Here is a 288,358-nt window from a genome sequence, read left to right on the forward strand (position 1 = left end):
AGCACCCATTTATGATTAAAAACTCTCCAGAAAGTGGGCATAGAGGGAACATACCTCAACATAATAAAGCCCGTATACAACAAACCTACAGCTAACATCATCCTCAATGGTGAAAAACTGAAAGCATTTCACCTAAGATCAAGAACAAAACAAGGATGGCCACTCTTGCCACTATTATTCAACATGGTTTTGACAACCAGAAAAAAGAGAAATAAAAGATATCCAAATTGGAAAGGATATCTGTAAAACTGTAAAGTAAAACTGTCAGTGTTTGCAGATGACATGATACTATACTAGAAAAATCCTAAAGACACCACTGGAAAACAGCTAGAGCTCATCATTTAATTTAGTAAAGTTGAAAGATACAAAACTAATATACTGAAATCTGTTGCATTTCTATACCCTAACAATGAAATGTCAGAAATAAGAAATTAAGAAATTTCTTAATTAAGAAAATAGTCCCATTTGCATCACATTAAAAAGAATATAATATCTAGGATTAAACCTACATAAGGAAACTATAAGACGATGATGAAAGAAATTGAAGATGACACAAACAGATGAAAAGTTATAAACATGTTCTTGAATTGGAAGAATCAGTATTGTTAAAATGACCATACTACCCAAGGCAGTCTATAGATTTAATGCAATCCCTAGCAAAATACCAAGAGCATTTTTCACAGAACTTGAACAAACAGTTAAAAAAACTTGCATGGAAATACAAAAGAACTCGTATAGCCATAACAACCTTGAGAAAAACAGCTGGAGGAATCATGCTCCCTGACTTCAAACTATCCTATAACGCTACAGTAATCAGAACATGACACTGGCCCAAAACCAGACTTTGATCAATGGAACAGGAGAGCCTAGGATCAACTAATTAATAAATAATTTATTGGTCAATGATAATTTATTTGGTCAATTAATCCATGACAAAGGAGGCAGGAATACACAATGGAGAAAAGATAGTCTCAGCCGAGAAAAGGTAACTATTGTACACTGTTGGTGGGAATGTATATTAATACAGTCGCTGTGGAAAACAGTATGGAGGTTTCCCAAAAAACTAAAAATAGAACTACCATATGATTCTGGTTGATATAACTAAATCAACCAGGATTATATAACTACCAGATGATCCTGGTTGATATAACTAGCTGAACCTGGTTATGTAACAGCAACAACAAAAAACCTTAAAACACTAACTCAAAAAAGACACACGCACTCAATGTTCATAGCACCATTATTTACCATTATTTACAATTTATGGAAGCAACTTAAGTGTCCATCAACAGATGGATAAAGAAGATATGTATACACACAGATATACATATGAAAGGGTGCCACTTGCAGCGATGGATGGATTTGGAGGGCATTATGCTAAGTGAAATAAGTCAGACAAAGGCACTTATATCATATATAAGTGTATGATATCACTTATATATGGAATCTAAAAAGCAAAAAAAAAAAAAAAAAACCAGTGAATATAACAAGAAGCAGAGTCTCAGATACAAAGAACAAAGTGGTGGTTACCAGTGGGAGAGGTGGGGTGGCATTAGGGATGGGGCAGTGGGAATTATAAACTGTTGGGTATAAAATAGGCTGCAAGGGAGTGTTGTATGACAGAATATAGCCAATATTTGTAACCACTGTACATGGGTTATAACTTTAAAAAGTTGTATACATTTTTCAAGTTCATTTCTTTTCACTGGTGAGTAGTGTTCCACTCACCAGTAGTATGTTTGTTTGACCAGTCAGCGTTCATAGGACATTTGCAGTTTTCAGTGGGTTTTTAACTGAAGGAATAGCATGCTGATATTTGTTATATAAGGAAAGAATTCTAGTGGCAAGAGGAGGAAGAATTGGACTGAAATGGGAGTTAGCATAAAAAAGAGAAAAGGGGACACACAGGAAGTCATTTTAATAATAGAAGAGAGAGATAAGGGCTGGAATTAAGGAAGTGGCAGTGAGAATGGAGAGCAGGTAATGGATTCAAGTATTGCTGAGGCGGACTTGACAAGATCGGGGTATATGTGATGTAGAATGTAAGGGAGAGGAAGATTCATCAACAACTTCAACCATCTGGCTTGAGTGCTTGCATGATCAGCAATACTATACAAACTATAACATGGTATTTAGGAGAAAGATTTAGGGGCAAGGACATTGAGTCCTATTTTGGACACCAAGAGTTTGAGAAACTTAGCAATAGATCCAAGTGGATGTGAGCAGTGACTCAAGAGTGTTCTGGGCAGGAGATCAGATGGAGAAGCTACCAGAATACAAGTTACATCTGTATCTATGGGATGGATGAGATTGTCCAAGGAGTGACAGAAAATTGAGAAGAAGGCTCAGGGTGTAACCTCAGGAACATTAACCTTTAATACTGCCAAGACCCCAAACACCATGAGAGGGAAAATTACTGTTTGGTAGTTAGGTATTAAATGCGTGATCTTTGCGGAACAGATCAGCAGACAGAAGCTTGGTGAGTTAGGTAAGGTAATGAAGGAGAAAAGAAGCAATGGAGGAAAGAAGTATAGCATGAGTCTTTAAGAAGTTTGGCAATAAAGGTTGGGAGAGGGGCAAGATGAAATACCATCTGCAGTGCTCAAGAGCTCCAGGACACCAGGTTCTTCCTGTGACTATGGGCACACGTGTCACCCTTCAGGTGTATCTTTTCTCAGAAAAGATGTCTCAGAATATCTGGGCATTCCCCTTGCCTCTGTGCTCAACAGGTTGCTACCAATCTAAATAGCTCTTGACTAACATCTACTTGCCTTTTGGGGGTTGCCAAGGAATGTTGCCTTAGGACTCTGAGCAGTCAGTGAGTTAAGGACAAGCTAATGAAAGAGAAAAGTGAGGAGCATGAGGTTGGCATAGTTGATGGAGCAAGGACCCTGAGGCGGGGGTTGGAGGGGCGGGGAGGTGGTGATGGTGGCATTAAATGGAGAGTTCAGTGTTGGAGGAGGAATCTTTCTGTCCTCTGAGTCAGAAAGTAATCGGATAAGGATGGGAGAGATGATAGAGGCTGGGATGCGCAGGGAGTGGGGCTGAGTCCACAATTTTCTTAGTGAGGTAGGAGGTCATTGCAGTTGGAAGCAAGAGAAGAGGGCCTGCTTGATTGCTTGAAGAGAGTGATAAAGATCCAGAGCACTCCTCTTTCTCTATAGCAGTGGCCCCAACATTTAGGGCCACATGGACTGTCGGGGGTGGTTTAGGGATGATTCAAGAGCGTCACTTTTACAGTAACTTTATTTCTATTATTATTACATTGTGACATATATGAAAGTGAAAGTCACCCAGTCATGTCTGACTCTTTGCGACCCCCTGGACTATACAGTCCAAGGAATTCTCCAGGCCAGAATACTGGAGTGGGTTCGCCTTTCCCTTCTCCAGGAGTTGTGACATATAATGAAATAATTAGGCAACTCACTACAATGCAGAATCTGACAGAGGCGGAGTTAAGGCAGCAGGGCAAGTGATGGGGAGTGGCTGTAAATACAGATGAAACTGCACTTGCTCGCCTGCTGTCCACCTCCTGCTGTGAGGCCCAGTTCCTAACAGGCCATGGACCAGTACTGGTCTGTGGCCTGGGAGCTGGAGATCCCTGCTCTATGGTACCAGCCACCAACTGACTTACTAAAATATCTGTCTGCTTTTTCGCTCTCTTTCCTCCGTGGGCTAGAAACTCCATGCAGACAAGGGCTTGCTCTTATTCACTTGATATCTCCAGAAGTTGGAACAGTGTCTGACATACAGTAGGGTTCAATGACTATTTATTGAATGGATGAAAGAGGAGGAGCAGAATGACTGGTGAGTGTCATGCAGGACCCAGCTGAGGTTGGAAATAACCCCTCCCTCTCCTGAGTGGCCCTCTCACCAGCGCTTGTCTCTGGCTGCCTTGTGTCTGAGTTATTTACAGACATGTTTTGTCTCTGTCCTGCAGTAAACATTCTTCAGGACCAAGTCTGCATCCATCCTGGTGTGTGCACAGCACAGTAGGTGTTCGAATATTATTGGCTGAATGAATGGACATGTGAATGGAATGCTAAGCAGCTTTGGCTGTTGCAAAAGTCCTTTTCACAGTGCATTAAAATTCAGCCTCTTGTGACTTCTATATTTTGGTTAGTTTTGCAAGTTGAAATAAATAAAGCCTATTTCTTATTTCTTTGGACAGCACTTCAAGTATTCAAATGATTATGGTGTCTTCCATATTCTTTCCCAGTAAAGACACATGATGATGCTTGTAACTGTCCCTCACATGACTGGTTTCCAAACCCTCTGACACCCTGATCTCCCTAGGATGGGAACTCTTTGGCCCCAGGGGCTGTTTGGACAGCACCAGCTATGGTTCTACAGGAATCCAGGCATCCAAGTATATAGGTATGGCCCGAGGGCCATTATTTTTATCATTCCTTCCCAAAGTTTTAAAGCCAAGCTCTGTGTGAGGTCCAGTGAATCCTAAAATTAGGAGTGAGTCTGTCATTGGAGCTGACTTCTATGCCAAAAATGAGGCACTTCCCTGCCCAGCATGATGGTGACCCTGGATCTGTTAAACCAGCTGCACTCTGCAGAGAGTTGTGCTTTATTCCTTTTTGGACAAGAGAGGGAGATGACTGGCAGGCGCCTCTGGTATTCCCCTTCTGCATTTTAATAGATGAAGATAATAAATTTGGGGTCAGTATACTCCAAGGTTTGGGCCAGAGAAATAGCCTTCTCAGCACCACTATGCAGAATGGTTGACATTGTTTTGCTTAAATTCTCCTTTGTCTTCACTGATCAGGACCAAGATTCTTGGGGAGTTCATCACACAGATCTCAGATTTCAGTCAGAGGGAAAGAGACTGGCCTCCAAAAAAGCAAGGCCATAACCCTTGCAGCTAACCCAACTGGATCTATTAAAAAAATTACTGAGATAAAATTAACATACAATAAAATGCATTGGTCTTAGGTATTCAATTAGAAGGGTTTTGCTAGTTTTAGACACCTGTGTAACCACTACTTAAAATAAGACATAGAACATTTCCATCAGCTCCAAAATGTCTCTTGTGCCACTTCCCAATCAACTCTGTCACCTTCCTGCTCACTTTCTGACTTTTATCACCACCAGCTCCTATCTTCTGCTCTTGGACTTCATCCAACTGGAATAAGACTAGGTACGGTTGCATGTGTCTTCTGTTCAGTGTACTGTATTTTTTTAACACATCAGTATGTTATTCCTTTTTTAGTGCCGAATAATATTCCATTCATGAATAGAGCATAATTTATTTATCCACTCTCTCATTAATGGGTTGTTTAAAGTTTTTGGCTATTGTAAATAAAATTTGCAATGAATATTTGTGTGCAAGATTTTGTATGGACATGTTCTCTTTCACTCCTGTTAGGTAAGTACCTATAGTGAATGTATTTTAACCTTATGAGAGACTGGTAAATGATTTCAATGTGAATGAGCCATTTCCACATGCCCCGTGTTCACTTGTTCCACGGCCTTTAGGGATGCCAGTCATTTAAATCTTAGCCATTCTAATGGGTCTGTAGTATTATCTGACTGTAGTTTTCATTAGCATCTTATGGCTAGTGAGGACGAATGCTTTCTAACATAAAACCTGCCACTTTTATATCTCTTTTGGCAACAGATCTTTTCAGATTTTTGCCCATTTTATGAATTGAATTGCTTGCCTTTTTATTCTTCATTTGTAGATTTCTTTATATATCTACAGATTTGTCAGATATGTGCCTTACATATTTTCCCAGTCTATGGACTATTTATTCATTTCCTTAATAGTGTCTTTTGCTGAGAAGAACTAGTTAATTTTGATGATATCAATTTTTTTGTCAGTGCAGGGTGGTTTAGTTTTCATGTGAGAAGCTGTTTTTAGCCATGAGACAGTGAATATTTAGGAGTCCAAAAAGAGTCTGGGATAATTGTGAGGGGGAGGGAAAGATAGACCCTTCACCTATTAAATGTACAACAGCCTCAGAGCTTGCTGTTTTGAAAAGGTACCATGTTAGTGAATGATAAGGAGATCTGGGTTCAAGCCCTGGCTCAGCCATTTACTAATTGAGTCACCAATTTATCCATCTGCAAAATGGTGGTAATCATGCTCATGACATCATAATGGGCTTTGACTAGCAGGGTTTGAATAAATTCTGAAAGCCACAAGGTTCTCAACAGGTGTTGTATTATAATATTGACTCCACTATTATCAGCCCTCCAGGGGTCCATTACCCTCTGTTGTTATCTTATCCCTTCTCCTAGCTCAGTCCTCACTTGTGAGCACCTCACTGCTCAAGAGCATCTTTCTTAGGGGACAGGCAGAAAGGAAAGATTGCAAAATTCAAAGTCATCTTACCTCTTGTTTGTATTTCCAGGAAAAGTCCTTGAGGTGTGTTAGTCCCATGGGGCTCTGCTGGGCTCTGTGCAGCGGGAGAGCCATGCAAGGGCATGCGAGGCTGACAGATGATAGAGATTTCCATGGAGCAAACCCCAAGTGGCTGCCAAGCTGTCTTGCTTTGTCACCTCTAATGGCTCCTCTCATTGTTTTCTGCCTGCACAAATCAATTTTTAACGTATCTTTTTTGTTCATGTGATTGTAGGTAATTTATTTTGTCAGGAGACAGACTTTATTTCCCCACAAATTATACTAAGTTCATGAATTACAACCAGAAGTAAAGAATGCTGCTGCTAAGGTTGCCATTAGCCTGTGCAGTTTTATAACTGGCTTTTTAAATGTTGAAATTATGTGAGTGTCTCCATTCCTGCCGTGGAGAGGTCCAGGCATTGGCGACCCAACAGGGAGTTCCTGATCATTGCAGTTCATGTGTTTGAGAAAAGATACAATGAGGACATTTTTTTCCCCCTCCACTCCAAGACACAGTTTTCTTTCTAAGAAAGAGCAAAGGAAACAGGCAAGGCATTTCTTTATGAAGTAATCTGTCCGTTTATGATGGGAATGATCCAAGTTTGATCTATTTTCTCATGACACCCCTGCTGAGCTGGTGGCTCAGGGCTCCTTAGACCCAGAAGTGCTGGGCTAGGACATACACCACAGTTCATCACACAGCCACTCACTGGCCGGGGTCCACCAGACTGTGGTAACCCTGGACGCTTCTGCACAGATGGAAGATGCTGTCTCTTCTGGGTTGGGTGTGATGGCAAAGGGGTCTTTGTTATCTTCCTCCAGAAGATGCTTACAAAGCATAAGGTGTTTAAGAAAGTCAGCAGTCTTGTTTTTAATCTCTTGAGTTTATGGAGGAATGGAAAACCTCCAGACTAAATATTCAAATCTAGGCACTATCCCTCCCCTGAGATGGGGCCTCCAGGGCTTACCAAGGCATTGACCTGCCTGAATAAGTCACCTTAGACTAAACTGGGAAAGGGACGCAACGAAGGCAGGATGAATGATCCTCATCTGGCCACAGCATCACTAAACAGTGTGTCCAGCAAACAGAGGGTGTTAAGGGAAGTGGCCTGGTCAAGTTTTCAGACAGGAGCGGTCTCTGTTTTCTGTGCCCATCTGAGAGAGGAGATTTGGGAGGCTGGGTGCGGGGCGGGGTGGGGGGTGGGGGTGGTGACGGTGGTGAGGAGGCAGCAAAGATAAGCCAGCGGCTGGGTGTCACATTACAAAGCTGAAAGGAAGAAGTGGAGAAACCAAGAACAGGCAAAAGAAAGATCAGAGAGAGCTATTATTATGTAATATGCCCACTGCAGACAGACAGGCGGCACTGGTCCTTCATCTTCCTTAACCTCAGATTCCATGAAAGCCTCTGTTGTAGCCTGGTCAGTCACACACAAGCACGGGCTGAGGTGAATGTCAAAGTCCAGTGATCCTGCTCTGGACAAGAGGGTAAACTTGGGAAACATTGAGACTTTTTCAGGTTAGGGAACTGACACACTCAGCTCCATCCCAGTGATCAGCTTTCCAAACTTAGCTCCCTTCTGCTGCCCCAACCCCAAACCAAGCACCTCTGGGGCCAGTGGGAACGTGGGGCTGCTGCCAACACCACAACAGCAACGCGTGCAGGGCCCCAACCTGCCCACATTCTTGGCAGGCGCCACCCTGGACTCATGCCAACTCGAGCTGGCTGGAAAGAGAAAAGCCAATCCATCAAAGAGCTGTTTTGTCTATGCGACATCAACATAACCAGTTGTTTACACTGATGCCACAAGCGGCTGAGAGCTGTTTTGACTGAAAGCAGCTCCTCTGACTCCGTGCGTTGCCCATAGCCTGCATCTGACACCACATGGAGGGAAGACTACAGGACCGGGTGTTTCTCTGTCCACTGCCGCAGCTCTGAGTGTACGTGTGGCCTCAGTAGGTGTCCTTGAATGGAACGCATCATGGAGGCGAGAGAGGTGAAGGGACAAGGTGCTGTGCTTGCAACGCAAAGGACGGGAACCAGAGCTGACCAGGCCAGATGCTTGGCTGAGAGTCTAGCACTTGAGAAATGTCTTAGGGAAGCAAGTCTCAGTGTCACAACCCGGACTTGGAGTAGCCCATTTGTGGGTTCTAAGCCAAGTCTCAAATGAGCAGCTTCTCAAATGCCAGAGATGAAGGCAGACTGTGGGAGAGACAGAGAAACACCGGCCATTGCCTGCTATAGAACCTTGGCCAGGTGTGGCCTCTCTGGGGGTTATTTGAGTTTGGCCTGTTGACTTCTTAGGTCCCATCAAACGGCTCTGATTTTAGATAATATTCTTAATATTTTTGACTAGTCTAGAGAAAAGTCTAGAGAAAACAAGAAAAGAAGATCACAGCATACTTAAAATACCAGATTAATTTTTCCTTGCCTGCACGCACACGTGGTGCTTTTAAGTTGCCGACATTTTTCCTAGACGTCACACTGCCAGGAATGCTTCTGCGCTAGATATCCACAGACGCACTGTGCCCTGCTGATTCACTGTTGTAGGCGGCTAGGACAGCGCCTGGTGCACAGTGAGTGATCAATTCATGTCTGTCGAATGAGTGAGTAACTGCTTTCTGTCCTTTAAGTAGAGCAGGTATCTCCACTTTACAACTGAAGACATGGAGGCAGAGTGCCTCCATTCTCCTGATCCCCAGTGTTGTGAAAAAGAAACATTTCTTAGAAACGCTTTTTTTCCCCCCCTCATTCCCTGGTGCTGAAGCTGGGCATGTCTGTTCTATTTGGAAGGCTGGGGTTCGCTGGGGTTGACTATTACCTTTCCTCTCTGTTGTTTCAGTTCAGTTCAGTCGCTCAGTCGTGTCTGACTCTTTGGGACCCCATGAATAGCAGCACGCCAGGCCTCCCTGTCCATCACCATCTCCTAGAGTTCACCCAAGCTCATGTGCATCGAGTCAGTGATGCCATCCAGCCATCTCATCCTCTGTTGTCCCCTTCTCCTCCTGCCCCCAATCCCTCCCAGCATCAGAGTCTTTTCCAATGAGTTAAGTCTTCACATGAGGTGGCCAAAGTATTGGAGTTTCAGCTTTAGCATCAGTCCTTCCAAAGAACACCCAGGCTCTGATAAAACCTTGGTAGGTTGGGCTTTGGTAAAGTAATTTTCCTTGAGGGCGTGTGTAACTTGCTATGTCATTTCAGTCATGTCCAACTCTTTGCAACCCTATGGACTGTAGTCCACCAGGCTCCTCTGTCCATGGGAGTCTCCAGGAAAGAATACTGGAGTGGGTTGCCATGCCCTCCTCCAGGGGATTTTCCTGATCCAGGGATGGAACCTGCATCTCGTCTCCTGCATTGGCAGGAAGGTTCTTTACCACCAGTGCCACCTGGGAAGCCCTCCCTGAGGGTAGCCTGGTTTAAAAAAAAAACAAACAATGCTTTGGGCATATGTCAGAATGGCTACCTTCTTCTCTTCCTTCCTCTTCTCCTTGCTGAAAGCTTGACGAGCTCTCTTCTGATCTTCACCAGGTAGGGCTCCTAGAAGTAAAACTGGCAAAAGTGTGATGTCTCCCAAGTCTGGGGACCCTGGAACTTTTAACTCTCATTTTGCCTGCTCTGAGCTTTCAGCAGTCCATCAACTATAGTTTAAACTTTCCTGTTCCAGATCGATTGCAGCAGAGGCTTCTGCTTTGGTAAGCTGTGATTCTCTGTATCCACCTGTCTGTCCCTCTGATTTTGGGGACAGCTGTTTGCCCTGTAACCATTCTGTTTCACAGAATTTGCCTGTGAAGCATCAGTTCCTAGACTTTTGCTTGTTGGGAGTATTTTTTTTAATTAATTTATTTTTTATTGAAGGATAATTGCTTTAGAGAATTTTGCTGTTTTCTGTTAAACCTCAACATGAATCAGCCATAGGTATACATTAACCACAGTTTCAGTTTTAGGGCTTTTGACTGGTGTGTTCATACTTTCTATTTCCTTATGGTTCAGTCTTGAGAGACTGTACCTTTCTAAGAATTTGTCCATTTCTTCCAGGTTGTCCATCTTATTGGCATACAGCTGCTCATAGTAGTCCCTTACGATCCTTGGTATTTATGTGGAGTCAGTTGTAACTTTTCCTTTCTCATTTCTAATTTTACTGATTTGAGTCCTCTTTTTTTTTTTCTTGATGAGTCTGGCTAAAGGTTTATCAATTTTGTTTATCTTTTCAAAGAACCTAGCTTTCAGTTTCATATATTTTTCTCTCTGTTTTCTTCATTTCTGCTCTGACTTTATGATTACTTTCCTTCCACTAACTTTAGGTTTTGTTTGTTCTTCTGTAGTTGTTTTAGGTGTATGGTTAGGTTGTTTGACTTTTTTTTTTCTTGCGGTGAGATTATATTGCTATAAACTTACCTCTTTGAATGGGTTTTGCTGCATCCCATAGACTTTCTATGGACTTCCCTATAGTTCAAATGGTAAAGAGTCTGCCTGCAATGCAGGAGACTCAGGTTTAATTCCTGGGTCGGGAAGATCCTCTGGAGAAGGGAATGGCAATCCACTCTAGTAGTCTTGCCTGGAGAATCCCATGGACAGAGAAGCCTGGTGGGGTCACAAAGAGTTGGATACGACTCAGTGTTATGTGACAGATGCCATAGGTTTTCTAACATTGTGCTTTCATTTTTATTTGTCTCTAGGTATTTTCTGATTTCTTCAGTGACCCATTGGTTATTTAGTAACATGCTGTTTAACTGTCATGTATTTGTGTTTTTAAGTTTTTGTTTTCCTTGTACTTTATTTCTAACCTTATAGCATTGTGATCAGAAAGATGCTTGAAATGATTTCAACTTTTTAAAATTTACTGAGGTTTGCCTTATGGTCAAGTCTGAAGAATCTTCCATATGCTCTTGAGAAGAATGTGATGTCTTCTGCTTTTTTTTATATATATATATTTTAAATTTTATTTTATTTTTTAACTTTACAATATTGTATTGGTTTTGCCATATTATCGAAATGAATCCGCCACAGGTATACATGTGTTCCCCATCCTGAACCCTCCTCCCTTCTCCCTCCCCATACCATCCCTCTGGGTCATCCCAGTGCACCAGCCCCAAGCATCCAGTATCATGCATCGAACCTGGACTGGCGACTTTTTTCATACATGATATTATACATATTTCAATGCCATTCTCCCAAATCATCCCACCCTCTCCCTCTCCCACAGAGTCCAAAAGACTGTTCTATACATCAGTGTCTCTTTTGCTGTCTCATACACAGGGTTATTGTTACCATCTTTCTAAATTCCATATATATGCGTTAGTACACTGTATTGGTGTTTTTCTTTCTGGCTTACTTCACTCTGTATAATAGGCTCCAGTTTCATCCACCTCATTAGAACTGATTCAAATGTATTCTTTTTAATGGCTGAGTAATACTCCATTGTGTATATGTACCACTGCTTTCTTATCCATTAATCTGCTGATGGACATCTAGGTTGTTTTCATGTCCTGGCTATTATAAACAGTGCTGTGATGAACATTGGGGTACACGTGTCTCTTTCAATTCTGGTTTCCTCAGTGTGTATGCCCAGCAGTGAGATTGCTGGATCATAAGGAAGTTCTATTTCCAGTTTTTTAAGGAATCAGTTTGCATTCCCACCAACAGTGTAAGAGGGTTCCCTTTTCTCCACACCCTCTCCAGCATTTATTGCTTGTAGACTTTTGGATAGCAGCCATTCTGACTGGCGTGAAATGGTACCTCATAGTGGTTTTGATTTGCATTTCTCTGATAATGAGTGATGTTGAGCATCTTTTCATGTGTTTGTTAGCCGCCTGTATATCTTCTTTGGAGAAATGTCTATTTAGTTCTTTGGCCCATTTTTTGATTGGGTCATTTTGTCTGCTGCTTTTGGATGAAATATTCTATAATATCAATTAAGTCCATCTTGCCTAATGTGTCATTGAAGGCCTGTGCTTCCTTATTCTTCTGAATGATCTGACCACTGATGAAGGTGGGGTGTTAGAGTCCTCCCACTATTTTGTGTTACTGTCTATTTCTTACTTTATGGTTGTTAGTATCTGTCTTGCATCTTGAGTTGCTCCTATGTTGGGTGCATATATATATTTATAATTATTATACGTTCCTTTGGATTGATTCTTTGATCATTATGTAGTGTCCTTTGTCCTTGTTTCTCAGTTTTTGTTTTAAAGTCTATTTTGTCTGATAGGAATATTGCTACTCTGGTTTTCTTTTGAATTTCAGTTTGCATGGAATACCTTCTCCCATTCCCTTACTTTCTGTCTGTAAGTGTCCCTAGGTCTGAGGTGGGTCTCTTGTAGCACATATATAGATTGTTTTTGTTATCTACCCAGCCAGTTTATGTCTTTTGGTTGGTGCATTTAATTGATTTACATTTAAGGTAATTATTGATATATAGGATACTATCACCATTTTCTGTATTGAGTTTTTTATTTTTGTAAGTCTACTCCTTCTCTTGTGTTTCCTGCCTAGAGAAGTTCCTTTAGCATTTGTTGTTAGACTGGTTTGGTGATGCTGAATTCTCTTAACTTTTGCTTGTCTGTAAAATTTGATTTTTCCATCAAATCTGAATGAAAGCCTTGTTGGGAAGAGTATTCTTGGTTGTAGATTCTTCCCTTTAATCACTTCAGATATATTGTACCACTCCCTTCTGGCTTGTAGAGTTTCTGTTGAGAAATGAACTGATAACCTTACAGAAGTTCCCTCCCCTTTTTGATTTTAATAGTTTATCTTTGTCTTTAACTTTTGTCAGTTTGATTACTATGTGTCTTCCTCCTTGGGTTTATCCTGCCTGGAGCTCTCTGTGCTTCCTGGACTTGGTCGATTATTTCCTTTCCCACGTTATGGAAAATTTCAGCCATTTTCTCTTCAAACATTTCCTCAGGTCGTCTCTCTCTTCTCCTTCTGGGACCCCCGTATTGTGAATGTTGGTGCATTTAATGTTGTCCCAGAGGTCTCTTAGGCTGTTTCCATTTCTTTTCATTCTTTTTTTCTATTTTCTGTTTTGCAGCAGTGATTTCCACTATCCTGTCTTCCAGGTCACTTATCCATTCTTCTGCCTCAATTCTTCCGTGACTGATTGCTTCTAGCATACTGTTCATCTGTATTTGTTCTTTAGTTCCTCTAGGACTTTGTTAAACATTTCTTGCATCTTCTCATTTTTTTCTGAGATTCTGGATCATCTTCATTATCATTGTTTTTAATTCTTTTTCTGGAAGCTGGCCTATCTCCACTTCACTTAGTTGTTTTTCTGGGGTTTTAGCTTTTTCCTTCATCTGGGGCATAATCCTCAGCCTTTTCAATTTGTTCAAGTTTTAGTGACTGTGGTTTTCATTCTGGAGGCTGGTATTGTAGTTCTTCTAGCTTTTCCTCTGTCTGCCCTCTGGTGGATGAGACTAAGAGGCTCATGCAAACTTCCTGATGGGAGGGACTGGTGGTGGGAAAAACTGGGTCGTGCCCAGGTGGGCAGGGCCATGCTCAGTAAAACTTTAATCCAATTGTCTGCAGATGACTAGGGCTATACTCCTTCGCTGTCAGTTTTTTGGCCAGATGTGACCTAGCCCTGGAATCTACAGTCTCTAAGGTAGGGCTAATGGTGCCCTCTAGGAGGGTTCATGCCATTGGGCACTTCCCACAACTGCTACTGTCAACACTCCCATCCCAAAGGTGAGCCACTTCTCACCCACGCCTTCGCAGAAGACCCTCCAGCACTAGTAGGTAGGTCTGGTTCAGTCTCCTCTGTGGTCACTGTCCTTTCCTCTGGGTCCTAGTGAGCACAAGATTTTGTATGTGCCCTCCAAGACTGGAGTCACTGTTTCCCCCAGTCCTGTAGAAGTCCTGCAATCAAATCCCATTGGCCGTCAAAGTCAACTTCCTTGGGGATTCCTAGTCCCTTTTCTGGATCCCCAGGCTGAGAAGCCTGAGAAGGGGCTCATAACCTTTAAAATAGTGGGAGAACTACTTTGGTATTATGTTCTCCAGTTTGTGGGTCCCTCATCTGGCAAGTATAAGACTTGATTTTACCATGATTGTGCCCCTCCTACCATCTGATTGTGGCTTCTTCTTTGTCTTTGGACCTGGATATCCTTTTCTGGTGGGTTCCAGCATCTTCCTGTTGATGGTTGTTCAACAGTTAGTTGCAATTTCAGTGCTCTCGCAGGAGGAGATTAGAGCACATCCTTCTACTCAGCCATCTTGAACCAATCGGAAGTGAGTTTCTTATACATAAGATATAGTTAGGTAGTTTTTGTTTTGTTTTTTAATCCACAATGTCAATCTTTGTCTTTTCATTGATATATACAGATCACTTATATTTAAGGTAATACATATTGGAGCTTAAGCATGCCATTTTATTTGTTTTCTGTTTTTTCCTCTACTTTTTGTTCCTCTGTCTACTTTGGCTTCCTGTGTCTTAAACATGTCTTTTTTTTTTTTTTTTTAGGATTCCATCCAGCTTTACTTACAGTGTTTTGGAAAGAAATGTTCTCCAAAGATATAGTTTCTGTAGTTGGTTAATTATTACAACATATGGTAAAGAACCTGCCTGCCTGTTCAGGTGACATAAGCAACATGGGTTCAATCCCTGGGTTAGGAAGAGCCCATTGAAGAGGAAATGGCAACCCTCTTCAGGTACTGTTGCCTGGAGAATCCCATGGACAAAGGAGCCTGGTGGGCTATGGTCCATAGGGTTGCAGAGTCAGACATGACTGAAGGGACTTAGCATGTAAATATATTTGTAGCATATTACATTCTGCTGGTATCAACATTTTACCCCTTTGAGTGAAGTATGGAAAACTCATTTCTATTCAGTTCAGTTCAGTTCAGTCACTCAGTCACGTCCGACTCTTTGTGACCCCATGGACTGCAGCACAACAGGCCTCCCTGTCCATCACCAACTCCTGGAGTTTACTCAAACTCATGTCCATTGAGTCGGTGATGCCATCCAACCATCTTGTCCTCCGTCATCCCCTTCTCCTCCTGCCCCAAATCCCTCCCAGCATCAGGGTCTGTTCAAATGTCAGTTCTTCACATCAGGTGGCCAAAGTATTGGAGTTTCAACTTCAGCATCAGTCCTTCCAATGAATATTTAGGACTGATTTCCTTTATGATGGACTAGCTGGATTTCCTTGAAGTCCAAGGGACTCTCAAGAGTCTTCTCCAACACCACAGTCCAAAAGCATCAATTCTTCGGCATTTAGCTTTCTTTATATCCCAACTCTCATATCCATACGTGACTACTGGAAAAACCATAGCTTTGACTAGATGAACCTTTGTTGGCAAAGTATTGTCTCTGCTTTTTTATATGCCATCAAGATCAGTCGTAACTTTTATTCCAAGGAGCAAGCGTCTTTAAATTTCATGGCTGCAGTCACCACCTACAGTGATTCTGGAGCCCCCCAAAATAAACTCTGTCACTGTTTCCATTGTTTCCCCATCTATTTGCCATGAAGTGATGGGACCGGATGCCATTATCTTAGTTTTCTGAATGTTGAGTTTTAAGTCAACTTTTTCACTATCCTCTTTCACGTTCATCAAGAGGCTCTTTCATTCTTCTTTGCTTTCTGCCATTTCTATTAGGTCTCTTTTATTTTTCCCACTTTTAAATATCATTTTCTTGAGTATCACACAGTGTTATAATTTTAGTTTCAAGCGCCACATAAAACTTAAAACTCATGAAGACAGTCAATCATTATATACTATTATTTCTGCTTTCTATTGTCCTACCTTCCTGATGTTCCAAATTTCCTTCTTCTACCATTTACTTTCTGTTTTAAAAAATTCCTTTGGCCAGTCTTTAAGAATGTATCTGTTAGTGACAAATTCTTTACCTTTTCCTCCATCTGAGAAGGTCCTTATTTCTCCTTCATTCACAAAGGACAGTTTCACTGGATATGGGATTCTGGGTTGACAGTTTTCTTTTGGCACTTTCAAAATGTGCCATTTTCTTCTGGCCTCTATGGTTTCAGATGATAATTCCTGTCATTTAAATTGGTGTTCCCCTAAAGGTAAGTGTTACTACTTTCAACACTTTTTCCATAGTCAGTCTTCATTTAATTGTGATATGTCTTCCTTCGCATTTATCCAGTTTGGGTGTCACTTAGTTTCCTGAACGTGTATATTTGTATATTTTATCAAATTTGGGGAGTTTTTAGGTATCATTTCTCTGAATACTGTCTCAGCCCTACCCTGCTTCTGAAACTCTGATGGTACAAATGTTGGATCTTTTGTTACTGTTCCACAGATCTCTAAGCCTCTGATTACTTTTCTCCCCTTAAGTCTATTTTCTTTGTTTGGATTGTGTAATTCTGTCCTCATGTTAACTGATTCTATCCTGTCATCTTCACTCTGTTACTAGATTTACACTGTGAATTTTTAAATGTTATTGTATTTTTTAGATCTACAATTTTCATTTGGCTGTTTTGTACTTCTGTTTCTTTGGTAAGATTTTCTATTTGTTTCCCTTTGTTTCAAGATAATTTGTACTTAGTTGTCCACAGACATTTTTAAGATGCTAGCTTGCTTTTAAATTTTCATGTTGGCGTCAACTTCTTCTCACTGAACTTGTGATTTTCCTGGTTCTTGGTATGACAGGTGATTTCCAATTGTATGCTGGACACTTCGTCTGTTGTGTTAGGAGACTCTGGGCCCTATTTACTTTCATAGCAGTCACCTTGTTTAGCCTTAACACATAGGCCCTTGGCCTACTGGAAATTGTAGGTTCAGTGAGTTTTTCAGTCTTTTTGGTGCTCTTTTGACCTGTTCTCAGTCAGAGAAGCCTATTTGTTCTTTGGCCCTGAGACTCCCCAGGCTGAGTGCTTTCTGGGGTAGAATCCCTCCTGTCCATGGCATCTGATCATAGTGTCTTTGGATGGGTGGGGGAGTCAGGCCTGCTGGAACAGAGATACTTCCCAGGATGAACTGCTTATTGTGACTCTAGTATCTCCAGTGGGGGTGGGAAGTGTCAGTCAGGCCTGGCCGCTCAGTGTGGCTCAACTATCCCTCTTGCTGGTGGTGCTTGGTGTACGCCCTGGTGTCAGAAGGATGCCATCTGATTCTGGGGAGCAATGCACGGATCTGTGCTGCCTTCTGTTGCTAGGCTGGAAAAGACCAGATCTGGTTCTTCTTCTGTTGGCTGAGGGGATGTAAGATGCCCCGCTACTGTGTTTCCTTTCAGTCCCAGCACTCTGAACCAGTCCACCTGTCTTTGATTGGTCTCTGTGTTGTTTCCGGGATTTATAGATGTACTTAGAAGCAGCAGGGAGGCAGGTCTACACTGTTTGGACCAACTTTCAGCCCAATTATTTCTACATTTATCATCGGTTTCTGAATTATTTCTGATACTGAGTGATTTTCTTAGAGATATCTAGCTTATAACTTAGCAAAGTTTGGATGGTCCTCAAGTACCTAACTTTGTGTCTGCTTTAATATGGAAGAGGTATTATCATCATCATCATTTTAAGATGAAAGGATGAAAAGAAGAGCCTGGGGTCAGAATGAGGTTCTAGCTGAATGTACCTACCACAAAGGGCTACAGTGAGCACTAAATGAAATAAAACCAACAATGCACTGGTCACCAGTGCACACAGGCAACAGTGAGCACCCAATGTTATTGTTCCCCTTCTTCTACACAACCCAATTTCCCTTAGTTGTTTGAAGTCCCTGAGGACACAATATTTTTTCACCTTTATCCTAGGGTCTAGAACAGTACCTACAATAAAACTTAGATAGCCTGACTAGCATTTACATCATTTGTTAACCTCTCTCTCTCCTTAGACAAACTCTTTTTCCCTTTTCTTAACTAAGCTCTTGAGCTCTTTGTGATTCAGTGTCTTGAATTACTTTCCTCCTCTCTAATCATTCACTATATCTTCAAGCAGTGTTTCTCTGTGTTCATATATTTTGATGATTCTCTGCTTCTCAGTCATCTCATTCTTGGGCAAAGATATAAAATGATTCTTTCTTCTGAAAATTTTAGACAGTAACAATTAATTCCTGTGATCTGGCAGAGACTGGGTATTTCTTTAAGCATCCATTTTACTTGCTCAGAGTAATAGGCCTATGCCACAAGTACATGTTTTTAGCTAGTTTATTCACTCCTCGTGGCATATCAAGAGGCTGTAAGAAGTTCTAAATTTAATTTCAAGTTACTGTAATCTAAAAATTAAACCTAGAGAAAAATACTAGCATTTAAATCTTAAATGTCTCCCAAATCAGCATCTTCTATTGTCACATAAAATCAAACTCCAGAGAACATATTTACTTTGCCTTAACAAATTAAATAGGTAGAAAAACACTTTGATCTACAAATGCATGTGCACTCTGACAATGCACAACGAGAAAGCATTCCACAAATTAAGAAACAACATGCATCTTCTACCACCCTGTGCATATTTCTTTGGGACTTGGAAACAAAATTTTCCAAATTACACCCCAGAGCCTTCTGCCAATTCTATCACACACCCAGTACTATGTAGAACTGAAGTTTATGAAATTCCACCCCTCCCTTTTAAAAACAAACAAACAATACAAATGAAGGATTTATATTTACAAGTGGCTTAGGAACAGAGTAGACTCACACTTAGGGTAGAAAGCACAGAATTTAAGAGTACTCTTCCTTTCAGCAGGAAACTTAGCTTATGCGATATCCTTGTAACCAGAATAGATATTAAAGAAATTAACATTTTACCCAGCTTTATTGTTAAATTTTTTTCTTTGTATTGAAATAAACAGTTTGCAGATACTTCCTCTCAAGTCATTAAAACATGACCAGGTAAAAAAGATTAAAAACCATAATTTGGATTAAGATACATAATATTTTTAGTTTCAACAGACAAAATATGCCACTGGTTCGAGGATACATTAGATCCTTTCGATTCAATGCCATTCCATGAAAAGCCGAAAAGCCACAAAACTAAGATAATTTATTGAACTCAATGTTTTTAGTAGATTAAGCTGCTTCTTTAGAAGCAAAAATCATCTTTGCATTTCTTTAACATTTAGGTCTTTACTGCTCAGAATGAATCATTTTTTTTCTGGATTAAGGTCAGGTGTATATTTTTAACCTTTCTGAAATGGTGCATAAACTTACATACAGCGAACCTCCATGAACTTTGAGGAGGCAAAGATACTCATGGGAAATGAGAGAAATGAGAATATTTACTGACTTTATATGACTTTATAAGTACTGATGTTTTGTAGTATCTGGATCTAGACATCCTGGGATGTTTGGACATGTCTGGAATCAATTAGATACTCTGGTCAGAAGGGCTCAAATTTAGACAAGAAGATCTCATACATCAATTGAACTGAGTTGATGGTTCTTTGCCATGAGAACACAGACAATATGTATCTGATTCTAGGAGCACAGTGTACATGTAATATCTAAGAAAAACAAAGACTTTATGTCTAAAATGTATTGTTTGGTAAACAGTAAGATCAGAAAAATATAAAAGAAATAAAGCCCTCCTTTTCTAGAGAGACTGACCACACGGCCTATGACTAAAAGCTCAAAGTTCCAATCAACATTAATTACATTTTATGCAATTTCCAATATTAAGCAGAAATTGGGCTCGTTAGCTAAAACAAGTCTACAAAGGGCAATATTGCCCTGGTGGGACTGTTAACTCTGAAGGATGATGTTTTATTTAACAGACAGCATGGACTTCATACATATCCATAATCAGTGCCTTTAAAACCAAACAACTTTAAAAGTTAGCAGCAGTTTCTGCGAGTACAAAAATACACATTTATTACATAACATATGGTAGTAAAATTTGTCAAGATATATTATACAAACTCAAAGCATTTTAGATAAAGCATTGGTCTAATATATTATAGATTGATGGAGTATAATAAAATGACATGTAGTCTGTCTTCAAATCATACAATATAATACTTTACAGCAATATTAATTATTCACATTAAATGTTGCAGGAGTATCTAAGGGAACACAGAGAACAGGAATGGTTATGGAAGAACCTCAGCATCTTCTATGCTTCAAACTGAGTAGATGGTTTCCTAACCACCAATGTGAAAGAAAAAAGGATACAACTATTATTTTGTTAAGCAGAGAAGCAATTTCTTCTGGAAAGACACTCCAAGCCATAAGAGCTTCATTCACATCTTGCGGTTCTGCAGTAGTATGCCCTAAGGGTGAGGGGAATCCCTGTTGCCTTTATATATCATACCACAAAAGATGCATATGGACACTGAGGAGTCTAAATATACGAGTGGTTAGTTAAAAGGTAAAATCTACTTCACATCTGTGACTGAGATGGCCAGTGTCATAAAGGAGCTCTTTTGAGAGAGTTCTAAAAGTTAATTACAATGCTTAGGACAAACAGGGCCATGTCCCCTAGAGGTAGGTAGCACCTATAGCTAATACTGAAAGGACTTCTCTCTTACAGAACACATTATTTTTTTATAAGTGAAAAATGCAACCTTTAGAACAACATTGAGAAAATATTTGACATCAAAGTTTCTGGGTGGCTGAGGAAAATAATTTGAAATAAGTATTGTGGGGGGGAGGTCCATCTGATATTGAACTCAATGGGCTCTAAGCAACTTCTTTTAAGTATTTAAAATGAAGGAAGATGCACATCCATTTCTGATTCTTTTGCATCACTCTGGCTGGCAAGGCCTAATAACCCAAGGAAATAATCCAGGAGATGTACTGGTGTAATCTTTAAGGCAAGAGGAGAAATGTCCATCAATATGGAATAAATCAATGGGGGTATAAACTGAACTATTGGAACAAAAAAGATGTAAAAACTTCTGGAGGTAAGATAATCCCAAGCCAATGACTGTCAAAAAGAAGGCCTGAGAGCCACTCTGACGGCTCCTCCACTCTGTGACTATTTATAACCTGCCAACCTCAAAACTGTTCTCTCAACTGACAAATGACCATCAGTAAAGAGATGACTTATCAGGAATTTTTTCTGGCTGACTAAGAGGTAAGGAACAGAAAAACATTTCAGCAAAGAGGAGTCATGCTTTGATCACATGTTTGCAACAGCAACTGGTTAAGAGAAAGGGCTGCACTGGCAGTCTTTCCCTCCACACTAAGACAGTGGATACAGTGGGAAGGTCGTCTTATAACAGGACAAGGTTCTGAGCTCAGGCACCTTGAAAGGACACAGAGATGAGCAGTCGTCTCCTTCTTCCTCCTCACTGCAGTGTGCAGTGGAGCCTCTGTGGAGCACGAAACACAGACGGAAAAACTCAACCAATACAAAAAAACAAAACAAACAAAACCACCTACAATATCATGGTACTCATGGCTTTCAAATCACTTCAGTTTTTTTCTTCTCTGGCTGCCACCAATGGGCTGATACCTGAAATGATGCTGTGAGGGTATGTGACTGAATATAAAATGTCACAGAAATGGCCACTGGTTTGGATTTGGGGAAAAATTTCACATAATTTTCTTTATTATCAGATGTGTTACCTCTTTAGCTTTGACTAGCGGCATTATTTTGGCCTACTTATTAAAAACATTCCATGGAATAATGGTTTCTCTGCAGCCCTCCCTCTCTCTCCACACTTCCTGTTTTTCGCTTATCTCCTGGCTTCCTCAGGAACTAATCTCATCATAAACAGCATGTTTCCTCTACAGAAGATGCTTTCTCTAGCTGTCTGCTCATAGCTCTTAAAATGCACGGCAGGATCCATCCATGCTTTAATACGGAAAAGCCTCCCAAACACTGAGGTCACAGAATTTTTCAGTCTAAACTTTTGGCCAAATAGTCTCAAGAAAGAGAATTCGTTTGTTGTCCTAAGTATTAGCAATGATTATCTTTAGGCTACCCATCCCAGGTATTTTATACAAAGGGGTCATAGTAATTGTTGTCTCATTATCAGCCTGTTTCTGTTCTTGTAGATGTCAGGTTCTCATGGTGGTTACATGTCTTTGGCCAAATGTCTATCCTCAGCATCACACACCACGGGCGGCCCTGAGTCTGGGCTGGACGCATCATCCACAGTCAAAGAGCCAGGGGAGGATCTTCTCTGGGGCAGCATACCAGGAGAGCACTGCCCGCTATCCTTTCCTTCCTCGGGCGACTTCATATGAAGCCCAAGTCTGTCTTCCACGAGGCTGAACAGAGAGCTACAGTATTTCTCTGAGTCCTGGCTGGGGTAGGAACTATACCAGCGGGCCGTCTGAACAGCTCCCAGTCCTTCAGCTGCCCTTTGGGGCACGTCTTTCTGCCTTTCTTGTAGTGTGATGGCTTCCGGAACACCAGAAGCATGTGCAGGAGGATCCGTGGGTCCTTTTAGAGAACCCACTTTATTTTCCTCTGGTCTGGGTGCCCTTGCCTTCTTTTTGAGAGACCAGTTTTTCAAACTGGCTACACCACTCTTCAACCATGTGCTGGGGTGAAGAGTTACAGAATGCATGTGTGAATGCCACTCTACGCTGTCCTTTTTTGTATAGGCCAGGCGGCCGCTGGCCTGCCCTGATGAGGGACCAGGAATTCCAGAAATGAGGCCAGAACTGCTAAAGTCAGAAGAAAGCTCTGCCTGTTTTCTTTGAAAAGTACAATCTATTGGAGAGGATGTTTCAGTGGGTGTAAACACAGAGTGTTCAGAAATCTGAGAAAAAGCACTATCTTGGGAGCTTACTGATGAACCAGATGGGGAAGTGCCTGGGGAGGACAAGCTGGAATAGCTAGTCCTTGAGCAAAGGTTTAAACTTGGGGGTAAAACCTTCTCCACGTTTTGGTTTGTGGCACTACTCTTGCCCACCTCAATCCCCATGACCAAACTCTGATTAATAAGCTTTTGGCCCTCCATTTGTAAAGACTTGTGCCGCTTGAGATAATCTTCCTCTCCATGAAAGAGACTGGCTTCGTAGCTGGCTTTCTGCTGCTTCTTTGGATAAATCCCCCTGAGATAGGTCAGTCTGCAGTGCTGGTCATCAATGCTGGGCTCTGAGCAGCGCCGTTGCCTCCTTGAACTCTTGAGGGTGTCTGCAGTGTGTGGCGGGGAGTATTCGGATGCATCCATGTCAAAGGGCTGGCTCCTGGGATGATCACAGGAGGACATGTGACTGTACGATGCCACGGAAATGGCTACTGGCTTGGATTTAGGAAAAAGTTTTACATGACTTCCTTCATTATCAGACAAACTTTTCTTCTTAACATTTTTACTAGCGGCATTTTTCTTGCTATCAATGCCTGTGACTAAACTCTTTTTAAAACATGTCTTACCCCCTTCCTGAAGGGGTTGATTCTGATTCAGATGGCTCTCATCTTTTTTTGAGAGAATGGCATCACAGCTGGACTTGCGTAGCTTTTTCTGATAAAACTCCCTGAGATAGGAAAGCTTTGAATCGAGATAGTCGATGCTGGGCTCCGAGCAGCGGCGGTGTCGCCTCAGGCCTTTTGGAGCATCTGCGGCAGCTGTGGACAGGCGGCTGGGTGTGCTCGCGCCAGAGGGGGCCTGGGTGCGTGGGACCTTGGTGTACACTGCAGTGTCCACTGGCTTGGACTCCATGGGCTGTCCCATTGGAATGTCTTCATCTTTAGAATGGCCTAAGTCAAAGTCACTCAGGGTTAAAAGGCCTTCCACCTCAGGCTGGTCAAGGTCATAGTCACTGAGGGTTAACACGGAGTCCATGCTTCTGCTACCCTGACCAAGTTTCTTTACCAAGTCACGACATGGGGCGTCAACATCGTCATTCAGCTCATTTTCCAAGCTGTCATAGGAGGAGTCATTCAGCTGGAAGCAAGAGATATCTGTCGAAAAAGGGAACCATGATTAACATTTTTAATGAACACAAATGCATGCTGCCTTAAAAATAAGAAAAAAAACCTAACTATGATGATATTTGGTGTAATTCTGTTTTTAAATATAGATTGTTCAAATTTTCACTCTAAGGAAAGAAAGAATCTTTCATAATCTCCCCAGATGTAAGTGCAAAATTAAAAATAAACTGTTGAGGTATACGAGATTTACCTCAGTTCCTGAAGAAATAGGCTTTCTTTAAGATTTCCTCGATGAGAAGATGGTCATAATACCAAGAAACAGTTAAAAATATAAAGAAATTAATGCCAGATATATCCAGGTTTGGATTAAGACTCTGTCTTTTAAATGGATCTGCTGGTGTATACACATAATTAACTCTAATCTCAAGAGAAACCATTTACCAGCCCTATCAATTTCTCTTTGACAAGGTTCTTTACTATATATTACTTTATCTTTACTACAATCACAACAGTTAGATATGATGGTTATCCATATTTGTAGATGAAAATATTGATGTTCAGTGGCATCGAAGAATTGGCCAAAGACAACATAACTAGTAATTGGTGTTATAAGAATTCATAATTTGGAATATTGAGCGTCTTTACTCGCCATACACCCCAGCCTGCCCCGTGATGTTACTTGTTTTTAATGTGTTTAGCAGTTCACGAGAATTCTGAGAAGCCTCAGGGACCTCTAAGAGGGAGGCGAGGAGAAAAAACAGGGCTGTCTCTATTACCTCTGGGCCTTCTCCTCCAGTTTCAACCAGAGCAGTTGTGTTATACATATTGGGGCTCCCTGTATAGTTTATTTTTAAAAAGGTTAAAAACATCATACTATATAATGCTGCCACTAACAATCTGGGACCTTGTCTTATACACTTCTTAACCCTACCACAGTGTTAACATACCCTGACCTTCTAAGGAAGGAGCAGAATCCTAGACCTATTGACCGAGGTGAGAGGCCCTCTTCACCTGAGCTGCTGTGGGCTCCAGGATAACCACTGTCCCAGCTGATTTTCACAGACGTGTGTCTGTTTCCCACAAAAAACAATCCAGTTATTCACAATACCTGAGGCATTCTCTCTGGTATCACATCTCACTGAAACCTCTCCCAAGAGGGAAGTGATTTCTTCTCCAAATATCCGACAGCAGTTTTCAATAAGAAACTGTATAAGCAGAGAAACCTGTACAAAAAACGGACAAAAATGAGCTGCAAACTTCTCATACAGCCTGTCTGTAAATCACATTTCATATATGAATCCTAATTCTAACAAAAAATGCCAAAGAATCCCGAGAAAAATTCAGGTTTGCTTTACAATACAGTTTCCCCTACAAAACTATGATACTTTCAAGAGTAGTTTGAGTATAGACATTAATTTTAATCAGTAGACTAGTTATTACTTGTGGCCTTGGCTTAATACTAACATTTTTATACCAACTGTCTTGTCTTTAAAATTGGAGTAATTTTAAGTATTCTCTATAGGGCACTTGGGGTGAGGAAACACACTTTCTCATTAAAATTCATGAAGTGTCATTAAGTGAAGACTTATAAAATGTATTTCTTATGCAAAAGGCAGGTGTCATGAGCTGGGAAGTTGGTAGGTATCTACCTCTGTGGTTCTCTGTGAGGAGGAGAGACAGCTGGAGAAAAAACTTGCACTTTGCTGACTAGTCTCTTCCTATGCATTTCTTTCTCTTAGCCCTGCCAACTGGAGGTGCTTCGGGAAGAGGTAAGATTTTACTAGGGAGCTTTGTGTCTCCATGAGATATACAGAAACCTTTACATAGCTTTTTTTGCCCCAATAGCTGAAGCAAAGCCCCAACTCCTGTACTTATAATCAGGCAATACAGGAGTGTGTGATTTCAAGTAACTATTAGGTTGGGCCAAAAGTAATTGTGGTTTTGCACTGTTGAACTCTGCTGTTTGATGTTGGAATACATTCTTAAATAAATGTGGTTGTGGTATACATCATTTTAATGTGAAATTTTTGCTTTATGTTTTTGGCAAATGACACTACTTTCTGTGTATTTTATATCTATTTTAGACTATGGAAATGAAGTTAGACAAAAAGCAACTTTGAGCAATTTTCTTATTTGAGTTCAAAATGGGTCATAAAGCAGTGGAGACAACTTACAACATCAACAGTGTATTTGGCCCAGAAACTGCTAATAAATAGTGCAGTGCTATTTGTTTTTGCAAAGGAGACAAGAGCCTTGCAGATGAGGGGCTTACTGGCCAGCCACCAGAAGTTGACAGTGACCAACTGAGAGTAAACAGTGAAGCTGATCCCCTTACAACTAAATGAGGAGTTGCCGAAGAACTTATCTGAAGCAAACTGGAAAGGTGAAAAAACTCGCTAAGTGGGTGCCTCATGAACTGACTGAAAATTTAAAAAACTGTCATTTAGAAGTGTCATCTTCTCTTATTCTATGTGACAACAATGAACTATTTCTTGATCGGATTGTGACGTGTGACCAAAAGTGGATTTTACACGACAACTGGTTATGACCAGCTCAGTAGCTGGACCAAGAAGAAGCTCCAAAGCACTTCCCAAAGCCAAACTTGCAGCAAAAAAAGGTCATGGTCACCGTTTGGTGGTCTGCTGCCTGTCTGAATCCCGGTGAAACCATTACATCTGAGACAAATGCTCAGCAAATTGATGAGATGCACCGAAAAGTGCAACGTCTGCAGCTGGCACCGGTCAAAAGAAAGGGCCCATTCTTCTCCACAACAACGCCTGACCACACGTTGCACAAGCAAGGCTTCAGAAGTTGACTGAACTGGGCTGCGAAGTTTTGCCTCATCTGCCATATTCACCTGACTTCTTGAAAACCAACTACCTCTTCTTCAAGCATCTTGACAACTTTCTGCAGGAAAACTGCTTCCACAACCAGGAGGAGGCAGAAAATGCTTCGCAAGAGTTTGTCGAATCCCAAAGCATAGATTTTTATGCTACAGGAATCAACAAACTTATTTCTCATTGGAAAAAATGTGTTGATTGTAATGGTTCCTATTTTGATTAATAAAGATTGTGTTTGAGCCTAGTTATAATGATTTAACATTCACAGTCCAAAACTGCATTTGCACCAACTTAAATAATGTATGAACTGGGTATTAGCAACATCTCCATTCATTAGATGAGGAAACTGTGGATTAATGTAATTTTGCCCAAGATTGTAAATCTAGCAAGTGTTAGGGCTGAAAATTGAACCTTGACCTGTCTAATTCCAAAGCCCTTATTTATTTATTTTTTAATTAGAGGATAAAAACTTTACAATACAGTGATGGTTTTTGCCATACGTCAACATGAATTGGCCATAGGTATACATATGGCCCCTCCCTTTTGAACCCCACTCCCACCTCCCTCCCCATCCCACTCCTCTAGGTTGTCAGAGGGCACTGGCTCTGGCTTCCCTGCGTCATAGAGCAAACCCCCTAAATAGATAGACGGCTATCTATTTTATACACGGTACTGTATATGTTCCAGTGCTACTCTCTCCAACCATCCTACCCTCTCCTTCCCCGGCTGTGTCCAAAAGTCTGTTCTTTACATGCGTCTCCTTTGCTGTCCTGCAAGTAAGATCAGCAGTACTATCTTTCTAGATTCCATATATATGCATTAATATACGACATTTGTCTTTCTCTTTCTGACTTACTTCACTCTGTATAATAGGCTCGAGGTTCATACACCTCATTAGAACTGAAAGTCCTTATTTATTTTTAAAATCACATCCACTGTTTTTGTATCACTCTAAGGTTTAAGTCAGTCATAGTTGTTTTTCCTCCTTAAAGAGAAAAGGGAAGCAATCCAACGTCTATCACTCTTTTGCTCAAGAAATTACCTTTTTTGTCGTCTACTAGGATAGGATAAAACACTCAATGAATTCAGATTTACAATGATATGTACTTAGTACATATAGTACTTATTTTCTTAAGTATTTTCACTTAAGAAAATATGTATCTTTCAGAATTCATACCCCGAATTTTAGGTTCAAAATGGGGAATTGGTTCCCCAGAGCAGAAAAAGGAAAAACTTCATTACCTTTTTTGTAAATTCGTTTTCTAGTTCTGGGCTAGAGGAAGTAGGAGGCCAAAGAATGCTTGGGGCGATGCACACTGCTAAATTAAATGCGGTCATCTGATTGGATGAAGAATGTTGCTCAATGTTGTGTAATAACCCAAAAAGATACCTTAGGAGAAGAACATTGGCTCTCGGAAGCTGGTCTAACAGCCTAAAGACAGAAAAATGCACTCTGTAAGCAAACATTTCATAGAAAACCTGCACTGACAGGCAGTCCTCACTTTCACAGTTGAGATGTGCAGGACTGTTAACACGGCACATGCGAAGGGAGGACTGCCTGTGAAGAGGAGAGAGGGAGCACTGGAGATTTATTATTTATTTTGCAATCCAATGAAAATGTAAAAGAATGCAAAAAAGTAATTCATAAAAAGATGCTGTCTGAAATATTTACCTGAAACTGTTACAAAGTATCTTAAGCAAACCCTATAACATTCCAGAATATTCTCAACCAAAACCCCCAAAAAGCTTTCTAATGAAATTAAACAGTTGCATTTAATATGTAACTCCTTTACTTACTAATATGTAGCTCCTTTACTTCCAAGAAGCAACACAGGATTCTGTCTCTTGGTAAAAACCTAAACTTCAGCCATGGGACTCCCAGGTCCATTCTGCTCCGGCAGCTCTCAAGGTCAATTTTGCCCTGCATCTTTCTATCTCACTGACATTACTCGCACATATAATACAAGCTTATAATATTTTTTTCTAATGTTCCTATTTTGTAATTGATAAAGGATTTTAAATGATCATTCACTTGAAATGATTTTTATTGTCAGACAGAAAACAGATACAAATGTTGATAGTCATGGTGGTTGCTTTTTTCCAACAAGAATCTGCAACCTGGGGGAGAAAACTGGGTACTTGGACTCCTGTTGTATAACAATAGAAAGGCGTTTCTTCAGCACTATGGACTGACAATGACAACAGTTTTGAAGGGACAAATTATGAAAGATATGGAAATGAATCAAAGGATTCCTGGATGTATTCAATGGAAAGTAAGGTACTGTTATCACACTCTGGGGTATCTGGGTCATAGGGGTTGAGTTATTTGACTCTGTAAACTGTAGATTACTGATAGCAGTGCACTTAACACTTGCCTGTAGACTCAAAAATCTTATCTGGTAGAGAGATAAATGGTTTATTTGCACATACAGTGCCCCACTCACCGCGCCCCATGCCCTAGCAGTAAAAGCCAGTTTTGCATCTATTTATAAATTCATTTCAGCATTTCTGATTTAATTATGTAAGTTGTGATAGTTTGAAATCTCTTTTGACTTTGCAGTAATATCTTACTAGTTCTCTAATGTTTTAAATAAAACCTCTCACATGTGCTTATTTTGTATTTGTATGAGAGATATAAGTCTAACCCTCTGTAAAATATCTTTTTTTTTTTTTTTTAACTTTACAATATTGTATTGGTTTTGCCATACATTGACATGAATCTGCCACAGGTGTACATATGTTCCCCATCCTGAACCCCCCTCCCACCACCCTCCCCATCCCATCCCTCTGGGTCATTCCAGTGCACCAGCCCGGAGCACCCTATATCATGCATAGAACCTGGACTGACGATTCATTTCACATATAATATACAAAAACATCATCTTTTTAACCATTTGTAGAATATAAAGTTTTAGACAATGAGCAACAAAAAACAGGATCTGACATTCACTGCCCCTGAATGATTTCTGCCAAAACAGACACAATTCTGTTACGTGGCTTTGATTCTGGTGTCTTCAACAGTTATATTATGTTTTTCTATTGATAACAGGTGTCTATCAATAGTAGTGTGTAGATAATGACTTGTATTTTAGAGCTGCTCAAGAAAAACTGCACTAAACAAGCATATGCAAATAAATGATTTTAGGATTCATGGGTTTTCACAGGACTGGAAGTATGCTTTTTGTTCTTTCCTATAAGGGATTAGGGTGGCGAGACCTGCCAGTCACTTCTCTTTGCATTGAATACAAACGATGCATTCTTTGTGATTAGACTGAGATTTTGCAACTCCCTTCTTCCTCGACACTTTTCAACAAGTTGACTGTCCCTCTGAAGCATTCCCACATATTCTGCAGGTATCTCACTAGCATCGATTATACTACTTTGTAATTCTTGGTTTTATCTATCTGTTTTACTAGACTGTGAGACCCTTGAGGGGGAAGGAAGTTTCTCTTTATGGATTCAGTTGTTAAATGAAGTACATAAGGAATAGTCTGGTTAAACTAAGATGTAAATTATAGATTGAGTCTACTGTGTTAACTCTTGGTCTAATGGGTTTCAGCTCCTATCAGATTCAGATGTACAGAATGTGTAAAATGGTCAAGTATTCCATGTTAATAGGATTAGGGAAAAGCAATAAGAAAAGTGACAGTAGCTAGCATAAATCTATATTTAAACTGGTCCCCACGGATATGATTTTGATAGTGATTATGGCTCAGTGGGTGAAGAATCCACCTTCAGTGAAAGAGACACAGAAGACGTGGGCTCAATCTCTGGGTTGGGAATATCCCCTGGAGGAGGAAAGGGCAACCCACTCCAGTATTCTTGCTTGAGAAATCCCATGGACAGAGGTTCCTGGCAGGCTACAGCCCAAAGGGTTGCAAAGAATCAGACACAGTTGAGTGAGTAAACACAGCAAGCACAAGCATACTACCTTCCTAGACAAACTTACAAAATATAAGCTTTTTGAAAATCATTTTTGAAAAATGACCAAGTCAGAATAATTACCTTTGAACTGCATTTATTTTCTCTTCATCATTTCCTTGATCCATTACACAGACCCAGTGATCATAGAGATCTGATGAAAAAATACTTCCTGGAATATTTCGTAGAAAATCCTTATATAGAGGGGAAAAATAAATATTTTAAATTGTTATTCTCAGGTTAAATATTTTTAGAGACATTAGAAAGAAGACACTTTATTGAAAAGTACAGTTACGTTCTCTCTTCTTTGGACTACATGGAGCTCAGTGCCAACCCCTCAATGATGTGCACCCATAGAAACATTTGCTTTGATATTTTTCTAACAAAAACCAGAGGGAAACTGGAGTCTGGACTATAGTGGTAAAGATAAAGGACAACCTGCTTAGGCTGAAATCTCCTGTTTGTGCACATTTTAGCAAACTAGTATAACATGGCGGGGTCTGGCAAACCTAAATCCTTTTTATTTCATTAGTTAAAAGAAATGTATGAAGACATTTGTGAGATTCATAATATAGTAATCAGTCATCCAACCACTCAACAAATATTTATGCATATGTGCCAGGTACTGTTTGAGGTGGTAGGGATAGAGTAGCAAATTAAACCAAGTCCCTGTTATATTAGAACTTTATATTCCAGTGGCTTTGGTGAATAATTTCATGCAGAGATGCTTAGAGCTTCTCCTAGTGTTCCCCCTAGAAGGGCTCTCATATATTAGGAGAAGGAAGCATTCCAGACTATGGCTGGGCTCTGGAAGCATGGGGCAGCACCCCACACGTAATGTACATTAAATAACATGTCTCTGGTACATTATCCTTTCTGGTCTTTGAGACTCTTATACTGAGACACTGGCGGAGCTGGGTGTGATGAAACCAGACTATGACACAAGCAGGATACATCAAACAGTTTCCGGTTTGACATATGTTAATAAAAAGTTTAAAAATAAAGAATTCTGGTCCTGGTCCTGTGTTTCCTATTTTGTTCTAGGCCAAAATGGCAACCCACTCCAGTGTTCTTGCCTGGAGAGTCCCAGGGACGGGGGAGCCTAGTGGGCTGCCACCTATGGGGTCGCACAGAGTCAGACACGACTGAAGCGACTTAGCAGCAGCAATCTCTTTGTTGCTTTTGGCACTGGTTGACTATCTGCTTATAAGTTCCTGCCTACAATGTGGAGACAGGTGAAAATCTGCAACTGAATAATTTTAATTCTTGTTGGAAAATCAAATCAGCAACTTTACCTTTGTGCCTTAAAAAGGGAATGTACAACTTGTTACTTATATGTCATGTTTATACTGCTAATATGGAAGCTATGACTCCTAAGTGTTGCAGTTAACTAATTAGGTGAGCATGTTTCCTACTAGCTAATCAGCTTCTTCATGGCAGAATCAGACCCTCACCTTCTACTTCATACACCTTAATGCCAAGCACATTCCCAGACAGGCGTGCGTGCGTGCTCATGCTCAGTCGCTCAGTGATGTCTGACTCTCTGCGACTCCATGGACTACAGCCTGCCAGGCTCCTCTGTCCTTGGGATTTCCCAGGCAAGAATACTGGAGTGGGTTGTCATTTCCTTCTCCAAGGGATCTTTCCAACCCAGAGATTGAACCTGCATCTCCTGCGTTGGCAGACCACTGAGCCACCTGGGAAGCCCCAGTCCCAAACACAGTAGAGGTCATTAGTGAACTGTGGCTATTTGTCATCTGGTCAAATATTAGTGAAGGACAAGGAAAGGTCAATTAACTATATCTACAGTAATTTTGAAAACCTCTTGGTAGTCATGTCACCTATTATCATACTTTTTTTTTTAGAGTAGTTAACAAGTAGGAAGATGATTGATACAAAGTCTTCTTCTGTTCTATTTTCCAGTAGTAATATCCATGGATATATGTGATTCAGATGTGTCATCATAAAAATTACCTCTTTTCTGGGTCAATCTATCAAATTTTCATAATTTCAGACTAATTTTAGTGGCTGCACCTACATTAAAAGTCAGATTCAGAAGAGCAAAAATCTGGTATTTCAAAATGGGGCAGTGACAATACCTCTCTTTTAAAATCTCAGTGGAAAACACAGTTATGATCTGTCTTGAAGAAAAACATCATTAAATCTTAAAACCTACACTTGAAAGATAATAACTTGTAACATCTCAATGAACTCTCCACAGCTGGAATAACAAGTTACGAAATAACAACCACCATTGGATCTGAGAAGGGACGTGAAAGCTGGTTCTGAATTACAATCACCAGCTCTTAGCACTCAAGCAAAAGTCTTCTCCCTTCCAAAAACAGAAACCAGGCCATCAGCAGAACTCCCAAATTAATTCGAGATGAGATTCCTACAGGATTAAAACAGTGCTTTTCCTCAGAGGTCTGATGAATCAAAAATACAGTATCACAGGTAATTTTCTTCCAATTAGAGTTACATTTAAACAAAACCAGTGTAAGTAAAAAATTAAAGGAAAATTTAAGTACTGCTTCCAAATAGTCTTAAAAATAAGAAACAAACAAAAGCTCAAGAACTTTTGGCAAAAAGTATCCCTTTCTTTCAACTGCTTGGAAGAAATGAGAGTAAAACACAGCTACATGATTATCACACTTTAGTTAGAACTCATATAACCAGATTTTTCATTTGGATTAATTTTCGTCTTTTGCCTATTCCTCTATAAGTACTATTTCTTCACTGTGAAATATGTTAAACTGTTCTAGAACCATACTTCTTTGTAGCAGCCTCAACAATTTAGAACAAAATTTTAAGAAGTGTAGTGCTGTGACGAATAGCATACTAAGGAAAAATTTCTAAAACATAGGCTTTAACTTATTAAAAAATGGGAGAAAGCCTAATTTTATGACAAAAATCAAAGAAAAATTTATCATGCATATACTTGCATGCCTGCTATGTATCTGGCTAAGCACACTATACATACCTTTTTTGTACTCCAGGACTGAAAGGTAATCACAAACCCTGTGTAAAATAAATTAGATGACCCTAGCTCCAATTTTCCAGTTCTTTTTTAAACAAATTATTGATTTGTTTAGGCTGTGCTGGGTCTCCCTTGCTGCACAGGCTCTTCTCTAGTTGTGACAAGTAGGGGCTTCTCATTGCAGTGGCTTCTCTTGCTGTGGAACACAGGCTCTTAGGTGCACAGGCTTCAGTGGTCGCAGCTCCCACGCTTTAGAGCACGGGCTCAATAGTTTTGCATGGGCTTAGTTGCTCCTCGGCATATGGGATCCTCCTGGAGCAGGGATCAAACCTGTGTCTCCGGCACTGGCAGGCGGATTCTTTACCACTGAGCGACCAGGGAAGCCCCTCTCCAGTTCTTTAGAGTGACACTTTATTGTGAAACTCTATGGTGGGGTTGTTTAAGAGCAGACGAGGCTCTTTTATCAAGAGGCATCTGATTATTCACTAAGTCATAAAATATGATTGTGTAAGGAACTGACCAGGAGGAGGCACATGCAGGAGTCTTCTTCATCATGCTTTCCTTAATTTGGTTTTTACGCTCCAGGCCTGGGGATGCGGGCTGGGGCACTGTCTCTACCCCTGGCTCTGGGACATTCCAACCCTGCCCAGAGAGGGAGCCTCCAGCTCCCCCAGAATCCCTTCCAACCCTGATTCTGATCTGCAGAAGCTATTGCTCAGGTCAAAAGCTCTGCAAAAAGCTAGTTTTGACTCTAGATTTTCAAACAAAGTGAGGTTTTTTCATGAATGTGAGGAGGAAAACATTTCATAAGATCAACTCAACTATGGATGTGAGTTAAGTAACCATAGGTGGGGGGGTGGTGTCATGATGGGGGGAAGGGGGAGGATCTGGCTTTTTTGCCATAAGTAAGCTTATTTGCCATAGACATTTTTGCCACAAGCATTTCTCCAGCAAATACTTTAATCAAATAATGAACTGGCTATAAGGCAGTTCTGCCATAAAAGATAAAATAACAAAAAATAAATGAGGGATACTAAGAAGGACATAATAAAACAATTAGAATAACAGAATTAAAGACTTTATTGTGAAATACAAAACACTTGAACACATTTAAAATGTGTGTAACTGCTGTATTTAAAATGGATAACCAACAAGGACCAACTGTATAACACAGGGAACTCTGCTCAATGTTATGTGGCAGCCTGGATGGGAGGGGAGTTTGGGGGAGAATGGACACATGTGTATGAATGGCTGAGTCCCCTTGCTGTTCACCTGAAACTATCACAACATTGCTAGTCTCCCATATTCCAATACAAAATAAAAAGTTAAAAAATAAAATGTGTATAGATTCATGGCAATACTGCACAATTCATGTTATTAATTCGATATTTTTTCATGGGTTATACTAAAGCATTTGTCTTCCAAGTCTTTCATTCACAATACACACACACACACGTATATGTGTATATATACAGATTGTTGGTTTGTCTCTTGTTCAGCATTGCACTTTTTGATTTTTTGCTCAGATTTCTTAGGAGAGGCATCAAGCTTCAAATACTAGGTACTAGGATACATATTTGTGCCTGAGTTTCTGTGAAAGCCTTGCACATTATTTTTTGTTCTTGGCATATTGCCATTTGTTCTTGATAAACATTTCAGAGTTCTAAGGGAAATGTGGGTTCATGCTATGTCTTCAAGGCCCTTGGTCTCTTTCAACTCTAATGTAGTATATTTCAAAATGTGAAACCAATTCTTGGGACAAATCACTGTCATCTGTCATGCTTTTTATATTGTATAGGTCAAAACAAACTGTCAACCACTTATTTTATTTTTTTAGCAAAATTACCATAAGGTTAATTATATGGTTATATGTCCAAAATGTCTGTAGCAAAAATGCTTGCAGCAAAGAAGCTTATTGTGAAATATCAGATATACATGGGATCAAGGATACCAAATGTGGTAAGGGGTTCATAAAAGAAGGACTAGATGTTGCAATCATTCTTGCTCCACCTTTACTTTTTAAAAAGCATTGAGGGGGGATACTGTATAACTGAAGAGAATTTTCACTACTCTCAGTGAGCAATATTTTAATTATTAGGCAAATGTTTGTTTATTATGGTAAAACTCTGCTTCGAAGTTTAATAAAAGTTTATTTTTGAAAATTTTGTCTTAGGAAGATAGACTGTGAGAAAGTCATCTAATCGGGATGTTTATTTTGGTAAATATACTGTGTGTTATAATTGTTTTTAATTTTCATTTCATCTTTTTTTCTTTTTTGCATGGGGTAGCAGAAGTGAAGATGGGGACAGTGACGTGGGATGAAAAATTTTAAAATGACTATCTGACATGCCACATCATTAGAAGTGGCTTTTAAATGCCAGTGTGATTCTGTGACCACTGGAGGAGGAAATGGCAACCCATTTCAGTATTCTTGCCTGGAGAATCCTGTGGACAAAGAGGAGTCTAGTGGGCTACAGTTCATCAGGTAACAAAGAGTCAGACACAACTGAGCACACACATGACTGTATGAAGTTTTTTTTTTTTTTTAAACACTTTTCAGATTCTATTTTTATCATGGTCTTCTTCAGATGGGAGTAATGTTACAATGAGATAAATCAATTGTCTTTCTCCAGAGCTATGCTGTGGGGTGGATGAAGGGAGAAACCTTCCTACCTTTAAGACAGATGCTATTACGAAAATAGATTCACAGTCTAGTTGTACTTCAGCTCCAGAATTCAGTTTTTCTTTCAGCTCTCTGCAGGATTTCACATTGGCCGACTGTCTGAAGATGCCTTTTGTGAGAGGTCCTTTCTGATTAAGAAATAAAAGCATATCCTATGGGGAAGCAAAAGAAAAAGAAAATCAAGATGGCACTTCATGAAGAACAAGCAAGGGAACATATATTTGCCCTTTCCAGCTGCTAGAGGCTGGGGTGTACCAGGGGAAAGTCCTGAAGGCCTGGGGCTAGAAGGCCTGCTAGAGGATTAAACTCTACTTGCTTTTTGGCATCTCTAAATTTCTTTCTCCTATTTACGCTTGCTATATTTAACATCTAAAACATTTTAAACACTTGCTTTAATGAGACTTTTTTCAGTGAACCAGCAGTCACTTCAAGGTACCTGTTAACTTGTCTCTCTCCTCCCTAAGTATTCTCCCATTACTCTCCAATATGGATTCTTTTCCCCAAGTATGAAAATGCTCTTCCCAAATTCATTCTCCACTTGCTTATCTTGTTCTTTCTTTTTTGGGGTATTTGTTTCTGGCTGTGTTAGGTCTTAGTTGCTGCATGCAGGCTCTTCATTGGGGTACACGGGCTTAGCTGCCCCATAGCATGTGGGATCTTCGGTCGGTTCCCTGCCCAGGGATAGAACCCATGGTACTGAAAGGCAGATTCTTAACTACTGGTCCACCAGGGAAGTCCCCTTGCTTGTGTTTCTTTTCATGTGGCTTTACACTTTACTTCCTTCTTCTTCTTCTTTTTTTTTTTTTTTTTTTTTAACAAATATTATGTTTTTGTTGTTTTTTGGTTGTGCTGAGTCTTCATTGTGGTACGCAGGCTTAGCTGCCCTGTGGCATGTGGGATCTTAGTTCCTGACCAGGGATTGAATCCTTGTCCCCTGCATTGAAAGGTGGATTCTTAACCGCTGAACTATCAGGGAAATCACTATTTCCTTCTTTTAAAATCAGCTTCCAAAATCATCTCCTTTAGGAAGCTTTCTCCATTCCATCCATTCAATTCAGTCTTTTATTTCACTTTCTTTATAGTTGTGTGCCCTCTGCTTGCCATAGAGGAAGAGAATGGGTGTTGGAGACAAGCAACCCATGGGATCTGGAACCTAGCTATGACACATATTTATGGCGTGACCTTTGGTAAACTTGGGCGGGGGTTTCCCTTTTATTTGTAGAGTAGGGATGATGGTAATGATGATGATAACTACCTTCTAAATCTGTTGTGAAGGATAAGCAATAAAGTGGCTAGATTAGTACCTGGAGCTTATAGATAGATGCACAACATAGAATAAAGGGCCAGGCACCTAGCATATTGCTTGGGGATACTGGACACTCAATAAATATTCTTTAACACGACCCATTTACTATATTAACTGGAAAAAATATATACTCAGTGGCTTTCATTTGATCTCTTATACATACAAAAGATAACTAAATACCAGAAGATGTATCTTTATACTTAAAAGACTTGGAATACAAATAAAATACAAATTAAAAAATGTTAAGATTTAGTCTGTGTTGCTAAAGTGATTAAATGAGACTTTCCGAACAATGAAGGGTTCAAGAAAGGCTGTGAGAAAAATGTCAGGGCTAATGTGGATTCTCTGTCTGCAGTGTAGGTTCTAATTTATCTGAGCAGGTTAATGGGGCTCTTGCCTGAAATCAGTAGGCTAGATTATCCCTCCCTATTATGTCTGCCTTATGACTCTGCAGTAGCTTAATCAGATTTTTTTTTCTTTGGAGGAATAATAAAGATTCTCAGCCAAAGCAATGGGTATCTATAAATTTCCCATTTTTTTAGGGAAAGATTTACCTCCCAGAGCATTCCTTTCCCAAATTTCCTTTTCTATTAGTGCTATAGGCCAAAATGAGACTTACCAAGACAGCTTTGGGCAGATTGTCATTCTCACAAATATCTGGCAGAGAAACCCCAAAGAGCTGTCCTGGGATAGGAGACGTTGGTGACACGGGCAAGTTATCCAGGTGAATGCTAGAACCCCGCCAAAAGGCCCAGTTTATGATAGATCTTCTCCTTTTAAATGTCTTCTGACCTGAATCTAAGGAAGAAGTGAGATTATTAGGAAAAATAATTCAATTCACTTCATCTTATTTCTACAGTTTTCCTTTTACAGTATGTCCATTATGGCTCAATATTCTATAAGTTAAGGAAGAATCAAACATTTGGATTATTCTCCTACCTATTCTTGTGAACATCACTGGTCTACTTAGTTGAGTTCTGGCACTAAGTCTTCAAAGGTGAAAGAAGGGATCCCTTACTGAACTGTAACAACTTAAAGTAAAACATTTTCATACCAGCACATATCCCATTTTAAAGCTGAGACAAAGCATACAAAAAGTTGAAGATTAAACTAGGCCACAATTAAATAAAGAAAGGAAGAAGGAAAAAAGGTGAGAGGAGAGGAGAAGGGCAAGGAGGAGGAGCAAAAGGGAAGCAAAGGGGAAGAAGAACTAGGGGAAGAAGAGTTATCTCTATTAAAATGTGCTCTAGAAACAATAGAGCATCATTACCTGATGCTCTAGTCTACTGAGAACAGAGACAGGAAGCTAATGTTCCACATTTCCCCACATTTTTCCAGCTGCAAAGACTTTCCTGTATCTTTTTAGTCCCGACTTTCAAAAGCATGTTTAAGGCAGCATGGATGGATATAAACATGAGTGAAACTTGCCCTTGCCACAGTAAAATTTGCAACCTAATGGGTAGAACAAGACTGGCGATAGGTGGGTGTAGGGAAAGCAAGTATATTAATAAATAAAATGTCATAAGGGGAGAAGGAAGCACAAAAAACATTCAGAAAACCAATAAATCACATCTATCTACCCAGGTGGTGCTAGTGAAGAAGAACCTGCCTGCTAATGCAGGAGACAAAAGAGATGCAGGTTCAATCCCCAGGTCAGGAAGATCCCCTGGAGCAGGAAATGGCAACCCACTGCAGTATTCTTGCCTGGAAAAGTCTATGGACAGAGGAGCCTGGCAGGCTACAGTCTTTAGGGTTGCACAGAGTCAGACATGGACTGAAGCAACTTAGCACGCACACATCTACACATTACGAGCGCAAGACTGATCTTGGAGGCTTCCGCATTTGATGTGAATTTTGAGTGAACATGATCTCAGTAGGTAGAGGATCTAATTTCATGACTTGTATCTGGTAAGTACTCAATAAGTCATTCTTGGACAGTAACTGAACTGAGGAGACATTCGGGCGATAAAAGACAATGTGAACAAAACAGGCAAAAGTAAGAAAGGTCAACACTGAAACACGATTTTGTGAGATCATAGTTCTAAAGCATTGCTGATGTCATCTGTATCTAACTTTAACATGAAAATTGATGGATTTACACAGAATTTGATACTTAAATGGCTCTTTGAGGTTCCTTTAGGATCTTCCTGCTGCATGTACCTCTGGCCCTTAAAACAAACACACAAGTAACAACTATAAAGGGTAAGAGAGACAGAAAGGACCTGAGAAAATATCTGAAGAGATAATAGCTGAAAAAAATTAAAGACAAAGATAAAATATTAAAAGCAACAAGCAAAAAATGGCAAGTAACATAAAGGGAACTCCCATAAGAAGGAAATCCCAGAAAGGAAAAAACTGAATAGTGGGAGCTCTAAACATCTTGTATCTTCTGCCTAGAGAATTTCCTTTAGCATTTGTTGTAAAACTGGTTTGGTGGTGCTGAGTTCTCTTAACTTTTGATTGCTGGAAAGCTTTTGATTTCTCCATCAAATCTGAAGGACAGTTTCGCTGGGCAGAGTATTCTTGGTTATAGGTTCTTCCTTTCACCACTTTAGACATATCCTGCCATTCCCTCCTGGCTTGTAGACTTTCTGTTGAGAAATCAGCTGACAGCCTGATGGGAGCTCCCTTGTATGTTATTTGTCATTTTTCCCTTGTTGCTTTTAATATTTTATCTTTGTCTTTAATTTTTGTTTGTTTGATTACTATGTGTCTTGGTGTGCTCCTCCTTGGGTTTATCCTGTCTGGGATTTTCTGTGCTTCCTGGACTTGGTTGACTATTTCCTTTCCCATGCTAGGGAAGTTTTTCTGGGGTTCTATCTTGTCCTTTCATCTGGGACATAACTTTCTGCTTTCTCATTGTGATGAACTCTCTGTAATACGGTTTTGTTTTAGCCACTGTGAGACTATGGTTCTTCTTGAAGAACTGTCTGCCCTCTGATGGATGAGGCTAAGAGGCTTGTGTAAGCTTCCTGGTGGGAGGGACTGGCAATGGGAAAAACTGGGTCTTGCTCTGGTGGGCAGGGACTTGCTCAGTATAGCTTTAATCCAATTATCTGCTGATGGGTGGGGCTGCACTCCCTCATAGGTAGTTGGTAGCTGTTTGACCTGAGGTGACTCAGCCCTGGGGTCTCCTGGCTCTATGGCCGGGTTAATGGTGAACTCCAAGAGGGTTTACGCCAAGAGGGACCTTCCTGGCTTGCTTCTGCCAGAGCCCCCGTGTCTGTGGTGAGTTTCTGCGGACCCACGCCTCCACAGGAGGCCCTCCACCACTAGTAGGTACTTTTGGTTTACTTCCCTGTGGGCTCACGGCTCCTTTCCTCTGGGTCTCGGTGCACACAAGATTTTGTTTGTGCCCTCCAAGACTGGAGTCTGTTTTCCTCAGTCCCATGCAAGTCCTATAATCAAGTCCTGCCCGCCTTCAAGGTCAGATTCCCTGGTGATTCCCAGTCCCTTTGTCAGATACCTAGGTTGGGAAGCCTGACGTGGGGTTCAGAACCTTCACAACAGTGGGAGAACTTCTTTGGTATTACTGTTCTCTGGTTTGTGAGTCACCCACCCGGTGGGAAGGTGATTTGATTTTATCATGATTGTGCTCCTCCTACCATCTTGCTGTAGCTTCTTCTTTGGCTTGGGACATGGGGTATCTTTCTTGGAGTGGGTTTCAGTGTCTTCCTGTTGATGGTTGTCCAATAGCTAGTTTCAGTTTTGGTCATCTTGCAGGAGGAGATGAGCACATGTCCTTTCACTCCATCATCTTGAACTGGAAGCCCTTTATTTGTTTATTTTTAATTTCTATTGCCATATAGTTACTTTACAATGTTGTGTTAGTTTCTGGGTTTCCCTGGTGGCTCAGATGGTAAAGAATCTGCCTGAAATGCAGGAGACCTGGGTTTGATCCCAGGGTTAGGAAGATCCCCTGAAGAAGGGAATGGCTACTCACTCCAGTATTCTTGCCTGTCAGTTTCTGCTGCTGCTGCTAAGTCGCTTCAGTCGTGTCCGACTCTGTGCAACCCCACAGATGGCATCTCACCAGGCTCCCCCATCCCTGGATTCTCCAGGCAAGAACACTGGAGTGGGTTGCCATTTCCTTCTCCAATGCATGCAAGTGAAAAGTGAAAGTGAAGTCACTCAGTCTTGTCCGACTCTTAGCGACCCCATGGACTGCAGCCTACCAGGCTCCTCCGTCCATGGGATTTTCCAGGCAAGATTACTGGAGTGGGGTGCCATTGCCTTCTCTGTGTCAGTTTCTACCATACAGCAAAAAGAATCAGTCATGCATATACATCCTCTCCCTTCTGGACTTCCTTCCATTTGGGTCACCACAATGCATTAAGTAGAGTTCCCTGTGCGATACAATATGTTCTCATTAGTTATCTATTTTATACATAATACCAGTAGTTTCCTCTGCGTTTTCTAAATCCTGCTTGAACATCTGGAATTTCATGGTTCACGTACAGTTGAAGCCTGGCTTGGAGAATTTTGAACATTACTTTGCTAGCATGTGAGATGAATGCAATTGTGTAGTAGTTTGAACATTCTTTGGCACTGCCCTTCTTTGGGATTGGAATGAAAAGGCAGAAGAACCAGAGATCAAATTGCCAATATCCATTGGACCATAGAAAAAGCAAGAGTACTCCAGAAAAACAACTACTTCTGCTTTACTGACTAGGCCAAAGCCTTTGACTGTGGTGGATCACAACAAACTGTGGAAAATTCTTCAAGGGATGGGAATACTAGAAAACCTGACCTGCCTCCTGAGAAATCTGTATGCAGGTCAAGAAGCAAAAGTTAGAACTGGATATGGAACAGTGGACTGGTTCCAAATTGGGAAAGGAGTACGTTAAAGCTGTATATTGTCACTCTGCTTATTTAACTTATATGCAGAGTACATCATGCGAAATGCCAGGCGGGATGAAGTACAAGCTGGAATTAAGATTGCCAGGAGAAATATCAATAACCTCAGATATGCAGATAACACCACCCTTATGGCAGAAAATGAAGAGGAACTAAAGAGCCTCTTGATGAAAGTGAAAGAGGAGAGTGAAAAAGCTGGCTTAAAACTTAGCATTCAAAAAACTAAGATTATGGAATCTGGTCCCATCACTTCATGGCAAACAGATGGGGAAACAATGGAAACAGTGACATACTTTATTTTCTTTGGCTCCAAAATCACTGCAGATGGTGAAGGCAGCCATGAAATTAAAAGACGTTTGCTCCTTGGAAGAAAAGCTATGACCAACCTAGACAGCATATTAAAAAGCACAGACATTAATTTGCTGACAAAGGTCCATCTAGTCAAAGCTATGGTTTTTCCTGTAGTCATGTATGGTCGTGAGTGTTGGCCTATAAAGAAAGTTGAGTGTCAAAGAATTGATGCTTTTGAACTGTGGTGTTGGAGAAACTCTTGAGAGTCCCTTGGACTGCAAGGAGATCAAGCCAGTCAATCGGAAAGGAAATCGGTCCTGAATATTCATTGGAAGGACTCATGCTGCAACTGAAGCTCCAATACTTTGGCTACCTGATGCAAAGAGCCAACTCACTGGAAAAGACCCTGATGCTGGGAAAGACTGAAGGCAGGAGGAGAAGGATGACAGAGAATGAGATGGTTGGAGGCATCACTGACTCGATGGACATGAGTTTGAGCAAACTCCGGGAATTGGTGATGGAGAGGGAAGCCTGGTGTGCTGCAGTCCATGGGGTTGCAAAGAGTCGGACATGACTGAGTGACTGAACTGACTGATCAATAGTTTAGGAAACTGAACCCATTCTTAAATTCAGAAAGGGGTTCCTTTGTGGCAGTAATGTCAATCTGTGCAAATGTTTGTTTAATATGTATGTTTATATATGTTGAGTGGAGAAGGCAATGGCACCCCACTCCAGTACTCTTGCCTGGAAAATCCCATGGACGGAGGAGCCTGGTAGGCTGCAGTCCATGGGGTTGCTAAGAGTTGGACACAACTAAGCGACTTCATTTTCACTTTTCACTTTCATGCATTGGAGGAGGAAATGGCAACCCCCTCCAGTGTTCTTGCCTGGAGAATCCCAGGGACAGAGGAGCCTGGTGGGCTGCCGTCTATGGGGTCGCACAAAGTTGGACACGACTGAAGTGACTTAGCAGTAGCAGCAGTTATACTCAGTCTAGTTTCCTCACATTTAATATGGTTTCACTATTTTGAAAACTATTAGATTTATTTTATCTTTTCGGTTTCACACACTTCTTAGGAAGAATGTTCTATCATAAAGTTATAAACTCAGCTATCCAATGAGTATAGACAGAGGACAAAGTAGAAATTGAGTCTTGTACTTTATTATAAATGCTTTCAGCTGCACTCTTGCCTTTTATTATATACCACAGTCAATTTTAGAGTTCATGTTCCCTTTGGGACTGAGCGGAAAAAAATTTCATTAAAGTTTACTTTCTTGCAGAGGTTTTAATGCATAGCTCTTACTTTCTAAATGTCAAAGGCTGATGAAAAAACATGCAATTGTTATAAAAAATATTATGATGATGTAAATATAGAGCAAATAAAATTCATGAACATACAACTTTCCTCAACAATCCCAGCAAGAGTCAAGTTAAGAGTCTTTTCATGCTTAAATGAACAAACTGAATATTAAAAATTGTAATTCTTAAAAGTTTGTGCTTATTGATTATTAAATAATGACCACAACAAAAAACTTTTAATAAGAAATTTTAGCAAGATGGATATGTAGGAAGCTCTTGCACTCACCCTCTCCCATGGATACAGTTTATCTAAAACTATACATGGAACAACTTCTTCTGAAAATAATCTGCATATTGGTAAAGAGACCCTGTTACATTGGGCAAATGAGAGGGAAACCACATCCTAGTGGGTCGAAAAGGCTGAAACACAATCTCATTACAAACTCCACCCCCAATACAACAACCTCCAGTCTGGAGGGAACTCAAAACCCAGAGCTTCTCCAGAAGGAGTGAAGGGTTCATACCTCACCCTAACTTTTAAGATCCAGTGTCTGAGAGATAAACCCCCAAAGCATCTCACTTTGAAGACCAACAAGGCTCATGTCCATGAGACATATGGGGCTTTGTGGAACCAAGGAAGGGTTCTTAAAGGGTTTATGCCTAGGCTCACCAAACCCAGAGCTCAGTGCAGAAGCAGCCATTTGCAAAGCATCCAGATGTCATATGAAAGAGATTCATTTACTAATTAAAGCACTGGTACCTGCTTGGTTACTCCCTTGGACAGACGCTGGTGGACAATATCTTCCTATTCTCTCTCTGTCTTGCTAAAGTCAGCAGCACCATCTTCCTTCCCCAACCCCCTGCACTTCTGTTGGGTATCATCTTTTTATTTTTCCTCTCCCCCTATTTTCTCTTTTTCTTTCCCTTCTTTTCCTTTTCCCTTTTTTTTTCAGTGAATGCCATCTTTTGTACTCCCCATCTGTCCCATGTCAGCCAGTAGCTACCATTTTTGAGCTCTGCTGTACTCCAGAGTGCTTTTATCTTCTGGAGAGGAGATTCTACACACAACTCTGGTGCTCTGGTTTTTACATTTGGTGACATGGTTCTTACAGCTGCCACCCGGGAAGGACCTGGTCACGGGGGCTTGCATTCCTGGGTCCCACAGGACTGTAACAATTATAGAGACAGTTCTTGGAAGACTACCATTTCCAGGGCATCACACAGTGTGTGAAACACACGCCCACTTTTTTTGTAAAAGAGGCTATCTGCTTGTCTAGGAACTTCAGCCCTGGGGATAAGCAACAGGTCTGGCACACACCTAGATGGTAAGCAGGTGCTCTCAAAGATGCAGCCAGGGGACACCATCTTTGCACTTCCTCCTGTGTGACTACAGTTCACTAGTGACTCCCAAGAAGGAGCTTATAAACCCACCTGGAGATGCAATTTCTGTGACTGCTGCCAGGGGCCACCTCCAGATAGCCTGGCTCTGGGGGCCAGCAGGGCTTATCCTTGCAGTCCTATAGAACTGCATAATTTGCATTCTTGAAAAGCTGCTGCCTGAGGACTTGGTTTCCAATCAGCCTGAATCAAGGTGCTGACTGACCTCTCCCCTTTGGGACACTGACTGATCTTGGCACTTCCTTAAGTACTGAGAGCTATTAAATGTAAGATAGGCTTCTTGGATAATTACAAACAGTTGAGAGAAAACCAAGAGCCAGGACAGGGTTGAATGAAAAAGGTTCGTCTCTTACACAAAGCCAGCAGTTCAAGCGGAAGAGGTGGCTCTGTCACCCAGTGCATAGAAACCAGGACGGAATCAAGCAAAACAAAGAAACAGAAATATGTTCCAAAAGAAAGGACAAGATAAAACATCAGAAAAAAATTAATGAACTGGAGATAAATAATGTACCTGGTAAAAGGTTCAATAAATGATCATAAAGATGCTCACTAAACTTCGGAGAAGAATGGATAAACACAGTGAGAACTTAAAGATAGAAAATACAAGAAAGTTCCAAACAGAAGTCACAGAGCTGAAGAATACAATAACTGAACTGAAAAATAACCAGTGGGTGTCAAAAGCAGATTTGATGAAGTAGAAGAAAGGATCAGAGAACTTGAGACATGGCAGAGAAACTCACCCAATCAGAGCAGCAAAAAGAAAAAAAGAATGCAAAATGGTGAAGACAGATTAAAGGACTTATGGGACAACATCAAGTGCATTAACCATCACATTATAGAGGTCTCAGAAAAAAATAAAAAGGGAAAGAAAACTTATTTGAAAAAATAATGGCTGAAAACTGTCCTAAGCTGGGGAAAGAAACAGACATTCAAATCTAGGAAGCCCAGACAGTTCCAAATAAGATGAACCCAGAGATCTATACCAAGACACATTATATTAAAATGTCAAAAGGTAAAGACAAGGAGAGATCTTAAAACTGCAAGAGAAAAACAACTTTTTATGTACAAAGAAATCCTATAAGACTATCAGTAGATTTTTTAGCAGAAATTTTAAAGATCAGAAGGAAATAGCACAATATATTCCAAGTGCTAAAAGATAAAAATTTCCAACCAAGAATACTTCACCTACCAAAGTTATCATTCAGAATTGAAGAAGATAGAGGTTTCTAGCAAGCAAAAGATAAAAGAGTTCCTCACCATTAAACCTAAACCATTCTCAGAAGAGATATCGAAGGTATCTTTTTAAGCTGAACAGAAAGGGTGCTACTGCTGCTGCTGCTAAGTCGCTTCAGTCGTGTCCGACTTTGTGCGACCCCATAGATGGCAGCCCACCAGGCTCCGCCATCCCTGGGATTCTCCAGGCAAGAACACTGGAGTGGGTTGCCATTTCTTTCTCCAATGCATGAAAATGAAAGGTGAAAGTGAAGTCGCTCAGTCGTGTCCGACTCTTAGCGACCCCATGGACTGCAGCCTACCAGGCTCCAGTAACAAAATATATAAAAGCATAAATCTCACTGGTAAAGGCAAATATATGGTAATGGTGAAAGTGAAAGTGAAGTTGCTCAGTCGTGTCCGACTCTTTGTGACCCCATGGACTGCAGCCTACCAGGCTCCTCCCGCCATGGGATTCTCCAGGCAAGAATACTGGAGTGGGTTGCCATTTCCTTCTCCAGGGGATCTTCCCGACTCAGGGATTGAACCCTGATCTCCTGCATTCCAGGCAGATGCTTTAACCTCTGAGCCACCAGGGAAGCCTGATGGTAATGGTAGTGAATGAATTATTAATGAAAAGGTCAAAAGACAAAAATAGTAAAAATAACTTTAGCTACAATATTTAAGCAAGGGATTCACAAGATAAAAAAAGACACAAAATATGATATCAAAAAACAAAATGTTGGGTGAGTAGAGAATAAATAAGTAGAGCTTTCCTAAGTGTTCAAACACTGGTATCAACATAAACATTGTTATAAATACAAGTTGTTATGTGTAAGCCTTGTGGTAACCAACAAGCAAAAACCTAAAGTAGATACACAAAAGATAATGACAGAGAAAGGAACCTGAAAGTCATCAAACCACAAAGGAAGACAGCAGGAGAAGAAACGAACAGAGGAACCACAAAGCAGCCAGAAACAATAGAAATGGCAATAACATACCTATTAACAATTACTTTAAAGGTAAGTGGACTAAATTCTTCCATCAAAAGACAGAGAGGGATTGACGGAATAAAAAACAAGACCCACCTACATGCCGCCTACAAGAGACTCACTTCAGAGCTAAGAGGAGCAGTAAATTAAATGGAGACTAAAAGACACTAGAAGAGATCAAGGAAAATAAGAGCTGGTTCTTTGAAAAAATAAACAAAGTTGATAAACCTTTAGCCAGACTCAACAAGAGAGAGAGAACTAAAGTAAAAAAAAAAAAAAATCAGAAATGAAAGAGATGCAACTGACATCACAGAAATATACAGGATCATTAAGAGACTATTATGAACAATTACATGCCAACAAATTGGAAAACCTAGGACAAATGGATAAATTCTTAGAAACATGCAAACTTCCAAGGCTGAATATGAACAGAAAATCTGAATACGCTGATTATTGGTAGGGATACTGAATAAGTAATTTAATAACTCCCTATAAATAAAAGTCCAGGACCTGACAGCTTCATTGGTGAATTCTATCAAAACTTTAAATAAGAATTAATACCAATACTCTCAAACTCTTCCAAAAGGTAGGAAATGAGGGAACACTTCTAAACTCATTTGCCAAAGCCATAATTACTCTGATACCGAAACCAGTCAAGGAAACCACAAGCAAAGAAAATTACAGGCCAACATCTCTGATGAACATATAGGTAAAAATTCTCAAAGAAATCATCAAATTCAATTCAACAATATATTAAAAAAATCAATGCCATAATCAAGTTGGACTTATTAAAGGTATACAAGGATGATTCATATTCCACTAATCAATCAATGTGATACACCGTATTAACAAAACAGAAGAAAAAAATTATATGATTTTTCTTTGATCATATCAATAGATTAAAAAAAGCACTTGAAAAAATCCATCCATTTATTAATATGATTAAAATCCTCAACAGAGTGGGAATAGAGGAAATGTACCCCAACATAACAAAGGTCATATATTAATATGACAGATATCATACTCAATGGTCAAAAGCCAAAAAGATTTTCCTCTAAGATTAGAAACAAGACAAGGATGCCCACTCTCATCATTATTCTTCAACATGATATTGGAAGGCCTAGCCAAACCAAGTAGGCAGGAAAAAAATGAAAGATGTCCAAACTGGAAAAGAAAAAGTAAAAATGCCACTATTTGTAGATTACATAATAATAATATATACAGAAAACTTTAAAGACTCCATCAAAAAACCTTTAGAAATAACAAATGAATTCAGTCAATTTGCAGGATATAAAACCAATATACATCTGCTGTGTTTCTATACACTAATAACAAGCTATCAGAAAGTTAAATTAAGAAAATAATCCCATTTATAACTGCACCAAGAAGAATAAAATACCTAAAAACAAATTTCATCAAGAAAGTGAAAGACCAGTACACTGAAAACTAAGAAAGCACTGATGAAAAAAAAATTGAAGAAGACACAAATAAATGGAAAGATAGTCCATGCTCATGGATTGGCAGAGTTACTATTGCTAAAATCTCCATACTATTCAAAACAGTCTATAGACTCAATGCAGTCCCTATCAAAATTCCAATTGTGGTTTTCACAGTAATAGATCAATTCTAAAATTTGTATGGAATGACAAAAGACCCTAAAATAGACAAATCAATCTTGAGAAGGAACAACAAAGCAGGAGGCTTCATGCTTCCTAATTTCAAACTACATTATCAGTTCAGTTCAGTTCATTCGCTCAGTCATGTCCGACTCTTTGCGACGCCATCAACTGCCACACTCCAGGCCTCCCTGTCTATCACCAACTCCCAGAGTCCACCCAAACCCATGTCCATTGAGTCGGTGATGCCATTCAGCCATCTCATTCTCTGTCGTCCCCTTCTCCTCCTGCCCTCAATCTTTCCCAGCATTAGGGGCTTTTCAAATGAGTCAGCTCTTTGCATCAGGTGGCCAAAGTACTGGAGTTTCAGCTTCAACATCAGCCCTTCCAATGAACACCCAGGACTGATTTCCTTTAGGATGGACTGGTTGGATCTCCTTGCAGTCCAAGGGACTCTCAAGAGTCTTCTCCAACACCACAGTTCAAAAGCATCAATTATTCGGTGCTCAGCTTTCTTCACAGTCCAACTCTCACATCCATACATGACCACTGGAAAAATCATAGTCTTGACTAGATGGACCTTTGCTGACAAAGTAATGTCTGTGCTTTTTAATATGCTGTCTAGGTTGGTCATAACTTTCCTTCCAAGGAGTAAGTGTCTTTTAATTCCATGGCTGCAATCACCATCTGCAGTGATTTTGGAGCCCCCCAAAATAAAGTCAGCCACTGTTTCCACTGTTTCTCCATCTATTTGCCATGAAGTGATGGGACCGAATGCCATGATCTTAGTTTTCTGAATGTTGAGCTTTAAGTCAACTTTTTCACTCTCCTCTTTCACTTTCATCAAGAGACTCTTTCGTTCTTCTTCACTTTCTGCCATAAGGGTGGTGTCATCTGTGTATCTGAGGTTACTGATATTTCTCCCAGAAATCTTGATTCCAGCTTGTGCTTCCTCCAGCCCAGCGTTTCTCATGATGTACTCTGCATATAAGTTAAATAAGCAGGGTGACAATATATAGCCTCGATGTACTCCTTTTCCTATTTGGAACTGGTCTGTTGTTCCATGTCCAGTTCTAACTGTTGCTTCCTGACCTGCATGTAGGTTTCTCAAGAGGCAGATCAGGTTGTCTGGTATTCCCTTCTCTTTCAGAATTTTCCACAGTTTATTGTGATCCACACTACATTATAGAGCTATAGTAATCAAAATAAAATGATACTGGCATAAAAACAGATATACAGATCAATGGAACAGAATAGACAGTCCAGAAATAGACGTGTATACTTATGCTCAATTAATTTAGGACAAAGGAGCCAAGAACATACAATGAGGAAAGGACAGTTTCTTTAGTAAGTCATGTTGGGAAAACTGGACAGCAACATGCAAAAATGTAACTGGACCATACCATATACAGAAATTAACTCAAAATAGATTAAGACAGCATTTGCTCCAGGAGCTGGCAACTGGCTAGGTCAGTGTTGCATCCTGGGAATGCAGCTTACCTGATACCATCCATCAGCAACGTGGTGTCTTGGAAAGAATATGGTTTCTATAGTCAGAGCTGATTTCAGATTCTGGAGCTGCTACTTAGCTGAATAACCTTGGATAAACTATCTTTCTTGATACCATGACCTAGCTCCACCCAACTGGATACATGCTCCAGTGCTGGACACTTAGTACCAAACAAGCAGCAAGAAAGGAACACAGCCCCACCCATCAGCAGACAGACTGCCTAAAGTTGTACTAAGCTCACAGAAATCCCCAAACACACCACCTGATGTGACTCTGCCCATCAGAGGGAAAAGACTCAGCACTACCCACCAGAGCACAGGCACCAGTCCCTCCCAGCAGGAAGCCTACACAAACCCTTGGAACAACCAACCTCTCCCACTAGGGAAGACATCAGAAGCAAGAGGAACTATGACCCTGTAGCCTGTAAAAAGGAAATCTCGAACACTCTAAGTTAAACAACGAGAAGACAGAGAAATATGTTACAGAGGAAGGAGCACGGTAAAAACCCACAAGTGAAAAGGAAATAGGCAATCTACCTGAAAAATAATTCAGAGTAATGATAGTAAAGATGATTCAAAATCTGGGAAATAGAATGGAGAAAATACAAGAAATGTTTAACAAGGACCTAGAAACACTAAAGAACAAACAAGCAATGATGAACATCACAATAACTGAAATTAAAAATACACTAGGGGGAATCAATAGCAGAATAACTGAGAGAAGAATGGATAAGTGAGCTAGAAATAAAATGGTGGAAATAACTGCTGTGAAGTAGAATAAAGAAAAAAGAATGAAAAGAATTGAGCACAATCTCAGAGACCTCTGGGACAACATTAAACACACCAACATTTGAATTATATGGGTCCCAGAAGAAGAGAAAGAGAAAGGGTCTGAGAAAATATTTGAAGAGATTATAGTAAAAAACTTCCCTAACATGAGAAAGGAAATAGTCAAGTCCAAGAAGCAGAGAGTTCCATATAAGATAAACACAGGGAGAAATAAGCTGAAACACATATTAATCAAACTGAAAAATTTAAATACAAAAAATTATTAAAAGCAGCAAGGCGAGGGTGGAATAATTTGAGAGAATAGCATTGAAACATGTATATGATCACATGTGAAACAGATCGCCAGTCCAGATTCAATGTATGAGACAGGGTGCTCAGGGCCAGTGCACTTGGATGACCCTGAGAGATGAGATGGGAGGGAGGTGGGAGGGGGGTTCAGGATGGGGGACACATGTACACCCACAGCTGATTCATGTCAATGTATGGCAAAAACCACTATAATATTGTAAAGTAATTAGCTTCCAATTAAAATAAATTAATTAAAAAAGCATATAGGGGAATGTCCATAAGATTATCAGCTGATTTTCTAACAGGAACTCTGCTGGCCAGATAGGATATATTTAAAGTGATAGAAGGGAAAACCTATAAGATTACTCTACCCAGGAAGGCTCAGATTTGATGGAGAAATCAAAAGATTTACAGACAAGTAAAAGCTAAGAGAATTCATTGTCACCAGACCAGCTTTGTTATAAATGTTAAAAGAACTTCTCTAGGCAGGAAGCACAGAGAAGGAAAAAACCTACAAAAACAAATTCAAAACAACTAAGAAAGTGGTAATAGGAATATACATATAAATACTTTAAATGTAAATGGATTAAATGCTCTGATGAAAAGATAAAGACAGGCTGAATGGATACAAAACAAGATCCATATATATGCTGCCCACAGGAGACACACTTCAGATATAGGGAGAAATATAGCCTGAAAAGTTAGGGGATGGAAAAAGATATTCCATGCAAATGGAAATCAAAACAAAGGTGAAGTAGCAATACTCATGTCACATAAAATAGACTAAAATAAAGACTGTCACAAGAGACAAGGAAGGGACACTACATAATGATAGGGATTAATCCAAGAAGAAAATATAATAATTATAAATATTTAATGCACCTACCGTAGGAGCCCTTCAATACATAAGGCAAATGCTAACATCCATAAGAGAGGGAAATCAACAGTAACACACTAATAGTGGGGGACTTAACACTCCCCAGACACCAATGGATAGATCATTCAGACAGGAAATTATTAAGGAAACACAAGCCTTAAAGGACACATTAGACTAGATAGACTTAAATGATAGTTACAGGACATTCTGGCTAAAAGCAGCAGAATATATTTTGTTCTCAAGTGAACATGAAATATTCTCCAGGACAGATCAATCTTGGGTCACAAATCAAGCCTCAATAAATTAAAAAAAACCAAAGCATATCTGAAATTGTAATTGAAACTTCATAGCATATCCAAGCATGATGCTATAACATTAGAAATCATACACACACAAAAAAACTTCAAAAAACACAAACATATGGAGGCTAGACAATATGCAACTGAAGAGATCACTGAAGAAATCAAAGAGGAAGTTAAAATATCAGTTCAGTTCAGTCACTCAGTCGTGTCCAACTCTTTGCGACTCCATGGACTGCAGCATGCCAGGTTTCCCTCTCCTTCTCCATTTCCCAGAGCTTGCTCAAACTCATGTCCATTGAGTTGGTGATACCATCCAACCATCTCGTCTTCTGTCGTCCCCTACTCCTCCTGCCTTCAGTTTTGCCCAAGATCAGGGTCTTTTCCAATGAGTCAGTTCTTCACATCAGGCAGCCAAATATTGGAGTTTCAGCTTCAGCAACAGTCCTTCCAATGAATACTCAGGGTTGATTTCCTTTAGGATTGACTGGCTTGATCTCCTTGCTATCCAAGGGACTCTCAAAGTCTTCTCCAGCACCACAGTTCAGAAGCATCAGTTCTTTGGTGCTCAGCTTTCTTTATAGTCCATCTCTCATATCCATACACGACTACTGGAAAAACCATAGCTTTGACTAGACAGACCTTTGTTGGCAAAGTAATGTCTTTGCTTTTTAATATGCTGTCTAGGTCTGTCATAGCTTTTCATCCAAGGAGCAAGCGTCTTTTAATTTCATGGCTGCAGTCACCATCTGCAGTGATTTTGGAGCCCCCAAAAATAAAGTCTGACACTGTTTCCATTATTTCCCCATCTATTTGCCATGAAGTGATGGATGCCACAAACTGGAGAACATTTATACCAAAAAAGTTCTTGTACTATTGCATAAGTTCTAGGGCCCACAACAGATTTCCAAACCTGGGGATCTGGTAAAGGGACTGAGAACCCCAGGGAATTTGACTTTGAAGGCCAGTGGGATTTGATTACAGAACTTCCACAGGACTGGGGAAATAGACCCTTGGAGGGCACAAACAAAACCTTGTACACACCAGGATCCAAGTTGAAAGGAGGAGTGACCCCACAAGAGACTGAGCCAGACATGCTTGTGAGTGTCCAGGAGTCTCTGGCAGAGGTGTGGTTTGACAATGGCCTGCCATGGGTCAGCGGCACTGAATACAACAGTTATGGGAGCGGTGTGCTGGCATAAGCCCTTTTGAAGGAGGTTACCATTACCAACATTACCCCTACCAAACACAGGCCAACAGGGAGGGAACACAGCTCCACCCATCAGCAGGAAATTGGATTAAAGATTTACTGAGCATGGCCTTGCCCATCCAAGTCAGACCCAGATTCCCCCACAGCCAGTCCCTCCCATCAGGAAGCTTCCACAAGTCTCTTATTCTTACCCTTCAGAGGGAAGACAGAATGAAAACCACAATCACAGAAAACTAACCAAACTGACCACATGGATCACAGCCTTGTCTACCCAATGAAACTATAGCCATGCCATTTAGGGCCACACAAGATGGACGGGTCATGGTGGAGAGTTCTGACAAAACGTGGTCCATTAGAGAAGGGAATGGTAAACCACTCCAGTATTCTTGCCTTGAGAACCTCATGAACAGTATGAAAAGGCAAAAAGATATGACACTGAAAGATGAACTCCTCAGGTGAGTAAGTGCCGAATATGCTACTAGAGAAGAGTGGAGAAATAGTTCAGGAAAGAATGAAGAGGCTGAGCCAAAGCGAAAACAACGCCCAGTTGTGGATGTGACTGGTGACGGAAGTGAAGTCCAATGATGAAAGAACAATATTGCATAGGAACCTGGAATGTTAGGTCCACGAATCAAGGTAAACAGGGAAGGGTCAAACAGGAGATGGGGAGAGTGAACTTCGGCATTTTTGGAATCAATGAACTAGACTGGACTGGAATGGGCAAATTTAATTCAGATGTCCATTATATCTACTACTGTTGGCAAGAATCCCTTAGCAGAAATACAGCAGCCCTCATAGTCACAAAAGAGTCTGAAATGCAGTGAAAGTGAAACTTGCTCAGTCGTGTCTAACTCTTTGTGATCCTATGGACTATACTGTCGATGGAATTCTCCACCAAAATACTGGAGTGGGTAGCCATTCCATTCTCCAGGGGATCTCCCAACCAAGGGATTGAACCCAGGTTTTCCTCATTGCAGGCAGATTCTTTACCAGCTGAGCCACAAGGGAAACCCAAAAATACTGAAGTGGGTAGCCCATCCCTTCTCCAGGGAATCTTCCCAACCTAGGAATTGAACCAGGGTCTCCTGCATTGTAGTGAATTCTTTACCACCTGAGCTATCAGGGAAACCCTACGAAATGCAGTACTTGGGTGCAGTCTCAATAATGACAGAATGATCTTTGTTCATTTCCAAGGCAAACAATTCAGTATCACAGTAATCCAAGTCCATGCTCCAACCACTAATGCTGAAGAAGCTGAAGCATTTGAATGGTTCTATGAGGACCTACAAGACCTTCTAGAATGAACACCAAAAAATGATTTACTTTTCATCATAGGTGACTGGAATGCAAAAGTAGGAAGTCAAGAGATACTTATATACTAACAGGCAGGTTTGGCCTTGGAGTACAAAATGAAGCACGGCAAACGCTAATAGAGTTTTGCCAAGAGAATGAACAGGTCATAGCTAACACTCTCTTCCACCAACATAAGAGACAACTCTACACATAGACATCAATGTCAAATGACATTGATGGTCAATGTTAAAATCAGACTGATTATATTCTTTGCAGTTGAAGACAGAGAAGCTCTATACAGTCAGCAAAAATGAGACCAGGAGCTGACTATGCTTCAAATCATGAACTTATTGCCAAATTCTGATTTAAGTTGAAGAAAGTAGGGAAAACCACTAACCATTCAGGTATGACCTAAATCAAATACTTTACAATTATACAGTGGAAGTGACAAATAGATTTAAAGGATTAGATCTGGACAGAGTGCCTGAAGAATTATGGACAGAGGTTCATAACATTGTACAGGAAGTGGTGTGATCAAAACCATCCCCAAGAATAAAAAATTACCTAGTAACAAATGACAACAAAAACATGATGACCCAACACCTATGGGATTCAGCAAAAGCAGTTCTAAGAAGAAACTTATATATATATATATATATATATATTTTTTTTTTTTTTAAAATTGGAGGGAAATTGCTTTCAAAGTTGTGTTGGTTTCTACTGTACAACAACAGAATTAGCTATAATTATACATTTTCCCCCCTCCCTGTTGAGCCTTCCTCTTCTCCCCCCATCCCACCCCTTTGGCTCATCACAGAGTGCCAGGCTGGGTTCCCTGTGCTATATAGTAACTTACTTTCTAAGAAGGAAGTTTATAGCAATACAATCCTATTGCAAGAAACTAGAAAAATCTCAAATAAACAACCTAACCTTACACCTAAAGCAACTAGAAAAAGAACAACAACAAAAAAAAAACCCAAAGTTAGAAGGAAAGAAATCATAAAGATCAGAGTAGAAATAAATGACATAAAGAAAACAATAGCACAGATCAATGAAACTAAAAGTTGTTTATTTGAGAAGATACAATACAAAAACCTTTAACCAGACTCATCAAGGGAAAAAGGAAGAGTTCTCAAAAGGCTAATAGAGTTTTGCCAAGAGAACACACTGGTCATAGCAAACACCCTCTTCCAACAACACAAGAGAAGACTCTACACATGGACAACACCAGATGGTCAACACCGAAATCAGATTGATTATATCCTTTGCAGCCAAAGATGGAGAAGCTCTATACAGTCAGCAAAAACAAGACCAGGAGCTGACTGTGGCTCAGATCATGAACTCCTTATTGCCAAATTCAGACTTAAATTGAAGAAAGTAGGGAAAACCACTAGACCATTCAGGTATGACCTAAATCAAACCCCTTATGATTATACACTGGAAGCGAGAAATAGATTTAAGGGCCTAGATCTGATAGATAGAGTGCCTGATAAACTATGGACGGAGGTTCGTAACACTGTACAGGAGACAGGGATTAAGACCATCCCCAAGGAAAAAAATGCGAAAAAGCAAAATGGCTGTCTGGGGAGGCCTTACAAATAGCTGTGAAAAGAAGAGAAGCAAAAAGCAAAGGAGAAAATGAAAGATATAAGCATCGGGATGCAGAGTTCCAAAGAATAGCAAGAAGAGATAAGAAAGCCTTCTTCAGCAATCAATGCAAAGAAATAGAGGAAAACAACAGAATGGGAAAGACTAGAGATCTCTTCAAGAAAGTCAGAGATACCAAGGGAACATTTCATGCAAAGATGGGCTCAATAAAGGACAGAAATGGTAGGGACCTAACAGAAGCAGAAGATATTAAGAAGAGGTGGCAAGAATACACAGAAGAACTGTACAAAAAAGATCTTCATGACCAAGATAATCACGATGGTGTGATCACTCATCTAGAGCCAGACATCCTGGAATGTGAAGTCAAGTGGGCCTTAGAAAGCATCACTACGAACAAAGCTAGTGGAGGTGATGGAATTCCAGTTGAGCTATTTCAAATCCTGAAAGATGATGCTGTGAAAGTGCTGCACTCAATATGCCGGCAAATTTGGAAAACTCAGCAGTGGCCACAGGACTGGAAAAGGTCAGTTTTCATTCCAATTCCAAAGAAAGGCAATGCCAAAGAATGTTCAAAGTACCGCACAATTGCACTCATCTCACACGCTAGTAAAGTAATGCTCAAAATTCTCCAAGCCAGGCTTCAGCAATACATGAACTGTGAACTTCCAGATGTTCAAGCTGGTTTTAGAAAAGGCAGAGGAACCAGAGATCAAATTGCCAATATCTACTGGGTCATCAAAAAGGCAAGAGAGTTCCAGAAAAACATCTATTTCTGCTTTATTGACTATGCCAAAGCCTTTGACTGTGTGGATCACAATAAACTGTGGAAAATTCTGAAAGAGATGGGAATACCAGACCACCTGACCTGCCTCTTGAGAAATTTGTATGCAGGTCAGGAAGCAGCAGTTAGAACTGGACATGGAACAACAGACTGGTTCCAAATAGGAAATTCATGGGGCCACAAAGAGTCAGACACGACTGAGCAACTAAACTGAACTAAGACATGAATAAGGAGACGGTACAACTGACAATGCAAAAATGTAAAGGATCCTGAGACTTCTTCAAGCAACTATATGTCAATGAAAAGCACAAACTGGGAGAAATGGACAAATTCTTAGAAAGGTACAGTCTCCGAACACTGAACCAGGAAGAAACAGAATATATGAACAGACCAATCCAAGTAAAGAAATTGAATCTGTGATTAAAAATCTTCAAACAAATGAAAGTTTAGGATGAGATAGCTTCATAGGCGAATATTCTACCATTTAGAGAAGAGCTAACACGTATTTTTCTCAAACTCTTTTAAAACATTGCAGAGGGTGGAATATTCCCAAACTCATTGGACAAGGCTACCATCACCATAATATTAAAATCATGCAAAGATATCACAGAAAAAGGAAATTATAGAGCAGTATCACTGATGAACACAGATGTAAAATCTTCAACAGAATACTAGTAAATCGAATCCAACAACACATTAAGAGGATCATCAATCATGATCAAGGGTATGATTTATCCCAGGGATATAAGGATTCTTCAATGTATACAAATCAATGTGATACACATCACCATCAACAAATTGAAGAATGAAAACCATATGATCATCTCAACAGATGCAAAAAAAGCTTTTGGGAAAATTCAACACCCATTTATGATAAAAACTCTCCAGAAAGTGAAAAGGAACCTATTTCAACATAATAAAGGCCATATATGACAAACCTACAGCAAACATTATTCTCAATGGTGAAAAATTGAAAGCATTTTCTCTAAGATCTGGAACAAGACAAGGATCTCTACTCACCACTATTATTCAACACATTCTTGGAAGACATAGCCATGGCAATCACAGAAGAAAAAGAAAGAGAAGGAATCAAAATTGGAAAAGAAGAAGTAAAACTACCACTGTTTGTAGATGACATGATAAATGACTATAAATAGAAAATCCTAAAGATAACACCAGAGAACTACGAGTGATTAAAGTTACAGGATACAAAACTAATACACAGAAATATCTTGCATTTCTATACACTAGCAACAAAAGATCAGAAAGACAAATTAAGGAAACAATCCCACTTATCACTGCAACCAATGAATAAAATACCTAGGAATAAACCTACCTAAGGAAGCAAAAGTCCTCTATGTAGAAAACTATAAGATATTGATGAAAGATATCAACCATGACACTAACAGATGTAGAGATATACCATGTTCTTGGGTTTGAAGAATCAGTGTTGTGAAAATGACTATATTATGCAAAGGAATATACAAATTCAATGCAATCCCTATCAAATTACCAATGGCATTTTTCACAGAACTAGAACAGAAAATTTTACAGTTTGTATGGAAACATAACCCTCAAAAGCTAAAGCAGTCTTGAGAAAGAAAAATGGAGCTGGAGAAATCAGGCGTGCTGACTTCAGACTATACTACATGGCTGCAGTCATCAAGACAATATGGTACTGGCAGAAAACAGAAATATAGACCAGCGGAACAAGATAGAAAGCCCAGAGATAAACCCACACAGCTACGGTCCCCTAATCTATGACAAAGGAGGATAGAACATACAAGGGATAAAAGACAGCTTCTTCAATAAGTGGTGCTGGGGAAATGGGAGAGTTACATGTACAAGAATGAAATTAGAACACTTCTTAACACCATACACAAAAATAAAATGGATTAAAGACCTGATGTAGGGCCAGACACTATAAAACTCTTAGAGGAAAACAGGCAGAACACCCTTTGACATAAATTACAGCAAAACCTTTTTTGACCCACCTCCTACAGTAATGAAAATAAAAACAAAAATAAACAAATGTGATCTAGGTATACTGAAAAGAGTTTGCACCGCAAAAGGAACCATAAACAAGACAAAAAGACAACCCTTAGAATGGGAGAGAACATTTGCAAATGAAGAAACTCACAAGGGATTAATCTCCAAAATACACAAGCAACTCATTCAGCTCAATATAAAAAAACAAACAACATAGTCAAAACATGGGTACAAGGTCTAAATAGACATTTCTCCAAAGAAGACATACAGATAGCTAACAAACACATGAAAAGATGCTCAACATCACTAATTATTAAAGAAATGCAAATCAAAACTACAAAGAGTCGTCAACTCACACTGGTTAGAATGGCTATCATCACAAAATCTATAAACAATACATGCTGGAGAGGGTATGGAGAAAAGGGAAGCCTCCTGCAATGTTGGTGGAAATGTAAATTGACACAGCCACTATGGAGACTAGTATGGAAGTTCCTTAAAACACCAAAAACAGAACTACCATGTGACCTAGCAATTCCACTACTGTGCATATATTTGGAGAAAACCATAATTCAAAAAGACCCATGCACCCCAATGTTCATTGCAGCACTATTTACAATAGCCAGGACATGGAAGAAACCTAAATGTCCACCAAGAGAGGAATGGATAAAGAAGATATGGCACATATGTACAAAGGGATATTGCTTAGTGCTTAGTCGCTCGGTGTCCGACTCTTTGTGACCCCCAAGACTGCAGCCCACCAGGCTCTTCTGTCCATGGAGATTCTCCAGGCAAGAATATTGGAGTGGGTTGCCATGCCCTTCTCCAGGGGACCTTCCCAACCCAGGGATTAAGCCCAGGTCTCCCACAGTGCAGGCGGATTCTTTACTGTCTTGAGTCACCAGGGAAGCCCATGAATACTGGAATGGGTAGCCTATTCCTTTTCCAGGGGATCTTTCCAATCCAGAGATCGAACGGAGGGTCTCCTGCACTGCAGGTGGATTCTTTACCAGCTGAGGTACCAGGGAATGTACTAGCTGAGCTACCAATGGACTCTTTCCAGCTGAGCTACCATTGGAATATTCAGTTCAGTTCAGTTCAGTTCTCAGTCGTGTCTGACTCTTTGTGATCCTATGAATTGCAGCATGCCAGGCCTCCCTGTCCATCACCAACTCCCGGAGTCCACCCAAACCCATGTCCATTGAGTCAGTGATGCCATCCAACCATCTCATCCTCTGTTGTCCCCTTTTCCTCCTGCCCTCAATCCTTCCCAGCATCACGGTCTCTTCAAATGAGTCAGCTCTTTGCATCATGTGGCCAAAGTATTGGAGTTTCAGCTTTAACATCAGTCCTTTCAATGAACACCCAGGACTGATTTCCTTTAGGATGGACTGGTTGGATCTCCTTGCAGTCCAAGGGACTCTCAAGAGTCTTCCTCAACACCACAGTTCAAAAGCATCAATTCTCTGGCACTCAGCTTTCTTTATAGTCCAACTCTCACATCCATACATGACTACTGGAAAAACCATAGCCTTGATTAGATGGACCTTTGTTGACAAAGTAATGTCTCTGCTTTTTAATATGCTGTCTAGGTTGGTCATAACTTTCCTTCCAAGGAGTAAGCATCTTTTAATTTCATGGCTGCAATTACCATCTGCAGTGATTTTGGAGCCCAGAAAACTGTTACTCAGGCATAAAATAGGAACACAACTGGGTCATTTGTAGAGATGTGGATAAATCAGAGACTGTCATACAAGATGAGGTATGTCAGAAAGTGTAAAACAAATATTGTATATTAATACATGTAAGTGAGATCTGAAGAAATTGGTATAGATGATCTTATTTAAGCAGAAATAAAAACATAGATGTAGGGCATAAACATATGGATATCAAAGGGGAAGGTTGGTGTGATGAACTGGGAGATTGGGATTGACATATATAAACTATTGATACTGTGTGTAAAATAGGTAACTAATGAGAATCTATAACTCTACTCAATGCTCTGTAGTGATGTAAATGGGAAAGAAAAAAGAGAGGGGATATATGTACATGTATATTCATATATATACTTTGTTGTACAGTAATATACAATGGATTAAAGACAATCTCTTTAACAAGTGGTGCTGGGAAAACTGGTCAACCACTTGTAAAAGAATGAAACTAGAACACTTCCTAACACCATACACAAAAATAAACTCAAAATGGATTAAGGATCTCAACGTAAGACCAGAAACTATAAAACTCCTAGAGGAGAACATAGGCAAAACACTCTCTGACATACATCACAGCAGGATCCTCTATGACCCACCTCCCAGAATATTGGAAATAAAAGCAAAAATAAACAAATGGGACCTAATTAAACTTAAAAGCTTCTGCACAACAAAGGAAACTATTAGCAAGGTGAAAAGACAGCCTTCAGAATGGGAGAAAATAATAGCAAATGAAGCAACTGACAAAAAACTAATCTCAAAAATATACAAGCAACTCCTACAGCTCAACTCCAGAAAAATAAATGATGCAATCAAAAAATGGGCCAAAGAACTAAATAGACATTTTTCCAAAGAAGACATACAGATGGCTAACAAACACATGAAAAGATGCTCAACATCACTCATTATCAGAGAAATGCAAATCAAAACCACTATGAGGTACCATTTCACACCAGTGAGAATGGCTGAAATCCAAAAGTCTACAAGCAATAAATGCTGGAGAGGGTGTGGAGAAAAGGGAACCCTCTTACACTGTTGGTGGGAATGCAAACTAGTACAGCCACTATGGAGAACAGTGTGGAGATTCCTTAAAAAACTGGAAATAGAACTGCCTTATGATCCAGCAATCCCACTGCTGGGCATACACACTGAGGAAACCAGAAGGGAAAGAGACACGTGTACCCCAATGTTCATCGCAGCACTGTTTATAATAGCCAGGACATGGAAGCAACCTAGATGTCCATCAGCAGATGAATGGATAAGAAAGCTGTGGTACATATACACAACGGAGTATTACTCAGCCATTAAAAAGAATACATTTGAATCAGTTCTAATGAGGTGGATGAAACTGGAGCCTATTATACAGAGTGAAGTAAGCCAGAAGGAAAAACACCAATACAGTATACTAATGCATATATATGGAATTTAGAAAGATGGTAACAATAACCCTGTGTACGAGACAGCAAAAGAGACACTGATGTATAGATCAGTCTTATGGACTCTGTGGGAGAGGGAAGGGTCGGGAGATTTGGGAGAATGGCATTGAAACATGTATAATATCATGTATGAAACGAGTCGCCAGTCCAGGTTCGATGCACGATACTGGATGCTTGGGGCTAGTGCACTGGGACGACCCAGAGGGAGGGTATGGGGAGGGAGGAGGGTTCAGGATGGGGAGCATGGGTATACCTGTGGCGGATTCATTTCGATGTTTGGCAAAACTAATACAATATTGTAAAGTTTAAAAATAAAATAAAATTAAAAAAAAACAATGCAAAGCAACTATCCTCCAATAAAAATTTAAAAAATTATATATGAAATGAGTTGCCAGTCCAGGTTCGATGCACGATACTGGATGCTTGGGGCTGGTGCACTGGGATGACCCAGAGGGATGGTACAGGGAGGGAAGAGGGAGGAGGGTTCAGGATGGGGAACACATGTATACCTGTGGCGGATTCATGTTGATATGTGGCAAAACCAATACAATATTGTACAGTTAAAATATAAAATAAAAAATAAAAAAATTAAAAAAATAAATTAACAGTGTAATTAAAAAAAATAAAAAATTATATGCTTGTAGAATGATACGTTAGTATTTGGCAATGCAAAGAGCTGACTCATTGGAAAAGACCCTGATGCTGGGAGGGATTGGGGGCAGGAGGAGAAGGGGACGACAGAGGATGAGATGGCTGGATGGCATCACTGACTCGATGGACGTGAGTCTCAGTGAACTCTAGGAGTTGGTGATGGACAGGGAGGCCTGGCATGCTGCAATTCATGGGGTCGCAAAGAGTCGGACACGACTAAGCGACTGATCTGATCTGATGTGTGTGAAAAGCTATTTTCAAAGATCATTAAATGTATAAAATATCATTACAGATCAGAATATTTTACATTTAATTATGATGTGTGCTGTGCTGTGCTTAGTCACTCAGTCTTGTCTGACTCTTTGTGACCACATGGACTGTAGCCTGCCATGTAAGAATACTGTCTAGACAAGAATACTGGAGTGGGTTGCCATGCCCTTCTCCAGGGGATCTTCCCAACCTGGAATACTAATTTTGAACCCCAATTAAGTGAAATGTTATTTACCCAAAAGAATTATTTTCATTAGTATATCTGTATATTATAAAATTGTACTCAATTATGGGCTTCCTAGGTGGGACAGTAGTAAAGAATGCAGAAAACATGGGTTCAGTTCCTGGGTCGGGAAGATTCCCCTGGAGAAGGAAAATGGCAACCTGCTCCAGTATTCTTGCCTGGAAAATCTCTGGACAGAGGAGAATGGCAGGCTATAGTACATGGGGTTGCAAAGATTGGATATAACTGAGGGAATGAGCATGCACGTACTCAATTATTACTACATATTGAATATCATCCATAACAATTTTGTGGAAATTTGTTTTCTCTCTTGTTATGTAAGTATCTACATGATATTCTCAGTTTTGTCTGCTGACTTGCAAATCTTAATACCTGGTCCTTTACAGAGAAAGTCTGTTGATCCCTGATCTAAGTTAGTGGTTTCCAAAGTAGTTGTTCTCAAAGTCCTCTGTATTAAGAAAACATACAAACTGGTTCACATATTAATTGTTTAACTACACAGGTAGTTGCCACCATTGGTCTACAGTTACTCCATTTATTATGAATCATTTTATAGCTGCAACCATTATTATCTTAACCTTTAACAGGGAGAAACAATAAGTAAAGGCTGCTTACAATTAATTAATCAAATAGTTGGCAAAAATGAGTAAAACCTTGAGGGTTCTTGACTCCTGATTATTTTGGTCCAATTAGTTAAAATACACTTATTTTATTTTATTAACAAGGTACCCACAGAAAGAGTTTTGAAAAACATGGGTAGATAGAAGAGTAAAATAATATTCTCATCTTGATATAAAGGCAACATTCCTTTTGTAACTTTAATACGCACTGCTGAAGCTGAAACTACAGTACTTTGGCCACCTCATGCAAAGAGTTGACTCATTGGAAAAGACTCTGATGCTGGGAGAGATTGGGGGCAGGAGGAAAAGGGGATGACAGAGGATGAGATGGCTGGATGGCATCACTGACTCGATGGACGTGAGTCTCAGTGAACTCCGGGAGTTGGTGATGGACAGGGAGTCCTGGCGTGCTGTGATTCATGGGGTCGCGAAGAGTCGGACACGACTGAGAGACTGAACTGAACAACAGACTTATTAATAAATTCATTCAACAAATATTTATTGGACTTTTTTTTATGTATGTAGAAACTGTTCCAGGTGCTGGGAATATAGCAATAAACAAAACAGACCAAACTCTCCACCTTCAAGGAGCTCATATTTTAGAGGTTAGGAAACTGTAATATGTCTATAATACCCCTTCAAAATGGCCCAAAGATGTGAGTAAATAGCCTTAGAGTTCAAAACCTCAATTTACCACTGCTGGAGGGAGGAGGACTGGGGCAAATGCAAGATCAGTTTTTACAGCTGCTATCAGCAAGATCAGGGCTTCCCAGGTGGCACGGTGGTAAACAATCTGCTGCCAGTGCAGGAGACACAAGAGACGCAGGCTGGATCGTTGGGTTGGGAAGATCCCCTGGAGTAGGAAATGGCAACCCACCTCCAATATTCTTACCTAGAAAATTCTATGGACAGAGTAGCCTGGTGGGCTACAGTCCATGGGGTCACAAAGCGATGGACACGACTGAGCCTGCCTGCATGCAATGTCAGCAATATTAAGGAGTTCTGGACCAATGACTTCAATGAAGTATAAAATCTAAGGCTAGGTCATCAACCGAAAGGGACAGGGTTGGACATGCATGTGTTGGGGGATGAGTATAAAACAATGGCCACTGTTCACTGGTTTCTCCAGTTTTTTCAAACTGACAAAAGCAGGTACAAAAGTCAGCACCAATTTTCCACTACCCCACTCAACACTTTTTGGCATGATATGTTTTCTTCTTTTTTTTTTCACAATCTTACTTTCAGATTGAGGTGGAAAGCTCAAACTTGAGTTAGAGTAAACTAATGATGGTCCTCCTATGTGGAATATCATTTTTACCATTCTGGAGTCTTTATTATGGGGTGGATAAGGGATGGCTATGTTCAGAGGGATTAGAAGAATACCAAGAGATTTCTGTGGAAATCATTGTAATCTTTACATACCTATCAGTAGCAGGATCCAGGTCCGGCATTAGAGTCTCCTGACACGCATCACTGACAGCCTCCTTTTTACAATGTGACCATTTGGGGAACACACTGTGCAATGTATTACAGTACAAAGAAAGCATTGAAGCACCTGCAGCATTGCCCGGTGCCTTTGACTCTGCAGTGGACATAAGGTTAAAGGGGAAAGAATAGCGAAGAAAGAAGGAACAGCCTCTACTGCAGTTATTAGCTGCTGATTACAAGTCAGTCAGTCCTACCTCTAATTTCTAAAACTATCTTCTAAAACTCCATCTTTCCTTCAAAACACTTTGCAAATTTAAAAGAAAAAAATATTTCATCTGGCTGAAAGGCAAAGAACTTTTTTTTGCTTTCAGGAATGAAACGTTTTGCTAAAAAAGGCTCTATGAGGGAGGAGAAAACTCACCACTCAGCTGCTGGGTCACAGCCAGGCGGCTGGGCTTCAGGATGAACTGACACTGCATCTCTCGGGGCAGCTGCTCCATGAGGAAGGGCTCTTGGAAGTTGGAAGGTGTGGGGGAGTCCTTTGATCCCTGTGTCAGGAGTGCAGTGTCTCGAAGATGGCTCATTTTAATTCCATAGGGATATTCATGCCCTACACAGAGAAAAAAAAAATCTAAATGTAGACTTTAGGCAGACTAACACTGTGACTGTGTGTGCTACATACTGGAATGTACTGCAATTTGCTCCTGGGACTTTTGGTATAAAGAATCCTTTTGTTGACTTAATGATCACCATGCACACTCTTACAGCTGGAGACCAGTGCATAATGCAGGTGGCCCAACCAGAGTAGTTTATTTTTGGAGTGCAGAGGGAAAAAAGCAAAGAGAAAAAAATGTCTTTAAAGAGTATCTTGTTTGGGAATGCACAGATTAGTCTGTGAGTTGCATAATGTTGACTTCTCCTATGCTCACATCTGTGTACATATTTAAAGGCACTCTAGTTTCTCCTTTGACATTAAGTATATTCTGTAAATCTTCAGTCAGTCCTTGACCTCTCTCAGCCTTAAATCCATGACTTAAAATATTTACCCTATCTATCACATAGCATTATAAGGATCAAATAAGTAAACCTTAGAATTAATATTTTTTAAAATAATAAGGGCAAAAACTACATATTTCAGGCATCACTATTATTACTATTATTCAACACAAGACATCTTTCTGAAAAAGACATTTTATACTTTTTATTAGTTATATAATTAGTCACCCAGTAGCGAAAGGACTGGTTTGTTTGATTTATGTTTCCCTCCCCCTACTGCGCTCTGAGGTTGTTATTCAAAGGCAAGAATTTGAAGAAGACTTCAGGGTATTAGAAACACAGAGACAAGATTCAAAAAGTAATTTTCAAACTAGAAAAACTAAACTCCACGTCGACTCTGCATCTGACTGCAACATGATTTTTTTGTTCTTTAGTACTTTTAAGCAGCTGCATTTTCTTAATTATTCCTCAAGTACCATTGTGCTGTAGATCTTGTTTACTTTTTAAAAAGAGTAAATTCTCTTGCATCCCTTATTTTTCACTGAATGTAATTCAGTGAACTCCTTCTTTTCCATCTGGCATAGGCAGACAATGTCAATGCTCCATTAACATCAAGTACCACAGCAACTTTCAGGGATTAAGGCAAAAAAAAAAGGACTTCTATGATAGCAATAAAGCCAAGTCAATTTATCAAAATAGCCAATGGCTAATATACAATTGAAGTTTGCAAGGCATGTTAAAATATGAAGTGGAGAACTGTTGCTAAGTAACAATCATGTTTCATGTCCCATGGATTTTTTAGTGAGAGTTAGAAATGAAGCTTAAAGCTGTTTTAAGCCTGAGAGTTAGCATCTATACAGTCTTAATTAAATTAATATATTTTATTAAAACAATTATTTAAAGTACTCATTTGGTTTTTAATCCCAGCTTTAATTGTTGCTTACTGACTTTTATAAAAGGTCAACATTAAGAAACTGGAAATGCAAAGAATTTTTTGTCCCTAGCTATGCGCATAACAACTTGTTTTAAGTCTGAGAACATACATTTCATAGAAAAGTTTGATTTTAGATTACTCAGATTGTTTGAAACCTGAATTACACAGTAGTGATCTCCACAGGTAAATGAAAGGAAAACATGAGATAACTCATATGACATGCTTTGCACAATGTCTGGTAGATAGTAAGCATTTAAAAATGATTAACAGAACTCTCATCAACAATGGTTATCATCTCAAGATCTGCTACAGATGCTGTCCCTTAATGTAATGGTCTTTTTCTGTTAACCACACTGAATGGACTCACTTATCCAGAATATTTTTTTAGTGAAATCAATTTAAATAAGGTGAGGTGATAAATCATTTATCAATGACTCTTCAAAACAAATGCTGGAAAATTTGACTACAGAAACAGCAAAGTAGTTAGTAAACTAGACTGCTAAGTTAGTCAATGAGGATATTTAGGAATCAAAATGGTTTAATTTCATTGTCTTTATGATGCCTAGGAAAATTCCTGGTGCAGGGCAGATGTTAAATACTCACTGACAGATTGAGGCATGATTGGATCATAGATAGTCTTCCACAGAGGCAAGTAGTAGGTAGGAAAGGGAACAGGAAATTAAAAATCTAATCATGAAAAATAAATATATAGGGAAAAGGAGTAACAACAAAAACATGCTTTTTTTCAGAAAAAAGTTTTAAAAAGTTGACAAGATAGTTCTGTTTGTAAAGAAAAAAAAAGAGGAAAATTCACATTTCTCTTTCCAACTATATCGTTAGCTGCTCGAATAAAGAGATATCATTTGTCTGGCACATAGGAAATACTTGATAGGCATCTATTAAATTAACACATGAATATTATAGAAGATTTAATATTTAATAGTATTTAATTTTAGGACTATATAGTCAATTTGCTGAGACATTTAGAATTATAATTAATTCATAATCAATTCTATCTTAGATCTTCATAGAAACTTACCAATAAGTGGGTATGGTGCCTCTTCTTTGCCAGAATTGACCCATAACTGGTACTCTTTCTCAGAGCCCTTGGAGATAAAAGAATTAACAATAATTCTTCACATTTGGTAAATGAATGAGAATACATTTTCTGGGCATTTTTATGTTTTGCAAAAAAAAAAGGGGGGGCAATATAAATGCTTTTAAGCTTCATAGCGGGTGGATATGGCTTTTGAAGATGGTAGTTCTGATTCTATAACCTCTCTAAACCCTAATAGAGGACTCATTTTTACCTAGGGATGACTAGATCCACCGACTGTAACAGAATCAGGCCCTCACTATTATGGATAGCCCACAGAATATGAAATCATATATATGCTCTTTCACAAAGTAAGAAGAAACTTCTTGTTTTTCTGAAAGGTTAACCGATCTTTTTCAGAGTTCTAACTTCTGCTTCTCTAAACTTCTCAAAGAATATTGGATTTAATCTACAACATGCCCCTGCAAAGACAACTTTGTTATCCAGAAAGCTACAACCCTGCTATGTCTGTGATGAAAAAGTAAAATCTCAAAGGCTGACTTCTGAGTGGAAGTCAGTTTAGCTGCTTCTGAGTAGAAGGAGAAGAATGACCACGGGGCTTTGAGGAGAGAGACAGGTAGCTGGCACGGTCTACACTGGCTTTACTTTGAGCAAGTCCAGGCCTGGGGACAGAAAGGACAAGAATTCTGTCTAGAGAATAGGCCCAGTTATAGGGAACAATGAAACTGTTCACTAGCAGAATCACAACCCAGCAGTATTTAAAATCCCACTTGAAAGAAACAATATTAAATTATACAGACTTTGCTGTATCCTTTAAAAGAGGATAAAGCAAAAATGTCTTAAATGAAACTGCAACAGATGGGCAATATTTAATATTCTTACCTTTATCTTCTAATTAAAAATTATGATCCTGACCTTATAATGGAGGGTCCTGGCTAAGAGATTACATCTCCCACTGCCCTCCCCTACTCCATCATGTCCTTCATTGTTTCCTAGTCAAAAAACTTTATTGCAAACAGGAAGAGCAATTTAGTAAAAATCCTATCTTTTTTTATAGTGTTTGAAAACACTTTAATAATCCCTTACAACCTAAAAACCAAACTGCCTCAATTCCTAATTATACTGAACAGAAATATTTTTGGTATGATGAGACTGATCACTTTATCCAGAAGAACACAAATGTCATTAATTAATTAATCTCTCTCCTTCCCCTTTAAACTGTTCATTCTCTTCTAATGTATAAGCTTATATAAGAAATCAATGCAGAGGTGTCTGCTTTATCCAGTGCATATATATTTCATTATATCTTAAATATATTATTAAATTTAACTAAAATAAATCTGATTTATTATCCTCAATTTTGGTTGCCCTGAGTTTTTAAGGACTTACAATTGGAATGTGTAAAAGCAAATTGAAACAGTTAAGACTATGGGATGTCTTTAATACATGTTACATCTTAGTAACACTACATTTTCATACTTATGGAGAATCTCACTCAAGAAATGATGTTGTTCAAGTGTTTCCTTTAGTTCCATCCTTCTGAAAGCCATTCCCTTTAACACAAAAACCCATTATGTGATTTTTACATACTGGTAGGGAGAATACGAGAACTTTCTAACTCTCTTTCCCTACCTCATCTTCAAACATTCCAATCTTCTCTATCAATAAAATTTCAAAAACTCACCACTGCCCCATGAAACAGAAAGAAGCAGAAGCTAAAAGCAAAGCAAGAGAAAATGTGGTGTGCATACTAAAATGCTTTAAAATCCATGATCTAATTCAAAGCTTATTTTTAAATTTACCAGTTCATTTGGAGGTAGAACAACCCCATCTTCTGGACCTGCAGCCACTGAATATGGTTACTAACTATTATGTTCTTTATGTAAAAATTCTATTGTAGGGTAAATCCTTCAGAATCCATCATTCTAAGACTGATTGAGTCTTGGGATAATAAGTGAATAATCAGGTAAGGAAGAAGAACCAGGAGAGGAGATAGGAAAATAAGAGTTACATAGTAACAAGTGAAAAGAGGGGAAAGAGGTTGAAACTTTCTATTAAGAATTTTATATCAAAAAATCCTAACTGTATATGTATAGCATATAATATTAAAATGCATGTTAACATTCTAACATTGTAGTCTAAACTTATTATGCTTTTCAGTTAACACAAGTTATAAAATGGGAATGGAAGAAGAGTACTCAATATTAAGCTAATATTAAAACTTTACTGTTCCAAGTGAAAGACCTATACACTGAAAACTATGTAATATCAATAGAAGAAACTGAAGATGATATAAATAAATGACAAAATAAATATAATCCCTATCAAAATATGGGCTTCCCAGGTGACACTAGTGGTAAGGAAATCCCCTGCCAATGCAGGAGACATGAGAGATGCAGGTTCGGTCCCTGGGTCGGGAAGATCCCCTGGAGGAGGGCGTGGCAACCCACCCCAGTACCGTTCTGGAGAATCTCATGGACAGAGGAGCCTGGAGGGTTATGGTCCTACACGACTAAAGCGACTTAGCATGCATGCACACGCTATCAAAATATACACATTTTTTCACAGAACTAGAATAAATAATCTTAAAATTTGTATGGAACCACCACAAAAGACCTCGAATAGCCAAAGAAATCTTGGGAAAAAAAATGCTCCTTGGCTTCAAATAATACTAAAAAGCTATAGTTAATCAAGACTGTTATGATACTGGCACAAAAATACACACAAAGATTAATGCAATAGGATAGTGGACCCAGAAATAAACTCATGTGTACATGGTCAATTAATCTACAACAAAGTATGAAAGAATACACAATGGGGAAAATAAAGTCTCTTCAATAAGTGGTATTGGGAAAATAAGACAGCTACATGTGAAAAATAAAATAAGAATATTTTCCCTAACACATACAAAAATAAATTCAAAATGGATTGAAGGCCTAAAGGTTAAGAACTGAAAAACAAACTCCTAGAAGAGAACATAAGCAGAACACTTTTAAAATCATAACAATGTTTTTTTTGGATCTATCTCTTAAGGCAAAATGAATAAGAACAAAAATAAAGAAATATGACCTCATTAAATTAGTAAAAGCTTTTGCATAGCAAAGGAAACCAGTGATAAAACAAAAAGATAACCTACAGGATGGGGGAAGATATTTGGAAATGATATGACCAATAAAGGATTTAAATCCATATTTACACAGCTCATACAAATCAATATCAAAAAACTGATCCAATCCCAAAATGGGCAGAAGACCTGAACAGATATTTTTCCAAAGATGGCTTGCAGGTGGCTAGCTAACAGGCACATGAAAAGATGATCAACATCACTAAGTATCAGAGAAATGCAAATCAAAACAATGAGATATTACCTCACACCTTTAAGAAAGGTTATCATCAGGACTTCCCTGGTAGCCACTGATTAAGAATCCGACTTGCAAATACAGGAGATGTGGGTTTGATCCCTGGTCAGGAAACTAAGATTCCACCTGCCACAAAGAAAGCAGCCTATGCACAGCAACTACTGAAGCCCGCACGCTCTGGAGCCTGTGTAACTCTAGAGAGCCCCTACGCCACAACGAAGACCCAATGCAGCTAAAGAAGTAAATATTAAAAACTGTTATTGGAGTACCTGGACACTCAAATGCAAAAACAAAACAAAAAAAGGCTATCATCAAAACAACCACAAATAACAAAAGTGTTCAAAGATGCAGAGAAAAAAGAATCTTTGTACATTGCCGGTGAAAATGTAAACTGGTGCGGCCCTGGTGGAAAATAGTATGGAGGCTCCTCAAAAAACTACAACTACCATGAGATTCAGTCATCCTACTCCTGTGTATATATGCAAAGAAAACAAAAACACTAATTTGAAAAGATATATGTACCCCAATGTTCACAGTGGCATTGCTTATAATAGCCAAGATATTGAAGCAATCCAAATGTCAATCAATAGACAAATGGATGAAGAATATGTGGTATATGTGTGTATAAAAAATGGAATGCTACTCAGCCATAAGTAAGAATGAAAATTTTGTCATTTGCAACACAACATGAATAGACCTGGAAGGTATTGTGCTTACTGAAATAAGTTAAGACAGAGAACAAATACTGCATGCACTCATTCATATGTAAAATCCAAAAAAAAACCCCCAAGTGAACAGATACAGCAAAAGAGGAACATACATAGAAAGAACAAACTACCATTACCAATGAGGAGTAGGTTAGGAGGAAGGGCAAGGTAGGTGAAGGGGATTATGAGGTATAAAACTATTAGGTATAAAATAAATTAAGATACACGGATGCAATGTATAGCGTAGGGAATATAGATAATCTTTTACAATAATTATATGCTGAAGAATTGATGCTTTTGAACTGTGGTGTTGGAAAAGACTCTTAAGAGTCCCTTGGACTCCAAGGAGATCCAACCAGTCCATCCTAAAGGAGATCAGTCCTGAGTGTTCATTGGAGGGACTGATGTTGAAGCTGAAACTCCAATACTTTGGTCACCTGATGCAAAGAGCTGACTCATTTGAAAAGACCCTGATGCTGGGAAAGATTGAAGGCAGCAGGAGAAGGGGATGACAGAGGATGAGATGGTTCGACGGCATCACTTACTCAATGGACCTGAGTTTGAGTAAACTCTGGGAGCTGGTGAGGGACAGGGAGGCCTGGCGTGCTGCAGTCCATGGGGTCGCAAAGAGTCAGATGTGACTGAGCGACTGAACTGAACTGATATGGAGTATAATCCATAAAAACATCAAATCACTATGTTGTACACTTGAAACCAATACAATATTATAATTCAACTATAGTTCAATTCAAAAGAAAACAAAACTCTCAAAAAGAATAAAAAACTGTTGTCATTATTTTCCATATTTTTGAGAACAAAATATGACTTTGGTACCTCTAAGAATCAGCTGTCTTATGATGGAAGGGATAGTATTTATAATAATCTAAAGTATCAAATAAAGGGCTTCCCTGGTGGCTCAGATGGTAAAGAATCATCTTCAATGCATGAGACGTGGGTTCAATCCCTGGGTTGGGAAGATCCCTTGGAGGAGGGCATGGCAACCCACTCCAGTATTCTTGCCTGGAGAATCCCCATGGACAGAGGAGCCTGGCGGGCTACAGTCCACGGGGTCACAAAGAGTCGGACATAACTGAGTGGCTAAGCACAAAGCATCAAAGTTTGTTTTTAATTAAGAATATCTAGCAGAGTAACTTACAGTTATCCCTAGCATTGGTAGTGACATGTTGATAACTTCATTTGCTGTATCTGAATTCGTTACTGTTATAGTTTTAGACTGTGGAGAAAAAAAGAAATACAGATATAAATAAAGGATTTTAAACCAGGGGAACAAATAATTACTGTCAAATGATTATCCACAGGCAAATCTTGATTTCAAGTGTTGACAAAGTACCACTTAGGTAGAACACAAATCCTTGATTATAATTTATTTTCGTTCAATTTTTATAGTATTCCTTTTAATAAAACATCTCTTCCTCTTAAAATATGACTCAAAATATGAGATCTTCAGCCAGAAAGAAAAAGAGTAAATATAGTTCAGAGAGATTACATGGACCACTCTCGAAACCAAACAAAAAGTCAGAGAGGCTGGTCCTCTGCATCATGTCTATGACTATTTCCATAAAGCAACATGTGATAAAAAAGGGAGAACATTAAACTATTTTCCATTTTTTTCTGAGCACTGTTTTCACAGTGTGGGTTTTTATTTCTTTGTATGGTAAAAAATCAGTTTAGACAAAATCAGAATAAGAACTGGTTACAAAATTTAAAGTTTGGAATTAAAAGCACTATTTATTGAGCACTTTCTGTATGTCAGGCACTGTGGCTGCTGAGACTCACTGCTGAAATCTGAAGAGGCCTTAAAACCAAAGAATCTGGCAAATAAACTGAACAGTTTAGAAAACTCAATTCTGTTACCAACTCTGCTACTGAATAGAGTATCTATAATATCCCTGTGTTAAATGCTCAACTACACTGAGAGATTACTGCTTAAAAATAAATAGTTCTCAACAAGAGAAATGGAATTGACGAGATTACCTATAGAGTTCACTGAATTATAAGACATTATTTAAAAATAAGACAATGCTATGCTATCAAAAAAGAAATAAATATTGGGAATTTGGGATTGACACACACACACTGTTGTATTTAAAACAGATAACCAACAAGGACCTACTTACTATATAGCACAAGGGACTCTGCTCAATACTCTTTAATAAACCAAGAGGGAGAAGAACTTGAAAAAGTATAGATACATGTGTATGTAAACTGAATCACTTTGCTATACACTTGAAACTAGCACAACATTGTTAAATCAATCAACTATACTCCATTATAAAATAAACATTAAAAAGGAAGTATTTACTATGCACATAGGTAGATTTTACATATTCTAATTATCATATAAATAAGCAATTAGTGCTGTGTCCCTGATAAGGCTTAAATGGCACAAATAAGTAAAATAAATGGAAACAGAATGATCTAAAAATAAAGCTAAGTGAAATCCACTGATAACTCATCACTTATCTATCCTTGTATTTATTCTCTATAAATACAATAACAAATTGCTTCTGAAATTCATTCACTGATTTCAAACTGCATTCCTTATAATTTCAAGGATTAAGCAAAAGTATCAGAAATGAACAGGGAAAGCTCAGTGTTTGTCTTCCACCAGAAAGACCTATCCTATAACACTAATAACCACTCCCAAAGTATCTGGTTTCTAAAATAATGATTTTTCTTAATATTAGGTATATATGTTCAAAATAGTAATTATAGGATGTGTTTTTTTTTTTTTCTTGCATGCATCTCTGGTAGAAAAAAAAAACGAATTCTTAGCAGATGCATATTCTTTGGCTAGTAAACAAAAAAAATAGCAATTTAACTAGAGCATGTGGCTATTTTTTCCCACATTAGCAGAATTCACTAACAAGTTGTGCATAACTAAAGGCCAAGGAGAATGAATGCCTCTCATACATGCACTCCTATGTGGGGGGAATCACTCTGGAAGCAGGGCTCCCTGTAAGGAGACTCTTGCCATGGAGCAACTTCAGAGAGCAAAAGACCGTGTGTCACATCATCACGAACTGAAGCAGGATATGAGTGATAAAACAGAGCTGCTGAGAAGTGTGACAATCTACAGTATCATAAAAATGCTCATTTCTATTTTGTGCATTATCGACAACATTTTGGACTATATTTCAGTCATAAGATTGCATATAACACCTAGGGCTAAACAAACTTAATTTTTATTTTGACCAAAATGATAAAATCTGTGCTGATTCATTAAAAATGTTATCTCTCTCGGCTCATCCATTTGTTAAGCTGAGGAATTCAATACCTAAAAACTCAAAGAATGAAGAACTTTCCAAAACTTACTCTCAACTTAAGAAGTGACAGGTTGGAAAACTTGCTTAATACTAATAGGAAATATCTCCTTGTGGAAATGTCTTTACTACGAGCCTCTGTGGCTGCTACTGAAAAGATCCAGAGAAGCATTAATGTCAGAGGAAGGACAGAGACATCTGACAGGCAATAATCTTACCAAGTGTAAATGTTAAATACTGAGTTAATATGAATTTCTCTCACTTCATTTTCTCTAGGGTTACTTTTCATATGTACAACACAGATATCCAGGGAAATATACCTTCTCACAATGTATTTTTCTAAATGCCTACCTTCCACAGCACATACCCAGCCTGTCTGCCTGCCTGTCTCTCTTTCTATCCAGGTGTTCTGCCTTAGGCAGGGACTTAGAATTTAATGTTCTGACTTAGAAACACTTACATAGGCACAATTCCCAATGTCCTTGGCGAAGATTTTGAGGGGAATGCTCTTCGGGTAGTCCTTTTCTTTCTCTAGATTGATGTATCTAATCAAACGCAACAACAACCCAAAACAACACTGAGTCAGATGGATTTTGCTAATGGCTTATTTTTAAAGCATTCTATTTTGCTAATATTTTCAATATATTTATGTGCTATTTTTAAAAAGACAGATGGAAAGACTCAGCAAAGTCAGATTACATTATGGGTTGGAAGAGAATTAAAAAAAAAATTTCTCAGGACATTAGGCATAGGCACAAAGAAGAACAGAGGAGATCCATTTTAAAAGAGGTTTGGGAAGCACAGTCCGGTTAAGACATCTTTTGGTGATGCTTTATCCTCAACACTTCCCTACATTTTCTGGACTGTCCACTTAGCACTTATCTTAGCGATAAGTACAGGAGCATATATACTACTTTACTAGACCAAACCAAAACAATGGGCTTTTACTTCTCATTGAGCTATACACCTTGGTTTTCTCCAAGCTTGGGAAGGGAGAGCAGAGAGGAAGGACGGAAGGACTATGGGAATAAGAGATGAGCCTCAATTGATCATTTTAGTCCATATGCTCAAAGGTTGGGATAATAATTGAATTTTGAGGGGCTCAGCAGAAAACCTCCATGAATGGAAACGGAAATAATACATGCTTTGAGGAAACTGTTAGCTCCAAATGGTAGGCTGGGAACACAGAAAGAGATGGGAAAGATTATTGATAAATTTCTGTCTAGAAAGATCTAACCAGACCTCAACATTCTCCTTCCTAGTAAGAAAGAAATACATGTAATCAGAGAACATTACTTACAGTAAGCAGTAGCTAATGTACAGTTTAAACAGCTTATTTTGAGGACAAATGAACAGTTTCTATTAAGGTGAAGGGGGATAGCTTGGGGCACATTCTTGCAGAAAAAACTTTAATTCATTTACTTCATTAAGATGTAATTATACCTTACAGAATTAGAAAATACATACTAAAAAAAAATACCTTTGAAGGAGAGAGAGCCATTTGTCCTTCTGTTCTGGAGAACTGCAATAAGAAAATGGGAGACAAAATTAAACTACGCAAAATACTTATTTTAACTTTTTAAATTCAGATGGAATAACAACAGCCTGTTACTGATATGGGCCCACATGGCTGCAACCTTGGCATAACTGTGTCCTAAAGAACCCTGAAGTGAAATGGCTATTAGGAAGAACTACACAGTCAAGCATAGTGTTATTAAAACCTCCTGGATGGATCCAAGACAGACCCACTTCTCTACTTCATGGCTCTTTTACAAGTGGTATACTGATAGTGGAAAAGGTAAATGACTGGGAATTCAAAAATTGCATGTATTCAAAAATACATGCAATATGTATCATTATGGACATATCACATAACATCGCTAAGCTTCAACACCCACATCTGTAATTATCTCAGAGTGTTTTTGTAGTTTTCAGTGGCATGCAAATAAAAACTATGTTTCTTTTGAGATTAAAGAGATTAAGGAGAAATTTGGCATATTGATGGAAATATCTTGGCTCAGAAACCAGTTTATTGTCAGCAAAAGAAACATTTATTTCTCTATACATATGGTAGGACTAAAATTTAGCCAATGAATTAATACAAAATTTATTTTTAATTACTATAATCATCTAAGATCAATTCATTTAAACAAATAACTATTAATTTTCCTGCTGAAGTCACTGCTGCATTTAATTCTTAAAGTTAAAAATAAAGTTTATTTCTATATGGTCTTGTTACTCATTAGCTCTTAAAATCATATTTCTAACCTTCTCAAAGAAGTTGGAAACACTAGTTATTTTCTTCTTCCAGAAAAATACACTTAACAAACATTTGTAATTTGTTTCTTTGTTGCTTAGCAATTTTCCCCATAAGTAATCTCCCAGAATTGGTCATTCCAAAGTGCACTGTATCTCTTTTGCCACTGACCAATTTTCATCTTTCATAATGCTTATAATCTTTTACGCCTTCTTTCATAAACAGAAGATTTTCTAGGTTCATTAATGTCAAATATTGCATTTATTTAGCAAAAATTTATGTTGAAAAAAAGGGTGTGTTTTCTTTAGACTTTTAAACTTTTTTCAAAGCAATTAAGAAGATCACCCCTTTAAACACATAGTATTTTTTAAAACTTTTTTTGGCATTTTTTAAAACTTCTAATTGACATGTAAGATACACAAACTGTAGAATGCTTAAAAGTACAGTTTGAAAATTTTTCACAAATTGAACATACCCATGTGACTCACACCCATATTCCACAGAAAACCACCTTTTCAGGTGTCCCTGTGTTCATTTTCAGGCACTAGTTCCCACTATCTTGACTTCTAACAAAACAGAACAGTTTTGTTTGTTTGAGCACTTCTTATAAATGTAACCATATAGTATGTGCTATTTTTGTACACGGCTTCTTTCATTTAGCATTATATTTGTGAGACAGCCATATTACTGTATGTGGTTTTAGCTTGTTCATTCTCATTGCTGTACAGCGTTCCATTGTTTGAATATACAGTAATTGTGAGTAATGAGTTAATCAAAAGGAACAAATTTTTAAGTGCATCAGGTCAACTCATTGAAATTGATTTGGTAATCTTGTAGTTCCGCTATCTCTTGCTCTAGGCAAGAATCCAGGACTTCTCTTTCCTTGCTAAAGCTGCTGCTAAGTTGCTTCAGTGGTGTCCGACTCTGTGCGACGCCAGAGACGACAGCCCACCAGGCTCCCCCGTCCCTCGGATTCTCCAGGCAAGAACACTGGAGTGGGTTGCCATTTCCTTCTCCAATGCATGAAAGTGAAAAGTGAAAGTGAAGTCGCTCTGTCGTGTCTGACTCCTAGCGACCGTCCATGGGATTTGCCAGGCAAGAGTACTGGAGTGGGTTGCCATTGCCTTCTCCGAGGCACTTTTATAGAACTAAAAACAGAAGTACTCCAAAATCAAGGCTAGCTCTGAGTTTAATAAGCACCTATGATAAGAGCCAGGAGAGAAGAAAGTGGTATATCTTAGTGAAAGAAAAAGGGTAAGACAGACAGGAAAGATTCCCTTAAACCTGGGAGGAGACAGAATCTGTTACCCTTAAGAGTTGGCTGGGAACCATGCACCACTCAGTTGAAGTGCCTAACGAGACAGAAAGCTCCCTGAGGAAATGGTTATAAGGAGTAAGTGGGGAGGCTTGCTCCTAGGAACTAAGGTTTTTATTTTACATCAATAGAGACTTGCAGCCCACAAGTGGCAAGGAATCAGAGCATCTATGGATGCCAAAAACCAACTCTGGGCATAAAAGAGAGAACGTCAGCAGAGATCACAAGAGACTGAAGGTCAGAAGCATTTCATCTGTTTTGAGGACATCACAGAAGTCTCCTGTATTCTGGTTCTACCCTAAGAAAACAGGGGTTCCATTAAAGAAGAAAATTTGATTTCCTAAAAGCCTGGCTAAATAGGGGCTCAAGGTAGATTTTAATTTGATCGATACATAAACAGGCTCTTGTGGCATACCTGAATTTGTAGAATAAGATTCATATTAGGTACCTAAATTAAAATGTTATTCTGATTCCTCTTATAGATAGATCATTGTCAGATTTAAATACTTTCATTATCTTCTGAATAATGTTCCCATTTTATTGCACTGTTCCCACTTGATTATTGTATTTGTCTTAAACCCAAGGAGAAGGTCCTATTTTTCTGACAGAGATAGACCCTAGCGTGAATAGCATCCAAATAGTGAATAAGCATCCACATAGTGATAGAGGTAAGAAATTTCTTTTAGTCTGTTTCAAGATGTGGCATCTACACCACTTCCCAAGGTAAATCATGGAAAATTCACATTTATTGACCACTCTTCCCCCAATTTGACTTAATTGGGAATTTCTTAGAGATTCTGACAGTTGATATCAGCCTTTGATTTCAAAACTATTAATCTACATTTTTGTTTTCTTATAAATATTAGAGTGACTGGCTATGAAAGACTGCTTCTTGAGCTGCTAGCCCAATAACATTTTAAAGCGATCATGAACTAGATTTTCTTAATATTTATTTATATAAATGATTTCTGATGTTCTTTACTCTTTGGTAAAGATCCAAGCCACTTTCTTGGATCATTTCACTTCGGGCTGAAAAATTTCTGTCAGCATTTTTGTTTTTGTAGTACAGTTCTGCTGGCAGTAAATTCTTAGAGTTTAAAAAAATTTTATTTCACTTTCATTTTTGAAGGATATTTTTGCTAGATACAATATTCTAGGTTGAAAGGTTTTTCTTTAATTATTTTTTTAATTGAAGTATAGTTGAATTTAAATTGAATTCCATTTAACGTGTTATAGAAAAATCCAAATGAACTTTGTGGCCAACCCAGTATTATATCTGCTTTAGGTGTACAACACAATGATTGAATATTTTTCTACATTATATCCCATTAAAAGCTACTATATTAATTATAATCCCCTGTGCTGTACAATATATCCTTGTTTCTTATCTGTTTTATCCATAGCAGTTTGTATCTCTTAATCCCATAGCTGTAATGTGTGCCTCCCCACCTCTCACTCCCCATGGTAACCACTACTTTATTTTCTGTTATCTTTGAGTCTATTTCTGCTTTTGTATTTCCATTCATTTTAATTTCTTGATTCCATGTATAAGTGATATTATACAACATTTATCTTTTGCTGACATATATCACTAAGCACAATATTCTGAAGGTTCATTCATGTTGCTGCAGATGGCAGAAGTTCATTCTTTTTTACGTCTGAATAATACTCCATCCTGTGTGTGAGTATATATGCACTGTATCTTTATCCATCCATTCGTCTGTTCATGGATGCTTGGGTTGCTTCCATATCTTGACTCTTATAATGACACTATGAACATTGGGTATATGAATCTTTTTGAATTAGTGTTTTTGCTTTTTTTCTGAATGTATATCCAGGAGTAGAACCGCTGGATCCTATAGCAATTCTAGTTTTAGTTTTCTTTGAAGAGCCTCCATACTGTTTTCCACAATGGCTGTACCAATTTACATTCCCAACAGAGTACAGGGGTTTCCTTTTATCTACATCCTCAAAAACATTTGTTCTTGTCGATGACAGCCATTCTGAAAAGTGTGAGGTGATATCCCATTATTGTTTTGATTTACATTTCTCTGATAATTAGCAAGGTTGAACATCTTTTCATATGCTGTTAGCTAGCCATCTGTAAGTCATCTTTAGAAAAGTGTCTATTCAGGTCTTCTGCCAATTTTGGACTGTTTGTTTTTTGATACTGAGTTGTATGAACTGTTTAAATAGTTTAGATATCAATCTTTTGTTGAACTCATTATTTGCAAATATCTTCTTGCATTCTGTAGGTTGTCTTTTTGTTTTGTCAATGGTCTCCTTTGCTATGTAAGAGCTTTTTAGTTTAAGGGCATTTCTTTATTTTTGCTTTTCTTTATTTTGCCTTAGGAGACAGATCCAAAAAAATAGTTACTGTTTATGTCAAAGACTGTTCTGCCTATGTTTTTGTCTATGAATTTCATGGTTTCTGGTCTTACATTTAGGCCTTTAATACATTTTGTCTTTATTTTCGTTTACAGTATGAAGGGATGTTCTGACCTCACTGTTTCACACATAGATGTACAGTTTTCCTAGTACCATTTGTTGAAGAGACTTTAATCTCTCCATTGTATATTCTTGCCTCCTTTGTAGTACATTAATTGACCGAAAGTATGTGGGTTTATTTCTGGGATCACTATTCTATTTCATTGATCTATGTATCTGTTTTTGGGCTAGGCTCATGCTGTTTTGATTACTGTAGCTTTGTAGTATAATTTGCAGTCTGGGAGGGTAACACCTCTAGCTTTGTTCTTTTTTCTCAAGATTACTTCGGCAATTCAGGGTCTTTTGTACTTCCATATGAATATCAGGATTATTTGTTCAGTTCTGTGAGGCCACTTTAACAATATTAATTCATCTAATCTAAGAGCATGGGAGATCTTTCCATTTCCTTGTATCAGCTTCAGTTTCCTTGAATGTTTTAGTTTTCAGTGTATAGGTCTATGTTAAGTTTATTCCTAGGCATTATATTCTTTTTGCTATGATTTTAGATGGGATTTTTTTTCTTGCTTTCTCTTTCTGTTAGTTTAGTACTTGTATATGGAAAAGCAACAGATTTATGTATATTAATCTCATATCCTGCAACTTCTGAATTCATCTATTAGTTCTAATAATTTTGGGTGGAGACATTAGGGTTTTCTATACATAGTATCTTGTCATCTGCAAATAGTGACAGTTTTACTTCTGCTCTTCCACTTTGGATGCCTTTCATTTCTTTTTCTTGTCTGATTGCTGTGAGTTAGACTTCCAATAGCATGTTAAATAGAAATGGTAAGAGTGGGCTTCCCTGTCTTTCTTTTTAATTTAGAGGAAAGGCTTTCAGCTTTTCACCATTGAGCATGATATTAGGTCTGGGTTTATCAAAATGTTCTTTATTATGCTGAGATATATTCTCTATAATCCAACTTTGATGAGAGTTTTTATCATGAATGGATGTTGAATTCTGCCAAATACACTTTCTGTGTCTCGACACAGAAAGGATTTTTATCCTTCCATTTGTTAATGTGACATATCACACTGATTGATTTGCAAATACTGAACTGTCCTTGTGCCCCTGGAATAAATTCTACTTCATCATTGTGTATGGTTCTTTCTATATACTGTTGGTTCCATTTGCTAATATGTTGCTAAGGGTTTTTGCATGTCTATTCATCAAAGATATTGACCTCTAATTTTTTTGGAGCATCTTTGTCTGGTTTTGGTATCAGGGTAATGGTGCTCTCAGAGAATGAGTTTGGGAGTGTCTCCTTCAATTTTTTTGGAGAGTTTGAGAGGATTGATATTAGCTTTCCTTTATATGTTTGGTAGAATTTTCCTGCGAAGCCAGAATTTCCCTGTGAATTCCTAGACTTTTGTTTGCTAGCAGTTTTTTAAAAAATAACAAATTCAATGACAGTACTAGTGATCAGTCTGTTCAAATTGTTTGTTTACTCCTAATACAATGTTAGCAGGTTTTGTTGGAAATTTGTCTATTTCTTCTATGTTGTCCAATTTGTTGGCAAACAATTGTTCACAGGATTCACTGATGATTTTTGTATCTCTGTGGCATTGGTTGTTAATTTCTCCTCTTTCATTTATTTTATTTCCTTGGGTCCTCTCCCTTTTCTTCTTGGGGAACCTCATTAAAGGTTTATCAATTCTGTTTATCTTTTCAAAAAACAAGCTCATGGTTTCATTGATCTTTTCTATTTTTTTGGGGGGGGTGGAGGGACTGTATTTTATTTGTTTCTTTTCTGATCCTTACTATTTCTTTCCTTCTGCTGACTTTGGGGCTTTGTTTGTTCTTCTCTTTCTATTCCTTTAGATGGCAGGTTAGGTTGTATTAGAGATTTTTCTTGTTTCTTGAGGAAGGCCTGTATTGCTATAAGCTTTCCTCTTAAGAGCTGCTTTTGCAACATCCTGCTGTGTTTCCACTGTTATTTTTCTCAAGGTATTTTCTCATTTCTTCTTTCATTTTATCATTGACCCACTGGATTTTCAGTAGCATGTTGTTTAGTCGCCAAGTATTTGTGCTTGTCATGCTTTCCCTGCTGTAACTTGCTGTAATTATTTTCCAGTCACTACTGGAAAAGATGCTTGCTATAATTTCTATCCTGTTAAATTTATTTACACTTGTTTTCTGGCCTAGTATGTAATATATCCTGGAGAATGTTCCATGTACACTTGAAAAGAATGTGTATTCTGCTGGTTTTGGTTGGAGTGTGCTGCAGTTATCTACTAAGTCTACCTGGTTTAGTATGCCATTTAAGGTCATTGTTCCTTTAATAATTTTCTGTCTGGATGATCTGTCTGTTGATGTAAGTGGAGTATTAACATCCCTTACTATTATTGTATTAATAATATTATTGTCAGTTTCTCCACTTATGTCTTTTAATATTTGCTTTACATGTTTAGGTGCTCCTGTACTGAGGGCATATATGTTAATGAGTATAGTATGCTCTACTTGTATTGGTCCTTGTTTTATAAAATAATGCTCTTTTTTGGTCTATTGCTATAGCTTTTTAAAAAATCAATTTTGTCTGTTAAAAATATTGCTACTCCAGCTTTCTTGTCTTTTCCATTCATATGAAATACAAAACATCTTTTCCATGTCGTCACTTTCAGTCTGTGTGTCTTTAGTTCTGAAGTGAGTCTCTTACAGGCAGCATATTGGTGTTTGTTTTTTTTTTTTAAATCCAGTCAGCCATCCCATGTCTGTTGATTGGCACATTTAGTCCAGTGACATTTAAGGTAATTATTGAAAGGTATGTACTCATTGCCATTTTATTATTCTTTTCTGGTTGTTTTTATAGTTCTTCTCTTGTCATTTCTTCTTTTTATGTTTCTTCCCTTGTGGTTTTATGATTATCTTTAGTAGCATGCTTGTGTTCCTTTGTTTTTACTTTTTCAGTTCAGTTCAGTTCAGTCGCTCAGTCGTGTCTGACTCTTTGCGACCCCATGAATCGCAGCACGCCAGGCCTCCCTGTCCATCACCAACTCCCGGAGTTCACTCAAACTCACGTCCATCGAGTCGGTGATGCCATCCAGCCATCTCATCCTCTGTCATCCCCTTTTCCTCCTGTCCCCAATCCCTCCCAGCATCAGAGTCTTTTCCAATGAGTCAACTCTTCGCACGAGGTGGCCAAAATACTGGAGTTTCAGCTTTAGCATCATTCCTTCCAAAGAAATCCCAGGGCTGATCTCCTTCAGAATGGACTGGTTGGATCTCCTTGCAGTCCAAGGGACTCTCAAGAGTCTTCTCCAACACCACAGTTCAAAAGCATCAATTCTTCGGTGCTCAGCTTTCTTCACAGTCCAACTCTAACAGCCATACATGATCACTGGAAAAACCATAGCCTTGACTAGACGGACCTTTGTTGGCAAAGTAATGTCTCTTTTTAAGTACCAATTATAGGTTTTTGATTTGTGGTTATCATGGGGTTCATATACGTTAACCTACAACTACATCTACTTGTTTTAAGCTGTAGTCATTTAAGTGAAACACATTCTAAAAGATGTATATTTTTTATCCCCCTCTCTGACATTTTCTGCTTTTGATGTTATATTTTACATTTTCATGTTATCCCTTAACTATTTATTTGTAGTTATAATAGCTACTTTTATATTTTTTATTCCCCTCTCTGACATTTTCTGCTTTTGATGTCATATTTTACATTTTCATATTATCCCTTAACTATTTATTTGTAGTTATAACAGCTACTTTTAGATATAACTTTTAATATATAACTTTTTAATATACTTTTAATATAGCTTTTTAGTTATAATATCTACTTTTAGCCCTTTTAGTAATAAAAAGACAACTGTTTGTCTTTTTATTTTCATACTAGCTCACTTAAGTGGTTGATTCTCAGTCCCTACTATTTACTTTCCTAGTGGGATTTTCCCTTTCCTACAGATTCTTATTTTCCACTTAGAGGAAATTCTTTAATTATTTTAGGGCAGGTTTAATATGGATGAACTCTTTCAGTTTTTGCCTTCTGAGAAGTCCTTTACCTCTTCTTTGACTCCAAATGATAATCTTGCTAAGTATCACAGGTTCCCTTTACACTTTGAATCCATCATGTCATGCTTCCTGTCCTATTTAGGATCCTCCTTGCTTCCTGTACCTGCGTATCTGTTACTCTCTACAAGTTTGGCAAGTTTTCCACCATAATTTCATGAAATATTGAGTTTCAATTTCTCCCTCTCTTTGCCTTTTGGGTTACCTATAATGTGAATGTTGGTAAGCTTAATTAATGTTATTCCAGAGCTGTCTTAAACTCTTTTCATTTAAACACTTTTTCTGTTCTGATCAGGAGTTTATTATTCTGTTTTCCAGATCACACAGTGTACTATCCTTTCTAGTGTATGTTTTATTTTAGTTATTGAATTCTTCATTTCTAACTGGGTCCTCTTTTATTTTCTAGTTTCTTGTTAAAATTTTTCACTGTGTTCATCTATTTTTCCCTAATCAGGTTAATATTTTTACTATAAATGCTTTGAATTCTTTTTCTTTTTTTTAAAATTTTTTATTCCTTTATTTCTCATGTGTTCCCCATCCTGAACCCTCCTCCCTCCTCCCTCCCCATACCATCCTGATAAACAGTTTATTACATATTTCTCTCGGTTTTTCTCTTACTTCTTCAACTGAAACCAGTTCCTCTGCCTTTTTCATGATGCTTAACATTTTCGGCCTCTGTGTATTTTGGTGAAACACTCACCTATTCCATTCTTGAAATGGTGTACTTAGGTGGGAGCATCCCTATACAGACTGTGTGTGCCCAGTGCCATTGGTGGCAGAGCTGGATCTGATGTAGATGAAAGTCAGACGTTTCCTCAGTGTATGCCAGCAGCAATAGCCTTGGGGGTGGATGTGGCTGGAAATGGATAGGTTAGAGCTGAAGCTACTTGTGAGGCAGGACTTCCTCTCTCTTCAATGGCTCTCAAATTGCTGCAGCAGAAGCCCTGAGATTCAGGCCTCAGCTGGCTCTGTTCCTGTAAGCGTGTGCTTTCATTTCTCTAAGTACTGAAACCTTTGTTGCAGAGTGGGGCCGTGCTGATGCAAGGTGGGGCTCGTGTGGGTTCTTGGTTCATGTCAGCCTCAGACAGACATCTGAGCTGTCTCTAATCTGCTGACTGTGCAAGAACCTGCAATTGTTTCCCTTACTCTACTCATAGGCAGCTGTGGGTCTGCATCCCCTTTGTCCTTCTCCCTCCTCTGCTGCCTCCACCGTCATGTCCTGTACTGCAGGACAGGCAGGGTTTGTGTGAACTCTCCATATATTGTGGCATGAGCTGTAATGAATCAGGCGTCATCAGAGTTCTGGTCTGCCTCTGATGTACTCCTTAAGTAAGCACCAACGATGGCCACTGCTACCCACCCAAACATCACCTCAGGACCAAGTCACCTTTGGTGGCCCAAGTTCTGTTCCTAGTCACGGCAGCTCTTGGTCCAGTGGGGAGTTGCAACTGGAGGAAGCAGGGCTTGAGCATTTCTCCACCAGGCCCAAATCATGCACCACTGAAGTGCTTAGGGAAAACGAGCAGCCCCTAGAGCAATCCTCTATCAGACTTCTCCACTCTGCCTCAGGGGCAAGCCAGCTTATGAGTGTGTATGTGCGTTTCTGTGTATGAAGGAGTGTGTACATGCATGCAAGCAGAGTCCAGGTTTCCCACAGCCTTCTTGTTAGTTCCAGCAGTTCTCCAATGAGCCAAGAGGGCTGGTCTTCCCTGTGTAGGATGCCAGGAGTGGGATGCCCAATCTGTGGTTTGAACTGCTCATTCCCCAGGGCAGGTCTCTGCCCGTGTAATCTCCCTTTTCCTCTGAGGATACTCCTGGTGGCAAGCTCCCAGCCTGATCACTTTTTTTTTCTTCCTGATTACGTGTGGATCTTTCTTACAGCCTTGGTTGTACAGGAGTCTTTCTGCCAGTTTTCAGTGAGAATCATTCCACATGTAGATGTGGAATAATCTACATGGGGGAAGGCAAGTTCTACATCCTCCTACTCTGCCACTTTGATCAATCTTGAGTCTTTAAACACTCTAAAGATGCTATTTCGGTGATCTCTGAAACAGCCATAATTTCTGATGGGAAAACCACAGTGATGCAAACTGTTGTTCCACTGTATGCAATGTCTTGTTTTTTTTCTGGCTGCTTTCATGATTTTCTCTTATATTTAGTTTATAGCAGTTTGTCTATAAATAAATAGGTGAAGTTTTATTCATACTACTCTCATTTAGGGTTCACAGAGCTCACTGGATCTGTACATATATGTCTTTCACCAAATTTGGGAGATTTTTAAATCACTATTTCTAAAATATTTGTTCTGCCACATTCCTTCTCTCTCTTCTTTCCGGAATTCCCATTACATGTATATTATACATTTTGGTTTTCCTCCAAGTCTGTGATGCATTTTTGATTAAAAAATCTTTTTTCCTCTCTTTCTCAGATTGGATAATCTCTGTTGATATACTTTCAAATTCACTGACTTATTTTTCTTTCATTTCCATTTTGCAACTAAAGCCACAGAGAATTTTTTAAAATTTAAGATATTATAATTTTTAGTTCTAGAATTTTCATTTGGCTTTTGAAAAATATTTTCTATGTCTCTGCTAAGATTTCCTATCTTTTCACTCATTTCAATTGGGTTCTTCTTTTACCTACTGAGCATAGTTTTAAGAGTTGCTTGTAAGTTCTTTTATAGAAATTCTAACTAATAGATTATCTCATGATTGGCTTCTATTTATTATCTTTTTCCTTTCTAGATACTTCATAGATTAAAAAACTTCAGATAACACTCTAGACATTATAAATATCTTATTCTGGAGACTATGAGTTTTGTTATATTTGCAAAATAATGTTGATGTTTTAACAGACAACTCATTTTATTAGATTCAAGCTGAATATCCCACCTCTCCTGTGTTCAGCAGAAACTCAGTGCAAGTCTTTCAGCCTTAGCTTGAAGCTGCTTTAAGTCTGTTCCATGCATGTGTGGTTCAGCATTCAGCTGGGCAGAGTCTAAACAGAAAATCTGGAGCTTCCTTTCTCTGATACTCTTCTTTCTGAGATTTCCTCCCTCAAGTTCCTGCAGCTGTGGCTGACCCAAACTCTATACTTCGGTGTTTCAGCCCAGAATGCCTGAGGTTTTGTCAGTTTAGATGCCCTGTACCACGATTTGACTGCAGCCTGCCCTCAGGCTGATGCCTTAAAAGCAGGAAACTCATGCAGTGCTGATGCCTTGTTCCGTTTCAATTCTTCTCCCAAATCTGCCAACATTTTGTTCACTTTCCAGAACCTTCAGGAGGTTGTTGTTTGTGTTTTGTTCAGTTTACAGTTGTTATCTGTAGAGTTGTCCGTGTGTTAAGACCTCACTCTGCCATACCAGAGTCTGAACTCTTCCACACTACTTTTTTTTTTTTTTTTAAAGAGTAATCTTTTAATTTCAAGATAGGTTTAGATTTTCAGGAAAGTTGCAAAGATAGTACAGAGAATCCCTGTATACCTCACACCCAGTTTTTGTTTCTTCTAATGTTATCCTCTCACATTATCAAGGCACATCCATCAAACTAGGAAACCAATATTGGTACATTACCATTAACTACACTACTGACTTCAGATTTCACCAGTGTTTCCATTAATGTCCTTTTCCTATTTTCTATTGTAGGATACCACGTAGTAGATTTAGATATCATGTCTCCTTAGTGACCTTTTCTGGGCCTTTTCATGTTTTTTTTTTTTTTTTTTTGATTGTGACAATTTTGAGGCTTACTGGTCAGGTAACTCTATAGAACATTCCTCAATTTGGGCTTATCTGATATTTTTCTTGTGATTAGACTGGGTCTATGGGTATTGGAGACAAATACCACAGTAGCTTCTCATCACACTATCAAAGCATAGATGATGTCCACATGACATCACCAGGGATGTTAACTTAGTCATTCAGTTAAAGTACTATACTTTTTGAGGAATTATTTTATAAATTATTCTATATTTTCCCTTCTACTTAAAAAAGTTTTATGGAAACTCCTTATTTAAAGACATAATGTAGTCTCACCCTTCACTTGAAATCCCTTCCTTTCAGCTGTAAACACCAGGGAGATTAAACAATATGAAATGACAATATTTAGAGAAGCTTGTCATGAAAAAGAAGACACATGGAGAATGATACAAATGTATGTTTCTTCTAAATAAATTCTTAAAATCCTGTGGTAGGTCAATAGTGCATAATAGAATTTAATGGCATGCCTTTCCTTTATTAGAAGATTAACAGCTCCAAAAAAGTACTTATTTGGTTTTAAAATGATGCCTGAGGAGTTGGATGGTAATGAGGAAGTAGAAAGAAAATTGTGTGCTTGAAATAAAAACCAGCTCTTTTAAGTGTAAAACAAATACTGAACATGCAATTGTTCAAAACCATAAGTCTGAGTTTTCATATGCTCATTCTGAACAGAAAAGTGTCAGTTTAGCCTGTTCAGATAAGAGCACAAAGATTCTCTCTTCATACATTCTCCAACTCCATCCCAGCCAAGGAATAAGTCTTAGGAAACTGACTTTCCTTCCTTGAATTCATAAATCTGGTTTTTATTGTCACACCTCTGTAGATACCAAGTTAGAACATGATGTACAGTTAGGAACCACATTATTTCATGACATTAAATTTATGTCTATAATCATAAACTATTTTTAAAGAAAATCTGGGAGTATAAACCAGTTATTCAAGCTTAATCGGAGTCTTTTATGGAATTTGTTTCAGTAAAACGTCTGTTTCAGTGGTTTAAAAAGCTAACTTGAAAACTCAATATATAAAACAGTGCCTGAACATGAGGGAAGGGAATACTGGAGAGGGAGGTCCTAGAACTCTGATTACTCTATTCCTCGTCCATGGTGTTCGAGGTGTTTAAGTAGCCCCTTTAAAAAGTCACAGCTCAAACCAAGGTAAATGCTTTCAAGAGTTCTCAATATTTACCATTACCTTTCATATCTTTTAATAAAACACTCTTTGGGGGAAACAAAGTATACAGGTGTATTTATTGAAGGTGTGCCAAAAGATGAGTTATTGGCTTTAGAATACAAATGAACTTCTCTACAAAACAGAATAGATCAATCAGAATAAAATATTTTTCTTTAAAAAATTATGGGAACAAAAAAAAAATTATGGGAACAAAACTGAATTATCTTTTTTTCCTCTCCATTCTAGAAATTACATAGCTGATTGTATTTCATGGTAGCAATCCCAAGTGAATAATATAAGACAAGCTATGGTTCTCACCTGAAAGTGGCCACGAAGTTCACTGTGGGCCAGCCCAAGACAAAGGATTTCATGGCATTGGTGTTGCCTTCTCCCACTTCATCCACACAGCTTGCTGTCCACATGTCACTTAATTTTATTTTATTTTTTATCTTAAAGTTATTGTTATATCTAGAAAGAGAAAAACCAGATAGGATTTCTTATTAATTTGTTTCTTATTTTTCATAAATTTGTTACTTTGTTTCAAATTTCTCATAAATTTGTTTTATGAGAACTTCTGTACTTGTGATAAGAAGACAGTTTTACTAATCATGGGCAAAGAATGTCTTATTCATTGTTTTTACCTTCAGTGAATTGTAACATGTTCGGTTACTTTAGCCTAAAAAGGCCTTTGAAACATTTGACATATTGGTCCTAATGCTTGCATTTATGGCAGCAAATAGCCATAAACTGGCAATTTTATTTTCTATATGTTGAACATTGCATTTGGATCAAAAACCCAATTTTAAACTTATTGCTGTTATAAAAAGTTAATTCATTTATTACTTATAACTTATTTATTTCCAAAAATATATAAATGGCTGGGTAAAAACTGAACATAAACATTCTTTATTAAAATATTTATAAAATTTCCACCTTATATGCACTAAAAATATAACCAGGAATTAGAGAAATTTACAATGCATTTCCAACTGAGTGGTTGTATGACTTTTTAGTCTTTACAAGCAAAGATTATTTTAAATTTCCTTTTTAAAGATTTTTTTCTTACCACTTCCCTTATATTGTGGCTAAAACTGAAAAAAAACTATAGCCTAAAAATAGACCCTAAACTGGAAAAAAAGAGGCCAGGAAGTATTATACTTAAAGTAGAGTTGATATAATTGATATTTATCTCTGGATACCCAGAAAATGATCTACTTTTAAGTTGGCAATAAAATTGCTTTTTGAATTTCTATCTAATCCTCCTTACAACTCTGGTATTGAAACCATCATTCTCTTGACCTACTTTACAGGTTTAATGCTTATAATGGACCTGAAACTTAAACAGTTAGAAGGCACTGGTTAAGGATGAAGAGAATGCCTTAGGAAACCTCAGTACTTTCTACCATTCAGAACCAATTATGGAAACACTAAAAGCTAAAATGAAAATCAAAGATACTTCATATTCCTAAAACTCCTCATGGAATATTTAAAGCTAAAATTCTTCAGTAGAATTTATAAACTGAAACAATGTTTTAGGATCCTTTACATGAATGACAATCTCGATTCAGAGCCTCATCTATACTTCACACATAAGGCAAACAATGTAAATATAATAGAAAAGTGCCTTGTGGCATAATGGCTTCATTCTTTATTTCAATGTTTTCCACCCTATTGCTATAAATCATTAGATTTTTTTTAAAGTAAAATCTTACTTTTTCTCTTAAAAATCTTACTTCTTGATGGCAGCTATTTAAGGTAATATAAAATTGAAACTATGAATCTTTTGGGAGGAACAGTATGTTTCTGTATCCGCCTTCATACATTTTGAGTTTGTTTTTTTAAATGCAGGCCTCTCTTTATATTAGAAACGTCAGATACCATGTGGGAACTTGTATATCTATTCATCTGGAAAAACGGCATTCCAATAATGCCTTCCCTAGATCAATAAACTGTCAAGACTGCCTACTCCCTTATATTAATACAAAAAAACAAGGAGCTATCTAAAGTGTAAAAAACACTTTCATTCTAATGGTCAATATATATTGAGAACTTATCATTTACCGGTAATTGTTAACACGTTACACATATTGGTTTAATCCTGAAACAGTTTTTTTATAGACAAGAAAATGTTGTCACAGGGAGATTAAGTAATTTGCCAAAAGTCCAACAGATTAACTAGCAGAGCTAGAATTTGAACCTGAGCAGGGTTGACTCTTGAGCTTACTTATGCTCATAACCATTATGTATCTATAAAAAGTCCTGTGGACATGGCCATTCTTACAAAGCACCTGGAGGGGTCTGTGTCTCCATGAAGTTTTCTTCAGCTTTATTATCTTAAACCTCCAGGTGAGTTCAGTCACTCAGTCCTGTTTAACTCTGCGACCCCATGGACTGCAGCAAGCCAGGCTTCCCTGTCTATCACCAACTACCGGAGCTTACTCAGACTCATGCCCATCGAGTCAGTGATGCCACCCAACCACTTCATCCTCTCTCATCCCCTTCTCCTCCCACCTTCAATATTTCCCAGCGTGAGGGTCTTTTCCACTGAGTCAGTTCTTCGCATCAGGGGGCCAAAGTATTAGGGTTTCAGCTTCAGCATCAGTGCTTCCAATGAATATTCAGGACTGATTTCCTTTAGGATAGACTGGTTGGATCTCCTTGCTGTCCAAGGGACTCTCAAGAGTCTTCTCCAACACCACAGTTCAAAAGCATCAATTCTTTGGCACTCAGCTTTCTTCAGAGCCCAACTCTCACATCCATACGTGACTACTAGGAAAACCATAGCTTTGACTGGATGGACCTTTGTTGGCAAAGTAATGTCTCTGATTTATAACAGGCTGTCTAGGTTGGTCATAGCTTTTCTTGGAGCAAACGTCTTTTAATTTCATGGCTGCCTTCACCATCTGCAGTGATTTTGGAGCCAAAGAAAATAAATTCTGTCACTGTTTCCATTGTTTCCCCATCTACATGCCATGAAGTGACTGAACCAGTGGCCATGATGTTAGTTTTCTGAATGTTGAGCTTTAGGCCAACTTTTTCACTCTCCTCTGTAACTTTTCATCAAGAGGCTATTTAGTTCTTCTTCACTTTCTGCCATAAGGGTGGTGTCATCTGCATATCTGAGGTTACTGATATTTCTCCTGGCAATCTTGATTCCAGCTTGTGATTCATCCAGCCCAGCATTTCTTATGATGTACGCTGCATATAAGTTAAATAAGCACAGTGACAACATGCAGCCTGACATACTCCTTTCCCAATTTTGAACCAGGGTGTTGTTCCATGTCCAGTTCTAACTATTGCTTCTTGACCTGCATACAGATTTCTCAGGAGGCAGGTAAGGTGGTCTGGTATTCCCATGTCTTCAAGAATTTTCCACAGTTTGTTGTGATCAAAGGCTTTGGCGTAGTCAATAAAGCAGAAGTAGATGTAGTGGTTTTTCTGGAACTCTGTTGCTTTTTCAATGATCCAATTGATATTGACAATTTGATCTCTGGCTCCCCTGCCTTTTCTAAATTCAGCTTGAACACCTGGAAGTTCATGGTTCACATACTGTTAAAGCCTGGCTTGGAGAATTTTGAGCATTACTTTGCTAGTGAGTGAGATTAGTGCAATTGTGCGGTACTTTGAACGTTCTTTGGCATTGCCTTTCTTTGGGATTAGAATGAAGATTGACCTTTTCCAATCCTGTGGGCACTGCTGAGTTTTCCAAATTTGCTGGCATATTGAGTGCAGCACTTTCACAGCATCATCTTTTAGGATTTGAAATAGCTCAAGTGGAATTTCATCACCTCCACTAACTTTGTTCATAGTGATGCTTCCTAAGGCCCACTTGACTTCTTATTCCAGGATGTCTGGCTCTAGATGCATGATCACACCATCGTGGTTATCTGGGTCATGAAGATCTTTTTTGTATAGTTCTTCTGTGTATTCTTGTCACTCTTCTTAATATCTTTTGCTTCTGTTAGGTCCATACCATTTCTGTCCTTTATTGTTCCCATCTTTAATGAAATGTTCCCTTGGTATCTCTGATTTTCTTGAAGAGATCTCTAGTCTTTCCCATTCTATTGTTTTCCTCTATTTCTTTGCACTGATTACTGAGGAAGGCTTTCTTATCTCTCCTTGTTATTCTTTGGAACTCTGCATTCAAATGGGTATATCTTTCCTTTTCTCCTTTGCCTTTAGCTTCTCTTCTTTTCTCAGCTATTTGTAAGGCCTCCTCAGACAACCGTTTTGCCTTTTGCATTTCTTTTTCTTTGGAATGGTCTTGATCACTGCCTCCTGTACAATGTCATGAACCTCTGTCCATAGTTCTTCAAGAACTCTGTCTATCAGATATAATCCCTTGATTCTATTTGTCACTTACACTGTATAATCATAAGGAATTGGATTTAGGTCAAATCCCTTGAAAGAAATGGAGTAGGCACATAGTCAACAAAAGAGTCTGAAAAGCAGTACTTGGGTGTAATCTCCAAAACGACAGAATGATCTCTGTTCGTTTCCAAGGCAAACCATTCAATATCACAGTAATCCAAGTCTATGTCTTGACCAGTAACGCTGAAGAAGCTGAAGTTGAACATTTTTATGAAGATCTACAAGAACTTCTAGAACTAACACCCAAAAAAGATATCCTTTTTGTTATAGGGGACTGGAATGCAAAAGTAGGAAGTCAAGAGATACCTGGAGTAACAGGCAAATTTGGCCTTGGAGTACAAAATGAAGCAGGGCAGAGGCTAACAGAATTTTGCCAAGAGAACACATTGGTCATAGCAAACAATCTCTTCCAACAACACAAGAGACAACTCTACCCATGGACATCACTAGATGGTCAATACCTATATCAGACTGACTATAGTCTTTGCAGCCAAAGATGGAGAAGCTCTATACAGTTAGCAAAAACAAGACTGGGAGCTGACTGTTGCTCAGATCATGAACTCCTTATTGCCAAATTCAGACTTAAATTGAAGAAAGTAGGGAAAACCACTAGACCATTCAGGTATGACCTAAATTTTAAAACTTACTCTTCTAAATCTCCTTACCTACAAGGCTTTCTGATGGGGACTCTTTTTTTATGGACTTGGGGGACAAATCTCATGAACATTTATGTCCATAAAGCTAGAGGTACTAGTTTAAAAATATTTAAAACTAGCATTTCAATTTATATTCAGATGGAGAACCTTAGGGTCACAGTGTGTTTCTTCAGATTTTTCACTTCAATTTTTAATAGTATTAGATTATTCCAATAGAAATTTAAAAGTATGAATTCTAGATTTCACTCTATTCCAAGATGGAGATGTTCTAGTAAATACATTTTGGGGTAGAGAACATGTTATATTCCATAAGTATCTGATGGTAATCCTATTAGTAATGAATTAATAATTGGAACTTTTTTTCTCCTCATCTTTTTGACCTACAGAGAATTCATCATTACTTCCATATTTCTTTCAGGAAATAGAATATGAGAATAGTGATGGTTTAAGAGAGTATGAAATAACTACTTCCATTTCCTTGTGTATGCTCAGTTGTGCCTGACTTATTGTGACCCCATGGACTGTAACCCATTAGGCTTCTCTGTCTCTGGAATTTCTGCGGCAAGAATACTGGAGCTAGTTGCCATTTCCTTCTGCAGGGGATCTTCCCAACTCAGGGATCAAACACGTGTCTCTTGTGTCTCCTGCATTGGCAGGTGGGTTCTTTACCACTGTGCCACCTGGGAAGCCCTTTTATTTCCTTTTTTGTATATTCCAAATAGGTGCTGTAAGGATATTAACACAGGGGATATATCAACTTCTTTCTAAATACAGTGATGCTCAAACATTGTTTTAAAAAATGTAAAGACACAATTCTATAGGAAAATAAATTTTAATTTACCTTTCTAATGAATATCAAAAGTGGTCCTTAAGGTTGCATCCAGCTTTAATATTAATAGTTGTTTTAATTCAATATGGAAAAGAATGACAATAAACTCAAAACAATTTTAGGCAAACATTGTCAACATTCTGCATGAAATGGAGTAAATAAAATACCTTATCCAAAGAAAGACTTTTAAATCATCCTGTATTATTGTACTCACTAAAATCCACTTATTTTGACTAAATAAATATGTGGCAGTTGGCCAACTACTTATCCCCCCTGAGTTTATTTCTATAGCATCAACTTAAGGACTGAAAGCACTTTCCAAATGGAGTCTGAAGATAAGCTGAGGCAATACTGAACATAAGGTAGTGGATCTGTTCACTAAGTATATGATTAAGTACTAAATAACTCAGTTATTTATAACTGAGTAATAAATAAATAAATAACCTAGTTTATTCCAAAAAGTAATTGATTCAGGGTTCAACTCAATCCTGCGTACAGGGGTGAGAAGTGATAGGGAGGACATAGGTTTAGTGTATCAGGGAACTACTTCTTGGTTGCTATTTCAGAAAGAATAAATTATCTCATATTAAGAAGGATCTGTCAGTATATTAAAATGTTTGATATACATATATATATATATACATGTATAAATCAGCAATTTCCTGAAAAATTGTGGTAAAAGTTTTGCAAGATGGCAGCTTTTATTTGTTGTTCAATCGCTAAGTCAAGTCCACCTCTTTGCAACCCCATGGACTGCAGCACACCAGGCTTCTTTATCCTCCTCTGTCTCCTGCAGTTTGCTTAAATTTATGCCCATCAAGTCAGTGATCCTATATTGATGTCAGTATTCAACAGTAATGATTCAGTATTCAACAGTAATGATTATCTCCTCAAATATACGTTTTCTTTATGTCAAGGAGAAAGAGTTCACGCCCTCACAAAATTAACTTAGACCACTCATACTCTTTAATATCCCCAACAAATGTAGACAGTACTTAAAAATTCAACAATCCAACTTCTGTATATTTATCAAAGAACTGAAATCAGGATCTAGAAGAGATATTAGCACTTTCACGTTCAATGAAGCACTATTTACAATAGACAAGATGTGGAAATGAATTAAATGTCCACCGACACATACATACAGTGGAACAGCATTCAGCTTTAAGAAATCCTATCATACGCAACAACATGGATGAACCCAGAGGACATGATGCTAAATAAAATAAGCCAATCAGAGAAGAACAATGATTCTACTTATATGAGGTATCTAAGGGAGTCAAACTCACAGAACCTAAGTGGAATATAGGTGGCAAAGGGCTGGGGAAAGGTGGAATGCGGGGAGCTGCTAACTAATGAATACACATTTTCATTTATGCAAGATGAATAAATTCTAGAGATGCTGCTGTGCAACACTGTGCCTATGAACAATACTGTACTGTACCCTTAATTTGCTTAGAAGGTAGATCTCAATGTTAAATATTCCCACCACAATAAATTTTTCCTAAGGGAAACACATTCAGAAACAGCTTTGCATTTATTATCTTTGCATATGGTTTTAAAAGATCAACAGTTCATTAAACATTCTATATCATTTCTTAATTAGTTAGATGAGTAATTAGTTAGATCCTTTTACTCATCACAAGAGAAAGACTGATGCAAAAAACAAAACAGAACAAACACTAACTGGTTGAGGAATCTTGTATAACATCCATAAAAAAAAGAGGTAAGTTATAGAGACAGCATGGATGAAATTTTGATCGATTCATATTGATTAAATGCATGGAGTTTGACATATGATAGACCTACATTCAAATGTGGGCTCAACTAATTACTAATCTTGTTATCTTGGGAAAGTCACTTAATTTCTTTAAGAAACAGCTTCTGTAAATGAGAAAAATACTATCTATACAACAGAACAGTTATATGGGTAAAATTTTCTAGAAAAATACTTAACAGGCTTCCAATAAATGTGAGATCTCCATTATTATCAATAATGCTCAGATTAAATATAGTGCTTGCAAAAGCAGTATTAATATTTACTCAAGCCCATGCCTTATTCTTTAATTGAACTATAGTTGACTAACAATATTAAACTAGTTTCATGGGTACAGAATAGTGATTCAACATTTTTATAGACTGTACGCATTTTAAATTATTATAAAACATTGACAATATTCTCTGTGCTATATATCCTTGTAGCTTATTTATTTCTTAAATAATAGTTGGTACCTCTTAAATAATAGTTGGTACCAACGTTGTCATCAGTTCTCTTGTATCTTTGAGTCTGTTTCTGTTTTGTTATATCCATTTTACTTTTTAGATTTCACATGGAAGTGATAACACACAGTATTTGTCCTTATCTAATTTATTTCAGTAAGCACAATACCCTCCAAGTCCATTCATGTTATTGCAAATGAGAAAATGTCATTCTTTTTTATGGCTGAGTAGCATTCCACAGTATATACATACCACATCTTCTTTTTCCATTCATCTGTGAATGAACACTTAGGTAGATCCCATATCATGGCAATTGTAAATAAACCTGCTAATGAATATTGGGGTCAATGTATTACATATTTTCATATGAGTGTTTTCATTTCCCTTGGATATAAACCCAGGTGTGCAATTATTAGATCATATGGAAGTTCAAGTCCTAGTTTCTCTGAGGAATCTTCATACTGTTTCCTTACTGTCAGCACCAGTTTATTCTTACCAACAGTGTACAACGGTTCCCTTTTCTCCATATCCTCTGCAGCATTCGTTATTTGTGTTCTTGCTGATGACAGCTATTCTGACAGATGTGGGCTGCTACCTCATCATGGTTTTAATTTGCATTTCCCTAATAATTAGTGATATTGAGTGCCTATTGGCTATCTATAAGTTTTCTTTGGAAAAATGTCTTTTTTTTGGAATTCTTTTTGAACTATTTTTTTGAATTTTTTTCTTATTTGGTTAATCTTCCAATTTTATAATTGGGTTGTTTGTTTTCCTGATGTTATTTACCTCATCTGGATATTAACCTGTCAGTTATATCACTTGCAAATAATTTCTTCCATTCAGTAGATTATCTTTTTATTATGTCAATGGCTTCCTTTGCTATGCAAAAGCTTTTAAGTTTTATTAGGTCCCACTTGTTTATTTTTTTGCTTTTGTTTCTTTTGCCTGAGGAGAGAGTTCCAAAAAAATACTGCTATGATTTACATCGAAGAGTGTTCTGTGAATTTTCTTTTTTTATGGTTTTTTTATAGAATTTTTTTTATAGATTTTTATGATTTCCAGTCTTACACTAAGGTCTTTATTCCATTTTGAGTTTGTTTTTATATACGTTGTGAAGGAATATTCTAATTTCATTCTTTTATATCCTGCTCTCAGGTTTTCCTAGTAACACTTTTCCTCACTGTTTATATACAGAGTAACAGAGTAGTCACAATAGTATTGTACTGTTTTGAAGTTTAGTCTGACAGGGAGCATGATACCCCTATCATGTTGTCCTCTCAAGACTGCTTTGGCTATGTTATCTCTTGTCATTCCGTATCAATTTTAGGATTATTTGCTTGGTTCTGTTAAAATTGTCACGTGTATTTTGACAGGGACTACATTAAATCTGTAGACTGTTTTGAGCACTATAGACACTTTCAGTTCAGTTCAGTCGCTCAGTCGTGTCCAACTCTTTGCGACCCCATGAATCACAGCATGCCAGGCCTCCCTGTCCATCACCAACTCCCGGAGTTGACTCAGACTCACGTCCATCGAGTCAGTGATGCCATCCAGCCATATCATCCATCTTCAATAGGTTCAAAATGGGCAAGTAAATCATTGCAATATACCACATTAACAAAGTATGGAAATCACATGATCACCTCAGTAGTGTATCTTCTGTATGAAGAAGCATTTGACAAAATTCAGCATCAATGTATGATAAAAAAAAAAAAAAAACTCATCAAAGTTTTCCCCATATCTGGAGAGAACATATCTCAACATAATAAATACTATTTATGACAGACCAATACCTAACACCATAAATACTCTGAAAAGCTGAAAGCTTTTTCTTTTAAATCAGTAACAAGACAAAGACACCCACTCTAACCACTTCTATTTAACATAGTATTGGAAGTCCTAGCCACACAATTATAAAAGAAATAACAAGGATCCATGTTGGAAATGAAGAAGTAAAATTATCGCTATTTGCAGATGACCTGACACTATGTATCAGTTCAGTTCTGTTCAGTTGCTCAGTCCGTTTATCTCTTTGCAACCCGAAGGACTGCAGCATCTGCAGTGATTTTGGAGCCCAAAACAGGTTAGGTTGTTTATTTGAGATTTTACTTGTTTCCTGAGGAAGGCCTGTACTGATGTCAACTCCCCATACAACTCTGTGTGTTAGTTACTCAGTCGTGTGTGACTCTTTGCAACCCCACGGACTGTGGCCCGACAGGCTTCTCTGTCCATGGGATTCTCCAGGCAAGAATACTGGAGTGGATTGCCATTCCTTTCTTCAGAGGAACTTCCCAAACCAGGGATCAAACTCTGGACTCCTGCATTGCAGGCAGGTTCTTTACCATTTGAGCTACAGGGAAGTTACATACAACTACTCTGCTGCATATCATAAATTCTGAAGCATTCTGTTTCCATTTTTATTTATCTCAAGACACTTTCTGATTTCTTCATCAGCCCATTGGTTTTCTGTTGCACACTGTTTACTCTCTACATGTCTGTGATTTTCCCATTTTTCTTTTTGTAATTGATTTCAAGTTTCATATAGTTGTGATTGGAAGATGATTGATATAACTTCTCTCCTGTTAAATCTGTTGACACTTGTATTTTGGCCTAGAATGTGAACTATCCTGGAGAATGTTTTACGTGTACATCAAAAGGTGTATTCTGCTGGTGTTTTGTTTGGAGGATGCTGTTGTTGTTCAGTCGCTCAGTCCTGTCTGACTCTTTGTGACCCCATGGACTGCAGCACACGAGGCTTCCCTGTCCATCACCATCTCCCGGAACTTGCTCAAACTCCTGTTCATTCAGTTGGTGATGTCATCCAACCATCTCATCCTCTGTTGTCCCATTCTCCTCCTGCCTTCAATCTTTCCCAGCATCAGGGTCTTTTCTAATGAGTTGGCTTTTTGCATTAAGTGGCCAAAGTATTGGCACTTAGCTTTAGCATCAGCCCTTCCAATGAATATTCAAGACTGATGTCCTTTGGGATTGACTGGTTTGATCTCCTCACAGTCCAAGGGACTCTCAAGAGTCTTCTCCAACACCACAGTTCATAAGAATTAATTCTTTGGCACTCAAACTTCGTTATGGTCCAACTCTCACATTTACACGTGACTACTGGAAAAACCATGACTTTGACTGTATGGACCTTTGTTGGCAAAGGAATGTCTCAATTTTCAATATGCTATCTAGGTTTGTCATAGCTTTTCTTCCAAGGAGCAAGCATCTTTTAATTTCATGGCTGCAGTCACCATCTGCAGGGATTTTTGAGTGTGTTGTGGCTATCTATTAAGCCCACCTGGTATATTATGCCATTTAAACCACTGTTGCCTTAATAATTTTGTCTGAACGATCTATCCTTTGAGGTAAGTGGAGTGTTAATATCTCCAACTGTTATTGTAGTATTGTTAGTTTCTCCCTTATGTCTTTTAATAGTTGCTTGATAAATTTAGGCGCTTCTGTATTGGGTCCATGTATGTCAATCATTATAATATCTTCTTCTTGTATTGATCCCTTTATTATAAAATAATGCCTGTCTTTGTCTTTTGTTAAATAGCTTTGTTTTAAAGTCTACTTGATCTATATGAGTACTGCTACTCCAACTTTCTTTTTTTCCCATTTGCATGAAATATCTCTTTCCATCCCCTCACTTTCAGGCTGTTTGTGTCTTTAGCTCTGAAGTGAGTCTCATGCAGGTTCACATAGATGGATCTTGGATTTTGAATCCCATCAGTCAGTCTACTTTTTTGATGTATTTTTTCCAATCACATTTAAAGTCATTATTGATAACAAAAATGCCTTTTTGTTACTTGTTTTCTGGTTGTTTTGTAGTTCGCTGTTCCTTTTTTTCTTCTCTTTGCTTTTTTTCTTGTGGTGTGATGACTTTCTTCAGTGGAATGTTTGTATTACTTTTTTTGTTTTTAGTGTTTTTTATCTATTGTAGGTGTTTGGTTTGTGATTACCATGGTGCTCATATACTGACTTGTACCTACTTATTTTATTTTTTTAAAAATAAATTTATTTTAATTGGAGGCTAATTACTTTACAATATTGTATTGGTTTTGCCATACATCAACATGAATCGACCGCGAGTGTACACGAGTTCCCCATCCTGAACCTCCCTTCTACCTCCCTCCCCATACCATCCCACTGGGTTATTGCAGTGCACCAGCCCCGAGCATCCTGTATCATGCATCAAACCTGGACTGGCAATTCGTTTCACCTATGATATTATACATGTTTCAATGCCATTCTCCCAAATCATCCCACCTTTGCCCTCTCCCACAGAGTCCAAAAGACTGCTATACATCTGTGTCTCTTTTGCTGTCTCACATACAGGGTTATCATTACCATCTTTCTAAATTCCATATATATGCATTAGTATACTGTATTGGTGTTTTTCTTTATGGCTTACTTCAGTCTGTATAATAGGCTCCAGTTTCATCCACCTCATTAGAACTGATTCAAATGTATTCTTTTTAATGGCTGAGTAATACACCATTGTGTAGATGTACCACTGCTTTCTTATCCATTCATCTGCTGATGGACATCTAGGTTGCTTCCATGTTCTGGCTATTATAAACAGCACTGCAATGAACATTGGGGTACACGTGTCTCTTTCAATTCTGGTTTCCTCGATGTGTATGCCCAGCTGTGGGATTGCTGGGTCATATGGCAGTTCTATTTCCAGTTTTTTAAGGAATCTCCACACTGTTCTCCGTAGTGGCTGTACTAGTTTGCATTCCCACCAACAGTGTAGGAGGGTTCCCTTTTCTCCACACCCTCTCCAGCACTTATTGCTTGTAGACTTTTGGATCGCAGCCATTCTGACTGGCATGAAATGGTACCTCATTGTGGTTTTGATTTGCATTTCCCTGATAATGAGTGATGTTGAGCGTTTTTTCATGTGTTTGTTAGCCATCTGTATGTTTTCTTTGGAGAAAAGTCTGTTTAGTTCTTTGGCCCATTTTTTGATTGGGTTGTTTATTTTTCTGGAATTGAGCTGCAGGAGTTGCTTGTATATTTTTGAGATTAGTTCTTTGTCAGTTGCTTCATTTGCTATTATTTTCTCCGGTTCTAAAGGCTGTCTTTTCACCTTGCTTATAGTTTCCTTTGTTGTGCAGAAGATTTTAATTTTAATTAGGTCTTGTTTATTTTTGCTTTTATTTCCAATATTCTGTGAGGTGGGTCTGAGAGTGTTTTGCCTATGTTCTCCTCTAGGAGTTTTATAGTTTCTGGTCTTACGTGTAGATCTTTAATCCATTTTGAGTTTATTTTTGTGTATGGTGTTAGAAAGTGTTCTAGTTTCATTCTTTTACAAGTGTGGTTGACCAGTTTTCCCAACACCAGTTGTTAAAGAGATTGTCTTTTCTCCATTGTATGTTCTTGCCTCCTTTGTTAAAGATAAGGTGTCCACAGGTGTGTGGATTTATCTCTGGGCTTTCTATTTTGTTCCATTGATCTATATTTCTGTCTTTGTGCCAGTACCATACTGTCTTGATGACTGTGGCTTTGTAGTAGAGCCTGAAGTCAGGCAGGTTGATTCCTCCAGTTCCATTCTTCTTTCTCAAGATTGCTTTGGCTTTTCAAGGTTTTCTGTATTTCCATACAAATTGTGAAATTATTTGTTCTAGCTCTGTGAAAAATACCGTTGGTAGCTTGATAGGGATTGCATTGAATCAATAGATTGCCTTGGGTAGTATACTCATTTTCACTATATTGATTCTTCCAATCCTTGAACACAGTATATTTCTCCATCTATTAGTGTCCTCTTATATTTCTTTCTCCAGTGTTTTATAGTTTTCTATATATATGTCTTTTGTTTCTTTAGGTAGATATATTCCTAAGTATTTTATTCTTTTTATTGCAATGGTGAATGGAATTGTTTCCTTAATTTCTTTCTATTTTCTCACTATTAGTGTATAGGAATGCAAGGGATTTCTGTGTGCTGATTTTATATCCTACAACTTTACTGTATTCATTGATTAGCTCTAGTAATTTTCTGGTAGAGTCTTTAGGGTTTTCTATGTAGAGGATCATGTCATTTACAAACAGTGAGAGTTTTACTTCTTCTTTTCCAATTTGGATTCCTTTTATTTCTTTTTCTGCTCTGATTGCTGTGGCCAAAACTTCCAAAACTATGTTGAATAGTAATGGTGACAGTGGGCACCCTTGTCTTGTTCCTGACTTTAGGGGAAATGCTTTCAATTTTTCACCATTGAGGATAATGTTTGCTGTGGGTTTGTCATATATAGCTTGTATTATGTTGAGGTATGTTCCTTCTATTCCTGTTTTCTGGAGAGTTTTTGTCATAAATGGATGTTGGATTTTGTCAAAGGCTTTCTCTGCATCTATTGAGATAATCATATGGCTTTTATTTTTCAATTTGTTAATGTGGTGTATTACACTGATTGATTTGAGGATATTGAAGAATCCTTGCATCCCTGGGATAAAGCCCACTTGGTCATGGTGTATGATCTTTTTAATGTGTTGTTGGATTCTGATTGCTAGAATTTTGTTAAGGATTTTTGCATCTATGTTCATCAGTGATATTGGCCTGTAGTTTTCTTTTTTTGTGGGATCTTTGTCGGGTTTTGGTATTAGGGTGATGGTGGCCTCATAGAATGAGTTTGGAGTTTACCTTCCTCTGCAATTTTCTGGGAGAGTTTGAGCAGGATAGGTGTTAGCTCTTCTCTAAATTTTTGGTAGAATCCAGCTGTGAAGCCGTCTGGACCTGGGCTTTTGTTTGCTGGAAGATTTTTGATTACAGTTTCAATTTCCGTGCTTGTGATGGGTCTGTTAAGATTTTCTATTTCTTCCTGGTCGAGTTTTGGAAAGTTGTACTTTTCTAAGAATTTGTCCATTTCTTCCACGTTGTCCATTTTATTGGCATATAATTGTTGATAGTAGTCTCTTATGATCGTTTGTATTTCTGTGTTGTCTGTTGTGATCTCTCCATTTTCATTTCTAATTTTATTGATTTGATTTTTCTCCCTTTGTTTCTTGATGAGTCTGGCTAATGGTCTGTCAATTTTATTTATCCTTTCAAAGAACCAGCTTTTGGCTTTGTTGATTTTGGCTATGGTCTCTTTTGTTTCTTTTGCATTTATTTCTGCCCTAATTTTTAAGATTTCTTTCCTTCTACTAACCCTGGGGTTCTTCATTTCTTCCTTTTCTAGTTGCTTTAGGTGTAGGGTTAGGTTATTTATTTGACTTTTTTCTTGTTTCTTGAGGTATGCCTGTATTGCTATGAACCTTCTCCTTAGCACTGCTTTTACAGTGTCCCACAGGTTGTTGTGTTTTCATTTTTCATTCGTTTCTATGCATATTTTGATTTCTTTTTTGATTTCTTCTGTGATTTGTTGGTTTTTCAGCAGCATGTTGTTCATCCTCCATATGTTGGAATTTTTAATAGTTTTTATCCTGTAATTGAAATCTAACCTTACTGCATTGTGGTCAGAAAAGATGCTTGGAATGATTTCAATTTTTTTGAATTTACCAAGTTTAGAATTTACGGCCCAGGATGTGATCTATCCTGGAGAGGGTTCCTTGTGCACCTGAGAAAAAGGTGAAATTCATTGTTTTCGGGTGAAATGTCCTATAGATATCAATTAGGTCTAACTGTCTACTGTATCATTTAAAGTTTGTATTTCCTTGTTAATTTTCTGATTGATATATCCATAGGTGTGAGTGGGATATTAAAGTCTCCCACTATTATTGTGTTATTGTTAATTTCCCCTTTCATACTTGTTAGCATTTGTCTTATGCGGTGCTCCTATATTGGGTGCATATATATTTATAATTGTTATATCTTCTTCTTGGATTGATCCTTTGATGATTATGTAGTGTCTTTCTTTGTCTCTTTTCACAGCCTTTGTTTTAAAGCCTATTTTATCTGATATTAGTATTGCTACCCCTGCTTTCTTTTGGTCTCTGTTTGCATGGAATATGTTTTTCCAGCCCTTCACTTTAAGTCTGTATGTGTCCCTTGTTTTGAGGTGGGTCTCTTGTAGACAACATATATAGGTAGTGGTCTTGTTTTTGTATCCATTCAGCCAGTCTTTGTCTTATGGTTGGGGCATTCAACCCATTTACGTTTAAGGTAGTTATTGATAAGTATGATTCCGTTGCCATTTATTTTATTGTTTTGGGTTCGAGGTTATACACCCTTTTTGTGTTTCCTGTCTAGAGAAGATCCTTTAGCATTTGTTGGAGAGCTGGTTTGGTGGTGCTGAATTCTCTCAGCTTTTGCTTGTCTGTAAAGCTTTTGATATCTCCTTCATATTTGAATGAGATCCTTGCTGGGTACAGTAATCTGGGCTGTAGGTTATTTTCTTTCATCACTTTAAGTATGTCCTGCCATTCCCTTCTTGCTTGAAGAATTTCGACTGAAAAATCAGCTGTTATCCTTATGGGAATCCCCTTGTGTGTTATTTGTTGTTTTTCCCTTGCTTCTTTTAATATTTGTTCTTTGTGTTTGATCTTTGTTAATTTGATTAATATGTGTCTTGGGGTGTTTTGCCTTGGGTTTATCCTGTTTGGGACTCTCTGGGATTCTTGGACTTGGGTGATTATTTCCTTCCCCATTTTAGGGAAGTTTTCAACTATTATCTCCTCAAGTATTTTCTCATGGTCTTTCTTTTTGTGTTCTTCTTCTGGGACTCCTATGATTCGAATGTTGGGGCATTTAACATTGTCCCAGAGGTCTCTGAGATTGTCCTCATTGCTTTTAATTCGTTTTTCTTTTTTCCTCTCTGATTCATTTATTTCTACCATTCTATCTTCTACCTCACTAATCCTATCTTCTGCCTCTGTTATTCTACTGTTGGTTCCCTCCAGAGTGTTTTTGATCTCATTTATTGCATTATTCATTATATATTGACTCTTTTTTATTTCTTCTAGGTCCTTGTTAAACCTTTCTTGCATCTTCTCAACCCTTGTCTCCAGGCTATTTATCTGTGATTCCATTTTGATTTCAAGATTTTGGATCCATTTTCACTATCATTATTCAGAATTCTTTATCAGGTGGGTTCCCAATCTCTTCCTCTTTGGTTTGGTTTGGTGGGCATTTATACTGTTCCTTTACCTGCTGGGTATTCCTCTGTCTCTTCATCTTGTTTATATTGCTGAGTTTGGGGTGGCCTTTCTGTATTCTGGCAGTTTGTGGGGTTCTCTTTATTGTGGAGTTTCCTTGCTGTGGGTGGGGTTGTATGGGTGGCTTGTCAAGGTTTCCTGGTTAGGGAAGCTTGTGTAGGTGTTCTGGTGGGTGGAGCTGGATTTCTTCTCTCTGGAGTGCAATTAAGTGTCCAGTAATGAGTTATGAGATGTCAATGGGTTTGGAGTGACTTTGGGAAGCCTGAATATTGAAGCTCAGGGCTATGTTCCTGTGCTGCTGGAGAATTTGTGTGGTATGTCTTACTTTGGAACTTGTTGGCCCTTGGGTGGTGCTTTGTTTCAGTGTAGGTATGGAGGCGTTTGATGAGCTCCTGTCGATTAATGTTCCCTGGAGTCAGGAGTTCTCTGGTGTTCTCAGGATTTGGACTTAAGCCTCCTGCTTCTGGTTTTCAGTCTTAGTTTTACAGTAGCCTCAAGACTTCTCCATTTATATAACACCATTGATAAAACATCTCCTTTCGAAGACAATGGGCTGCTTTTCTGGGTGCCTAATGTCCTCTGTCGGCATTTAGAAGTTGTTCTGTGGAATTTACTCAGTGTTCAAATGTTCTTTTGATGAATTTGTTGGGGAGCAAGTGGTCTCCCTGTCCTATTCCTCCTCCATCTTAGGACCGCCCCCTGTACCTACTTATTTTAATCTATAGTCATTTAAGTGTAAACACAGACTAAAAAAATCTATATTTTTCTTCTTTCCCCACACTTTGTTTTTTGTCATCTTTTACAAGCTCATCAGTTCAGTTCAGTTGCTCAGTCGTGACCCCATGAATCGCAGCACGCCAGGCCTCCCTGTCCATCACCAACTCCCAGAGTTCACCCAGACTCACGTGCATTGAGTCAGTGATGCCATCCAGCCATCTCATCCTCTGTCATCCCCTTCTCCTCCTGCCCCCAATCCCTCCCAGCATCAGAGTCTTTTCCAATGAGTCAACTCTTCGCATGAGGTGGCCAAAGTACTGGAGTCTCAGCTTTAGCAACATTCCTTCCAAAAAACACCCAGGGCTGATCTCCTTTATAATGGACTGGTTGGATCTCCTTGCAGTCCAAGGGACTCTCAGGAGTCTTCTCCAACATACTTATCCCTTAATTGTTTATTTAAAAAAATTAATTTACTTTGAGGCTAATTATTTTATAATATTGTGGATTTTGCTATACATCGACAGGAACCAGCCATGGATGCACATGTTTCCCCCATCCCTCTGGGTTGTCCCAGAGCACCAGCTTTAAGTGCCCTGTTTCATGCATCGAACTTGCACTGGTCCTCTATTTTACATATGGTGATATACATGTTTCAATGCTATTCTCTCAAATCATCCCACCCTCGCCTTCTCCCACATAGTCCAAAATGTGTTCTTTACATCTGTGTCTCTTTTGCTGTCTTGCATATGAGTTGTCATTAGCATATTTCTAAATTCCATATATATGTGTCAATATACTGCATTGGTGTTTCTCTTTCTGACTTACTTCACTCTGTATAATAAGCTCCAATTTTGTCTCTCTCATTTGAACTGATTCAAATGTGTGTGTGTTTTTTAATAGCTGAGTAATATTCCATTGTGTATATGTACCACTTCTTTATCCAGTCATCTGTCGATGGACATCTAGGTTGTTTCCATGTCCTAGCTATTGTAAACAGTGCTGCAATGAACATTGGGATACATGTATCTCTTTCAATTCCAGTTTCCTCAATGTGTATGCCTAGTGGTGGGATTGCTGGGTTATATGGCAGTTCTATTTCCCGTTTTTTCACCTTAACTGTTTATTTCAGTTATACTTGATTTTTATGATTTTTGTCCTTTAAACTTAGTACTATCTAAGTCACTGATCCACAGCCTTTACTGTATATTTTCTTTCACTCATTGTATATTTCCTTTTCCATAATTTGTTACATCTTACTATGGTACTTTCTTTTCTACTAAGAGAAGACTCTTTAACACGTTTCAGAGTCAAGTTAGTATTGGTGAACTCTTAGTTTTTGCTTGCCTGTGTTCTTTGTCTTTTCTTCAATTCTGAATGACCATCTGATGGGTAGTATTCTAGGCTGCAGGTTTTTCCCTCTGAGCACTTTAACTGTATCATGCCACTCTATTCTGGCCTGCAAAATTTCTGTAGAAAAGAATCAGGTGATAGCCTTATGGGGGTCCCCTTGTATGTGACACTTTGTTTTTCTCTTGATGCCTTATTTTTGCCATTTTAATGTAACATGTCTTAGTGTGAGTCTCTTTGGTTTCATCTGATTTGGGACTCTGCTTCTTGAACCTGGTTATTTGTTTCCTCCTTCGGGTTTGGGAAGTGTTCAGCCATAATTTCCACAAATACATTTTTGTCCCCTTTCTGTCTTTTCCTTGGAACCACCATAATGCAAATGTTATTATGCTTGCTGTTTTCCCACAGTTTCTTTTAAATGCCATTATTTTCTAATTTTTTTTTTGATTGATGATTTTTGTTATTCTATTTTCAAGATCAGTAATGCCTTCTTTTGTATCATAGTCTGCTGTTAATTCCTTCTAGTCTGCTTTTCATTTCAGTTATTGTATTCTTGAACTCTGACCAGTATTGTTTACATTTCCCACTTCCTTGTCAAAATTCTCACTGTGTTCATCTATCCTCTAGTTGTTTTTTAAAAGTTTTTTCTTGTTCTTTTGTTTGAAACAAATTCTTCTTTCTTTTCATTTTGGTTAACTTTCTGTCTCTATGAAATGTGGTGAATAATTACCTATCCCAGTCTTGAAGATGTGTCCTTGTGTGGGAGCATCACTATTCAAGCCTATTCAAGTCTGTGTATTCCCAATGGCTTTGGTGGGAGAGCTGGATCTCAACTGAGCACAGGTTGTATCATCCCCCTGGGTGCTGGCATCTATCACCTTGGTAAAAGGTAGGGGTAGAAATTGAGGGGCTAAAGCCAGAGCCAAGTGTGAATTGGGGCTTTTACTATGTTCAGTGGCCATCACCATCTTACTGGTGGCAGGGTCAGGTCCAAAGTGTTCGGGCAGAAACCCTGAAGGTCAGATATGAGCTTGTTCTGGTCCCTCTAAGTATGTATTCTCCCCTCTCCTAGCCATAGTACCTTCACTGCAGAGGGGAGTAGGAACGCAGAAAGAGGGGTTAGAGCAGGCGGCTGGTGCAACTAGGCCATGCACTGGGATGGCTCCAGCATGCCAGTCAGATCTGCAGACAGCTCCTGATCCACTGCCTTCCGTGAGTGCCAGCAATAAACGTCCCTGCCACATTTAACTGCAGTGCTGGGTCTGAGTTGGCTCTGTCCCTCAAAAGTGCACACTTGCTTTGGCAATATTAGCCTATATCCTAGTTGGTATTTGCACAAGAGCTAGAGGCAATGCCGAGGTGTCCATTACTGTCAGAGCACTAGGTAGTTTTAACCTGCTTCCTTTGCCTTGTTCTGAGAGTAAACAAGAGTGTGTCCATGTTCTTCAAATATGGGAGTCTTAGTCTCTTACACCCTCCTGTCAGTCAGTGGTTTTCAAACCAGCTAAGGGGACTTATCTTCCCAGTGCTGGCTGGTGTGCCCAGTATGTGGTTCACACTCCTAAACCCCCAGGAAGGATATGCAAGCTCATGATTTACCCCTCCTCTTCTCTGTACATTCTTAGGGATGTGTGTCCTGACCTCATTGTTTCCCTCCCTTCCTTTATGACTCCTGTGGATCTTTCTTCACAGCCTTGGTTGCCAAAGGGCCTTTCTGCTGGTCTCTAGGTACTTTTCAGTGAGAAGTCCTTCACATTAAGATGTACTTTTCATGTGTTGATGGGGGTAGGTGAGCTCAGCATCTTTCTAACCCACAGTCTTGATTACCTCCCCATTCACATCTTATTTATCACATAGCATAACTTAAATGTGAGGGTACAGATAGTAGAAAAAAGCAAACTCTTCTCCAGTGACCAAAGTCTCTTTGACGAGATACTGGATTTGATAAACTACTATTTTATGATATTTCATAAAACAACGAGAAAGGGATTAGAGCAAGGTATAGCTTTCATGTTCAAGGTTGGATGTTAATTGCACTGGCATTTAATGTTGAGTAAAAATGAATTCTTTTGGGTACCTCTTTCTGCTTTATTGACTATGCCAAAGCTTTTGACTGTGTGGATCACAAGAAACTGTGGAAAATTCTGAACGAGATGGGAATACCAGACCACCTGACCTGCCTCTTGAGAAATTTGTATGCAGGTCAGGAAGCAACAGTTAGAACTGGACATGGAACAACAGACTAGTTCCAAATAGGAAAAGGAGTACGTCAAGGCTGTATATTGTCACCCTGCTTATTTAACTTATATGCAGAGTACATCATGAGAAATGCTGGACAGGAAGAAGCACAAGCTGGAATCAAGATTGCTGGGAGAAATATCAATAACCTCAGATATGCATATAACACCACCCTTATGGCAGAAAGTGAATAGGAACTAAAAAGCCTCTTGCTGAAAGTGAAAGTGGAGAGTGAAAAAGTTGGCTTAAAGCTCAACATTCAGAAAATGAAGATCATGGCATCCGGTCCCACCACTTCATGGGAAATAGATGGGGAAACAGTGTCAGACTTTATTTTTTTGGGCTCCAAAATCACTGCAGATGGTGACTGCAGCCATGAAATTAAAAGACACTTACTCCTTGGAAGGAAAGTTATGACCAACCTAGATAGCATATTCAAAAGCAGAGACATTACTTTGCCAACAAAGGTCCTTCTAGTCAAGGCTATGGTTTTTCCAGTGGTCATGTATGGATGTGAGAGTTGGACTGTGAAGAAGGCTGAGTGCTGAAGAATTGATGCTTTTGAACTGTGGTGTTGGAGAAGACTCTTGAGAGTCCCTTGGAGTGCAAGGAGATCCAACCAGTCCATTCTGAAGGAGATCAACCCTGGGATTTCTTTGGAAGGAATGATGCTAAAGCTGAAACTCCAGCACTTTGGCCACCTCATGCGAAAAGTTGACTCACTGGAAAAGACTCTGATGCTGGGAGGGATTGGGGGCAGGAGGAGAAGGGGACGACAGAGGATGAGATGGCTGGATGGCATCACTGACTTGATGCACTTGAGTCTGGGTGAACTCTGGGAGTTGGTGATGGACAGGGAGGCCTGGCGTGCTGCGATTCATGGGGTCGCAAGGAGTCGGACACGACTGAGTGACTGAACTGAACTGAAAGTATATGAGAAGAGAAGCAAAAGGCAAAGGAGAAAAGGAAAGATATGTTCCTCTAGATGCAGAGTTCCAAAGAATAGCTAGGAGAGATAAGAAAGCCTTCTTAAATGATCAATGCAAAGAAATACAGGAAAACAACACAATGGGAAAGACTAGAGTTATCTTCAAAAAAATTAGAGACACTAAGGGAACATTTCCTGCAAAGATGGGCACAATAAAGGACAGAGATTATATGGACCTAACAGAAGAGGAAGATATTAAGAAGAGGTGGCAAGAATACACAGAAGAACTATACAAAAAGATCTTCACGACCCAGATAATCATGATGGTGTGATCACTGACCTAGAGCCAGACATCCTGGATGCAAAGTTAAGTGGGCCTTAGGAAGTATCCTTACAAACAAAGCTAGTGGAGGTGATGGAATTCTAGTTGAGCTATTTCAAATCCTGAATGATGATGCTGTGAAAGTGCTGCACTCAATATGCCAGCAAATTTGGAAAACTCAGCAGTGGCCACAGGCCTGGAAAAGGTCAGTTTTCATCCCAATCCCAAAGAAAGGCAATGCCAAAGAATTCTCAAACTACCACACAATTGCACTCATCTCACATGCTAGCAAAGTAATGCTGAAAATTCTCGAAGCTACGCTTCAACAGTACGTGAATTGAGAACTTCCTGATGTTCAAGCTGGATTTAGAAAAGGCAGAGGAACCAGAGATCAAATTGCCAACATCTGCTGGATCACTGAAAAAGCAAGAGAGTTCCAGAAAAACATCTACTTCTGCTTTATTGACTATGCCAGAGCCTTTGACTGTGTGGATCACAACAAACTGTGGAAAATTCTTCAAGAGATGGGAGTACCAGACCACCTTACCTGCCTCCTGAGAAATCTGTATGCAGGTCAAGAAGCAAATTAGAACTGGACATGGAACAACAGACTGGTTCCAAATTGGGAAAAGGGTACACCAAGGCTATATATTGTCACCTTGCTTATTTAAGTCATATGCAGATTACATCATGCGAAATGCGAGGCTGGATGAAGCACAAGCTGGAATCAAGATTGCTGGGAGAAATATCAATAACCTCAGACATGCAAATCACACTACCCTTATGGAAGAAAGTGAAGAGGAACTAAAGAGCCTCTTAATCAAAGTGAAAGAGGAGAGTGAAATAGTTGACTTAAAACTCAACATTAAAAAAACGAAGATCATGGCATCTGATCCCATCAATCACTTCATGGAAAATAGATGGGGAAACAATGGAAACAGTACAGACTTTATTACTGGGGGCTCCAAAATCACTGCAGATAGTGATGGCAGTCATGAAATTAAAAGATGCTTGCTCCTTGGAAGGAAAGCTGCAGCAAATCTAGACAGCCTATTAGAAAGCAGAGACATTACTTTGCCAACAAAGGTCCGTCTAGTCAAGGTTATGGTTTTTCCAGTAGTCATGTATGGATGTGAGAGTTGGAGTATAAAGAATGCTGAGTGTCAAAGAACTGATACTTTTGAACTGTGCTGTTGGAGAAGACTCTTGGAGAGTCCCTTAGACTGCAAGGGGATCAAACCAGTCCATCCTAAAGGAAATCAATCCTGAGTATTCATTGGAAGGACTGATGTTGACTCTGAAGCTCCAATACTTTGGCCACCTGATGCAAAAAACTGACTCATTAGAAAAGACCCTGATGCTGTGAAAGATTGAAGGCAGAAGGAGAAGGGGACAACAGAGGATGAGATGGTTAGATGGAATCGCTGACTAAATGGACATGAATTTGAGCGAGATCTGGGAGTTGGTGATAGACAGGGAAGCCTGGCATGCTGCAGTCCATGGGTCATAAAGAGTTGGATACAAGTGAGCAACTGAACTGAACTGAAAGTATATTCAAATATGTCTGCATCCTTTTTTTAACTGGCATTTTTTTAGATAAAGCCTCCATTATCTCTCATCAGGACTCCAGTCCAGTCTCCTTGTTTCTACTCCTGTCTACCCTCTAATCCATTATCTACTATAGCCAGAAGAGTATTTAAAAAGTGTTAAAAAAAATATGTACCCCTTTATGCTACTCCCCTAATTAAAACCATTGGAATAAAATGTAAACTTCTACCATGGCCTACCAAGATAGCCCCCAAAGATACTGGCTTCCCAGTATTCTGTGTGGCCAATAGCCTACATTAGAAATGATTTTTAAAATTAGGTTATAAAGGACTGCAGCTTCTATTTTAAGCATTCTCTCCCTTCAACAGGGCTTTCTCAATGGCTCAGAATGTAAAAAATCCACCTGCAATGCAGGAGATGTAGGAGACACAGGTTCGATCCTTGGGTTGGGAAGATCCCCTGGAGGAGGGCATGGCAACCCACTTCAATATTTTTGGTGGGAAATCCCATGGACAGAAGTGCCTGGTGGCTATGGTCCTTGGGGTCGCAAAGGACCAAAGGACCCTGAAGCGACTGAACACACACACTCCCTTCAACACTCTCTTCTTCACTCCCTTGGATCTTTCACTTTAAAGGAAACAATTCCATGTTAAGAGCAGCTCTGTGGAGAGACCTCCATGGAAAAGAACTATAGCCTCTGGCCAGGAGCCACTGTGGAACTGAGGATGGCCAGAATCCACATGAGTGATCTAGGAGGTTTGAAGACTATTCATTCAAGCTCTGAGATGACTATAAACCTGGTCAACAGCTCTACTGTAACCTCATTAGGGCCCTTGAGCCAGAAACACCTGGCTAAACAATTCCCAGATTCTTGACTCGGAGAAAATATGTAAGACGTTTGTAGTCATAAACTGTTACCTTTTGGGATACTTTGTTATATGGCAATAGATAATTCATGCAGCCAACAAAGGTCCTGATAACTCGATCCTTGTCTATTTCTCCAATATCAATTTATATTACTCTCTTCCTGCTTATTATGCTCCAGTGACATAGGCCTTCTTTCAACTCCAAAGGGCCAAACTTTCCCGGCCTGCTTTGTACCTGCTATTACTTCTACTTAGAATACCCACCCTCCTAATATCCGAATGGCTAGTCATTTTTCATTCTTTATTGATTTTATTCTTCCTACCTAACATATATCACATATTTCACTTCACCCTATTTTCTTCATGGCACTAAGCACAATTTGTAATTTCCACCCCCCATCCACATTATAAATGAAAGCATCAGGAAAGCAGGGACCATATCCATCACCTTCTTCACTGTTTCCCCTATATTTATTCAGAGCATGGCACAGAGCGGGACTTAAATGAACACTTGTTAGATGAGTAAACTATTGAAACATTTTTTCAAAAACAAAACAAACATAAAACTCACTTCAGACATTAGTTATGGTAATAGAGGCCACATATTCTTATAGTGATATGGAAAAGAAAGGTTATCTTTGTTAGTGGAAAGGCAATTTTATAATGATAAACCAGGAGAGAGTATCCAGTATACTTACTTGATTTTGGCCACAACAAACAGATCATTGAACAGGAAAAGATGCCGCTCCTGCCTCTGCAGGCCTCTCTTGAGTTCTACACGGCCATCAATAAGCAGAGTCCTACTGGAGCACACAAATGATGACAGAAATGCACATGTGTCCAGGCTAGCAGAAGGACTTTCTCTGTAAAAGAGCAAACACCACACATCTTCAGTCAAATGATCAAACATAGGATTGTTTCTACAGAGATTATATTTTAAAATTGGTCAAGAAATACAAAGCTCTCTCTCTATTTTTTAATGCAATGGCATAGTTTCCTAACAGGTCCCTTTTCATAGTAATGAAAACTTACACATACTCCTTTGTGTAAGATATTTTTTTACGCAGTACTTCTTGTTATGTTTAGTCTATTTCGATCTGGTAGGCCTCAATATCTCATTATAAACTTTTTTAAACAAAAAGCAAAAAATTTTTATAATAAACATATATATATCCCAACCTAGATTCTACTATTAAAATTTTACTATACTTACTTTATCACATATCTATCCAACTATCTATTAACCCATTTGATTTTTGGTGTTTCAGTACAAACCGATACAGCAGTACATTTCACCCTGAGTATTTTAGCATGCATATCATGTACAATGAAATGTAAAATTCTAGGTATATATTTCATGAGTGTTGACAAATGTATTCACTTGTGTGATTTAAACCCTTATCAAGATGTAGAACATTATCATCACTCCAAAAATTTTTCCTCTTATTCCTTTTCAGTTGTTATATTAGATAAAGATGGCTTCTATGTATTGGCCTGAGTTATTTCTTCATTGAAGGCTGAGATCCATTAGCTCCAACTAAATGTTGTATAAACCAACATTTTTATACACTCAATTATTAAAAAAAAATGACCCCAAACAAGCAGACTTTTATTTATTTATTTTTAATTTAATTTTATTTTTAAACTTCACATAATTGTATTAGTTTTGCCAAATATCAAAATGAATCCACCACAGGTATACATGTGTTCCCCATCCTGAACCCTCCTCCCTCCTCCCTCCCCATACCATCCCTCTGGGTCGTCCCAGTGCACTAGCCCCAAGCATCCAGTATCGTGCATCGAACCTGGACTATAGCTTGCCTGCTTTGTATATTCCACAAAACAACACTGAACATCTTCTAGCCATTGATAAGATAGAGATTGGGGTTTTAAGACCTGAAGTCACTACTATAGTAGTGACTATCAGAGATAGTAGCAACATCACTTAGACATGTAACTTCCAGAGACAGTCACTGCAGTCTCCTTCACCTCAGGACTCCTTTGCCCTCCTTCTCTTTTGGCCAGAAGCCTCTAGCTAGTCTCATGCTGTGAGGACTTTTCTTATGCAAACCTGTCCAATGATAATAGCTTTTTCATTCATCAACCCCCAGATCCCTCAAACTCCTTACAACAGTTAATCCTTACTCCATCAGTCCTAAGGCAACCATTATTATGATTTTTTTCCCCTCTGAAATTTTGCCTATTCTAGCATTTCATATTAATGGAAACTTATATATACTCTTTTGTGTAAGATATTTTTTAACTCAGTATTTTTTGTTACATTTATTAGCAATTCATTCCTTTATATTGATGAATAGTATTCCACTGTTTAAATACATGTTTGCTTATTTATTCTATTGATGGACAGCTGGGCTCTTTTCAGTTTTTAGCTATTATGAGTAAAACTGCTATTAAACTTCTACTAGTCTTTTTTTATAACCTATGTTTACATTTTTCTTCAATAAAGAACTCACAGTGGGTCACAGAATAGCTGTATGCTATTTTTAGGAAAAAAAAGAAACTACCAGTAAGTATTCCAAAATGGTTATATTAATTTATATTTTCAACAATATTCCAGGATAATTCCAGTTACTTCACAACCATGTCAACATTTGTAAACGTTTTATATTTTGGCCATTCTAATGGATATATAGCATGTCGCATTAAGATTTTATTTTGCACTCCTGATGGCTAATAATGTTGAATACCCATGCTCTTACTGGTTATTTACATATACTAATTTGTGAATTGCTCCAAATCATATTTATTTATTATTGAAATCAGGAATTTTTCATATATCCTGGATCTATCTCCTGGATATACATATACTGCTGCTGCTGCTGCTAAATCACTTCAGTCGTATCTGACTCAGTCTGTGCGACCCCATAGACGGCAGCCTACCAGGCTCCTCTGTCCCTGGGATTCTCCAGGCAAGAATACTGAAGTGGGTTGCCATTTCCTTCTCCAAGGCATGCATGCATGCTAAGTCACTTCAGTCATGTCTGACTCTGTGCAACCCTGTGGAGAGCAGCCCACCAGGCCCCTCTGTCCACAGGATTCTCTAGGCAAGAATATTGGAGTGGGTTGCCATATATGCATATATACACACACATACATATACACATGCATATATGCATATATAAATATATATTTATCTTTTGTCAAATTTTGCAAGTATTTTCTTCTAGTCTGTGATTTGCTTGTATATATATATTTTATTTATTGAAGTATAGTTGATTTACAATGTTGTGCTAACTTCAGCTGTATAGCAAAAAGAATCAGTTACACATATACATATATCCACTCTTTTTTAGATTCTTTCTCATATAAACCATTACAGAGGAGTGAATAGAATTTCCTGGCCTACTCAGAATACTGAGTACTTATCAGTTATCTGTTTATATTTAGCAGTGTGTATATGACAAGTCCAATCTCCCAATTTATCCCTCTCCCTGCTTTTTCTTGTTAACTTACATCTGTAACTCTATTTCTGTTTTGTAGATAACTGTTTTTAACATTCCACATATAAGTGATATCACATATTTGTCCTTGATTCATGTCACTCAGTATGACACTCTCTAGGTCCTTCCATGTTGCTGCAAATGGCATTATTTAATTCTTTCTATGGTTGAGTAATGCTCCATTGTACATATGTACCACATCTTCTTTACCCATTCCTCTGTTGATGGACATTTAGTCTGCTTCTGTGTCCTGGCTAATGTAAATAGTGCTTCAGTGAACACTGGGGTGCATGTATCTGTTTGAATCATGGTTTTCTCTGGATAGATGCCCAGGAGTGGGATTGCCGGATCACATGGCAACTCTGCCTTTACTTTTTAAAGAAACCTCCATACTGTTCACCACAGTAGCTTTACTAATTTACATTCCCACCAATGGTTTAGGAGAGTCATGCTTTTCTCCATACCTTTGCCAGCATTTATTGCCTGTAGATTTTTTGAGATGGTCATTCTTATTGGTGTGAGGTAATACCTCATTGTAGCTGTAATTTGCATTTACTTAATGAAAAAGTGATGCTGAGCCATCTTTTGATATGTTTGTTGGCCATCTGTATGTATTCTTTGGAGAAATGTCTGTTTAGATCTTCTGCCATTTTCTGATGGGGTTGTTTGCTTTTTATGTTGAGTTCCATAAAGTATTTGTATATTTTGGAGATTAATCTCATCAGTTGTTTCACTTGCAATTATTTCCTCCCATTCTGAGGGTTGTCTTTTCATTTTGTTTATGGTTTCTTTTGCTGTGTAAAAGCTTTCAAGTCCCACTTGTTTATTTTTGTTTTTATTTTCTTTACTCTAGGAGGTGGACTGAAAAAGATCTTGCTGTGATCCATGCCAAAGAGTGTTGTGCCTAAGTTTTCCTTCTAACAGTTTTATAGTGTCTGGCCTATCATTTATGTCTTTAATCTACTGTGAGTTTATTTTTGTGTATGGTGTTAGGGAATGTTCTAATTTCATGCTTTTTACATGTAGCTGTCCAGTTTTCCCAGCACCATATTTTGAAAAAACTGTCTTTTGTCCATTGCATCTTCTTGCCTCCTTTGTTATAGACTAAGTGGCCCTAAGTGTGTGGGTTTATTTTACCTCTGGACTTTCTACCCTGTTCCATTGATTCATATTTCTTTTTTTTCTGCCAGTACCATATTGTCTTGATGACTGTAGCTTTGTAATATAGTCTAAAGTCAGAAAGGTTGATTCCCTCAGCTCCATTTTTCTTTCTCAAGACTGTTTTGGTTATTTGCAAAATTTTTTGTTCTAATGTAATGGAAAATGATCTTAGTAATATGATAGGACTTACATTAAATCTGTAGATTGCTTTGGGTACTACAGTCATTTTCACAATATTGATTCTTCCAATCAATAGACATGGTCTATCTCTCCATCTGTTTACATCATCTTCAATTCTTTCAGCAGTATCTTACAGTTTTCTGAGTAGAAGTCTTGCATCATTAGGTAGTTTTATTCCTAGGCATTTTATTCTTTTTAATATGATGGTGAGTGGGGTTGTTTCTCTGATTTTCTGATCTTTCATTGTTAGTGTATAAGAATGCAAGAGATTTCTGTGTGTTAATTTTATATCCTGCAACTTTGTAAATTCATCAATGAGCTCTAGTAGTTTTCTGGTAGCATCTTCAGAATTTTCTATGTATAGTATCATGTTATCTCCAAACAGTGACAGTTTAACTTTTCCAATATGGATTCCTTTCTTTTTCTCCTCTGCTTGCTGTCACTATGACTTCCAAAATTATATTGAATAATACTGGGGAGAGTGGACATCCTTGTCTTGTTCCTAATCTTAAGAATGCTCTCAGTTTTTCACCAGTAATAATGATGCTTGCTGTGAGTTTGTTGTATATGGCCCTTATTATGTCGAGGTAAGTTACATTTGGCTTTCCTGGTGGCTCAGCAGTAAAGAATCCACCTGCCAATGGAGGAGACAGGAGTCCTATTCATGGGTTGGGAAGATTCCCTGAGAGGGATATGGCAACCCACTCCAGTATGGTTGCCTGGGAAATATGGACAGAGGAGCCTGGGAAGCTACAGTCCATGGGGTCACAAAGAGCTGGACATGATTTAGTGACTATACAGCAACACAAGTTCCCTTTGCACACTTTCTGAAGAGTTTTTCAATCATAAACAGGCATTGAATTTTGTCAATAATTTTTCTGTGTCTATTGAAATGATTATATGGTTTTTATCCTTCACTTTATTCATGTGGTGTTTCATACTGATTTGTAGATATTGAAAAAAATCTTTGTATTCTTAAGATAAATTCCACTTGACCATGATGTATGATTCTTTTAATGAGTTGCTGGATTCAGTTTAGTACTTTCTTGAGGATTTCTCTGTTTACATTCTTCAGTAATACTGATCTGTAGTTTCCTTTTTGTGTGTGATATCTTTGTCTGGTTTTGGTATCAGGGTGATGGTGGCCTCACAGAATGAGTTCAAAAGTGTTCCTTCCTCTGCAATTTTTAAACTTAATATTGCAGGATAATTCTAGTTACTTCACAACCATATCAACATTTGGCACTGTTAATCTTTTAAATTTTGGTCATTCTAGTGGATATATAGTAGCATCTCAATAAGATTTTAATTTGCATTTCTCTGATGACTAATAATGTTGAACATTCATGTTCTTATTGGTCATTCATATATATTAATTTGTGAATTGTCTCCAAGTCTTTTTAAAGTTTTTTCTTTCTCTGTTTCCCCCAGTCCTGTGGAAGTCCTGTAATCAAATTCTGTTAGCCTTCAAAGTCAGGTTTCCTGGGGATTCCTAGTCTCTTTGCCAGATCCCCAGACTAGAAAGCCTGTGATGGGGGTCAGAACCTTCACAATAGTGGGAGAATTTCTTTGGTATTATTGTTCTCCAGTTTGTGGGCTGCCTACCCAGCAGGTATGGGACTTGATTTTATTATGACTGTGTCTCTCCTACCGTCTCACTGTAGCTTCTCCTTTGTCTTTGGATGTGGGGAATCATTTTTTTGGTGGGTTCCAGAGTCTTCCTGTTGATAGCTGCAATTTTGGTGCTCTCACAGGAGGAGATGAGTGCACGTCCTTCTACTCTACCATCTTGAACCACACTCCCTTGTCTTCAAATCTTAAAAATATTGTGTTACATATTCTTTTTATTATTGAGTTGTGGAAATTTTTTATATATCCTGGATGTATGTGCATATGTATCTATTTTCTGAGTATAGATATATACATGCATACATACATGCACCTATGCACTATTACACATAAATATATATGTATATCCTCTGTTAAATGTTTGCAAATATTTTCTCTCGTCTATGATTTGCCTGTACATTTTCTTAAAACTTAAAAGAGTTTTAATTTTGATGAAGCCTACTTTATTATTTTTATAATGATTTTTTGTGTCCTTTTAAAGAAATATTTGCCTATTCCCAAGTCATGAAGATACTCTCCTATGTTTTTCACTAAAGTCTGTATGAGTTTAGTTTTTACAACTAAGTTTACAATTTACATTAAATTAATTTTGGTTTATGGTATAAGGTAGGGGCTTAGCTTCATTTTGTTTTTCTATATGATCACCTTTTCCTTTCCTCAGGATTGCTTTGGTACCTTTGTTGAAAAATCACATGACTACAGAGAACAGGTCTATTTTTGGGCTTTCTATTTTTTTTTCTTTAAAGTTTATCAACAAACTTCATTATAGAATATAGAATATCTTGAAAATTCTATGTTAGGATGAACTTATACTTTTTTCCTTCCCTTTTTTTTCAATTGGAGGCTAAGTGCTTTACAATGTCGTGGTGGTCTCTGCTACACATCAATGCAAATGGGTCATAATTGTATTTATAACCCTTCCCTCCTGAACCTTCCCCGCCATACCCATTCCACTCCTCTAGGTCATCAGAGCATCAGGTTCAGTTCCCTGTGTTACAGAGCAGCCTCCTGCTAGTTATCTATTTTATACATGATAAGAGTGTATATGTCAATGCTACTTTCTCAAGTTGTCCTACCCTCTCCTCTTTCCCCTGCTCTGTCCACCAGACCATTTTCTATGTCTCCATCTACACTTCTTCTCTGTAAATAGGTTCAACAGATTCACTGATCATTTTAAAGATTAATCTATGTCAGAATCACATTGCCTTATTATTCTATCTTTACAGAGCAAATCACAAAATTAGGCAGTATAAGTCTACGAACTTTTTCTTGTTTTAAAACTGCTTTGGATAATCTGGGCTTCCCCGGTGGCTCAGTGGTAAAGAATCTGCCTTCAAAGCAGGAGCTGCAGGAGACTCGGGTTTGATCCCTGGGTCAGGAAGATACCCTGGAGAAAGGCATGACAATCCACTGCAGTATTCTTGCCTAGAGAATCCCATGGACAGAGGGGCTTGGTGGGCTACAGTCCATGGGATCCCAAAGAGTTGGACACGACTGAAGTGACTTAGCAGCAGCAGCAGCTTTGGGTAATCTGCTATTATTCAAATCCTCTGTAATTATTTTAATTACACTGTATTAAATAATACATTGCATTAACACATATAATCCTCTGTATTAATTTATACATTTTTGAGATTAAAAAACATGAAGAACACAGGAAAGAAAACCTATTGTGGTGAAGGAAGAGGCAATGAACACAGCTTCAGTTATACTGAGTATAAAATTAGCAGTGAACTAAATGATATGCGAATAAAAGGAAGGCAGCTACCACTTAAAAGAGATGTCATATGTGTAATCATACAAAGACAGCTACACAAATAATACTATGGGAATGACTAGAACTGCCCATAGATACGAGTGAATACTTATTAAAAGCAACAAGGGAAAAGCAATAACATATTTACAAAGGAACTCTCTTAAGGCAATCAGCTTGACTTTTCAGCAGAGAGTCTGCAAACCAGAAGGGAGTGACATGATATATTTTCAATGATGAAAGAGAAAAACCTACAACCACGGAATTACCCAGCAAAGCTTTCCTTCAGATTTGGAAGACAGATCAAAAAGTCTTACAGAGAAGTAAAAGCTGAAAGAGTTCAGCATCACAAACCAACTTTATAAGCAATGTTAAAGGGATTTCTCTAAGTAGACAAGGCCATAACTAGAAATATGAAAATTATTAAAGGAAAAATTTCACTGGTAAAGGCAAATATTCAGTAAGGGTAGTAGGCCAATCACATTTAAAGACAGTAGGAAGGTTAAAGAAAAAAGTAGCAAAATCATCTATACACACGGTAAGTAGTTAAGGTGCACACAAAAGGTTGTAAAATATAATGTCCCAATCAGTAAACATGTGTGCTCAGTCGCTTCAGTCGTGTCTGACTCTTTGAAACCTCATGACCATAGCCAGGCAGGCTCCTCTGTCCATGGGATTTTCCCAGCCAGAATACTGGAGTGGGTTGCCATGCCCTCTTCTAGTGGATCTTCCCCTTCCCAACCCAGAGACTGAACCCATGTCTCCTGTGTCTCCTGCAATACAAGCAGATTCTTCACCACTGGGCCCCTGGGGAAGCCGATCATAAACATGGGGCACAGGTAAAAATGCAGCATTGTTAAATTGTTTTCAAACTTAAGAGATCAGTAACTTCTGCTGTTGTTCAGTCATCCAGTTGTGTCTGACTGTTTGCAACCCCATGGAGTGCCGCATGCCAGGCCTCCCTGTCCCTTACCATTTCCTGAAATTTGCCCAAGTTCATGTCCACCGCATCAGTGATGCCACCCAGCTATCTTATCCTCTGACACCCTTTCCTCCTTCTGCCTTCAATCCTTCCCAGCACTAGGGGCTTTTCCAAAGAGTCAGCTGTTTACATCAGATGACTGAAATACTGGAGTTTCAGCTTCAGTATCAGTCCTTTCAACAAGCAGTCAGGGTTGATTTCCCTTAAGAATGATTGGTTTGATCTCCTTGCTCTCCAAGGAACTCTCAGGAATCTTTTCCAGCACCACAGTTTGAAGGCACTCCACCTTCTTTACAGTCCAGCCCTCACAACTGTACATGACCACTGGGAAGAACATAGCCTAGACTGTATGGACCGTTGTTGGCAGAGTAATGTCTCTGCTTTTCAAAACACTTCTAGGTTTGTCAAAGCTTTCCTGCCAAGAAGTAAATGTCTTCTGGTTTCACAGCTGCAGTTACCATCCACACTGATTTTACAGCCCAAGAAGAGGAAACCTGTTACTACTTCCATCTTTTTCGCCTCTATTTGCCAAAGTAATGGGGTGCGATGCCCTGATCTTAGTCTTTTAATATTTAGTTTTATGCAAGCTCTTTCACTCTCCTCCTTCACCCTCATCAAGAGCCTCTTTAGTTCCTCTTCGCTTTCTGCCATTAGAGTGGTATTATCTGCATATCTGAGGTGGTTGATGCTTCTCCTGTGTATCTTGATTGTAGCCTGTAACCCATCCAGCCTGGTATTTCTCATGATGTGCTCAGTGTACAGATTAGACAAACAGGGTGACAGAAGACAGCCTTGTTATACTCTTTTCTCAATCTTGAACCAATCAGTTACTTTAAATAATCAAATATATATATAGCTATATAAAAACCACATGGTAACCATAAACCAACAATCTGTAATAGACATATACCCTAAGAAGAAAAAGGAATCCTAACATAACATTAAAGAGTCATCAAGTCACAAGAGAAGAGAATAAAAGAAGACCTAGACTAACAGCTCCAAAACAACTAACAAAATGGCAGTAAGAAAATATATATCAATATTTACCTTAAATGTAAATGGACTAAACTCTCCAATCAAAAGACAGAGTGGCTGAATAAATACAAAATCCAGACCTAAATATATGCTGCTGACAAGAGATTCACTTCATATCTGAAGACACACACAGAGTGAATGTGAGCATACGAAAAAAAAAGTCCAAGGAAATGGAAATCAAAAGAAACCCATGGTCACAGGTCTTAGTGAAGTGGAAGTCGCTCAGTTGTATCCAACTCTTTGCAACCCCATAGACTGTCCATGGAGTTCTCCAGGCCAGAATACTGGAGTGGGTAGCCTATCCCTTCTCCAGGGGATCTTCCCAACCCAGGAATTGAACTGGGGTCTTCTGCATTGCAGGCAGATTCTTTACCAACTGAGCTATCAGGGACGCCCCAGCATGTTTTATATCAGATAAAATAGACTATATGGTAAAGACCACTGAAGATGGATACTACATAATAATCAAAGTATCAATCCAGGAAAAATATAGAACAACTGTAAATATATATGCACCCAACATTGGAGCACCTAAGTACATAAAACAAATACTAACTGGCATAAATGGAGAAATTGACAGTCACACAATAATAATAGGGGACTCTAACACACCACTTCTATCAATGTACAGATCATCCAGAAAGAAAATCAATAAGGAAACACTGGGCTTAAATGAAATATTAGAACAGAAGAACTTAAGTGGTATACGTAAAGCATTCTATCTGAAGACAGCAGAATACATGTTCTTTACAAGTGCACATAGAACATTCTCTGGGATAAATCACATGTGAGGCTAAAAATAAGCCTTGTAAATTTAAGAAAACGGAAATCAGATCAAGCATCTTTTTTGACCACAACACTATGAGACTGAAAGCAGCTACAAGAAAAAAATGAAAAAAAAAAAACAAACCCACAAACATGTGCAGACCAGACAATATACTACTAGACAATCAAAGAATCACTGAAGAAATCGAAGAAAAATTAAAAAAAATTCTATAGACAAATGAAAACAAAAGAACAAAGATCCAAAAACCAATGGAAAGCAACAAAAACAATTCTAAGTGGGAATTTTATAGCAATACAAGCTCACCTCAGCAAACAAAAAAACTTTCAAATAAACAACCTAACCTTACACCTAGAAGTAGAGGAACAAAACACATCCCAAAGTTAGTAAAAGGGAAGAAATTATAAACATCAGAACTGAAATAAGTAATAGAAAAAACAATAATAGAAAAGCTCAAAGACACTAAAAGCTGGTTCTTAGTAAAGATAAACAAAATTGATAAACATTTAGCCAGACACTTAAGAAAAAAGGGAGAGGGTCCAAATCAATAAAATCAGAAATGAAAAAGGAGAAGTTAAAACTGACACCACAGAAATTCAGAGAATCATAAAACACAACTACTACAAACAACTATATGCTGAAAATGGACAACCTAGATGATATGGACAGATTCCTAGAAAAGCAAATCTCCTAAGACAGAACAAAGAAGAAATACAAAATTCGAACAGACCAATTACCAGTACTCATCTCACATGCTACCAAGTAATGCTCAAAATTCTCCAAGCAAGGCTTCAACAGTACATGAACTGAGAACTTCCAGATGTACAAGCTAGATTTAGAAAAGGCATAGGAACCAGAGATCAAACTGCCAACATCCACTGGATCATAGAAAAAGCAAGAGAATTCCAGGAAAACCTCTACTTCTGCTTTATTGACTACACCAAAACCTTTGACTGTGTGGATCATAACAAACTGTGGAAAATTTTTTAAGAGATGGGAATACCAGACCACCTTGCTTACCTCCTGAGAAATCTATATGCAGGTCAAGAAGCAACAGTTAGAACTGGACTGGAACAATGGACCGGTTCAAAACTGGGAAAGGAGTATGTCAAGGCTGTATATTGTAACCTTGCTTATTTAACTTATATGCAGAGTACACCATGTGAAATGCCAGGCTGGATGAAGCACAAGCTGGAATCAAGATTGCCAGGAGAAATATCAGTAACCTCAGATATGCAGATGACACCACCCTTATGGCAGAAAGCAAAGAAGCACTAAAGAGACTCTTGCTGAAAGTGAAAGAGGAGAGTGAAAAAGCTGGCTTAAAACTAAACATTTGTAAAATTAAGATCACGGCATCCAGTCCCATCACTTCATGGCAAATAGATGCAAAAACAATGGAAACAGTGAGAGACTTTATCTTCTTGGGGTCCAAAATCACTGCAGATGGTGACTATAGCCATGAAATTAAAAAAGACACTGGCTCATTGAGAAAACAGCTATGACAAACCTAGACAGCATGTTAAAAAGCAGAGACATTACTTTGTTGACAAAGGTCAGTCTAATCAAATCTATGGCTTTTCCAGTAGTCATGTATGGATGTGAGAGTTGGACCATAAAGAAAGCTGAGCATGCCATAAAAAGGAAAGCATTTGAGTCAGTTCTAATGAGGTGGATGAACCTAGAGCCTATTATACAGAGCTTACAGTGAAGTCAGTCAGAAAGTGAAAGAGAAATATCATATACTAACACATATATATGGAATCTAGAAAGATGGTACCAAAGAATTTACTTGCAGGGCAGCAATGGAGAAACAGGCATAGAGAACAGACTTATGGACACAGGGAGAGGGAAGGAGAGGGTGAAATATATGGAGAAAGTAACATGGAAACTTACATTACCATATGTAAAATAGATAACCAATGGGAATTTGCTATATGTCTCAGGGAACCCAAACAGGGGCTCTGTATCAACCTAGAGGTGTGGGATGGGAAGGGAGATGGGAGGGAGGTTCAAGAGGGACGGGTCATATGTATACCTATGGCTGATTCATGTTGAGGTTTTACAGAAAACAACAGAATTCTATAAAGCAATTATCCTTCAATTAAATAATAAATTACTTTTAAAAAAGAAAGTTGAGTGCTGAGGACGTGGTGCTTTGAACCGTGGTGTTTGAGAAGACTCTTGAGAGTCCCTCGGAGAGCAAGGAGATCAAACCAGTCAATCCTAGAGGAAATCAGTCCTGAATATTCATTGGAAGGACTGATACTGAAGCTGAAGCTGAAGCACCAATACTTTGGCCACCTGATGTGAAGAACTGACTCACTGGAAAAGACCCTGATGCTGGGAAAGATTGAAAGCAGGAGGAGAAGGGAATGACAGAGAAAGAGATGGTGGATGGCATCATCAACTCAATGGACATGAGTCTGAGCAAGCTCCAGGAGTTGGTGATGGAAAGGAAAAGTCTGGCGTCCTGTAGTCCAGGGGGTGGCAAAGAGTCAGACACAACAGAGTGACTGAACTGAACTGAATTACCAGTAATTAAATTAAATCAGCAATTTTTCTAAATTCCCTAATTTTTTAAATGACTATATCAGCATATACATACTCAAAATTTACACAGCTTATTATACCCATGAGAAACCAGTATATCACATGCAGAACAGCTTAGCAGTCTGCACAAAATGTTAAAAATGATCCCCAATAAAACTCTTTTTAAAAGTACATGGTTCTATTATGCATAATCTGTACTGAAGTCATAAGCAACATCTTCCTCTTCAACCATTTTAAAACTCCCAACAAACAAAAGTCCAGGACTAGATGGCTTCATAGGTGAATTCTACCAAACATTTAGAGAATAATCCTTCTCAAAATATTCCAAAATACTGCAGAGCAAGGAATACTCCTGAGACCATTCTATGAGGTTTGCTGCTACTGCTAAGTCACTTCAGTTGTGTCCGACTCTGTGCGATCCCATAGACAGCAGCCCTCCAGGCTCCCCCGTCCCTGGGATTCTCCAGGCAAGAACACTGGAGTGGGTTGCCATTTCCTTCTCCAATGCATGAAGGTAAAAAGTGAAAGTGAAGTTGCTCAGTCATATCTGACCCTCAGCGACCCCATGGACTGCAGCCTACCAGGGTCCTCCATCCATGGGATTTTCCAGGCAAGAGTACTGCAGTGGGTTGCCACTGCCTTCTCCATCTGTGAGGTTTGCATCACCCTAATACCAAAACCAGACAAAAACATCACACACAAAAAGAAAATTATCAACCACTATCACTGGGGCTTTCCTTGGCTCAGATGGTAAGGAATCTGCTTGTAGAGAGGGAGACCTGGGTTCGATCCCTGTGTCAGGAAGATACTCTGGAGAAGGGAATGGTTACCCACTTCAGTATTCTTGCCTGGAGAATTCCATGAACAGAGGAGCCTGGTGGGCTACAGTCCATGGGGACACAAAGAGTCAGACACGACTGAGTGATTAACACTTTCACTTCACATCACTGATGAATACAGACACAAAAATCCTCAGCAAAATATTAGCAAAATGAATCCTACAAAACATTAAAATAATCATACACCAGGATCAAGTGGGACTTATTCCAGAGATGAGGAGAATTTTTATTATCTGTAAACCAATAAATGTTAGATACCACATTAAGAAACTGAGAATGAAAAACTGATACAGGATCCTTGGGGCTGGTGCACTGGGATGACCCGGAGGGATGGTACGGGGAGGGAGGTGGGAGGGGGGGTTCAGGATGGGGAACACATGTACGCCCATGATGGATTCATGTTGATGTGTGGCAGAACCAATACAATATTGTAAAGTAATTAGCCTCCAATTAAAATAAATACATTTAAATTAAAAAAAGAAAAGAAAAACTATATGGTTAATAACCATATAGTTATTTCAATAGATGCAGAAAAAGCTTTTGAAAAATTCAGCATCTATTTATGATAAAAACTCTCCAGAAAGTGTGTATAGAGAGAATAAATCTCAGCATAATAAAAACCCTATATGACAAACCACAGCTAACCCCATGCTGGAATGTGAAAAGCTAAAAGCATTTCCTCTAAGATCAGGAATGAGACAGAGATGCCCACTTTTGACATTTTTATTCAACACAGTATTTGAAATTCTGGCCACAGCCATCAGAGAAGAAGAAATAAGAGATATCCATCTTGGAAGGGAAGAAGTAAGACTGTCACAGATTGCAGGTGACATAACAACACACATAGAAAATCCTAAAGGCGCAAGAGAAAACTACTAGAGATCAATGAATCTGGTAAAGTTGTAGGATACAAAATTAACACACAGAAATCCACTGCATTTCTGTACACCAACAATGGAGTATCAGAGAGAAATTAAGACAAATTTTACCATTTCATCAAAAAGAATACAATACTTAGGAATAAATCTACCTAACGAGGCAAAAGACATATACTCTGAAAACTGTAAGACACTGATGAAAGAAATAGAAGATGAGACAAACAGGTGGAAAGATAGACCATGTTCATGGATTGGAAGAATCAGTATTATCAAAATGATCTATACTACCCAAGGCAATCAACAGATTCAATGCAATACTTATCATTACCAATGGCATTTTTCACAGAACTAGAATGAAAAATTTAAAAATTTGTGTGCAAAGACAAAAGACTTCATGTAAACAAAGGAATCTTGAGAAAGAAGAACAGAGTTGGAGGAATCAGGCTCCCTGACTTCAGATTATACTACAAAGTTGCAGTAATCAAAACAGTATGGTAAAGTCATTAAAAGGGAAACACAGGTGAACAGAACTGGAGAGCCCAGAAATAATTACTTAATAATTAATTCATAATTTATTAGTCAATGATAATTTGGTCAATTAGTCCATGACAAAGGAGGCAAGAATATACAATGGGCAAAAGATAGTCTCTTTCATAAGTGGAGTTGAGAAAACTTGATAGGTACATACAAAAGAATGAACTTAGAATTCTATCTAACATTCATGTACAAAAATAAATTTAAAATGAATTAAAGACCTAGATGTAAGACTGGAAATCATAAAACCCCTAGAAGAAAATCTTTTGTACAGCAAAGGAAATCACTGACAAAATGAAAAGACAACCTACTGAATGGGAGAAAATGTTTGAAAATAATATGACTAATAAGGGGTTTAATATCCAAGTGAAGAAGAAGAGAAGTCACTCAGTTGTGTCTGACTCTTTGCGACTCCATGGACTGTAGCCCACCAGGCTCCTTGGTCCACAGCTCATACATCAAAAAACAAGTAACCTAATTTTTAAAATGAGCAGAAGACTTGAACAGACATTTCTCCAGAAAGGACATACAAACACACGAAAAGATGCTCAACATAGCTCATTATCGGGTAAATGCAAATCAGAACCACAATGAGATATCACCTCACACCTATCAGAATGGCTGTCATCAACAAGAACACAGATAACAAATGTTGGCAATGATGTGGAGAAAAGGAAGCCCTCATATACTGTTGGTGGGAATGTAAATTGGTGCAGTCACTGTGGAAAACAGTATGGATTCTTGTAAAAAAGCTAAAAAATAGAACTACTATTTGACCAACCAATTATACTCCTGAGTATATGTCCAAAAAGACAAAAAAACACCACACTAATTTGAAAGATACACGCACCCCAATATTCATAGCAGCATTATTTACAATAGCTAAGATATGGTAGCAACTTAAGTGTTCGTCACTAGATGAATGGATAAAGAAGATGGAACCTAAAAAATACAAAAAACTAGTGAATATAATAAGGAAGTATATTCACAGATATAGAGAACAAACTAGTGGTTACCAGTGGGGAGAAGAAAGGTGAGAGGGGCAACACAGGCACAGGAAATTAAGAGGCACATGGTATTATGTATGAAATACGATAGAAGGATATACTACAAAATAAAGGAATATAGTCTTTTATAATAACTTTAAATTGATTATAACCTGTAAAAATTATGAATCACTGTATTTTACACCTGCAACTTATATTAGTATCATACATCAACCATGCCTCAATTAAAAATGAAAAAAGAAATAGTAAGATTACTGATAAGAGGGAAATAGATAATGTATGCAGTTAGCTACCTCTGTGAAAGCAACCCTATCCTAAAGTATAGTTTATAAATGTGAGGATAAGCATTAATGAAAGTCTCCTAAAGGAAACAAGCCAGAGTTGAAATAAAATCCAAGCAACATTAATAACAGTAACAACAAAAACAAAAAGATACTTATTAGTCTACTTTTTAAAGGAGCTCAAAGAGCAAGAACTTGCATTGTCAGGGTGTCCATCAAAATAATATAGGATATAAGAGACCATGCTCTATCATTCCAAGTATCTGGTTCACATAGTAGCTGCAATAAATGGAGATTCTGGCTTATCTATGTTTCTTGGATTTGAACAGTATGGGTCACAGTGTCAGATCTCTTCTAAGTATACAACAGGGCTGAGTTATTGCTGTGTTGTTCAGTTGTTAAGTCATGACCAACTATTTGTGACCCCATAGACTGCAGCACGCCAGGCTTCCCTGTCTTTCACTATCTCCCTGAGTTTGCTCACACTCATGTTCATAGAGTTGATGATGCTATCTAACCATCTCATTCTCTGCCACCCTCTTCTTCTTTTGCCTTCAGTCCTTTCCAGTATCAGGGTCTTTTCCAGTGAGTTGGCTCTTTGCATCAGGTGGCCAAAGTACTGGAGCTTCAGCTTCAGCATCAGTCCTACCAATGAATATCCATGGTGGATTTCCTTTTAGGATTGACTGGTTTGATTTCCTTGCAGTCCAAGGGACTCTCAAGAGTTTTCTCCAGCACCACAATTCAAAGGTATCAGTTCTTCAGTGCTCAGCCTTCTTTATGATCCAAGCCTAACATTTATACAGGCCTACTGGCTGAGAACACACACTATCCTGATAACTCTCTGAGGTAATGTCTGAGTGGTCAGCCATTCCTTCCTTATTACAGTTCTTAAAGTGCGGTTTCCCCAGGAGCAGCATCAGCATCAAATGGGAACTTCTTAAAAATGTAAATTCTCAGGCCCACCTCAGACTTATTGAATCAGAAACTCTAGAGAGTTGGTTCCAAATTTTGTATTTTAACAAGCTATTCAGATGATTCTAATGCACATTGAAGTTTGAAAACTACTGTTCTCTGCTGACTCTCTCAACATACATCCTAACATTCTAAAATTCTACAACTATCTTTTTAAAATAAGTATTAGTAACATATATTTCTACTTAAGATAAAGTGAACTTTCAGGATTTGTTTTATGATTTTATGGAATTTTTGAACTATAGTTCCCATCCCTAATAAGTGAATTCTGTTACATTCACCAATTACTAATTACGTATGGTTCAGACGGTAGAGTCTGCCTACAAGGCGGGAGACCTGGGTTCAATCCCTGGATCAGGAAGATCTCCTGGAGAAGGAAATGGCAACCCACTCCAGTATTCTTGCCTGGAAAATCCCATGGACGGAGGAGCCTGGTGGGCTACAGTGCATGGGGTCGCAGAGTCAGACACGACTGAGCGATTTCATATCAGATGTGTAATTTGCAGAGATGTAGTAGTGAATGATAAGGCAAATAAATCAGCTGAAGTATTTAGAAACAGAAGAGAAATGGATTATGTTAATTAATAATTATGTTTAGCATAATTATATTAAATACAATTAATATCATGCTTAATATTATAAATTGGAATTAAACAGACAGAAAAGACCCAGATTCATCATCACAGAGAAGAATCCTTTCTATTTCAAAATCTTCTTGGGTGGGGGAATAGGAGGAGGCATAAGAGCACCTGGTATTAAGTAGTGACTTTCAAATTTATAGAAAACAAGAATGAAATTTCACTTGATCTTATGAAAACTGAGCAATGAATGACAAGACTAGTAAGCAAGCAATGAATAAAGAAATGACTAATAGCATTTTACATCTATTTTCTTAACTGTCAGGAAAATTTTGCAAGGGGAAAAAATCACCTTTGCATTTTGGCTTTAGATATTCAATAAATAAAAATTTCTGATTACAATGATAAACCATTGGATAGCAGTATTATTTAAACTAGGGATCTTCAAACTATTACTCAGAGGGTCTGATAATAAATTGTCTAGGCTTTGTAGGCCATTCATATGGTGATCTTCATTGTCAAATATCCAACTAGCCATTGTGTGGAAAAATCAGCCATAAATAATACTTAATGGAACAGATGTGGCTGTGATCCAATAAAACTTTTTTTTTTAATTTTTAAACTTTACAGTATGTATTAATTTTGCCAAATATCGAAATGAATCCGCCACAGGTATACCCGCGTTCCCCATCCTGAACCCTCCACCCTCCTCCCTCCCCTCCCCTCCCTCTGGGTTGTCCCAGTGCACTAGCCCCAAGCATCCAGTACTGTGCATTGAACCTGGACTGGCGACTCGTTTCATACATGATATTATACATGTTTCAATGCTATTCTCCCAAATCTCCCCACCCTCTCCCTCTCCAACAGAGTCCATAAGACTGTTCTATACATCGGTGTCTCTTTTGCTGTCTCGTACTCAGGGTTATTGTTACCATCTTTCTAAATTCCATATATATGTGTTAGTATACTGTATTGGTGTTTTTCTTTCTGGCTTACTTCACTCTGTAGGTTCCAGTTTCATCCATCTCATTAGAACTGATTCAAATGTATTCTTTTTAATGGCTGAGTAATACTCCATTGTGTATATGTACCACAGCTTGCTTATCCATTCATCTGCTGATGGGCATCTAGGTTGCTTCCATGTCCTGGCTATTACAAACAGTGCTGCGATGAACATTGGGGTACACGTGTCTCTTTCCCTTCTGGTTTCCTCAGTGTGTATGCCCAGCAGTGGGAATGCTGGATCATAAGGCAGTTCTATTTCCAGTTTTTTAAGGAATCTCCACACTGTTGTCCATAGTGGCTGTACTAGTTTGCATTCCCACCAACAGTGTAAGCGGGTTCCCTTTTCTCCACACCCTCTCCAGCATTTATTATTTGTAGACTTATGGATCGCAGCCATTCTGACTGGCGTGAAATGGTACCTCATAGTGGTTTTGATTTGCATTTCTCTGATAATGAGTGATGTTGAGCATCTTTTCATGTGTTTGTTAGCCATCTGTATGTCTTCTTTGGAGAAATGTCTATTTAGTTCTTTGGCCCATTTTTTGATTGGGTCATTTATTTTTCTGGAGTTGAGCTGTAGGAGTTGCTTGTATATTTTTGAGATTAGTTCTTTGTCAGTTGCTTCATTTGCTAGTATTTTCTCCCATTCTGAAGGCTGCCTTTTCACCTTGCTAATAGTTTCCTTTGTTGTGCAGAAGATTTTAAGTTTTATTAGGTCCCATTTGTTTATTTTTGCTTTTATTTCCAATATTCTGGGAGGTGGGTCATAGAGGATCCTGCTGTGATGTATGTTGGAGAGTGTTTTGCCTATGTTCTCCTCTAGGAGTTTTATAGTTTCTGGTCTTATGTTGAGATCTTTAATCCATTTTGAGTTTATTTTTGTGTATGGTGTTAGAAAGTGTTCTAGTTTCATTCTTTTACAAGTGGTTGACCAGTTTTCCCAGCACCACTTGTTAAAGAGATTGTCTTTAATCCATTGTATATTCTTGCCTCCTTTGTCAAAGATAAGGTGTCCATATGTGTGTGGATTTATCTCTGGGCTTTCTATTTTGTTCCATTGATCAATATTTCTGTCTTTGTGCCAGTACCATACTGTCTTGATAACTGTGGCTTTGTAATAGAGCCTAGGGGTCCCAGAAGAAGAAGACAAAAAGAAAGACCATGAGAAAATACTTGAGGAGATAATAGTTGAAAACTTCCCTAAAATGGGGAAGGAAATAATCACCCAAGTCCAAGAAACCCAGAGAGTCCCAAACAGGATAAACCAAAGGCGAAACACCCCAAGACACATATTAATCAAATTAACAAAGATCAAACACAAAGAACAAATATTAAAAGCAGCAAGGGAAAAACAACAAATAACACACAAGGGAATTCCCATTAGGATAACAGCTGATCTTTCAATAGAAACTCTTCAAGCCAGGAGGGAATGGCAAGACATACTTAAAGTGATGAAAGAAAATAACCTACAGCCCAGATTATTGTACCCAGCAAGGGTCTCATTCAAATGTGAAGGAGAAATCAAAAGCTTCTCAGACAAGCAAAAGCTGAGAGAATTCAGCACCACCAAACCAGCTCTCCAACAAATACTAAAGGATATTCTCTAGACAGGAAACACAAAAACAGTGTATAAACTCGAACCCAAAACAATAAAGTAAATGGCAACGGGATCATACTTATCAGTAATTACCTTAAATGTAAATGGGTTGAACGCCCCAACCAAAAGACAAAGACTGGCTGAATGGATACAAAAACAAGACCCCTACATATGTTGTCTACAAGAGACCCACCTCAAAACAAGGGACACATACAGACTGAAAGTGAAGGGCTGGAAAAAGATTTTTCATGCAAATAGGGACCAAAAGAAAGCAGGAGTAGCAATACTTATATCAGATAAAATAGACTTTAAAACAAAGGCTATGAGAAGAGACAAAGATGGTCACTACATAATGATCAAAGGATCAATCCAAGAAGAAGATATAACAATTATAAATATATATGCACCCAACACGGCAGCACCGCAATATGTAAGACAAATGCTAAGAAGTATGAAAGGAGAAATTAACAATAACACAATAATAGTGGGAGACTTTAATACCCCACTCACACCTATGTATAGATCAACTAAACAGAAAATTAACAAGGAAACACAAACGTTAAACTATACAATAGACCAGTTAGACCTAATTGATATCTATAGGACATTTCATCCCAAACAATGAATTTCACCCTTTTCTCAAGTGCACATGGAACCTTCTCCAGGATAGATCACATCCTGGGCCATAAATCTAGCCTTGGTAAATTCAAAAAAATTGAAATCATTCCAAGCATCTTTTCTGACCACAATGCAGTAAGATTAGATCTCAATTACAGGAGAAAAACTATTAAAAATTCCAACATATGGAGGATGAACAACACCCTGCTGAATAACCAACAAATCACAGAAGAAATCAAAAAAGAAATCAAAATTTGCATAGAAACTAATGAAAATGAAAACACAACAACTCAAAACCTGTGGGACACTTTAAAAGCAGTCCTAAGGGGAAAGTTCATAGCAATACAGGCATACCTCAAGAAACAAGAAAAAAGTCAAATAAATAACCTAACCCTACACCTAAAGCAACTAGAAAAGGAAGAAATGAAGAACCCCAGGGTTAGTAGAAGGAAAGAAATCTTAAAAATTAGGGCAGAAATAAATGCAAAAGAAACAAAAGAGACCATAGCCAAAATCAACAAAGCCAAAAGCTGGTTCTTTGAAAGGATAAATAAAATTGACAGACCATTAGCCAGACTCATCAAGAAACAAAGGGAGAAAAATCAAATCAATAAAATTAGAAATGAAAATGGAGAGATCACAACAGACAACACAGAAATACAAACGATCATAAGAGACTACTATCAACAATTATATGCCAATAAAATGGACAACGTGGAAGAAATGGACAAATTCTTAGAAAAGTACAACTTTCCAAAACTCGACCAGGAAGAAATAGAAAATCTCAACAGACCCATCACAAGCACGGAAATTGAAACTGTAATAAAAAATCTTCCAGCAAACAAAAGCCCAGGTCCAGACGGCTTCACAGCTGAATTCTACCAAAAATTTAGAGAAGAGCTAACACCTATCCTGCTCAAACTCTTCCAGAAAATTGCAGAGGAAAGTAAACTTCCAAACTCATTCTATGAGGCCACCATCACCCTAATACCAAAACCTGACAAAGATCCCACAAAAAAAGAAAATTACAGGCCAATATCACTGATGAACATAGATGCAAAAATCCTTAACAAAATTCTAGCAATCAGAATCCAACAACACATTAAAAAGATCATACACCATGACCAAGTGGGCTTTATCCCAGGGATGCAAGGATTCTTCAATATCCGCAAATCAATCAATGTTATACACCACATTAACAAATTGAAAAACAAAAACCATATGATTATCTCAATAAATGCAGAGAAAGCCTTTGACAAAATTCAACATCCATTTATGATAAGAACTCTCCAGAAAGCAGGAATAGAAGGAACATAACTCAGCATAATAAAAGCTATATATGACAAACCCACAGCAAACATTATCCTCAATGGTGAAAACTTTTTTTTTTATAAAAAACAGGCTGCCTATCTGGGCCAGAGTTTGCTGTCCCCTAGTTGAAATAATACTACTTATAAAACATTAATATGCATATAAATAAAGGCTAAACTGAAGTAATCAGAAAATTAAAAAGAATTTTTTTTTTTTTTTGCTTGGAGCTAATTGGGTTCTTTCAAAAATGGTTTGTGTTTTAAAACAATACCAAAGGATTTTAGTACATAATAATTCATTTTCCATCTCACAGTAATACTTTCAAATAAGTAGATTTGATGGTGGTGGGGGTGATAATTCATAATAAAGTTTAAAATCTTTTTTTTTTCAGTGTAGATTTATCAATGTACATGTGTATAGTCTTTCATTTTAAAGATTTACATATAAAGCTTTACATTATGGCAAGAGATGCCTTGTGATTTTAGCAAGCTAAGCACTGTTTTTTTTTTTTTTAAACCCAAACATTCAGACAACACTCTACAGTAAAAATAAACATCTCAGCACTCACATAACTTAAGAAGAAAAATTCTTTTGTATAAGGAAATAAAAACACAAGTAGCTTTTGTGTTTTTTAAAACTACAATCTTAATCAGTGTTCCCTACTTAAAAATGTATTTCTTAGTAATTACTCTGAACTGTTTATTTTTATTCTGAGTGTAATGTAGATGTGTTTATTTTAGTCTCAGAGTATGGAAATGGGAAGAAGAGTAAGATGATAACCTTCCATTTAGCCTCTTAATGTAGCCTGATTAGGATTTACAAGTTATAATTAACAAAGCTCTAAAATGATTTAATACAAGCAGAGTCTCAGAATTAACCTGTTGCCTGTATCTTATGTATTAACATTCCATTTTCAAATTAAGTTTATGAAGCCACTTCTGAAAGGCAAAAAAAGGAGTTTTAGTACCTTAGTCATTTTTCTCTAAAACCAGATAATAGCTTTCATGAAACTGGGCCACAGTGATACCCCTTAATATTACTATGGTTCAATGTAAAAGTGAGTCCACTTTTATGTAAAATTTTAAAGGTAGTGTTACTTCATCTTAAATTACAAAAGAAAATGAACTAAAATTCAGAACGCTTCTTGGAAATGTCTATGTTTATAAGTGGTAATCCATCAGTGATTATGGTGACAAGTACTAGACAGGACCTTGATAATCTCAAAGCCTAGCACATGATCACTGCTTATTCCAAATACCATCTCTTCTATGAAAATTTCCTCTCAATTGAATCCTTGATTGGCAGGTATCTCATATATCTAACACTTATATCCTGCCTTGTACCTCTTAAATATCCTCTATTAACATATACTGAGTATATGATCACCATATAATAAATTAGTTATTTGTAGTAGCGATAAGGGTTGCCTTTGTTGGGTGGCTGCCTTGTGCAAGGAACTAGAGACAGATGTGGTCTTTAGTTTCAAGGAGCTAGCAATGGGATACTAAACACAATAATAAACTAGTGAGGTTAAGTACAATAAAAGAAATATAATGTATTGAAGGCACAAGGAGGGACAAAAATAGGAGGTGCTATCTGAGACTGAATTGGCTAGGAAAGTTTCCTGGAGGAACCAAAGTCTTAAAGGATGAACAGAACAATGAAGGCTGAAAGGCATTCTCTTCAGAAAGAAGAGCACACCAAACGTAACATACATGGTGTGCTTCAGGAACTGTGTGAAGTTCAGCAAGGCTGGAGTGAGAAGGCCTGAAGAAGAGCCACAGCAGATGAGGAAGGGGCCATATTACAGATGTCTTCCTAGCACATTTAGACTTCAGCCGAGAGCACCAAAAGATTTAAAGTAGGACACTCTTTTGCAAAATGCTGAAGAGACTAGAGGCAGGCAAACTTAGAGGAAGGGAGGTCTTAAGGAATTGATTGCAGTAACCTAAGGCAAGAAATGTCATGGACCTGAGTTGGCAGTGAGAAAACGATAGTAAATATAGGGAAAAACATATTCATGAGATATGACAAGTGAAAGTGTTAGTCGCTCAGTCGTGTCCAACTCTTTGAAACCCCATGGACTGTAGCCCACCAGCCTCCTCTATCCATGGAATTCTCCAGGCAACAATACTGTGCTGAGTAGCCATTCCCTTATCTAGAGGATCTTCCCAAGCCAGGGATCGAACCCGGGTCTCCTGCACTGCAGGCAGATTCTTTATTGTCTGAGGCACCAGAGAAACACTGGTATTTGAAAACACATATTCAATAAAAATGTTTGAAAATATGTATTCAATATAAATATGTTTAAAACACATATTCAATATGAGTGTCTGAAAACATGTATGCAATATGAAGATGTATGAAAATACATATTCAAGAGATATTACAAATATTGATTGTTAAAATCTGCAATTTGATTAGCTGTGGCAGGGGCAGATAGAGAGAGAATTGACTAAGAAAAGGAATACAGAGGTACTGCCCAAACTTTACTTATTTTTAATTTATTTTTCATCCAACAAATTCCTGGTGAGCATCTACATGTGTTGGCATTGCATCACATTAAATGGTGAATTTATGGGATAAACAATTCAGATTTCTCCTCTTCCCTAATCTTTAAGGAATCATGAGTCTAGTTCTACTGTCAGCTATTTGCTTGATATAACCCATCATTGTTGCTCAGTTCAATCTGTAACAGAGGTTGAAAAACCATAACCCACAATCGTGTTTTATGTGGCCTGATCAGAGGTTCCAAAAATGTGATTTTGATTGTTCAGTTCACCACATTCCCTCTCTTGAACTTCTTTGCCCCGTTTCCTGAACTTCCCAGGGACCTGAAAGCATTTAAGCCAGTGATTCTTGCTTTCAGTTCAGCTCAGTTCAGTCGCTCAGTCGTGTCCAACTCTTTGCCACCCCATGAATCGCAGCACGCCAGGCCTCCCTGTCCATCACCAACTCCCGGGGTTCACTCAGACTCACGTCCATCGAGTCGGTGATACCATCCAGTCATCTCACCCTCTGTCGCCCCCTTCTCCTCCTGCCCCCAATCCCTCCCAGCATCAGAGTCTTTTCCAATGAGTCAACTCTTCCCATGAGGTGGCCAAATTACTGGAGTTTCAGCTTTAGCATCATTCCTTTCAAAGAAATCCCAGGGCTGATCTCCTTCAGAATGGACTGGTTGGATCTCCTTGCAGTCCAAGGGACTCTCAAGAGTCTTCTCTAACACCACAGTTCAAAAGCATCAATTCTTTGGTGCTCAGCTTTCTTCACAGTCCAACTCTCACATCCATACATGACCACTGGAAAAATCATAGTCTTGACCAGACGGACCTTTGTTGGCAAAGTAATATCTCTGCTTTTGAATATGCTATCTAGGTTGGTCATAACTTTCCTTCCAAGGAGTAAGTGTCTTTTAATTTCATGGCTGCAATCACCATCTGCAGTGATTTTGGAGCCCAAAAACATAAAGTCTGACACTGTTTCCACTGTTTCCCCATCTATTTCCCATGAAGTGATGGGACCAGATGCCATGATCTTCGTTTCCTGAATGTTGAGCTTTAAGCCAACTTTTTCACTCTCCTCTTTCACTTTCAGCAAGAGGCTTTTTAGTTCCTCTTCACTTTCTGCCATAAGAGTGGTGTCATCTGCATATCTGAGGTTATCGATATTTCTCCCGGCAATCTTGATTCTAGCCTGTGCTTCTTCCAGCCCGGCGTTTCTCATGATGTACTCTGCATAGAAGTTAAATAAGCAGGGTGACAATATACAGCCTTGACGTACTCCTTTTCCTATTTGGAACCAGTCTGTTGTTCCATGTCCAGTTCTAACTGTTGCTTCCTGATCTGCAATATAGGTTTCTCAAGAGGCAGGTCAGGTGGTCTTTAGTGTTATTTAAAAAAAAAAAAACTAGCTTAATTTTAAGTTATTTTTAAAAATTATGGTAAAATACATATAACATTTTACCATTTTAACCATTTAAAAATGTGTAATTCAGTTGCATGTGGTATATTTACAATGTTGTATAACTATCACGACTACCTAGTTCCTGAATATTTTCATCATCCCTAAAGAAAAACCTGTACCTATTAAACAATCACTCCCCTACTCCATCCTGTCTCTGGCAACTACTAACTGCATTGTCTTTCTATAGATGTTCCTTTTCTGGACATTTCACACCAGATAGTATGTGGACTTTTATGTCTGGTTTCTTTCACTTAACAACGTTTTCAAGGTTCATCCATATTGTAGTGTGAAATTAGTACTTCATTCCTTTTTATTGATGAATAATATCCCATTGTATGAATATACTATATTTGCTTATCCATTCATTAGCTGATGGATATTTGGACAGTTTCCAGCTTATGGCTATAGTGAACAGTGCTATTAAAGAATTCATGTGCATATTTTTGTTTGAATATTTTTATTTTTTTGAGTATATACCCAGGAGTGGAATTGCTGGATCATATGGTAATTCTATGTTTGAGTTATTGCTGCTGCTAAGTCGCTTCAGTCATGTCTGACTCTGTGCAATCCCACAGACGGCAGCCCACCAGGCTCCCCTGTCCCTGGGATTCTCCAGGCAAGAACACTGGAGTGGGTTGCCATTTCCTTCTCCAATGCATGAAAGTGAAAAGGGAAAGTGAAGTCACTCAGTAGTGTCCGACTCTTAGCAACCCCATGGACTGCAGCCTACCAGGCTCCTCCAAATATGGGATTTTCCAGGCAAGAGTACTGGAGTAGGGTTTGAGTTATTGAGAAACCATCAAACATATTTTCACAGTGATTGCACTATTTTATAGTCCCACTAGCAATGTATAAGGGTCCTATTGAGAGTAAGTACAACTCATTAACCTAGCATTGAAGAGGTGGCTCAGTGGTAAACACAGGAGTTTCAGGAGATACTGGTTCAATCCCTGGGTTGGGAAGATCCCTTGGAAGAAGAAATGGCAACTCACTCCAGTATTCTTGCCAGGATAATCCCATGGACAGAGGAGCCTGCAGGCTACAGTCTACGGGATCATAAAGAGTTGGAGATAACTGAGCATCTATTTATCCTACCTGGTTATAACGATGTGTCAGGGTAGAATTCTCTATACTGCCTGTACAAATGTAACCCTGGTGAGTATTAGAGAATATATTAGTCCAGAAGAACATAAAGAGATAACTACTGGAATAAAGCTACAAAAAACCACTACCAGGGGAATTTCCTGGTAGTTCAGTGGTAAGGCCTTTGAGCTTCCAATGTAGGGGCCCAGGTTCAAACCATGGTCTAGGAACTAAGATTTTGCAAGCTGTGCAGCCAAAAAAAAACTATTAATACCAAATTTCTATCTTATTCAACAATATATGTCTGTTCATCAGATAGTCATGACTATCTCAAATGTCTCAGATATTAAAACATTTTTAGGAAATGTTTTACATTTTCTCACATTTTCAGGAAATCTAGTCTAAAGCAATTATCTGTCTTACTGATGAGATAAAACATTAAAAAGTACTATTACATTTCAATAGTCATCATTGAAGTAAAATCACATTCAAACTACCAAAGAAAATTATATACAGAGATTATAACACGATGTGACTATATACAATATGTGCTATTATTTCCATTTCCAAACTAACAACAAAATGACACATCATGTAGCTCATATTACACAGCTGGAATTCTGATGATATTAGAACAGAATCTAGTCATAGTGATAATGCCAAGATAAAAATTAAACTAAGCTAGGATAAGGGCTTTTAGGATACATCAAACAAGTTTATGGTTGGATAAACTGAGTAAAGCTAAGTGAAGTGAGTGAAGTCACTCAGTCGTGTCCAACTCTTTGCAACCCCATGGACTGTAGCCTACCAGGCTCATCTGTCCATGGGATTTTCCAGGCAATAGTCCTGGAGTGGATTGCTATTTCCTTCTCCAGGGGATCTTCCCAATACAAAGGAGAACTTTTAACTTATCATAAAAATGCTGATTAAAACAGACAGTGAAATGATATAACGAGGATAACAACTTTATATCAATGATGCTAATATTTGAAGAGCAAGGAAAACATAAACACTAAGCAAAGACAGAACAGTAATATGGAAGGAGAGAGTGAAGGACAGTTCAGTTCAGTTCAGTTGCTCAGCTGTGTCCGACTCTTCACGACCCCATGGACTGCAGCACACCAGGCTTCCCTGTCCATCACCAAGTCCCGGAGCCTACTCAAACTCATGTCCATCATCGGTGATGTCATCACCATCTCATCCTCTGTTGTCCCCATCTTATCCCACCTTCAATCTTTCCCAGCATCAGGGTCTTTTCCAATGAGTTGGTTCTTTGCATCAGGTGGCCAAAGTATTGGAGTTTCAGCTTTAGCATCAGTCCTTCCAATGAATATTCAGGACTGATTTCCTTTAGGATTGACTGGTTGGATCTTCTTGGAGTCCAAGGGACTCTCAAAAGTCTTCTCCAACACCATAGTTCAAAAGCATCAATTCTTCAGCTCTCATCTTTCTTTATAGTCCAACTCTCATCCATACATGACTACTGGAAAAACCATAGCTTTGACTAGAAGGACCTTTGTTGGTAAAGTAATGTCTCTGCTTCTTAATATGCTGTCAGAGAAGGACACTAATAACAGTTACACTAACAAAGCAAGATCCATACACAAAGGGATATTAACTCCAAAGAAGGGAGTAAAGTACGTAACTTCTTCAGAGCCCTGACACAGAAGTTGCTCAGCAACATTTATTATTAATTTACTTAGTACAAAACACCTGTCAAGACATCATAAGAAGAAAGAAGATAATAGGATCTTAGGAGCATTGTTTCTGAGAACTTAAAAAAATATGCACAAATTGTATTAAACAATGTAATCCACTTAGACAAAAACCTGAGTTTTAGAACTTCAAACACTCCAGTGAAAATGACACCTCTTCATGAAGAACAGGTCTACTTCATTCTGAAAGAATGAGTAGGAAAAGACAGACTGCATATAAGCATCTGAAAAGCCTCCAAACCAATGCAGTCACTTGTGTGGTTTGCTGTCTTAAAAATACTGTTTACCTTGCTGCTGCTGCTAAGTTGCTTCAGTCGTGTCCGACTCTGTGCGACCCCATAGACGGCAGCCCACCAGGCTCCACTGTCCCTGGGATTCTCCAGGCAAGAACACTGGAGTGGGTTGCCATTTCCTTCTCCAATGCATGAAAGTGAAAAGTGAAAGGGAAGTCACTCAGTCGTGTCCAACTCTTCGTGATCCCATGGACTGCAGCCCACCAGGCTCCACCATCCATGGGATTTTCCAGGCAAGAGTGCTGGAGTGGGGTGCCAAACTTGTTTGGGTCATCTTCTTGAATTAGATAAGAACATCAAATATATTTGTTACTCAAGGAGATTTATGTATAGTGATAACAGTGTAATATGGTAATATGTATATTTACTGATTCTCCAGGCAAGAACACTGGAGAAGGCAATAGCACCCCCTCCAGTACTCTTGCCTAGAAAATCCCATGTTTGGAGGAGCCTGGTAGGCTGCAGTCCATGGGGTGGCGAAGAGTCGGACACAACTGAGCGACTTCACTTTCCCTTTTCACTTTCATGCATTGGAGAAGGAAATGGCAACCCACTCCAGTGTTCTTGCCTGGAGAATCCCAGGGACGGGGGAGCCTGGTGGGCTGCCGTCTATGGGGTCGCACAGAGTCGGACATGACTGAAGTGACTTAGCAGCAGCAGGCAAGAACACAGGAGTCCCTGGGATTCTCCAGGCAAGAACACAGTAGTGGGCTGCCATTTCCTTCTCCAGTGAATGAAAGTGAAAAGTGAAAGGGAAGTTGCTCAGTCGTGTCCAACTCTTGGCGACCCCATGGACTGCAGCCTATGAGGCTCCTCCATTCATGGGATTTTCCAGGCAAGAGTACTAGAATGGGGTGCCATTGCCTTCTCCAATATTTACTGATTCAACAGTGAATCAAATCACCAGTATGCCACCCTGGCACTCCTGTAGTTTGAATAGTTTGATTCAGGTAATAATTATGTAATGATAGTAGACTGGAAACAACAAAAGGATCCTATCTGATTAAAGGTAGCTCTATCTACAATTTCGTATGAAAAGTCATTGACCTTAAGCCCCTTGCCTTGTTCAAGGGTCTACTGTACAATTTTAACAAACTATCTACATAAGATATTTCAGAGCAAGGAAAAAGAACATAATACTTGCTTGGAACTATTTTTAAAAGAAAATCATAGCAATGAGTTGTTGAAGGCTCTTAAAAAACTCATTAGAGGCTTTGAAATATATTTTAAAGCACATTCTTCGTTTTGACAAATTTATTTCAGTGTATATAATTTGGGAAATAAAAAATAAATTTTTTAGTGAATGCTGAATATGAAGTTGAATATTAAAGGGATATTTTAATTCAATGTTTTGGTTTTCTGTATTGAGACAGATAAACTATGTGAGACACAAAAGAGACACAGATGTATAGAACAGTCTTTTGGACTCTGTGGGAGAGGGAAGGGGGGATGATTTGGGAGAATGGCATTAAAATATGTATAATATCATATAAGAAACGAATCGCCAGTCCAGGTTTGATGCAGGAAGCTTGGGGCTGGTGCACTGGGATGACCCACAGGGATGGTATGGGGAGGGAGGTGGGAGGGGGGTTCAAGATGGGGAACACGTGTACACCCATGGCGGATGCATGGTGATGTATGGCAAAAGCAATACAATATTGTAAAGTAAAAAAAAATAATAATAAAAAAATAAATAAAAATAAATTAAAAAAAAAGAAGTTTAACTTTTATTTTTTAAATCCTAATCATACTGCAGAAACAGTGGCTGACTATTTTTCTGGGCTCCAAAATCACTGCAGATGGCGACTGCAGCAATGGAATTAAAAGATGCTTACTCCTTGGAAGGAAAGTTATGAGCAACCTAGACAGCATATTAAAAAGCAGAGACATTACTTTGCCAACAAAGGTCTGTCTAGTCAAGGCTATGGTTTTTCCAGTGGTCATATATGGATGTGAGAGTTGAACTATACAGAAAGCTGAGCACCGAAGAATTGATGCTTTTGAACTGTGGTGTTGGAGAAGACTCTTGAGAGTCCCTTGGACTGTAAGGAGATCCAACCAGTCCATCCTAAAGGAGATCAGTCCTAGGTGTTCATTGGAAGGACTGATGTTGAGGCTGAAACGCCAATACTTTGGCCACCTGATGAGAAGAGCTGATTCATTGGAAAAGACCCTCATGCTGGGAAAGATTGAGGGCAGGAGGGGAAGGGGACAAGAGAGGATGAGATGGTTGGATGGCATCATCAACTCGATGGACATGGGTTTGGGTGGACTCTGGGAGTTGGTGCTGGACAGGGAGGCCTGGTGTTCTGTGGTTCATGGGGTCGCAAAGAGTCGGACACGACTGAGCGACTGAACTGAACTGAACTGAATCATACTGCATATTTACAAACAACTTGCTCAGTCACTTATATATCACTGATTACCTACAAAGCATTAAGCACTATTCAAGGCACTAGGGATACAGCAGTTTATGAAGTAGCTAGGGGCCATGCAAAGAATTTCACCTTTTTTATTTTGAATAAGATAAGAAGGAGGGGTGGTTTGGACAGAGAAGTGACAGATACAACACACAGAAGACAGAAGTGACACACAGATATGGTGACTAGAATGTAAGGAAGCAAAGGTTAAACCATGTAAAAAATACTTGCTTAAGGAAAATTTAAAGGAGAATCACAGTACGGAGTTGGCTGAAATTTCTTAAGCAAAAACGTTTTGAAATACAGTAACTTAGAGGAGAGAAATAATCGTGGTTTGGGAGCTGCGGAGGTGGTAAGAAATAGTTCTATTCTGGGTATATTTCAGGGTAGAATTGAATAGAATCTGATGATAGACTGATTTCTGGCATGGGAAACTGGGGTAGGGGTGAGGATAAGAAATTCATTTTTAGACATATAAATTTGAAAAACAATTAGACATAAAATGGAGATGCTAAAGCTATGAATTAGATCAGCTCATGTAGCACGTCAGTATAGATGGGGAACAGGTTCAAGCACTGTGCAAAGTTGGAAAAGGAGGAGAAACCTGGCTGTCAGTACACAGACTTGGCATTACGGCAGTCACCAGTAACCCTGTCAAGAAAAATTCTGGTGGGTATTCATGAAGAAATGATCCCAACTTGGTTAACATCAAATTTTAGGTACTGTATATGGTTTCTCTAAAACCATGTATAATTTTTGGAAGAAAATGTTTAAAAGATACCAAATATAATTGGAAACATACAAAAGAAGACTCTAAATCCAAGGAGGTGCTAATAAAAGGGTCTTGGCCATCGTTTGCTAGATATCTTACAAAGTTCTAACAGTATTCTCTCACTAAAACAGGTAAAAACCAACCCAAATAGAACATAAAAGTTATCATGATTAGAGCAGATATTTTCATATACTCCAGAAAATTCTCCCCACAGTGCTAAGAAAGTACCTTTGCTCTGAGGATGCAAAGCATATTTTCTTACACTCAGCAGCAGTAATTCTTATCAAATGCTGGCAGCTTTTCATAAAATCGATGCTGAAGTCAAGAATCAGTTAATACGTTACAGGGAACAGATGTCAGAACATTTCTTTGACAGACAGTCTATTTCAGTCATACACTGTAGGTGAAAGCATTGAATAAACTACCAAAAGCCCAGGATGCTCTTTGTTCCAACCTTTGAGACTGAACAACCATCTTGTCTACCAAACTCAGTACTACAGGTAGACATATACAAGTAAATCCATGATGATAGGATCCAGCAGTTGCTACAGACACCAGTAATCATGATTCCAAAGAAATAGGCTCTTAAGCCCCATACCACAACACAAAATACTTCTTAAACAAGTAAATCTATGCTGTTAGTCTGCAATATTCTCATTTATCTCTTTTTTTATAAAATTGGCCCAAATTCATGTGACTGAGCTTTCCAGATAAACTGGCTGCTTGTTTTACTATGCTAATATTCACTTATTGTAGGCAGAATAAAAACAATAACATAGATGTTAGGCTGACAATATATCTCAAGTGTTTCAAGCAAGCCTATGCTGAGAAATCTAATCCTGACGTTAACTTGTGAAAACGTGAAAATCTAATATACTTTTCAATTTCAAACTAAACCCGAGCCCTAATATAAAAACTTTACATGGAACATATACAATATACACTGTCAACAAATGTAATAAAGATTTCTAAGAGACACAATTTTCATATTTACTAATACATAAGAAACTGATTTCCAATTATTTATCCTTTTCACTTGGGGCTATCACCACTGATGCAAATATCTGAATGAACTATCACATGGCACTTATCAGGTCTGGCATTTTAAATAACTCTCTTCACCTTGTGAAACCTTGGCATCTGTCACTAAAGCAAAAAACAAACATAAAATTATTTAAGTTCATAGGAATCATTAAGCCATTCAGATGCATTGAAGGTAGTGAAATAGATGTAAATAGTAGATCTAATAGATGTAAATAATAGATGTAAATAAATAGATAGATGTAATAATGATGCAATATAAGGAAGGCGCTGGGTGGTAAGTACCACAGAAAAGAGGTGTAACTCAGATGTTAAGAGAATTTAGGAGTCAGAAAGTGTTTTCCAAACAAGTATGTGGTCAAATGGGAAGAAGAAGGTGGGCAAAGATAGAAGATCAGAAAAAACTTCACAGAAGAGTCAGCATTTGATCTTTCAGAGTTAGGTTTTGGACAAAAGAGAAAAACTTTAGCATAAAAAAAATCAGGTGATGTGCCAAAGGTCACGAAATTACTTACTGAAAGTCAGGCCTGGAACAATGGTTTACTGATGTCTAAAAGCAAGTAGGGCTTGGATTAGGCATTGAATTTGGCACAGAAGTGGCGGTTTTGGCTGTTCTTTTCATCTAGTTTTTCCTCACACTACATGATCTTTGTCTATTTTTTCCATTTCTCTGGTTGAAACTGGTCACAATGAAAACACTATTTGCTAAAAAGACACTGAGAACAGGAAAAATTTCACAGTTTATATTTAAAGTACCTATATTACTTGACAGAAACTATACAAAACAAACAAACAAAAATCTGTATCTTGGTATACCAGCAGTATCTGACTTATGACAGGTGTTATTATTATTTTTTGACTAAATGTATTACAAATGTGCTCCTTAGCACTTCCTTACTTATTATTCTTCATGTTCTCTACTTATTTTGTATCTGTATGCCATGTTTCCCCAACTGGATGGAGCTCCAGTGAGCACTTTACATTGTGCAGCAAGTTAGGATCTGTGTCTTGTTTCTGATTCTCTATTTCTAGAACCATGCCTGGTACACACGGTTGAATGTCTGCAGAATGAAGAGTTAAACAAACAAAACAGTGTCTTTAGTTTCTTTTCCACCCACAAAAATAAAGTAGAGAAATCACTGTATTTATTTGGATCATTCAGAAACCAAAATCAAACTCCAAAGTCACTTTTCTCTGAGTCTACATTGGTAATAATACTTTCTAGCTGGAGTCGGGGAGGAGTGGGAAACAGGTTCTCCTCTCCTGTGGCTGATTATTACCACAGTTCTAGTAACACAGTGGAGCACTGCAGAAGGTAACTAACCTCCCCCAGGGAAGGCAGACCTATTTGCTTGTTTGTTCTTATTCCCCACCTACTTTATGACTGAAGTCTCGCTTTTACATCCATGTCACTCTATTTCTGGAATTCTTTTCCATCAATGTTCCTAAATAAAAATAAAAGAAGAAGGGAGAAGAATTCCAGAAGGATGAGTATTTGACTTCACACAATTTCATTCACAGTGGCTTCAAGCGATCAAAGCATTCTAAAAAGTGAGAAAATGCTAAAAGATATTAGGGAAAACACCTCAACCAACTGTTTCTCTTGCCACAAATTAGCAGACTCTAACTCATAATTGAAAACCCTGGCTATGTGTACATTTACAAAAGCATGTGCTAAGATGCCTAGCGTGGTTTTGGAACTCGAACCCCTCATGCAAGGGTGAAACTTTAAATTTTGTTCCTTACAAAATACAAAGTCTAGCATATGCTCAACAAATGTTTATGAATTTAAGTCCAAATTGAACTAATGAAAAACAAGAAACATTAAAGTACTCACCAACTGGACACTAGTCATGAAGAACAATCATTAAAATCATATTAAAAATCTTTCGTCATTCTCAAATTTTTTTGTCATATTCAAATCATGAAGAGACTAATCACAATGATCATAAATTAATGCTAAACAACAAATGTCTTAATCTCTATTTTATTCAAAGTCTTTAAAATGTTAGTAATAAATGTAATACTTACAAATAATTGCTGGTGTACATTCAAGTGTGAAACCCATGTATTAAAAGCCAGACAAAATAAAAATTGACAGCTCAACTAAAACCAAACCATATTTTAAAGTCATTTTTCACATAGCTAAAATGACATCATTGCCTTAACAAAGCAGAAAGCACGCACTGCATCTGTGTTGGTGGAGTTGAGCAAATACACATGTGGCCTGATTTATTTCCAGACTGTGAAAATTTTAGTGCACTGCTAAAGATGCTTTCTCTGACCATTTAGCACAAGTGCTAAAGCAATATTCCCTGTCAAAGGGGCCTCACTGAAAGAGAGGTTACCGGGCAAGTGTTCTACTGTTTCTACCATTCCCAATAAAATTATATGGGAAATAAATTCCAGAGGTTTCTGTCTATAGGGGTTCAGAGAAGGTTTAAGAATAAAGCTTTAACCAGAACACAAATTCCAATGGAAGTTTCATTTTTCTCATTCTTCAAAAAAGGCTTTTCCATTGACCTCAACTCTGGATATCCATAGGGAGTGTCAGTATTCCATAAAAACAGAGTTGAATTAATTACATTTGAGCTGTCTATACTCTGTTCTCCTTTTTATAACCAAGAGGCTAAGTAGACAGACTTTGGAAAGAGAAGAAAACAAAAGGAGAGATGAGGAAGGGAACAAGCCTCCTTCTCTTCTATTTGGGGCTTAAAGTGCTCCAAATATTAAGAACAAAATCAGGGTCCCTGCCCTCCATGAGAGCTCTGGGTTTTGTTTTATTCACTGCTGTGTTCCTAGCAGTGTCTGGCCATCAGAAACTCAATGAATATTTGCTGAATGAATTATGATGGTGAATATCTATTTTGTTATTGTCTTATAAAGCTCCTTATGGACAGTCATGGGTCTTCCCTGAAGGTGGCGGATACTGTCAGGGCTAGTGACATGGGAAGGCACAGGTCTCTAAAGTGGATGAGAATTCCTGACTCTGAATTCTCATTCTTTGATCTTGTGCCTTGTAAAAATGTGGAGCTCTTTGGGATTGGCACTGAGATGACCAGGAGAAAGGGAGGAAAGAAAAAGGTCTTATTCAGGAATGATATTTTCTAATGCTACATTATTTCCCTTAGAGTCCAGCATCCATGGGATGTTAACAGGTGTTCAGCTCAGGGAGGTCTACCCTGCGACCCTACCTAGTCACTATAACTGCCCTTTTTTTCCCCATACAAGGTACTACTTTCTACACTCTAATTTATTTGTATGTTTTGCTATCCACATTTCCTTACTAGAATATAAATTCCATGAAAGTAAGGATCATACAACTATATAACCAAGGGCCTAGAAAAGAAAACATAATAGCTGTCACTTAAATATTAGCTGAATAAATTAATAGTTGCCAAGCATCATTCTAAAAGGTGAATGAGACCAACACATATCCCTATTTCTTCTAGAGTTTACATTCTATGAAGACCAGAAAAAAGGAACACGAGGGAAATATGAGATTGAAGAGCTTTCTTTACTTATTTTCCAGAGTACTGACTAAGTACATGTACAGCGAAAACTGATGAAAAGCCTTTCTTCTCCTCAAACTGAAACATGTGACAGCAGCAATGTTTGCCATTTACATTGAACAGACTGAGAAACACACTCCTGTGTCCTGCTTAGGTAATGCCATTGAGTCTGCCCTTGCTGTGATGCTGGCAGTAAAAGAGGACTTCCAAATGTACACATAGTTCAGTTCAGTTCACTTCAGTCGCTCAGTCGTGTCCAACTCTTTGCGACCCCATGAAACACAGCACGCCAGGCCTCCCTGTCCATCACCAGTTCCTGGAGTCCACCCAAACCAGTACTTGGATGCAATCTCAAAAATGACAGAATGATCTCTGTCTGTTTCCAAGGCAAATCATTCAATATCATGGTAATCCAAGTCTATGCCCCGACCAGTAACGCTGAAGAAGCTTAAGTTGAACAGTTCTATGAAGACCTACAAGACCTTCTAGAACTAACACCCAAAAGAGATGTCCTTTTCATTATAGAGGACTGGAATGCAAAAGTAGGAAGTCAAGAAACACCTGGAGTAACAGGCAAATTTGGCCTTGGAGTACAGAATGAAGCAGGGCAAAGGCTAATAGAGTTCTGTCAAGAGAATGCACTGGTCATAGCAAACACCCTCTTCCAACAACACAAGAGAAGACTCTACACATGGACATCAGCAGATGGTCAACACCGAAATCAGACTGATTATATTCTTTGCAGCCAAAGATGGAGAAGCTCTATACAGGCAGCAAAAACAAGACCGGGAGCTGACTGTGGCTCAGACCATGAACTCCTTATTGCCAAATTCAGACTGAAATTGAAGAAAGTGGAGAAAACCACTAGACCATTCAGGTACGACCTAAATCAAATCCCGTATGACTATACAGTGGAAATGAGAAATAGATTTAAGGGACTAGATCTGACAGAGTGCCTGATGAACTATGGATGGAGGTTCGTGACATTGTACAGGAGACAGGAATTAAGTACATCCCCCTGAAAAAGAAATGCAAAAAAGCAAAATGGCTGTCTGAGGAGGCCTTACAAATAGCTGTGAAAAGAAGGGAAGTGAAAAGCAAAGGAGAAAAGGAAAGATATACCCATTTGAATGCAGAGTTCCAAAGAATAGCAAGGAGAGATAAGAAAGCCTTCCTCAGTGATGAATTCAAAGAAATAGAGAAAAACAAGAGAATAGGAAAGACTAGAGATCTCTTCAAGAAAATCAGAGATACCAAGGGAACATTTCATGCAAAGATGGGCTCAATAAAGGACAGAAATGGTAGGGACCTAACAGAAGCAGAAGATATTAAGAAGAGATGGCAAGAATGCACAGAAGAACTGTACAAAAAAGATCTTCACGACCCAGATAATCACGATGGTGTGATCACTGACCTAGAGCCAGACATCCTGGAATGTGAAGTCAAGTGGGCCTTAGAAAGCATCACTACGAACAAAGCTAGTGGAGGTGATGGAATTCCAGTTGAGCTCTTTCAAATCCTGAAAGATGATGCTGTGAAAATGCTGCACTCAATATGCCAGCAAATTTGGAAAACTCAGCAGTGGCTACAGGACTGGAAAAGGTCAGTTTTCATTCCAATCCCAAAGAAAGGCAATGCCAAAGAATGCTCAAACTACCGCACAACTGCAATCACCTCACACGCTAGTAAAGTATTTCTCAAAATTCTCCAAGCCAGGCTTCAGCAATACGTACACATAGTTAAGAGTGTTAAACTGCCAGTATGAAGATAGCAGTGATAACTAGAAAGAGATCCACACTGGTTTATGGAGATAAAGGGATAAGACACTAAATTGAGAATTCCAGCCATCCCTCCCTGCCTGGATAGTCTCCCTTAACTACCAGTGTAGAAGGATTTGAGTTTATTTATTCAGCTTCAGAGTTTCTGAGCTTCTTTAATTTGTAAAATTCTTGGCCATTTGAATCTTCAAATTTACTTCTGCCCTATTTCCTCTCTCTTCAGGGACCAACTACATGGGTATTATGCTGTGATATTATCCCACAGCTCCTGGATGCTTTATATTTTTTCTTTGGGTTTAACTTTTGAAATTTTTATTAATCCACTTTCAGGTTTACTGATTCTTTCTTTAACCATGTCAAGTGTGTGGATAAACCTTGATATCATGTGGGTGGCAGTAGTGGTAAAGAACCTGCCTGCCAATGCAAGAGATGTAAAGAGACACAGGTTCGATCCCTGGGTCAGGAGGATCCCCTGGAGGAGGGCATGGCAACCCACTCCAGTATCTTTGCCTGGAGAATCTCATGGACAGAGGAGCCTGGCCGGCTATAGTCCATAGGGTTGCAAAGAGTCGGACATGACTGAAGCAACTTAGCACACATGCACGTTTATCTTTTAAGATTGCCACTTGATTCTTTTTCAGTTTCCATTTCTCTGCTAAAATTTCATGAACACTGTCCACCTTTTCCACTAGATCCTATACATATCAATCATTTTAAACATCCCTATATGATGGTTCCAACATCTGGTTCATCTTTAAGTCTGGCTGACTGCTTTATCTTTCAATAGGTCTTTTTTTTTTTTTTTAATTCTTGCTACTTAATGTGTTGTTACATTTTTGACTGAATATTCAACACTGTGACAGAACAACAGAGACTGAGGAAACCAGTATTTTCTCATGGAAATGGGAGGTTGGATCAACTGAGTCAGTCATGAGCTAGATTTGCATTCTGTTGTTGCTATCCTAAACCTCAATGCACCACAGGCTTCAGACTCCTCCAGTGAAGGACTACTCCTGTCTTGCACTTAGTGTGAGGCCTGGAACTCTGGGGTGTCATCATCTTTCAGCAGTCCCTGATGCCTGCAGTGCTCAGGTGGGCTGGGTTCTTGCCAGCTCTTGCTCTTGTCTGAGCAGTAGACTCCTACTGCTGCTGTTACTCAGCATCAGGCTCTTGGTCGGATTCTTAGCCCTCCTGATCTGTCTCAGTTTTGCTTAGTCGCTCAGTCATGTCTGACTCTCTGTGACCCCATGGACTGCAACCTGCCAGGCTCCTCTGTCCCTGAGGATTTTCAAGGCAAGAATACTGGAGTGGGTTGCCATGCCCTTCTCCAGGGGATCTTCATAACCCAGTGATAGAACCCAGGTCTCCTGCACTGCAGGTGGATTCTTTACCATCTGAGCCACCAAGGAAGCCCAAGTCTCAGTTTTAGGCAGAAGTCTATGCACCTGAGCCTCTGAGGTAGGCTCTTCTCATATTCCTGTCCCTCTTCAATCCCCATGGCTGCCAAATTCTACCTTGAATCTGTGATAGATTTTGAACAAGTTTCCAGTTTCTCTCTCATTGGTAGCAGACTTCTGGTTTGTACTGGTGCAGAATCCTGGAATCAAGAGGTTTTTCTGCCTTTTTCATAGGGGTGGATGATTGAGAAACAGTGGATATTTGCCTAAGTCATGTGGGATTCCTTGATAGTTCAGGTGGCAAAGAATCAGCCTGCAATGCAGGAGACCCCAGTTTGATTCCTGTGTCAGGAAGATCTGCTGGAGAAGGGATAGGCTACCCACTCCAGTGTTCTTGAATTTCTCTTGTGATTCAGCTGGTAAAGAATCTTCCTGCAATGCGGGAGACCAGGGTTGGGAAGATTTCCCGGAGAAGGGAAAGGCTACCCACTCCAGTATTCTGGCCTGGAGAACTCCATGGATGGTACAGTCCATGGGGTCACAAAGAGTCGGACATGACTGAGTGACTTTCACTTCACTTTCACTATAGGTGAAGGAAAAGTTCAATTCTGAGAGGCCGATGGGTTTTGCTTATACCTCTCCCCAGGAAGCAATGGAATTTCACCTGGGCCCTGAGGGTGAGAGGATTTTCTGTCTTTCCCTTAGTGCTTTAAGGCTTCTGCTTAATATAAAAAGAAATTCCAAGGAAGAAAGCAGTATTTCATGCCTGACCCCTAGAGGAAACCAATGAACTTTTGTATACCTATGTTAATAAGGTGGGCTCTTTTCTATCTTCTGACCTACCTCTAATGGCCAGGTAGTCACTGCTCACTGAGTGGAGGTCCATTAAAAGGAGCCTACAAGTGAATGTTAATGTCCTCTGTGTTCTGGGGCTCCCAATAACTTTAAACTGATACTTTATCCCACACTTGGCATTTAAGAAATGCATTAAACTTTTAGTAGATTTTTTCTTTCCCAGGTCAGCATCTTTATGTTATGCTCTTTTAAAAGTGAAACAATTTGTGAGTTCTCTTTTCACAGTTCACTTGGTTTTCCTTAGAAACTCAGTTAACTAACGAGTTCAAGAAAAGTTATAACTTTGAATATGATATGGATTTTATATGTTGTTATAATGGGAATGATAATCTTTTGAGAATTTATTTTATTAGGCAAAGCATGAGTTATCAGCCATGTAATATTTTTTCAACCTTTTGTCCTCAAAAAGGGCTTCCCTGGTGGCTTAGAGGGTAAAGCATCCGCCTGCAAGGCGGGAGACCTCGGTTCAATCCCTGGGTCGGGAAGATCCCCTGGAGAAGGAAATGGCAACCCACTCCAGTACTCTTGCCTGGAGAATCCCGTGGATGGAGGAGTCTGGTGGGCTATAGCCCAGGGGGTCGCAAAGAGTCGGACATGACTGAACGATTTCACTTTCACTTTTGTCCTCAAAGATGTGAGTTAAATTGCTTTTTGTTGGGTTTTTTTTTTTTGGTCTGTTCCTAAGTTTGTCACAGTTTTAAGTTTCTAAGATTTTGAGAATATCATAGAAGGGAAATATGTGCAGGCTGGAGCTATGGAGAAAAATAATAGGAAATTAAATTTGTCTGTGAGGTAGTCACTGGCCATTGAGACAGACAGATAAAATATGATTATATTACAATGGGTGGTGAGAGAGGTATAACATAGCTTAAATGAAAAATCATGATGGGAATTTAGTGTGAGGAGTTGGGGGAGCTTGGAGAAGGAAGATAAGAAAATCTTGCCAGGAAAATTATCAAAAAGCACAAGTTCAACTTAGCCCTGAAGCAGCTTTCTAAGTGGAGAAGCAGGTGAGTATATTTAAGGCAAAGAGAGGTAAATAAACCATAGAAGTGTTTAGGGCTGAGGATGCAGGGAGCGGTGCCAAGAGACAAGGATTAAGGGCATAAATTCTGGAGTCAGACAGATCTGAATTTAAACCCGGTATGCTGCTTCAACACCAGGTGGCTTTGACCAGTTGGTTAAGCTCATTAAGCTGCATTTTGTACTCAGTCGCTCAGTCATATCCAACTCTCTGTGACCCCGTGGACTGTAGCTTAACCGCCAGGCTCCACTGTCTATGGAATTTTCCAGGCAAGAATACTGGAATGGGTTGCCATTTCCTACTCCAGGGGATCCTCCCTAACCCAGGGATTGAATCCATGTCTCCTGTATCTCTTGCACAGACAGATTCTTCACCACTCTGCCATCTAGGAAGGTGACAAGAATACACAGAAGAACTATACAAAAAAGGTCTTAATGACTTGGATAACCATGAAGGTGTGGTCATTCATCTAGAATCGGACATCCTGGAGGTGGAAGTCAAGTGGGCCTTAGGAAGCATTACTACAAACAAAGTTAGTGGAGGTGACGGAATTCCAGACAAACTTTTTAAAATCCTAAAGGATGATGTTGTTAAAGTGCTGTACTCATTATGTTAGTAAATTTGGAAAACTCAACAGTGGCCACAGGACTGGAAAAGCTCAGTCTTCATTTCAATCCCAAATGAGGGCAATACCAAAGAATATTCAAACTATCCCACAATTGCACTTATTTCACATGCTAGCAAGATTATGCTCAAAATTCTTTAAGCTAGGCTTCAGCAGTATGTGAACCAAGAACTTGCAGAAGTACAAGCTCAGCTTAGAAAAGGCATAGGAATCAGAGATCAAATCGCCAACATTTGCTGGATGATAGAGAAAGCAAAGGAATCCCAGAAAATCTTTGACTTCTGGTTCATTGACTAGGCCAAGCCTTTGACTCTGTGGATCACAACAAACTGTGGGAAATTCTTAAAGAGATGGGACTCCCAGACCACCTTTTGGAGCCCAAGAAAAGTTTTCTACCTCTTGAGAAAACTGTATGTGGTTAGAGAAGCAACAGTTAGAACTGGGCATGGAAAAACTGACTGCCTCAAAATTGGGAAAAGAGTATTACAAGGCTGTATATTGTCACCCTGTTTATTTAATTTCTATGCAGAGTACATCATGTGAAATACCAGGCTGGATGAACCACAAGCTGGAATCAAGACTGCTGGGAGAAATATCAATTACTCCAGATTTGCATATGATTTCACTCAAATGGAAGAAAATGAAAAGGAAGTAAAAAGCCTCTTGATGAGGGTAAAAGAAGGTGAAAAAGCTGGCTTAAAACTCAACATTCAAAAAACTAAAATCACGGCATCTGGTCCCACCATTTCACAGCAAATAGAATGGGATAAAGTGGAAGCAGTGACAGATGTTATTTTCTTGGGCTCCAAAATCACTGCAGACAGTGACTAAAGCTATGAAATTAAAAGACACTTTTTCCTTGGAAGAAAAGCTATGGTAAATCTAAATAGCATATTAAAAGGCAGAGACATCACTGGGCCAATAAAGGTCCATGTATTCAAAGCTATGGTTTTTCCAGTAGTCATGTATGGATGTGAGAGTTGGACTATAACGATGGCAGAGTGCTGGAGAATTGATGCTTTCGAAGAAGCATCTTTGAGGGAAGGTCTGCTGGAGAAGACTCTTGAGAGTCCCTTGGACAACAAGGAGATCAAACCAGTCAATCCTAAAGGAAATCAACCCTGAATATTCATTGGAAGTACTGACGCTGAAGTTCCAATACTTTGGCCACCTGATGCGGTGTCAACTCATTAGAAAAGATCCTGATGCTGGGAAGGGTTGAAGGCACAAGGAGAAGTGGGTGGCAGAGGATGAGATGTTTAGATAGCATCACAGACTCAATAGACATGAATCTGAGCAAACTCTGGGAGATAGTGAAGACCAGGGAAGTCTGATATTCTGCAGACCATAGGGTCTCAAAGAGTTAGATAAGACTTAGCCACTGAGCAACAACAACACCTGGGAAGCTGAAACTGCATTTCACCAGTTCACCAGTTTGTTAAATAGAAGTATTTATACTTACCTCTCAGGTTTGTTGTTAAGATTAAATTAGACAATCCGCCTTAAGTACTAAGCTAAGCACAATTGGAATCAGATCAGATCAGATCAGTCGCTCAGTCGTGTCCGACTCTTTGCAACCCCATGAACCGCAGCACGCCAGGCCTCCCTGTCCATCACCAACTCCCGGAGTTCACCCAGACTCACGTCCATCGAGTCAGTGATGCCATCCAGCCATCTCATCCTCTGTCGTCCCCTTCTCCTCCTGCCCCCAATCCCTCCCAGCATCAGAGTCTTTTCCGATGAGTCAACTCTTTGCATGAGGTGGCCAAAGTACTGGAGTTTCAGCTTTAGCATCATTCCTTCCAAAGAAATCCCAGGGCCGATCTCCTTCATAATGGACTGGTCCAAGGGACTCTCAAGAGTCTTCTCCAACACCACAGTTCAAAAGCATCAATTCTTTGGCACTCAGCCTTCTTCACAGTCCAACTCTCACATCCATACATGACCACAGGAAAAACCATAGCCTTGACTAGATGAACCTTTGTTGGCAAAGTAATATCTCTGCTTTTGAATATGCTATCTAGGTTGGTCATAACTTTCCTTCCAAGGAGTAAGCGTCTTTTAATTTCATGGCTGCAGTCACCATCTGCAGTGACATGCTCAATACAATAATGTCTCTTACTACTGTTAGTAATGGTTCTCCAACACAGTGCTGAGGCACCAAGATCCTCTGTAACAATACTCTTTTGGGACTTCTCTAGAAATCTCAAGAAGTCTAAATGGTCACTTGCTTTAGGAAAATAATTGTCTCCTTGTAGCCTTTGTATAATCATCTTCTTCCTTAAGATACTTAAGTTCCTATCTTCTCCTTGGCACAAAAACTAGAAAACATTTAAAAGTAGCTCAAGGAGAAAGTCCCTCCTACTGGAAATAGCAAGTAACAACTTATGCCTCGCAAGTAAGAAGAGTTACTAACTTCCTCTGTTTTACTGTGCCTATGTGTGAGGAAAAGCAGATTGAAAAAAAAAAAAAAAGTATGTGCTGAAAAAAAAATTCTTATTTACAAGGCAGAGTTAAACTCCAGTTCATGTAATGCAAATATAGTGAAACATGGATTATATGTTCAGTAGTGGCTCCACTTCTGTTGGAAGACTCAGGTTTGGCCCATGTTTACAACATCATAGACTCAGGATGTTGTCATTTATTGTTTGCTTTTGCTTTCGCTATCAGAGACTGAAGCATGTCTATCCAGACATTCAGTAATCCTGAAGAGGTCTGGAAATTGACCTCCTAGTACTGCTGAAGGATTAACTTGTTGCTGTTTTTCAGTCGCACAGTCCAGTCCGACTCTTTGTGATCCCATTGACTGCAGCACACCAAGCTTCCATGTCCTTCACCATCTCCTGGAGTTTGCACAAACTCATGTCCATTGAGCCTGTGATGCCTCCAACCATCTCATTCTCTGTCATCCTTCTCCTCCTGGTCTTCAATACTTCCCAACATCAGGGTCTTTTCCTGTGAGTTGGCTTTCGCATAAGGTGGCCAAAAAAATTGGAGCTTCAGTTTCAGCATTACTCCTTCCAATGAATCAGTTCAGCTCAGTCGCTCATCTGTGTCTGACTCTTTGTGACCCCATGGACTGCAGCACATCAGGCTTCCCTGTCCATTACCAACTCTTGGAGCTTACTCAAACTCATGTCCATCAAGGCAGTGATGCCATCCAACCATCTCATCCTCTGTCATCCCCTTCTCCTCCTGCCTTCAGTTTTTCCCAGTATCAGGGTTTTTCCAGTGAGTCAGCTCTTTGCATCAGGTGGCAAAAGTATTGGAGTTTCAGCTTCAGCATCAGTCCTTCCAATGAACACTCAGGACTGATCTCCTTTAGGATGGACTGGTTGGATCTCCTTGAAGTCCAAGGGACTCTCAAGAGTCCTCTCCAACACCACAGTTCAAAAGCATCAAATTTTTGGCACACATCTTTATTTATAGTCCAACTCTCATATCCATACATGACTACTGAACTTGATGGACTAGATGGACCTTTGTTGGCAAAGTAATGTCTCTGTTTTTTAATATGCTATCTAGGTTGGTCATAGCTTTTCTTCCAAGGAGCAATCGTCTTTTAATTTCGTGGCTGTAGTCACCATCTGCAGTGATTTTGGAGCCCAAGAAAATAAAGTCTCTCACTGTTTCCATTATATGCCCATCTATTTGCCATGAAATGATGGGACCAGATGCCATGATCTTAGTTTTCTGAATGTTGACTTTTAAGCCAACGTTTTCATTCTCCTCTTTCACTTTCATCAAGAAGTTCTTTAGTTCTTCTTCGCTTTCTGCCATAAGGGTGGTGTCATTTGCATATCTGAGGTTATTGATATTTCTCCCAGCAATCTTGATTCCATCTTGTGCTTCATCCAGCCCAGCATATCACATGGTATATTCTGCACATAATTTAAATAGGCAGTGTGACAATATACAGAATTGACGTACTCCTTTCCCGATTTGGAACCAGTCGTTTCATGTTTTGTGCTAACTGTTGCTGCTTGACCTGCATACAGATTTCTCAGGAGGCATGTAAGGTGGTCTGGTATTCCTGTCTCTTGAAGAATTTTCCAGTTTATTGTGATCCACACAGTCAAAGGCTTTGGCATAGTCAATAAAGCAGAAATAGATGTTTTTCTGGAACTCTCCTACTTTTTCAATGATCCAACAGATGTTGGCAATTTGATCTCTGGTTCTTCTGCCTTTTCTAAATCCAGCTTCAACATCTGGAATTTCATGGTTCACATATTTTGAAGCCTGGCTTGGAGAATTTTGAGCATTACTTTGCTAATGTGTGAGATGAGTACAATTGTGCAGGAGTTTGAACATTCTTTGGCATTGCCTTTCTTTAGGATTGGAATGAAAACGGATCTTTTCCAGTCCTGGGGCCACGCTGAGTTTTCCAAATTTGCTGGCATACTGAGTGTAGCACTTTCACAGCATTATCTTTTAGTATTTGAAATAGCTCAACTGGAATTCTATCACCTCCACTAGTTGAAGAAAGTAGGGAAAACAACTAGACCATCCAGGTATGACCTAAATCAAATCCCTTTGAATTATACAGTGGAAATGACAAATAGATTCAAGGGATTAGATCTGATAGATGGAACCATGCCCGAAGGACTATGGACAGAGGTTTGTGACACTGTACAGGAGGTAGTCATCAAGACCATCCCCAAGAAAAAGTAATGTAAAAAGGCAAAATGGTTGTCTAAGGTTGTCTTATAAATATCTGAGAAAAGAAGAGAAGGTAAAGGCAAAGGAGAAAAGGAAACATATACCTATTTGAATGCAGAGTTCCAAAGAATAGCAAGGAGAGATAAGAAACACTTCCTCAGTGATCAATGCAAAGAAACAGAGTAAAACAATATAGTGGGAAAGACTAGAGATCTCTTCAAGAAAATGAGAGATACCATGGGAACATTTCATGCAAAGATGGGCACAATAAAGGACAGAAATGGTACAGACCTAACAGAAGTAGAAGATATTAAGAAGAGGTGGCAAGAATACACAGAAAAACTGTACAAAAAGGTCTTCATGATCCAGATAACCACAATGGTGTGATCATGCACCTAGAGCCAGACATCTTGGAATGAGAATTCAAGTGGGCCTTAGGAAGTATCACTATGAATAAAGCAAGTAGAAGTGATGGAATTCCAGTTGGGCTATTTGGAACCATGCCCAGTTCTAACTGTTGCTTCTTGACCTGTACACAGATTTCCTAGGAGGCAGGTAAGATGGTCAGGCATTCTGATCTCTTTCCTAAGAATTTTATACAGTTTGCTGTGATCCACAAAGTCAGAAGTTTGCACAATTCCAAAACAAATATATCAGAGGACCACTGTTAAACCAGTATGCATGCATATGGAGTCACTCAGTCTTGTCCGACTCTTTGTGATCCCATGGACTATAGTCCACCAGGCTCCTCTGTCAATGGAATTTTCCAGGCAAGAATACTGGAGTGGTTTACCATTTCCTACTCTGGGGTATCTTCCAGACCCAAGGGTTAAACTCACATCTCCCACTTTGGCGGAGGAGGATTAGTTACCACTGCACCACAAGGGAAGTCCTGTGAAACCATTAGTTCAACTAAAAATTTATCCTATTCATCCAATGTTTGTGGATTGTTAAAAAAAAGTTGATACTGATTCCTTTGTCTGCTTTTCCTGCATTCATCTTATTTTCTTCTTCATAAAAAGCAGTCAATTACTAAGTTCAAGAGGAAAAAGTTCATTTCAGTATCCAGGTGCACAAACATAACCATAAGCTCATTTTTATGTAATAAATAAACGTGTTTGTTTATACAGAACATGGGAGGAAAAACACATTGGGGATAAAAACAACAGCAGGAGGATAAAGAATTCACATCCAGAAGTTAACTGAAAAAGCTCCTTTAAAACCAATGTGTTAATGTGAGAGTTTAGCAAAATTACACTTCAAATGGCATAAATGAAATAATAATTCAGCATTTATTTTTATGCAAAGAACATTTTATATTTATACATTGTACTGATGAGATTTTGGTTTTTGTCATGCATTTCTGATGATGTTTTCAGAACAGTGTACGGCTTTTAAAGTTTAGTTTACATTTATTTAGTATAGCATATAATTTAAAATACAAGTTTTACTTCACACCAGTAGAAATTTAAATTGAAAGTACCCTGATATATCATATCAACATAATTTTGTAGTGAGGCTGTGGCAGAGACCAGAACTCCTCTACATGAGTGGTGAGAATGGAAATGGCACAAATATAAAGTGAAAATGTATCAATATCTAGCAAAATTATATACAGCCATCCCATTTCTGAAAAGTACAAGTTTATCACTGGAGTATCATTTATAGCAAAAGACTGAGAACAAAGTAATCATACATTTGTCAGTAAGGGACTGTCTGAATAAACTATGGAGCATGTAAGCAATGGATTACCAGGAAGATTAAAAAGGGAAGAAAAATCTCTCTATATACTAGTATGAGGCAACCACACAGATGCAGTGTTACATAAAAAAGTGGGGTGGGAAGTATATTTTATTTTTTAAGAAAGAGGATATATAGATACACATATTCATACTTGCTTATATAAAAAGTTGAACATTTTAAAAGTTACCAATGGCAAAGGGAAGAGAAAAACCAATGTTGAGAGACAGAAACTAAGCTTCTTTGAATGTATCTTCTTTTAAAGAGACTCAACTTATACTATGTAAATATTTACATAGATATAATAAATTTATTTAAAAATTCACAAAAGTATAAACTATAAAATTATAAATTATAAACAATAAAACTTTTGTAAATTTTTTTAATACTATAAAACTAAAAAAGTAAGATTAAAAAAATGAGCCAAAATGACCACTTAGAGAAAAACTACTGTAAGTGACTTTAAAAAACAGTAGTATTACTGTATGTCACTACTGGGATATGCCATAAAGGTAAAGATAATTGACCTAAAAATACAACTGTTTCCAGTAATCATATTGCTGGTAGTAGTGTTGATAATGTTATTCTGAGACAGTTGTATATATAAGGTGATATGATTGTATGATATTCCAATTCATACATTCCCAGAGTCACTGCAAGTGGTATTCTCAGCATGAAAGGAAATCTAGATATCAACAAAGACTAGCTTAAGTAAAAAACCTGTAGTCCTAAATCTGAGTTGAAAATAAATTTGTATTCAGTTATGACTCTACTTTTGTCATATTTTATCTCTAAAGAAGATATATTCTCCTTATGTTATCCAATAGAAAAGACCTAGAAAAGATGCTTAACATAGTAGCAGGCCCTTAGTGCCTAGATTATGGTCTTGGGGTAATACCTGATTCCAGGTCTGAGGAAGGAAGTATATAAGTTAAACCAAGAACATCATGTCACACTAAAAATTATATATTTAAGCCACCCATATATCAAAGAATAAATCAAAAGGGAAATTTCAAAGTATTTTTAGATTAAAAAGAAAACACTACCAACCAGAGTATCATACGTGCCTTCTGAGAAACCTGTATACAGGTCAAGAAGCAACTGTTAGAACCAGACATGGAAGAGCAAACTATTCCAATGGGGAAAAGAATATGTAAAGGATGTATACTGTCACCCTGCTTATTTAACTTATATGCAGAGTACATCATGCAAAATGCCAGGCTGGATAAAGCTCAAACTGGAATAAAGATTGCCTGGAGAAATATCAATAACCTCAGATATGCAGATGACACCACCCTAATGGCGAAAGCAAAGAGGAACTAAAGAGCCTCTTGATGAAGGTGAAAGAGGAGACTGAGGCAGCTGGCTTAAAACTCAGCATTCAGCAAACTAAGATCATGGCATCCAGTTCCATCACTTCCTGGCAAATAGATGGGGAAAAAATGGAAACAGTGACAGACTATATTTTTCTGGGCTCCAAAATCACTGGTGATACTGACTGCAGCCATAAAATTAAAAGACGCATGCTCCTTGGGAAAAAAGCTATGACAAACCTAGAGAGCATATCAAAAAGCAGACATATCACTTTACTGAAATATGGCAAAACCAATACAATTCTGTAAAGTTAAAAAAAAAAGTCCACATAGTCAAAGCCACAGCTTTTCCAGTAGTCATGTATAGATGTGAGAGCTGGATCACAAAGAAGACTAAGCACCGAAGAACTGATTTCAAACTGTAGTGCTGGAGAAGACTCTTGAGAGTACCCTGGACTGCAAGAAGAACAAACCAGCCATCAATCCTAAAGGAAATGAACCCTGAATATTCAGTGGAAGGACTGATACTGAAGCTGAAGCTCCAATACTTTGGCCACCTGATGTGAAGGGCCAACTTATTGGAAAAGACCCTGATTCTGGGAAAGATTGAAGGCAGGAGGAGAAGAGGATGACAGAGGATGAGATGGCTGGATGGCATCACCAATTCAATGGACATGATTTTAAGCAAACTCCAGGCAATGGTGAAGGACAGGGAAGCCTGGTGTGCTGCAGTCCATGGGGTCGCAGAGAGTCAGACACAACTAAGTAACTGAACAACAACAATAACCTAAGAGAATTCATGGGATATGCCACTAAAATAGAACTTAAGAGATTTATGGTATTTAACGCTTATACTAGAAAAAGAAGAAAGACCTTAAAATAGCAAATTAAACTCAAAATAAGCAGGAGAAAGTCATACTCAAGACCAAAGTATTTAGGTCTCATTGAAACAGAAAACAGAAAAGCCATAGGAGAAATTAATGAAACCAAAAACTGATTTTTTGAGAATATTGATAAAAATTATTAAACTTTCTATGAAGACTAAGAATAAAGGAGAAAAGACATTAATATGCCTATTATATACTGCACTAATATTGGGATTACTAGTATCAGGAATTCTAGAGGAAATATTTATTACTACAGACTACAGATGTTAACAGGATAATAAAGGAATGCTATGAAAAATAGTATGGCTATACATTTGACAACTTAATTGAATTGGGAAAAAAAATCCCTGGACTACATAATCGACCACAATTTACTAAAAAAGAAATAAATAACTGATTAGTCCTATTAAAGAAATTGAGTATGTAGTTAAAGCCCTCCCATAAAATGAAACAAAACTCCAGGCCTAGACAGAGGTAAATTCCACCAAAATTTTAGAGAGAAAGAATACTAATACCACATAAACTCTTCCAGAAAACTGAAGGGGAAAATCTTCCAAACTCATTCATGGAGACTAGCATTGCTCTAATGCCAGTCACTACCTCAGGTAGAAAGATGGGAGGGTCCATGCATGTGCTGCCAGGTAAGGAAGCTGAGCCTCAGAAAGCTCAGAAAAGTGAAGGGATTTACATATAGTGGTGGACCTGATGGGACAATTCCTGCAGAACATCTTCTGAATCCTCGCAGAGGACCCAGACTTCCAGAAAAGCAAACCAATCTCCTTGGAATGAGGGGTTTTGTCATTGGTGCTGTGTGGCCTGATAAAATTTGATGCTACTGAAAGGGGTCAGGCCTTAAGCCCAGAAGAAGGAGATTTAACCCCAGGACTCTAGACCATCAGAGAACTCCTGACCCCATGGAACATTAATAGATGAGAGGCCGTCAAAAGGCCTCCATCTCAGCAGTGAGACCAAGCTCCACATAAGAGCTAGCAAGCTCCAGTGCAGGACGCTCCATATCAAACCTTCAGCAGAACAGGAGCACAACTCTCCACATTAACAGGCAGGCTAATCAAAGCCATACTGAACACACGGACACTCCCAAAACAGTACAGGACATGGCACTGCCCTCCAGAGAGACAAGATTCAGCTCCATCCATGAGAACATAGGCACAAGTCCCCTCAATCAGGAAACCTTTCCAAGACACTGTCCAACCCCACCCAATGGAGACAGACTGCACAATTAAGAGGAACTATGACCTCTAGTCTGCAGAAAGGAGACCCCAGACACAGCAAATTAAACAAAATGAAAAGACAGAGAAATATACAGCAGATAAAGGAACACGGTAAAAACCCAGAAGACTAAAGAAGAGAGGAGGAAATATGTAGTCTACCTGAAAGAGAAATCAGAATAATGACAGTAAAGATGATCCAAAATCTTGAAAACAAAATGGATTCACAGATAAATAGACTGGAGGCATGGATCAAGAAGATGAAAGAAATGTTTGACAAGGTCATAGACCTAGAATCAATGATTCTGAATTGTGGTGCTGGACAAGACTCTTGAAAGTCCCTTGGACAGCACAAGATCAAACCAGTCAATCCTAAAGGAAATCAATCCTGAATATTCATTGGAAGGACTAATGTTGAAGCTCCAATACTTTGGTCATCCGATATGAAGAGCTGACTCATTGGAAAAGACCCTGATGCTGGGAAAAGGTTGAGGGCAACAGGAGAAGGGGACAACAGGGGACGAGATGGTTGGATGGCATCACTGACTTGATGGACATGAGTTTGAGCAAACTCTGGGAGACAGTGAGGGACAGGGAAGCCTGGCATGCTGCAGGTCATGGGGTGACAGAATCAAACATGACTTAGTGACTGAACAACAACAACAAAGAAGAATTAAAGGATGAAAATCAACAATGGATAACATAATAACTAAGATTAAAAACACACTGGAGGAAACCAACAGTAGAGTAATTGAGGAAGATGCACAGATAAGTGAGCTGGAAGATGAGACAGTGGAAATAACTGAAGCAGAGCAGAATAAAGAATAAAAAGAAATGAAGACAGCCTCAGAGACCTCTGGGACAACATTAAGTGCCCCAACATTTGATTCATAGGCATGCCAGAAGAAGAAGACAAAAGGAAAGGGCATGAGAAAATATTTGAAGAGATTATAGTTGAAAACTTCTCTAAAATGGGAAAGGAAATAACCATCCAAGTCCAGGAAGCCCAGAGAGTCCCATATAGGACAAAGCCAAGAAGAAACATGCCAAGACACATGTTAATCAAACTAACAAAAATTAAACACAAAGAAAAATATTAAAAGCAGCAAGTGAAAAGCAACTAGGAGAAATCCATAAGACTAATATCTTGTCTTTCAACAAAAGCTCTGTAGGCCAGAAAAGAATGGCAGAATATAGTCAAAGTGATGAAAGGGAAAAAAACCTACAACCAGGATTACTCTATACAGCAAGGATCACACTCAGATTCAAAGGAGAAATCAATACAGCACCACCAAATCAGCTCTTCAACAAATGCTAAAAGAACTTCTCTAGACAGGAAACACAAAAACAAATGGTCTATAAGAACAAACCAAAGACAATAAAGTAAATGGTAACAGGGTATACTTACCAATAATTACCTTAAATGTAAATGGGCTAAATGCTCCAACCAAAAGACATACTGGCTGAATGGATACAAAAAGAAGACCCTTATATAAGATATATACAAGACACCCATCTGAGACCCAGGGACACAGACAGACTGAAAGTGAGGAGCTGGAAAAAGATATCCCATGCAAATGGAAATCAAAAGATAAAATAAGACTTTAAAGACCGTTAAAAAGGCAAAAAAAAAAAAAAAAGACACTTCATAATGATCAATCCAAAAAGAAGATGTAACAATTATATATATATACCCAACATAGGAGCACCCCAACACATAAGGTGAATGCTGACAAATATTAAAGGGGAAACTGACCAGACCACAATAATGGGGGACTTTAATACACTCAAAGCAATGGACAGATCATCCAGACAGAAAATTAATAGGGAAACACAAGATTTAAATAATCCTTTGGAACAGTTGGACCTAGTTGATACCAACAGCATTTCATCCAAACACAACAGATTTCACTTTTTTCTTAAGTGCACATGGAACATTTTCTAGGACAGATCTTGGGCCATAAGTCAAATCGTGGTAAAATTTAAAAAAACTGAAATTATTTCAAGCACCCTTTATGATCACAATGCTATAAGATTATATATCAACCTCAGGAAAAAAAAAAAAAACTATAAAAAACACAAACATATGGAGCCTACACAACACGCTTCTGAATAACCAAAAGATCACTTCAGAAACCAAAAAGGAAATAAAAATATGCCTAGAAACAAGTGACAATGAAAAACCTATGGGATGCAGTAAAAGCAATGCTAAGAGGGAAATTTATAGCAATACAAGCCTACTTTGAGAAGCAAGAGAGACACTGAGAAAACAACATAACCTTCCATACCTAAAGCAACAAGAAAAAGAAGAACAAAAAAATCTCAAAGTTAGTAGACAGACAGAAATCATAAAGATCAGAGCAGAAAATTAGTTGAAAAAGAATGAAAAAGACTATAGCAAATATCAATAAAACTAAAAGGTGGTTCTTTGAGAAGATAATCAAAATTGACAAACCATTAGCCAGAAATTCATCAAGAAAAAAATGGAAGACTCAAATCAATAAAATTAGAAATGAAAAAGGAGGCAAAAACCATTACAATATTGTAAAGTAATTATCCTCCATTTAAAATAAATAATAAATTTTAGAAAAGAAAAAGAAGTTACAACAGACAACACAGAAAAATAAAGGATCTTAAGAGACTACTATGAGCAACTAAATGCCAAAAACATGGACAACCTGGGAGAAATGGAAAAATTCTTAGAGAAATATAACCTTCCAAGACTGAACCAGGAAGAAACAGAAGATATGAACAGACCAATCACATACACAAAAATTGAAACTGTAACCAAAAATCTTCAAACAAACAAAAGCCCAGGGCCCGGATGGCTTCACAGGTGAATTCTACCAAAAGTTTAGCTAATACTTATCCTTCTCAACCTCTTTCAAAATATTGCAGAGGAAGGAAAATGCCCAAACTCATTGTAGGAGATCAGCATCACCCTAATACCAAAACCAGACAAAGATCCCACAAAAATAGAAAACTACAGGTCAATATCACTGATGAACATACAAAAATCCTCAACAAGTTTCTAGCCAACAACATATTAAAAAGATCGTGTATCATGATCAAGTGGGCTTTATCCCAGAGATGCAAGGATTCTTCAATATACTCAAATCAATCAATGTGATACACAATATTAACAAATTGAAAGATAAAAATCATATGATCATCTCAATAGATGCAGAGAAAGCTTCTGACAAAATTTAGCACCCATTTATGATAAAAACTCTCCAGAAATTAGGCAGAGAAGGAACATATCTCAATTTAATAAAGGCCATATATGACAAATGTACAGCAAGTATTACTCTCACGGGTGAAAAACTGAAAGCATTTCCTCTAAAATCAGGAACAAGACAAGGGGGCCCACTCTCACCCACTATTATTCAACATAGTTTTGGAGGTCCTAGTCATATTAGTCAGAGAAGAAAAATAAATAAAAGAAATCAAGATTGGAAAAGAAGAAGTAAAACTCTCACTGTCTGCAGATGACATCATTCTTTACACAGAAAATACTCAAGATGCCACCAGAAAATTATTAGTGCTAATCAGTGAATATCGTAAAGTTGCAGGATATAAAATTACTACACAGAAATCCCTTGCATTCCTATACACAAACTATGAAAAATCAGAGCAATTAAGGAAAGAATCCCGTTCACCACTGCAACAAAAAGAATAAAATACTCAGGAATAAGTTTACCTTAAGAGACAAAATACCTATATGCAGAAAATTAAAAGACAGAAAATTAAAAGACTGATAAAAGAAATTAAAGATGACACAAAAGATAGATAGATATACCAGGTTTTTGGACTGGAAGAATCAATACTGTGAAAATGACTGTACTACCCAAAGCAATCTACAGATGCAATGCAATCCCTATCTAACTACCAATGGTAATTTTCACAGAACTAGAACAAGTAATTTCACAATTTGTATGGAAACATAAAAGATCCCAAATAGCCAAAGCCAATCTTGAGAAAGAAGAAGAGAACTGGAGGAATCAACTTTTCTGACTTCAGACTAAATTACAAAGCTACAATCATCAAGACAGTATGGTACTGACACAAAAAAAGAAATATAGATGGGACAAGACAGAAAGCTCGGAGATCTACGCACCTATGGACACCTTATCTTTGACAAAGGAGGCAAAAATATACAATGGAGAAAAAACAGTCTCTTCAAATAACTGGTGCCGGGGAAACTGGGCAGCTACGTGTAAAAGAATGAAATTAAAACATTTCCTAACACTATACAGAACTTACAAACATATGAAAATATGCACAGCCACACTCATTATTAGAGAAATGCAAATAAAAACTACAATGAGGTATCACCTTGCACAAGTCAGAATAGTTACCATCAAAAAATCTACAAATAATAAATGCTGGAGAGGGTATGGAGAAGTGAGAATGCTGGTGGGAATGTAAGTTGATACTACTACTATGGAGAACAGTATGGAGATTCCTTAAAAAATATGAATAAAACTTTCATATGACCCTGCAATCCCACTACAGGGCATACACCCACAGGAAACCACAACTGAAAAACACACATGCACACCAATGTTCATCACAACACTATTTTATGTGCTTCTCTCGTAGCTCAGTCGGTAAAGAATCTGCCTGCAATGCAAGAGACCTGGATTCGATTCCTGGGTCAGGAGGATTCCCTGGAGAAGGAAATGGTAGCCCACTGCAGTATACTTGCCTGGAGAATCTCATGGACAGAGGAGCCTGGTGGGCTAGTACACGGGGTTGCAAGAATCTGACACGACTTAGTGACTAAACCAAACCAACCAGGACATGGAAACAATCTAGATGTCCATCAAGAGATGAACGGATAAAGAAACTGTAGTACCTATACAGAATGGAATATTACTCAGCTATTAAAAGGAATGCATTTGAATGAGTTTCAATCAGGGAGATGAACCTAGAACCTATTATACAGAGTGAAGTAAGTCAGAAAGAGAAAGACAAATACCATTTATAGATGCATATATATGGAATCTAGAAAGATGGTACTGATGATCTTATATGCAAGGCAGCAAAGGAGATGCAGACATAAAGAACAGATTTCATTCAGGTCACAGTCGGGGAAGGGAGAAGTTGGGATGACTTGAGAGAGTAGTATTGAAACATATACATTACCATATGTAAAATAGATAGTCAGTGGGAATTTGCTGTATGATGCAGCAAACCCAAAGAAAGTGCTCTATGACAGCCTAGAGGGGTAAAATGGGGAGGGAGGTAAAAGAGAAGGGACATATGCATACCTATGGTTGATTCATGTTGATGTATGCCAGAACCATCACAATATTTAAACAATATTTAAAGTAATTATACTCCAATTAAAAATAAAATAAAATTTAAAAAAGACATTACAAGTAAAGGAAACTACAGACCAGTATTTCTCATGAACACAGACATAAAACTTCTAAAAATACTCTTCAGCAAATTTGAATTCAGCAATACATACAAAGGATACTATATCGTGACAAAGTGGGTTTTATCCTGAGAATGCAGAGTTGCTTTAACATTTTGAAATCAATCAATACAACTTCACATATTAAGAAACTAAAATCAAGAAATCATATGACCATCACAATAGATGATGAAAAGGCATCTGACAAAATTCAACACTCACAATAAAAAGTCAGCAATCTTGGAAAAGAGGATAATTTCCTTTCTCCTCCTATTATCAGAAATAAGACAAAGATGTCCACCATCACTACTTCTCTTCAACACTGTACTGCAAGTTTGGGCCAGAAAAATAATCCAAGAAAAAGAAATAAAAGACATCTAGACTGGAAGGAAGAAGTACAACTATCTTGTTCACAGACAACATGACAGTCTATGTGGAAAGTTCAAAAGAATCAATAAAAATCTACTAAAACTGATAAGGAGTTTAGCAAGGCTGCAGAGTAGACAATGCACAATCTATAAAGATCAGTTGTATTTCTACACACAGGCAACAAACACTTGACAAAAGAAATTAAAAATACTCTTTACAAATAGCATTAAAATACAAAATATTTAAGGACAAACATGACAAAATACTTCATTGTCAAGGCTGTATATTGTCACCCTGCTTACTTAAATGCAGAGTATATCATGTGAAATGCTGGACTGGATCAAGCACAAGCTGGAATCAAGATTGCTAGGAGATATATCGATAACCTCAGATATGCAGATGACACCACCACCCTTATGGCAGACAGTGAATAGCAACTAAACAGCCTCTTGATGAAAGTGAAAGAGGAGAGTGAAAAAGCTGGCTTAAAACTCAACATTCAAAAAACTAAGATCATGGCATCTGGTCCCATCACTTCCTGGCAAACAGATGTGGAAAAATGGAGAGTGACAGACTTTATTTTCTTGGGCTCCAAAATCACTGCACATGACTACACATGACTACAGCCACAAAATTAAGAGATGCTTGCTCCTTGGAAGAAAAGCTATGACAAGCTTAGCCAGTGTATTAAAAAGCAGAGACATTACTTTGGCAACAAAGGTCTGTCTAGTCAAAGCTATGATTTTTCCAGTAGTCATGTATGGACGTGAAAGCTGAACCATAAAGAAAGCTGAGTACCGAAGAACTGATGCTTTTGAACTATGGTATTAGAGAAGACTCTTGAGAGTCCCTTGGACTGCAAGGAGATCAAACCAGTCACTCCTAAAGGAAACTGGTTCTGAATATTCATTGGAAGGACTGATGCTGAAGCTGAAGCTCCATTACTTTGGCCATCTGATGCAAAAGGCTGACTCATTTGAAAAGACCCTGATGCTGGGAAAGATTGAAGGCAGGAGGAGAAGGGGATGACAGCGGATGAGATGGTTGGATGGCATCACCTCCTCAATAGACATGAGTTTGAGTAAGCTCCAAGCACTGGTGATGGACAGGGAAGCCTGATGTGCTACATCCATGGGGTTGCAAAGAGTCAGACATGTCTGAGCAACTGAACTGAACTGAACTGATGGCAAAATATGTAAAATATTAGCACACTGAAAACTATAAAACACTGCTGATAGATTTACAGAAGATATAAATAAATGGATCACTATATCTTGTTCATGTGTTGTAAGACACAATATTGTTAAGATATAAATTCCATCCTGATTGATCTATAGATCCTGTGCAATACCATTTAAAATTCTAATAGATAATTTGTAGAAATCATTAAAAGTATATTTTCTAATTACAACAGAATTAAATCAGGATCAATAACAGAAAGACATCAGGAAAGTCCCAGAATATTTGGAAATTAACACAAAAAATAACCATGAGTATAAGAAGAAATCACAGGGAAGTCAGAAAACCATTTTGAACTAAATGAGAATGAAAACACAACATGTCCAAATTTGAGGAACACAGCTAATCCAGTACTTAGAAAGAATTTCTCATTTTAGAAAAGATGAAACATTTAAAATTAATTATTTGAGCTTCCATTTTAAGAAATTAGGAAAAGAATAAATAAAATCCAAAATAAGTGAAAGAAAATAATAAAGATAAAAGCAAAAGTCATTAAAACAGAGATCTCTGATCTCAATCATAATTTAAATTAAAACTATAGAAGAAGAAAAGAGAAGAGAAGAGAAGATCAGAGAAGAGTAAAGATAAAGAAAAAAAGCAATCAACTATTTCAGACACTGGAAAACAGGAACACAAAACAGAGATTCCCTAAAATAAGGGAAACAAATGAGGTGAGCCCTGAGATTGTCCCAGACTGCAGCTAAGAGATTCCACTCTAAATGCAAAAAGAAAGCCAAATGGAGCCCCGCTTGAGGAGAAAGAGTTGAGAATTCAAAGAGGCCAGAGTGGTTAGAATTCAGAGTACCATGAAGAAAAAGAGCTTAAGAGATCTGCAAAGGGTTTCATCTGACAATGATTGATGGATAGGTGTGAGGAAATTACCCAGCTGGGCAAAGTCACCAGGAAAAATCAGATAGAGCAATATCTTGATGTCACAGAGGAGCAAACAGTTCATGTTTCCAACAGCCAAACTGGAGAAACCTCATTAACATAAAGGGCACTGAATGAAAGATGATATGATTATTTATGCCGGAAATTCTAATGAAGCTACCAAAAAAAAAAATACTACTAGCACTAATAGACAGTTTAATAAGGTTGCTAGATATAATCTCTCTCATTATATATATGTATATATTGGAATGGCCAGAAAGTTCAGGTTTTCCCACAACAGTATACCAAAAAACTTGAATGAACTTTTTGGCCAACCCAATATATATATACCTACATATACACTCACACATATGATTTTTTTCTATATATTAGCAATATATAGAAAATTAGGAGTTGAAATTCAAAAACTGTACCACTCACCATACCATCAACCAATATAAAATACCTTGGCATAAACTTGACAAAATATGTGCAAGACACTGAAAATTGTAAAATATTGTTGAGGGAAATAAATACAGATTGAAATATATGAAGAGACACCATGTTCATGGATGGGAAGACTCAACATTTCTAAAATGTCTATCTTCTCCCCACTGATATCAATGAAATGCAATTATCAGGAAGTTTCCAGCAGTGTTCTGGTAGAAATTGTTAAACTGATTAAAAAATTCATATGGAAGCTTACAAGACCTAGTGCCCAAATAATTTTGAAAACCAAGGAAAATATTGAAGGATTTGCAAAGCTTGACTTAAAAACATATTTAAAACTACAATAATCAAGACAGTGTTATACTATCATGAAGAACAGAACAGAATCCAGAAGTAGACACACATTTACATAACCAAATGATTATTTGATACAATTGCAAAGATGATAAATGGGGAAAGGATAATCTTTTCAAAATGGTGCTGAAACAACTGGAGGCCATATGCAATAAAAATGAATATCAACCCTGATCTCATATGATATACAAAAATTAACTCCAAGTGGATCACAGCCTTAAATGTAAAATCTGGAACTACAAAAATTCTAAAGTAATACATAGGATAAAATCTTGACCTCTGATCTAAAGAGAAAACATTTTAATAAAACATAAAACGCACAAATGTATAAAAGGAAAAGAATGATAGATTTCATCCAAATTTAAAATTTGCTCTTTGCAAGACACTGTTATTACAATGAAAAGCCATGCTACATATTTAGGAGAAGATATTCACAAAACATGCTCAAAAAAGAACTTACATATAGAACTACACTGCAAAGAGATATTTCTGACATTATGAAATTATTTTGTATCTGCATTGTCCACTAGGTAACAATTATTCATATGCTATTAAATGAGCCCTTGAAATTGGCTAGTTTGACTAGGGAATCAAATTTATTTTATTATTTAATTATTTTGTTTAACATAAATAAAAATAAACTAAGTATTTAATTGTAATTAATTTAAATTTCCAGTGGTTACTGACTACCATACTGAGCAGTACAGATCTTGAATTTATAAAAAAATACTTTAAACACAACAGTGAGGATAACAACCCAATACAAAACAAACAAGAGATCTGAACTGACACTTTACCAAACATCACACATGGATGCCAAATAAGCCCACGAACTCTGGGCTTCTCTGATTATTATGATAAGGGAAATACAAATTAAAACTACAAAGAGATATGACACACATACAAAAGTAGATGTAAATTTTAAAAATGACCATACTAAATATTGGTGAAGATATAGAACAATGATAACTTTCATAACCTAGTGGGAATATAAAATGGTACAACCACTTTGGAAAATAACTCAGCAGTTCCTTAAAACACTTACAATCAAGTTATTCTACTTCTTGGTACTTACCAAGAAATTTTAAAAAATTGAAATAGGAGTATACATAAATACTTGTAACATGGATTATAAAGCACATTGGCATTTCATTACAAAACTGGAGAAAACCCTACCAGCACATAAAAGGGATATACAAATTGTGGTATGCCCACATACTGCAATATTGCTGCTGCTGAGTCACTTCAGTCGTGTCCAACTCTGTGCGACCCTATAGACGGCAGCCCACCAGGCTCCCCCGTCACTGGGATTCTCCAGGCAAGAACACTGGAGTGGGCTGCCATTTCCTTCTCCAATGCATGAAAGTGAAAAGTGAAAGTGAAGTCGCTCAGTTGTGTCCGACTTTTAGCGACCCCATGGACTGCAGCCTACCAGGCTCCATGGGATTTTCCAGGCAAGAGTACTGGAGTGGGGTGCCATTGCCTTCTTCGAATGCAATACTAGTCAGCAAATAAAAAACAATATAGCATTTAATAAAATTCTCAGAAATACAAACTAACCTAATAGTGACACCAAGTAGATCACTGATTGACTAAGGATAGGTTGGTAGGGTAGCAGGAAATAAATTAAATACAAAGGCACACAAGGAAACTTTTGGAGGGTATGGAAATGTCCGCTATCTTGATTGTAGTGATGGGTTAATGGGTACATGCTATGTCAAAATTCATCAAATTGCACTGTAAATATAGGTACATTATTATACATACCTATACTCCAATAAACCTTTAAAAGTAAGAACAAAGTTAGTGAAATAAAAGTGGACATACAATACAGAAAAACAATAAACCAAAAGCTGCATTTTTGAAAAGACAGATAAAATTGATTGCTTCTAGTTAGATTAATCTAGGAGAAAAAAAGTCAAAAAATTACAAATACCAAGAAAGAAAGAAAGAATATCATTACAGTACTCAGAGACATTAAAAACATAAAAGACTATTATATATAACTTTGTTGTGATGTTGAAAACTGGGACGAAATGGACATATTCCTTGAATGAAACAAATTATGAAAACTGACTCAAGGAGAAATAATATAACCAAACAGTTCTATATCTATTTAAAAATTAAAATCATAATTTCAAACTTGGAAAGAAAACAAATATTAGATTAACTTTACTGGTAAATTCTACTCCAAGCATGCTAGGAAGAAACAATGACATTCTTTTACATGTTCTTTCAAAGGAGGAGGTAATATTTCTCAATTCAGTTTATGAGGTCATCATTGTCTTGGTGCTAAAACCAGACATAGTAAGTACAGAAAAAATGCAGACCCTATCCCTCATGCACACAAACAAAATATTTTACAAACCCATAATCTTTCTAATCATAAAAAAATCAGACAAACCCAAACTAAAGAACATTCTACCAAATATCTCAAAACTGTCTACCAATACTCCTCAAAATTGTCATCAAAACCAAAAAAAGTATTAGAAAGTGTCACAGTCTAGAGTGGCCTAAGGAAGATATAATAACTAAATCTAATGTGGTGTCTGGGATGAAATCCTGGAATAGGAAAAGGACATTAGGTAAAACTAAGTAAATCTGATTAAGTATGGCTGTTAGTTAATAATTAATAGAGGCATGAATTGCAGCTCATTAGTTGTGACAAATGCACTACAGTACTGTAAAATGTTAACAATAGGGTATACTGGTTGAGGGATATGCAGAAATCCTATAATGTTTTTATAACTTTTCAGTAAATCTAAATGTATTCTAAAATTTAAAATTTGTTTAAAAAATCAATGTAGTTCACCATATTAAGACTAAACAAAAATCATAACATATGATCATTTCAAAGTAGCAAGAAAAGCATTTGACAAAATTCAACACTCACTCATGAAATACACCCAGAAATGAAAAAACTAGGAATCTTCCTCCATTTAATAAAGGACATCTACAAAAAGACCCTGTAGCTAGCTAATATCATAGTTAATGATGAAAGACTTAGTATTTTCCTTGCTTAGGAGAGGAACAACAAAAAAAAAAGTCTGTTCTTACTACCTCTGTCCAGGAATATACCAGAGGTTTTAGCCAGTACATTGGGGCAAGAAAAGGAAGTTTTTCTTTTTTTTTTTTTTTTTAATCAAAAAGACTGTAATAAAAGAAGTAAAAATGTCTTTGCAGAAAATCCTGAGAAATCTACATTAAAGTTAATAGAATTTTTTTTAAAAAGCTAATAGACCTAATAAGTAAATTTAGTAGTATCAAAGGATCAAAAGTCAATTAAAAAATCAACTGTATTTCTATATATTATCAGTGACCAAATGGAACATGTAATAAAATGTATTAAAATATCAATAAAAAACCATAAAAGACCTGTTAGAAAGCTCAGGAATCAAGATACTATAATACTGGTAAGGACATAAATACAGATCAATGGAACAAAACTGAGTCTAGAAGTAGACCTAGACATATATGGGTAATTTATTTTTGACAAAGGTTCCAGAATGAAAACAGGTGTCCTTTCTCTCAATCTAATTGTCAAAAGAAACTCTTCAATCATGGTACTTCAACAACTGGATATCCATTAGGAAAAATAATAAACCTCTACCCTTACTTTATACAATATACAGAAATTAAATCAAACTTGATCACAGGTCTCATGGAAGAAAATATAGGATACTCTCTTTGAGACTTCCAAGTATTCAAAAATGTTTTTTAGATAAGACACACAATGTATAAACTATAGAAGAAGAAGTTGATAAAATTAGACTTCATCATAACAAAAAACTTGTTCCTCAAAAAGCAATGTTAAGAAAATGAAAAGCTAGATTCAGAGGAAATATTTTCACTACATATATCTGACAAAACACTTACCCAGAATGTATAAAGAACTCTTGCAACTTCCTAGGTTTATAAATAAAGAAATGAGCAAATGGTTTAAACAGATCAGTTTACAAATAAAAATATGTGATGGACAATGATTCCATGGAATGATGCACAATATTAATCTTCAGGAAATGCAAATGACAACCACAATGAGATACCAAAAACACACCCACTAGAAAGACTAAAGATATTTTTAACTGTCATTTAATAAGTTTTGGCAAAGATGTGGAGCAACTCAAACTCCCATACATTACTGACAGGTATATAAAATGGTACAACCACTATAGAAAACCATCTGGCAATTTATTTATTTATTTATTTATTTTTTGAATTTAGATATTTTATTTTATTATTTTTTTAATTTATTTATTTTAATTGGAAGCTAATTACTTTACAATATTGTATTGGTTTTGCCACACATCAACATGAATCCAGCATGGGTGTACATGTGTTCCCCATCCTGAACCCTCCTCCCTCCTCCCTCCCCATACCATCCCTCTGGATCATCCCAGTGCACCAGCCCCAAGCATCCTGTATCCTGCATCGAACCTGGACTGGAGATTTGTTTCTTATATGATATTATACATGTTTCAATGCCATTCTCCCAAATCATCCCACCCTCTCCCTCTCCCACAGAGTCCAAAAGACTGTTCTATACATCTGTGTCTTTTTTGCTGTCTTGCATACAGGGTTATCTTTACCATCTTTCTAAATTCCATATATATGCGTTAGTATACTGTATTGGTGTTTTTTTTTCTGGCTTACTTCACTCTGTATAATCGGCTCCAGTTTCATCCACCTTATTAGAACTGATTCAAATGTATTCTTTTTAATGGCTGAGTAATATGGCAATTTATTTTAAAGTTAAACATGGTATGATTCAGTAATCATTTCTTAGGTATTTACCCACAGAATAAAAACATATGCCCATATAAAGATCCAGACACACAAATGTTCATAGAAGCTTTCTCCATAATGGCTTCAAACTACAAACAACTCAAATGTTTATTAACACATGAATAAATAAGCTAACTATGGCATATCCATACAATGGAATGCTACTTGAAAATGGAACAAACTTCTGATAAATGCAACAAAAATGAATCTCAAAATCATTTCACTTAGTGAAAGGGTACAGATATAAAAGAAAAAGAGAAGAAAACATGTATTTCCATTTGATAAAAGGTATAATACCAAAAAGATATTAACTGTCCTGAGCTTTACGGAACTCACAATACAGGCTCCAAATATATAAAGCAAGAAACTAATAGAATAACAAGAAGAAATCTGTAAGTTCACAACTGAAGTAGAAAACATTTCACAGCTCTTTTAGCAAGTGTCAGAAGCATACTTTTCAACATGCATCTAACACTTCTAAAAATCTATGTGTCAAATCATAAAGAAAACTTAAAAATCGGATACAACCATATTCTTTGACACTGGACATAAAAAAGCCAACATTAAAAATTAGACTTGAAAACAAAAACAAGTAATACACATTAAAATATGTAGTATTTCAACTTCCTGATTTACAATAGAAAATATCCAATATTAAGTACAAAAAAAAAAGAATAACATTATGCAATGCAACTTTATTACTTTGGAATAAAAGCAATAAAAAAGAATTTTGTCAGTTTGGATAAAATTCAATATGGATAAAATTCAATAAGTGGCAGAATAATTTCAGAACCATTCTATCAGTTTCAGTTAAAATGATTATCTCTGATCTGCCCACTTGGTGCCACAAAAGACAGAATCTAATAGTTGTAATGAGATTATAATAGTTACAATGAAGTTTATAAACTTAGCTTCTAGAAATATTCTTTATATGTCTTAAGATACACAAAATTCTCAAAATTGAATTGATTTTATTGAGGCAGTATACTATGTTGGGTAAGGTCATGAATTTAAAGTCAGAGAGAAGTAGATTTAAATTTAAACTCCATTACTTAGCAGTTGTGAGACCTAAGGTAAGTTATTTAAAATTTCTAAGATTAAATATCCTTATTTGTAAAGGGAAAAAATTATCCAAAAATATATACACAAAATACTGAACTAAGAACCTGGTACATGGTAAGCAGTTAGTTTAAATTATAGCTTTTATTAATATTGCTAGTACTAAACTTTGTCATACACCTCAAAATTTACCGTGTTTGAAACCTGCTCATGTTCTCAATTAGCAGTCTTTTAATGTCATCACCATCTATCCAGTATTCAAAAGCTAGAAAGTTCATTCTTGATTCCTTTCATTTCCCTACACCCAAATCTTATTCTTACTCTTAAATGTCTCTAAAAATTTCCCCTTCACTGTATAAGTTCTTCATTATCATTTACCTGACTTTCAGTTGTCTCTTAAATGTTTTACCTGCTTTGCCAAGACATATCTCTCTTCCAATCAATTATTTAATAGAACTTTCTTTCAAAAACACAAGTTAGTTCTATTTCCAGTTTTTTAAGGAATCTCCACACTGTTCTCCATAGTGGCTGTACTAGTTTGCATTCCCACCAACAGTGTAAGAGAGTTCCCTTTTCTCCACACCCTCTCCAGCATTTATTATTTGTAGACTTTTGGATCGCAGCCATTCTGACTGGTGTGAAATGGTACCTCATAGTGGTTTTGATTTGCATTTCTCTGATAATGAGTGATGTTGAGCATCTTTTCATGTGTTTGTTAGCCATCTGTATGTCTTTTTTGGAGAAATGTCTATTTAGTTCTTTGGCCCATTTTTTGATTGGGTCGTTTATTTTTCTGGAGTTGAGCTGTAGGAGTTGCTTGTATATTTTTGAGATTAGTTGTTTGTCGGTTGCTTCATTTGCTATTATTTTCTCCCATTCTGAAGGCTGTCTTTTCACCTTGCTAATAGTTTCCTTTGATGTGCAGAAGCTTTTAAGGTTAATTAGGTCCCATTTGTTTATTTTTGCTTTTATTTCCAATATTCTGGGAGGTGGGTCATAGAGGATCCTGCTGTGATGTATGTCGGAGAGTGTTTTGCCTATGTTCTCCTCTAGGAGTTTTATAGTTTCTGGTCTTACGTTTAGATCTTTAATCCATTTTGAGTTTATTTTTGTGTATGGTGTTAGAAAGTGGTCCAGTTTCATTCTTTTACAAGTGGTTGACCAGATTTCCCAGCACCACTTGTTAAAGAGATTATCTTTAATCCATTGTATATTCTTGCCTCCTTTGTCAAAGATAAGGTGTCCATATGTGCGTGGATTTATCTCTGGGCTTTCTATTTTATTCCATTGATCAATAATTCTGTCTTTGTGCCAGTACCATACTGTCTTGATAACTGTGGCTTTGTAGTAGAGCCTGAAGTCAGGTAGGTTGATTCCTCCAGTTCCATTCTTCTTTCTCAAGATCGCTTTGGCTATTCGAGGTTTTTTGTATTTCCATACAAATTGTGAAATTATTTGTTCTAGCTCTGTGAAGAATACTGTTGGTAGCTTGATAGGGATTGCGTTGAATCTATAAATTGCTTTGGGTAGTATACTCATTTTCACTATATTGATTCTTCCAATCCATGAACATGGTATATTTCTCCATCTATGATCCAGCAACCCCACTGCTGGGCATACACACTGAGGAAACCAGAAGGGAAAGAGACACGTGTACCCCAATGTTCATCGCAGCACTGTTTATAATAGCCAAGACATGGAAGCAACCTAGATGTCCATCAGCAGATGAATGGATAAGAAAGCTGTGGTACATATACACAATGGAGTATTACTCAGCCATTAAAAAGAATACATTTGAATCAGTTCTAATGAGGTGGATGAAACTGGAGCCTATTATACAGAGTGAAGTAAGCCAGAAGGAAAAACATAAATACAGTATACTAACGCACATATATGGAATTTAGAAAGATGGTAACAATAACCCGGTGTACGAGACAGCAAAAGAGACACTGATGTATAGAACAGTCTTATGGACTCTGTGGGAGAGGGAGAGGGTGGGAAGATTTGGGAGAATGGCAATGAAACATGTAAAGTATCATGTAGGAAACGAGTTGCCAGTCCAGGTTCGATGCATGATGCTGGATGCTTGGGGCTGGTGCACTGGGACGGCCCAGAGGGATGGTATGGGGAGGGAGGAGGGAGGAGGGTTCGGGATGGGGAACACATGTATACCTGTGGCGGATTCATTTTGATATTTGGCAAAACTAATACAATTATGTAAAGTTTAAAAATAAAATAAAATTGGAAGAATAAAAAAAAAAAAAAAAGAAAAAAAAAAAAACAAAAACACAAGTTAAATCACATCACAAACTTTGACTTTTTTTTTTTTTTTAGATTATTTCCTTTAGCGTTCAGTTCAGTTGCTCAGTCATATCTGACTGTTTGCGACCCGATGAACTGCGGCACGCCAGGCTTCCCTGTCCATCACCAACTCCCAGAGCTTGTTCAAACTCATGTCCATCGAGTAGGTGATGCCATCCAATCATCTTATCCTCTGTCGTCCCCTTCTTCTCCTGCCTTCAATCTTTCCCAGGATCAGGGTATTTTCACATCAGGTGGCCAAAGTATTTGATTTTCAGCTTCAGCATCAGTCCTTCCAATGAATATTCAGGACTGACGTTCTTTAGTATTGACTGGTTTGATCTCCTTGCAGTCCAAGGGATTCTCAAGAGTATTCTCCAACACCACAGTTCAAAAGCATCAATTTTTTGGCGCTCAGCTTTCTTTATAGTTCAACTCTCACATCCATACATGAGTACTAAAAACCATAGCTTTGACTAGATGGACCTTTGTCAGCAAAGCCATGCCTCTGCTTTTTAATATGCTGTCTAGGTTTGTCATAGCTTTTCTTCCAAGGAGCAAGCATCTTTTAATTTCATGGTTGCAGTCACCAACTGCAGTGATTTTGGAGCCCAAGAAAATAAAGTATGTCACTGTTTCCATTGTTTCCCCACCTACTTGCCATAAAGTGATGGGAATGGATGCCATAATCTTTGATTTCTGAATGTTTAATTTTAATCCTTACTATCCAGATATCTAAAGTCTTTAGCGTGACAAAGGCTGCCCTCTGTCTGGTCCTTACTTACTGTACTAGCCTCATCTCTACTCCTTTATACAAACTTTTAACTCTAACTTAGAGTTTACTACTAGGACATTATGTCACTGTTTCCTATGCTAAAGAACTCCTACTTATCCACTAAAACGTAGCATATACTGTATCACTTCTTTGAAGCATTCGCTCATGCCTTAAGACAGTTGTTTTGTTCTCCTATTTTTACTTTAATAATAGACCTTATAATATTAATTCATCATGTATTTTTCTCCTCTATAAAGTTATGAGCTCCTTGAAGGTGAGTACAGAAAAGTAGGCCTTATTTAATCAGTGTCTACTTCATTCAAATAAAAGACATTTTTGTAAGGAAAGACATGAAGTACATGTTAGAAGTTTAAGCAAATCCACAGAATTTTATTTTCAATTTTTACATATATAATACAAATACAGTAAATATGGAATGTTTGTGCCATATACAGCATTATACATGGTCATGTTGATGATTCAGTCATAAAATACATACAATTGAAGCAAATGAGAGAAAACTTTATTTGTACCTCCCCGCATTTTCCAAGTTTTCTAACATGTACCTATAATAACTTTTTAAATTATAAAAAGTGTTTTAGAAAATAAACAAAAAGGTATTCTAGAAAATCATAATTATTAAATAAGGATTATTAAAGCTCCTAACTTAGAGATAATTTAGAGAGTGTGCATCATAGAACCTGTCCACACGATCATTTTGGATTCATTTTGTAGAAATTATTTTTTCCCCCAAACTGAAGGGTTAATCTCAATGGAAAAGAAAGACCAAACCAAAGTTATATAAATACTACTAAGTTAATTAGACAACTGAAGCCTGGTTGATCTTCATTATCAAGCTGCTTCATGCTTACATGCTTTGGGAGCCTTGGAAACTTCAAAGTAGTCCTGTGCTGTGCATATACACGTGTAATATTAAGAATATTGTTTGGCAACATATAAAGAGCTCTTTCAACTCATTAATAAAGAGATAAGTAACTCAACTAAAAATGTTCTAATTTTTAAATAGAAAATTCTGCCCCCCAGAAGATATACAAATGGCAAATAAACACATGAAAGATGCTCATCATAATAAGGGAAATATAAATGAAAACCACAAGTGATATCTCGTCACACTCACCAAGATGACTATAGTTGAAAAGATGGAAAATAACAAGGATTGGTAAAGATGTGGAGAAGTCAGACTCATCATGTATTATTGGTAGGAATGTAGTATGTGCAGCTTTCTTGGATAATATTTGGTTTCTCCAAAGCTAGACATAGAGTATCACATGATACAACAACTCCACTCCTGGATATATACAAGAGAAATGAAACATACATCCACATAAAATCTTGTACATGAGTGTTCACAGTAGTGTTATTCACAATGGCCAACAGGTGAAGATAACTCAAATGTCCATTAACTCATGACCAAATAAATGAAACTGGTTTATCTATATAATGAAATATTATCAACAAAGAAAAGTAATGAAGTATTGACACAAGCTACAACATGGATGAACCCTGAAAATATCATGCTAACTCAAAGAAGCCTGTTCCAAAGACCACATAGGACATGATCCAGCTGCATGAAATGTCCAGAGGAGGCAAAGCTATAGAAACAGAAAGGAAATGAGTGGCTGCTTACAGACAGAGATAAGGGAAGAAGGGACAAGGGAGAGAACAAAGAATAACAACTAATGGCTATGGGTTTTCTTTCAGGCAGGATGAAAATGGTTTAAGATTTTTATCTGGTTAGTATAGTCACAGACTAAAATACTAAACAGAGTTGCTGTACAACTCTGAGAATACACTAAAAGCCATTGAAGTGCACATTTTAAATGGGTGAACTAAATGGTATGAACTGTATCTCAATGCTGCTAAGTCACTTCAGTCGTGTCCGACTCTGTGTGATCCCACAGACGGCAGCCACCAGGCTCCCCCGTCCCTGGGACTCTCCAGGCAAGAACACTGGAGTGGGTTGCCATTTCCTTCTCCAATGCATGGAAGTGAAAAGTGAAAGTGAAGTTGCTCAGTCGTGTCTGACTCTTAGCAACCCCATGGACTGCAGCCTACCAGGCTCCTCCATCCATGGGATTTTCCAGGCAAAGTACTGGAGTGGGGTGCCATTGCCTTCTCCAGTATCTCAATAGAGCCGTTTAAAGAAAGAACGTCATCTGGCTCCTTTTCTAACAAATTACATGATTTGGGGAATGAGAGTTTTAATTTATAAATGGGAACAGGATCTGTATCCATCCTTCCACTTCTAGCTGTAAGAATATATAAAAGGGAAATATAAGAAACACTCTAGAAAGCTACTTTCATGACTTGAAGATAATTGTATTGGTTATCAGTTGCTACATAACAAATTACTACAAACCATAGTCACTTAAAACAACAAACATTACCTCACACAGTTTAAGTGTCAGGAACCAGGAAGTAATTTAGCTGGGTGAGTCTGGCTCAGGTTTCTTATGAGGCTGCAGTCAAGCTAGGGCTGCAATCTCTAAAAGACTTGACTAGGGTTTGAAAATCCACTTACAAGGTCACTCACGTAGCTATGGGGTGGAGGCTTCAGCTCCTTCCATTGAGGCCTCTTTGCAGGGCTGCTTAGGAGACTGCTTCCCCCAGAGCAAATGATTACAGAGATGGAGAAAGCATGAGAGCAATTGAGACAGAAGTTTGGTATCTAATAACCAAATCTCAGAAGTGATCAATCATCACTTTAACAATATCCAATTGGTTACAGAGATCAATTCTGATACATTGTATGGGGGGAATTGGACAAATGTGTGAATTCCAGGAGGTAGAAATCATTGGGGCTATTGTGGAGACTGGCTACCAAAATGACATAATGACAGTAAAAAGACCAAAGATTCCACATGAGCAAATGCTTGACCTCTGCACTGAAAGTGGATAAGGAGGATACTCATTTCTCAGGAGTGTGACATACACATGCTTAGAGATGTTTTAAGAGCTGTGATAAAAAGGATTTGTAAGAAGCGTTCATACCATTTTCCATTCTCCTTGTGACTGAGTTATGGTTATCATAAAGAAACACAAAATGGTACAGCTGGGGGCTGGTGAAGGAAGTATGTAAAGGATTTAGTCAACTTCACTCTCCCCCTGCTCCATGCCTGACAGGTAAGAAAAGAGTTCTGGTTGAAAAAAAAGCTACGTGACTCTACCAGGGTCATTAATGATAGAGCAGAAACTAGAACTCACTCCCGTCTTCTCATTACTCCAGAAACTATGCATCAGAAATCAACACAGACTCATAACACAGCTGATGCATTAAACATGTGAGCAGTAAATCAACAAACATTAGACTGCTGGTCATTCCGTAACTGGCAATTCTTTGTGTGGCTTTTTGGCAATGACTGTATCATGTTCTCAGACAGCAGTGGACTCTCAGATCCTTTTTCTACTCCAGTTGAGGGTTGACCTACTTAGCTGGGGGAAGAAAGGAATCACTAATTTAGCTCAGCTAATATTTATAGAGTATCTTTTCTATACCTATCACTAAACACGGAGAAGGCGATGGCACCCCACTCTAGTACTCTTGCCTGGAAAATCCCATGGACAGAGGAGCCTGGTAGGCTGCTGTCCACGGGGTTGCAAAGAGTCGGACACAACTAAGCGACTTCACTTTCACTTTTCACTTTCATGAATTGGAGGAGGAAATGGCAACCCACTTCAGTGTTCTTGCTTGGAGACTCTTAGGGATGGGGGAGCCTGGTGGGCTGCCACCTATAGGGTCACACAGAGTCAGACACGACTGATGTGACTTAGTAGCAGCACTAAACATGTAGATTTTAAGCACAGAAAACATGGTCCCTACACTTGAAATAGAAATAGATGGGGAAACAGTGGAAACAGTGTCAGACTATTTTTTTGGGCTCCAAAATCACCGCAGATGGTAACTGCAGCCATGAAACTGAAAGACGCTTACTCCTTGGAAGGAAAGTTATGACCAACTTAGATAGCATATTCAAAAGCAGAGACATTACTTTGCCAACAAAGGTCCATCTAGTTAAGGCTATGGTTTTTCCAGTGGTCATGTATGGATGTGAGAGTTGGACTGTGAAGAAGGCTGAGCATCAAAGAATTGATGCTTTTGAACTGTGGTGTTGGAGAAGACTCTTGAGAGTCCCTTGGACTGCAAGGAGATCCAACCAGTCCATTCTGAAGGAGATCAGCCCTGGGTGTTCACTGGAAGGAATGATGCTAAAGCTGAAACTCCAGTACTTTGGCCACCTCATACGAAGAGTTGACTCATTGGAAAAGACTCTGATGCTGGGAGGGATTGGGGGCAGGAGGAGAAGGGGATGACAGAGGATGAGATGGCTGGATGGCATCACCGACTCGATGGACATGAGTTTGAGTAAACTCCGGGAGTTGGTGATGGACAGGGAGGCCTGGCGTGCTGCAATTCATGGGGTCACAGTCGGACATGACTGAGTGACTGAACTGAACTGAACTGACACTCGAAATGCAGATAGGCTGAAAAAAACCTACACCTGGAACACTAAGAAGATTAGACATTATGTGACATGGCAGCACAAGGATTTATGTATTTTTAATTATTTTAACAGAAAACATATCTAATACTTAAAATGTGCCAGATACAATTTTAACTCTTTTAATCCCCTAGGAGATTGTCCTCATGCTACAGATGAGAAAAGTGAGGCCTGAAGAGGTTATGAATCTTGTCAAAGTTCTCACATCTGACAAGAAGCAGGGCCAGATCCAAACCCAGGAAGGATGGCTCCACAGTCCATACTTTCTAAACCATAATAGTATGAAGGTTTCCAATTATTCTTCTGCTTTGTAAAGGGTTTTGAAGGAAGCCGATCATGAGATTCCAAAGTACCTCTGAGAAATCTTTCAAGCTGTACAGGGTAAGGCAGTATTTAGCCCTACACAGTAAGGATGTCTTAGGATAGCCTGATACCTCATAGACAGAGGTGAGGAAAGGTGAATAAACATTCACTAATGAGACAGTGTTTTCCTGGTGCCAAAATTAAATATAAAATTGAATTTTAACTGCAATTAGGAAATTAGTTTATAGTTGGAATGAGGAAATTAAATGGATGTACTGTTTTGCAAGTGCAAAAATAAATTAATTTGACCCTGTCAAGCTCACCAGCATGTGAAGAGATTTACATCTTCTATAGATTTCCTTCCAGAATCATACCATAGGGAAACAGCATACTCCATCAGGAACAGATGTATTTGATCATTTTTAAAGAATATGAAAAGTAGTTTGAAGAGAATAAAGTGATATGTGGATCTGGGAAGTCTTTGGCTTAAGAAAGCAATGAATTTCATTTTGGCAAAAATCCAACAACTTTGCCACTTTATAAAGCAACTGCTCTCTCTTTCCTTTACATCTGAGTTTTACTACTTTGGAAAACGTTCCTTGCAAGGAAAGTAGGTATCTTGTAGAGTGCTAGTGATAGTGATCTTCACGTATTAAATTTCTACTTTGTGTTCTTCTCATCACATACCTTGAACAATCTATGCAGTTTAAAACTTTACAACACATTATTCAAAACTGTAGGAATAGGCCTTATTTAGAGCCAACTGGAATATAATATGGGCTTCCCTAGTGGCTCAGAGGGTAAAGAATCTGCCTGCAATGCAGAAGACCTGGGTTCTATCCCTGAGTTGTGAAGATCCCCTGGAGAAGGGTGGTAACCCATTCCAGTATTCCTGCCTGGAGAATCCCCATGGAGAGAGGAGCCTGGTGGGCTATAGTCCATGGGGTCACAAAGAGTCGGACATGACTGAGCAACTAAGCACAGGGCATGTAATACAAGGCAGCACGATGAAAAGCATTTTTTTGTTTTGTTTTGTTTCTATAAGAAAAGGAAAGAATACAGATTTTTTGTAAGATAGTATATCAGTATAGTTTATTAAAATTTTGAAAAGGTCTTAAAAGATTTTTTAAAATTCTTAAAAAAATTATTTTATAATTCTTCAAAATTTTATTTTATTTTAAAGTCTTGTTATCAAGAAATTGCATCTAGGTACAGAAGGTTTATAGAATTTCTTCCAAAAGAAAGTCTAGTAACTTTCCTTTTAAATTGACTTTTCCTTTAAATTCTATCAGACAGTTACCATAACTAACCTAGAGTCTCAGTGTGAGAGAGGCCTTCACGAGGTCATTCAGTTCATTTCAACAACATATTTGTCAAGTTTATACTTATCACAGGTAGAAGCAGTTTTTCATTCTCTTATGAGAGGAGATTTGACCACAATTCTCAGTAAACTATTCCAGATAGTATAAATGTTCTGCTTGCCTTAGAAAGTATGGTAAGTTATCATCCACTTTAGACTAGTTAGATGTTAGATGCCAACATGACAGAGAAAAAGGAAATGAAATGATGAGGAATTTGCAGAACACAATGTGGGAACTTCTGAGTAAAAGAAGATTAGCATGTTTGTGAGCACACATTTGTGTACAGCCACGCACAACAGGAATGAACTGACCAAAAGGAAGAGGAGAGTCAGCAGAGAGCTGCTTTCCTGGTCTCCACTGCCTTTTGCTTTGGGTCTCTTACCCTCTCATCCTTACCCCAAACCAGCCAATTGTGTATGTATTTAATCTTGATTCACAGCTCTGCTACATATGAAGCTCTTGGAGCCCCTTCATCTCAAGTGGCTGAGCAAACCAGGTCAATCCTCCATGTGGCAACCAGGTCAATCCATCATGTGGCAAGCTCTTGTTTCCAAGAATCATTCTAGGTATACTTTGAGCTTCTGTCTAGGGATACCTCAAGAATTTTCAGGGTCCACCAGAAATGAATTCCAAACAGTCAAAGCTGATCTTGTTTCAGGCCAGATCTGGAAATACAACTGTTTTTGCTAAAACGAATTTAACATTATAGTCTAGCTGGCTTCCAGACTGCATTTCATCTTTTAAAAATTCTCACCTACTATTGTCCTCAGAGAGTCTCTGAACCAGGATAATGTGTCCTTCCATTTCTGTTATTGCTGCTGCTGCCACCACCACCACTACTACTTACTACTACATAGTCCTCAAACATAAAAGCACTGACTATGTGCTAGATACTACATTAAGGGCTTGACATATACTCATTTAGTTTCTCTTACAGCCTTTTGTTGTTGTTCAGTCACTCAGTCACGTCCGACTCTTTATGACTCCATGGACTGCAGCACGTCAGGCTTCCCTGTCCATCACCATCTCCTGGATCTTGCCCAAACTCACGTCCATCAAGTCAGTGATGACATCTCATCCTCTGTTGTTCCCTTCCCCTCCTGCCTTCAATCTTTCCCAGCATCAGCATGTTTTCCAATGAGTCAGTTCTTTGCATCAGGTGGCCAAAGTATTGGAAGTAGTGACAGATTTTATTTTCTTAGGCTCCAAAATCATTGTGGACAGTGACTGCAGCCATGAAAGTAAAAGATGCCTGCTCCTTGGCAGAAAAGCTACAAGAAACCTAAACAGCGTACTCAAAAGCAGAGACGTCACTTTGCCAACAAAGGTCCACATAGTCAAAGCTATGGTTTTTCCAGTAGTCATGTATGGATGTGAGAGTTGGACCATAGGCTGAGCACCAAAGAATTGGTGCTTTCAAAATGTGGTGATGGAGAAGACTCTCGAGAGCCCCTTGGACTGCAAGGAGATCAAAACAGTCAATCCTAAAGGAAATCAACTCTGAATATTCATTGGAAGGACTGTTGCTAAAGCTCCAACACTTTGGTTACCTGATGCAAAGAGCTGACTTATTGGAAAAGACCCTGATGCTGGGAAAGACTGAAGGCAAAAGGAGAAGGTGGCAGCAGAGGATGAGATGGTTAGCATCACTAGTTCAATGGACAGGAAACTGAGCAAACTCTGGGAGATAGTGGAGGATGGAGAAGCCTGGGATCCCACTTCATGGGATCAAAGAGCTGGATACAACTTAACTGAACAGCAACAACAACAAAATCTTATTAACAAACTTGACTTTATTGGATATTTCAAGAGGTTTAAAGCTTGAAAATGAAATATATATAAGGGAAAGAAAGAGGCAACTAATAATAATGAAGTCAATCTAAACATTTCCCTTATTTTCTCATTTCATATTCTAAGCATTGGATTCATATTTTACAGAGGAAGACATTGAAACTCAGAGATTAGGTAATTTATTTAAGGTTACACAGACAATCAGGATGGAAAGTCAGCATTTGAATGTAGCAAAGCCCAAGCACTTCCTGCTGCACCGTAACATTTCCTTGGCATTACCTTTCTCTCCAATCAGCAGCAGCAAGCAGAGATTCAAAAGGTAATACATGTAAAGTACCCAGTACCAAGTCTCGCAGACAGTACACACACAATGAATTGATTTGGAGGTAAGAAGCATTCTCCATGCTTAGTTGCTCAGTCGTGTCCAACTCTTTGCAACCCTTTGGACTGTAGTCTACCAGGGTCCCTTCTCCCTGGGAGTTTTCAGGCAAGAAAAAATTTTCATGCAAGAATACTGCATGAAAAAAAATTTTCATGCAAAAAATTCTTCATGCTATTTCCTTTTCCAGGGATTCTTTCCAACTCAGGGATCAAACCTAAGTCTCCTGCATTGTAGGCAGATTCTTTACCTGCTGAGCCATCAGGAAGCTGGAGGTAAGGATAGATATAGGTGAATACTAACTTGAAGGCACTAACAGACTGTAACTTAAAAGAAAAGTGGGTATATTTTCATGCAATTTCTATAAGGAGGGCTGAATACCATATCAAAACACACGAATTTCTGAAAGAAAAGTTTGTATGACATGAATTTATGCCTAAGTAAATAGAGTATCTCACAGAGTACCAGCTGAGAGCTGACAAGAGTCCCTGACCACAGGAAAACCCAGTAGGATGAAGGAAGGGAGGGAAAAAGAGGAGGAAAGTAAATGGGACGGAAGAGCAGGGGAGAGATCCCCGCATCAGAGCAATAGTTCAGGACAGAGGGGAGGCATTTGATGCTGCTGGAGATGGCAGCTGATCTATGGCAGTCTGAAGGGAGTGAGAACCACACAGACTATCTGCACCATAGCCCAAAGCAGCCTGGACAGGGACACAGATCCTCCAGTACATGTGGTGGCAGGGAGGTGGAGCACAGTGGTTAAGGAGCACTCTCAGAGCGAGAACTGCTGTTGATTGCAGGGAGAAGGCCTGCAGGAACATGAGGAGAAGACTGCGGCAGGGAGTGCTTTTCAAGGAAAGCTGGACAGCCAACGAGGCACGGTGGTACTGCTGAGTTGTGCACAGGGCCTAAGGCCATCACTGTAACCTCTCGCTCTCTCCCCACTCACACACTGGGCAGCTGATCAATAGAGAAAAACCCCACAGAAAGTGGTCCTTTGAGTGCCTGACGTGCTGAGCAATAAAGACCCTGGCCAGAAGGGCCCTTTGAGTGCCTGCTGCATTGAGCAATAGAGAAGGACCCCAGTCAATAGGGTCTTTGAGCACCTGCTGTGCCAAGCGCCAGAAAAGGACCAACCAGGGAAACCCTTTGAACGCTAGCTGCCAGAGGCTAGAAGAAGTCTCTAAGTGCCTTATCTCCTGTGCCTGTGGCTGCTGGCTTCCCCGAACATCTGGCACCACCAGGTATCCTGTGATCCAAGCAGCTGCACCACCTCCATGCCTGGTCCTCACTAGGGGAGAGTTTCCAGAGGCTAAAAAACTCCTAATAGTGCCATATTGCCTGTGTCTGTGGCCGCTGGCTCCCCCATGTATCTGGTGCTACCAGGATCCCTGTGATCCAAGCAGCTGCACTACCTCCATGCCTGATCCTCATTAGGGCAGAATTGAGTCCTCCCGGGCAGCCACAGGAGCAAACTCCTGTGAATGACCACATGCAGAGATGAGGATAAAACCACGACTGAGCTCCACGGCAGAGAGGCTAAAGAAGAGGATCTAAAACCTTTCCACCAGCTGCACAAGCTGCGGAGTAAATCCACAAAACCAACTAAGTAGACTCTGTGTCTATGGAATATATAAAAGGACAATGAGTGTCCACACAAAAGAGAAAGCCCTCGCTCTGGCAACTGAGGACAATGGATGAGGCAAGTACACACATGAGTAGGGTCAGATCAGAGTCTGAGCTGTTCCCATGGCAGGTCCAGAGAACAGCTCAATACTAGAGAGCCTCTTGGGAGGTGGAGGTGGAACTACAACTCTGCATACATTTTTCTCTAATTTTTCTTTCATTTCCCCCCTTTTTTCTTCCTTCTTTTCTTTTTCATATTGTTCTCATGTAATTTCTTTATTATTCCTTTAATTTTTATTTTTTTATAACTTACTTTTTCCACTTTTAAAACATCTTATTTTTAAATAAGTTCATTTTATTTTTTCCTAATTTTACAGTCTTCATTGCTCTCTTCTCTTTGACTCTTGTTTTTATTCTTTTTTTCTTTCCTCTCTCTACTTTTCCCTTTGTAAGTGTGTGAATTTCTTTGGGTGCTCTTAAGTGTTGCTCTCACTATCAGTCTTGGGGTTTTGTCTTCTGTGCTGTGAGGCCCGTGAGGTTTTGGTGCTGCAGGCAGGACAGGGTCTAACCGGCACTCAGCCTAGAAGTTCAGAATCACTCCAACCTAGGCTTGGACGAGTAGTGAATGACCTTTTGCTTTTCATGGGCCTTCCCTACCCCTGATGTAGGAGACCTGAGTCCAGGACTTTGGACCACCAGAGAATTTCCAATCCCATGGAACATTAGTCAACAAAAGCTCTCCCAAAGGTCTCCCACAACACTAACAGCAAAGCCCACCCAAAGGCCAGCAAGCTCCAGTGCTGGAGGCCTCATGCCAAAACATTAGCAAGACAGAAACACAACACTGTCCATTAGTAGAAAGGCTGCCAAAAGCCATACGAAGCCCAAAGATACCCCAAAACATACTATCGGACATGGCATTCCACTTCAGAGACAAGGCATGAGACCATAGGCACAAAGTCCTCCCAACCATGACACTGGTCCAACCCCACCCACAGGGGATAGACTCCAGAATTAAGAGGAACTACAACCCTCCAGGCTGCAGAAAGGAGATTTCAAACACAGTAAATTAAACAAAATGAAAAGACAGAGAAACATGCAGTGGACGAAAAACATGGTAAAACCCCAGAAGACTAAACAAATGAAGAGGAAATAAGCACTCTACCTGACAAAGAAATAAGAGTAACTATAGTAAAGATGAACCAAAATCTTGGAAATAAAATGGAGGCACAGATAAATAGACTGGAAGCACAAGCCAAAAAGTTACAACAAATGTTTAACAAGGGACTAGAAGAATTAAAGAACAGACCATCAACAATGAACAACACAATAACTGAGATTAACAAGTACACCAGAGGGAACCAATGGGCAGAGAGAACCAATAGGAATCTATCTGAGGCAGAAGAATGGTAAGTGTAAGAAATAACTGGAGCAGAGCAGAATAAAGAAAAGAGAATAAAAAGAAATGAGGGCAGTCTCTGGGAACTCTGGGACAACATTAAACATAACAACATTTGAATCATAGGGGCCCCAGAAGAAGAAGACAAAATGAAAGGGCATAAAAAAATATTTGAGGAGATTATAGAAGCAAACTTCTCTAAAATGGGAAAGCTAACAGACAACTAAGTCCAGGGACCGCAAAGAGTCCCACTCAGGATAGACCAAAGAGAAACACACCAAGACACGTTAATCAAACTAACAAAAATTAAGCACAAGCAACAAATATTAAAAGCAGCGAGGGAAAAGCAACAAATAACATATAAGGGGATTACCATGAGGCCAACAGCTGATCTTTCAACAGAAACTGTGCAGGCTGGAAGGAAGTGGCAGGATATGCTTAAAGCGATGAAAAAAACTTACAGCCAAGATTACTCGAACACAGCAAGGATCTGCTTCAGATTTGAAGGAGAAATCAAAAGCTTTATAGACAAGCAAAAGCTAAAGAGAATTCAGCATCACCAAACTAGTTTTATAACAAAGGTTAAAGGAACTCCTTTAGACAGGGGAACACAACAGAAAGAAAAGGCCTACAAAAAACAAACCCAAAACAATAAAGTAAATGGCAATAGCATCATAACATATCAATATTTACCTTAAATGTAATTGGACTAAATGCTCCATCCAAAAGACACAGGTTGGCTGAATGGATACAAAAACAAGACCCCTATATATTCTGTCTATAAGAGACCCACCTCAGACCTAGGGACACACACAGACTGAAAGTGAGGGACTAGAAAAATGTAACCACGCAAATGGAAATAAAAAAAAGTGGGAGTAGCAAGACTCAGATAAAATAGATTTTAAATAAAGACTGTTACAAGAGACAAGGAAGGACTCAGAAGATGATATAATAATTATAAATATATTTGCACCTAACATAGGAGCACCTCAATACTAAGACAAATGCTAACAACTCTGAAAGGGGAAATGGACAATAACATGATAATAGTGAGGACTTTAACACCCCACTGACACTAATGGACAGTCTTCCAGACAGAAAATTAATAAGGAAACACAAGCTTTAAAGGACATACTGGACCAGTTGGACCTAACTGATATCTACAGGGTATTTCATCCCAAAACAAAAGATTTTTCACTTTTTTCTCAAGTGCACATGGAACTTTCACTAGGATATATCACATCTTAGCTCATAAATAAAGCCTTATGAAATTAAAAAACAAACAAACAAACCTGAAATCATTTCAAGCATCTTTTCTGACCACAACACTAAGAGACTAGATATCAACTACAGGAAAAAAAGCAGGGAATAAAAACACATGGAGGTTAAGCAATTCAATTCTGAATACCAACAGATCACTAAAGAATTCAAAAAAGAAATCAAAATATACTTTGAAACAAGTGACAATGAAAGCACAACTCAAAACCTATCAGACGCATTAAATGCAGTGCTAAGACGGAAGTTTATAGCAATACAAGCCTAGCTCAAGAAACAAGAAAAACATTGAACAATCTAACCTTACACCAAAAGCAACTAGATAAGGAAGAATAAAACCCCCAAAGTTAGTAGAAGGAAAGAAATCATAAAGATCAGAGCAAAAATAAACAAAAAAGAAATCAAAGACACAACAGCAAAGATCAATAAAACTAAAAGGTGGTTCTTTGAGAAGATGAACAAAATGGACAAACCGTTAGCCAGATTCATCAAGGAAAAAAAGGCAGAAGACTCAAATCAATAAAATTAGAAATGAAAAAAGAAAAGTTACATCAAACACAGAAATACAAAGGATCATAAGAGACTACTATGAGCAACCATGTGCCAATAAAATGGATCACCTGGAAGAAATGGACAAATGCTTAGAAAAGTATAACCCTCTAAAATTGAAACAGAAGAAACAAAATATGAACAAACCAATCACAGACACAGAAATTGAAAGTGTTAAAACAAAACAAAACAAAAAACAACCTTCCAACGAATAAAAGCCCAGGATTAGATGGCTTCCCAGGTGAATTCTACCAAAAGTTGAGAGAAGAGCTAATACCTATCCCACTCAAACTCTTTCAGAAAACTGCAGTGAAAGGAAAGTTCCCAAACTCATTCTATGTGGTCACCATCACTCTGATACTAAAACCAGACAAAAATGACACAAAAAGGAAAATTACAGGTCAATATCACTGATGAGCACAGATGCAAAAAATCCTCAACAAGCTTCTAGCAAACAGAATCCAACAACACGTTAAAAACATCATATATCATCTTCAAGCAGGCTTTATCCCAGGGATGCAAGGATTATTCAATTTACAAAGATTAATAACTATGATATACCATATTAACAAATTAAAGATAAAAATCATATGATCATCTCAACAGATGCAGAGAAAGCGTTTCACAAAATTCAACACTCATTTATGACAAAAACTCTCCAGAGTAGTAGGCATAGAAGGAACATACCTCAACATAATAAAGGCCATATATGACAAACCCATAGCAAATATTATTCTCAATAGTGAAAAACGGAAAGTATTTCCTCTAAAATCAGAAACAAGACAAGGGTGCCTACGCTCACCACTATTATTCAACATAGATTTGGAAGTCCTAGCCACAGCAACTGAGAAGAAAAAGAAACAAAAGGAATTTAGATTGGAAAAGAAATAAAAGTCTCACTGTTTCAGATGACATCATTCTTTACACAGAAAACGCTCAAGATGCCACCAGAAAATTACTAGCACTAATCATTATTAGTGCTAGTATATTGAATATATTAAAGTTTCAGGATACAAAATTAATATACAGAAATCCCTTGCACTCCTATACACTGACAATGAAAAATAAGAAAGAGAAATTAAGAAAAGAATCCCATTCACCATTGCAACAACAATAATAAAATACTTAGGAATAAGTTTTCTAAACTGTGGAAAATTCTGAGAGGTGGGAATATATGACCACCTGATCTGCCTCTTGAGAAACCTGTATGCAGGTCAGGAAGCAACAGTTAGAACTGGACATGGAACAACAGACTGGTTCCAAATAGGAAAAGGAGTATGTCAAGGCTGTATATTGTCACCCTGCTTATTTAACTTATACACAGAGTACATCAAGAGAAACGTTGGACTGGAAGAAGCACAAGCTGGAATCAAGATTGCCAGGAGAAATATCAATAACCTCAGATATACAGATGACAACCACCCTTATGGCAGAAAGTGAAGAGGAACTAAACAGCCTCTTGATAAAAGTGAAAGAGGAGGGTGAAAAAGTTGGCTTAAAGCTCAACATTCAGAAAACTAGGATCATGGCATCTGGTCCCATCACTTTATGGCAAATAGATGGGGAAACAGTGGAAACAGTGGCTAACTTTATTTTTCTGGGCTCCAAAATCACTGCAGATGGTGATTGCAGCCATGAAATTAAAAGACGCTTACTCCTTGGAAGGAAAGCTATGATCAACCTAGATAGCATATTAAAAAGCAGAGACATTACTTTGTCAACAAAGGTCCATCTAGTCAAGGCTATGGTTTTTCTATTGGTCATGTATGGATGTGAGAGTTGGACCATAAGAAAAGCTGAGCGCCGAAGAATTGATGCTTTGGAACTGTGGTGTTGGAGAAGATTGTTGAGAGTCCCTTGGACTTCAAGGAGATTCACCAGTCCATTCTAAAGGAGATCAGCCCTGGGTTCATGGGAAGGACTGATGTTGAAGCTGAAACTCCAATCCTTTGGTCACCTGATGCGAAAAGCTGACTCATTGGAAAAGACCCTGATGCTGGGAAAGACTGAGGGCAGGAGGAGAAGGGGACGACAGAGGATGAGGTGGTTGGATGGCATCACCGACTCAATGGACATGGGTTTGGGTGGACTCTGGGAGTTGGTGATGGACAGGGAGGCCTGGCGTGCTGCGGTTCATCGGGTTGCAGAGTTGGACAGGCTGAGCGACTGAACTGAACTGAAACTTAAAAGCTTTTGCACAATGAAGGAAATTATAAGCAAAGTAAATAACAACTCTCAGAATGGGAGGAAATAATAGCAAATGAAACAACTGACAAAGGATTAATGTCAAAAATATACAAGCAGCTCATGAAGCTCGATACCAGAAAAACAAACAGCAACATCAAGAAGTGGGCAGAAGACCTAAAAAGATATTTCTCCAAAGAAGACATAAAGATGACTAACAAACACATGAAGATTCTCAACACCACTAGTAGAGAAATACATATCAAAACCACAATGAGGTATCATCTCACACTGGTCAGAACAGCCATCATCAAAAAGTTTACAAACATAAATGCTGGAGAGGGTGTGGAGAATAGGGAACCCTCTTGCACTGTTGGTAGGAATGCAAATCGATACAGCCACTATAGAGAACGGTATGCTGCTAAGTCACTTCAGTTGTGTCCAACTCTGTGCAACCCCACAGACAGCAACCCACCAAGCTCCCCCGTCCCTGGGATCCTCCAGGCAAGAATAGTGGAGTGGGTTGCCATTTCCTTCTCCAAATAGAGAAGAGAACAGTATAGACAATCCTTAAAAAAAAAGATATATGAATAAAAAAACATCCTATGACCCAGCAATCCCACTACTAGGAAACCATAATTGAAAAGACACATGCACCCCAATGTTCATCGCAGCACTATTTACGATAGCCAGGACATGGAAACAACCTAGATGTCCATCAGCAGATGAGTGGACAAAGAATTTGTGGTACATATACACAATGGAACATTACTCAGCCATAAGAAGGAATGCACATGGCTCAGTTCTAATGAGGTGGATGAACCTAGAGCCTATTATACAGAGTGAAATAACTCAAAAGAGAAGGACAAATATTGTGTATTATTGGAATCATATATTATTGGAATGCACACACATATACATATACGGAATCTAGAAAGATGGTACTGATGTACCTATCCCAGGGCAGCAATGGTGATGCAGACATTGAGAACAGACTTTGGACACATGGGGGAAAGGAGAGGGTGGAGTGAACTGAGAGAGTAGCACTGAAACATATACCATGCTGCTAAGTCGCTTCAGTCCTGTCCGACCCTGTGCGACCTCATAGACGGCAGCCCACTAGGCTCCCCCGTCCCTGGGATTCTCCAGGCAAGAACACTGGAGTGGGTTGCCATTTCCTTCTCCAATGCATGGAAGTGAAAAGTGAAAGGGAAGTCGCTCAGTCCTGTCCAACTCTTCGCGACTTCATGGACTGCAGCCTACCAGGCTCCTCCGTCCATGGGATTTTCCAGGCAAGAGTACTGGAGTGGGGTGCCTTTGCCTTCTCCAAACATACACCATACCATATGTAAAATTAAGATAGTCAGTGGAAATTTACTGTATGACATAGGGAGCTCAAATCTGGTGCTCTGTGATAATCCAGAGGGGTAGGATGGGGTAAGAGGTGGGAGGGAGGTTCAAGAGGGAGGCAACACGCATATACCTATGGCTGATTCATGCTGATATACAGCATAAACCAATACAATATTGTAAAGTGATCATCCTCCAATTAAAAACAAGTAAGTTAAAAAATTAAGGTGCAACAGCTGTTAAGTGAAATAATTCCAATAAATCCTCTGTGAGTTATTGCTTAACTCTGGATAAAAACTTTATCACCTATAAGTCATTAATTATTAAAATAACACCATAATTAGAAGAAAACAGTAGAAACAGTAATGTTATACTGGAAAAGCAAAATCAAATATAGGTTTAAAGAAATATGAAGTGCTATGATGGATCTATCTATTTCAAGAAATATACAATGCTAATAAATAAAACACTCAATATCTTTGCTATCTATCCCCACAACGTATACCAGTATTTTATAGATTAATTCCCATGATGTTACATGCAAAGAGATTGTAAAGATTCTTTTTAGGTAGTAGAATTTCGTTGCATAAAATTTTACTTGAAGTAGGTATGTGCTCAGAATAGACTTTAGAAATTTTCTTTGTTTCCTGGGTATAAATCATGGAAAAGCAAAATTCCAGTCATGAAAATTTGAGTTATTCTTAACAACTGTGAAAAGAGAAGTGATCTATTTTATAAAGCAATTCACTATAAAGTTTCTTTAAAATAGAAAATTCATCAATAATTAGTAAAATCTGATTGATAAAACTTTTCAAGAGTGTACATTATATAAAGGACAAATTCTAAGGCTTTCTTGAATGGTTACTATAATAGGATTTGATCTTTTAAAAAGAATGCAAGACTTGAAAAATGCAAAGAACTAATTTATCTATATTAAAGTGAGAATTTAAACATTATAGAAAGTAAATACAAATTTTAATTACACTTGCATAGACAAATGTTTAGAAGTACATACAAATGATTAATTTGGGCTTCCTGTTTTCTATAAGCACTGCTTTACAATGCTTGACTTTAAAGTGAAAGCCACTCAGTCGTGTCTGACTCCTTGCGACCCCCATGGACTATACAGTCCATGGAATTCTCCTGGTCAGATTACTGGAGTGGGTAACCTTTCCCTTCTCCAAGGGATCTTCCCAATCCAGGGATCAAGCCCAGGTCTCCCGCATTGCAGGCGGATTCTTTACCAGCTGAACTACAAGGGAAGCCCAAGAATACTGGAGTGGGTAGCCTATCCCTTCTCCAGCAGATCTTCCAGACCCAGGAATTGAACCAGGGTCTCCTGCATTACAAGTGGATTCTTTACTAACGCATATATATGGAATTTAGAAAGATGGTAACGATAACCCTGTATACGAGACAGCAAAAGAGACTCTGATGTATAGAACAGGCTTATGGACTCTGTGGGAGAGGGAGAGGGTGGGAAGATTTGGGAGAATGGCATTGAAACATGTGAAATGTCATGTATGAAACGAGATGCCAGTCCAGGTTCAATGCACGATGCTGGATGCTTGGGGCTGGTGGACTGGGACGACCCAGAGGGATGGTATGGGGAGGGAGGAGGGAGGAGGGTTCAGGATGGGGAACACATGTATAATTTTTTTTTAAATTAAAATTAAAAAAAAAAAAAGAAAAAAAAAAACAAGTGGATTCTTTACCTACTGAGATATTCCTGAGGGTAAACACAATTAATCATTTGTATGCACTTCTAAACCTTTGCCCTGGGAATAGGTACATTGCTACCCAAGGCAGCAATGGTGGCGTAGACACTGAGAACAGACTTTGGACACATGGGGGAAAGGAGAGGGTGGAGTGAATTGAGAGAGTCACATGCATACTGTTGTATATTCTCACCCTGGGTTAGAGGGGAGGTGTGCCACTATTTGACCCCTGATTTAGAGCTAAACCTTCTCTGACATAAATAAGGGCTATTTTTTAATTGAAAAGCCTAGCACATGTCCATTGCAGGAACTTCCAACAAAAATTTTACCTGAAACTGTTTATTTTTTAAAAAGTGGTTAAATAAAGCTAGATTCAATGCAATCCCTATCAAGCTACCAACGGTATTTTTCACAGAGCTAGAACAAATAATTTCACAATTTATATGGAAATACAAAAATCTCGAATAGCCAAAGCAATCTTGAGAAAGAAGAATGGAACTGGAGGAATCAGCCTGCCTGACTTCAGGCTCTACTACAAAGCCACCATCAAGACAGTATGGTACTGGCACGAAGACAAAATATAGATCAATGGAACAAAATAGAAAGCCCAGAGATAAATCCACGCACCTATGGACACCTTATTTTTGACAAAGGAGGCAAGAATGTACAATGGTGAAAAGACAATCTCTTTAACAAGTGGTGCGGGAAAACTGGTCAACCACACTTGTAAAAGAATGCAACTAGAACATTTTCTAACACCATACACAAAAATAAACTCAAAATGGATTAAAGATCTACACATAAGACCAGAAACTATAAAACTCCTAGAGGAGAACACAGGCAAAACACTCTCTGACATAAATCAGAGCAGGATCCTCTATGACCCACCTCCCAGAATATTGGAAATAAAACCAAAAATAAACAAATGGGACCTAATAAAACTTAAAAGCTTTTGCACAACAAAGGAAACTCTAAGCAAGGTGAAAAGACAGCCTTCAGAATGGGAGAAAATAATAGCAAATGAAGCAACTGACAAACACCTAATCTCAAAAATATACAAGCAACTCCTACAGCTCAACTCCAGAAAAATAAATGACCCAATCAAAAAATGGGCCAAAGAACTAAATAGACATTTCTCCAAAGAAGACATACAGATGGCTAACAAACACATGAAAAGATGCTCAACATCACTCATTATCAGAGAAATGCAAATCAAAACTACAATGAGGTACCATTTCACGCCAATCAGAATGGCTGCTATCAAAAAGTCTACAAGCAATAAATGCTGGAGAGGGTGTGGAGAAAACCCTCTTATACTGCTGGTGGGAATGCAAACTAGTACAGCCACTATGGACAACAGTGTGGAGATTCCTTAAAAAACTGGAAATAGAACTGCCTTATGATCCAGCAATCCCACTGCTGAGCATACACACCTAGGAAACCAGAATTGAAAGAGACACGTGTACCCCAATGTTCATCGCAGCACTGTTTATAATAGCCAGGATATGGAAGCAACCTAGATGTCCATCAGCAGATGAATGGATAAGAAAGCAGTGGTACATATACACAATGGAGTATTACTCAGCCATTAAAAAGAATACATTTGAATCAGTTCTAATGAGGTGGATGAAACTGGAGCCTATTATACAGAGTGAAGTAAGCCAGAAAGAAAAACACCAATATAGTATACTATCGCATATATACAGAATTTAGAAAGATGGTAAAGATAACCCTGTATGCAAGACAGCAAAAGAGACACAGATGTATAGAACAGTCTTTTGGACTCTGTGGGAGAGGGAGAGTGTGGGATGATTGGGGGGAATGCCATGGAAACGTGTATAATATCATATAAGAAACGAATCACCAGTCCAGTTTCAATACAGGATCCTTGGGGCTGGTACACTGGGGTGACCCAGAGAGATGGTATGGGGAGGGACGTGGGAGGGGGGTTTAGGATGGGGAACATGTGTATGCCCATGGCAGATTCATGTTGATGTGTGGCAGAACCAATATAATATTGTAAAGTATTGAGCCTCCAATTAAAATAAATAAATTTAAATTAAAAAAATACAGCAGAATTAAAGACAATTTCTGCCTTCTCTCTCTATTTCCCCTAAAAAATAATTTCTCTTGAATTTTATAGATAATCAAGGTCAAACTGTGAAGATACAACCATTCTTTATTTAATCCACCACTAATGCAAAGATGAAAGTGAAAAGTCTCTCAGTCCTGTCTTTGTGACCCCATGGACTATACAGTCCATGGAATTCTCCAGGTCAGAATACTGGAGTGGGTAGCCTTTCCCTTCCCCATGGGATCTTCCCAACCCAAGGATCGAACCCACATCTCCCGCATTGCAGGTGGATTCTTTAGCAGCTGAGCCACAACAGAAGCCCAAGAATACGAGAGTGGGTAGCCTATTCCTTTTCCAGGGGATCTTTCTGACCCAGGAATCCAACTGGGGTCTCCTGCATTGCAGGCAGATTCTTTACCAACTGAGCTATCAGAGAAGCCCCAATCCAAAGATATAACATTGCAAACAATCCAAAAGCCATTTTCATATGGCACAAAAGTGTATTTCTATACTATTCATTGGCAGAATATTTTCATAAGTAAATTTTGATTAGGCATCTATTGAAAGTAATTTACATTTTCTGATCAACCCAATGACTAAAGAGTGTGTCATCTGGGGGCAGCCAGGGATGCTGCTTGAGTCTGACAACTTGCTGAGTACAAAGAGGAGACTGGGGCTTCCCTGGTAGCTCACACAGTAAAGGATCTGTCTGCAATGTGGGAGACCTGGGTTTGATCCCTAGGTCAGAAAGATTGCCTGGAGAAGGGAATGGCTACCCACTCCAGTATTCTTGCCTGGAGAATTCCATGGACAGAGGAGACTGGTGGGCTACAGTCCAGGGGTTGGAAAGAGTCAGACAGGATTGAGCGGCAAATTAAAAAAAAAAAAAGAGGAGACTGAGCTAAGTATTTTGAAAGTTTCACTTGTTGGGATTTGGCTATATAATTTATTTTAGACCATCAAAAAATGCCATGCAATTCTTCAACACAGGCAAATCAAACAATCTGATACACCATATTAACAAATTGAAAGATAAAAACCATATGATAATCTCAATAGATGCAGAAAAAGCCTTCGACAAAATTCAGCACTCATTTCTGATTAAAACTCCTCAAAAAAATGGGCACAGAAGGAACCTACTTCAACATAGTAAAGGCCATACATGATAAGCCCACAGCAAACATTCTTCTCAATGGTGAAAAATTAAAAGCATTCCCCCTAAGACCAGGAAAAACACAAGGGGGTCCACTCTCACCAGTATTATTCAACATAATTTTGGCAGTCCTAGCTACAGCAATCAGAGAAGAAAAATAAATGAAGAAATCCAGATCAGAAAAGAAAAGGTAAAGCTCTGTTTACAGATGACATGATACAATACGTAGAAAACCCTACAGATATTATCAGAAAATTACTAGAGCTAATCAGTGAATTTAGCAAAGTCACAGGATATAAAATCAATACACAGAAATCACTTGCATTCCTATATACTAACAATGAAAAATCAGAAAGATAAATTAAGGAATCAATCCCATTCACCATTTTAACAAAAGGAATAAAATATCTAGGAATAAACCTACCTAAGGGACAAAAGAACTATATACAGAAAATTATAAGACACTGATGAAAGAAATCAAAGATGACATAAACAAATGGAGAGATATTCCATGTTCCTGGGTAGGAAGAATCACTATTGTGAAAATGACTATACTACCAAATGCAATCTAGAGATTCAATGTGATCCCTACCAAATTACCAATGGCATTTTTCATAGAACTAGAACAAAAAACTGCACAATTCACATGGAAACACAAAAGACCCCAAATAGCCAAAGCAGTCTTGAGAAAGAATGGAGCTGGAGGAATCAACCTTCCTGACTTCAGATTATATTACAAAGCTACAGTCTTCAAGACAGTATGACACTGGCACAAAACAGAAATATAGACCAAAGGAACAAGATAGAAAGCCCAGAAATAAATCCATAAACCTATGGGTACCTTGTTTTTGACAAAGGAGGCAAAAATACAGAATGGGGCAAAGACAGCCTCTTCAATAAGTGGTGCTGGGGAAACTGTAGTTACATAAAAAAGAATGAAATTAGAACACCTCCTAAGACCATTCACAAAGATAAACTCAAAATGGAAGACCAAATGGTCAAATGTAAGACCAGAAACTTTAAAACTCTTAGAGGAAAGTATAGGCAGAACACTTGATGACATAAATCAAAGCAAGATCCTTTATGACCCACCTCCTAGAGTAACGGGAAAAAAAAGCAAAAGTAAACAAGTGGGGCCTAATTAAACTTAAAAGCTTTTGCACAGGAAAGAAAACTATAAACAAGGTGAAAAGACAACCCTCAGAATGGGAGAAAATAATAGCAAATGAAAGAACTGACAAAGGACGAATTTCCAAAATATACAAGCAGCTCATATAACTCAATACAAGGAAAACAAACGACCCAATCAAAAAGTGTGACAAAGACCTAAATAGACATTTCTCCAAAGAAGACATACAGATGGCTAACAAACGCATTGAAAAGATGCTCAACATCACTCATTACTACAGAAATGCAAATCAAAACTACAATGATATATCACCTCACACCGGTAGGAATGACCATCATCAAAAAGTCTACAGACAATAAATGCTGGAGAGAGTGTGGAGAAAAGGGAACACTCTTGCACTGTTGGTGGGAATGTAAATTGATACAGCCACTATGGAAGATGGTATGGAGATTCCTTAAAAAACTAGGAATAAAACCACCCTATTATCCAAAGAAATCCCACTCTTAGGTATATACCCTGAGGAAAGCAAAACTGAAACAGACACATGTAACCCAATGTTCATTTGAGCACTATTTACAATAGCTAGAACATGGAAGCAACCTAGATGTCCATCAACAGATGAATGGATAAAGAGTGTAAGTGGTACATACACACAAAGGAATATTACTCAGCCATAAAAAGGAACACACGAGTCAGTTCAAGTGAGGTGGATGAACCTAGAGCCTATAATACAGAGTGAAGTAAGTCAGAAAGAGAAATATAAATATCGTATACTAACAAATATATATGGAATCTAGAAAGATAGTACTGATGAATTTATTTGCAAGGCAGCAATGGAGAAAACAGACCTAGAGAACAGACTTATGGACATGGAGAGAGGGGAGGAGATGGTGAGATGTGTGCAGAGAGTAACAAGGAAACTTACATCATCATATGTAAAATATATAGCCAATGGGAATTTGCTGTATGTTTCAGGGAACCCAAATAGGGGCTCTGTATCAAGTAGAGGGGTGGGATGGGGAGGGAGATGGAGGGAGGTTCAAGAGGGAGGGGACATATGTATACCTATGGCTGATTCATGTTGATGTTTGACAGAAAACAACAAAATTCTGTAAAGCAATTATCCTTCAATTAAAAATAAATAAATTTAAAAAATGAAAAAAATGCAATGCCTTCACATAGATTTCATGTTAAATCAGTACACCATTCATAGAACTATCAGATATATCCTCACCTTTAAAAATGTGGTAAAGACCACACCTTACATAAAAGGATTCACGTATTAGTGGAAAAGCATTGCTGCATTCCTTTGAACATAAAAAGGCTCTGAATTAAAATTCCATTAAAAATTATTGAATAAATTAGTGACTGAAAAGCCATCCAATTTTGACATATTACGAAAAACTCTTACGATGCCATAGAAATAGTATTTAGCTTCAGTAGGCAAAATGGTCATTTCAATAGATATTTAGCCTGTTTTTCCACTTCAAATTTCACTAATTAATCACTAATTACTCTAACCTATAATGTCTAAAAGCAATCAGAACTCAATCTTTTATTAATCTTTATCTTTATTCATATCTAAAGTCGCTAAAAATCTGCCTTTTACCTTTGCATGGGGATCACTTTATGATAAAAAGTAAGCAAAAGTTTATGCATAACCAAACATGTACAGTGGTTAAAATAACTCATCATTAGTATTCTGATTTCTAATTGTTTCAAAAAATAAAACTTTTACAATATGTGGAACATGCATGTTTGTGTACCACTGGATGTAAGATTCACTTTTGAATCAATTTTAAAGCAACAGATCACCAGCTCTCAAAAGGCTTTACGTTTCTCATAAAGAATAGGTCTTATCAAATAAACTCAGAACAGAAGTCATGCTTTCTATTATTTAACAGAGAATTCTGGTCCTGATAAAAAGCAAATAAACGATACACATAGAAGAAATCCAGCAGGTCCCAAATGAGTAGTACAAAGCTTCCCACTTACTTGGTACTGGGCCGCTTTTGCAGGGCTTTATCCAGGATAAGAGATGGAGCACTCCTCCTCCTTTCTGCTAATGTTTTCATTTTCTGTTGAGGGGAAAAGACACACAATGAAGATCACATGGCTTGTAAAGCCAGTAAATAACAACTTTCAATCCAACTCAGCAAGTTTTGTATGCCTATGCCTGCATATCAAAAAGTGTGCAATCTTATTATGGAAATAAAATGGTAACATCTAAACCAAGATAGTTAAGTGTTAAAAAGTGGTATAGGCAGTTAAGCATTTCTTATGGTCAGAGAACAAGGAGATTAAATATTGACTAGAGTATTTGAGAAAACAGCATCACAACCATTATCATCAATTGCAGTTTTATTGCTTATTACATGCCAGGCCCCATGCCAAAGACAGGACTGGATTAATTTATACTCCAAAATAGCATCAGAGTAGCTGATAGCTCTATCTCATTTGCAGGGTCGGCCCCAAAACTGGGCTTTAGGGAAAGACAGAATTTGAAAAGACCAAGTAAAGGGAGAAGGTAAGTTGCCAAACACAAGATGGAGACTATTTACACAATAGACATTTAAAGTTAAATATTTACACATTTAGGAATCTGTTCTTCAAAATAGTTTTTTTGTTTATTGTAACTTAGAAAAAAGATTTTTTTTCTTTTCTAAGTGGTATGTAAATATAGGATTAATTGGATAATTTGGTACTGTGTTCTACAGGACCTAAACTTTGTGGTGAGGTTATATTCAATTTGAGTTATCCAGATAATTACTCTCTAAATTTTCAGTCTTATAGATTTAACACCTCAATAAAGAGTCCGAGGGTGAGCCACTGGATATAAATGTGTAAAATTTACCATCTAGTCACAGACAGCCATGAATGAAGTTCAGGCTGCATTACCAAAGCATCCCTCCTGCTCTGCCCTCTCACCCTTTCTTGGCCAGGAGTCTCACCCACTACCTGAGTAGACCTAGGCCAGCCATGTTTGGGGCTGGGTACTGCTCTAAGAAAAAACACATAAAACCAAGTAGCTCAGCGTCTCATTACATGATTCACAAAGGAACAGCTTCTTAATTAATAAAATGTAGATCATCCCAAGGAAGAGAAGAGAAATCATCCCATGACAAGGGGACACTAGACTTCTTTGGCATAATTCTTTCCCCCTCAATTCACCATGCCCCCACAGATCTCTCCCAAATCACTGCTGTCAGCAGGGTCATGGCCTCAATGTTGCTGTTCCCTCCATTAATCCTTTGGCTTACATGTGAAGACAAAATGCCCTTATCTCCTCGGTATAGCTCAGACAACTGAAACAATCGTATAAAACATTAATAAAGAACAGGAAACAAACGGGTAAGAAATACAGAATACCATACTTATCAATCAGGAGACTGAATCAGTCTCAGGGCAGGTTAAATTGCATAAAGTTTTTAACATGATATATATGTGGTGCCCTCCTTCTGAAGAGAAAGCCCACAGTTTTCATCAGATTCCCAGAAGAATCCATAATCCCTCTGAACCCCAGTGATTTTGATAAACTATTTTATATGTTATAGCTTGTAAGCTGTATCTTAACTGTTTCCACTGGTCACATCTCCTGGGGACACAACTCTCAGGAATCTAGCACTCTGAGGCCAGTGTAAATGTAGAGGTTGCAGGGTGAAGGGAAGTCTGGGAGACAAGTATTACCAGTGGGCTGTTCCCATATGAAGAGTCTCAATTCTGGAAGATTGGGTTGACTTTACTTAGAAAGGTGATGGTTCCTTACTATGTAGATTTTCTGCAGGATTCTGTTTCACCTTCAGGTCTAGATTTGATTCCTATTTCTTTTCTGGAATTTGAATCCTTTTATTCAGGATCTAGGTACTATGCTTTGAACTCTGAAATACGCCCAATCCTTTAAGCTTGACCTGGGCCCCTTACCCTTGGTCTGTTTTGACCTTGAGTTTCTGCCTAGCCTTTCTGAGTGAGGGGCTGGGGAGTGTGTGGAGGGGTGACATTCCTGCACCTATCTCAGCAGTCTTCCTTCTGCTGCTCCTAATCCTCTGACACCACTTTCAGCAGATCCAAGTGCCTAAACAAGATCTTCATTAACATATGATTTCTAATTCTGAGCTCCTTGGCTTTCAAGCTTACAAACAATTTGGAAAGGATTCAAAAGACAGCCATAAAAATGATTTAAAATGTGGAAAAAAGAAAGAAATTTAAGTTAAAATGATCTGACAAGTTAAAATGATTCTTCATTTGGAAACAGTAAGTCTCCAAGGTAATGCAGAGTTATTATACAGAGGATACCAAGTGTCTTCCAAAGAAGATAAGGTGAAAAGAAATGTGGCTATACTGTAGACTGAGAATCCAGGTTGATCCTGGGCAGTGGGTTTATCAAGAAATTTATAAAAGCTGTGAAAGAAATCATGCACTAACTTCAAGGGGTTCAGAAACCTCCTAATATGGATTCTTTAGGGATCCATGGACTCCAGATTCGAAACTTTTTGATATAAAGAAATATTTCTGAGTGATGGCTATTAAACATGAGCATGGATAATTAAAGAAGAGTGACAATTTTCTTTGTAAAGATGCTTTTAAAATAGTTTTTCATAGAGGTCTAATATAGCAGACTATTTGTACCTATTTGTATGCAGTAATTAGACTGTTTTCTTAGTTACGGGCTTCCCTGGTGGCTCAGCTGGTGAAGAATCCGCCTGCAATGCAGGAGACCTGGGTTCGATCCCTGGGTTGGGAAGAACCTGGAGAAGGGAATGGCTACACTCCAGTATTGTGGTCTGGAGGATTCCATGGACTGCACAGTCCATGGGGTCGCAAGGAGTCGGACTCAACTGAGCGACTTTCACTTTTCTTAGTTATAAATTGGTAGATGTGTGACAAATCAAATGTGGGGTGAATCTACCTCATTTGGTGGACTCATATTCAGATATTGCAGTCAAACTACAGGCAAAATAATATTTGAAGTCCTATTGTTTGTACTGAGACTCACTTCACTACTAATCAGATACGCAGCCTAAGGTAATTCACACACTCCTCTGGGTCTCCATTTCCTTATACAGAAAGTGAGAAAATTTGGACTACATAGTCTCTTAGGTGACTTCTATTTCTGATATTCTCATGGTAAATGTCTACCAAAGATTCACCCTGGATATGCAAGAAAATAAACGTTATATACACAATGAATTTAGAATTCATAGGATTCACTTCTCTAAGTAATAAAAAGTCTTAAGAGTTGTCAATATAATGGGAATCTAGGTATTAATTAATTCAAAGTACACTTTTTTTTTTTTTTTTTGCTCAAAAGTATAGCAAAATAAAGAACCAATGGTGACTTCAAAAAAAATTCACTCATCTGGCAAAGAATCTGTTCTCAGGCAATAAAGACTTAGATTTTTTTGGTTTATTAACAACTGTGAAATAAAAGACACAAAAATAGAAGGAGACTACTGATTCCTTTCTAAATCTATAATAATACAAACTTGTCAGGACAGGTTGAAGCTATGGTCATATCAGCACCAACAAATTTCCCAGTTGCTCAGTGACAGAAAACTACGATACTTTGCCTCACAGGAAATGAGCAGATAGGTTTAAAACAGTGTATGTTTTCTTTGTGAGGTTAAAATCACAATCCACCGTGTGGCTTTTCAGAATGCCCAAATGCTTGATATCTATATTGAGATTACCTCACAAATATTAGATGCCATTCTGAAACTGAGTAGTTTTTAAAAGATAATCTTGTAAATTGATAAACATTAGGCAAAAAATCAACTGCATTAATCTTTTAGAAGTGATTTTCTTGACTTTGTACCAATTAATTAAGCCAAGGCTTAAGAAACCCCAAAAAACTAAACAAGACTTTTATATAAGCTGAAAAACAAATTATAAAGTAGGATTTATTTACTCCTCTGCTAGCAAATGGGAACAATGAGGAGAGGCTTGGACAGAGTTGTAAAAGGGAATTGTGATTAAATTTTAAAAACTGACACTTTAAAAACTGCTGCTGCTGCTGCTGCTGCTAAGTTGCTTCAGTCATGTCTGACTCTGTGCGACCCCATAGACAGCAGCCCACCAGGCTCCCTGTCCCTGGGATTCTCCAGGCAAGAACACTGGAGTGGGTTGCCATTTCCTTCTCCAATGCATGAAAGTGAAAAGTGAAAGTGAAGTCGCTCAGTCGTGTCTGACTCTTAGCGACCCCATGGACCGCAGCCCACCAGGCTTCTCCATCCATGGGATTTTCCAGGCAAGAGTACTGGAGTGGGGTGCCATTGCCTTCCCTGATCTTTATACTAGTAGCCATTTATTAGGAAAGTATAACATGAACACTGCTGTTGCTGCTGCTAAGTCACCTCAGTTATGTCCGACTCTGTGCGACCCCAGAGATGGCAGCTCACTAGGCCCCGCTGTCCTTGGGATTCTCCAGGCAAGAACACTGGAGTGGGTTGCCATTTCCTCCTCCAATGCATGAAAGTGAAAAGTGAAAGTGAAGTCGCTCAGTCGTGTCCGACTCTTAGCGATCCCATGGACTGCAGCCTAACAGGCTCCTCCGTCCATGGGATTTTCCAGGCAAGAGTACTGGAGTGGGGTGCCATTGCCTTCTCTAACATGAACACTAGACAGAAATTAAATCTTTGGTTTCCTAAGCTGCCCCCTCTGCAGCTATATTCAGTATTAGAGGCAAAAAACCTATTCTGCCAAAGAATAAATGAATAGAGGAAAATGAAGATAAAAACCAAATGCCTATAATTATTCTTTTATGTTTCAATAATAATACAAAACTATAGCAACATTACCAGCTAATCTGGAAGGTGCTTTCCACTTCAATTCTTTTTTTAATTGGTTAGATGAACTAAATGTTGAATTCCTGTGTTCCTAACTAACTTTATAGTTATGCCTCAGTTAAAGCATTTCACATAATTGTCTATCTCTTTCTTGAGAGCAAGGGCTATGTCCAAACGTTCTCCCATCTTTTCAAACTTTATCCTATCTTTCAACAATTACTGAAATTCTTCTCTGTGGCAGGCCTATCCTTGTATTACTAGAGCCTAGTATAATACCTGGTACAAACTATATACTTAATAAATGAAGGTTTTCAGTGAATTTTAAAATGTACTCATTCTCCACATCTATGCTACTGTTTCCAACACGCACACACAGAAAGGCAAACAGACTTACTTAAGGGTTCTGTTGGAACACTGTCACTAAGGAAATGTAAGCATCTGCTATGGAACCGGATGGTGAGAGTCATCCTCGTGCACTGCAAACTACAGCTTTTGACACAGTGTTGACATTTACATTGGGCTTCCCTGATAGCTCAGTTGGTAAAGAATCCGCCTGCAAAGCAGGGGATTCCGGTTCAATTCCTGATTGGGAAGTTCCCCGGGAGAAGGGTTAGGCTACCCCCTCCAGTATTCTTGGGCTTCCTTGGTGGCTCAGCTGGTAAAGAATCCACCCACAATGCGGAAGACCTGGGTTCGATCCCTGGGTTGGGAAGATCCCCTGGAGAAGGGAAAGGCTACCCACTCCAATATTCTGGCCTGGAGAATTCCATGGACTGTATAGTCTATGGGGTCACAAAGAATGGATATGAATGAGCAACTTTCACTGACATTTACATCATCATGGAGTTTCATGGTAAACATCTGTTGTATTATAAAAATTAATCATTTGCCAACAAATGGTGCTGGGACAACTGGATATACATGCAAAAGAATGAAGTTGGATTCATATCTTATACCATATACAAAGATTAACTCAAAATGGATCAACAATCTAAAAGAGCTGAAGCTATAAAAAATGCTAGAAGAAAACATAGGAATAAATAGCTGTGACCATGGACTAGGTAATGGTTTCTTAGATATGACCCCAAAAGCACAAACAACAACAAAAATTAAATTGAACACCATCAAGGTTAAAATTTCTGTGCTTCAAAGGACATTATTAAGAAACTGAAAAGAAAGCCCACAGAATCGGAGGACATTTTTGCAAATCATATATCTGATAAGGGGCTTGTATCCAGAATATTTAAAGAACTGTTACAATTCAATAAAGTAGGCTAATTTAAAAATGGATCTGAATAGGAAGTTCTTTTAAGAAGATATAAACGGCCAAAAAGCACAAGAGAAGATGCTCAACATTGTCAGCCACCAGGAAAGCACAAATTAAAACTATGAAATTCCACTTTATACTCATCAAGATGAGTTAATATCTTATTATCAAGATAATCAATTACTATCAAGATAATAAAAAGACAACAAGTGTAAGGATGTGGAGAAATTAAACTTATTCACGGCTGGTAGGAATGTAAAATGGTGATGCCACTTCGGAAGTTCTGCAAATGGTGAAACACTGAGTTACCATACAATCTTGCAATTCCTCTTGGGTATGTAACCAAGAGAAATGAGAACATATGTTCACACAAAAACATGTGCATGAATGTTCATAGCAACATTATTCATAATAGTCAAAAAGTAGAAAAAATACCAATGTCCATCAACTGAAGACTGCATAAACAAAATATGATACATTCATAAAACAGAATATTCAGTTCAGTTAGGTTCAGTTCAGTCGCTCAGTTGTGTTTGACTCTTTGCGACCCCATGAATTGCAGCACGCCAGGCCTCCCTGTCCATCACCAACTCCCGGAGTTCACTCAGACTCACGTCCATCGAGTCAGTGATGCCATCCAGTCATCTCATCCTTTGTCATCGCCTTCTTCTCCTGCCCCCAATCCCTCCCAGCATCAGAGTCTTTTCCAAGGAGTCAACTCTGCATGAGGTGGCCAAAGTACTGGAGTTTCAGCTTTAGCATCATTCCTTCCAAAGAAATCCCAGGGCTGATCTCCTTCAGAATGGACTGGGTGGATCTCCTTGCAGTCCAAGGGACTCTCAGGAGTCTTCTCCAACACCACAGTTCAAAAGCATCAATTCTTTGGCGCTCAGCCTTCTTCACAGTCCAACTCACAACCATACATGACCACAGGAAAAACCATAGCCTTGACTAGACGGACCTTTGTTGGCAAAGTAATGTCTCTGCTTTTGAATATGCTATCTAGGTTGGTCATAACTTTCCTTCCAAGAGTAAGCATCTTTTAATTTCATGGCTGCAGTCACCATCTGCAGTGATTTTGGAGCCCAGAAAATAAAGTCTGACACTGTTTCCACTGTTACTCCATTTCCCATGAAGCGATGGGACCAGATGCCATGATCTTCATTTTCTGAATGTTGAGCTTTAAGCCAACTTTTTCACTCTCCTCTTTCACTTTCAGCAAGAGGCTTTTTAGTTCCTCTTCACTTTCTGCCATAAGGGTGGTGTCATCTGCATATCTGAGGTTATTGACATTTCTCCTGGCAATCTTGATTCCAGCTTGTGTTTCTTCCAGTCCAGCGTTTCTCATGATGTACTCTGCATATAAGTTAAATAAGCAGGGTGACAATATACTGCCTTGACGTACTCCTTTTCCTATTTGGAACCAGTCTGTTGTTCCATGTCCAGTTCTAACTGTTACTTCCTGACCTGCATACAGATTTCTCAAGAGGCAGGCCAGGTGGTCTGGTATTCCCATCTCTTTCAGAATTTTCCACAGTTTATTGTGATCCACACAGTCAAAGGCAAAAAATAATAGAATATTACTTTTCAATAAAAGAAGCAACGAAAGTGCAACAACATAGATGAATCTTGAAAACATTATGATAATTAAAATAATTCCGTCCCAAAGGATCACATACTATATGACTCCATTTAAGTGGAATATTCAGAATAAACAAATCCATAGAAACTAAAAGTAGATTAGTGCTTGCCTGGGGTTTGGGGGGATGAGAAAATTGGGGTGTAACGGCTAAGGGGTGCAGTATTTCTTTTTGTGGTAATGAAAATGTTCTAAAATTGTGATGGATGCACTGAATATACACTTTTAACTGACTGAACTGTATGCTATATAAACTATATCTCACCAAAGCTCTTAAAATGAGTAAAACAAAAACTAACCACCAAACTACTAAACTACTGAGCTCTAGCTCAGCAAACTGGTTCACAGCCAGAAGCTATATTTTTCCTTGTTCATACAACAACCATCTGAAGTATAATACATGAAAATGAAAATTACTTATTTTTTTTATCCAATACATTTTTGTACAAAATGTCTGAGTGGCCCTTCATTTGAACTCATGAGAGATCTGAGGAATATGCCGACCTGCATACTGTGGTTTGCCACGGTTCTTCCCCTACTTCTCCAGTATTTTCCTAGTAAATTCTCACCTTTATCTGAGAGTTTAAGGTGGTAAAGCAAGTGTGCCTGCGTAGGAATCTAAAGTTGTAAGCAGGTTATGGAAGAAAAAAGTTTTGTTCTTTTACTTTCAACAAGGCATAAAACACTGTTTATATAAAAACCTATATGTAGTCTCTCAGTGGAATTTTAACTTTGTATCAACCAGGAGACAAAGAACTATTTTTGAAACCTTGAAGTATCATGCAGGAGACAAAAAACTATTTTTGTAATGGCGAAATCACTCTGAATCTGGTCATTCTTAGTTCTCAAAGAGATGTAAAGGGGAAAAAGCCTATCAAAAGAAAGAACCAGGATGAAAGAGTCAAGTCAGGTGAACTGCAATTTTTCATACTTTGTTTTGTTCCAGCTACTTTATGAAGGAAAAAATTCAAGCAGTTCAGTCGAATTTAAGTCAAATTTGCTGCTGCTGCTGCTAAGTCGCTTCAGTCGTGTCCGACTCTGTGTGACCCCATAGACGGCAGCCCACCAGGCTTCCCCGTCCCTGGGATTCTCCAGGCAAGAACACTGGAGCGGGTTGCCATTTCCTTCTCCAATGCGTGAAATTTGCTGCTGCTGCTGCTGCTGCTAGGTCGCTTCAGTTGTGTCTGACTCTGTGCGACCCCATAGATGGGCTCACCAGGCTCCCCCATCCCTGGGATTCTCCAGTCAAATATTTAAAATTAGCACAGTATTAAATTAAGGGCTTTGAGGAAAGCTTTTAAGGCTCTAAAGTTTCAAAGACAGAAAAAAATGCTTAATCAAATTTACAACTTAGTTTACTCAAATTCGACTCAATCCTTTGTGGGTGATCTGAACAATTCAGTGAGCAATGAACTGTTTCTTGTCTTCCCTACACACCTGAACCACTAACTTGTGGAGACATACCCCAAAGACAGTGGCCCTGCAAGGCAAAAAGGAAATTATTTCTACCCCTGCCCCTTGCATCTACATCCTATTATCACAAGGTTTCGACCACTGGACGAGCTAAAGCTTCCCACTATCATCGCTTTGGCCAGTGATGAGTATGATCTTCTATTTACTCATAATAATCCCAGCCAGAATCAGTTTGGGCATTTATTTAAAGCAAATGTCATCACAGAACAGACTACTATAAAGGGATATAATTTCTTTCTGAGATTAAGAAACGTTTTACTTTTGGCCATATTTCCTGTTTCTGTGAGATAAGCACTTGGAAATAAAATAAATAGGAGATCTATGTAATGGAGAAGAATGGGCACTTGGCATTGAACCTAAACTCTGGATGCTGGTTCTGTCACTTCTCAGAGTCTTCTCTGCAAAATGACAAAAACTGTTTGACCTACCACAAAGAATAAGATTTTACATGTGAAAGCCCTTTGACAGGGAACGCACCATGACAGTATAACATACAGAGGAAAGCTTTAGAGCGTGTAAGTACCGTATGTAATAAATATGAGGATAGTAGAACTCCCCTTCTACATTTTTATTTGTTCCTCTCATATAGATATCTGAAGTACCACTATGGGCCTTCAAATTGACTGGACTTTCTTCTTTGATGAAGCCACCAGTTTCAAACTCGCGTCATGATTCCCTTTCAGCATCACCCTGGAGTATGCAAGTTCAATCACTGATGCTCTCTCCCTAGTAATCCTGTTATAGGGCAGGGCTTCACTAAAATATCACATCACAGTCCACAGGAAGTGCTGCTATTTGTACACCCATGCCACACTCTAACAGAGGGGCTCTCTGGTTGCTCCAGCGCCCATCCACCTGCATGAAGGCTCAGGGGCTGAATGTATCAGATGCTGTTGGAAAACTCTTCCTTGCAGCAACCTCTCACTTTACTCTTGCAGAAGGGAAGAGTACAGTGATCAAATCCAACATCATAATGGTAAAACAAACAAACAAACAAACAAACAAAAACACAGCATATCAAATAAGAATAAAAACCAGGCCAAGGTCTGACCAGATTTAGATATACTGTAACATATTAAAGTCTACTATGGAAGCTGAGGTTCAAGACATTGACTGTAAGCATAGAAGAGGAAATACAGAAACTCTCCTAGGTATAAATTAGGACCCAGGTAAACGGGAAAAGCAAAAGGCCACAGAGCAGCTGAGCTGTCCAGACCCTTGAAACATGAGCTGATGTGGACACGCACAGATTTCATTTTCAGAGTCCACACACACGTGACCAGACACCCAGAAACAGGTTTTACCTTTCAGTTGTTCCATGTGACAGCTGTCTGTCAAAACTAGGTCAAGGCTGCTCAGCCCAGCACGGACATACTGATAGGGCTTTTCTGCTGTCAGCTGGATATTTCTAATCTAAACCTGTCCTGGAGAAAGAAAATCAAACTGATATAAAATTATAACACACACTGGGCCGTGATACCTACAAGACCCATTATTGGTGGCTGACAAAAGGGAGTTTCCTCTAACTCGTTTCCAATCTCCCACATTGTGGCCAAGTCTTCAGTAAGTAAACAAAAGCGAAGCATCACCCCACCCCAGGCTGCTTCAGTGTCTACCACCCAACTAAGCATTCACCTCGAAGGCTTTCTGTACACAATAGGACCTTAGAGTTCCTAGAATACTTAGGCACGAGTGATCTAGAACACTTGAGATAGCAACAGAATGGGAAAGCAAACTCACTTCGATGAAAGTACATTTTAAAGATATTCAGTAAGTTCAAGCTACTTAATATAACAAAATAACACAGATTGGGTGATTTACATGGCACACACTTATTTTTCATAGTTCTAGAGGTTAAGAAGTCCAAGGTCAAGGGGGTCAGCAGATTTAGTTCTTGGTGATAGCTCTCTTCCCAGTTTGCAGACAGCTGCCTTTCTGTTGGAGCCTCACACGGGGGACACAGAGAAGAAGCTTTCTGGTCTCTTGTATGGGCGGTAATCCCAACATGGGGATTCTGCCCTCATGATCTCATCTAAGCTAACTATTTTCCAAAGGCCCCTATCTCCAAATACAGTTGACCCTTGAGGGACACAGATCTGAACTGCACAGGTCCATTTCCACACGAATTTATTTCAATAAATATGTACTACAGTACTATACCATATGAGGTTGGCTGAATATGTAGATGTAGAACCATGGATAGAGAGTGTCCAATGTCAAGTTCTAAGTGGATTTTTTGACTGCATGGAGGGTGACAATGTCTAACCTCCACATTGTTTAAGGGTCAACTGTATTATCATACTGGGGGTTATGACCTCAACCTTTGAGTTTCAGGAGACACGAACATTCAGTCTGTAACAGAGGTTTTTGTCAAATACTCAGGAGACTGAGGGATATGAGTCACGAAACTCCAAACTCCATCAAATCACACTAATAAAATGTACATATATATCTTCAAAGCACTGTGTATATGACTCTATGTACATATAAGTATGCATAACCCCCTTTGCGGAGAAGGCAATGGCAACCCACTCCAGTACTCTTTCCTGGAGAATCCCAGGTATGGTGGAGCCTGGTGGGCTGCCGTCTATGGGGTCGTAGAGAGTCGGACAGGACTGAAGTGACTTAGCAGCAGCAGCAGCAGCCCCCTTTGCAGCAATGTCTCTTTGGGCTTCCCTGGTGGCTCAGATAGTAAAGAATCCTCTTGCAATATGGGGAAGACCGGGGTTCTATCCTGGGTTGGGAAGATCCCTGGAGAGAGAATGGCTACCCACTCCAGTATCCCTTGCCTGGAGAATGCCATGGACAGAGGAGCCGGGTGGGCTGCAGTCCATGGGGTCGCTGAGGGTTGGACGAAACCGAGCGACTTCACTTTCACACATTGGAGAAATGGCAACCCACTCCAGTGTTCTTGCCTGGAGAATCCCAGGGACGGGGGAGCCTGGTGGCCTGCCGTGTATGGAGTTGCACAGAGTTGGACACGACTGAAGTGACTTAGCAGCAGCAGTATGTTCATTAAGTGGTATGTGGCCCTATAAGGCACAAGACCACTTTATGTCCAAAGGAACAGCCATCAAGTCCTGGATGGCAGCATGAGGAGAGGGAAAGGATTCAGAACCCAGAATATCCAAGTTCAAGGTTTCCTTTTCTGAAGGTGCCATCAGCTGTCTCACTTCTCCCAGGCTACTAAACATATTCCACCTCTTGCCCTGCAGACCTTCCACCAAATCCTAAAATTAGAACAGTGAAGGGACGGAGAGTGATAAAGTGCTTCATAACAACCTTCACTTCAGAACCAAAAAGCAACAACTGCACTGCTTAGGAATCTGTGACTTGTGAATTTCTGGTCAATAAGCTACAACTCTCTCTGAGGACTCAATCTTCAAAGTTGACAAGTATTTTTTACATAGATGTATAGAAATAAAATATAATTTTCATTTTATAAAAAACAATGTATTCTCTTCTAATACATGAATGTTAGAGTCACAAAATAATAAGTTTTCTTTTGCTATGTTAAAATGCACTATTGTGTTCACATCGTAAGTGAAAATTTACTATGGAAGCAAGCTTTTTCTTACACTCAAGATTTATCGTATTAAAATGTTTACTGAATTGAGAGTTTCAGCTACATTTCCCACACCCAATTTTCCATGGTGGAAACATCTAAGACACAGGATTCAGTGCACCCACACATAACTTGAAATATAGTTCTTTGAGTTTGGAGAACATGCCAAAATTTCCAACAGCAAGCAGGACTGAGATATCAGCATGGAAAGAAGGTCTCCTGAAGAGCTCCTCAAATATGCTGCTGCTGCTGCTGCTAAGTCACTTCAGTCGTATCCAACTCTGTGTGACCCCATAGACGGCAGGCCACCAGGCTCCCCCATCCCTGGGATTCTCCAGGCAAGAACACTGGAGTGGGTTGCCATTTCCTTCTCCAATGCATGAAAGTGAAAAGTCAAAGTGAAGTCGCTCAGTCGTGTCTGACTCTTAGCAACCCCATGGACTGCAGCCCACCAGGCTCCTCCGTCCATGGATTTTCCAGGCAAGAGTACTGGAGTGGGGTGCCATTGCCTTCTCTGCCTGAAATATGACCGCCTTATATAAAATACCTGAAAATGACAGATAGCAAAGCAAAATGACCACAAATTTCCAAAGAGATTATCAATGATTGTGTCCCTGATTGTCACTATTAGTCCATATTTACTATGAAGGTTAATATTGTGTCAACTTATTATTATTATTATTGACATGTGTCAACATGTCCACAGCCACGCCCAGGTTACGTATTATCTCTGGGTGTGTCTGTGAGGGTATTTTCAAGATGACGTTAGCATTTGAATAAGCAGTCAGTAAAGCAGGTTTCTTCCCCATCATTCAATCATTCATCATTCGCCTTTACAGAACAAGAAGTGGAGGAAAGAGGAATTTGCCCCCTTTTTCCGCCCTCACTGTCCAGCTAGAGCATCTCATTTCCTCTGGTTCTCAGGAAAGACTACACCACCTTCCTCCCTGTGGATGGCAATCAAGGGACTCCTACCCCTGTCTGTTTCTCTGAAGAACCCTGACTGGTACCTTTATCTAATGGCGGTACTGGATGTAATATTCAGTGGTACACAGAGAAGGTAGAGACTCTGCTCTCCGAAGGGCAAAATTACCTCTCAGGAGAAAAACTTCTCAGATCTGCTTTGCTCCACTGGTTATGTAAAATTCAAATCTACTCTCTCCTACATCTTATGTTGCAATTAATAGAAAATGCATCTGTAGTCTAGCTGGAAAGAGAAACAGAGTCGGAAAATCTGGGTTCAAATTTTCAGCTCTGCTGCTTGCCACACACAGCCCTGGAGGGCTCCCTGCCTTTCCTCTAAGAGTGCATTATTAACAACGCCTACCATGCAGCTTACGTATGTTATGTATAGTGAGGCATTTACTCAAAGAAGTTTATAAAACTTTTCCTTTCCTCTTCCATATATTACAAACAGTAAACTCTTACCTTTTTTCCTCAAGCTTCTACCTTAGAATATTTGATATTTATGACCTTCAAGGGTGACTGCTTTGATGATGCATGTTATGGATCTAATTATTATACTTGTGCCCCCTAAATCCATATGATGAAGTGCTGACCCCCAATGGAACGTTACTACGAGGCAGGGGTCTCTGGGAAGTAATTAGGTTTAGATGAAGTCTTGAGAGTGGGGCTGCTCTGACAAGGTTAGTGCCTTTGTAAGAAGAAACCAAAGATATCCAACTCCATCTCCATCTCTCCCTCCCCGTCTTTCCCTCATCTCCCTCACTGCTTTTCTTCTCACTCAGTCTCCCATGTGAGGACACGACAATAATTGGAAGCCAAGAAGAAGACTCTCACCAGCAACTGAACTGGCTGGCACCCAGATCATGGGAATTCACAACCTCCACAACTGCAGGGAATAACTGTCTGTTGTTTAAGCCTCCAGTTGACTGTATTTTGTTACAGCAACCTGAGCTGAATAAGACAAATAGCATTCACTCATTTGCATGTAAATGTTCTTGTATTAAATCCAAGGAAATAAAACTCTTTTTATTGCTTTATAGGTACTTTCACCTGGTACTTGTGAAAAATTCCTGATGGCTTCTGCATTTTTTCGAAAGTGTTTTTATATATTTTCTCCTTTGACCCATAAAAAACAACCTTGTGAGATATACAGGATATGGATTATTATCCCCATTTTACAAACAAAGAAACAAAAACAAAACACAGAAGTTCAGAGGTCACACCAGTTTAACAGAGGATGTTTCTGATTAGAAACAAAATCTATTTCAGTTTTTGGTATTTCCAGACTGCTCTTAGCCAAAACAATCTCTCAGGTACCTGATTTTATGCCACTCACTTTGTGAATAACATCACAAAGTGTTCAGTAGGATACGGGCTTAACTATGGGCATAATATTTTTCTCAGTTCCAAAGAATTAGAAGTCTTACTCACCAAGATGTTTCATTCAAACCCCAGGGCAAGACACACACATGGTTTAAAATTGGCTCTCAGGGGTGTTCTACCATGAGTTGCTATAAACACATTTGGACACAGAGAATGTAGAAATAAAAGCCAGAATGAAGTGTATAATGGCAGTACTCTTGCCTGCAAAATCCCATGGATGGAGGAGTCTGGTAGGCTGCAGTCCATGGGGTCGCTAGGAGTCGGACACGACTGAGTGACTTCACTTTCACTTTTCACTTTCATGCATTGGAGAAGGAAATGGCAACCCACTCCAGTATTCTTGCCTGGAGAATCCCAGGGACGGGGGAGCCTGGTGGGCTGCCGTCTCTGGGGTCGCACAGAATCAGACACAACTGAAGCGACTTAGCAGCAGCAGCAGCAGTTATACTTTTTAATGTTGGAGCTATTTTTAAATCCTTTTGCTTTGATTTTCTGTGCCTACAAGTCTCTCTTCCCTCCTCAAAACCTATCTTATTTAAAGACTTTTCAATTAGTGTGTGAAACCAACGGGTCTGGGGGCTTGAAAATTATAAAAATCATCATCCCTAACTAAAATCATTCTAATAAGTGCTGCCATTTCATTTCACAAAAACTGTTCTATTCAAACAGGGACGCGCTCAAGGATATGTTATCCAGGATTCTATCCATAATGCATTATCTATTGCTGATATTAATATTGTACTCTAGAATCACACTTTTAGAAAATACCATACAAATCTACTGTCTATTCTTTTCAAGAGCCTCAATTACGGAAAACTTTCTATTTTTGGAAACAGTCAAATCATCCCACTAACAAAGAAAGGTGGATGAACCAGCTAGGTGATCCCCCTTGAGGTTAAAATAATAAATGTAGCTATTAAGTGACTGACTTCTTTTACAGCATTTACAAACTAGGTCTTCAAACATATTATGTGCTTTGCTACCTCAGGACCTTTGAACAACTGCTCCCATTTCCTGGAATCTTTTTATTGCATGATCTTTTTCATCAGTAAAAGAGTTAGTTCAGTTCAGTTCACTTGCTCAGTTGTGTCCGACTCTTTGCGACCCCATGAATCGCAGCACGCCAGGCCTCCCTGTCCATCACCAACTCCTGGAGTTCACCCAAACTCATGTCCATTGAGTTGGTGATGCCATCCAGCCATCTCATCATCTGTCGTCCCCTTCTCCTCCTGCCCCCAATCCCTCCCAGCATCAGGGTGTTTTCCAATGAGTCAACTCTTCACATGAGGTGGCCAAAGTATTGGAGTTTCAGTCTCAGCATCAGTCCTTCCAATGAACACCCAGGACTGATCTCCTTTAGAATAGACTGGTTGGATCTCCTTGCAGTCCAAGGGACTCTCAAGAGTCTTCTCCAACACCACAGCTCAAAAGCATCAATTCTTCGGCACTCAGCTTTCTTCACAGTCCAACTCTCACATCCATACATGACCATTGGAAAAACCATAGCCTTGACTAGACAGATCTTTGTTGACAAAGTAATGTCTCTGCTTTTTAATATGCTGTCTAGGTTGGTCATAACTTTCCTTCCAAGGAGTAAGTGTCTTTTAATTTCATGGCTGCAATCACCATCTGCAGTGATTTTGGAGCCCCCCAAAATAAAATCAGCCACTGTTTCCACTGTTTCCCCATCTATTTCCCATGAAGTGATGGGAACAGATGCCTCTAGGGAAATGTAAATCAAATCCAAAATGAAATACAACTTTCTACCCTCTGTTTTTATTTAGTCACTAAGTTGGGTCTGACCCCTTTGTGACCCCATGGACTGCTGTCTACCAGGCTCCTCTGTCCATTGGATTTCCCAGGCAGGGATACTAGAGTAGGTTGCCATTTTCTTCTCCAGGGGATCTTCCTAACTCAGGGATCGAAACAGCATCTCTGGTATCTCTGCGTTGGCAGATGGATTTTTTACCACTGAGCCACCAGGGAAGACCTTCTATCCTCTAGGATGATCAAAATAAAAAAGACAGATAATAAGTGTTGGTGAAGATGTAGAGAAATTGGACTTTTACGCACTGTTAACGGGAATGTAAAACCACTTTGGAAAATAATTTGACAGTTTATTAAAACGTTAAACATACACTTAAATTATGACCCAGGCTCAACATTTAAGTATTTTTCCAAAAGAAGTGAAAGCACAAGTCCATACAAAGACTTGTACATGAATGTTCAGAGCAGCTTTGTTCATAGTATCCCAAACCAGGAAAAAAACAAAATAGCCATAAACAGGTGAATGGATAAACAAACTGTGCTTTATCCACATGATAGAATACTACTGAGTACTGATCTGCACACAAATAAAATGGGTGAATCTCAAAATAATTAAACTGAATTAAAGAAGACAGACAAAAAGAATACATAGTATGATTCCATTTACATAAAATTCTTTAAAATGCAAATTAACCAATAGTGACAGAAAGCAGACCAGTGGTTGCCTAGAAATTGGGAGGGGACAAAGGGATTAGAAAGGGACATGAGGAGACTTTAAGGAATGATAAATATGTTCATCATCTTGGCTGTGGTCATGGTATCAGAGTTGTATAATGTGCCAAAATCTATTGATTTATGTACTTTAAACATGTACAGCTTATTGTATGCCAAGTATACCTCAAAAATCTGTTAAAATTTTTTAATTGCTCAGTTGTACCAGCCACACATCAAGAGCTCAATAGCTACGTAACAGCTGCTGCTGCTGCTGCTGCTGCCAGGTCACTTCAGTCATGTCCGACTCTGTGCGACCCCATAGACGGCAGCCCACCAGGCTCCCCCATCCCTGGGATTCTCCAGGCAAGAACACTGGAGTGGGTTGCCATTTCCTTCTCCAATGCATGAAAGTGAAAAGTGAAAGGGAAGTCACTCAGTCCTGTCCGACTCTGCAACCCCATGGACTGCAGCCTACCAGGCTCCTCCATCCATGGGATTCTCCAGGCAGGAGTAATGGAGTGGGGTGCCATCGCCTTCTCCAACGTAACAGCTAGTGTCCATTAAATTGGACATTGTAAATAAAGACTGGTTTTGCCATTGTCGAAAGTTCCAGTTAACAGTCATGCTCCAGGCGTCAGCAAACTACACAACAGATTTACCTATTATTTTTCTAAATAAAGTTTTATTGGAATATAGTTATGCCCACTTATTTATACATTGTCTATGGATGCTTTAGCATGACAGTGGCATAGTAGGTAGCTGCAACAGAGACCTTATGGTCTAAAAACCTAAATTATTCACTATCTGGCTCTCTGAAAAGATTTGCTGATCTTGCTATAAATCATAAACCCTGAACAAGAGGGTCATATCTATTCCTGCTGACTGCTGTACATAACCCAGCTTATATTTAACAAGTACCTAATATATAGCTTCCCTGGTGGCTTAGATGGTAGAGTTTGCCTGCAATGTGGGAGACCTGGGTTCGATCCCTGGGTTGGGAAGATCTCCTGGAGAAGGAAATAGCAACTTATTCTTGCCTGGAAAATCCCATGGACAGAGGAGCCTGGAGGGATACAGTCTGTGGGGTCACAAAGAGTTGGACACGACTGAGCGACTGACACACACATAATATGGAGCACTGTCCTAGGAATTGAGGCAGCAGCCTTGAACAACACAGAAAACGTCCCTAGTCTCATGGTGTTCACAATCTGGTGAGCGGTTCAGGTAACACAACCAAGAAGGAAATAAGAATATACAAGGCAAGACTGAATACTGAGATAAGAACAAAACAAAAGGCACAGGGCATGACTGAGGGGCAACTTCCACTTGGGTAATCAGAACAGGCCTCTGGGAGAACCTAAGATGGGAACGACATGAAAGAATCGACACTGCAAAGATCTGTAGCAAAAAAAAAGACAATAGCAACACCAAAGCCTCAGAACAGAATGGATTTGATGACTCGATGTGTGAAAAAGAAGGCCCATGTGGCTGGAGAATACACAAACAAAGCAGGAAAGGCAGATGAGGTGAGAGGAGTAGGGAGGGCTAAAAAGAGGAGTTTCAGTTTTATTCTAAATATGACAGAAAGCCACAAGACGATTTTACACAGTTAGAAACATGATCAATTTACATTTTTGAAGATCACTCTGGAGCTTCTAAATGGTGACTGGGTCAGGTAAAAACCAAAAAGGTGTTAGACAAGTTAGCGGATTTCTGCAAAGGTTTAAGTGAGAGATGATAGTGGTTTGGCTTGGACTACAATGACAGCAGTGGAGATGAAGTGAAGAAATTCAAGGTATGTTTTGAAGTGACAGTGGACGAGCATTTCCGATGGTTGTTGTAGACTGAGGACATAAATACCAGATTTTTGGCTTAAACAACTGGGACAAAGTAGTGTGAATTACAAACACGGTGGGAAGTACAAACATAAGAGCTAACATATGCTAATATTCACTCCATTTCACATTAAATTTTTCTATCTTGAGAGTTACATACTATTGTTATTTTCATTTTACAAATAGGAAACTGGAAAGGTTAAGTAACTGACCTAGATTTGAAGGCTAGTACAAACACAATGTAGACTTGAACCAGGTCAGTTCAGTTCAGTTGCTCAGTCATGTCCGCCTCTTTGCGACCCTGTGAACCATAGCATGCCAGGCCTCCCTGTCCATCACCAACTCCTGGAGTCCACCTAAACCCATGTCCATCGAGTCGGTGATGCCGTCCAACCATCTCATCCTCTGCCGTCCCCTTCTCCTCCTGCCCTCAATCTTTCCCAGTATCAGGGTCTTTTCCAATGAGTCAGCTCTTCGCATCAGGTAGCCAAAGTATCGGAGTTTCAGCTTCAGCATCAGTCCTTCCAATGAACACCCAGGACTGATCTCCTTTAGGATGGACTGGTTGGATCTCCTTGCAGTCCAAGGGACTCTCAAGAGTCTTCTCCAACACCACAGTTCAAAAGCATCAATTCTCTGGCACTCAGCTTTCTTTATAGTCCAACTCTCACATCCATACATGACTACTGGAAAAACCATAGCTTTGACTACACAGATCTTTGTTGACAAAGTAATGTCTCTGCTTTTTAATATGCTGTCTAGGTTGGTCATAATTTTCCTTCCAAGGGGTAAGCGTCTTTTAATTTTATGGCTGCAATCACCATCTGCAGTGATTTTGGAGCCCCCAAAAATAAAGTCTGACACTGTTTCCACTGTTTCCCCATCTATTTACCAGGTCATCAAACTCCAAATTTCACCACACTGTGCAAAACTGCCTTTTCAATAGTAGTTCCTAGGAATATGAACCATATTCTACACAACGGCAGTACCACTGGATTTTAATTTTCAGGATGACTAGTTTGAAAGATGCTACAGTTTTGCTTGTCCTTCAGGGACTATTAATTAAGATCAACTTGTTTTCATAAAGTAAAAGATGTAATAGTCTGCTATATACACTTTTCAAAGCACTTTCACCACTATCTTCTCTTTGATACTCCTTTTACGAATGAGGAAACTAAAGCAAGTGATTTCCTCAACATCACTCAGATAGTAACAGAGATAGGACTAAAAGCCAAGTGAACCCATTCCATACAGTAGTCTGGCCAATAACATTGTCTTTAAAAAATGCTGAATATTCAGTAAGAAACACATTTTTCTCCACTACCCCAAATGCACATACATATACATAAATAAAACAGAGCAAAAAGTCATACAAAGCAATCTTTACCCCTACTACTGTGCCAATACTTTCTGTTCTATTTCATTTTTTAAAATGCTGACTGCAACTGACAATTTCAACAACACTGATCCAAGTCTCAGTAATTAACAGCAGTAGTACAACAGCATAGTAGACATTTTAAGAAATAAGTCTCATGATTCACTAGGACTACCAAGCACTAAAAAGGTAAGAGGAAACATAAAAAAGATCAATCTGCTGAGTATTTGGGATACAAGAAGATTGTGGTCCATGAGAGTGTAAATGGCAATGATTCTGAGTTACAATTTGGAAATTTTATTATAATTAATTACTATTGCTATGGAGGTCTCAAATCAAACATACACCTACTCACATTTAAAACAGGCAGAGATGCACATTTCTGGAAAAATATTAAAAGAAAATATATAATATATGTTAAAATATTAAAAGTAAAAATATAAAAAGCAGTTCTTCAATAAACACAAGTCTTCAATTTTGCTTTTGCCCTAAAGGGAGTAAAAAGCTGTAGAAAGACCAAGCAGGCAAAACCTATTTCCTTTTTTAAAAAAGAAAAAGAAAAAGACTGGATTGATAGTGTGACAAATCATTACGTTTTATAATGCAGGACAAAAATGGCTTAAGATGCACAACAATCTTTCATTTATTGAAGAAATACTTCTTGATTGGTCAAGCTACTCTCATGCTTTCTTGCTTAATTACCATTAGCCAAAAAAAAAAAAAAAAGATGAGATGTGTTCTGGCATACAAATACTTTATTTTCCCCTATTTCTTAAGTTTACAAGAATAAAATTTGCTTTTAAACTATGTTGATTACTGAATAGTCATACAATGCCAACCTAGCAAATTCTCTCTCTCTCTCTCTCTCTCTCTCTCTCTCTCCCTCTCTCTGCATATCTGAAGGGGAAAAGCGACAAGGACAAAACGCAGCCTCCATATATCAAAGACAGAGCCAGCACTACAGCAGATACATCCTCAAGTTCACTGACACTCCTAGATGGCTCTGCAACAGGGTCAAGGTCCCTGGGTGCTCACAGAAACTTCTACACTCCGCACCAACCTCACTTCTTTTCTACTGACCTCCAGCCAACCCAGGATTCTGCTGGGCAAAATCATGAAAGGCAGTAAGATCCGGACAACGAGGGAGCCTGCGTAGCCCCTTAAGGTTCCAATGATACAAACGTATTGAAGCATTCCTCAAGATGTTTTTTAAGGATGACTTAGATTATCCCGCTAGTCCCATTTTTCTTTTGTTTTCCCCCAACAGAAGCTGGAAGGTCACCACCAGGACACAGAGCAAAAACGGCCAAATATCAGAAGGGGGAGGGGAGGAGCGAGAGCAGAAAAGGCTAGAAACACCCAAATCAATTCCTCCGAGAGCCAAGCCGCAGAGGCCGGCAGCTCGCGACCGCTTGCACTTGCTGAGGGAACCATTCCAAAGAAACCTGACCCGATTGGAGTCAGCACGCCGCTCGGCGGCCGCGTTTATCCTAAAGGAACGCTACAAGTTGTTGCCCGCATCCTTGCTCCCGGCTCTGACAGGGGCCGCGCGCACCTCCCGCAACACGGCCCCACGGAGCCCCGGGGGCCAGCGGACGAGCGCAGGTTGCGGGCCCCACCGCCGCCGCCCACCTGCCCCTCCAGTCCGGTTCCCAGCCGAACTGGCCCTCCGCGTCCCCGGGCGTCAACCGTTAGCATCCCCAGCACAGCTGCAAAGGCTGACCACCGCCTTGCAGTGACCCGGGGTCATTCCGGGTCTCGTTCCCCCGCCTGCAAGCACCCCACCCGGCCGCCCCTCGCCCTGCAAAACCCCGCGGAGCGGCCGCGGGGCCGCGTCCAGGTGAGGGGCTGAGAGCCCCACGGGCGCTGCTCTCCGGCCGCCTACCTTCCCAACGCGCGGTCGCCGCGCCAGGGCGGATCGCCTCGGCCCTGGCGATCTCGGAGCTGACCCCGTCAGGTGCCGATGAGCGCCTGAGGGACCTCGGGGAACCCCGGGGCCGGGCACCCGGCGGGGCTGGGGAGGGCGATGGCGCAAAAGCGGCCCGCGAGCCCCGCCTGAGGGAGGAGGGCGGCGGATGAGGACGGAGAGGGCGGCCGCCCGGCTCACTAGGAGAGCGACACTGACTCTAGACACGACGAGCCCGGGGGTGCCGGGGTGACCTGGGGAGACGGGAAGGCAGGCATGGCCTCGTACAGACGCGGCGGGTCTCGAGCCTCGAGCGTTAAATACCCGCGGCGTCCGACCCGCGCAGCGGCGAAGGGCGCGCGCGGGCGGCGGCGGGGCCCCGCTCGGCGTCCTCACCTTCTTCGTGCCGGGGCCGCCTGCGATCCGAGACACTCCTGTCAGGGAAGAGGAGCGCCCCGGCTGTCCCCCTAGAGTCTCCTGCTGGGGGGACATCGCTTCCATGAAGAGCGCTTGAGAGCAAATCCCAGCCCAGGAGGAGGTTAGGCTGGCATGTCCGCGGGACGGCGGCCGGACAGGCGAGGGCGCGCGGGACCGAGACGGGCGGCCGCGCTCAGGCGGCGAGCCGGGCTCCGGGGGCGAGCCGCGCGCCTCCCGTCGGGGCCATGTACCGCCGCCGCAGGGTTTGCCGCGGCGACGGCCCGTCAGCTCCGCGGCCGCCCCGCCTCGGGCCCGCCCCTCGGCGCCTGGCGCCCAGCGCCGGACCCGCCCCCGGCCGCGGCCCACACAGCGCCGACCCTTACCGCGGCGCGCCACGGCGCGCGCCTTCCTAGATATTATATTAGGGAACGGGCGACCGACTGACCTCGGTCCGCGCCTCCGAGTGCGGTCAGCTCACCGGGCGGTATCACGAACGCGGGCCTCTAGCGCGGACGCGCGCCTCTGCAGGCGCTCGAACCACTTGCACCCGGCTCCATCCCTTCCCGCCCCGCGGCACCGCGTGCGGCGGCGCGGCTGTGGCCACCTCAGCCTGAACGGAGGAGTGGCGGCGATTCCCGCCTCGCTCTCGGCCGACAGCGGCGGGGTCCCCCGCCCCTCCCCCGGCGGGGAGGCCGGGGATGGAGGCGCACGTCGCTGAGGGCCGCACAGTGGAAGCCCGCGGTCCCGCACGCTGGCCTGCTCCCGGACCGGCGCGGGCTCTGCAGCCCCCGCACGATTTGCACCCCGGCGGCAGCCCCCGCACGATTTGCACCGGCGGTTTCCGCTGTCTGCAGGCTGCAGAAACCCGGGCATTCCAAGCGTGTAAGCTCAATTAAGGAAAATGCGGCAGAGAGAGGGCTCTGAAATTTGGCTTAGCTGTTGAGAAGGCTACAATATGTGGAAGTGTTTATCAGATATCTGCGCTGAGAGCATAACTTCCTGTCAGCCCAAATAGTGGCAAATTTTTTAAAGGCCAGAGAATAATCAGAGGGAAGGGATTTGGAGCTTACTCGGGCTGAGTTGAGCACCGCCGTACTTTGCAGGACTGGCTGACTAGGGAGGCTGGTTCGGTAGGTGGCATTCTTCCCTTGGAGTCAGGACTCCATAAAGGATGGTTTGGTGATGAAGGACGCAGCTCGAGGATACTAGCTTGTGGAAGAGGTTTGTTTTTGTGGTAAGAAAAAACAGCGGTTCCTGCCGGATTGGGCTGTTATCGAGTCAGATTATAGAAGAATAGGGTTCTGGCCAGCACTGTTCCAAAGCAAAAGTTGCTGTCCAAAACACACCCACACACTACCATCACCACTAACCCCACAATTGTTATTGTGGAAATAAGGGGAGAAAATAGTCCAGTCCATTTTATGCCTTGCACATATCACATTGTTTAAAGTAGGCTTGTTACATCGGCTTTGTAAATCACACACACACACACACAGATATATATATATATATATATGTAAATTATATACACCCACACAGACACAGATTTTCAGGGTGACTCTGCTGCTTAGAGCCATGTCCAGACAGGGCTTTGCATTCACCCTTGAGGTTTTTTTGGAATTTTACACTTTACACTGCAGGGGGTTTTGCACCTCTTTTCATTCCTTGTTGAAACCATGCTATTATGATTCCTATCTTGCATGGGTGATTTCAGTTTTTCTTACTGTTTCGTTTTTTAATTTCAAGAATTAAAAAATATTTAATGTAATTTACATGTTATGTTTAAGGCTTATTGTCTTCTAGAGACGAGAACTCTTTGTTGTTGTTGTTCATCCCAAGTGCCTATAGCCGTGTCTGGCACATTAAATGTTGATTCAATAAATGAATGAGACACAAAAGGGATATAAAATAGATCCAGAAGAGCCAGGCTAGACTTGATTATTTCACTGAGTGTGTGCTCATTGGCTAAGTCATATCTGACTCTTTGCAACCCCAGGGACTGTAGCCCGCCAGGCTCCTCTGTCCATGGAATTTTCCCAGGCAAGAATACTAGAGTGGGTTGCTATATCCTTGAAACAATCTTTCCGACCCAGGGATCTAACCCACGTCTCCTGCTTGGCAGTCAGACTCTTTACTACTGAGCCAGGAGGGAAGCCTCATTGCATTGAGAGCCTTGTGTATTATCAGGTGTTTATTTTGAGATATATACCTCATGCTCCAAATCAAAGTAGTATTTATATTGCATATAAGTAAGTAAGTAAGTTAAATCGTTCAGTCGTGTCTGACTCTTTGCGACTCTATAGACTGTAGCCTACCAGGCTACTCTGTCCATGGGATTTTCCAGGCAAGAGTACTGGAGTGGGTTGTCATATCCTTCTGCAGGGGATCTTCCCAACCCAGGGATAGAACCCAGATCTCCCGCATTGTAGGCAGACGCTTTACCGTCTGAGCCACGAGGGAAGTCCTTATAGTGCATATATGGGAAACCTACTTTTACTTCTTACTTTCTGAGTGCTTTTATTTCAAAATCCATTGGTTTTGATTTGCATAGAAAACCATCCTACCCCTCTCCTGTAAGGAGTTTGGAGGGAGGTCTCACTTCCTAAATAAAATTGAGTTTGCTCAGATTAATATGATCACCAGTGTATTGACTGAAGAACACAAATCAGATAATATCACTTCTCTGCTAAAACTTTCTTTGGCCTGCTGTGTCTATGGAATGAATTTCAAAAGTTGTACTACAGATGTCAGTACAGTTTGAAACTCTTGTCCTCAGTAGTTTCTTTTCTCATTTCTTACGCCTTTTCACCTCTCACCCTTTTCTCCCTCTCACTGAACTTATCTTGACCTCTCACATCTTCATGACTTTGAACGGGCTGTTCCCATTGCCTGGGAAATTTTATTTCCATATTTTCCAACCTCTTGCTTTAAACTTACTTATCTAGTGCAGGGTGCATAGTAAATAACCAATGAATATTTGTTACAGAAATAAATCTTCAACACTTAGGTTAATAATTAAATCAGGGAAATCTTCCTGACTTTAGTCCTCTTTAACCTCCGCACACCAATCACCACACACACGGGGTTAAGCACACATTCTGCAGTAGTAACAGATAATGTTTATTGAGCACTTACTTTATACCACACTGTGCTAAGCATTCTACACATACTAAGTTACATAAATCTTCATAAAAATCCTACAGGGTAGATTCCTCACACCTTACTTTGCAAATGGAGAAACCAAGCCACAGAGACCTTAAATAACTTGTTAAACAGATGGTAAGTAGTGAAGCCAAACTTGGAAAAGCTGGGGAATTTGCTTCAGAACCACTTAAACATTTGCCTTAACCACTTGGCTATACTGCCTCTCCTGTGTATGGTTTCTTCTCTTTCTAGCACACAATACACTTTTCTCTTATCATCTATTTTACTTGCCTGTAAGCTCTGTGAAATTGAAGGTTAGATTTATTTGCCTTTTCTTCTCTGTGCCAGGCACACAATTATACTTTCAATGACTTTTTTGATGATTTACCTTTGAATGAATGAAGAATTGGAAACAACCATCCTACAAGGAAGATGCTCTGGTGGGGAGGAAACAATCCTAGGCTAGTCCTGTCATTCCTTAGACAGTAAAAACCATTTCCCCTGTCCTGGGAATGTTATGTTGTAGAAAAGGGTGATGCCAAAAAACAAAAGTGATGACAGGGCAGTGGAAGGAGTGTGATGACAATGCCTTGACACAAGCAGGATGTATCCAGAATATTTTGAAACCAACCATAAAGCAAAGTACTAAAAATAGCAACATGTAACAGCTGGAAAATACCAATAGCAGACCTTTAACAGGAACCAATCTAAGAATGAAAGCAAAAGGTTTTGCCAACTATTAGATTGACTAACAGTGAGTAAGTTTAGCTATAAAGGGAGACATCCGTGCAACTTGTTCATTCAATGTGTATTTATTATGTGCCTGCTATGTGCCAGACACTGTGCCAGGTACATAGAATATGGTCAAGATGAGTTCACAGGTGTAGTCCTTGTAAGCCTCAACATGCACACAAGAATCATAAGCAGTGTTATCCAAATATCCTAGAGCTGGGTTGTAAACGATGGCCCACAGAGTGAATTCAGGCATTTTTCAACATAAACACCTTTTTTTTTTTTTTTTTAACTTGTTGGCAACCTTAAAAATCAAGATAATTTACATAAAAATCTAGGTGCTCTTGAAAAAATTCAGAAAATATTAGCAACACTCAGCTCATGTTCTGCAAGGCAACAATCAGCTAAAACTGAGTTCTGTTAATTACATTTCATGTTCACAACAACCCTGTGATTGTCATGGGCTTCCCAGGTGGCGCTAGTAGTAAAGAACCTGCCTGCCAATGCAATGCAGGAGACATAAGAGTCGCAGGTTTGATGCCTGGGTTGGGACGACCCCCTGGAGAAGGGCACAGCAACCCACTCCAGTATTCTTGCCTGGAGCATGCCATGGACAGAGGAGTCTGGCAGGCTGTGGTCCACAGGGTCGCAAAGAGTCGGACATGACTGAAGCGACTTAGCACGTGCGCACCCATGATTGTCAAGTCATCACTGTCCCTGTGTTGGGGAACCACTAAAAGGTAAGACAATGGAAGAGGAAAAACTGGCAAGAGAGGGAGAGAACAGGGAAGAAAAGAATGAGAAACACCATGTGTATGTGTGTGTGTGTTTAAAGCCAAAGTAATAAGACTTTTTCAACAAGGGAGGTTGACAGTGTCTAGTGTTGCAAGAGATCAAGCCCTCTCCAAGGTGACTAGGAATCTTGATAGAAGAGAGCTTTTGACTTTAATTATCAAGATCAGATGTGGCGCTTTCTTTATCATCCTCGGTTAGAATCTCAAATGGGGCTGTTTCTTTACAGAACAAATCCCGGTTCTAAGAGTGGAAGCTTATGAAGTGGGAGGCATAGGAGTTAGAGAGAGGAGGAAGGAAAAGAGAAAAAGCTCAGACTAGGAAAAGAGCTAGGGGCCAGACCACGAAGGGCCTTGGACTGCATGATAAAAATTTGGTTATTTTCCAGGGAAAGTGGTAAAAAGGGAACCAGCATTATTTCATTTAACCTTGACCATCACAAAGATGTGGCAATTATTATGGTGGTGTGGTGGTTTAGTCGCTAAGTTATGTCCGACTGTGTTGCAACCCCAAGGTCTGTAGCCCACCACGCTCCTCTTTCAGGGGATTTCCCAGGCAAGAATATTTGAGTGGGTTGTCATTCCTTCTTCAGGGGATCTTCCTGACCCAAGGGTCGAACTTGTGTCTCCTGTTTGGCAGGCGGATTCTTTACTGAGCCACCTAGGAAGCCCCAGATATTGTTATAGTTACTTTAAATATGAAGATGAGACTCAGGATATTGTTAAGCAACTTTCTGAGATCACATAACCAAAAAGTGATGGAGCCAGAATTTAAACCTAGATCTGATTGAATCCAAAGACCATACACTTTGGATGGGAACAATATTATAGTATTATTAGCAATAGATACCATTCACTGAAAATTAGCTTTGTATAAATATGGATTAGGTGAACAAGCACTATGCTAAGTGTTTTATGCACTATCAAAATATTCAAAAGAAAATTAAGAGCTTGTATTTTTTACGCCCATCATAGAAATGATGAGCCTGATACTCAGAGATATCAAGCTACTTGTCAAAGATTATATGACTACTGAGTTCAAGAGCCAGAATCAAACACAGGATCTCCAAACCTATGGTGCTAAATGCTTCTCTAAATAGTATTGTCTTAGTTTTGTTCCTTATGAATGAAGAGCATCCTATTGTGTTACATCCTTTTCATGTGAGATAAAACAGATATGACCCTAAACCCTTCTGCTTAGTTCATGGTAAGCTTACTTGCTGATCAGAGGCTTAAGTTAATCATTTAAAAAATGTACTTTACAAAGCAACTTGATATTTTACTAAGAAGCAGCAAAAAGGAGAAATGTTGGTTTCCATAGAAGTTTAGGTTGCTCTCTGAGCCAGACCAAGTTAATTAACTAATTATCATTTGTTGTCTTCTACACGCCTTGTGCTCCTGCCCACCCTCAAGGATAAGCACAATCTGTGACACCTCTCTCCCCAACAAATCACTTTGGGCTTAAAATTTTTTTTCTCTTTGTTGTTCCTAGGCATTTCAATTGACTGCATGCTTTTTAGCTCATTCTACATGTTTATGTTATAATCCTCCAGCGATTTGTGGAGACTAGCTCTTTTAATTATACTGCTATTTCTCTGCTGGATCTGCTACACAGTTGATTATTGTCTCACTGATGAGGTAGAGTAAGGGAGCTCAACAGATTCAGTAAGCTGTGCAAGATTGTTTGGCTAATATGTGGTGGAACAGCATTCTAGTCCAGTTGTTACTCTCAGAACTATAAGGCTTAAATTCTTTCCCTTAAATCCTATTTAAATTATAAATTAAAATCACCTGTTGCATATTTGCAGTATAAACAGAAAGTGGTAATTAAACAAAAATATGGCTTATCTTTTAATAGAGCTTATGTCAAATAAAAAGAACCTAGACATGAACATTCTCAAAGAATTTTTACTTTAAAGCATATTTTCCAAAACACCTTATGGGCAACACTAGTCCCTTAAGATGTTCTTAGGTAAAAAAGGGTTCCATAATGAAGGGTTTCATTGGAAATACTGCTAATGTGTATTAGCACTTGTTACTGTCCCTTAACCAACCCCCACCCCCCCAAACTTTCTTTTTTTCTTCATTGCTAACTTTTGGAGAAGGGAATCCATGTAAACTGCCTCCACTTTTTCATTGCCTTCCCATGTAAATATGAGATGCCTTCCGCATTTCCCCAGTGATCAAATGAAAATAGATTTTACAATCAATTCAAGAACGACTCTTGGTGGCATATGAGCAGCCACTCTTCTCTTGGCAATCATGAAATAGTACTTCTTTTTCATCCATCCATCCAACCATTCATTCATTTCACAAATCTATATAAATTACTCAGTTGTGCTTGCCACCATTTTAAGCACTGAAGGTACAAAATGAACCATTTAGACACACTTTCTACTCTTCTGAAGCTTACATTACAATTGCCCTCCTATTTCTTTGAATTCTCTAAGTAGCCTTCACTGGATTCTCTTTTCCTACTTGGTAAAGAACCTGCCTGCCAAAGCAGGGGACATAAGAGATGCAGGTTTGATCCCTGGGTCAGGAAGATCCCCTGGAGGAGGAAATCACAACCCACTCCAGTATTCTTGCCTGGAGAATCCCAAGGACAGAGGAGTCTGGCAGGCTACAGTCAAAGGGTCACAAAGAGTCAGACATAACGGAAGCGACTTAGCACGCACATACTAATATGTTTATGCATCTCCCAAGCCCCCTATTATTTCCTTTTCTAACACACTTATATGTGTAGTCTCCTTCCCTCCTCCTGTTGAGGAGAATCATGACTTTGATTCCACAAATGACTTTTGACCCTTTCGAATGTTTGTTGAATAAGTGAATTTATGATTTTCCTCAGAGAAGGCAATGGCACCCCACTCCAGTACTCTTGCTTGGAAAATCCCATTGACAGAGGAGCCTGTTAGGCTGCAATCCATGGGGTCGCTAAGAGTCAGACACGACTGAGCGACTTCACTTTCACTTTTCACTTTCATGCATTGGAGAAGGAAATGGCAACCCACTCCAGTGTTCTTGCCTGGAGAATCCCAGGGATGGGGGAGCCTGGTGGGCTGCCGTCTATGGGGTCGCACAGAGTCGGACACGACTGAAGTGACTTAGCATAGCATGATTTTCCTAATCCTGAATCTAACTGCAGCACTTATACTGTTATTTTTATTCAAAGTTAACATTGTTATATGACCCACAAATGGAATATGGGGGGTTATCCCCCATAATAAATAGTCCTGTATTGAGTGAGGGAAAGGCAGAAGTGGATTTTGCAGGACTATATCATACATATGAAAAAACATGTAAGCAAAAATTAGTTATTGCAAGCTTTCAATTTCCTGTTAAGAAGTTATTATGAAGATGGCTAAAATATTACCATAGAATTTCTGCCCCAAAGCATATCACAAAATAAGCAAAAAGGGTTGTTTTTTTTTTTTTTTTTTAAATCACCTACTGTCACTGAAGAAGGAAAGAAGCATAACCTAAGCCTGTGGTTCTTAAGCTTGGATCTCAAGCAATGAAAACAATTTGGGAGTTTTTTAAAATTATACTTGGATTTTGTTTCCAACGATTTTAATTTAACTGTTCTGTGATGCAGTCTGAATGTCAGGATTTTTAAACCTTCATAGCTACATCCATGGTTAGAAAACATTGACTTAATTAAAACATTTCAAACCTGGTTATTGAGGGGGGTGAAAAAGATTCTGGAGAGTAGTAAAAAAGGAGTAATATTTCTTACTTCACTCCAAATCCTAGAGGATGAACTTCCAAACTGGCCAAATGGAACTCTCCCTAACCTCTCTAAATCTAGGAAGAAGCAACATGGGTGAAGTCGCCTTATTTTTTTCTTCCTTCCTCTGATCATTGATTAACAGGCACTACTGCTGGAAAGAAACAGGTGATAATGCCTTTTCCTTATGGAAAGAGGGCTGCAGAACCACAAATCAAAAAATGATCTAAAGATTGAAGATCTTCCCCCAGTGGGAGGGTGTCCTACCTTCCACCCTAACTAGAAGCAGAGAATCCTAGTATAGAATATATAACAAAATGTTAAAAGAGGTAAGAGAATGAACAAGATGAAACAAGCAAATGACACGAAATACTGCAGCACAACATGGAATTATGCATTAGATGCAAAAGAGTCCAACCTAAATGAAAATACAAAATAAAAGACAGATAATTCATAAATGTTGCATTCTATTGAACAACTTAATAAGAACCAGTGTTCAATGAACAAGAGGCCAAAGATGAAGTGAAAACAGAGGGTGTGTGCTTAAGAAAATAAAATGAGGACTCAAACCAATGTCATTACAGAAAAGTTAAATAGACACAAAAATTTAATTTTAATATCAAAAGAACATGTTGTGCTCTTGGCAAATTTAAAATCCTTAACACCAAGATATATTCTTATTATTAAGCTATTAAACTTATAAGATTCCACTATCATACAAATTCCATGAAAGCATGAGTTTGTTTTGTTCATTGTTATAATACCAGTGCTTAGAACGAGTCTGGGAAGTTGTAAGTGAAAGTGCTAGTTGCTCAGTCCTGTCTTTGTGACCCCATGGAAGGGAAGCCATTCCTTTCTCCAGGGGATCATCCTGAATCAGGGACCGAATCCTGGAAAGCCTTGCAGGCAGATTGGTGTAGGTGCCCGACAAATATTTGTCAAATGAATGAAAGGATAAAGAAAGATTTTGTCACTTATTTAGGAATAAAAAGAAAATTATTGAATTTCTGGTTCTGCTTAGGAGTCACCTGGAGAAGGAAATGGCAACCCACTCCAGTATTCTTGCCTGGAGAACCCCATGGACAGAGGAACCTGGAGGGCTACAGTCTGTGGGGTCGCAAAGAGTCGGACACAACTGAGTGACTAACACTAGGAGTCACCACTAGCTGTTAACAAGTAAAAAGCTGAATGGACTTAAAAATCAACCAACCTTCTTGGATCCATAATAAGGGAGGACACAAGGCAAATGCCTCCCCCCAAGACTGAGAGACAGGATGGCAAACACAAGGAGCTACAGCTTTCTGCAGCAAAGACTCACCAGCAGAAGCTGCCACTGGAACCACTGCCAGGGTAGGAGAACCTGAACTGTAACTGATAATTTTCTGGAGGCTCCATGTGGATAAGTCTGGAAATTAAAAACTTTAGGGATCTCAAACATGGAGGGGGGGGTCCCACATATTGTGATATTTGCTCCCAGGAGCTCAACCAGGTTCCCATACTTAGTATTGGAGTAAAATCCCTGAGGGTTTTCATCAGGGACAAGTGTAAAGGGATCATTTTGAAATATGCCATAACATTCTGTTCTTAATAGGCCTGCCCTCAGGGGAAACTTGTTAACCAGAGCCTTGCCTGGTGGGGTGTTATTGTGGCCTAAGTGACCAGGGAAAGTAAACACATAATTTCAGCCAGTTCTAATCTTCCTATTACATGTAAGTGGAGAGAAAAAAAATCCAGAGGAATGGTTGTGAAGTTCACTGTCCAGAAGTGTGGACTAAGATACTGAGATCTAATCATAAGATTACAGAACAACCCTCCTCTCCACATACCTCATCACCACATTTTGTTTATTGTTTAGTCGCTAAGTCATGTCCAACTCTTTTGCAACCCCATGGACTGTAGCCAGCCAGGTTCCTCTGTCCATGGGATTTCCCAGGCAAGAATACTGGAGTGGGTTGCCATTTCCTTATCCACGGGAATCGTCCGGACTCAGGGACTGAACCTATATCTCCTGTATTGGCAGGCAGTTTCTTTACCACTGAGCTACCAGGGAAGCCCAGCATGGTCTTACTACAATTTAAAATACCATTTAACAAAGTTAGTAGGCAATGTATTGAAAACCTGAACTAGTGAGTTGTAGTGAGTTGTCTGGGTTGAAGTTGGTTCCATAATTTACTATCTGTGACTACTGAAGCCTATTTACAGCAGTTCCTTTTACCCAGAGCAGCATGTCTGGCTATCAAGATAAAGTTATGAGGCATAACAAAAGTCAAAAAATCCAATTGGAAGAGGCAGATCAAGCATCAGATCCAGACAATGCAGGATGTTGGAATTAATCAGACCAGGAACTTGAAACTACTCTGACTAAGATACTAAGGTCTCTAACGATAAAGTAGCATGCAAGGACAGATGGGCAGTGTAAGCAGAGAGGTAGGTAATCCCAAGAAAGAACCAAAAAGAAATGCTACAGATTAAAAAAAAAAAGCACCACCATAACAGAAATGATATCTTTGATGGGCCCAATAGATTAGACGTTGCTGGGGAAGGAATCTCTGCACTAGATGATGTATCAACAGAATCCTTAAAAACTGAAAAGGAAAGAAAATAAAGTCTGGAAAAAAAAAAAAAAGAAACCCAGAAGATCCAAGGACTGTAGGACAACTACAAAAGGTGTAATGTACACATAATGGAAGAAAGAAAGGAATAGAAAAAATATTTGAAACAATTGTGCCTGAGAATTTCCCCAAATTAATGTCAAACACCAAACCACCAACCCAGGAAGCTTGAGAAGACCAAGCAGAATAAATGCCAACAAATGATACCTATGCATATTATTTTCAAATTATAGAAAATCAATGATGAAGAAAAAGAATCCCAAAAGAAGTCAGAGGGAAAAAACTTAGCTATAGTGGAACAAAGATAACAATTACATCTGACTTGTCAGAAACCATGGTAACAAGAAGAGGGTGGAGGGAAATATTTATAGTATTGAGAGGGAAAAAACACACAACACCAACCTAGAATGCTGTACCCTGTAAAATATCATCATTGAAAAGTGAAGGATGAATAAAAACTTTCTCAGAGAAACAAAAATTGAGAGAATATGTTGCCAGTGAACCTTCACTGTATGAAATATTAAAAGAAGTTCTTGAGAGGCAGGGAAAATAGTATAGATCAGAAATTCAGTTCTAAAATTTTTAAAAATGAAGACCATCAAAGAAGGAATAAGTGAAGATAAAATAAAACATTTTTTATTATTCTTTTTTTATAAAAAAATTATTGGAGTATACTTGATATATAATGTGTTAGTTTCACGTGTACAGAAAAATGAATCAGTTATATCCACATATGTCCATCATAAATCTGTAAATTTTTAGATTTTTTTTCCATATAGGCCATTAAAGAGTATTGAGTAGACTTCCCTGTGCAGGTTCTTACTAGTTATCTATTTTATATATAGTGATGTTGATCTAACAGATAGCAGTTTATTAAAAATAATAATAGCAGCAATGTATTTGGTTATATATTCTCATGTGTATATCCCTATACTTTACATATTCTCATGTGTATGTCCCTATACTTATGTATACAAGTGAAATAAATGATAGGAGAAAGGAATTAGGATTATTTTGTTACTTTAAGGTACTCACATTACCAATGAAGTGGTTTGGTGTTGTTTGAATGTAGTTATCAATGTATACTGCAAATTCTAGGACACCCACTAAAAATAGCTTTTAAAAAATATAAATTATGTGCTAAGAGAAAAAAGTAAATTTTAACATAAAGAGTGGTCAGGTAAAACTACAAAAAGCAGAAAAAAGTGGAAGACAAAGGTAGGAACAAAGAACAAAGGCAAATACAATACAGTAACAATGATGGTAGACATTAAGCGAGCTATGTCAACAATCACTTTGTATGGCAATGGTCTAAATGCACCAATTAAAAGAAAAAGATTTTCATATTGTATTATATCCCTTAAAGGAGGGATCTAAAAATAAATTATATAAATGAACTTATTTACAAACAGAAACAGACTCACAGACTTAGAGAATGAGCTTATGGTTGCCAGAGGGGAAAGATGGAGGGAAGGAATAGTTAGGGAGTTTGGAATCAACATATACACATTGCTATATTCAAAATAGATAACCAACCAGAACCTACTGTATAGCACAGAGAACTCTGCTCATTGCTCTGTAGCAGCCTGGATGGGAGGGGAATTTGGGGGAGAATGGATACATGTATATATGGTGGAGACCCTTCATTGTCCACCTGAAACTATCACAACATCGCTAATTAGCTATGTGTGTGTGCATGCTAAATCGCCTCATTCGTGTCTGACTCTGCAACCCTATGGACTGTAGCCTGCCAGGCTCGTCTGTCCATGGGTTTCTCCAGGCAAGAATAATAAAGTGGGTTGCCATTTCCTACTTCAGGGGATCTTCCCCACACAGGGATTGAACCCAGGTCTCCCACATTGCAGACAGATTCTTTACCGTCTGAGCCAGCAGGGAAGAAATAATAAGGAACATTTCATAATGATTGAAGGTTCAGCTCATCAAGAAGATATAATAATAATGATAATAAAAAATCTATGTGCTCAATAACACATTCAAAATAATATATAGAGAAAAATGACATAATTAAAGGATGAAATAAATAATTCCACAGTCACAAAAAAAGCAAAATGATGCAGAAAATTATACATGCTGACACTAATCAAAGTAAAGTAGGAGTAGCTATATTAATTTCAGATACAGCAGACTTCAAAGTAAGGACAGTTATTATGGCTAAAGAAGGGCATTACATATAAAAGATCCAGTCCTCAAGAAGCCTTTATAATTATTAATGTGCATGTGCCTAACAGCAGAATGTCAGACTATCTGAGGCAAAAATGATAGAACTTCGAGGAGAAATAGATTAATCCATTATCATGTTAGAGACTTCAGCACTCGGACAAATCCAGCATGCACAGAAAATCAGTGACAGAGTTGATCTTAGCAACATCATCAATCAATGGGATAAACTTTTCTTCTATAGGCTACTTTATCCAACAACAGAAGAATGTATATTTTCCTCAAGCTCACATGGAAAAATCACCAAGATAGACCACATTCTTGGCTATAAAACACACCTTAACAAACTTGGAATAGAGAGGAACTTTCTTCACTTGATAAAGTCTGTGGAAAACCTACAGCTAACTTCTCTAATGGCAGAATGTGAAGAAGAAATAAAGAGCCTCTTGATGAGGGTGAAAGAGGAAAGTGAAAAAGCTGGCTTAAAACTCAACATTCAAAAAACTAAGATCATGACATCTGGTCCCGTCACTTCATGGCAAATAGCAAGGGAAAAAGTGGAAGCAGTGACAGATCTTATTTTCTTGGATTTTGAAACCACTGTGGATGGTGACTGCGGCCATGAAATTCAAAAACGCTTGCTCCTTGGAAGGAAAGCTGTGACAAACCTGGACAGCGTATTAAAAACCAAATACACCACTTTGCCTACAAATGTCCATATAGTCAAAGCTATGAACTTTTCCAGTAGTCATGTATGGATGTGAGAGTTGGACCATAAAGAAGGCTGAGTGCTAAAGAATTGATACTTTCGAACTGTGGTGCTGGTGAAGACGCTTGAGAGTCCCTTGGACAGCAAGATCAACACCAGTCCAGGTTCGATGCACGATGCTGGATGCTTGGAGCTGGTGCACTGGGATGACCCAGAGGGATGGTATGGGGAGGGAAGAGGGAGGAGGGTTCAGGATGGGGAACACATGTATACCCGTGGCGGATTCATTTTGATATATGGCAAAACCAATACAATATTGTAAAGTTAAAAAAAAAAAAGCAGTACATCCTAAAGAAAATCAACCCTGAGTATTCATTGGAAAGACCGATGCTGAAGCTGAAGCTCCAATACTTTGGCCATCTGATGTGAAGAGCCAACTCACTGGAAAAGATCCTGATGCTGGAAAAGATTGAATGCAAAAGGAAAAGGAGGTGGCAGAGCATGAAATGGTTAGATAATATCACTGACTCAGTGAACATGTATTTGAGCAAACTCCGAGAGATAGTGAAGGGCAAAAGAGCCTGGCGTGCAGTAGTCCATGGGGTTGCAAAGAGTTGGACATGACTTCACAACTGTAAAACAACAACTTCATTGTAAGTAGTGAGAAACCCAAAGCTTTTCCACTAGGACAGCTTTAAAACACTTAGTGTCCCTTCTCACCCACTCCTTTTCAACATCATACTGGAATTTCTTGCTAATTCAATAAGGCAAGAAAAGGATATAAAAATGTATACATATTGGGAAGAAAGATTGAAAACCGTGTCTTTTTTTGTTTTTGAAGATGACCTGACCATCTGTGTAAAATATCAAAAGAATCAGTAAAGTAACTCCTTGACTTAATAGGTGACATAGCAAGTTTGCAGAATACAAGGTTAATGTTCCAAAGTCAATTGCTTTCCTATGTACTGATAATGAACAAGTGGAATTTGAAATTAAAAACACAATAATATTTACATTAGCATCCCCAAAATGAAACACTTAGGCATAAATCTAACAAAACATATGTAAGATTTGTATAAGGAAAACTGTAAAACTGTGATGAATGATATTTAAAAAGAATTGAATAAGTGGAGGTATTTCCATGATCATGGATAGGAAGACAATATTAGGATATCAGTTATCTCCCAACATGCTCTATGGATTCAGTGTAATCCCAATCAAAATCCCAGCAGGTGATTTTATAGATTTCATTAAATTTATTACACAGTTTATATGGAGAGGCAAAAGACTCAGAATAGCCAATACAATATTTGAAGAAGGACAAAGTTGGAGAACTGATGCTATACAACTTCAAGACGGACCATAATGATATAATAATTAAGACAGTGTAGTATTGGTGAAGTGTTAGTGTTAGTCGCTCAGTCATGCCTGACTCTTTGCGACCCCATGGACTGCAGCCCACCAGGCTCCTCTGTTCACGAGATTTTCCAGGTAAGGATACTGGAGTGGGTTGCCATTTCCTTCTCCAAGTATTGGTGAACAAATAGGTAAATAGATCAATGAAACAGAACAGAGGGCCAAGAAATAGACCCCCATACATATAGCTAATGGATCTTTGAAAAAGGGGCAAAGGCAATATGATGGAGCAAATGTAGTATCTTCAACAAATGGTACTGGAGCACTCCTTATACCCTTCACAAAAATTAACTCTTAAGTGGATTATAGACCTAAATGTAAAATGCAAAACTATAGGAGAAAATCTAGATGTTGATGTGTTTTTAGATAATGCACCAAAGACATAACTGATAAAAGAAACAATAAATTATAAACATCTGCACTTCAAAAAACAGTATCACGAGAATTGTGTTCTGACAAGCCACAGATGGGTAGAAAACATTCATAAAAGATATATTTGATACCTGTCAACCAAAATACGAAATTGCCTCAAAACCCAACAGTAAGAAAACAGGCAGCCTTTGGGAGAATGGCATTGAAACATGTATAATATCAGATAAGAAACAAATCGCCAGTCCAGGTTTGATGCAGGATACAGGATGCTTGGGACTGGTGCACAGGGATGACCCAGAGGGATGGTATGGGGAGGGAGGTGGGAGGGGGATTCAGAATTGGGAACACGTGTACACCCGTGGCAGATTCATGTTTCTGTATGGCAAAACTAATACAATATTGTAAAGTAATTAGCCTCTAATTAAAATAAATTTAAATTAAAAAAAAAAGAAAACAGGCAGCCTGATTGAAAATTGAGCCAAAGATCTTAACAGACATCTCACCAAAGAAGATGTACAGAAGGCATATAAACATACGAAAGGCATAAGAAAAGATGCTCCACAAGATGTGTCATCAATACAATATAAATTAAAAGAACAACCATGAGATACCACTACATATCTATTAGAATGGCCAAAATCCATAACAGTGACAACACCAAATGCTGGTGAGGCTATACAACAACCATTCTCATTCGTCGCTGGTGGTACAGTCACTTTGGAAGACATTTTAGCCATTTCTTACAAAACTAAATATACTCTTACCACATCATCCAGTATGTCCTCTTGAGTATTTACCCAAAGGAGCTGAAAATTTATGTCCACACAAAAACCTGCACATTGATGTTTACAGCAACTTTATTCATAATAACTGAAACTTGGAAGCAACCAGGATGTCCTTCAGTAGATGAATGGATAACTGAACTGTTGTATATCAGACAATGGAATAGTATTCAATATTAAAAAGAGATATCAAGACATGGAAAGACATAGAGGAATTTAAATGCAAATTACTAAGTGAAAGAAGCCAGCCTGAGAAGGCTACATACTGTATGATTCCAAATATATGACCTTCTGGAAAATACAAAACTATGGAGACAAGGGAAAAATAAGTGGTTGCCAGTGGTGGGGGAGGAGAGGAGTTGAATCAGCAGAACACAGAGGACTTTCAGAGCAGTGAAAATAAGTTGTGATATTATAAAGAAGTGCTGTGCTTAGTCGCTCAGTCGTATCCGACTCTTTGTCACCTCATGGGCTGTAGCCCACGAGACTGCTGCTCTGTCCATGGGAATTCTGCAGACTAGAATACTGGAGTGGGTTGCATGCCTTCCTCATTATAAAGATAGATGTATGTCATAATCGGAGAAGGCAATGGCAACCCACTCCAGTACTCTTGCCTGGAAAATCCCATGGACGGAGGAGTCTGGTAGCCTGCGTTCCATGGGGTCGCTAAGAGTTGGACATGACTAAGTGACTTCACTTTCCCTTTTCACTTTCATTCTTTGGAGAAGGAAATGGCAACCCACTCCAGTGTTCTTGCCAGGAGAATCCCAGGGACAGGGGAGCCTGGTGGGCTGCCGTCTATGGGGTCGCACAGAGTCAGACGCGACTGAAGCGACTTAGCAGCAACATATGTCATAATACATCTGTCCAAATCTTTTCAATGTACAACACCAAGCGGGAACCTTTAGGTAACTATGGACTACATGTGATTACACTTGTCAATGTAGGTTCATCCTTGGTAAAAAAAATGCACCATTCTGATGAGTGATGTTCATAAAGGGGGAGATTATGCATGTGCTGGGGCAGAGGGTATATGGGAAATCTCTGTACCCTCCTCTCAGTTTTAAGGAAACCTAAAACTGTTTCATTGCAGAAGGAAATGGCAACCCACTCCAGTGTTCTTGCCCGGAGAATCCCAGGGACAGGGGAGCCTGGTGGGCTGCTGTCTATGGGGTTGCACAGAGTCGGACATGACTGAAGTGACTTAGCATTAGCAAAACTGTTCCAAAACTTGTCTTAAAATGCAAATTACTTACAAGGGGAAAAGAGTTGATTGAGGCTGGCTTCATACTTATTCACAGTGAGTCAAGAAATGTATCTAGTCAAAATGGCATTATGATATAAAGGCAGCAAATAGGCATTCTCCAACAATTGGAGAGCCCAGCATTACTGACAGAATATTTTGACATTAATCTAGCCATTTAAGAAATGAATCAAAAAGAATTCAGGAATATAGAAATCATAGTAAAAGACTGGTGGGTGAGCACTGGGTCAGTTTAAGTATTGATATAAAACCAGTATGAATTAATTATGGGATATGGTAACAGGGGGCTTCCTAGGTGGTGCTGCTGGTGAAGAACCCGCCTGCCAATGCAGGAGATATAAGAAACACAGGTTTGATCACTGGGTCGGAAAGATCTCCTGGAGGAAGGCATGGCAAACCACTCCAGTATCCTTGCTTGGAGAATCCCATGGACAGAGAAGCTTGGTGGTCTACAGTCCATAGGGTTGCAAAGAGTCAGACAAAACTGAAGTGATTTAGCACAGCACAGCACATGGTAACAGGACAAGAAATGAGCATGGTTAAATACTGACAATACAGAGATAAAAAAATAAATAAAATTTTTTTTTTAATTTTATTTTATTTTTAAACTTTACATAATTGTATTAGTTTTGCCAAATATCAAAATGAATCCGCCACAGGCATACATGTGTTCCCCATCCTGAACCCTCCTCCCTCCTCCCTCCCCACACCGTCCCTCCGGGTCGTCCCAGTGCTCCAGCCCCAAGCATCCAGTATTGCGCATCGAACCTGTTTATAAATAAAAATTTTTAAGAGATCAAAGGAAGAGACTAGGAAAAAAGATCACTACTGTCTTTTAAATTTGGCATCAATGGGTATTATTGACTAAAATTGATAATCTTAGATTTCTTAAAATGACAAGTCTATTAATACTTTATAGTCTCTTTGTCTCCCTCAGTCCATCCCTACATTACTTCAGTTTATTTAAATTTTCTATAAAATTCAAGGGAAATAAAATGTAATTATTTTTCTATTCACCATTCCCATAAACACATACGTGAATTCATCTATCATGTTGTGCAGGAAATAACTTGAATTATTTTCTTCTAATATTAATAACTAATTTATGGGTAGTGTGGTTAAAGTAATTTTAAACTTTGTTTTCTGGATTGCTGGATCCTTTTTAATTAGCATGTGTTATTTTTACAAAAGCAATAGAGCAGTTTTTCTATAAAACAAACAAAAAAGCTAATTTGCTAAGATGTTAACAGTAATTGATTCTGGGTGCAGCTATCCTTCCATTTTCTTTTGTTTCTAAAAAGCATAAGCAAAAGAGTTCTAAAATAAAACATCTTTAGAAGTTTCTTTAATCAACAGAATATTTGCAAACAGGCACATTTACTAAGTGCCATTTTGAGATGAAATTTAAGATGAATCTTTCCCTAGATTCCTAAATTTTAATAGTGAAGAGTTTGATAGAAGATAAGTTGTTAAAATGCTTAATAAAAATAATTACAAGGAAGAAAGTTACATTTGAGAACTAATGGGAAGGGGAAAAGAGAATGACCATTTCATGAATATGTAATGTGTGCTTTGTACTGGGCTAAGTCTTTTATATATTATCTCATTCAGTCTTTACAATAAACCTATGAGAAATGTTATTATTCCTGCTTTCAAAAATGAGGAGTCTGAAGTCATACAGCATAAGTTTCTTGCCAGGACTGTGTGAGCCAAGAATCTAACCCAGGTGTATAACTTCAAAACCCTTTATATTCATTCTTTCATTTAATGACAATCATTCTGTGGATGATTTTTTCCCCTCATATAGGAAAACTGAAGTATTAAAAGGTGAAATAAATTTTCCCAACATATGATAGGCCTATATGATTTAATCAATCATAGACTTTCTGGTGGAACAACATTTAATATTGTGTGTGTGTGCTTAGTAATAATTTGATTTGACTTTCATCCATTCTCCTCCCCTATTCACCTTTTCTTGGAAAACATGTTATTCAGAGAACGATAGCATGATTGATTCCTATGTCTTTAACTTAACAAACCAATTTTTTGATCTAGTAAACATGCCCTAGGCAATTTTCATTCAAGATCAGAACTGAACTTTGTGGCAAGAGAGATTTGGTTCTTGATGTGTGTCAGAAACCAGAGAAATTGGAGAAGGGCAGAGAGTGGTGAGATTCTCACAATATAACTAAACACTGCTGTTCTATTTTAATCCCTTAGCAATTTTTCCTGTGGAAAGCAAAACAAACCTAATAATCTCTGGTTTCTCTGCCTGTTCAGAGGTGTCTTAACTGGTCCTTTCTTTTGTTTTTGAGAAAAAAATAAGTATATTTTAATATTTAAAATAAAAGACTTCTAGTTACTGTACAGTGCCAAGTCAGGAGGTATTTTACTGTATGAAGCAGTAGCTAAATCCTTGTGTTCGTGAATTAGAAAACTGAAAATCTTGGAGGAGTGACTGTGTTGGGATGAGTTATATGCACAGAAGTATATAATACATACAGTTAAATTGCCTCAGGGATGAGCAAATCAACAAATACAGGTTTTACTTTTGTGTAAGAGACCAACATATCAGTTGCTAATACTACATCCTCTGATTGTATTTTAGTATTATGAACCCACTTTCTAAGGTAATGGGCCATAGAAAGAGATTCTCACCATGCTTTGAAATGAGTCATTAGTTTCTTGAGGGCATAATATGCTCTGTAAGAATTATAGAGTCACTGATGATAAAAAGCTTAGATGATCTTCTGACATTTTAAAAACAAAAGACATTTTTTAAAAAGTTCTTCAAGCAAAATAGTAAATGTTAGATTATCCAGTATTGGATCCAAAGTGTAGATAGTCCCAAACCACAATAAGCCAAAAAAATGTGCTCAATTTGCTTGGAAATTCTTATAGTTTTTGATTGTATTTGTTAATTGTACCATATTTACATTAATATTAAAATTGATTTCCTAGAATAGTAAATGTTGAGTAGTCATTTCAGGGAGACAACTGGTCTGGGGTTATAACCTTGCAAAAAAATCTGTCTGTGATAAGGAACACTTAAATAGCAATTAACCTTGAATCTGTTCACTTCATTCTTTTTATACCTGGGTTGGGATAACAAAACCATTTTATGAAATGGTCATTTGCAGGGAGATTTTACAGTTGATTTAAAGTATGAATCCTAAAACTGTTTTACTCCAAAACAATCAAGAAGATGACCTGCAATGTTTATTCCAAGGAAGAAGTAGCTAGTACAAGTAGTTTTAAATCTCCACAGCATATTTACATTAGTTTTTTTTGGCAGTCATTGTATATTCCTGGCATTCTCATGTACCATGTTAATATCCAATAACTTGAACACTTAGTGTTTTATTTAAATTGAAAACCTATTTATCCGTAAAAAAATTAAAAATTTTAAAAAACACCTAAGATGGATAAAGGGCATCAAAAGTACAAACTTCTAGTTATAAAAGAAATAAGTCCTGGGGAGGTAATGTACAGCGTGGTGACTGTGGTCAGTAGTACGGTAATGTATATTTGAAAGTTGCTAAGAGGTTAGATCTTAACGGGCTTCCCTGGTAGCTCACATGGTAAAGCATCTGCCTGCAATGTGAGAGAGCTGGGTTTGATCCCTGGGTTGAGAGGATCCTGTGGAGAAGGAAATGGCAACCCACTCCAGTACTCTTTCCTGGAAAATTCCATGGGTGGAGGAGCCTGGTAGGCTACAGTCCATGGGGTTGCAAAGAGTCGGACAGGACTGAGCAACTTTACTGGTTCACTGGTAGATCTTAAAGGATCTCATCATGAGAAAAAAAATTGTAGGTGGTGATGGATGTAAACTGGATTTACTGTGGTGATCATTTTGCAATAAATCCATGTACTGAGTCATTGTGTTGTACACCTGAAACTAATATAATATTATATATCAATTATATCTCAACCACCACAAAGTTTATGGATTTGCTGCTGATACTTTCCTTTAAGAATCATTAACACAAATGTGATGTAGAATTAAGCAGAGAAAGTCCACTTGGAATCAGGGATCTAAGTTTGCTTCCTGGGTGCACTTCCCAGGAACAAACACAGGCAAATCGCTTAACTTCTCTGAACTTCAGTTCAGATAGATTTAACACTTACCTCAATGGTTTTCTGGCTTGACATATATGAGATGTAGGTAAAAGCATGTTGAATAATGTAAAGCACAACACAAATGGTATTTACTGTTATCTTCACTTTAATACAGACAAGAATTTCCCTGAACCGTAGCTCTAGGGTGGGAGAATCAAGTTAATTTTGCAGTTTCTTGTAATAAGCTCTGGTTATAGTCTGGGAGGAGATGGTGAGGTGGGAAGGAAAGAACTGATCCTCCTTTCAGCTTTCCTATGCGTGGGTGCTTAGTCGCTCAGTCGCGTCTGACTCTTTGCAGCCCTTGGACTGTAGCCAGCCAGGCTCCCTTGTTCCTGGGATTTTTCAGACAAGAATATTGGAGTGGGTAGCCATTTCCTCCTCAAGGGGATCTTCCTGACGCAGGGCTCAACTCGTGTTTCTCCTGCATTGCAGGCCGATTCTTTACCCACTGAGCCATCAAAACCAGAGAGTATGCAATTAAGAGGGAAACAATGGGAATTCACTCTCCTGTAAATTAAACTTAAGAAGACTTCTCTCTTATGTGAGCTAACCATTAAGGCACTTAAAACTCTCTCCACATTTCCAGTGATAAAATACTTCAATGTTAAATTACTGAATGACACCATAACTCAAAGAACAGAGCAGGAAGAGGAGAGCAATGAGAAAAGAAAATGCTTATGTTGACAAATAGAAATGCTTTAGTAATCAGCAAAGAATGGAAGGAAACAAAGTATACATGAATGTTTAATGAGGTTTTTAGCAAATTAAATTTTGCAGAAATGTGCTTAAGCATGTGGCATTGCTTAAGGGCTAGTCCCATCAGGTCAGGCGATCAGACAGTCATTTGTTTTCATACCGTGTGTGGTAGGGAAGGCAGAGAAATATACATTCATTTTCCTAGGAACATTTGATGTTTAAGTAAGAGCAGTAATACATCTTAGTCTTTTGGTTAGGAGGAAACATTAGGCACCATCTACATTGAATCAGAGGATGAGGTAAGAAAATGATGCTTTCTAGAAAGAAAACACCAAGTGAAGATATCTTCATTGTATCACAGACTGTGTTGCTAAAGGCACACTGTTGCTCTGTAGGGGGATATTAGGAGGGGAAAAGATAAAGTTACAGCTGATAATGCACTTCTATGTTATCTTGACAAGAACAGCAGCAGGACTTAGCTTAACCAAACATTAACACTCGTCCCAAACGTTAATGTAATACAAATAGAGAAATTAGGGAGTTTCCCAATTTAAGTATTTTATTGGCTGGTGCTTTGCACATTTATCATGTGTCTTGTTTACATAGGCATCAACTCAGAACTGGACACATGTGTTTGTCCCCCACCTGTAGAATCACATTCCATAAACTGTCATAGTCAACTTGCTGACCTTCAAGTATAAAGGTGGAAAGGAAATAAAAAAGAAAAGAGCTAGTATGCAAACAAGCATTAGTTTGCCAAAGCTCTAAGAGGTATGTGAAGGACTGACCTATGATTGGAAGGAAGAAAAAGATTAGGCCTAACTGCATTCATTAGAGAAGAAGGCAATGGCCACCCACTCCAGTACTCTTGCCTGGAAAATCCCATGGATGGAGAAGCCTGGTAGGCTGTAGTCCATGGGGTCGCTAGGAGTCGGACACAACTGAGCGACTTCACTTTCACTTTCATGCATTGGAGAAGGAAATGGCAACCTACTCCAGTATTCTTGCCTGGAGAATCCCAGGGATGGGGGAGCCTGGTGGGCTGCTGTCTATGGGGTCACACAGAGTCGGACACGACTGAAGCGACTTAGCAGCAGCAGCAGCAGCATTCATTAGAAATAGCCTAAGGTGGAGAAGAAGCACACCCAAGCACTTACATCCTCCTCCGCAATACACTGTGCAAATTGATTAGAGTATCCTTTGTCACTACTGTGGCTGCCTTTCCTAAGGAAGGAAATATATTTCAGATGAATAGTTTAGTGACTTAAAAGATAATATGAGAGAGGGGCTCTACATAATTAAATTAAAAAAAAAAGACACTGATGAAAGAAATCAAAGATGACATAAACAGATGGAGAGATATCCCATGTTCTTGGGCAGGAAGAATCAATGTTGTGAAAATGACTATACTACCAAAAACAATCTACAGATTCAGTGCAATCCCTATCAAATTACCAATGGCATTTTTCAAAGAACTAGAACAAAAAATTGCATAATTCGTATGGAAACACAAAAGACCCCAAATAGCCAAAGCAGTATTGAGAAAGAAGAATAGAGCTGGAGGAATCAACCTTCCTGACTTCAGATTATACTACAAAGAAACAGTCATCAAGACAGTATGGTCCTGGCTCAAAAACAAAAATATAGACCAAAGGAACAAGATAGATAGCCCAGAAATAAACCCATGCACCTATGGGTAACTTGTTTTTGACAAAGGAGGCAAAAATATAGAATGGGGCAGACAGCCTCTTCAATAAGTGGTACTGGGAAAACTGGACAGTTACATGTAAAAGAATGATATTAAAACACTTCCTAACACCATACACAAAGATAAACTCAAAATGGATTAAAAACCTAAATGTAAGACTAAAAACTATAAAACTCTTAGAGGAAAACATAAGCAGAATACTCAATGACATAAATCAAAGCAAGATCCTCTATTACCCACCTCCTAGAGTAATGGAAATTAAAACAAAGTAAACAAGTGGGACCTGATTAAACTTAAAAGCTTTTGCACAGCAGAGGAAACTATAAACAAGGTGAAAAGACAACCCACAGAATGGGAGAAAATAATAGCAAATGAAACAACTGACAAAGGATTAATTTTCAAAATATACAAGCAGCTCATACAACTCAATACCAGAAAAACAAACAACTCAGTCAAAAGGTGGGAAACAGACTTAAACAGACATTTCTCCAGAGAAGACATACAGATAGCTAACAGGCACGTGAAAAGATGCTCAACATCACTCATTATTAGAGAGATACAAATAAAAACTATAATGAGATATCACCTTACACTGGTCAGAATGGCCATCATTACAAAGTCTACAAACAATAAATGCTAGAGAAGAGGGAACCCTCTTGCACTGTTGGTGGGAATGTAAATTGATACAGCCACTATGGAAGATGGTATGGAGATTCCTTAAAAAAACTAGGAATGAAACCATCATATGACCCAGCAATCCCAGTCCTAGGCATATATCCTGAGGAAATCAGGGTTGGAAAAGACACACGTATCCTTTTGTTCACTGCAGCACTATTTACAATAGCTAGAAGATGGAAGCAACCTAGATGTCCATTGACAGATGATTGGATAAAGAAGTTGTGGTGCATATACACAATGGAATATTACTCAGCCATAAAATGGAACACTTTTGAGTCAGTTCTGATGAGGTAGATGAACCTAGAACCCATTATACAGAGTGAAGGGAGTGAGAAAGAGAAAGATAAATATCATATTCTAACGCACAATACAGAATCTAGGAAAATGGTTCTGAAGAATTTATTTACAGGGCAGCAATGGAATCGATGCTTTTGAACTGTGGTGTTGGAGAATACTCCTGAGAGTCCCTTGGACTGCAAGGAGATCCAACCAGTCCATCCTAAAGGACATCAGTCCTGGGTGTTCTTTGGAAGGAATGATGCTAAAGCTGAAACTCCAGTACTTTGGCCACCTCATGCGAAGAGTTGACTCATTGGAAAAGACTCTGATGCTGGGAGGGATTGGGGGCAGGAGGAGAAGGGGACGACAGAGGATGAGATGGCTGGATGGCATCACTGACTCGATGGACGTGAGTTTTTTGTTTGTTTGTTTGTTTTTAAGTCTTGATTCTTTTATTCTTTTCCTTTTTTTATATATATTTTATTTATTTATTTTTTTACTTTACAATATTGTATTGGACGTGAGTTTGAGCGAACTCTGGGAGTTGGTGATGGACAGGGAAGCCTGGCGTGCTGCAATTCATGGGGTCACAAAGAGTCGGACACAACTGAGTGACTGAACTAACTAACTAACTAATGGAGAAACAGACATAGAGAATAGACTTATGGACATTGGGAGAGCGAAGGGGAGGGTGAGATTATGGAAAGTGTAACATGGAAACATATGTAAAATAAATAGTCAACAGAAATTTGCTGTATGGCTCAGGAAACTCAAACAGGAGCTCTGAATCAACCTAGAGGGGTGGAATGGGGAGGGAGATGGGAGGGAGTTTTAAAAGGGAGGGGATATATGTATATCTATGGCTAATTCATGTTGAGGTTTGACAGAAAGCAGCAAAATTCTGTAAAGCAATTATCCTTCAATAAAAAAATAAAATAATAAAATTAAAAAAAAAAAACAGTGTTTTCCCAAACCGTGCATGGATCCAGGAAACTAATATATAACAGGATAGGCTGACATGATTAAGAGTCTTTTGCATTTAGACTGATACAGTTTGTATGCTCCTGACAGTTCTCAACAAAATATAAAGACATTCTACTTTGACTTCAAGAGAAATATTTTTAGGTATCTCTCAATTGAAGATATGGTGTGGTATGTCAAAGATTTTCCTATTTATTTTACAAATCTCTTCACCTGATAGATTATACGGTTATGTTCTAGCCCATTTGATTTTTGAAAGAAAATAATTTTATAAAGAGCAGTGGTCTCTTAAAGCATTCCTGCTGGCAGACCTCAAGTCTGGAGGTGGGAGCAATAAAAAGAGGAACCTCTAGCATTGGGTTGTCCTTTCAGTTTTAGTCTAGTGAAGCTCACCCTTATGAGCTGTTAAAAGACAAATTAGAACTGAGTATATTTGAGGATCCAGTTGGGTTTATTTAACTATTCATGAACCAGACAGCATCCCATCTAGCAACTAGCAGGTACTCTGAGGAAGGAGCTACAAAAGGGGAGGTTTTTATAGAGGGGAGGCTGGGCCAAGGATGTCTTAGGGAAAGAGAGGAAAGGGCTACTTTAGGCCAGGTCATCTTCTTTTGGTGGGAAGAAGAGAGGGAGCAAGGCTTTTATCCTGCAGTTTACCTAGCGTGGATCGGGAAATTTCAGATTAATTGTTTTAAAGGTCACATTTCTAGGAGGGTTGAAACTGCAATCGAATCTTGATTTGCTCTTGGAGGGGCAATGACTTCATTTTGGGCTTTAATTTATTTTTAATTAGTTCTTGTATAGGAAAAAGTCTATTCACAAGGATAGCTGAAGAGAAAACTGCTAATTCAATGGTTTCCATTACATGTATTAAAGTTACGGTATTTCCTTCAGGTGTACACTTAAATGCAACACATCTAGGTGGATGCTTCTTCATCACCATTACACTGGTTTCTCTTCTTTTCTCTCAATTTTATTACCTTTCTGTCAATTCCCAAAGGTAAAAATTTAACTCGTACTTTCCCCTCATTTTCCATGTTTAATCAGTATGGAATAGTCAAACATGCATCTTCTTCCAACCTCAACACACACACACACATACACACACACTCTTCTTCCTCATTCAAGCCTTTATTACCTGGTGCTTGGATGCTTACAAGCTGGTCTTCATACCTCCATTGTCTTCATGTTCAACCATCCCACAAATGATTTAAAATCACATTATTGCTGCAGGTTCCCATTCCAAGGAAGTAAACTCTCAAATACTCCAATTCATCTGTAGGAGGGTTATCAGAAAGTGTTCACAGAAACATCTGTGTGGGAGCAGATGAAGCAGGATTGTGCAGATGGAATGTAAAACATAGTTGCAACAGAGGCTCAACCAACTTCACAGGGAACTCTGCAGAGCTGGACCTTCAGAGATATCCACAGTTGAGGCAAGGTGGCCGGGCCCTTGTCATCCTACAGAGATCTGTCATTAGCTGTGGGCTGCCTATGGAGAAGCAGGCATAGTCTTGGGAAAGGTGACTCTATTTAGCCACCATACTCTCCTCTGGGTATGGCTCTAGCACTCATCCATTTATCATCAAAATTATGCATTAAGAGTACCAAGAAATGCCCCGGTTGGTCATCTGGGGTCCTAAATAGAGTGCATACCAGCCTAGAGAATGACACTTAATCCTTGTAGGGTGCTGTCTCTGAAAGTCCTCAGTTGGTGATACTGGCTAAGGCCTTGTGGGCAGGAAAGGCAAATCCTACTTGGAATGTGTGGCAATTCTAGTTGAGATAAATCTTCCTTTCCACTGTGGAAGAAATCCACTATAATAAACATGCTAAGAGGCTAATTGGTCTCTTCAAGAGATTGTGCTATAACAGGGACTCAGCGTGGGTTTCTGTTACAGGCAGGGGGAGAGTAGTAGTAATTGAATCAACCCTGTGATCAACAGCCTACAAATTGAGCCCATAAATATATTTGATAATTTTATTTAAATCAATTGTACTAGTGCTTATTTTTCCAGTGGCAAGGGTAGGCTGACATCAAACAGCTAGGCCATTCTGTCCACCTGGGGGTTAAGTGCCTCTTCTGTGGTGTATACCATCTAGTGGGCAATAACATGTGACTTAGAGATCTACACTCTTTCCCATTTGTCTGTCCACATACCTCCTTCCCAGACTTGTAAACAATCCTCCAATCTTATCCCTTCAGGCCCCTGGTCAACCAGTCAAATCAATCACCACTGCCGTAAGTTTATATTCTTTCCCTGGCTTACCTCTCTCCTCATACAAAACACAAAACCAGTACACCACCCAAAGATTCCCCATTATTAACTTGCTTATGTTCTCTGGTTCTTCTTATGCTCAACTGCAGATGTACCCTTTGCATATAAGATGGATTGATGCTGGGAAAGCCCAATCAATCTTGGTGGGTCTGACAGAATGATGGACTGTTTTGATCTCCTAGTCACCTGATGTTTCATAGTTCAATCTACAGCTCTACTAGGGCCCTCTAGTGCATGGGGAACTGTTTGTTGAATGGTGTGTACTTTTGTGCTATAGATGGCATGACCTTAGGGTCTACCTGTGATTCTCCTATGGCTGCTTTCCATAAGCTCTACATCAGATGTACAGAAGGATCTGTTGGGTTGTATGAGTCATATGGACCTAGTGACAAGGCTGTTACACCACAGCCTGGACCTGTGCAAGTCTCACTTAGCTGGCAGCCTTATGCGTCAGTCAGTAAATGGTCAGAGTGGTATTCCCATTTGGGGAATGTGCTGCCTCCAGAATTCGATAAAGAAGATTTGTGTTTCTTTTTTCATGGTCAGAGAGACAAGATGTAATAATTTGTACTTTACTTTGATAAGCAATCTTAGGTCCCTCCACTAGTTTCCTGAACATTTCACTGATTTGGCAATTCTTTGAATATTAATAGGGCATCTTTAGAGTTCACATGTCTTACCAAGGCTTCCAAAGTACTTACCAAGGTTCTTGTGTATTTTGTTCAATTAGTGTGAGCTCTTCTGCCCACTGAAATAATTCTGCAGTGTCTAGATGGTCTTGTTTCCTTTGGATAATATTAAGACAGAGAATAGGATAATTGACATCACTGGGGCATGACTATAACTTTATACTGATGTTTGTCCCACATGAATGTGAATTGCTTCTAGCTCTCCTTCCAGGTAGGGTAAAAAAAACTTATCCCTCAGATTAGTTGCATTATATTAGGTACCCAAGGCCATGATATTCAGTTTTAGCTACATCTTGCATAGCAGCTGCAAATGGGTCCTCTACTTGGTTGATTTTGCATTGTTCCACTTTCATTCTGCAGGATCCATCTAGTTTTTGTAGGACCCAGACTAGAGAATTAATGGAGATTTAATGTGGAGCATCATTTCTGTATCCTTTAGATTTTTAAGGTTGTCAATAGTCCCTTCCATTTTGGGGAAGCAATTTTATTTTCTTGACTGATATTAGGGGAAATTTCTGAGGTTTCCACTTGGCCTTCTCTAGTGTCATCATTCTTGCTTCGTAGGCCAAGAGACCAACGTTGAAGAAATGACTAGATAAGTCCAAGGACCAAGTAGATGCACTCTGAGTCAAACCTGTTTATTATCTGGCTGCCATAAGCCTCACTCTAAAAAGTAAGTCTGGGATGGATAATCAGCCTGTTAGCCTCCTGATTTTCCATTCATGAGTTGTTTTGATTAAAAAAATTTAATAATATCCTTATTGGCTATCCATTTATTTTACCCATAGGGGTGCCATGTTCTACTAACCTAGTGATTATCAAGGTGTAATTTCATTAGTATTACCATGTATCAAGGTGTAATTGCATTAGTATCACCAGAGAGCTTATTTACAATGCAGTTTATCAAATTCCACCACCCTACTGAATCAGAAATTTGGAGGGTGGTGAGGTTCAGAAAGTTTTGTTTTAGAAACTTTCCAGATGATTTTGGTGCAGGCTCAAGTTTGAGAATAATTACATTAACCATTACCCTAGTTTCTTTGGGTCAAGTCTCTCTGGTATCTACTGTCAACTTTTGAGTTGTAGGAGTTATTTTTATATTTTGAATATTCACCCCTTATTGATACATCATTTATAAATATCTTCTCTCATGCAGTGGGCAGCCATTTTGTTTCATTAATAATTTCCTTTGCTGTGGACAAGCTTTTTAGTTTGATGTAGTTCCATTTCTCTATTTTTTATCTTGCCTAAGGAGACATACCCAAAAAATTACTACTAAAATCCATGTCAAAGAGCTTACTGCCATGGTTTCTTCTAGAAATTTTCTTGTTTCAGGTCTTACATTTAAGTCTGTAATCCATTTTGAGTTTATTTTTGTATATGGTATCAGAAAGTATTCCAGTTTGATTCTTAGAAGCATGTAGCTGTCTGGTTTTCCCAAGACTTCTTATTGAAGAAGTCATCTTTTCCCCATTGTATATTCTTGCCTCCTTTGTCGTAGATTGCATGTGTGTGTGCTAAGTCACTTCAGTCATGTCTGACTCTGTGCAGCTCTATGAACTGCAGCCAGTCAGACTCCTCTGTTTACGTGATTCTCCAAGCAAGAATACTGGAATGAGTTGCTGTGACCTCCTCCAGGGTATCTTCCCAACTCAGGAATTGAACCCAATTCTCTTATGTCTACCTGCGTTTGCAGGCAGGTTCTTTACCACTGCTGCTGCTGCTGCTAAGTCGCTTCAGTCCTGTCCGACTCTGCGACCCCACAGACGGCAGACCACCAGGCTCCCCTGTCCCTGGGATTCTCCAGGCAAGAGCACTGGAGTGGGTTGCCATTTCCTTCTCCAATGCATGAAACTGAAAAGTGAAAGTGAAGTCATGTCCGACTCTTAGCGACCCCCTGGACTGCAGCCTACCAGGCTCCTCTGTCCATGGGATTTTCAAGGCAAAGTACTGCTAGTGCTTCCTAATTGACCACAAAATGTGGGTTTATTTGGGGGCTCTCTATTCTGTTTCATTGATCTATATGTCTGTTTGGGGACCAGTACTATAGCTGTTTTGATTATGGTAGATTTGTAGTGCAGGTTGAAGTCAGCAAGTGCGATACTTCCAGCTTTGTTGTATTTTCTCAAGGTTGCTTTGGCTATTTGGGGTCACCTGTGATTCCATATTTTAATATATTTGTTCTAGTTCTGTAGAAAATGTCATCAGTATTTAGATAGGGATTACAATGAATCTGTAGAGTGGCTTGAGTGGTATGGTCAATTTTAACAATATTCAGTTCAGTTCAGTCACTCAGTCGTGTCTGACTCTTCGCAACCCCATGAATCGCAGCACGCCAGGCTTCCCTGTCCATCACCAACTCCCGGAGTTCACTCAAACTCATGTCCATTGAGTTGGTGATGCCATTTAGCCATCTCATCCTCTGTTTTCCCCTTCTCTTCCTACCTCCAATCCCTCCCCCTGCCCTCAATCCCTCCCAGCATCAGAGTATTTTCCAATGAGTCAACTCTTCACATGAGGTGGCCAAAGAATTTGTTTCAGCCTCAGCATCAGTCCTTCCAATGAACACCCAACGCTGATCTCCTTTAGGATGGATTGGTTGGATCTCCTTGCAGTCCAAGGGACTCTCAAGAGTCTTCTCCAACACCACAGCTCAAAAGCATCAATTCTTCGGCACTCAACCTTCTTCACAGTCCAACTCTCACATCCATACACGATCACTGGAAAAACCATAACCTTAACTAGAAGGATCTTTGCTGGCAAAGTAATGTCTCTGCTTTTGCTTTTGAACATGCTATCTAGGTTGGTCATAACTTTCCTTCCAAGGAGTAAGTGTCTTTTAATTTCGTGGCTGCAATCACCATCTGCAGTGATTTTGGAGCCCCCAAAAATAAAGTCTGTCATTGTTTCCACTGTTTCCCCATCTATTTCCCATGAAGTGATGGGAACAGACGCCATGATCTTAGTTTTCAGAATGTTGTGCTTTAAGCCAACTTTTTCACTCTCCTCTTTCACTTTCAGCAAGAGGCTTTTTAGTTCCTCTTCACTTTCTGCCATAAGGGTGGTGTCATCTGCATATCTGAGGTTATTGATATTTCTCCCGGAAATCTTGATTCCAGCTTGTGCTTCTTCCAGCCCAGCATTTCTCATGATATACTCTGCATAGAAGTTAAATAAGCAGGGTGACAATATACAGCCTTGATGCACTCCTTTTCCTATTTGGAACCAGTCTGCTGTTCCATGTCCAGTTCTAACTGTTGCTTCCTGACCTGCATATAGGTTTCTCAAGAGGCAGGTCAGGTGGTCTGATATTCCCATCTCTTTCAGAATTTCCCACAGTTTATTGTGATCCACACAGTCAAAGGCTTTGGCATAGTCAATAAAGCAGAAATAGATGTTTTTCTGGAACTCTCTTACTTTTTTGATGATCCAGCAGATGTTGGCAATTTAATCTCTGGTTCTTCTGCCTTTTCTATATCCATCTTGAAGTTCTCTATATCCATCTGGAAGTTCACGGTTCATGTATTGCTAAAGCTTGGCTTGGAGAATTTTGAGCTTTACTTTACTAGCGTGTGAGATGAGTTCAATTGCAGTAATTTTTGCATTCTTTGGCATTGCCGTTCTTTGGGATTGGAATGAAACCTGACCTTTTCCAGTCCTGTGGCCACTGCTGAGTTTTCCAAATTTGCTGGCATATTGAGTGCAGCACTTTCACAGCATCATCTTTCAGGATTTGAAAGAGCTCCACTGGAATTCCATCACCTCCACTAGCTTTGTTTATAGTGATGCTTTCTGAGGCCCACTTGACTTCACATTCCAGGATGTCTGGCTCTAGGTGAGTGATCACACCATCATGATTATCTTGGTCATGAAGATCTTTTTTGAAGAGTTCCTCTGTGTATTCTTGCCACCTCTTCTTAATATCTTCTGCTTCTGTTAGGTCCATACTATTTCTGTCCTTTATTGAGCCCATCTTTGCATGAAATGTTCCCTTGGTATCTCTAATTTTCTTGAAGAGATCTCTAGGTTTTCCCATTCTGTTGTTTTCCTCTATTTCTTTGCATTGATCACTGAGGAAGGCTTTCTTATCTCTTCTTGCTATTCTTTGGAACTCTGCATTCAGATGCTTATATCTTTCATTTTCTCCTTTGCTTTTTGCTTCTCTTCTTTTCACAGCTATTTGTAAGGCCTCCCCAGACAGCCATTTTGCTTTTTTGCATTTCTTTTCCATGGGGATGGTCTTGATCCCTGTCTCCTGTACAATGTCACGAACCTCCGTCCATAGTTTATCAGGCACTCTGTCTATCAGATCTAGGCCCTTAAATCTATTTCTCACTTCCACTGTATAATCATAAGGGATTTGATTTAGGTCATACCTGAATGCTCTAGTGGTTTTCCCTACTTTCTTCAATTTCAGTCTGAATTTGGCAATAAGGAGTTCATGGTCTGAGCCACAGTCAGCTCCTGGTCTTGTTTTTGCTGCCTGTATAGAGTTCTCCATCTTTGGCTGCAAAGAATATAATCAATCTGATTTCGGTGTTGACCATCTGGTGGTGTCCATGTGTAGAGTCTTCTCTTGTGTTGTTGGAAGAGGGTGTTTGCTATGATCAGTGCGTTCTCTTGGCCAAACTCTATTAGTCTTTGCCCTGCTTCATTCTGTACTCCAAGGCCAAATTTGCCTGTTACTCCAGGTGTTTCTTGCCTTCCTACTTTTGCATTCCAGTCCCCTATAATGAAAAAGATTATCTTTTTTGGGTGTTAGTTCTAAAAGGTCTTGTAGTCTTCATAGAACCATTCAACTTCAGCTTCTTCAGTGTTACTGGTTGGGGCATAGACTTGGATTACTGTAATATTGGATGGTTTGCCTTGGAAACAAACAGAGATCCATCTGTCGTTTTTGAGATTGCATCCAAGTACTGCATTTCGGACTCTTTTGTTGACCATGATGGCTACTCCATTTCTCCTAAGGGATTCCTGCCCACAGTAGTAGATATAATGGTCATCTGAGTTAAATTCAGCCATTCCAGTCCATTTTAGTTTGTTGATTCCTAGAATGTTGACGTTCACTCTTGCCATCTCCTGTTTGACCACTTCCAATTTGCCTTGATTCATGGACCTAACATTCCAGGTTCCTATGCAATATTGCTCTTTATAGCATCAGACCTTGCTTCTATCACCAGCCACATCCACAACTGGGTATTGTTTTTGCTTTGCCTCCATCCCTTCATTCTTTCTGGAGTTATTTCTTCACTGATCTCCATTAGCATTTTGGGCATTTACTGACCTGGGGAGTTCCTCTTCCAGTATCCTATCATTTTGCCTTTGCATACTGTTCATGGGGTTCTCAAGGCAAGAATACTGAAGTGGTTTGCCATTCCCTTCTCCAGTGGACCACATTCTATCAGTGGTATGGTCAATTTTAACAATATTAGTTCTTTCAATTCATGAGCTTGGTATATCTTTCCATCTATTTGTGTCATTTCTAATTTCTTTCATCAGTGTCATATTTTTCTGAGTACCTCCTTGATTAGATTACTCCTAGCTATTTTATTATTTTTTATGCAATTGTAATGATGTTGTTTTTTTTAAAAAATTCTCTTTCTGATAGTTTGTTGTTAGTGTATTTATACAAAAACAGATTTCTGCATATTAATTTTGTATCCTGCAACTTCACTAAACTCATTGATGAGTTCTAATTGTCTTTAGGATTTCCTATATATAGTATTATGTCATCTACAAACAGTGATGCTTTTACTTTTTCCTTTCCAATTTAGGTTCCTTTTATGTCTTTCTCTTGTTTGATTGCTGTGGCTAGGGCTCCCAATACTGTGATAAATAAAAGTAGTGAGAGTTAGCATCTTTGTCTTGTTTCAGATTTTAGAAGAAATGCTTTTAGCTTTTCACCATCAAGTATCATGTTGGCTGTAGTTTGTCATATTTAACCTTTATTACATTGAGAATTTATATCTCTGTACCCAATCATTAGGGATTTTTTTTTATTAATATAAATAATTATTGAATGTTATCAAAACTTTTTTCTGCATCTATTGAAATGATTATATGATTTTTATTCTTCAATTGATACTGTGGTGTATCACATTGATTGATTTGTGAATGATGAAATATTCTTGCATCCCTAGGATGCAAGTCACCATAATATATGATCCTTTTAATGTATTTCTGAACTTATTTGCTAATACTTTGTTGGGAATTTTTGCATCAGTGTTCATCAGTCATATTGGCCTGTAATTATTATTATTTTCATTGTGTGTTGTCTGATATTGGTATCACAGTGATGCTGGCTTGGTAGAATTAATTTGGAATCATTATTTCCACTTCAACTTTTTGGTGTAATTAAAGAAGGATAAGCATTAACTCCTCTTTAAGTGTTTGGTAGAATTTGACTATGAAGCAATCTCATTTTGGACATTTTTAAAGGTTCGATGCACGATACTGGATGATTGGGGCTAGTGCACTGGGACGACCCAGAGGGATGGTACGGGGAGGGAGGAGGGAGGAGGGTTCAGGATGGGGAACACATGTATACCTGTGGCAGATTCATTTTGATATTTGGCAAAACTAATACAATTATGTAAAGTTTAAAAATAAAATAAAATTAAAAAAAATAATAAAGGATTATTGCTGATTCAATTTAATTGTTGGTAATCCCATCTTTTTATATTTTCTGTTTCTTCCTGATTCTGTCTTGGAAGAGTGTACATTTCTGAGAATTTGTCTCCTTCTGTCCTTTGTTGGCACATATTTTTTTGCAGTAATCTCTTATGATTTTTTGTGTTTCTGTAGTGTTTGTTCAAATATCTCCTCTGATTTTATTTATTTGGGCTCTCTCTCTTATGAGTCTGGCTAAAAGTTTATCAATTTTGAGTATCTTTTCAAAGAACCAGCTCTAGAACGAATTTCATTGATCTTTTCTATTGTTTATTTTTTAGTTTGTTTCACTTATTTCTGCTCCAATCTTTATTATTTTTCCTTTTACTAACATTGGTTTTTCTTTTTCTTCTTTTTCTAATTCCGTTGGTTGTAAAGTTAGACTATTTATTTGAGATGTTTCTTATTTTTCTGTGGCAGACTGGTATCACTACAATCATTCTTTCTAGAGCAACTTTTACTGGATTCCATAGATTTTGAATCACTGTGTTTTAATTGTCTTTTGTCTCCAAGTATGCTTTAAAATATTTTTTAATTGAAGGGTAATTGCTGTATAATGTTGTGTTTATTTCTGCTGTACAACAATACAAGTCACTAATAACTATATATATCCTTTCCCTCTTGAGTCTCCCTCCCACTCCCCATCCCATTCCCCACCGTACCTATCTAGGTCGTCACAGACCAACAGGCTGGGCTCCCTATGTTATATGGCAGCTTCCCACTAGCTATTTATTTTACACACGGTAGTGCATATATGCCAATGTTACTTTCTGAGTTCATTCCACCCTCTCCACTTGTGTCCACAAATCCATTCTCTCTACATCTGAGTCTCCATCCCTTCCCTGCAGATAGGGTCATCCAAATATTTTTTTATTTCCTCGATTTTTTTCAGTGATTCATTGTTTGTTTAGTAGCTTACAGCTTAGCCTCTACATATTCTTGTGTGTGTGTGTGTGTGTGTTTTGTAGTTTTTTTCTTTTTTCTTGTCCTTGATGTAGTCTCATACAGTGGTGGTTGGAAAAGATGCTTGATATGATTTCAGTCTTTTAAAATTTATTGTGACTTATTTTGTGGTCTAGCATGTGATATATCCCAGAGAATGTTGCATGTGCACATGAAAGGAATGTGCATATGTGCATTCTGCTATTTTTGGATGGAACGTCCTGTAGATACCTACCAAATCCACTTGTGTTATTTAAGACCACATTGCCTTATTGATTTTCTGTCTGAATGGTCTGTCCATAATGTAAATAGAATGTTAAAATCTTCTACTATTATTCTACTATTGTCAATCTCTCCCTTTATGTCTGTTAACATAACAGACAAGCAAAAGCTGAGAGAATTCTGCACCACCAAACCAGCTCTCCAACAAATACTAAAGGATATTCTCTAGACAGGAAACACAAAAACAGTGTATAAAACCTTTATGTCTGTTAACATTTGCTCTATATATTTAAGTGCTCCTGTATTGGGTGCATATATGTTAATTCATGTACTGTCCTTTTATTTTATTGATCTCTTTATCATTATATAATACACTTTGTTTTTGTTGTACACTTTGTTTTAAAGTCTACTTTGTCTAATATGAATGTTACTACTCCAGATTTCTTGTCTTTTCCATTTGCATGAAATATCTTTTTCTATCCCCTCACTTTCAGTCTCTGTGTGTCTTTAGCTCTGAAGTGAGTCTTTCACAGGCAACAGACAATAGTCTTGATTTTTTAAATCCATTTAAGTACTCTTTGTCTTTGGGTTGAAGTATTTAGTTCATTTAAGTTAAAAAAATTATTAATACTTATGTATTTATTGCCATTTTGTTAATTTTGGGGGGCTGTTTTATAGTTCCTTTTTCTTTCTTTCTTTTTTTGTTCTCTTCCCTTGTGCTTTGATGACTATCTTTAGTGTTATGTTTGATCTTTTTTGTTTGATTTGTATCTATTATACATTTTTGGTTTTTAGTTACAAATCTATGATTTTTTAAGTTGATATTCTCTTAAATGCATGCCAAGAAACTTGCACTTTTACCTGCTCTGCTACATTTAATATTTCTGATATCACATTTTATGTTTTTGTTTTGTGCATCCCTTAACTACTTATTGTTGATATAGATGAGTTTACTACTTTTTTTAAAACCTTTCTAAGTGTTTGATCTAATACCTTTATTGTATGTTTGTTTTTACCACTTAGATTTTTTTTTCAGAATTTTTATATTTATAGTTGTGCCCTTTTCTTGCTGCTTAAGAGTAATCCCTTTAAGATTTCATGGAAAGTCAGTTTAGTGGTACTAAATTCTTTTAGCTTTTGCTTGTCTCTAAAACTCTTTATCTTTTCTTCAAATCTGAATGATAGCATTGCTAAGTAGAACATTCTTGATTGTAGGTTTTCCCCTTCCTCATTTTAAATACCACTCACTTCTGGCCTGCCAAGTTCCTGAAGAAAAGTCAGTTGATAATCTTATGGGAGTTCCCTGTTTTTACCTAGTTGTTTTTCTCTTGATGGTTTTAAGATGCTCTCTTTATTCTTTTAAATTTGTTGACATTTTAATTGTGATGTGTCAATGTGGACCTCTTTGGTTTCCTATTGTTTGGGATTCTCTGTGCTTCCTGCACCTGGAATTCTCTTTCTTCTCTCAGATTGGGAAGTTTTTAGCATTCTGTTTTCAAATAAGTTCTCTGTTCCTTTCTATCCATGTTCTTCTTCTGGGACCTCTATAATGGGGATGTTAGCATGCCTGATGTTGTCCCAAAGGTATCTTAAATTATCATAATTGTATCTTAAATTACCATCCTTTAAAAAAATTCTTTTTTCTCTTCAGCTTAGGTGATTTCCACTACTTTGTTTTCCAGTTTTCCATGTTTTTTTTTTTTTTTTCCTGTATCATCTAATCTATTCTTGATTCTTTATAGTGTATTTTAATTTTAGATATTGTACTCTTTAATTCTTAAAGGTTCTTCATTATATTTTCTAACTATGTTAAATTTCTCACTGTATTCCTCCATTCTTCTCATGAGTTCATTGAGTATCTTTTTAATCATTTCCTTGAACTCTTAATCAGATAGAATTCTTGTCCCCATTGATACCCCACGTCCAAGGTAAGAGAAACCCAAGTAAGATGGTAGGTGTTGCAAGAGGCCATTAGAGGGCAGACACACTGAAACCATAATCACAGAAAACTAGTCAATCTAATCACACTAGGACCACAGCCTTGTCTAACTCAATGAAACTAAGCCATGCCCTGTGGGGCCACCTAAGATGGAAGGGTCATGGTGGAGAGGTCTGACAGAATGTGGTCCATTGGAGAAGGGAATAGCAAACCACTTCAGTATTCTTGCCTTGAGAACCCCATGAACAGTATGAAAGGCAAAATGATAGGATACTGGAAGAGGAACTCCCTAGGTCAGTAGGTGTCCAATATGCTACTGGAGATCAGTGGAGAAATAACTCCAGAAAGAATGAAGGGATGGAGCCAAAGAAAAAAGAATACCGAGTCGTGGATGTGACTGGTGATAGAAGCAAGGTCTGATGCTGTAAAGAGCAATATTGCATATGAACCTGGAATGTTAGGTCCATGAATCAAGGCAAATTGGAAGTGGTCAAACAAGAGATGGCAAGAGTGAACATCGATATTCTAGGAATCAGTGAACTAAAATGGACTGGAATGGGTGAATTTAACTCAGATGACCATTATATCTACTACTGCAGGCAGGAATCCCTCAGAAGAAATGGAGTAGCCATCATGGTCAACAAAGGAGTCTGAAATGCAGTACTTGGATGCAATCTCAAAAACAACAGAATGATCTCTGTTCATTTCCAAAGCAAACCATTCAATATCATGGTAACCCAAGCCTATGCCCCAAGCAGAAATGCTGAAGAAGCTGAAGTTGAATGGTTCTATGAAGACCTACAAGACCTTTTAGAAATAACACCCAAAAAGATGCCCTTTTCATTATAGGGGACTGGAGTGCAAAAGTAGGAAGTCAAGAAACACCTGGAGTAACAGGCAAATTTGACTTTGGAATACGGAATGAAGCATGGCAAAGGCTAATAGAGTTTTGCCAAGAGAATGCACTACTCATAGCAAACACCCTTTTCCAACAACAGAAGAGAAGACTCTACATATGGACATCACCAGATGGTCAACACTGAAATCAGATTGATTATATTCTTTGCAGCCAAAGATGGAGAAGCTCTATACAGTCAGCGAAAACAAGACCAGAAGCTGACTGTGGCTCAGATCATGAACTCCTTATTGCCAAATTCAGACATAAATTGAAGAAAGTAGGGAAAACCACTAGAGCATTCAGGTATGACCTAAATCAAATCCCTTATAATTATACAGTGGAAGTGAGAAATAGATTTGAGGGCCTACATCTGATAGATAGAGTGCCCGATGAACTATGGACTGAGGTTCGTGACATTGTACAGGAGACAGGGATCAAGACCATCCCCAAGAAAAAGAAATGCAAAAAAGCAAAATGGCTGTCTGGGGAGGCCTTACAAACAGCTGTGAAAAGAAGAGAAGTGAAAAGCAAAGGAGAAAATGAAAGATATAAGCATCTGAATGCAGAGTTCCAAAGAATAGCAAGGAGAGATAATAAAGTCTTCCTGAGTGATCAATGCAAAGAAATAGAGGAAAACAACAGAATGGGAAAAACTAGAGATCTCTTCAAGAAAATTAGAGATACCAAGGGAACATTTCATGCAAAGATGGGCTCGATGAAGGACAGAGATGGTATGGACCTAACAGAAGTAGAAGATATTAAGAAAAGGTGGCAAAAATACACAGAAGAAATATACAAAAAAGATCTTCATGACCAAGATAATCATGATGGTGTGATCACTCACCTAGAGCCAGACATCCTGGAATGTGAAGTCAAGTGGGCCTCAGAAAGCATCACTACGAACAAAGCTAGTGGAGGTGATGGAATTCCAGTTGAGCTATTTCAAATCCTGAAAGATGATGCTGTGAAAGTGCTGCACTCAATATGCCAGCAAATTTGGAAAACTCAGCAGTGGCCACAGGACTGGAAAAGGTCAGTTTTCATTCCAATCCCAAAGAAAGGCAATGCCAAAGAATGTTCAAACTACCGCACAATTGCACTCATCTCACACGCTAGTAAAGTAAAGCTCAAAATTCTCCAAGCCAGGCTTCAGCAACATGTGAACCGTGAACTTCCAGTTGTTCAAGCTGGTTTTAGGAAAGGCAGAGGAACCAGAGATCAAATTGCCAACATCCGCTGGATCATAGAAAAAGCAAGAGAATTCCAGAAAACATCTATTTCTGCTTTATTGACTCTGCCAAAGCCTTTGACTGTGTGGATCACAATAAACTGTGGAAAATTCTGAAAGAGATGGGAATACCAGACCACCTGATCTGCCTCTTGAGAAATTTGTATGCAGGTCAGGAAGCAACAGTTAGAACTGGACATGGAACAACAGACTGGTTCCAAATAGGAAAAGGAGTATGTCAAGGCTGTATATTGTCACCCTGTTTATTTAACTTCTATGCAGAGTATATCATGAGAAATGCTGGGCTGGAAGAAGCACAAGCTGGAATCAAGATTGCCGGGAGAAATATCAATTATGACACCACCTTTATGGCAGAAAGTGAAGAGGAACTAAAAAGCCAATTGATGAAAGTGAAAGAGGAGAGTGAAAAAGTTGGCTTAAAGCTCAACATTCAGAAAACTAAGATCATGGCATGTGGTCCCATCAGTTCATGGCAAATAGATGGGGAAACAGTGGAAACAGTGTCAGACTTTGTTTTTTTTGGGCTCTAAAATCACTGCAGATGGTGACTGCAGCCATGAAATTAAAAGACACTTACTCCTTGGAAGGAAAGTTATGACCAACCTAGATAGCATATTCAAAAGCAGAGACATTACTTTGCCAACAAAGGTCCATCAAGTCATGGCTATGGTTTTTCCAGTAGTCATGTACGAATGTGAGAGTTGGATTGTGAAGAAAGCTGAGCACTGAAGAATTGATGCTTTTGAACTGTGGTGTTGGAGAAGACTCTTGAGAGTCCCTTGGACTGCAAGGAGATCCAACCAGTCCATTCTAAAGGACATCAGTCCTGGGTGTTCTTTGGAAGGAATGATGCTAAAACTGAAACTCCAGTACTTTGGCCACCTCATGTGAAGAGTTGACTCATGGAAAAGACTCTGATGCTGGGAGGGATTGGGGGCAGGAGGAGAAGGGGACAACAGAGGATGAGATGGCTGGATGGCATCACCGACTCGATGGACATGAGTTTGAGTGAACTCCAGGAGTTGGTGATGGACAGGGAGGCCTGGTGTGCTGCAATTCATGGGGTCTCAAAGATTCGGATATGCCTGAGCAAGTGAACTTAACTGAACTCTCTCTCTCCATATTTAGTCTCATCTTCTGTATTTATAGCTATGTATTATGTAGGTCAGTTACATTTCCCAATCTTGGGTAAATGGCCTTACGTAGAAGATATTCTATAGAACCCAGAAGCATACTCATTTGTGGCCACCAGACCTATATGCTTTAAGGGTGTCCCATCTGGGTTTCATGGGCCCTTGCTGTTGTGAAGATAATCACTATGGGCCTACTGGTGGGTAGAGTGGCCCCTGGTCTTGTTAGTTGCTAGGCCTTGCCTTCTTTAGTGTCTGATGCTCTGTTGGTAGGTGGGCCTGTGTCTCTGTGGGGATGACTGGTTCCAGCCTGCTAGCAGACAAGGCTGGGTCATTTTATGACTGCCTACCCTGCCTAGATGTGTCCCAGGACTGGAGCCTGTTCACTCGTAGGTGGGTAAGTTCCTGGTGCTAATAGTCTGGAGAAAGAACTCCAAAATGGTGCTGGATAGCACTAGATTCCTGGTGGTAGAACAAGGTCTCCAAATTGGCTGCCACCAGTATATCTGTCCCCAAGGGGTGTTCCAGTTGCCTCTTGCCTCTCCAAGAGACTATCCAAGATCTGCAAGAGGGCTGACCATGGTTCCTTTCAAATGATCACCTCTGCACTGGGTTGGAACATGAGATTTTGCATATACCCTTCAAGTGCAAAGTCTCTGTTTCCTACAGTCCTCTGACTCTCCCATACACAGGACCCACTGGCTTTCAGAACCAGACTTTATGGGGGTTTATATTCCCAGTGTAGGACCTCTAAGCTGGGGAGGCTAATGTGAATCTCAGACTCCTTGCTCCTTGGGGAGAAACTTTGCAAATGTTGTGAATTATTCTTCCTTTTGTGGGTTAGCTATTTGAGAGTGTGGGTCTTGACTATTCTGCATCTCTGCTCCTCCTATTGATTTCACTATAGCTCCTTCTTTATTTCTTTAATTGTGGAAAATATTTTCTGCAAGTCTTCAGTTCATTATCATAGATAGTTGCTCTGTGAACAGTTGGAATTTTTGTGTGGATCTGATGAGAAGAGTTGAGTCATTGGAAAGACCCTGTTGCTGGGAAAGATTGAGGGCAGGAGGGAAACGGGACGACAGAGGATGAGATGGTTGGATGGTATCACTGACTCAATGGACATGGGTTTGGGTGGACTCCAGGAGTTGGTGATGGACAGGGAGGCCTGGCATGCTGTGGTTCATGGGGTCGCAAAGAGTCGGACATGACTGAGTGACTGAACTGAACTGATGGGAGAAGGTGAGCTCAGGGTCTTCCTATTCTGCCATCTTGCCCATGCCCCTCTAGCAAAGGTGATAAATTTTCATGAATTTTGTGGTGGTTAGTGCTTTTGCATTTTGTCTAAGAACTCTATCTATATAAAGGTTGCAAAGATAATCTCCTGTGTTTTTGTTTAGAAGCTTTGTAGTTTGTAAATTGATCCATCTCAAATTAATTTGGGTATGATGTTAGGCAGAGAAGTAGAGGTTCCAGGTATGTGTTTAAAAAAAACAATATGATTATCCAATTGTGTCAAAGACCTTCCACATTTATTTATTTATTTTTTTTCCTTCCACATTTAAATTGCATTGATAAATTTGTTAAAAATCCTTTGATCATATATATATATATGAATGTGTATACATATATACATATGTATATATATATGTATTATTTTACTTAATTTTGGATTCTGTAATTTGTTACATTGGTCTATTTGCCTATCTTTATGCCAGTTGGACTAAAGTTTTGAAATCCTATAGAGAAACCTTCTAAAGTTTTTCATTTTCAAGGCTGTTTTGGCTCTTCTAAGTCTTTTATATTTAGATAAAATTTTAATATTAGTGTCTCATTTTCTAAAAATATAAAACATTTAAAGGAAGCCCTGCTTGAATTTTAATTCAAATGGCCTCGAACCTATAAGTCAACTAAGGCTGCTGCTGCTGCTGCTGCTAAGTCGCTTCAGTTGTGTCCGACTCTGTGCGACTCCATAGACGGCAGCCCACCAGGCTCCCCCGTCCCTAGGATTCTCCAGGCAAGAACAATGGAGTGGGTTGCCATTTCCTTCTCCAATGCATGAAAGTGAAAAGTGAAAGTGAAGTCTCTCAGTCGTGTCTGACTCTCAGTGACCCCATGGACTGCAGCCTACCAGGCTCCCCCGTCCATGGGATTTTCCAGGCAAGAATACTGGAGTCGGTTGCCAATGCCTTCTCCATAGTCAATTAAGGAGACTAGAATTAATCTTTTAATTATCTCAATTCTTTCAATTCATGAACATGATGTTGCTTTACCTTTATTTAGGTCTTATTTAACTTCCTCAGAACATTTTAATTTTTTTATTCTATAAATCTTGTGCATATTTTGTTAAATTTATCCTTAAATATTTAATATTTTGTGCTATTTTAAATGGTATAATTCTTAAATTTTTTAAAAGAGTTGTTGCATTCAGTATATAGAAATGCAATTAATTTTTGTGTGTTTCTACTTTGTGTACTATGACCTCACTAAACATACTTATCAGTTTTGGTAGATATTTTATAGATTTCTTTGAATTTTCTATATACATCAATCATTTGTTAATTAAAACAACGATATTCCTTCATTTCTGACATTTATTTCTGCCTTTTATTTATTTTTATTCACTATTTCACTTGCTAGGATCTCCAAAATAACATTGAGTAAAAGTGATGCCAGCAAACACTCTTTTCTCTACTCTGGTGAGGAAACTGTTCAGTATTTCACCATTTTGTATATTTTCAGATTGAGAAAATTTCCTTCTATTTTTAGTTTGATGTTGTGGAGCTAGAGTAATGTGGGATCAAGGGAGTCCAGTTTACTTTTTTTTTTTTTTTTTAATAGGACACATTAATTAGGACATGTTTGTCTGTCAGTGGCAATGATCCATTAGAAAGGGGGAAATTTATCTACAAGGGCAAAGGATGAAGGTGTAAGATTGGCAGAAGGATCATTAGGTAATGAGGTGGTTCTTTTTCTACTGGATTTATATTTTTCTATTAAAATCCTTAATTTTTTTAGAAAAAAGACCCTAAATTTTTCTATGAGGTGAAATCCTTAGGTATACAGAGGAAGAGGAGGAGAAATTAGAGACTTGAAGAGAGAAGAGAAGAGAATATTTGAAAATAGATGCCTGGAGGAATAGAAAGTTGTATTTCCTAGGGAAATATAACAGGATAGATTTCACAATAAGTGATATATTTAACCACTTGTTCTGACACTTGCTAAATAACTCTTAATAAGTATTAGGACTGTCTTCAGCCACTCTTGTCAAGATAAATGTTATAAATTTGTTTTATAGGCAAAACACAGTCCTGGAATGCTTTCTAGTTTTTCCCACATTGGGGATTGTGTGACTGTTTAGGGGAAAGCACAGGGGCAAACTGTACCACAGCTAATGATAAATAGCCCGCTTCTAATCCTACAAAGTCCGAATCTGTAGGCAAGAGCTTTGTCATCCAGATTATTTAAAGGTACTAGAAAGTTTCAAATGCTTAACACAAGTCTGGTTTCATATCTCTAAAGCAAATTCCATCATGCCCTGTTTGCACCACTTACCCATACGTTGGTTACTTAATTCTTTGGCAGAAGTTTCCACTCATACCTGGCTATTTAACACCAGCCAATTTCAGTGTGTGGATCATCACTCCCATGTAATGGACTGAAATGTCATGAACACTGACTTTTGACAGTTCTAAAACAACAAGAAGATGAAAGGAACTTCTGATTACTGAGCCAATTTTTAGAAAAAATGTATCTTGCTTGTTGGAAGTTAGGCGAAAGGAAATTACTAGAAAACCACATGATGACTTAATTATGTTTTAGGAAAAGAAGTCAGTCTGTCTGTGGTAGCAGTACTTCCAGGGAAGGGCTGATTAGGCTTTGGTTGGCCCTACCTAAATTTTTGGAGAAGGAAATGGCAACCCACTCCAGTATTCTTGCCTGGAGAATACCATAGACAGAGGAGCTTGGTGGGCTACAGTCCACGGGTCGCAAAGAGTCGGACACGACTGAGCGACTTCACTTTCACTTTCACCTAAATTTTACTTTTAGAAAACAAAACTAACTGAACAGCTTATTGCAGTCAGCTGGAGCATTTACTTTATCAACGTGCCTGTTATCTCAGGCCCCCATGTACTCCCATCCCTAGGTCATCATTGAAATGCAATCTTCTGATAAGGACTGGGCTTGGGTTTAACGTCATGAGTGTTTCCAAAAAATCTATCACAGGCCTGAAATCTTTATCTAAGGGCTAACCTAAGATTACTAGAAGTTGGTGATATGAGTTTGGGGAGTCATTTCTCAGTTTTCTAAAGTGGGCCTATATGTGTGGTTAGATGCTTTATCGATAGGATGCGATTTCTATATCACAATCAGAATATTAGGGTTGAAATACCTCAGTTTTCATCTGTTTCTGGGCTTTTGGTCTCACTGATTAGTAAATTTTTTTTTAAATGTTTAAGAGGTGGAGAACAGAAAAAGTTGGCAATTATTTTATTTATTTATTTTTCTTTTTTCCCTTATTTTTATTTATTTATTTATTTTTTTAACTTTACAATATTGTATTGGTTTTGCCATACATCTACATGAATCCACCACAGGTATACACATGTTCCCAATCCTGAACCCCCCTCCCACCTCCCTCCATACATCCCTCTGGGTCATCCCAGTGCACCAGCCTCAAGCATCCTGTATCCTGCATCAAACCTGGACTGGCGATTTGTTTCTTATATGATAGTATACATGTTTCAATGCCATTCTCCCAAATCATCCCCATTTTATTTTATTTTGCTAATTAAAAGTAGTAAATTAAACAAGTAATCCCCACAATATTCATCTACTATCAACCTCTTTTCGCTTTTTAAAAGAAAATAATTTAATGCAAAAGAGCCTAATAATGTAGTCTCAAGATAGTAGTAGTAGTAGTAGTAGACAATAATAGTAGTCTAGAAATGTAGTCTCCAGAAAGAATGGAAAATTTATGCTCTACCTTGCCTGATGCACCCTCACATACTTGGCAACCATGAATGTAATCCAACCATGAAGATAATATTCTGCAGGATCTCATCCCAAAGGCCTAAGAGTTTAGGTATAAAATTTTTCAAAGACACAGAGCCACTTTTTTCTATAAATAATCCTGAAGATTATATTAGGTCTTTTAGTGGCTATATCATATTGTTCTTTATGATTATGTAACAAGCGCTACTAAATGCTTGGGATATTAAAATACAAGACAGTTTCTATTTTCAGAGAGTTTACAATCCAGTGTGAGAGATACATACATAATTAAAATGCATGTGGTAGGAACAATTATGAAACTCAGCATGCCTAGGCTTCACTAGAAATTGGACTATGGGATGTCTGGGTCAGTAAGGCTCTCTGGACATAGCTTTCTAAGCCAGAGTAAAGTAGGCAGGAGTGTGGAAACTTTCTGGATATGAAGAACAGCATGTGCAAATAACAACATTATCCATGGAGATTACTATGGGCCAGGCACTTCATATACACTCTCTCAACTAATTCCAAGAAGTAGATATTAAATGCCTGTAACTTTCCAAAACTCCAAGAACTAAAATAACTGCCCCCAAAGCCACTCAGCTGAGCTTAGCTAGTAGCTCAGCTGGTAAAGAATCCACCTGCATTGCAGGAGACCCTGGTTCAGTTCCTGGGTCACGAAAATCCCCTGGAGAACAGAGGCTACCCACTCCAGAATTCTTGGGGTTCCCTGGTGGTTTCAGACAATGAAGAATCTGCCTGCAATGCGGAAGACCTGGATTCGATCCCTGGGTTGGGAAGATCCCCTGGAGGATGGCATGGCAATCCACTCCAGTGTTCTTGCCTGGAGAATCCCCATGGACAGAGGAGCCTGGCGACTTATATTGGGAAGTAGCACTGAAGCTGCTGCTGCTGCTAAGTCGCTTCAGTTGTGTCCGACTCTGTGCAACCCCATAGATGGAAACCCACTAGGCTCCCCCATCCCTGGGATTCTCCAGGCAAGAACACTGGAGTGGGTTGCCATTTCCTTCTCCAATGCATGAAAGTGAAAAGTGAAAGGGAAGTCGCTCAGTCCTGTCCGACTCTTAGCGACCCCATGGACTACAGTCTACCAGGCTCCTCCATCCATGGGATTTTCCAGGCAAGAGTACTGGAGTGGGGTGCCATTGCCTTCTCCAGGAATGCCCCCAAAATGCTCCCTCACTAAACTGAGATCCTTTGCAGCAAGAATCATGCAAGCCTGAGGACCTCAGAAGAGCCAGCACGCATAAACTGGCTGTGGGAGGGGGTGCCTCCAGGATTGCTGACCTCCCTGCAGGCATCACAGGCTATGATGAAGGAAGAAGCATCAGTTGACTTGAAGGCAGGGTATCGTTTTATTCTCCTCATGTCCCTGGAGGCACTTTGCACACTGCCTGCTTACACTAGATGTTCATAAGCATGCTTATTAAATCAAAATTAACTAGAAACAAACTAGGGGCCATAATGATTAGCTCTTTGGGAAAGCGTGGTAATGTTCCCAGGTTCATCTTATGACTATTTCCTTGTATTGATAATACCTCAGTCTCTTAAAACAAGAGGACCTGTGTACTGGTCCTTAGGAATAGAAGAGAACAGGCAAAACTGCATTTCACTCTATAGCCAGTCTAGAATGAGGAAGTGTATCAAGGAGAAAAGTCAATAGTTTCAATATGTAGGCCAAGAATAAGAAACCTCTAGGAAACTAGTAGGAGTAGAAAATTGCTATGAGAGCTTATCCTCTGATTGTTCTTATTCATATCATGATAAATATGTTAAAGGGGCAGGGCTAAGGGCAAAGCTTTAGAGCCAGCCACTAGAAATCTCCCTCTAAGTGAGATGTGGATGTATCAATCAGTCCCTTTTGAATAGGGTTTTTGAAAGGTTACCTATGAGCCTCCTTAATCTTGTTCCTAAATTGATAAGAAATTTTGTAAAAATAACTTGCTCTTGTTAGATTCACCATGTTTTTGACATTATGGCCATGTCTTCCTTTTAGAAAATTTAATATGTATATTTAGAAATATTTATCCAACAATTATCATGTATATATGGTTGATTCTTATTATTCATGGCAGTTGTGTTCTATATAGTCCCAGAAACACACTGGTCCTAGGAGAAATATAAAGTTCCAAGAACCTCTGATCATGACATTTTCATCTACTGATCAGTAATATATAACCTTGTTTTATGTGTATTTCTGTTTAAAGACACCTTATTTAAACTGTTGATTCATTAACACTGAACTTTATGCCAAAAGCACTATAACTCACATCTGAACAAAACTTAATCTAACACACATGTTTTCTCCATAAGGCACATCACAGCTTTCTTGTCCTTAGGAACAGCAGACAGCATTTTAGCACTATGCTTGGAGACTTATTTTATTTAGAAAAATCACCACCAAAAAGTTCTAAAATGTAAAAAAGTGACACTAAGTATACAGTGAAAGGACAATTGTTTAGATGATGGGAGCTGAAGCAAGAAAGCAGAGTGTCACCTAGTCTGACCTCACTTGGTGGGTGGGGTTGGGGGGGGGGAAGGTACACATTGTAGGTTTCAAAGTTTTCACTGCTCTGTGCATGTCCACAAATGGCTACGAAACCACCATAGATTTTGATCTTGACTGTACAAATACATTTTAGTGAGCAGGTGAATTCAAAAGTATGGAATCTGCACATAAAGATCAACTTTCTTAAGCACACATGGAACATTTACATATATTGGCTGTACTTTAGACAACTTCCCCAAACCCCCTCAACTATCAAAGAATCAGTATTATACAAATTATGTGCCTACAGTGTAATTAAAGTACAAACTTATCTTACCCCTCAAACAGAAAATTCTTAGAGATGAATAATAGTAAAAATAATACAAAAAATGTTGGATACAGCTAAAATGACAGGCATAGAAATTCTTATAGCTTTAAATACGTTCATTTAAAAAAGTGAGAATGTAACAGCTTAAGGTAAAACATTAGAAAACAAACAGCAGAGCTAATTTAAAGAAAGACACTAGGAAATAGAAAAAATATAGTAATTTAGATCAATATAACCAAACACTGATAAACACGCACATGTTGAAACATCATGAAAAAAAGATAAACAAAACCTTAGGAATAAAAAGTGGTTATAATACAATATATTAATACCAAATTTAGTGACAGAATGATATGTTTACATTTTGCCTATAAAATACAAACATATACAAAATGACCATATTTCTTGAGTAAAAATTGAAAACCTAAATAGACCTTAACTTATAGAACTTAACTTATCTTATCAGTAATCAACAACTTCCCTAGATTAAGAACATCTTACCAGATGACTTTATGAGTTTTACAGAACTCTAATGAACAGATCATTTCAATCTTATACAAAATCTTCAAGATGATAGAAAAAAAGAGAAAATTTCTCAAGTCATTTTATGAGATTAAATAACCTTGATATCAAATTTGGACAAAGAAAGAATAAATTAGAAATAAATAAAATACCAATCTACTTTCTGTCCTCTTTATAAAACTATAATGCTAGTTCCCTTTACTCATTATGTCTTTTAAGATTCCTCTACTTCTCTTTAGAGCTCACTGGTACAATTTTACTTGCAAGGTTTCAGAGTTCCCTGTCTTTAACCCACTGATGAATTTGAACTGATTGGGACCAGACATATGATTTCTCAGAAACTCTGTATCTAACTCACACATTTTATTCTATCTTTTTCATGATGGAGATAATTTTCCTTGAAATGGCAGAAGCAAAACAGAAAATAAGCTCTGTTTTCTATTTGTTATCCATGAACACTACACTAGCATTCTTAAGTTAATGGCTAAAATTATTATTATAAATAATAACAACCCATAACTTAATGTTTTCCACAGGGTGATCACATACTTGGCATGGAATAGTTACTACAATTTAGCAAAGGAATGTCCTAGATGAAACTTGAACCCAAACCAAATAGAATAGATGATTTCATTCATTCATTCAACAACTATTTATTGATTGTCTGCTATATATCAGGAATTATGCTAGGCCCTATGGACAAAGAGTTCTGTGTTCCTGACCTGGAGGTGCTAACAATTTAGGAGCTGGATAGGGGATGGGATGGGAAATTAGAGAGGTGGGATAATCACTAGGCAGGTAAATACTAGCAAAGAAGGTAATATTTGTCAAGAGTCAGAATGAATCATAAAAAAGATTTATTTTCCTTCTTCGATAGGGTTATTGGACTAGTGGACCAGGGAGTATTATACAGGAATATATCTTGGTTTTATCGAGACACCATAGTTTCTTATTACCTCACATGGCACCTCAGTAAAATACTCTTGTGGTCCTACTAGAACTAATCAATGATTATAGTAAAGTTGCAGGATATAAAATCAACACACAGAAATCCCTTGCATTCCTATACACTAATAATGAGAAAACAGAAAAAGAAATTATGGAAACAATTCCATTCACCATTGCAACAAAAAGAATAAAATACTTAGGAATATATCTACCTAAAGAAACTAAAGACCTATATATAGAAAACTATAAAACACTGGTGAAAGAAATCAAAGAGGACACTAATAGATGGATAAATATACCATGTTCATGGATTGGAAGAATCAATATAGTGAAAATGAGTATACTACCCAAAGCAATTTATAGATTCAATGCAATCCCTATCAAGCTACCAATGATATTCTTCACAGAGCTAGAACAAATAATTTCACAATTTGTATGGAAATAAAAAAAACCTCGAATAGCCAAAGCAATCTTGAGAAAGAAGAATGGAACTGGAGGAATCAACCTGCCTGACTTCAGGCTCTACTACAAAGCCACAGTCATCAAGACAGTATGGTACTGGCACAAAGACAGAAATACAGATCAATGGAACAAAATAGAAAGCCCAGAGATAAACCCATGCACCTATGGACACCTTATCTTTGTCAAAGGAGGCAAGAATATACAATGGATTAAAGACAATCTCTTTAAGAAGTGGTGCTGGGAAAACTGGTCAACCACTTGTAAAAGAATGAAACTAGAGCACTTTCTAACACCATACACAAAAATAAACTCAAATAGGATTAAAGATCTAAACGTAAGACCAGAAACTATAAAACTCCTAGAGGAGAACATAGGCAAAACACTCTCCGACATACATCACAGCAGGATCCTCTATGACCCACCTCCCAGAATATTGGAAATAAAAGCAAAAATAA

The 288,358-nt window shown here is 38.7% G+C and overlaps 1 protein-coding gene across 9 annotated transcripts; it reads right to left on the minus strand.

Annotated features, from left to right (window-relative positions):
* Positions 1-18,894: 18,894 nt before the first annotated feature.
* ARHGAP20 (Rho GTPase activating protein 20) lies at positions 18,895-237,229 on the minus strand. 9 transcript variants are annotated; one of them, XM_086339116.1, is made up of 16 exons: positions 235,914-236,082; positions 223,311-223,430; positions 212,841-212,923; positions 117,642-117,806; positions 92,127-92,276; positions 78,285-78,326; positions 77,265-77,349; positions 74,677-74,754; positions 69,437-69,503; positions 66,889-67,077; positions 38,423-38,601; positions 36,488-36,649; positions 30,922-31,031; positions 28,159-28,348; positions 25,185-25,299; positions 18,895-24,106 (listed from the first exon to the last, which is right to left on the minus strand). In XM_086339116.1, the coding sequence occupies exons 3-16, from the start codon at positions 212,918-212,920 to the stop codon at positions 22,269-22,271; spliced, it is 3,450 nt and encodes a 1,149-aa protein (XP_086195242.1). In that variant the 5' UTR covers positions 212,921-212,923; positions 223,311-223,430; positions 235,914-236,082; the 3' UTR covers positions 18,895-22,268. The 9 variants fall into 9 exon arrangements, with proteins under 9 accessions (XP_086195242.1, XP_086195241.1, XP_086195244.1 ...); XM_086339115.1 differs by lacking the exon at positions 235,914-236,082 and adding an exon at positions 235,497-235,871; XM_086339118.1 differs by lacking the exons at positions 223,311-223,430; positions 235,914-236,082 and adding an exon at positions 237,005-237,229.
* Between the last annotated feature and the right edge of the window lie 51,129 nt (positions 237,230-288,358).

This window comes from Bos grunniens, chromosome 15 (genome assembly GCF_055505025.1).
Source record: "Bos grunniens cultivar Pamir isolate PY7600 chromosome 15, Bosgru_T2T1.0, whole genome shotgun sequence".
Taxonomy (NCBI): domain Eukaryota; kingdom Metazoa; phylum Chordata; class Mammalia; order Artiodactyla; family Bovidae; genus Bos; species Bos grunniens.

Excerpts from the sequence above, each read along its gene's own strand:
- ARHGAP20 (XM_086339119.1), bottom strand. The coding sequence starts at position 236,018 with ATGGAAGCGATGTCCCCCCAGCAGGAGACTCTAGGGGGACAGCCGGGG. Across the intron at positions 92,277-117,641 it reads TTTGTTGTGGCCAAAATCAA|ATATAACAATAACTTTAAGA; the intron begins GTAAGTATACTG and ends TTCTCTTTCTAG. Across the intron at positions 28,349-30,921 it reads AAAATAAATGCAGTTCAAAG|GCTGTTAGACCAGCTTCCGA; the intron begins GTAATTATTCTG and ends TTCTGTCTTTAG.